Below are 288,358 nucleotides of genomic sequence, written 5' to 3'. Positions count from 1 at the left end.
TCTAGACTCTTAGAACAAAGGAAAGTTCTGGCACTCGGACACACTGGCCGTTCCGTGGTTGTCCGGGCTGAGTCTCAGGATGGTCAGGAGGCGCGCTGCGAGAATGTCCTGCCCTTGGGAGCCTTCTGCTCCTGGGCCGTCCTGCCCTGGAATTCTCCTTTGAATTCCCTTTAGAATTGTTGAATCTGAATCTGAATCTGAATCTGAATCTGAATCTCTCAGGCTCTCTGTGTTGCCTGTTTTTACCTGGAGGAACTTCAGCTCATTGATTGGCTGAAAGTTCCATGGGCATCAGAGTCCCACGTGGGTTACTCGGCCCTACCAGTCCCTGATTGGTTGATCAAGGTGAGATATGAGTCACTTAGTCCTGACACTTAGGAATGCAATCCAGATGTCCAACTCGCACTCCCTAGACAGATAGGCACCAATGGATGACCATTGATCATGATAGCCAGGCTTAGCTAAGTGCATCCCCCTTTGGGAGCTGTCCTTGGACCTTAAATCACCTTGCATGAATGGTTTCTCTGTGGCTGCACCACAGAGATGAACAGAGAAATGAGGCCTAATTTGGGAAAGCTCAGAAACACTTAATTCTGCCTTATTATTAAGCCTCGCCGCTACATATCCCCCCTTTTTGAAGGTCACGAGGTCCTGAGGCGTTGTTGCCTTCAAAACAAAACAGAGTTAAGTGATGTCCCTTGTCATTAGAACATTAATCTTAAATGTCTACATTACTCCTCGAGAATTCATACCAGAACCAGCATTGGATACAAACAGGATGAATAACATCTGGAGTATGTATAAACACGGTAGGAGACATTATCTCAGTCTAGGAATTACACATCAGGAAGTTCACTGTCAATATCTGATACCTCTGTGGTAGATATTTGGGGAGAAGTCACTTCCTTTCTTTTGACATGCTACCTTTGACTCATTCATGCTACCCAGAGTACATCTTGATGTGAGAGTACATCATTCAGAGTACACTGTCAGTCATGATCCAGCTACCCGGCAGTAGTGTTACAATAACAACAGTTCCTGTTCCCAGCCCCCCGATAAACCACAACACCTGTGTTGGGTATCTGCTAGGGTGGTTTGGAGGTTTGTTCCATTAAAGCAAACTAACTACCTGTACCTCTTCAGGGCTTACTGTTTCTTGGATTTCTATCCAATTGAATAGTGTGGCACCTGAAGGCATCTTAGACCTCAAGTTTGGTCTTATATTGTCTGGTTCTAGACAGTACAGTGTTAAGTCACCAAGCTGTACTATGGCCTCCTTGGGAACTTACAGGAAAACTATTGGTTAGGTAGCTGCATTGTGGTAGCTGTATCATGCCCGTCACAAGTCATAGTGTCAGTTAAATGTGGTGTGCTTACCAGCCAATTACTTCCCACCTGCTCTTCATGGGGTTCATTAACCTCCCTCTGCCCATTAGTAGCTTTACACCCTTCATTGGTGAATCGTTTAGACACAGCCAATGGATAGCTTTGGTAGCCATACCCATCTCAAGATTTGGAACCGAATTCAATCTTGGATTGCCTTCTGGGTGAGCTATGAGCGATGGGGTTAATGTCACATACTCCTCTACTGAGAAGAGTGGAATCAAGTGGGTTGGGATTTGTGCCGTGGTTAGACTGGCTACAGTGGCACTAAACTCCCTTAACAGGTCTTGTGTCAACATTCTGGCCTGTTGCACACAAGCATAAACCCACTGTATAACACCAACAATCATGTCCACTGTTTGGGGAATAAGATTTAACCCTGTTGCATAGGAAGTTGCCTGTAGGGTTTCCCCTAAGCTTTCCAACTTTTGCTGCTGTTGATACAGTCTGTCACTACCCTCTGGCATCTCTGACACCTGCCTTCTTGGGGCAGTCAGGGTGAGAGTGCCAGTAGCACACAAACCTACCAGAAAAAGCAAACGTGCAACAGTGGCGGCAGCAATCAGTCCTCCCAAAAGTCTTTTCTGGTGGCTGATCCCAGTCATCTCCTTCTGAGTGACTGTTGCCTTTCTAAGCTGGCGCAGCATGTACATGGTGTCTTTCTCAGTATGCCATGTGGCATCTTGGGCACCAACCTCCTGGAAATCTGGGGAGATCTGACGCAGCGGCTGATGCTGCTCCTCCTTTTCCAGGGCATCTGCTTTTTCGATTTGTTCATGCCTGTGCTCTAGGAACCCTGCAGGGGGCGGTGCAGCGGTGGAGCATGCCTGACCCTCGGCTGAGTGGTCATCTGGAGCACCTGAGTGATCTGGGATTGTTATCCCATTCTCACTGTTCAGTTCCACCCTGCACACTTCCTGATTGAGGAATCCCTCTATCGGCATGTTTACAATCGTTCGCTGGGGGTAGGTGTAGGACACCTGCTCGCTCCCCCCTTCCCTCGCTAGGGGTTCAGGGAGCTGCCCCAGCACTGGGATAGCTAGTTCACTGTCTTTGAACTCACTATCACTCACCAGGCCCATGTCAGTGCAGGCGGGGATTCTGACACCTCTCTTTGCGATGTCCTGCACTGGCAGGCGGGTGGCTTGACCATCCAGCTCCAGTCTGGCTGAACCACTGTTGGTCAGACTCAGACTGACAAACTGAGCTGGTGGCTGTAAGAAAACCAGCTCGGCTTTCATTCCCTGTCCCTTCTGGGGGACTGGGTGTGTAGGCAACCCTGACGTTGAGGCAGGAACAATCAGGTCAGTCTCACTCACTACCTGGTAGTTGTGAGAAATAATGTTACCTGACTGCAGGTTCCCTGGGTCAAAGCAGAGGGAATCGGCATCTGGGATCAGGTGTGTCCACAGCGCAGTAGTCTCAGCGTCCAGCTGGACCTCCTGTCTAACCTGTGAATGTTGCACTAGGGGCACCTGGCGGTGGCCCTGCGACAGCTGCTCAAGCAGATCCTCACTAATAGAGGACCTCTCAGGGCTAAGGGTGAGGGCTACATCACCAACCTGCTCTCCTGCCATCTGGATCCCTTCCACCACTGCAGGGTGGTGGTCCTGACCCCTCTTGGGTGCCAGGGTGCACAGGGAAAGCTCCTTTTCATCGCCAGGTGGGGAGATCTGCTCCTCTTTAGGGACGTAAAAGGTGTGTGCTTTACCTGGTGGATCAGGCGGCTGCTTGGAGCACCGCTCCTGTGGCATGGAGGCTGTTGTGACCTCAGCCGGGACACGACTTCCCTGTATATCTGGGGAACAAGGAAATATTTTTATTTCTTGTCCAGAGGGAACAGAAGGAATCTCCGCATAGGCTTCTGTGTTCGGTGGGCACTGTGTGAGCACAGTCTGCCTCTTGGCCCCCCTTTCCTTCTGTACAGAAGGCTTAGGAGCCTTGACCTGTTTCCACACCTTGCCTTTCTGGTGATTCACCAAAGGTTCCTCTCTGAGTCGCATGCCCTTTTCTTTTTCTACCCGTTTGAGCTTGCCGTGTGACATCAAACACCTTTCAACCTCAGTGTCAATCAGTGTCTCACTGGGTAAGACATCTCCCATGGCAGCCTTGAGGTAAAAGCTTCTTGCTTTTCCTCTGCGTTTTACTGCCTGCTCTGTGACTTCAGGGGTGGAGTCAGCACTCACTTGGGAGTGGCTGACCTTATCCAGGCAGGAACCATTCCGCTCAATCAGATAGACTGAGGGAGGGAGAGGGGGCGGGTCTCCGCCTCCTCCAGTGGAGAGTATCAGCTCATTCACGCTTCCGGCAGCCTTGGGGAGCGGTTGTCCCTGTCCTAATAAAGCTTGTTCAAGCCTGGCCAGGCGGGCGGCTACTGAATCCTTTTGTTCAGCCTTTTCTAGCCCTTTCCCTCCCCCGGTGTTCTCATGGCACTTAGGACGCTGGGTGCGGTCCTGTGTGAGTGCTTTGGAACGGGGCTTAGCCAGCTCAGGAGCCTGTGCTCCTTCGAGCAGGGGGGAATTAACCCTGCTGGCTCTGACGGCGAACACAGTCGCTTTAGCAGCTTTTTGCTCAGAGCGACTTTGGACATCATACTCCCAGGCTTTCTGCACGAATCTCTTGATATCAGTCATTTTCATGGTCTGTGCATCTATATGCATTAAGATCATCTTTCTGACTGACGGGTGGAGATTCGCAATGAATAAACCCTTGAAATGTATGTTCTCTTCGCAACCCTCATCATTTCGCCCTGCAAAATAAGTTCGTCTAAGTCTCTCGTAATATTCGCGAGGGGACTCTGCTCTCTCGTGCTTAATGTTAAGAGCGGCGGCTATCGCAGCAGTCGGGTCAATAAACGCACTGTATTCTTCGATAAGTGCTTGACAAAGCTGCTCAAAGTCATTACAGACTTCTTTCATCTGCCTAGCCATCCACTCATGTACAGCTCTGCTGGTAGTTTTCCTGACCAGAAACACTTTCTCCTGTTCTGTGGCGTTTGGCAGGTACTGCAGGTTATACCTGAGGTCTTTAATATAACTCTCGATATTATTCTCTGACACTGCGGGGTCAAATCTCTCTATGTCCTTCGCTAGCTCTCTCAGAGAATGGAGGTTTATTCTCCTAGCTTCTCCGCTGACGGAGATATGGAAGAGATCGTGGTCAGACCTGTCGCTGCTAGAGAGAGTGCTTAATAGCGACTCGAATTCAGACCTTTTAGCAACCATCGTTAAACTTAAAGAGTATTACTTTTAAGTACGAAATCACAGTTTTACCACAGAAAACTACAAGATCAAGTATGCAATCAACCCGGTAGATTGCAAAAGATCACAAAACAATCAAGCACTGCTTAAAGAGCAAGGGGAACTTTTTTTCCTTTCTGCTTTCAGCACACTGTATTGTCGTGTATGAAACCCGCGGCGTTTTATATTGAATTATTCCGCTTGGTTGACTCATTTCAGTCTTGCCACGCCCGTGCCAGGGACGCCAAATAAATGTAGAGAAAACCGGTTCAGGGACGCCAAATATGTAATCATAGTGGCTCTCTGAAGGCACCAGTTCTGTAGGGTTTGGGCATTTACTGAGACAATTATTAATTGTAGCAGTAAATCACAAAGTTGATTCTTTTGGTGGCTTTAGAATCCAACCATGCGACATAACTCAAACAACGCGCACACACAGGTACTAATACACGAGGATACATTTATTAATACATAAAATATGCATATAAACCTAACAGATCTTATCGAGAGGGTTATCAGAATACAAAAGATATATATTCAATCAGTTACAAAGAGTTACACATCAAGAGGACATACGTTCAGTATATCATTCATTAAGACCGTTTCGTAAAGTGAACTTGGTTACAACTTCTACATTAGATACTCAAACAAGTACATAACTCTTAGGAATTAAATTGATATCAACTGGTTGGGATAACAATTGAATTCTCGAGCTGTAATGCATTGAAGTTGAATACTCATCCAATCTCTGGGGATTCAGATCTCCTGCGGGCACAAAGAAACAGTTGCAGGCTGTTGCTGTCCAATCCGCGCTCTCTGGCTCCGTGCCAGGCTGTGATGTGCGGCTTGCGACGGTGCGCTGCTGATGCTCACTGTTGGCTTTAACTAGCAAAGTTTGTGCACAGGAGAAAAGATGACTGTGGGTCCCAGCAAGTCAGGAAGAGGACCAGTTCGTTATGATGAAGAGCTAGTTCTGAATAGTGATTCAGCTGTCCACAGTTCCGACCTGTTCACGAGGCCTGCTGCTGGTTACTCTCTGGCAACCTCCACTCTAGACTCTTAGAACAAAGGAAAGTTCTGGCACTCGGACACACTGGCCGTTCCGTGGTTGTCCGGGCTGAGTCTCAGGATGGTCAGGAGGCGCGCTGCGAGAATGTCCTGCCCTTGGGAGCCTTCTGCTCCTGGGCCGTCCTGCCCTGGAATTCTCCTTTGAATTCCCTTTAGAATTGTTGAATCTGAATCTGAATCTGAATCTGAATCTGAATCTGAATCTCTCAGGCTCTCTGTGTTGCCTGTTTTTACCTGGAGGAACTTCAGCTCATTGATTGGCTGAAAGTTCCATGGGCATCAGAGTCCCACGTGGGTTACTCGGCCCTACCAGTCCCTGATTGGTTGATCAAGGTGAGATATGAGTCACTTAGTCCTGACACTTAGGAATGCAATCCAGATGTCCAACTCGCACTCCCTAGACAGATAGGCACCAATGGATGACCATTGATCATGATAGCCAGGCTTAGCTAAGTGCATCCCCCTTTGGGAGCTGTCCTTGGACCTTAAATCACCTTGCATGAATGGTTTCTCTGTGGCTGCACCACAGAGATGAACAGAGAAATGAGGCCTAATTTGGGAAAGCTCAGAAACACTTAATTCTGCCTTATTATTAAGCCTCGCCGCTACACTGTAGATCGGAATATTGAGGGGGTATGGTAGGAACCCCTGAAGGGGATGTCGCCGTGAGTGCAATTCGTACTGGTAGACGACAGCAGTCTTTAATACATCTGGGTCCCCAAGCTAAAATTTCTTTTCGGGACCAAGAAATGTTAGGGTCATGCTGTTGTAGCCAAGGAAAGCCCAACACCTGAGGATGTGTTGGGGTCTCAAGGAGATAAAACCAGATGTCTTCCACATGGGTGGCGCCAATCTGCAAACTTATAATTTCAGTTTGCCATCTAATGAGTCCTGGAGATACGGGGGAGCCGTCGATCGATTGAACACGAAGTGGTGTAGTCACCGGGGTCAAAGGTAATTTCCAAGTTTGAGCGATGGAGGCATCAATAAAGTTTCCTGCCGCCCCTGAGTCTATAAAAGCTAGAAGAGGTCTCCTTTCAGTACCCCAGAATAGTGTAGAACGAATAAAAAATCCAGAGGAAAACTGAGGGGATTGAGAAATCTCACTCACCTTAGGAACTTGAGAAGGGGGGCTGCGCCTCAAGGACGAGTATGAGGCAGGGCAGGCCGCTTTAAAGTGTCCTAATTTCCCACAGTACATGCAGCGACCCTCTCGTTGGCGCCTCTCTCGTTCTTCCGGGGTTAACTGGGTTCGGGCTACTTCCCTAGGTTGATCTGAGTCGAAAGATCTGATAGGAGAAAGCCGAGGAGCCTTTAATATTGAGGTCCGAGATCTTTCAGCACTCCTTTGACGAATTCTGATATCCAATTCCAATACTCGTGAAATTACTTCTTCCAAGGTACTGCCCAATTGCGGCATATTTACCAGACGATCCTTTATTTCTTCACTGAGTCCTTGACGGAAAAAAAAAAATTAGGACCTCGTTGTTCCAGTGAGTCTCCGCTGCTGCTACTTGAAAATCTATAGCATAGTCTTGTACAGACCGGCAGCCCTGGCGGATGGAGGAGAGGCGGAAGGCAGTGTCTTGACCAACTACAGGATCACAAAAAACCCCCTTAAATTTTCCTAAAAAGAGATCATAATCCTGAATTTCAGGAGCCTCGTGATCAAGCAGAGCAGTAGCCCATTCCAAAGCGCGGCCGGTTAGCAGTGAAACTATGAAGGCGATTTTGTCCTGAGGAGAAAAAAAGGTTTCCGGATGGAGCCTGAAAACCAGCGCACACTGTGCTAAGAAGCCCCGACATTTCGTAGGGTTGCCGTCAAACCTGTCAGGTGGAGTTAGTGGAAGAGGCCGAGGGGCAGGTGTAGCAGCTGGCGGGGGTGGAGCCGAAGCGGCAGCTCCAGCGTTGCTTCCTAGATTGCCGATGGCCGGCATTGCAGACAGGTGCGCAGAGATCTGTTGGACAGAAGCCTGGAGCTGGAGTAAGGCTTGTCCGTGCTGATCCAAAGCCGTGCGAATCTCCTGTTGCTCCGCTGGGTCCATGTTAAAGGGCTCAGTATTCTGTTACGAGTTCGGTAATAGGGACCGAACTAGTGAGTGAACCCACTTGCAGGAGCGAACAAAGCCAAGTCGTAAACCGAAAGTAAACCGTAATCGTAGGAACGAGCCGAGAGTCCAGGGGGAGCAAGATATCTGAAAGGGAACGTGTACCGAAGCCGAAGTGTGATCCGAAGTCGTAGTCCGTAGAGCAATCCGAGAATCCAGAGGTAGCCAGTTATCCAAGACAGAGCGAAAGTACCAATCCAAGCCGAGATCCGAAAAGCCGAAGTCCAAAGGGAAAAACCGTAAGCCGAAATCCAAGACAAACACAGAGTAGAAGAAGCACAACCAGGAAGCTCGATAGGGAAAACCAATACTGAGCAACGAGGTAGGGAAGGACAGGTGTTTAAGTAGGATGAGACGGGGGTGTGGTGGTGAATGGGAAAACTGATAGGTGAACTGATGGATAGGGGCTACACCTACTTCTGCCTCTTCCGTTGCCGAGAGGCACGGATCGTAACAGTTTTGGAATTAATTCAGCTTTGTGGGTGTGCCATGTTGTGTTTGTAACTGAAGGAGGGACCAACATTGTACCTGTAGTGCACATATACTCCAGACTAAAAGGCAAAACAAACATAATGAAAATGGTGCTTTAGAGTTCCTTTGACGTAAGGGTCCCATGTGACCCAAACAAGACATGCAAACTTGCTGAAATGCTCACAAACATTCAGAAATTTCTTATGTACTTCAAGCATTGCAGCCTGCAGAAAAGCTTGAAAAGCTCCCAAACATATTGTGGAGAAGAGATGGAACTCAAACCATGAAATGTGTTCTGCAGCACAAAGAAAACATAACAATAACTTGGCAATAACACCAACATTCTGTCAACAGTGAATGCCTTCCTGAAACTTTTCAAAGATCCAATAAATTACCTAGCATCTGACAGTGCCATCTCTAGCTTATCATTTGCACTCCCATGATCAATGTGAATTATGGAGCACTGCACAACAGCAATGTTAGAACTTTTCAGCAATGTTTTTTCAGAGATATTAAAGATGTGCATCTCTTTCCTAGACAAACCGATGTCAATGAGTGACACATAAGAAATATCCCTCCACACCACATAACTTTCTGTTTTTTTTGCTTAGATGAAAGTGCATAGAACAAAATGATCAAAGAGCAAAACAAATGATTACGGCCCTACTTTTAACATCTATCCTTCAACTTCAGACGAACTCCAAGTGCATAGTAGAATATTCTGTGACTCAACAACTATGCTCTTGATGAACTTTAGATCTTTCCTACTGACGTGCCTGAGCAGGTTTTATTACTAATAAAGTAAAAACTTAGATTTCATTCTGCATTGGTGACATTTCTATAAACTGTGGTTCCGTGAATTTTCCTGACTTGTCCTACGCTTCCAGCACCCCATATGAGAGAGCATCTGGTGTCTGGATACCAAATACTTTTTAGAAAATAAAGAAAATAGTCCCACACAGGGCTGTAACCCAAAAATTCTCAACAAACTGAAATTACTGCTATTTTCACATACACCTTCCCTTAAAAAGCATGATGCTTCCGTGCTGTAACACAATAAAATGTGAAAAAGTCCAAGGGTGAGTGTAGACTTTCTATAGGCATGGTTGTTGCTGAAATTAGATGCCCAAATTGAAAGTTTATATGAAATTTGAAACTGGTGTGCATACAACTGTTTGCAAAAGGTTCAGTACTTGATAAAGCTCTGTTGATTCAAAATAAAATGTAATAAGGCTATGCGTAATCTCAATTTCACAGTGGTGTGGCTGTTAGTGTTGGTGCTTTACTAGTGTAAGGTCCTGGGTTCAATTTTTAACCTTTCTGTGCGTATGTTTCTCTCCTTATGGCATGGACTTTCTCCAGGTAACTTGGTTACTTCCCACCCCTCAAAGTCATTTGTAGGCTAATTGGCTAATCTTATTTTTTTTACTCCATTAGAAATGGAACTGGGAACTGTCACGATTATAGTCCCCCCTCCTTAAGGGTGCTCCAGCCCTTTCACTCAAGACTTTATTCTATGCACCTGCTCCCTATTCCTAGCCCACCTTAAAAGCCAGGCGCTGACGCTCATCCAGGCTCTGCATCTGATTTCCATATCGTGCGAGTCCGGGACCTGGAAGCGCCTGGTCCCGTTAAGGTTTTAACCTCTGTTCCCGTTCCTGTTCCCCGTCCGCCGGTTCCGACCCGGCCTTCGTGGTTTTTAATTCTTGTTCTGATGGATCTTCTGGTTTTGGATTTACCCTTGTGTTTTGGATATTCCCAAAGGACTACTCTCTCGGATTGTTCGCCTCGGCCACACCTCCCCCGTGCACCAGCGCACCTTGGACACGCCCCCCTGTCTTCTGCCCCGTATTCCTGCATGACGTTTCCCTAGTGTTTCCCCACTCCGTCGGATTGTGTCGTCCGCATAGGGTCCGGAAAGAACTGTTCGTTACAGGAACACTCTCTCATTAATCTGTCAGGAAAGGTTGATAAAGAATAATTGTAAATGTTCACTGCGGAGAAAGTGCAGAATGCTAGTGCAGAATGCTAATCTAGTGCTAGATACATGGTGTATTTCAACAATGCTGAAATTGTTGTAAATATGTCTTTTCTTTCAGATTTGAACCTCCTTATTCCTCCACCATGTCACTGTGAGAATACCTTATTGAGAGTTTAATTTATAACCATATTTTGCAATGATATTCTAGTATCCTAGTATTGAATTTATTGAAGAAGTCTCATTGATTTCCTTTGTTGTGCTGATTAGCTAGTACTGGTGATTGCATGGATTTAGTCTACTGTATAATTATATCAAAATCTAAATACTTTAATGGTTAACAATATGTCATTAATTGTTAGAATTAAATGGTTCTTCTCATTCAGATGATTCTTCAGCAACAAAAGTTTACAGATAAACAACTTTCTGTATGGTTTAATTAAAATTTATGGTCAAAGATCTAAACTAAAAACAAATATATACAGTATGTGCTGTTTATTAAGACAAACATTTAAAAAGTTTGCAATAAAAGAAAACTTTCACTTTCTTTATCAGAACAAAGAACATACAAATTAACTAGATGCGATTTATGTTTCTATTGTTCACTTAATAAAATAATTATATTATGCTTCCACATTAGCATCGTACTGTCATTACTGTCAGCAGCTAGCTGTACTAATTTAAGTCACAAAGGATAACAAGACAATGGACTCCTCTACAAAATATGACTAATTTTCTTTTCAATTTCTTAGTAGCCTATAATAAATCCTTGTTTAGGCTGTGTTCACATTACCCACTTTACTTACTTGATAGTATTTAACTTTATAATAATCACAGTATGGACAATAATGCAAGGTCAAATATAAGGTGGATTATGATCACTTACAGTATAGTACAGTACATTCATGCAATACAATGGTATTATTAACACATGCAACACAGAAGTGGTAGTACACTCTTCTCAAACTTTTATACAGGTGGTCATGCTAAGAAGATGTCTTCTCCTTTTGTCAGTTACAGTATGTGCTTAGTGTAAGTTAAATATTCTTAAAAAATAACAACACAATATGATATGAATTGTATATTGTAAAAAAAATGCATTCTTACACATAGCATTAATAACCACTTGGGTGCCCACTGTCTGTACTGGAACAACTGCTAGACTGATGCATGAGGACCAACCTGTATTAAGAGATGATACAAGTCTCATTTTTAGATGCATTTCATAAAGTTGAGGTATTTAATTGGCTACAACTTGGATTGTGAAAAAATAACAAAAGCAATGTGTTCCACACTAAAAACACAATCAAAGATGACAATACAGACAAATCTTTGTAGAACAATCAAAATTGGTGTAATTCCCCAACATCATGATGTAAGCCCATACATGATGAAAGTTAAAGGCGTAGCATGGTTTTGAACTGTCACTCCACTCATAATACAGATCAAAATGAGTTGTATGATTCAAAGATGAACGCATCTTTAATCTTGTGAAACTGGACGTGCAAAGCCACCATGGTATATTTAAAAACTGACATCTACTACCTGTGAACTACATTTATTATTTAGACTTAACTTATTGTCTTACTTTTGTATAAAAAACTATAAAAAGTATAAAAACTAGACATAGATGACTGTCTAGCATCCTTTAACACTGAAAACTGAGAATTATATCCCTGTTATACAATATTATAATTACAGTGCCTTGCGAAAGTATTCGGCCCCCTTGAACTTTTCAACCTTTTGCCACATTTCAGGCTTCAAACATAAAGATATACATTTTTTATTTTATGTGAAGAATCACCAACAAGTGGGACACAATTGTGAAGTGGAACGAAATCTATTGGATTTTTGAATCTTTTTTAACTAATAAAAAAATGAAAAGTGGGGCGTGCAAAATTATTTGGCCCCCTTGCGTTAATACTTTGTAGAGCCACCTTTTGCTGCGATTACAGCTGCAAGTCGCTTGGGGTATGTCTCTATCAGTTTTGCACATCGAGAGACTGAAATTCTTGCCCATTCTTCCTTGCAAAACAGCTCGAGCTCAGTGAGGTTGGATGGAGAGCGTTTGTGAACAACAGTTTTCAGCTCTTTCCACAGATTCTCGATTGGATTCAGGTCTGGACTTTGACTTGGCCATTCAAACACCTGGATACGTTTATTTGTGAACCATTCCTTTGTAGATTTTGCTGTATGTTTGGGATCATTGTCTTGTTGGAAGATAAATCTCCGTCCCAGTTTCAGGTCTTTTGCAGACTCCAACAGGTTTTCATCCAGAATGGTCCTGTATTTGGCTGCATCCATCTTCCCCTCAATTTTAACCATCTTCCCTGTCCCTGCTGAAGAAAAGCAGGCCCAAACCATGATGCTGCCACCACCATGTTTGACAGTGGGGATGGTGTGTTGAGGGTGATGAGCTGTGTTGCTTTTACGCCAAACATATCGTTTTGCATTGTGGCCAAAAAGTTCGATTTTGGTTTCATCTGACCAGAGCACCTTCTTCCACATGTTTGGGGTGTCTCCCAGGTGGCTTGTGGCAAACTTTAGACGAGACTTTTTATGGATATCTTTGAGAAATGGCTTTCTTCTTGCCACTCTTCCATAAAGGCCAGATTTGTGCAGTGTAAGACTGATTGTTGTCCTATGGACAGACTCTCCCACCTCAGCTGTAGTTCTCTGCAGTTCATCCAGAGTGATCATGGGCCTCTTGGCTGTTTCTCTGATCAGTCTTCTCCTTGTCTGAGCTGAAAGTTTAGTTGGACGGCCAGGTCTTGGTAGATTTGCAGTGGTCTGATACTCCTTCCATTTCAAGATGATCGCTTGCACAGTGCTCCTTGGGATGTTTGAAGCTTGGGAAATCTTTTTGTATCCAAATCCGGCTTTAAACTTCTCCACAACAGTATTACGGACCTGCCTGGTGTGTTCCTTGGTCTTCATGATGCTCTCTGCGCTTTCAACAGAACCTTGAGACTATCACAGAGCAGGTGCATTTATACAGAGACTTGATTACACACAGGTGGATTCTACTTATCACCATCAGTCATTTAGGACAACATTGGATCATTCAGAGATCCTCGCTGAACTTCTGGAGTGAGTTTGCTGCACTGAAAGTAAAGGGGCCGAATAATTTTGCACGCCCCACTTTTCATTTTTTTATTAGTTAAAAAAGTTTCAAAAATCCAATAGATTTCGTTCCACTTCACAATTGTGTCCCACTTGTTGGTGATTCTTCACATAAAATAAAAAATTTATATCTTTATGTTTGAAGCCTGAAATGTGGCAAAAGGTTGAAAAGTTCAAGGGGGACGAATACTTTCGCAAGGCAGTGTATTTATATATAATAATGTCAATCTATTTGTGCTTTCTTTTCTGGTTTGTGTTCCTCTAATGTATTTGTTCTTTCTTATTTCTTGTCTTTTGACCACCACAGATTTTTGTTCTGTGAGTCATGCTGCATGCACTCTGCACATTGTATGTTCATTAAATTATTTTTTTCCTTTCTTTGAGTAATTTTGTGTGCTAGAACTCTAAAATGCCTATAAGTGTCACTGTACTGTATGTAGGAGGTTCTTAGACTTTTAAAGCACTCTGTATAAAATGATAAGGTGAGTTCTGACAATATAACTTACAATAAAAATAAGATTGATACGTTTTTGGTTTTGTTCAATTAAACTGTAAGATGCAATAGATTGGAAGAAAGATGTCCATGTAATTTCCTGATTAATCAGTGCTATTCTGATTTCTGGTATTGGTAAAGCCTTTTGACAAAAAATGCAAGTTAAATGAAATGTTTAAACTAAAACTAGTCAAAAGCATCAAATTAAAAGCAGCATTACCACCCACAGAATTGTTTAAGATGGACTATTAGGCAGAGAAAGGACCAAACCACAGAAGAATAGTAGGATCTGACGGTTTTCTGCACTAATGTCCGTGACCAGCCTACCAACCTACTTCAGAAAAAGCTTTATTATTAATCCCAGCATGAATCATAGGCAAGCAGAGGAGGTTTTCATCCCTTCAGTGGAAAGAAAAGGAATAAGATGGAGGCATTTACACAAAATTTGTACAGAACCAAGGAGGAATCAATTAGTTGTTCATCTCACAGGGCCTATCACGTGTCTTTGCTTCAGATGTTTCTACATCTCACTGTTGAAAAGTTGTAATGATACAATGAATAATTTATTCAGAATGGTGCTTGAGGGAAGTAATAGTAGCAACCTACAGGCAATGTCAGTTTGCTTATACACATCATAGCTTCCCGATCCTAATCAGCGGATTGAGTTTTAGTTTCAATGACGATCAACCAAAAAGTACAATATGATGAGAATCATCAGATTGCTCTGCTTACTTTTGATATGAATCTGTGCAGGATTACATTTAAATTCTTGATAGAAAAAATAACATCTACAAATGGAAAAATGTAAAGATTTTAAGATAAGGAACTGCATTTACAAAAATGGTGAATCTCAAAATGATTAACTTGTACTTCTAAAAATTGATCTATTTATATTTTACATGATAAATGAAATATTCAGCAAAATTATATTTCACACAGGACACAAAGTTGCAGAACCTTTATCCATGTATTGACAAAAACAAATCCCAAACAATCTATAATTACTAACACATTTTTCATATTGGAGTAATAATAATCTGAAGTGATAAAGTGATAAAACTTAAGGAACCAGTTTAAGCACTTTTTGCAGAGATTAATTACATAATCTCTGAAGATGTGTTGCAAGTACTACTAAAACATGTGGTATACAGTATATGCACTTGAAAATCACCTCCCTTGTATCACATGTATTTCTTTTACAATAAGAAGTTAAGATGCTACAACTTCAAAGGCAGAGTCAAATGTTTTCTCCTAGTCAAAAACAGCATAGAATACAATCCACAATTAGAGGGTGAGGAGTAATTATAACCAATCTTGTTATATATATGTTATATATATATGTTAGGATTGAAAGGAGACAAGTACATTTTAATTTGACTTGTATTTCATACATACTGTATAGTGTTACAGTATAAAGTAATATTTTATAATCAGAAATGCATATTTAAATGCCCTCTTATGCATTAGTATTGAGTATTACACTATAGTGTATTTCGTTTCTCTTAAACCAGATCTGAATAGCAACAATTATTTTATAGTAAGTAAGTAAATAAGCAATGAATTGGGAAAAAATTCTAATTTTGGTGTGATACACATATTTTTGCCGACAAGTCTAGGTCTGGGCCACAGTCATCAATCTTTTTAGGTCCCACAAAACAGACATAAATGCAGCCATAACAAGTGCTTTTTATAGTGCAGCAACACAAACCAACCAAAATATCTTTGAGCTTTTGGATAACAAGCTAAGCTGCTTATTAGCATCACAAGACAAATATCTTTCCAGTTTGAAGAATTCACGGACCCACACGGTGTTTTTGTCACACAGATTCTTCATTCCACACAGAGTTCTCTTTCATCTCTTCTCTTTTCCCAGGGTTGTCACATCCTCTCTCCTTCCGTATGTCAGGAACCCTCATTTTCCTGGTTTTGTATAATCACCAAACCAATCACCTTCTTGCAACTGTAAATCACTCTTATATAGGCCACAGCAGTCATCTTGCCTGCCCCTGCCATCTTCATACTAGAAATACCTTTATATTAAGTAGACAACTACTAAAGTAACACCATAACAAACCATGAAGCACTTACAACATAGTTATTTTTTTCTTACAGACCTGGAAACTTAAATATGGTTGACAAAAAGAAACTGGACAGAAGTGGAACTAATAAATAACACCTTTAACTTTTAAGATAACACACAATGTAAACATGAGGTAAGGGTGAAGTAGGATTACATATAAAATTGCCAATAGTTCAGCGTCCCAGAGAGCTCAGTTAGTAGAACAGTGGACTGTAGCGTGTCAAAGGATATCACTTGTTTTTTTAATAAATCCAGAATTTCCAGAGGTGTCTGTGCGAGTTTAATTGTCATTAGCAGCTTCATAAGTTTCGCAAAAACAGTATTCACAGAACTACCTAACTTTGTGCTGCAGGCTGTGTTGGGTAAAGTTACTTTAAGCAATAATGCATTGCAGTTACAAACTGTTTGTGTGAGTGATTAATTTTGTAAAACTAACAAGTTGCATGTGTTTGGATCATTTTCAATAGTAAATGAGACATTTTAAATGTATAAAATGAAGTTAAAGATAAAAAGGAACAGACAAGGAGAAGTTGTTGATATAAAATATCAAAGATTATTCCTTTGAAGCTGATCATTAAGAAGCGGAAGGTGTATTATACAACACAGACACTGCTTATGTCAGGCATCTGTCACTTCAAATTGTGCAGGACAAGGAAGAAACTGGTTAGGGATGCCACTATAAGGCTGATGGAAGCTTTGATAGAGCGATGGCTAAGATGGGAGAAAATGTCTGAGTCAACAATACTTCACAGACCTAACCTGCGTGGTTGTATGGGATGGCAAACCGGTCTTAAATCTTGCATGGAGTTTGCAACACAGCACTTACCTGTAAATGATACTGCAATAATGTGGCAAACACAATCCATCACATAGTTAACACTATCACTATAGTAAAGGATGGTTGTAATAGAGTTATACTGTAGTATGAGGCTTATGAGGCTTCTGCTCTTTGCAGGGACTGGGAAGATTAAGACGAAGAGGAGAGGAGACGGCACAAGCGGTGCGAGCGCAAACAGAAACGCGGTAAGAGAGCCGGGCTGCAAATACGACTAAAAGAACAGCGGAACAGACCACCTATACCCTGCCTGTTCCTCGCTAACGTACGGTCCCTAGACAACAAACTGGACGAAATAAAACTTAGGCTCACTACTCGCCAGGAAATAAAAAACTGCTGCACTCTTGTGTTTATGGAAACGTGGCTACACAACAACATACCGGACTCCGCCATTCAGCTGGATGATTTTTTAACTCTCCGATCGGACAGAACAGCCGCCTCTGGTAAAAATAAAGGAGGAGGTCTGTGTATTTATGTCAACCAAGCATGGTGCAGAGATACTACAGAAATCGCTATCCACTGCTCACCCGACTTAGAATATTTAATGGTAAAATGCCAACCCTTCTACCTACCTAGGGAATTCACGTCGGTCATTATTACTGCTGTATACATACCTCCTAACGCTAATGCTAAGGAAGCAGTCAAAACGCTGTCCAAAGCTATTAGTAAACAAGAATCAGCACACCCCGATGGTGTTTTTATTATTGCAGGTGATTTTCATCAGGGAAATCTGAAATCAGTCCTGCCTAGCTACAACCAACACGTTGACTGCCCCACCAGGGGAAACAACACACTTGACCTTGTTTATACTAATGTACCCGGTGCTTACAAAGCAGTACCTCACCCCCCTCTTGGACAATCTGACCACATCTCCCTGTTCCTACTCCCAGCCTACAGACAACTTCTCAAACGCACCAAGGCTCCAGTTATAACTGTAAAAACATGGACCAGAGAGGCAGAATCAATGCTTCAGGACTGTTTTGAGTGCACAGAGTGGAGTGTGTTCAAAGATGCAGCCTCCCATGGATCCCACACTGATATTGATATGTATGCATCAGCAGTCACTAGCTACATCAGCAAATGTGCTGATGATGTGGTGAGCGTTAAAAAGATACGCAAACTCCCGAATCAAAAACCTTGGATGAACACTGAGATCCGCTCCCTGCTCAAAGCCCGTGATGCAGCCTTCAAATCTGGTAATGAGGAAGAACTGAGAGGGGCTAGGAAAGAATTAAGAGCTGGCATAAAATCTGCCAAGAAAGAGTACAAATCCCACATAGAACACCACTACAACAACAACACTAACCCACGACGCATGTGGCAAGACATAAATACAATCACAAGCTACAAGAGCAAAACAAGCCCTGTAAGCGCTACTGACCCCTCTCTCCCAAACAAGCTTACCTTCTATGCACGCTTCGAAGCTCAAAACCCTGAACCAACCACCTGGACCACTGACTCCCCTACCACCCCACCCCCCACACTATCGAAGCTAGATGTGTGGAATCACTAAGTAGAGTGAACACACATAAAGCTGCTGGACCTGATGGTATCCCTGGCCTGGTACTCAGAACATGTACCTGGCAGATAGCTGATGTCTGTACCGACATCTTCAACATGTCCTTGGCCCAGGCCACTGTACCTAGCTGCTTCAAGACAACCACCATCGTGCCAGTACTGAAAAAATCAGCCCCCACATGCCTAAATGACTACCGCCCTATTGCACTCACCCCCATCATAATGAAGTGCTTTGAAAAACTACTTATTCCGCACATTAAAGCCAGCATTCCAAAAACACTGGATCCTCTCCAGTTTGCCTATCGCACAAACCGCTCCACAGAGGATGCAATCTCTATAGCTTTACACACCACACTAACCCACCTGGATAAAAGGAACACCTATACAAGAATGCTGTTCATTGACTTTAGCTCAGCATTTAACACCATCATACCCATAAAACTTTCTACCAAACTCAGGGCTCTAGGTTTAGATACAACCCTCTGCAGCTGGATCCTAGACTTCCTCACCAGCAGACCCCAGACTGTCAGGATTGGCAACCTCACCTCCAACACACTCACCCTTAACACCGGTGCCCCTCAAGGCTGTGTGCTCAGCCCACTGCTTTACTCCCTGTTCACCCACGACTGTACTGCTAAGTTCAGCACAAACACCATCACCAAGTATGCTGACGATACCACAGTCGTGGGCCTGATCACTGACAACGATGAGACTGCCTACAGGGAGGAGATAAAACAACTCGCAGACTGGTGCCGAACCAACAACCTATGTCTCAACATCAGCAAAACCAAAGAGCTGATTGTTGACTGAAAAGTTCACTCCCCCATCTACATAGAAGGGTCTGCGGTGGAGATGGTGAATAACCTCAAATTCCTAGGCGTTCACATCTCTAAGGACCTTACATGGACACTGAACACCTCCAGTCTCATCAAGAAGGCACAACAGCCGCTGTACTTCCTGAGAAGGCTGAAGAAAATACACCTACACTCACTGATCCTTACCAACTTCTACAGATGTACGGTGGAGAGCATACTGACCAGCTGCATCACAGTCTGGTACGGCAACTGCACCACATCCGACCGTAAGGCACTACAGCGGGTGGTCAAAACTGCCAAACACATCATCGGCAGTGCCTTACCATCCATCCAGGAAATGTACAACACCAGGAGTCTGAAAAAAGCCACCAAAATTATGTCTGACCTCACTCACCCCGGTCATAACTTGTTTGTTCCCCTACCATCTGGCAGAAGGTTCCGGTCACTCCAGTTGCACACAACTAGACTCCAAAATAGCTTCTTCCCCAGAGCTGTCAAGTTGGTGACGCCCCCACTCCCTTCCACCTTATTATGATCTCTCCTAACATCCTCCTGTACCCACAACCACTGTACTCCTACACCACCACACACACATGTAAGCCAAAATTGTACTGTCCCCTCGATAGCCCAGTAAAATTGTAACAGGCATAATAATATTTAATGTTAATTAACCATACTACTTTTAACCACACTATTTTTTTGCACTGTTCCGAGAATTACCTTGCACTGTTTTTGTCCTGTTAAATTTTCTCTGTTTGCGGAATTTTGCACAGTTTTCGATTACTTGATTACGTTATTTATGTTATGTTATTACATGTTATTATTATTGCTATTGTGTAACTGTCTTATTGTGTAACTGTCTATTGTCTCATCTTCTGTCCTATTTATATACTGCACCTGAGTGACTAATGAGAAACACTTTTCTTTATACTATGCACCTGTGTAAGTTTAATGACAATAAAGTTGAAAGTTGAAAGTTGAAAGTTGAAATCTTGAGAAGAAAAAACTGCTTTAGTCTGATAAATACAGTATCAGCTAAGTAACCCAATGAACCTGTAAAAATGTGTAGTAAAACTTGAAATTTACCGTAAATACATGATCCCCAAAACAGTATGTCAAAGCTGAAGTTTACAATGAAGAAAAAGTGAAAATAGCAGTAGTGTGGTAAGCAAATTTTGTAGACACTTATGCAAAAAGACTTGCAGCTCCAATTACTCTCAAAGGTTCTTTCATTAAGTACTGACTTCGGGTTTTGCAGGCATTTTCATTATATAAGAGTGTTACTTTTCTGCATTCAGAATTTAGTTTTGATTGAAATGTTGAATGCTTTGCAACATAATTTGAATTTGTCCATGTCAATTCAAAATAAAAGATTATTTTCAGCAAACTCTTCCACATCTCAGCATGAAAATATAAAGAAAAGCACAGTGACTGTTATTTGTAAGCATTATTAACCAATATTGCATTGGACCTCCTGTCTCTTGACCTGAATCATACTGTAATATTAATACGCCTATTGCACTAAAAACACTTAGAAAATCAACCATGTTATTAGTTAGTATTTAGTTATTAGTATGAAAACAAGGATACATCATTAACAGAAAATTCAGTGTAGAGTCCAACTAAATTAAGAGGGTACTGTTTAAATGCAAGATTTGATTTACATTTGACATTTTTATGCATTATGTTTAGTTTACATAAGACATAGTACAGTATAATAGTAATCTGTGTCTTAGCACAGATTATTAATATGTAATGCCTGCATACTCATGTTTAGTCTACAAGTATGATTTTACAAATCTTGGTTGCAGTCATATTGAAATTGAGGTATTGTAAAGAAAACAGCTAGAGGCATTAGTAGTTTCCATCAGCAATGATTCTCATTACCTTTATACATTATGGTAAAAATGTTTGACTTAAAATGTTTAATGTACTTTACATAATCATTCTGTGTCAAAATCTATTGAATATACAGTAGATCTATACATATGAGATTTGATCTGAAGTTCCACACCAGCATCCTTAATCAGAATATGTTAAATGTTTTATTTTGGATTTCATTAAAGGCTAGGATAGTAACTGGGTTTGAGTGCATCAAAAATTATAAGCTCAAGGATGCAGGTAAAAAAATAATAACGTACAGATTTGACAATTCCTGAACAATATTGTATACTCTACAACATGCAGTTGCTTGTGGATAAATAATGTAATATTTAAATAAACTTTTAGCACCATTTTGAAAGTAAAAATCCCCTCAAAGATGCAACTGTAACTCCTGCCAAATACGTAATGGTAACTCCTTATTTATGCCCCTAAAAAATCATCACAAATATATGTACTGTACATATTTTTACACACACAAATGTGTGTAAAAGTGTAAAAGTTTACTTTCACTTCTAGTGGGCTTTAATTCTGTTGGAAAGCATTATAATAAATTAAAGAACTAAACCCTTTCTAGGGATTTATTTTAATGTGTGTTGTGACAGAAGCACAGAATTGTCATTTTATGAATTTATCCTAATCTGGATTTAGATTTAGATGAATCAAGCTTAGATTAAAAAAACAGTTCATTTAAAAAAAATGTCATCATCTGCAGGAACTCTGATGAGGCTCTACAACAGATGAACAAAGCTGTTAAGAACATACTTTTTTTCAAGTATAAAAAAGCATGTGGCAGAAACATATGTTGTAAGCACATATTCAATTTTCTTTAAAATACAATAATCCAATATAGTCTTTACTGTACATAGTTCAGGTGGGTAGCTGCATCAGCATGCGTAGGCTGCAAAGGAATAAGTAACAGGTTTATTCCATGGTGAAAAAAAGAAGAAAGAAAACAAAGTGTTTTCTTTCTTCTTTTTTTCAGCATGGAATAAACCTATTACTTGTTCCTTTACTGTACATAAGCTACTCTACAGCTCTAAAATATTGGACTGCACCATGTATTAGCACCACCTTGGTTAAAGGGCTGTGAAAGCGGTTTTCACTGCAGTAGAGAAAGAGGGTGATAGTATACTGCACTAAAGGCATGGTAAGATCATTTGACTGGCCATATCCAATTTCTTGTGTTAGGAATTTGCGTTCTCACATACCCCAACATCCTCTCCATGAGACACCCAGGCAGGGAGAGAAGCTAGAGGTCAGCCAGTTATATGGCAGGCCTGGAGCAGTGGGGGTTAAGAGCCTTGCTCAGGGGCCCAACAGAGCCGGATTCCTCCACCAGCCCCTGGATTTGAACCAGTAACCTTTCACCGGCGCAGATCCTTAGCCAAAGAGCCACCGCACCACCCTATGGTCACATCATGGCCCTTAATTCAGGGTTCCTCCTTGCCTGTCATGTCAGATGTGTATTCATTTCTAGTAGCCTGATTATACAGTACCAACACACAAATATACTATAAGTATGACTTTACATGAAGATCTCTTTGTTTCAAAGTTGCTGTATTTAAAAAAAGCAAGAGTAAAATTGTGGAAGCAGAAAATAAAGTGATGACAACTCATATAACAGCTTTTCTCACACATACAACATTTATTTTAATGTATTACATTAAAAAATATACGCTCTTTATACACAACCGATAAGCTTTGTACAAAGCTGTATTTTAACATATCTGTGTTTTAAACAGGTAAGGTAATTGGGATATGGCTGTTGTTGGAAGGGGCATTTGTTATTTGGTTAGAACCATAGCCGTAAAAGTCCTTTATTACACCTGTATGCTTAAGTCATAAGGGCATTCCTTCTAGCTTGTTATTATCAATAGTAAGCCCCTGTTCAAAATAGTAACCATAGTAAGGATTTGTGAAATCTAGAATACAAAAACATAAAAAAAATCTAGTAAACAAAAACATCTTATACCTCAGGGAAGCCATATGAATGTATTGCTAGACAGAAATGTAAAAAAAGAAAGAAGAGCCAGATAAATTGTACTGAGATGGCAAATCCTGGAATGAGAAAAGACCTTACATATTAAAAATGTTAGTTGGAATGTGACTAGCATTATTCGTTGCCACAGCGGCAATGAAATACACCTCTGCCACATTAACTAGAGTAGCATGTAAACAAATCATATTTGCACTATAAATGGCAGATGTGTGAAATATACATGTAGGGTGCAAAGTGATTCATCACTCCATGTGCTGTAAAGTGATACATAATGTTCCATTTAATTAACCTCAGGCAAGAATTTAACTGAAATTTGCTAAGCACTCTCCTCACGCCCTGAACCCAATTATAAAGCAGCATTACAATGATGTTATCTAATCAGGTAAATTTAAACACAGCACATTAACTTAACTGAAAAGCAAAATGATTAGGAACATTTTCAAGCATTTAACAAAGCTCTGCTACTGGGAGCTCTGTGGTTTCCCACAGCTATATAGCATGCAGACCTTTTTTAATGAAGGCATTCATGTATCTACAGAATGTAGTGTTTATGGGTCATAGAATATTTTGCCAGGACAAATGTTTTAATATTCAAAACACTACAAAAGTGACCTCTAACTAAGAATAACATCCATTCATTAAGAATTCCCAACATGTCTGTGGAGGTTTTATTCTTTTTGTGCAACGATTACTTGCAGCATCCAATTTCTGATGGTTCATTGTCTTAAGATTTCTATGAATTGCACATCCATTATTTAGATATATCCAATAATTCAATTTATTACACTGAGAGTATTAGCATTTTTCCAGTGACATGGGATTTTGAAAACTTGATTCCATAACATAGTCAACTGATGCTAAACTACTGCATTAACAGCACAATTATGTCAAGTTCCTCAGGCTGCTGATGTTGATTAAAATTAAGAAGGGAGAGCAAATGTTAATTTTAAGGTAGAAACCAGATGTTCCCTGTCATCCAGTACTTGTAATTAAAGATTGTTAGTGTTCCATTTATTATGTTATTTGAACCCCTTTATTTTTCAGTAAACACTCAGAATATGTACTGTAACAAATCTATAAATAGAGTGTACTGTACATAAATTGTATGATTTATTATGATCAATGCCTACAAGTATTGTTTTAATCTGCTGTATATTGCTATTCAAATAAAAATATATCCATAAATTACTAAGGAACAGGAACAGGAACGGGAACGGGAACGGGAACGGGAACAGGAACAGGAACAGGAACAGGAACAGGAACAGGAACTAAAAACTTGAAGGTCCCAGGTCCCGGACTTGCCTGGGATGGAAACCAATGCAGAGCCCGGAACAGAGTGAGCGTCTGGCTTTTAAGGTGAACTGAAAAGGGGGCTGGAACAGGGAGCAGGTGCGGGAGATGAGTAAAAAACGAGGCAGGGCTGGAGCGTCCTTTGCAAGGAAGTTAGTGTTGTGCTAAACTTCCGTGTTTTTAAACAGTCTGTGCACAGTTGTCCTGACTGGGTGCATTCACAAGTGAGATGGTGGGAAACCAGGTTTGCCCTGGCTATAGCTTTTATTGAATATACTAGGAAATTGGGTAATAGTGACATTAACCCATTGTCTTGGGGAGAAACAGACTACAGAGTTTCTGGAGCCCATTTGCACTACATATATATCATTAGATAGTCTGGCATTGGACACAGTTGAACAATGTCTCTTATCAGAGGGGCCACTTAGCTACATTGTTCAGCATTGATACAGAGAACTAACTGCTTGGTCAACACAATTTAGAAATCTTAATGACACTCAATTCTAAGGGAAATAATATGACTTGCCAAAACAGTGATAAACCAGGGAAAAGTAGAAAAACACTTTTCTGAGTAAACAAAAATAAAAAAAGAATATGTTGATTTTATAAATATTGAATCAAAAATTAGTACAAGGACCTTTGGCAGCAATTACAGTAATGAGTCTTTAATTTTTTGTTTTTTTCATTAGCAGATATATTGTTTTATTACATAATAATGGATTATACTTTGCTATCTAAATCTCTCACCTGCTCTTTGTAAGAATGGCAGGGTAACCAGTATCATTAAATATAAGTTAAAATATAAGGTTGTACAGAATATGTTGTAACCTGCAACAATTAAACATACTCCCATAAGATTGTGAATATCTTTAATTGTAACTTTAATTGGTGCTGTGTCTGATAATAGAGACATTTATCTTAGTAAAACATGTCTGTACTTTAAGGCTTTTTTGTTTTTCAAAAGACTATTGTTATTGAGGAGTTTTGAAGGAGTGGTCTGTAGCAGTGGTGTGTGTTAACCTATTCAGCAATTAAGGAGAATCATCCTGGATTCATTCAAAAAATGTCAGGAGGAGATAGTGTGACAAGATGCCTGTTTTTTTTTAATGAATGTTAAATACTCCAATACCTGCACCATTCCTGTATGTTTGTTAGTATGTATGTGATACATATGACTTGTGAAAAATACTTACCCCCCTTTATTCCCCACATTCACTACAGTGTTCCCCATTTTGAAGTATGGTGTTGTGTTAGGCAAGATGGACACCAGAATCCCCTGTGTTTGTGTTTTTCCACTGGTAGGCCATCCATAAATTACTAAGGTATGTCTATTTTCCTTGCTTAAATGTATAAAAAGCCTCACATGACTTTCTTAAACTTATAAGTTTGTAACAGTTATTTTGGATTTGTATTAAATTATTTTATTTGTTTATAAATGATCTATCTCTATAAAAGATACAGTATGAGCAAGTCCCTTTAAGGGAGGATGGTCCAGGGAAAAGAGGAGCTATATGAAGGACTGGGGGAGCTCAGTAAATGGTGCCTTGGAGAGAAAATGGGCTTGGAAGAGCTTCTGTAAGGGTTATTTTGGTGATTACTCTTTAAAGGCAATAAATATAGTTTTGTTTGCATTTGAGTGGAGTGTTTTGTTAATGTAGCCAAACCCAGTCACATGGCCGGAGATACAGTAGTGATATCAGTCAAATCTTGACTAGTTTGCTACTTATACCATAGTTAATTAATATTAGCCCATTTATAACATATAATTTAAAACTATTATAACATTTTAAAACATTTATACTGTAAACAGAAATGAGGAAAAGCAGTAGACCTTGTACAGTTCTTTGACGTATTCCACTAATTACATGACCTCAGTTTGAGCCTTCAACCCATATCTGTACCCTTATATATTTTGCCATCCAATATTCAACTCTTAATTGAAGTACATGCATTGAATTGAATGCCCACTGCCTGCAATTTAATCAATAATCTTTGATGAGGATCATTAAGGAATAAAAAGCCTCAACACATCATACTGTACGTTTTGGGTTTTGTTACATGTTCAAAAAGCTCAAATAAATAATTTAAGTGAAATGTAACTTTTTTCATCATTCATATTCAACAAATATCATATTCTGTCAGATAAAGGAATACTACTACTACTAATGAATACATAAAATAAGATTCAAATCAGATTCTGTCAAAATATGCACAGATACTGTATGTCATTTTTTCCTTTTCTGTACTATAAAAGACATCAGGTACAGGTGTCTACCATTCTCAGCACATTCTAAGTCCTGAGGTGACAAGCTAATGGTAATAGGAGGAAGACAAAGATTTTTGGAAGGTCCTAGTCATGATTACAAGTGGCTTTTAATAGGGGCTGTCATTAATTACTTTCAATAGCTGTAACTGTGAATGAGCAAACCTTATGTGGATCTGGTTTACATATGCTTTTTGGGGAATGTACTTGAAAAGGTGACTTAAATATACTATAATCTGTCTCATTACTCTTGACTGGATAGCCAGAGGGAGCATCTTGCAGTCAAAACCATGACAGAGAGTGCCTAGAACATAAAGATTAATGGATTATCCAGAAACTGACTGTTCAGAACACCATACTGTGCACAGTATGCAGAAGTGGCTTCATGCAAATGACCAGGTGATCATTGTTATTACTGATCACAGGAACAAGCTCTATGCATGGCAGAGCAATCCAGCCTCAAACAGAAGAAGCTGTCCCGACAAGAAGCAAAGAGCAGCTAACATCAAGTTCAAGCGTGTTAAGCATACTATATATAATAAAAATGGTTTGCCTCATACCTATTTATGCCATTGTCAATGTTGTTTTTCAATTGAAAATGGACATGCAAATGGCTTATTGTTAATTAATAATGTTTCAGCAAAATAGTTTCAGGGTTCATTGACTGCAATTAAAAAAACCTCATGTATTACTGGTCAATAGAAAAACTGGTAAAGATATAAATTACATAGTGATCACTGCTAGATATTATCCACAGAAGTCTTCAATGCTGTGTGAGGTAACTGCGATCCAAATCTGAGTTGAGAAAATAAGGACAATGACAGAGGGTGAGCCCCTCTTTTTCAGGAGGGAAAAAAAGAGATTTTCAGAATCATTGGTTGAAATCTGCTGTGAGTCACCCTTTTGGAATTTTGGGCACTGATAAGACAATAAAGCCTTAATAGCCTGGGTCAGCCTCAGTGTGGCAAATGATAGAGAAATCCTAGATAAAACAAACTGCTGCCAGTTGCAGTGGGTACATGACCTGCTTTTTTTCATAGTGTGAATACATGATGAGGCAAGTGAATGAATGGCTTTTGTGCAAAGCACTGAAGATAGCAACCTTCTACACTGCAAGAATCCCAATTTGTTTGATTACTAAATACAGTATTTATTGGTTACCAAATGTGAATAATAGATTTACATCAGGACACAAATGTATCAAATGAAAGAAGGCAAAATGGAGTGGTTTCGGGAACTATACCCAGTATTATACTGTACATAGGGTAACTATATAATACCAGTAGTTAAATGGTAAAAATGGAAAACATTAATATATTTTAGCAATTTCTTCATACATGTTTTAGAATTTTCTTTAGTAAGAGTTGATATAATTAAAATATTTAACAAAAGAATTTGAGAAATAAATGATAAAGCTAGTTCTAAATTATAATATGAAATTTTACAAAAAAGGATTGCTATATTAACTGCTACAGTATAAGAACACAATGTTCTTTAGGGTTACAGAAGGCTACATTCACAGGGAGTTCAATAATATCTGATTTGCATTCTCTTTGTCCACATGGTGCTACTTAGGTTTATAACTGGAAATTGCCATGGCAACCTAGACCAGGTCTCACTGAATCTCACCTGCATTTTGCAGAGAAAACCACAGAATATTCTAGAATTCTGTAAGTTGTTTACTTCAGGTCACATTTGCGTCTTATTGTGATCACAACATAAAACAATCTAGAATATTTTACTGTTCTTCAGATTAAGCACAAACATTTGCATTTCAGTATTTGTAGATACTGTACTTCACACTGAGACTCATTTTATATTTACTCAACACAATTTAAACTGTAAGCATGGTAAAAATCTTGGCACATTTAAATTATAAAAATAAGATGCCATTTATTTAATAAAATACGAAAATTACATATATTGCCGTGATTCCCTCCAACAAATATGACTGTCCATAATTTACTGACAAAAAATAATACACGGTGTATACAGTGCAGTTAAAAAAATATGAATGTGTTGAATCTGTCCCTAAAGTAATTTGCTTTTAAAAAGGACTATGAGGCTTTTTATTTTGTTAAAAATGCTCTCTTGAAATGGGTTAATTAGTAAACATAAACCAATAAAACAATTCAAATATAAACAAAAACGTATTCAAAAAGCTGCATGAAATAAATAGATTTGTAGAAGTTTTATTTGCTTTCTAACCCTGTGTAGGATATGACTGTTCCTTCACTAATACCAGTATCATCAACAATTTTCATAATATGTAATCAGATAAATATTATTTTATCTCATGTTTAAGTTACCTTTACATTTAGTTATAAAACACTAGGCTCTGCAGATATAATTGACCATTAACAGATATTTCCACTTCATGAAAGCTTCAGAATTAAATATTTTCATGTAAAAGAAGATACAATTTATGCCTTTTGAACATTTTTTCTTAATTTTCAAAACAGAACAAAGAAGCCAGTGTATCAGCTTCAATAATGTAACTGGGTAGCTTACTTCATACTTTCACAATCCTTTGTATAAAGAAATATGTTCTGTTTTTAGTATTAACTGTGCTTCCATATTCATTTTCAGAAAACGTTCACTGGATTGCTTTTGTGAAATCAACCAAAATCATACACAATAAATAGGGTTTTACTAAAGCACTGTACAATTTTAATACAACATTCTTTGATTGGAATTCTGTTTTATCTATAACTTTGTTTACCCTTTATTGCTTTCCCATATTATGTAAATGATGTGTCAACATAAACACTTAGTTAACCTATTTACTGGCTCTACTGTGTTTGCTAATTTACCAACTACTGTATGCCAAAATAATTTGGTATAAATTAAGAAAAGATTTAATCCGATCTCCACTGGTTCAGTTAAACTTATACTAAGGCCACACTATGGATGGCATTGTATGTATTGTGTGTATCCATCACTCCTGTTGCTTGTTCTAAGAACTCTAAAAAGTTAGTTAATCAAGATTTACTTTTACTAAATCCATGCTGACTGTCCCCTATGATTAATGTTGTATTCTTTTTAAAACAAGGGGGACATTCAGTATCTGTTTTGCTTCCTCGAGTAATAGCATATTTATCTTAATTGAAGGAGAAATTAATGTGAAAAATTGGCAGTTTAGCAGAAAAGCAACCCCCTTTTTTATTAAATAAAAAGACATTTTGTGGTATGAACTGTAGAAAACATTTAACAAATGAAAGGCGTTGTAACTAGAGGATATTGAGAGGTACTGCAGGTGGGAGTAGGAAGTTGTTGGATTTCATAAAGGGCCTACAGAAAGCATCCTTTGGAGGTTACAAAAAAAGATCCTTCTCTGTGGTAGCTTGGCTAGAAGGACCCTGTAAATACTGTAAAGCCTGTTATTCTGTTATTCCCTGAATTTTTGTGTTTATTCCTGACCCTTTCTATGTCTTCACTTTTCTTATCCCTACTTGTTGTTTACTTCTTGGTAAACCTAATTTACTGGAGATTTGACTGGCAGATACTGTGTGGCCGGAGGTAAGGAATATAACTGCTAACCCAGACATTCTGACACAATTACCATAGATTTCTAGTTTCCTGAATTCCTATCTGAGATATCAATCTCACTCTTGAACAAATTTTTAAACAACTGTTGCACCCACAATATTACCAGTCAACATCTACCATAGTAGACAACCTCTGACTGGTCTTACTCACCTGTATACATTAAGGAGAGAAATCAGCTCTGCTGAATCTTAAATGATGATGCACCTTTTCCAGTGGTCTGACCTGATCTCATCACACTAGATTCCTCTGCTTTGTTACAGTACACATGGAAGTTTCTGTTCATTGTGGATTTAATTAATTTAGTTAGTAAATGATGTTTAGAACCATATTTTACTGCTCTGTTAAGTTTTAAATAAACATTTTGATCAATCTTAGAATGGACATAAATTAGGGAATGACCAAATGACCAGTTGTGGTCATTCTGTAGTTCTATTTTTTATGTCCTCACCTCAGGTGTTATTTTTTAAATCCAAAGATTAATCATTTAGACAATTATTGTGTGTTAAATTGAGGACAACTGGAACACAATAAGCAATATGCAAATTACAAAGACGAAAGCCCGGGACTAGTGCTGAATACAGGATCCTGGAACTGTGGGGTAGTATGACTACCCATGTCACTTAAAGATATGAGAAGAATAAGAATAAATAGAAGGAAAACATGTCTAATGAAGGATTCTCCAACTCTGGTTCTGGCCAGCAAGTTTAATAAGTACAGTGTATTAACATTTTGTCAAAGACAATTAACCAGTACAAATAAGTATGTTATTTATAAAGGTCATTTGCACATGCTAAGGTACAGAAATTGACAGCACATTCAAATATTCTGGGGTTAGGACCAGGACCAATTTTCCCCCCTCAAAAGGGGAAAATTGGTTTTAATATTTGTGTCTACGTACTGTATGTACCCTGTGATGGACAGGAGTTCAGATGAGGGTTTATCCTGCCTTGTGCCTGTTGCTTTTCAGGATAGGCTCCAGATTCCCTGCAACCCTGTATTAGATAAAACAATTAGAAAACGGATTTATGGTTCAGAAATGTGAACATGGTTAAGGCCTCAAAAATCAGGGTTCACTTATTTTGGCAATTACTTGCCCGATAATGTTCATGTGTTCTTAATCTTTAGAAACAGATGGCTAAGGGTGATCTACTGTATAAAAAGATAAAGCAGAACACATGTGCTTACATGCTTTTAACATTAACGGATAAGGGGATTTGATAATGCCAGAGTATGATCATATATTTCACCTTGGAGGACCAGAAAAAAATGGAGGATAGAGACAGACAGATGATCCCTTACAGAACAGTCAAACCAAATGTGGCAATGCACTATGTAATAATGTAAAGTAACAAGATGATACATAATACATCTAATGTATATACATTTATGCATAAACCAACTTTTGAGAAGTGTTTTAGGCTCTGTCTTACCAATCCTGGGTGGAATGCTGCCATTAGATGTTTGGCACTTCATTCAAATTCTTTCAGTAAAATACAACCATGATGAATAAATGATTATTCTCCAAGTATAGAACAGTTCAATCCAAGAACCCATTTTCTTGTCATTAACATGTCCTTGTTATAATCCCAATGGTTTTAGTAAAATCAATATCACTGCTCATAGCCTTTGCACTCAGATGTCCCTCCTCAATAGATTTGTCCTGGTTGTAGTCAGTGTGTATCTGTGTCCTGTAGAAGAGTTTTTTGCATGCTGATCTCTTACTGCCTGGTACTGCACAATAGCAATCCATTTTGCTATTAAATGTACTGTTCCAACACTGTACATTTTCATTTTACATCAGTATTTTATTAGTCACATAATGTTATTTATATTTTATATAGTCATCGGGTAGGTTTGTTGAATATTTGAGTAGTACTTTTTTTCTTAGAATAACAATAAGCATGTTATGATATCTCATTTAAAAAGCACCAGATGTTCAATGTTTGAGTGTTGAGTTGAGTTAAAATTGCAAAAATAACCACTTTGTGTGTCTTTACTTTTGTGTAATAGCTGCTCTGAAATCCTTATTCTGTCAAAACATTATTTCTTTATTAATGCTTGATTTATTTTGTAATATGCAAGTCTAAAGTTTCTACACTTATACTGTATATATATGAACAATACCTACTGTAATTTGGTCAGGTAATTTGGTTCACCACAATCAGATAGACTTTATTATACTTATGTTCTCTGATATTGTTTATTGTCTTCTATATACTGTATTAAATATGCAACTAAATGCTGTATATTGTCTCCCCATGTGTAATTTTGTCATTAGAAGTCTTTTGATTATCTTGAATGGGAATGTTCATAGTTAGTTCTGGATTATGCAAATATTTTCAGATTTCATTAATGTGGTCCAAGGATTTTAATGTTAATCCTTTAAAAAGTTTAATATTTCAAACAGCCTTTGTTGTTCACCTTACCTTTTGAACCCCTAGCTGAGGTGGTTCATTTAAACACTAATAGATAGACTAGAGTGAGTAGATTTCAAGATATTATTCATATTTGTGTATTTATTAGATATTGTAGATAGGCCTTATAATTAGATGAGGACCAAAGATTTGGCTTCCCATAAAAAGATTTATAAAATTACTCAAGACCATGGCATACAAATTCTCCTATTTTTTAGAATAATAAGCTCCTTATCACCAATTCTCATTTTTATTTTGTTATGCCTAAGTCGGGTTTTTCCAAACATTCTGCCAATAACTGTATTTTTAATAAGGATGATCTTTGTGTTCTTTCTATGATGTAGCAAATACAACTCAAGCTTTTGGATACTTTTTTTCCTTCTTTAATTCTTTACAATTGCAGAAAGGGTTGTGGTTGGTATACTGACTCCTACTGTAGGTTGCTAGTGTGAAGATGGTGAAGGCTTGGAGTGTTGCTGCTGATGTAGACAAACTCTTGCTGTATGGGGGCTCACCTTTAACACTTTGTGTTGTTCACTTGGAGGGGAGGGCCACTGAGAGAGATGGAGGGAGATGGGCAAAGGGAAGAAGATTACAGCATTCTCATTTTCTTGTTGTATTTTGTCTTAAAAATCAATCAAATTAAAATGACCAAGAAGATGCTCTCTTTGCTGCCACCCCTTACATCATAAAATTAATAATGCAATCAGTAATGCCAGACCATACATGGTCAGGTATGTCATTGAGTATGTATATTTTCTGTGAACATAGGTAACATCTGTAAACCTCTAGCAAATGTGGTCACAATATATTGCAACTTGTGGCTGTAATCACCTCTTGAGGTGGGCCAAATCATAATTAGGGGCATCGTCTAATATTGTGGCATGGAAGAAATAATGATTTTTCAATATACTCTCTGAATCAGTTTAGATGTTTGTTTTACCTTGAAGACTTTCCGCAGCAGAACATCTTTTAACTGGCCATTAGTATTTTGTTAAATAATCTTTTCAAAACAACTAATTTCCCCCTGGAATTGGTTCAAGGCTGAGATTAAAGTTCTAATTGATCCGATTTCAGAGACATTTAATTATTTTTTACTTTTTGTCCTTCTAGTCAGTCTTTCCATATTTATTAAATGCACATATTATGTCTTTTCACGTTCAATTTACAGCAGTCTCAAAGCATTTAGATCAGATCTAATGAATGCTTGTGTCTTATGCATTCTCATTTTCCATTCCAAAATGCAGTTAAACTTCTTATGAGGGGATTTTATGCTGTCACTTTAACATGTGCTACAGTGTCCTTCAGCCTCTTCAGGCAATACTCACTGGCTTGTTCAGGTTTTTGACCATTCATCTTCTTTATTTTGACCTGCATATTTCAATAAATGGTGGTCCTCACTTGGCAGATGCATGCCCTAGCAAGAGTAGTTCCCATTAAGTAGTGGATTTGAAATGTTTAAATGGCGGTGATTTGATTTTTTTATAGTGATGAGTTGGGTTCGCATTTATGGATACAGTGCTTATGTACATTAAGGGAATCCATTCAATTTCATTGCAAGCATTCTTGGATGATCCTTTCAACTAATTTCTAAGTTATGTGTCATGTCTTTAGCAGATATGTTGAATGATTATATAAATAATATGAAAAACATATTTGTACAAACAAATGTAGACATATATTAGTAGCTTACACTGCTCATGTGCTTATGTATGTACTGTAGTTTCACGTATTGGATTTGTTGGTACTCTTATTTTTTGTTTAAAAAATGTTTAACACTCTCTATGTTTATTGGAATGTTTATTATAGCTCTAAATAATCTAAATTATCTAAATATCTAAATAATAATAAAAGCATTTTTATTAAAGTTCTTATGATGCATGGTAGAAAAAAACAGTACATACTGTAACAGAAGACTAAGATAATTTTATTTAGACCAGAGTAACTTAATTCTATCAAGAGTGAAATTTTAATCACACTTTTCTTGTTTCCAGCCAGGTAGAACTTGATATGCATCTGTTGACATGCATAAAAATTGATACTTTGTAAGTCATTTAAAATAGGTAAAAGAGATGTACCTATATATGGTAAATAATGTATCTTTTTAGATGCTCTTTAACGTACACTAACTTCCACAGTACACTACAACACATGCAGTGCTGTGTCCACTAATCTTTTGTTTACCTAATGCCTCTTGGAATTGCTGAAGTATACAGTAAGTGTGTGCAGTGGATTAAGGTTTGGAAACAGACATTTTCCATGCAGCTTCAGATGTGCAGCAGTTTTCAGCCTTGAAGATACAACCCTGTGCTGAATGCTGAATTAAGTGATATCTGTAGAGTAGAATATACCTGCAGTATGAATATAAAAACTTTTCAGGATTTACTGTAAGTAATAACAAGAACAATTATACTGTAGGAATGTCCTGTAAAAAGCTGAAGAAAAAACAATGTCTTATGCTATGGAGTACTTCTTTCTCCTGAAAGCAACATCTGTACATACTAAAATACCATGTCCAGTCTTTAACTGACTGTTCCTAAGCATTCCAAAAGCCCTCTCAACATTTCTGCTCATTCAGAGTCCTCATATGCCAGTAAACGTAAGTACCATTTTCAGGTGTTCAGCAGACTAATGTGCATTCTCTGAAATGGGGCTGGAGTGTAATATAAATGGATATAGAAATTACACAACAGACTTTTCCTGAGCACTGTTATGCTCAAATAGAAATTTAAAAGCCTCTGAAAGCACACAAGAGATTACAGTGGAATGGTGTTTGATAATTTTCTTTTAGTGTTTTCTTCCTATATGTATAGCTTTAACAAATGGAATTTTAAACAAAATACCATGTGCCTGTTATTACACTACTGTATGCCTGTTGCTCACGGCAGTATTTTTTTAGTTCTCCATTAGTTCATATTCCTATTTGTCCTTCCAATTTATTCCATCTCTGAACTTTTATCAAAATAAATATCACCACCCACCCTGCACTTCACAGTGAAATACTTTCCACTCTTGCTCCACTCTGAACTACTGTTGAAGTAAAAACAATCCATTAATTGCATATCAGCCAGCCAGATATGTATACATTAAAGAATCAATGAAATTGCTTGATTCTGAATTGCACATATACAGTATTGCAAAACAAGATGAAGTGCAAAGTAGTGCAAAATAACTTTGTGTATTAAGTAAGCCAAACATTTTAAAGCATGGATATAAAGGAATAAAACCAAAACAGCATTAACATATGAATGAGAAGGAATATGCTCAAATGTTCTTTTCATTAATTCTTTTCATGTGTCAGAACCACATCAGTCCATCATTTTATGTAAACTGTTGAAGTACTGTATGACACTAGCACATGGATTGACTTTGCAGTCTTTGGAGAATGTCTACAAGCCTTGTGCTTGTTTGTGTTGTCAGCTGATTTTCACAATTAACAATTATAAATTGGGTAGGTATACTAAGAAAATTAGACAATTTCATTTGTAAAAACAACTATCAATAACAACCCTTCAAAACACTGTATATCTCTGTTACTGTTGCACATTTAATTGGTTGCTTACTTTTAGCAGCTTCTTCATAGATCGAAATATCATTAGTCAATTATTAGGATTTGTTATTTTACATCTCAGATGAAAGAATATCTGAATATGTTTTCTAGTTCTTGTAAGATATTACGTAACTAATTTCAACATTAGGAATTAGAAATTACAGACCACAAGATACTGAAAATAGGTTCAGATTTTGGTTTAGTGGTGATAACTACTGATCAGTTTTTAGTCCTAACACATCTCAAATATCTTTTTTATTACAGTTTGTTTAGCAGTTGATTGGCTTTTAATCACATAAGCTAAGCTACTGTACATGCATTTCGAGTATTAGTGTTGCACTGGATTATTTGGCCTTTGGCCTCACTCTTTGCAATGCCAGTGTTTCTCAGACCAAATCATCATTAAATCATCAACCAGTATCAAGTCCTTGACAAGGAGCCAGTGTAACATACACTTATCCATTCAGTCAATTTTGAAAAAGCAGTGAAGACTTTTATACACAAATGCAGCAAGAACAATTGAATGTAAATTTGAAATCTCTTTTCTTGTACTTGTTGGTTTATAAATAGCAGATAATTAACATAAGCGAACTTAAATGGATGTGAATATTTTAAGGTTTTTAAGGTTTTTAGGTTTAACTTGATGAAATTGTTTAAATTATGTGAAATGTATTAACAACATGTTTAAATCAGATTCTATAAATATCTTAATAGCATCAATGAAAAAATATGAAGTACATTATTTTAATATACATTCTTCCTACATGGAAACTAGTGTTTTATTTTATACACATACTGTAAAACAAGTTACTTTCAGCAGCACTTCCAACAGACACATTCAAAAATAAGGTGTAAGCTTTAATACTCAAAATTCATTTCTTTCTTTGGGGACTTAAATATGTGTGTATTTTGAATATAAGGAGTTTACAATTTATTCAGTATTGATTGTTTGTTTATTGCATATGTATTAACTGTTTTTAAATTTCTATTTGAAGTTGTATATCCCATACATTTTACTACAATTACATTTTCTAAATTAAATGTAAATATTTCAACATTTAATATCATAACCTTTGAATAGTTGCAGCATACAGCAATAGTCAAGCCTATCTTTTGTAGTACACCACACAGTTTTCTATAATTAAAGCTGATTAGCATTCCCTCACAAATAGTTCTAGCATTGTCCTTTAAGTGCATACTCTGTTGTGTTGTATGATCAACTTTTTTCATAAAGACCACAACATTTTCCTTATCAGGATAGTACAGTATGTACGGTACTCTTCCTGCTTGGGCATCACTATTAAATATCAGTCCACATTCTGATGAATGTTGCAGATTTGATTCAGTTATTGACAGAAAAAATAAAGTTACTACTAATTACAGCAATATAAAAAAATAAGGCATCTGAATAAAGCGTAAATTCATAAAAACCTTAAAAACCCTAATTATGCCGGTAAAAACATATGATCATGAGACATGTGATCTCCTCACTTTAGTACAAGGCACATCTCTTTTAGGCTGTCATTAAATTACAGTATAATTTACAGTTTACAGTGCAGCACAAATAACTCATTACCATAGCAAAATGACTTTGCCACACCGCTTTACACTTCCAAAAGAATCTGGACAGTAAAGATTAATAGGTGATATTAGTGAAAAGATTAGCTTAATTTAATCTTTTGTCCTACTTCTGTAAATAAGCATAAATAAACTTAATATGAAATACTAATAATAACTCTTGTAACTAAATTTTGGTAGCAGAGAATAAAAATATTTTTCTGAATGTCAATATTTTTACATAGCTGGTAGTGTTAGCGTATTCTGCTTTCTTCATAAACATCTGCATACAATTTTTTGACTCAGTCACTTGTGGTTATGTTAGAATCATTTTGACAGAATTGTTCTAATTATACAGTATTTTGTCAAAATTGTTGTAATCGAAAATTAAACACTTTCAGCCAAATAATGATTTGGATGAGTGGTAGAAATTCTGCCACTGAATTAAAAGGTCCTGGGTTCAATTCTTGGCCTGTGTACAGTTGTATAAACTCCTTCTATATTGACATTTTTATACTGTACATATGTTATTTTATGACTGTATGTTAAATATTAAAATAAGGAACAAGTCATAGGTTTATTCCATGCTGAAAAAAGAAGAAATAAAACACAACGTTTCGGCCGCAGAGCCGAAAAAATGTTTTAAAAAGCAGTTCTACTAGTTTTTCAGAAAGAGTAAGAGAATTTAAAGATGCCCTTAAACAGAAATCAAAATTGAGGTTTTCAAGAGCATATTTGTTTTTAAATACAAATCATTGGAGCCACTATGTATAATATATTTTTATAATTAAAATATAAAATCAGAAAATGCTACTAATAAAACAATAAACTACTGTATAAATTGAAAATGTGAAATGCTGATCTACAGTACAAGTCTACTAAAGATAGAATATGTAGTTGTTTATTTTGAAGGAAATAAAAAGGCAAAAAAACATATTGGGATGTAACATGTGTACTGTATACTTTTTTTACATCAACTCAGGATTAAGGTACACTGGGTTTTAAGAGAATGTCCTAGACTGATGGTGAAAGAATTAAACTTTTTTAATCTCAAACAGCAAAGATTGCAAGTGGACCTCATATTAGTATTTAAAATTAAAAAAAAAATTGGAAGTGGAAGCTGTATAGAAATACAATTACAACTGAGAACAGGAGACGCTCTTTACCCAAAGGCTGTGGCAGTATGGAAGAAGCTACTAAGCCTCTTACTGAAATTAATAAGCTGCTTTCGATTGGATGAGATATTGGATCAATTAACTACAGTCCTAACTAAAATATGGACTAGATGGGTTAAATGGCCTCCTATTTATGTTTTCACGTGTCTCTTAATAGCAGCTTGAGTGCTTTGATTCTTCAAAATCAGAGTCACTGAGGTTGTGTTGCACAGCATGCTGTATGATCTGGATAGCTACTTTTTTAATAAATGTAGAGACCAATGTTATATACAGTTGTTATATATATATAGTTATATATATATGTTATATACGATATTATATACAGGCTTTTAACTATGTTTTGTATGTTCAAATAAATTCATTCTCATAGAAAATATATATTTTTATTTTTATGTCATGCATTGAAGACTGAAGTCTGTTAAATATTAGTTTTATTATTATCTCAGTCCTACAATTTATAGCATTGCAGGGCTCATCTGGTGTTCCATTTATATATAAAGTACATTGTCACTGCAAAACCTGTGTGAGAAAGGAACTGAACATTATTTCATGAAGCTATGAATCAACTTCTGCTGTGACATAGGAAAGTCTATAAAATGCATGGCTGATGCAAAAGGGTACACATAAATTCAGCTCACAAGTTGATTGATGAGTAGATGAGGTAACTGATGCTAGAAATGGCGTCTCTGCCAAGACAATGTTGAATGTGATTCAGATCAACACAGTACAAAAAAAGAATGCAGTTGTTTCATGAAAACATGGCACTAAAAACAATGTAATTAACTGTTTGAAACTCTCAAAATACATACAGTATAAACTAACTTAGTCACTAAATTTAAATTAAACATTGTTACTACTAATTACAGCAATATAAAAAATAAGGCATCTGAATAAAACATAAATTAATAAAAACCTTAAACAAACTAATTATGCCAGTGAAGACATACTGTATCACAGCCTCCCTAGATAGAGACACACAGATGCAGCCATTCAAAATCCACGGTACAACCCCGTACCACGCAAAATTACCCATAGTTCACAGTACGTAATTTGGCTGTCCAAAATGACTGTCAGGGGCACTCATGGTGAATTGGTTGTCAATGAAAAGATTGAATCATTTAATCTATTTACTGCTAATGTTTAAATGTGCTTAGTATTGAATATTTATATGGAATTTTTCCTTTTAAAGGGAAATTTTTATAGCTAAGCATAAAAAGAAGAGGAGCATAACATGTCTGAAGGTCATAAACGATATTAATTTAGGAACATAAACATATTATGGAAACTGTATATGGCTGGTATTGGTAGTTTAAATAAAATACACACCAGTATTCCACTTTCTTCCTAAACATTTTAAGCATCAAAGTCTTTTGTTCGGTTACATACTGTGGTTATTTTGGAATAGTTTTTACGTGCTCCTTCTGATTATATTAAGTTTATATACTTCATAAAAAGTTATAATGTTTAAACATTTCCTATGAATATTTTCGCTCGTTATCTTAGTAATAAACACATACTTTTTATAATTTGATAACAGGGAATATAATATGGAATCACGTATTGCAGGCAAAAATCAGTATTTAGATCCTGCATAGTGTGTCTTATTTTGTGAAACAATACAGATGTTTTTAAATTTAATGTTTGAAATGAAACATGTCAACATCATAAGTACCTTCAGACCTGTGAATTTAATATTTGGTGGGTGCACCTTTGGCAGAAAGGGAATTAACAGAAATACTCTAGATCCATTAATTTAGAAATCATGAGAAACACTATTATTGCACACAGGCATGATTCACTCAATCGTGTCTCTTATTGAGATAATTTTGTGCACCTAAATTAAGTTTGCTAGAGAAAAGTAATGTAATCATGCCTTCACAATCTCAATAATCACAGTAATTCACCTTCAATAATCTTGTGATTTTTTATCCACTTCTTTTATTTTTTGCTTTGCATGTGATGTGTAAGTTGTGTATAAGAAATATTAATTGCTATTTCAAAGTGTCATGACTACAAATTTCAGAGCAGCAAAATGTAAAAAATACTTTTGCAACACTGTTTTAAAAACATTTTACTGTTTGTGGGTTTTAATACTGTAAATCATTAAAATGTCAATAAATGCTGTGCTTTCTTTTCATTTTAATCCATACTTGTCCACATTCTTAAATTTAACACTTTAAAGTTTTGTATGTGTTTTACTATTGTAAATATTATTAATAATAATATATAATGTGTAATATTGCTAAATTGCTGTATAGTTTCAGTTGTACTAATTAAGGCAATATGTTTGTCATTTATTTTTTAATTATTGTGGTCTGTTGAGAATGCAAATCATATTTTGGTGAATATTGAACACTATGTCCACAATTCAGCAAGGAAGTGATCACATTACTCCTATCCTGGAGGCCTTGCACTGACTTCCTGTCAAGTTCCGTGTCAAGTTCAAAATCCTCATGCTCAGCTATAAGGCTCTGCATGGCTTGGCACCTAAGTACCTGTCTGAGCTACTATCGTCCTACTCCCCACTTGCAGCGTTCACTCTTCTAATTCTTTTCTCCTATCTGTCCCCCAAGCCTGTCTACACTCTATAGGTAACAGGGCCTTTTCCTGCTATGCCCCAAAGCTCTGGAACTCTATCCCCAAGGAGTATCAGAGAGTCACTTTCTCTAAACTCCTTCAAATTAGAAGAGCTTTTACTGAACTGATTCTGTTCTTTACCCCTCTGCTCCTACTGTATTAAGTACCCCCATCTAGTGTCTCCTCTTATTGTGTATTCTCATTTTGACTATCTTGCATATTTTTTATTGTTGTTGTTATCATTGTTTAAAGCGCTTTGAGAAGCCACCTTTAAAAGTACTATATCAAATTAAGTTCATTATTATTATTGCATTTGTAAGAATGTCCTTGAACAAAATCACCATATTACACAAAACTTCAATTGACCATTTTTTTTCTTCTGTTCAGCCAGAATACTTTTATGAAAATAAAAGTCAAACATCAGCCATCGGTAATTAGTAAGCATTTATATCACCATTCAGTAATTAACAAGTATTTAATTACAACCATTCAGAGGTGCAACTAACAGATTTTAAACTGCAGCAACTCAATCGAAAGGGAAAGGGAATTTAAATGTCTTCATTTTGAAAATACATAGGTGGTGAAAGTACTGGTTAAAAAGAAAATATATATTTTTTTAATTCAAACTAAAAATGTACTGTATGTTTATATTCATCTATTCATTTTCTAACTGCTATATCAAATACAGGGTCACTCAGAGACTATCCCAGGAAACAATGGGCACAAGGCTGGATGCACATACAGAAGACAGATACATCAATCACACTCAAACCAGGATCAGATTTCCTAGAAGCCACATAGCCACGTCTTTGAACTGTTGGAAGAAACCTGGGCACCCAGTGAAAAACCAACACAAAGTCCAGGGAGAACATACAAACTCCACACAGACATCAGTCTGGGATTTTGAACCCAGAACTCCAGTGCTGTAAGGCACTTTCAAGAAAGTACAGCAAGAAAAAGATGTAAAGAAAACTTCAAAATAGGAATTCAGAGAAAAAATGAAAAATTAAAAAAAATTAACAAGTCATGACAGGAAAAGAATATTTGTTCAAACTTTAAAATTAAAAGCTTAAAAGCTAATTTAAATGTGTTAGTAGAAAGCATCCTTACTTTTGGTGTCATAGTGTGGTGTGGTGTGGTTATGATGCCCTGACGAGCTCCACTGCTCCTGCACCAGCACCCTCAATCACCATATTTCACACATGGAAGGAGCTCATCAGGAGCATTGCTAACTAGATCAGGCTGGGTTTATCAGCATTGTTAGAAACCTCGCACACAATTTAAGCCCTGAGGAACCATTCCTCAGGGCTCTGACATTGAGCCAACTAAAAAGAGTGTGTGTTTGATCTATGTTTCAGGTCTTTCAGGAGTTAACCACATTTTTTCCCCATTTGCAGATGTTATCACCTCTAAATACCACATTCCCTCCTGTTTCCATTTCAGACCTGACTGCTTCCCCTGCACAGCTCAACTGCTTGCCGTTCTCCTTCCTGTCTCCTCATTACTCACTATTGTCATCATCCTCTCACCTAATAAACTCAGTTATCTTTACCACTAATCGGACTTTGTGTTACGATCCCTGCCTCTCGGCAACGGAGGAGGCAGAAGTAGGTGTAGCCCCTATCAGTGTGTAGTTCACCTATCAGTTTTCCCATTCACCACCACACCCCAGTCTCATCCTACTTAAACACCTGTCCTTCCCTACCTCGTTGTTCAGTATTGGTTTTCCCTTTCGAGCTTCCTGGTTGTGCTTCATCTACTCTGTGTTTGTCTTGGATTTCGGTTTGCGGTTTTTCCCTTTTGACTTCGGCTTTTCGGATCTCGGCTTGGATTGGTACTTTCGCTCTATTTTGGATCACAGGCTACCTCTGGATTCTCGGATTGCTCTACGGACTACGACTTCGGATCACGCTTCGGCTTCGGTACTCGTTCCCTTTCGGATATCCTGCTTCCCCTGGACTCTCGGCTCGTTCCTACGACTACGGTTTGCTTTCGGATTACGACTTGGCTTTGTTCGCTCCTGCAAGTGGGTTCACTCACTGGTTCGGTCCCTATTACCGAACCCATAACACTTTGAGGACAATTACTTTGTTGTGCCCTTTTTCCCACCTACGGGCCCTCCCGTCTGCATGGAACAGGTTGAAGAGTGACTCATCCGTGAAGAGGACCTGATGTCACTGCTGACGAGTCCATCGCAGCCTCTGTCTGGCCCAAGCCAGTCGGGTGTGACATCTATGAGGTGTGAGCAGAGGGACTCTGACAGGTTCCCTTGCTCTAAGGCCAGCAGCAGAGCCTCGCTGTCCTGTCACTGATGCGGGCATTGTGTCTGCCGGCAGTTTCAGCAGCAGTATGGGTGGCAGATCTGAACCGATCTCTCAGATGAACCAGTCAGATGTGTCGGTCCTGCTCTGGTGTGGTCACTTGAGAACGATGGGATCTTGGACGGTCATCTGTCCTGCTGGTCTGCTGAAACCTTCTCTGCAGTTGGGACACAGTGGAGTGGCTTACTCCATAGTGTCTGGCAACGGTGGCACATGAGATGCCTGCCTGCAGCTTGCAAAATAGCCCTCTCCTTTGCTTCTGGAGACATTCAAGGCATCATGGAATGCACATAAAACTAACTAAGTGGTCTTTTTCTTGCAGTGACCTAAGCTTTGAATTAAGGCCTTTTTATACAGTAGGTGACCTGATCAGGCATTGTTCCACCTGGACCTCGTTGGGTAAAAGTGCAATTAAAGAGTTTTCTTGGGATTGGCAAGTTGCAATATCTCACTCCACAAGCTGTATTGCTGGTCAGAGGGCTTAAAACAAATTGACAACATTTTGTGAAAGTACATAAACTGTAATTATAGTATTCTCATTTCCATCAGTATACAGTACATATATATATATGTATGTATTGTTGTATGGCTAGAACTATTGTTTGTCTTTAATGTGTATTTATTTTCGGTTGAGTGTTTTGTGGTGATGCGAAAGACAAATTTCCACAATTTTGGACTGACAATAAAGTAATATATATTAAAAAAACTTTCTTGCATCTTATAATCCTTTTATTTGGTCCTGTAGTACATAAACCCTTCTTTTGTCAGTGTGTCCAGCTGTTTGCCAGTTTTTCTTCACTCATGTAATGCATTTGTAGACTTTTGTCTTATTTTCCCTTTATTCCTAATAATGAATTATCCTCTGCCTCTGTTCTAGCATCTCTGTGTCCCAGAGATCCAGACTGACCAAGGCACACAACAGCTAGATTGGAATCCTGTTTTAAAATGTTTTGTTGATATTGACTGAAATTACTATGAAAATGCACAAATGAAATAAAGTTATTGCTCACTAACATCTATTTGAGAAGGACCAAAAAACCTGCATGTATGCTACTCAAATATTGGATTGGAAATATTGGATATTTAACAACTTATGCACAAACTAGTCAGGTTACATTTAGCTTTGTCCTATTTCTGTACATCTTTGAATTAAGACACAAGCTTGTCATTTCTTTTATCATATTTATTATGACTACAGGCTACACTTTGCTACTGTTAGTTAACATCTGTTGATTTCTAACATTTGAAACTGTGACTTGCTATTCACTTCTCAAAAATCAATCAATTGATTCTGTCTGTGTGTGGTGAATGCTGGATGTGAAAGTAGAGTTGGAGGTGGAGGTGTGAGAAAGTGCTGTTGACAGGCTTGTTCACTTTTTCATTTTCTTTCTTTTTCCCTAATTATTCTTTTTAGATTTGTTCAATTCGTTTTTCAACTTATCTTTCACAAAACAGTGCTGACGTTTCACAAAGCAGTCAGAATAGTTGGATCAGGAGTGTGAGCCCCACATACATTTTTTTCTGTTGAAACATTAATGCAGAAAAGTGATATTTAAGTAGCTTCAGATACGGTTTACCTTTAGGGAGTTGTATACTGTACTTGCTATTTGAAATGTACCACATTCAGCTAAAATACACAATGCCTTTCATATTAGTGGTTAAGGTTTGGCATTGTTAAGTATAGTTTGTCCATCCAGTAGAGCAAATCTCCACTGTTTTTTTTACACTTGAAGAATTACCCTGTCTGCAGTCCTGCTTATTACAAATTAAGTACTGGAGAAAAAGTAGAACAATTGGGACAGAGCTGAAGAGGATCCATCTGGGCTGTAAATTCTAGTAGGTGGAACATGTTGTCTCTTTCAGATGTCAGGATTGATATGTAATAGAACAGAGTGATATATTAATAGAAATGTAAATCCTCAGATGAGATGAGAAATGATAGCAAAGGCTATGCAGTCTTTGCCATATGTGATGCAATGACAAAGTGCAGGCAACAAAGTCAAAGCCATACTGATGAAAATTTTATTGAGCAATAGCCTGATCAGGTGTGGAAAAGTTAATCCATTTACCAGAGTTCATACAATGGTGTTGAAAAACAGAAGCAATTGGGCTGAGTCAACTGAACTGGGGTATTGTAAGCAGACAGGAAATTGTGGGGCAGTAGTTAAACAGTAGTGAATAAGATGAAGAAATGTGAACAGCAACATAGATGCATAGTGAGAAGAGTGAAAGGCTGTGGTCTCAGACAAAGGAGATTATAGCAGTGGAGTTGGGGAAGAAACACACCAAACACAGTGATGCAACAGTGGAAGTGGAGCAAGTAAACTGCAGAGTATGTGGAGTTGGCTGTTGAAGGTGAAAAAATACTGGATCGCCTGGCTTTGGACTTTTGCCCCTTTTTGGATTCTCCTTTTGGACTCAGTTCTGGATTGTTTGCCTCAGCCATACCTCCCCTGAACACCAGCGCACCATGGACATGCCCCCTGCTTTCATTCCCGACTCCCCCATGCTTTTTCCCTGTGTTTTCCTCACTTTACCCCACTTTACCCATGTAATAGATTCTGCTTGAAGCACTGAAAATACAGTATACTGTATATCCCTAGACTGAGAAAATCAAAAGCCTAAAATCAGTGTCCCAAATGATTTAATGAATCAATTTGGAAAAAAAAATATAAGGGAAAACAAAACATTTTATTAAAATATTTTTAAAAATGGGCTTCACACATTAGTGTCTCTTATCAGATTCTCTTCATCATCACAATCATTAACACTGATTGTATTAATACTCATTTGCATTTCATTTAACAGTGAGTAATATTTAATGATGATATTATCTGGATTTTGGTTACATTTGTACTTATTATGTTTGCATTATTTCATTGTACAGTACACAATTGAAGGATTAGATTAATTTGACCTGTGTGCTTCAAATGTTCAAATTGGAGACCAGGAAATCACAAAGTGCACATGTGTAACAGATGTAGAATATTGTAGTTTAAGATATGAAACTGCCTACATGGTGTTTTACGTAAGACCTAGACAGACTTTCTTTATCTTTATGTGAAATATACATTTTTCTAGCTCTAAGATTTGTTCTATATTATTTTCATTTTGAAACAACAGTCATAAAAGCTTTATATATAGATGATAGATTTTAATCTACCTCCCTAATGGATGTCAATAATGTACTCTAAAATGGCAAGTCTCCTCCAATAGTAGCAGAAAAGATTTAGTAACCATGGAAACCTTTTCTGTGAAGTGGTCACATCTACAGGAAGAAGCTACAATACTACTTCACATTTATATTAAATGTACTTTTATGTGTATTTAATTATTATACAATACAGTATACAGACATAAATACCAGTCAGTTCAAAAACATTATTTTTAAAATATATATTTAAAAAATATTTTTAAAATTTCTTCTAGCAGATCATGTAGCAATAAACAAATATGTAAAAAATCCATGAAACACATAGCCAAGTAAAATCTCTAGAGAAAAAAAGTGGTGAGAGTGGTGAATCAGCCTCCAAACTGATTTTAATTTAAATATTCTGCTGGAATTTAAAATGAACCATGGGTGTTAGTAAACCTACCTTGGTTGGTAAATGTTGGTTAAACAATTTGAATGCATTAATAGTAACTTCCATCAAATACAAGATTAAAAAAAAAAATTGAACACCGTTTGCCACACCTATCACAAGGTGTAGGATTATAACCTATTAGCTTTAAGTTTAGGGATAGCCTAACTTACTTATAATTATTCATCATTCAATAATACAAAAATGCACCAAGCAGTACAATTCAGGACTCCCTTTAAATCATTGTAGCTTTAATTTGTTGTGTAACATCACCCACAGAGCTCTAATAATAGTTACATAAAGCTTTGATCTGGCACTTCTTTCATACACACCAAGGTTCCCTTTAATACAGCCAAGTCAATGACTTCCCACTCATGGTCAAAGGCTTATCTAACCTGGTTTTATGACCTGTTAACATTTAGAAAGTAGAATAAGATGATTGTGAAACAATCATAAAGCAGACTATAAGCACGGATATGCTCAATGCTAATAATCTTTATAAACCCCAAATTACAACAATGAACATGAATTTTGCATTTGTGAATTTTGCATTTACAAAGTCAACATTAACTTATAATTTCTTATTTCACAGAATTTTAAGAGTCACATATTTTATGTGATTATGCATTTGTAACCATCATGGTTATTAATGTTTATCATGCAGTGAAGGATGAAAATGTACTCATTTTATGCCCATTATAAGAATATTTTAGAAGTTCAGACAGCACTAATTAAGACTGAATGATAGAAGTACTTAAATGAGTTTCTGATTACTGACTTAATCTGCTTGACTGAGGGAATAATAGCCTAGCTGCAACAGGAGGCCATTTGGAAACCATAATGCCACTAGTGAACTCAAAATTGCCAAGATTAAGAATATTGGATTTTAAAATTGATCATGTAACTAGTTGATATGCAACTAGTTGATAGAGACAGCTTTGGCATCTTGCTAACAGGCTAACGGAATCTAAGTGCGATAGCCCAGTGAGGACTCTAAGTCTGGAAGCCAGAGGAAAGTGGAGATAACTGAACTGGGATGAAGACAGGCAGAGATAATGGAAGACAGATGGAGATTTGGATCTGACAGGACTGGAGGCGAGCACAGCTTTTAGGGCAGACCAAGAAGGGGGCTGCACTGCCAAACAGGATTCTGTTAGGAAAGTGTGCCGGGTCTGGTGGTCTGGCTCTGACAAGAACACTGGTTGCTCATCCAACATGTGGATTCAGGCAGAGTATCCTTCAGTGAATCATATTTGTATTGCTGAGCACTCTACGTTCGTCTGTATACTCAATGACAGACCACCACATCAGTGGCAGTGCAGGGACAAATATTCTGGACTGAACAATGAAGCACAATGAAAAATCACTTGTCCTAACAACTTGATCATATAGTCAAGAATTCCTTACTGAACCACAGATTAGGCTGTGCTGATATGAGATTTTTAGATAGAACATCATGAAATTGATGAAGGAACCAGCGACAGGTGATGAATATAGACTTATACAGTAATTTATTATAGCTTCTTGATTTAGATGGAAATGGTTATATGAGTATAGAGGTTTTCAAATGTTTTTAATTGGGTTAAATAGAATAAATGTTTTCAAGGTAAAATACTGTAATGAAAGTTTGAAATAGGTGGTAATATAAAAGTGTATGATAAGTAAAGTCATGTTCCTGAAGTGAGAGAAATTGAGGGATATTTAATTAACTAGACAAAGAGGCGCTACAGAGAGAAAGCAGCATGAGGCCTTTATAAAATTCTTAACAAGAGGTAAATAACTGAAGTCTAGTTGATAGACGTGGGATAATCAATAATTAAATAATCATAAATCCAAATTGTTACATGCTTTGGTAGATTCCAAGAATACAACTGAATGGTTGGTATAATTTGAAGCACCCGTGTTCTTTGATCTCTGGCACACCATTGGTGAAAATAAAAATAAATCAAGCACACTGGGTTAAACATACAGTATATTTAATAATAATTACAACATACACACTAAACAACACACAACATTCAAGTACAACAAAATTATTTACAAATTTGTTATTCTGTTTACAAATTTACAAACAAAGCAATCGAGAGGCCTGTGTTCTGACCACTGAGAAAAGCCTGAGAGTGCTATTGAGTATTCATATCCTCTATAACACCTACACTGGTCCACTAAAGAGATAAATCTGCCTTCTAAACCAACAGATATGACCTAAAGTTAAATCTCTCTCTCTCTCTGTAAACCCATATGCTACAAAAATGAATGGGAACCCTTCTCTGTATTCTAAAATGCCACCCACTAACCAGAAGAGAGGCCATGTATAAATGAGGGATTCTGTATACAGGAAATCAATTTCTTAAAAACAACAGAATGGCAAGCTCTCTTTAGAAAGTTCAAATAACTTGAATATGTTTTTTACTGATGATCTGGACAAGGACATCTTGCCTGGCACACACTTTATTTTCTCCTCTTCTTCTCTTCTTGCTGCCTGTTCTCTTGTCTTCTCCCCTTTCTCCTCTTCTCTCTTCTCTCTTTTATCTTGTTTTGCAGGACTGTTGATGACACTCCTAATGATTTACCAAGATCTTACTTAACTAAGGTAAACCTTATGGTTGTTTTGATCAATGAATCTCATTGAAGGTCTACAGTGGACAAAACAAAGTCATGGTAGAACATAATTCAGCTGCATTTATAGTGATGTGATGGTGCAGGTAAGGAAAAGAGGACATATGTGAAAGAAAATATCTCAAAGAAAATTTGTACATTGTACATTTGTACATTACACAAAGTAGCCTAAAAGGGACAGACATCCATACTTTAGACAATGATATGATTATATCAGCAATATATATTTGGTTGAGCCTCTCCTCTGATAAAGGAGCAAAGAAAGATTGGGAATTGACAACAATAGCTGGATAATGCAGAGAATAATCAGAACGGTAAACAGGGGTATTATGTTGTTGCTGCTGGGTGTACTGTAGGTAAATTATATGGTTAAGGTTCTGTAATGAAACTTTTTCCCCAGAATAAGTGCAAGCAGCAATACCAATTGCAAAGGTAGTGAGTGAAAAGAAAAACAGAAATGTTCCTTATTTATCATGAACCCTTAACTTTCTTCTTTGCTAGAGAAAATATAGTTTGAATACGGTCAATTGAAGCTTATTCCAGGCTCAGGTTGTTACGCCACGCCGCCTGGAGGACTTGTCATTCCACCTCACATTCCATCACGGTTCCCAATTACCAAATTTACCCCCAGCCTATTTAATGCTTCTTCACACTGTCCCCTGTGCTCAGTATTAAGATTTTTCCTGGCTAGAGCTGCTTCCATTTTTGCTACGACTGACAACTTGGTTTTTGGCTTCCTGGCTCTGGTTTGTTCTCTGACTACATCTCCTGGTTTTGGTACTTTGGTTATCATTCTGGTTTAGACTCTTGGCTTCCTCATGGCTTACGGCTCTGCTTCTGGTTTTGTACTTTTGCACCAGCTTGTTTACGTATGGCTTTTGGACCTCGGATTGTTACTGTATATTGACTATGCCTCTGGAGATCATTCTTGTTTTCTGCATAGGGTCCTCTCTGTTATTTCGTAACACATGTAGATGTAAGATTACAAGGCCTGCAGAGAAAGCAAAAAAGACTAGGCCACGTGTACAATTGATAGATACAGTAGGTTACAAGGATACATAACTGTCAGATTTCTGTTTCAGTAAGAAAGACAAAGTTGGACGTAAAAATTGTAAACCGACAGAGGCCACTGGGGATAAAATGGCTGCTGTAAGGAGCTGCTTAGCTCTGAGTGAGGCTATAAGGGTTATAATTTGGAGCAGAAAATATGAAAGATTCAGGGGAAAAGTGTAGCAAATTTGTAATACCTGGTATTTAAAAGCGGGAAGAAGATACAAGGAAAAAATAGACCTAAACATGTTCGTGAGGGAATATAGCTGCTATTAGGGCTACAAAAGGGAGCTCCATATTGTTCCACTGTCTTCCTTGGCAAAATGGAAGACGGCAGAAGAGTGAGAGATTTATAATTTGACGCTGTACCCCACTGCAAGCCAGCAGGAGAAACTTAGACTACAATGTGGACACTGGTTTAACTAAAATTGATCAAAGATAGAACCTTTCAATAAGTAATTTATTGTCTGCTGTAAAATCAAGATTTCATCAATTGTTTATTTTATATTATCCTATCATTTGTATTTTAGAAATACATATGTACAGTACAAACATTTTGTTTATTAAATGAATAACATTCTTGGTATCTAATTACAGTAGTATATTGTGCTTGTTCCAGAACTTGGCTTTTCTCAGTTACTGTTCATATAATGTATACTGAGTGCATAAATTCTTCATTTGTATTTTTTTTTTACTTTTAATGCACCAGCTACAGAAATAAATATGGAGTTTAAAATAATATATTGTATGAAAATATCATGTGCTTTACAGACATACAGTAGAAATATCACAATTGGCTACCAAGAAAGACCTTGAAATCATGAACACTGATTTCTGTGGACTTTACATTGTCGTGTGAAAAGCTTAGACTCTAAAATATTGCAATTTTCAATGTCCTTTTTTGCTTGTTTTTCTTTCATTTTATTCATCTTAAGTGAATTGTCATGTGGTTTTGGTTTTTATTTTTGTTCATTATTTTTTACAGTCCCAACTATTTGTACATGTACCTGCACTAAATCTTTTTCTCTTAGGAATTTAATTACATTAATGGAACTGTATTATACCATGATAACAACACATTTAATTTAATGAGTTTCTGGTAAAACCACACCAGAGACTAATCAGGGCTGTATTTGATCCCCATGCGCCCGTAGACGGGGGTTAAGCTTAGAACCGCATGTGTTCCCAAGTCGGCCACACAAACAATTTCGCTGATTTAAAAAAACGATATATTCTCCTCATTCAAAAATAGTTATCTTCTATACCGGAGAACAGAAACCTCCGCAGATGACTACACACTGGCACACCGCCCAGAAATAACAAGTGCTCTGCGGGTACTCAGGCAGCACTATATCAGATCCGACACGCTCATACTTTTTAATTATGAATGCTTTATGTATTTTTTTGTATCCATTATCGTTAACATGGTTATCGATAAAATGGTTCTATGTTTTACTACTTTTACCTTTATTGAATTTGGGTGTAGGTGCTTAATTTTTTGATATTAGTTTTATTCCAGTTGAACGCTGTAATATTTTTGCATGGATTCTACAGTGGAATAAAATGTGTAAACAAGCAATAAAGTAAAAACAGGGCTATTGAAATACAACAAAAGATGTTCAATTACTGTGAAGTCCTGCTGTACATTGCTGCTGATTAACCCTTCACTCTGTCATTGAAACTTGAGTATTTCTATTCAATTTGTATTTGTATTTGATACTGTAATAGCCTAGCAAAGTGAAACAGTATTTTTTTAAGAACAGATTTGTATAACAAATAAAACAAAACTGTGACACTTCACCTCTAGGCTACTGTTAAAATTCAATTAAAGTATCAGAAGGACTGATGGGTTATCCTACGTTTGGTATTTCTTACTTCATATTTAATACCTTGAAAGAGACTGATTTGTTGTTTCATTCATTTTTGTTTCAGCACAAAGAAATATCTTCAGCTCAACTGTACTAAGCAAGTACGAACATTAAGAATTTGTGACCATCTTTAGTTCAATGCAACTTTAATCTTTAATTAGATGTTTCTGTCTAAAATAAACTAATTGTATACATATCCCACAAGCATTTCTCCTGTCACCATTAACATAGCAAATGTTTATAAAAATTGAAGTGGTGAAGCCTTTGTTATTTGGAACTATGTGCCCAAAGTAGTTATCTTGCCTTTCAAGTATTTTTTACATAGTCTTTTTACAATAAGTGCGTACGGAATATTTTACAACTTATGCTGAGATTCACTTTAATATGGCTACATCTGATATGCCACAAAAATAAAACAATTAAATGACAGAATAGCAGGCCCTCTTGGAAACAGGTTTACTACATTAAGCTCAGTTCCTTGAACAGAGATAATAAATATTCTCTGCATGGTTACCCATAATGAATGGAAAAAAGTACAAACATACCAGATACTGCAGCTTAACAAGCTCTTGCTGTCAGGCAGTCTTCTACCACACATAATTATGATTATTAAATTCTTTTTTATTGTGTTTTTGGTTCACTGCCTGCCACTAACTTGAAAATGTCAGATTCTAACATTAAGAGGCAGATGTCTATCTACTGGATATTAAGAAATTATAAAAATAAATTGCAGCCAAATGAAATCAATAACAGTTAGTTTAATAAAAGACTCTAGGGCCATCAGTCATGTTGTATATTCTCCCCTCTCATATTTATAATGTTATGTTTTTAACAAAAAATAAAAATGATTCATTCAGCATCTGCACGTACAGTACATTATGGACTTTAAGATTTAGTAAGCATATTGAGACCATCAACCATAAATCATGCCCAAGTCTAGGTCTGAATGTATTTGCTCATTAGGTAATAACCATCCATTTTCTAACCAATTCATCCAATAAAGAGTTACAAGGGAGCCATAGCCTGTCCCGGCAATTAAAAAGCACATGGCAGGATGCCAGGGGTGTAGCCAGGAATTGATTTTTGGGTGGGCTTGTGCAAAAGTGGGTGGCCCAGGCTCGAACTGACCATCCATAGGGGCAGCCCTCCAACAATTTACAATCCAATCCTCATGCGGTATAATCAACCAGCAGAATTAGAGGAACCTTATATACTGTATATACTGTACATACTGTACTGTCTGTCTCTCACGCACACAGGTTAAGCAACAATTACCTAGTGTAAGATGACCAGAGGAAGGGTCATCCAGGACAGGTATTTTAGGAACGATCTGCTCACTATACTTGACTTAGACATGGTCTACCAATTTGCGTAGGCAGCAACCTCAGAATTAATTACCCTATCATCTTGCCATATCACTACAACAGTACTATTATACTTGAGGACTTTTCACAGTATCCTCACTGCTCAGTATTGGGTTTATACTGCTAAGAGCCTTCCCTTTGCCTTCCCTTCGCCTTCGCCTACAGTATTCTTCGTGTTTGTTCATCCCTGTTTTCAAGACTAAAGCTTCTCTTCTAAATACAGTGTGTTCTTGGATTAACATTTATGGCACGCCCTTCAGATCTACTACGTAGATAAGTATTCCCAACCCTTTTGTTCTTTAAGACTGCACAGGGTCCTTTTTACAACCTAAGAACTGACATTCATAACATAGATAGCTCTAAGAGTGTCTGACGACGATGATAGCCAATTAGGCTACACATGCACCGCCCCTCTGCAATTACTGTACACAATTTCCTTATTGGTCAAAAAAGATACTGCGAGCCAATAGCAAATTACATACCATTAAAAAATAAAATCACGTTACATTAAAAAGCAAATCATGTAACGCAAACATGGAAAAAAAATCTTGATTGATCTTGGACTGATTGGGTAGGTCTTTGGACTGAGAAATTACTTTGGACTGATTGGGTGGGCCTAGAATAAATCAGGGTGGACCTGGGCCCCTGCAAGATACACCCTAAAAGTAGTATAATTCATAGAAATAATAAATAGGAGTGTATTTGAATAAGTAAAAAAAAACATTCTTACACGAAATTATTATGATCTTTAATGTTGTGTTTTATCTTTATAGCCTAGACCAAAGCCTTCACATCCAGCAGTTCTTTCAAGTCCCCAATCCAAGCTGTAGTAACTGTAACTGTACAGATGCAGCCATTCAAAGTGTGCGGTACAGACACGTACCGCAGGTAAGATGACACGGGGTACCGCGGTGTGTGATTGGTTGACCGACAGGGGCACTCGTGATCCGTTGGTCTGTCGTAGAAAGACTTACTGTAAACGTCTTTACTGTGCCTGTTGTAGATATTGAATTTTACCACTGAAGGGAAATCTTAGTAGCTGAGCATAAAAAGAATAGGAGCATACTGTAACGCGTGTGAAGGCCATAAACAATATTAATTTTGGAACGTAAACATACAGTATATAGCTGGTCTCGGTACTTTAAAGAAAAAAATACACACTGGTATTCCATTTCTCCCTAAACATTGTAAGCTTCGAAGTCTTTAACGTGATACCGGAGTCAACAAGCATACTTTTAGAATTTGATTAAAAGGGAATATAATATGGAATCGCGTATCTCAAGAATTTAATAACGGTATGATTATATCCGTGTACTGCGGCAGGGCTGTGTAGGGCTGTTTCGCCTGCCTGTTCATGTGAGCTGTCTTGTAGCCTACTGGTCTAGGTGCGTGACTACCCACTGGCAGGTTGTGTGTTCAAATCCAGCTGGTGCTGGACTTTTCATTTTTATTTATTTTTTAATCGTGTAACATAAACATATTACTGTATGCAAACTGTACTGTATACAGTATGTATATGTATATTTAATGTCTTAACTGTGCCCGTTTAATTGAATTTAAAAAAAACATTTAAAACACGAACATTAAGCTGTTTACATCTTCCGCCTGAGAACAGTCACCCGTTGCTACCCAACGCAGAATGGTGATTGGCTGACACCATCTGACACCCCTCTGATTGGAGAAAAAAAACGTGCTGGTTTGCTATACATACTGTACCAGGAAGAGGATTTCTTTCTATTCAAAACGTGTATTTTAAAAGTTTAAGAAGTAAAACCGTTACAGCGTACACAGATTTCTAAACTGATCAGGATCGTTATCTTTGTCTTATGCATAATAATGTTCACCGCTCTGTCCAGCAAATTAATAATAAACTTTATTTTATATAGCGTTTTAAACGAATAAGTAATTAGATTGCTCATAAACCTAATCACTTGCTTTTTCTTTTTATTTAGGCTCAGATTTCAACTATAGATCGTATTATTAATAACCATAATAACAACCAACCAACAAAAACAACCATATAAACATAATACTGTAGCGCAACGGGGGCTCAGGCGGGCGCCCTTGCCGCATCTGGTCGGCCCCATCCCGACTGGAGGCTCGAACCCGGGACTTCCGCATCTCTCTGCAGCGACCTAGCCCCGTGAGCTAAAGAGAGATCTCTCTACAGCCCAGTAGCTGTGGTCCTGCTATCACAGGGAAGGGCGGTGACGTCACCCGCTCTGGTACGCCGGCTCTTACACACAGTGCTTGTCAGCCGTAAGCGTTACACTCTCCCCCGCTTAAATCGCCGTCCCCGGCGAAGGGCTATCCCGCCCCGCTTCTGACACCAATGTAATGCAACGGGGGCTCAGGCGGGCGCCCTTGGCGCATCTGGTCGGCCCCATCCCGACTGGAGGCTCGAACCCGGGACTTCCGCGTCTCTCTGCAGCGACCTAGCCCCGTGAGCTAAAGAGAGATCTCTCTACAGCCCAGTAGCTGTGGTCCTGCTATCACAGGGAAGGGCGGTGACATCACCCGCTCTGGTACGCCGGCTCTTACACACAGTGCTTGTCGGCCGTAAGCGTTAGAATACCAACCAAAAACATAGATAACAACCACAATACAAAATCAAATAATCAAACCATTTTACTCTCGCAAAGTCCTCCAATTATCATAATCCCGCCCCTTATGCAAAACCAAACCTTCCTCCCATCCCAGTTTATCCTGTTTATCATAAACAAAATCCACCTCAATTTTCAACATAAAGCATTACACAAAATCAATACCTCAACACTCCATACTCAACAACGATAATTCACAAACAGCCAGAACATGTAACTACACATTCCCAAACAGACCTAATTCCCATAGCCCCGCCCCTTATGCAAAATCAACATCCCTCCCCTGTTCTCTCTCTCCCCTGGCGGGGGATAAATAAATAAACATAAACGTTATATTAAATTTATTATATTTATAATAAAATAAATTTATTATTTATTAATACGGGATAAATAAATAAACAACGGGTTTAGAAATGAGTTATTTCAAGATGAAAAAGAAAACATACACGAAACATGGTTTCATTACGACCAGAATCGGTCTTGAGATATTTTTAACTTGATTTACAGTATTTGAGAGGTATGTCTTAACACCGATACTACAGTGCTTAAGTACTGCTCACGTATATGTTTCTAGGTTTAATTATGCATTTCATACGGTCAAATTACTTATGAGCAACTAAGAATAAGCGCAAAACGGTATGCGTTTTACTTTCGTTTTGTGCTGGGACCCGTGGATTGATTAGAGATATCATGTACATACAAGTCATTTTTTAAATGTTGTAGTTCGTCTTGAAAAAATGTTACGAATACATCATCTATCAACAATCACACAAGTTCTGTTTCCATATTGCGGATTTTGGTTAGGTATTATCAAATTCAGTGGCGCTGTTAGTTTACTGAGTCCCATGTCACATGGTCTGTGATTAAAACCTGTAAAACCGGTTTAATTCGTCACAGCCAGCACTCTTCAGGTGTGAGGGTCTTCTGCTCAGAATGAAATGCTAAAATGTTTGTGTGTATTCTAATGGTAGTGGAGGCAGGGTGTGTGGGAACAGGTTTGGTTGAAATTGCATTGGAGATCTATGTTCTTCACGCCTGAAACATTTTCTCTGAAAGCATTTTCTTCGCAGTTTAACCGATCTTGTTACAGCATGTTACAGTTTACTATTATTAACCATATTAATTTTAAGTGCTTAATGTAAAATCTTGTAAAAATATATTTTCATTTTTCAAATATACATTAAGTCTGACTATCATATAATAAGTTAAATACAAAACTAAAGAAAAAATAGGGTTAAATATAATTCAAAATATTTTGCTAACAATGTTAACTGTTTATGAATAATAAAATGTATTAACTAAGGAGTAGGATGGCACAGTTGTTAGTATGTTTTTTGTTTTGTTTCTTTTTCATAAATACAACAGTAGTACCTGATGTCTCAGTGGCTTTCAAAATTAAATTATGCAATAAATAACCACATGTAAGACTCTGATGCTTAAAATGTTTAGGGAGAAAGTGGAATACTGGGGTGTATTTTTTCTTTAAACTACCAATACCAGCCATATACAGTCTGTAACGTAGGGATTTCTATATGTCTTTATTTAGTGGTTACATTAGTGACAAAGGCTAAACTTTTAGCTTCAGTAACGTGTACATATCTCCCCTTTTTATAAAACAACATGGTTGAAAACTGTTCCAGAGCCACTGTTGTTTCATCAGTGAAAAGTACATCATGAAATGCCTCTCCCTGTTCAATCCACTGGAAAAAAGAAAAGGAGCATAAAGCTTCTGATGGTCATAAACGATATTCATTTAGGAGCAGCATCAAAGGTATGTTTTTAACTGCACTGCATTGGAGAGAATACCATAGTGTGTTTTTTTTTTTACTCCCTGGCAGAAACTGGCTTCCAGAAGAATCAGTATGGCTCAGAGATGAAATAAAACTTCACTCGCACCAAACAAATGTATATTTCTAAATATCACAACATGATCGAATTTAAGTCATTTTAATAACAATGAATAGTCACCTATGCGTTACAATATAAACATTTATATTGATTTAAATCGCGTTTAAATCACCTTTATTTAAAACCCATAAATAAAGCTGATACTGTTTAGACTTTCAATTATTTAAAACTGTATTAAAGCAGCACGATACACAATGCAACGTAAATCGCTATCTTTGTCTTCTGTGTAATAATGTTCACCTCTCTGTCCAGCAAATTTACAATAGTAATAATAATGAACTTTATTGTATATGGCGCCTTTAAAGGTGGCTCCTCAAAGCGCTTTACGGGTTAAAAACAATACTGTTAGGCTGGGAAAACGATTTTTTCATTAGAAGACAATGAACATATTTTAGCCCTGAATGAATTAATAGCAAACATGGTTTACACAAAAGACATTTTTCCAAGAAAGTTTAGCCTTTGTCACTAATGAAACCACTAAATAAAGACATAAATATAAAAATCTTAAGATTTTTAAAAGACATGACTTTGCTAAAATTTATTTGAAAATAAAAACAATTACAACCGCCAGGGGAGAGAGAGAACAGGGGAGGGATGTTGGTTTTGCATAAGGGGCGGGGCTATGGAAATTAGGTCTGTTTGGGAATGTGTAGTTACATGTTCTGGCTGTTTGTGAATTATCGTTGTTGAGTATGGAGTGTTGAGGTATTGATTTTGTGTAATGCCTTATGTTGAAAATTGAGGTGGATTTTGTTTATGATAAACAGGATAAACTGGGATGGGAGGAAGGTTTGGTTTTGCATAAGGGGCGGGATTATGATAATTGGAGGACTTTGCAAGAGTAAAATGGTTTGATTATTTGATTTTGTATTGTGGTTGTTATCTATGTTTTTGGTTGGTATTATGTTTATATGTTTGTTTTTGTTGGTTGGTTGTTAATATGGATATTAATAATACGATCTATAGTTGAAATCTGAGCCTAAATAAAAAGAAAAAGCAAGTGATTAAGTTTATGAGCAATCTAATTACTTATTCATTTAAAACGCTATATAAAATAAAGTTTATTATTAATTTGCTGGACAGAGCGGTGAACATTATTATGCATAAGACAAAGATAACGATCCTGATCAGTTTAGAAATCTGTGTACTCTGTAAGGTTTTTACTTCTTAAACTTTTAAAATACACGTTTTGAATAGAAAGAAATCCTCTTCCTGGTACAGTATGTATAGCAAACCAGCATGTCTTTTTTCTCCAATCAGAGGGGTGTCAGATGGTGTCAGCCAATCACCATTCTGCGTTGGGTAGCAACGGGTGACTGTTCTCAGGCGGAAGATGTAAACAGCTTAATGTTCGTGTTTTAAATAATTTTTTTAAATTCAATTAAACGGGCACAGTTAAGACATTAAATATACATATACATACTGTATACAGTACACTTTGCATACAGTAATATGTTTATGTTACGCGATTAAAAAATAAATAAATAAAAATGAAAAGTCCAGCACCAGCTGGATTTGAACACACAACCTGCCAGTTGGTAGTCATGCACCTAGACCAGTAGGCTACAAGACAGCTCGCATGAACAGGCAGGCGAAACAGCCCTACACAGCCCTGCCGCAGTACACGGATATAATCATACCGTTATTCAATTCTTGAGATACGCGATTCCATATTATATTCCCTTTTAATCAAATTCTAAAAGTATGCTTGTTGACTCCGGTATCACGTTAGTTAAAGACTTCGAAGCTTACAATGTTTAGGGAGAAATGGAATACCGGTGTGTATTTTTCCTTGTGATATTTTAAGCTCTAGTTGAATGATAGGTGTCGCATTTTAAATCATTTTCGTAGTTAGAAATTATGAAACGCCCTGTTAAAAGCAAGGAAGTTTTTATGCCCGTTGAAGTAAAACAAAATGCCTGACAAAGTATGGCTTGGACAGATTCCAAGTGCTTGTACAAATGTGCTAAAGAAATTATACTTTATACAGCTTGTCCAAAGTCATCCATTTTTAATACTATTAGTAATATCTCCAGTAAAGGCTTTGATGCATAAATATTTCTGATAAAGGTAGGTTGTGTACTTTTGTCCAACTGAGCAATCTTGCTTTCATAAAATATACCAACATTTTAATGACTGATGATTAACATGCTGTAATACACAGTTCAAAATTAAAGGCTCAAATGCTGTACATGAGAGGTTAAGCTCCCCCTGGCGGTTTTACAAGGCGACGCCGGATAGTTAGTCACGTGAAACACGTGAACTGCGTGATACCGCGTGATACCGCGACACGCCCACCGGGGTTTGCCGCGAAATACCTCACCCATTTTGAATGGCTGCATCTGTATATGTGAAACATTTGAAACAAACTTAAATTGAAAAGGTCATTTATTTCCTTAGTTACCATTGTAAATGAATGATTGTGATGGAAGTTTTTTTCATTGACTGTAGTTAAACAGTTATACTGCTTGTTATATCTGTTCACAGGCATTGCTGAAGCTCTGAAACAGCCAATTGCTATGTTTGAAAATAAAAACAAAAAAGATACAGTATTTTCTGAATTTCTTTTAAGAGCTCAACATTTATTTACAGTGTCTAAAATACAAACATCTAATCTTGCATGGAATTTGCAAAAGATCTGTAAAATGTTAACAATTGGGTAATTCAAAACTTACAATACATAGGATTTAGATGGAATAGTGTAATCCATTCAGAGCTTAACTTGCGTGATCCATAAAAAATCAAACATAAATCAAGCCCAAGACTAGTTCTGAATGTAGTTGCTCATTGTGTAATAATCATCCATCAATTTTCTAACTAATGAATCCAATACAGAGGTGGGGGGTAGCTGGAGCCTGTCCCAGCAAGTAAAAGGCACGTGACAGGATACACTCTAGACAGGATACCAGTCCATTGCCGTGCAGATACACAGATACGCTCACACACTCACACCAGAGCCTATTTTCCTAAAAGCCAATTAACCCACTAGTATGTCTTTGGACTGTGGTAAGAAACGGGTACACCAGGCAAAAACCAGCACAAACATGGGGAGAACATACAAACTCAGAGCCCCAGTGCTGCAAGGCAGCAATGCTTACCACTGTGCCAACCCAAGCTTCCAAATTCCAATACCTAAGTGATGTCATTCACAAACTTAATTAGTTTTTGCTGGAGCTTGAGAGGTTAGTGTACAACAAATAGACTAATGCTGAAAGCACTCACCCTTGAGATACAACAGTATTTACTACATGTAACTGACATTCTGGAAAATAATGCGTTGCCTTATATCTGTGAGAAATTTGAAAATCAACTGGTAGAAGCAAAGTTGAACGTTCAACTGTAATGATTTATTGTAAAGGACCTGTATTAAATTCAGAGCTAAAATCCACAAAAAAATAATTCTTACATATGTGCCTAAGAATTCTAGATGTTGCAAAATGTAGCAAACTTAACAAGAGCATCCACTGACCTGTTGGCCCTATATGCAAACTGTAGATGATTGATATGTGAGTCTGCTATAGGTTCAAGATAAAAAAGTATCATACAGTTCATATGTCTAGTATACTATCCAATACTGAAGAAAGAAAGCAGACTGCATAGCTTATGGATTGTCTAGCATCTCCCTCAATCCCAACTATCCTGAACAATTATATATTTGCTCATGTCAGTGCTTAATTTGTGAAATAAACTTGTCTTTTATATTTTGTTGACTGATTAAATGAGAAGCTTTATTTCAGCTCACACCAGTGGGTTATTTTGAAATAATTTCCCCAAAACTTCTATTGTTGATAATAATATTTTAGGTGACTTGGAAGGAATAATATTTAGGTGACTAATAATAATGTAAAGACAGGGGAGGGCTGCTTTACCTTGGCCACAGCCTTCTGTGATATACATGGAATATGTACAGTATGCATTTTCTGCATGGCTTCAGAAAATGAAAAAAAAAAAAAATAATAATAATAATTGCTTACACTTATATAGCACTTTTCTGGACACTCAACTCAAAGTGCTTTACAGGTAATGGGGACTCCCTTCCACCACAACCAATGTGCAGCAAATAATAAAAGAAAGAAAAGAAAAATAATTAGACCAGTGTTTTTACTACAAAAGTATTAGCATTTGAATATTGTTATCAACATTTACTGCTTTAATCTTGTCAGTATACCATTTACCTCCTTCTTTAATTTTGTATTACCATACCTGCCTTTCTGCATTGTAATTTTAAGACTAAGACTAATAAGTGTTAGTGAGTATAACCAGTTTTGAAGCTATTATGTAGTTCCTTATACACTTTGTAACAACAACATATTCATTTTAATATAAATGCAATTTCCCCAACTTATAAAATTTCTTAAACTTATAATATTTATATAGGCAAACACATAAAGGCTTGTATTGCACATCAATAAATTTTGCAGAAATATTGTATTTTATTATTTGACTATAAAATTATTTGACTATTTATAAAATATGTATAGATATTACAGGGCAGTCTTCAAGCAAACCATTTAAAAAAAATCAGTAATACTGTTATTGAAGCTGATCTTATGTGTTTTACAAATCTGTATTATAATTCCCATTAGGACTTTCATAAGGCGTATAACAGACACATTTACATTTGGCTGACCAGAGTATGCTTCATGATAAAACTATAATTAATTGTGACCATTTTAATTTATTTTGTTCATATACTTATCTTTCACCTACAATACTGTTTTGCAATATTGGACTTCCAACTAAATGGATAGACTCTTAGAACACTGAAGTGTTTTCCATTAAGTAAATGTCATTTATTTTTAGCCCAAATTTTATTGTTCTGCAAGCAAAATTGGTTTGAAAAAAAAAGAAAAACATAAGAAGAAGTCTAATTGTACTTACTTAAAATCTCATGTGAAGATGAAAGGCTGTATTGAACGTATTAAAGGGTATAAGGAAACTATTATGGTATTTTCACTAATTAAAATGTACTTAGCATAAAAGCTTTATACTGTAGGTGGCACTCTGTATTCCATTAGGCTATGTCTATTATATTATCAAAACATTTCAAAATAAACTGTATTTTCTCTTAGTTTTATTCTTATTTGTGGAATATTGATTGACAGTAGAAATGTAAGGTTTTACTACAGCATCTTCTTCCTTTTTGAAACCTACTAAGCTTTTTAAACACACTGTTCACTATTATGCAATTCAATTTATTTTTATGCAGCACCTTTCACAACAAGGTTGCCCCAAGGCACTTAACAAAGCTGTGTGACAGTACATGACATTACAATACAGAAAGAGAAAAAGCCAGAAGACAACGGAGGAGAGGAACCAAAAAAAAACCTCTAGGGGTCCAAGGTCAACTGGCTGTCAAACCCCTCTGGGCATGCTAACATTATACAATTATAAAAAGTACTAAATGCAGAGTATTAAGTCTTCCATCATGTCCTTCTGTGTGCATGCAGTTCTCTGTAGACCAGCAAATCCTCCTAAACGATAACTGTATACACGATGTCCCTTTGGATTCATGGCAGTGATGCAGCACCCAACAGACATTTTGAGAAGAGAATAGGATAGTTTGGTCAGAACAGATGTATCTACCTGGAAGGCCAACTCTAAGACACACAATGGCACACAGTAGTTGCAACGGGCTATGATGTAAGATGTGAGTAGGCTAGGCAGAAGAATTAGGTTTTCAGTCTGGATTTAAATCCTGAGATTGACTCGGCATTTTGTACATAGGCTGGCAGACTATTCCACTAGTCTAGGGGTCCTGTAGCTAAAGGCTTTACCGTCAACTGTTTATATTAATATGTGGAATAAGAAGACCTGCATTCCAAGGCGACGTGGATTACATTTATCAGCTCCATTAAATAGACAGGTGCCAGACCTCCGAGAGCCTTATAAGCAAGTAGAAGGATACAAGTCTGCCCTGTACCTAACAGAAAGCCAATGAAGAGAGCTAAGTATAGGTGTTATATGGACGTACTTTCTACTCCTGGTAACAATTCTAGCTGCTTGTTACGACCCCAAGTGTCTAGGGGTAAAGGGGTGTAACATTTAGGATAATTCTTTTGGAAGCAGGGGGATTCTGGTAAGGGACTAGGAAGCGTGATAACAAGGGTAAGGAACTACAGTGGTGCCAAAGGAAAGAAAATAACAAACAAAATGGAGCTGGCTAGGACAGTGAGGGAAAGCTAATCTGACTACAAAAGAAAACCCGAAACACACGGTCTTCGGCGTCTTCAACACCCTAGCTAACCTGCACTGACTACCCAAAACCATACAAGACAAATGGCACTCACCCATACTAAACTAGTGTACTAATACAAAATCAACTAAGTGTGTAAAGTGTACCCAACAACCTAAACTAACCTTATATACAAAAGTTCACACAAAAACACAAGTGAACCAGGAAGACAAATAAGGGAAAACAAGAGTAATCAACAGGAGCAGGGTACAAAAGAACACAAAAGTTGAACATGTAACACTGGGGCAAGGTAATGACAAAACAAGGATGAACACACAAACAAACGAAAGTACAAAGAAACTAACATAAACCAACAAAACAACAAAGCCGAAGCTATACGAAAATAAACACACACAAAGCAAAACAAACCAACAAATGAAGCGAAATGAAAACCGAAACCGAATGGGACCTCTTCTTCCTGAAAGCCTCCATGTTATATAGTGAATAAGATGTGTTCTGATTGGCTGAGGGCTAATTAATGATGACATCATACTGAACCAGTGATGGTTGGCCAATGGGGAAGGGAGAACAATCAAGGGTCAGCAGTGTGGAACACATAGAACACACACTGGGACGTAACAGTGCTGAAGGTGCGATAGATGCTCCCTGATAGTAGGGCATTACAGTAATCTAATCTGCTGTATACAAAAGCATGTATTAGTTCCTCTGTCTTGAGTGGAGAGAAAATAAATTAGTTTTGCAATATTTCTTAACTGTAGGAAGCACACCTTCGATACTTCATTAACATGAGAGTTAAATGAGAGCATTGTGTCTAAGATGACGCCTCGGCTATGTGCCGAATCTTTGAGGTAGAATTTTAAACCCTCAGAGTTGAGTGCTGATGTTAAAGCAATCCTAATCGCACTGCTGCCTCCAAACAACAGAACCGCAGTTTGTCTCAGAGTTGAGGGACAAAAAAATGTTCACACATCCAAAACTTTGCTTCATTAATGCAATTAGCTAATGTGACAACTTACGAGTTGTCATTAGGTGTAAATGAAATGTATATTTGAGTGTCATCATATTCGATCTTTCTCTAGCTCAGTCTATAGTTCCTTCCTGCTTTAAGAAAACTACCATTGTCCCTGTTCCTAAGAAACCCAGACTCAGTTGCCTGAAAGGCTACCACCCCGTTGTACTCACATCAGTTGTCATGAAGTGCTTTGAGCGGTTGGTCAAAGCATACATCACCTCCTCACTGCCTGACACCTTAGACCCACTGCAATTTGTGTATCGCCAGAACAGGTCAACAGAGGATGCTATAGCCACTGCCCTCCATACTGCCCTCTCACACCTGGATAAGAAAGGAACATATGTGAGAATGCTGTTTGTTGATTACAGCTCAGCATTCAATACCACAGTGCCCCTCAAAGCCTGTCATCAAGCTCCAGGACCTGGGACTGAACACCTCCCTTTGTAATTGTATCCTGGATTTCTTAAGGGAACATCCCCAGGTCGTGATGGTGGGCACCAACATATCCTCTACCCTGACTCTAAACACTGGAGCCACCCAAGTCTGTGTGCTTAGCCATGTCCTCTTCTCCTTATTTACCCATGATTATAAATAAGGCATAACTCAAATTCCATCATTAAGTTTGCGGACAATACAACAGTCATCGGCCTGATCACTGATGGTGAAGAGTCTGTGTACAGGGAGGAGATTGAAACCCTAGCAGCATGGTGCCAGGAAAATAACCTTTCTCTGAACATCAGTAAGACTAAGGAGATGATTGTGGATTATGGGAAACACCACAGAGGAGATCACATACCTATGTAGCAGCGAGGCTTATTAAAATACAGGAATTAAGTTTTCTGTTCCCTTGCCAGTCCCTTTCTCCTTCATCTCAGTGGTGCTTGATACCGAGAGAGGCCATTCCATTTGGTTAACAATTAAGGTTTTTCTAGCTGATAGAGTGTCCTGATAAGGAGCAACTCCCAATTCCTGATATTCTCCAGCAACCTTAATAAATGTTCATCTCTGGCGCCTTAAAGTCTGAGATTCCAAGGTAGAGTCTGATTCAAAGTTGGTTTACGACCCTTAGGTCAGAGCAAGCAAGCAGCACCACTGCCTGACACTGAGCCAGAGAGCGCCAATTGGACACAGCAACGAGATCTGAATCCCCAGAGACTGGATGAGTATCCAATGTTCTGCATTACCGCTCGAGAATTCAATTGTTATCTCAACCAGTTGATATCAATTTAATTCCTATGAGTGATGTACAGTACTTGTTTTGAGTATCTAGTGTAGAAGTTGTAACCAAGTTAATTTACGAAACGGTCTAAATGAATGATATACTGAGCGTATGTCCCTCTTGGTATGTGTAATTCTTTGTGATTGAATATATACCTTTTGTATTCTGCTAACCCTCTCGATAAGATCTGTTATGTTTATATGCACATTTTATGTATTAATAAATGTAGTTTAGTGTATTAGTACCTGTGTGTGTGCGTTATTTGAGTTATCCAACAAGGTTGGATTCTAATACCATCAAAACAATCATTTTGTAACTAACTGCTACAATTAAGAATTGTCCCAGTAAATGCACACCCCTACATTACTGGTGCCTCGTGAGAGGATACTACACCTATCTACAGTATATCAGTGGGACAGCAGTGGAGAGGGTCAGCAGTTTTAAGTTCCTGGGAGTTAACATCACAGAGGACTTAACCTGCACCCACCACACCAACATCGTTGTCAAAACAGCACATCAGCGCCTATTCTTTCTCTGCAGGCTAAAGAAGTTCAGCATGCTGTCAAATATCCAGGCCAGCTTCTACAGGTGCACTGTTGAGAGTATCCCGACTGGTTGCATCACTGCCTGGTATGAGAACTGCTCCTCCCGGGATAGCAAAGTACTGCGGAGAGTGGTGAAGTCAGTGCAGCTCATTAGCGGCTGTGAGCTACCAAACATCCAGGATACTGTATATACTCAGCTAGATGTCTTAAGAAGTCCAGGTCATCCCAGTCACAAACTGTTTTCTCTCGTACCATCCGGTAAACGGTACTGAAGCATTCGGTCAAAGTCCAACAGATTACCTCCAGGCAATAAGACTACTAAATAGCCAACCTGCAGCTCCTTCAGCAAATCACCTGTAATGGCCACATGGACATACCATTTGGATTGTATTCATCATACTGCACTACTTGGGTATAATATATTGCATACACCCTGGACACATAGCAGCTCTATTTATATTGAGTTTTGTCTGAGTTTATTTTATTCAGTTTCTATTGCATTATCTATTATTATGTAACCTTATTTTGTAACTTTAATTTTGTGATTTTTATCCCTCCCCCCCAGTGAGCTCGTAGAAAAGACATTTCACTGCCAGCAACTACTGCTGCATGCTGTATTGTTGTGCATTTGTTAAATAAACTTTGATTAATTGATTGATTGATCAGCATAGGAATGAAAGTTAATATTACACTTTCGTATTATCCTAGCTAGAGGCAACGTACTGTACAGAGAGAACAACACTGGCTTGGGTATTGATCCCTGTGTTACCCCACATTTGACTGGTGACAGTGACGAAGCAGTAAAATTATTTAATATTTTAACATAGTGAAGACGGTTAGTTAAATAGGAGGTAAACCACTTAAGGACGGTTCAACATAGGTGAACCTCAGACTCAAGCCTGTGTAAAAAATACAATAGTCAACTGTGTCGAAGGCAGCACTAAGATCTAGGAGCACAACCACTGTTGCATTCCCTGCATCAGTTGCCAACAGAATATCATTTACAACTCTTGTTTCAGTGCTGTTATAAATATTAAAAATCAGGCTTATGATAAAATATCCAAATGTATAGGTTTTCTCATCAGTATGACAATCATGTTCTGACACTAGTTTCCTACGCAAGTAAATTAAAAAGAATAATAATGATTCTAACTGAAAGTTACACAGCACCTGTGTCTTTTATTGGCTGGCATAGCTTGATAAGAGAGTAATAATCAGGCCCAAATCAGGAAATCAAGAAACTCATATCTTGATTAACACTAAATAACATAATTATTCAAGACACAACAATACACAATATACAATGGTTACAACACAAACTGATATGTATAATACTGTGGATTTCGTAGCCCTAACTCCTATATACAGTACAATATTAGCATCCTGACATTTCTCAAACTTCTTAAACTTCTCAAACTACATTGACAATATGAAATTAGGCTGAAACCTAAGGAAAAAATCATATAATTTGAGTCACTTCACTGGACAGCACATTTGTAATGTTGGTTAATGAGAGATGTTTGTGATAATACTATGATGTACTGTAAGCCTACTCCAATTCAGACTTGTTTTTTATGTGTAATATACAAATAAACTATTTGCATTTTTAATCAACAATCTATGAAATACACTGGCACATAACACTGAAAGCTAAATGGATGAGTTAATGTTATTTAACCTGTCATTTCCTCTCTGCAAAAGCCAACAGAGATTATACACCAGAAAGGAAAATCAAAGAACATCTGCCTCCATGCTGTCATTAGGATGGGCTTACGTCATTGAAATAAGTACTTAATTTGGTAGTTATGGAATAACAGTTTTTAACTCCTTTAAATGGCTATAAGCACAAACCGAACTAACCAAATTAATACCTTTTTCATTTCTGGAACTCTGGTGAGCTTAATTGTTTTTATTAAAGTTGCCCACCTTTAACTACTATATTTAATAAGTCAATAGAATAATAAGATTTGTCTGAAAAAATCAATATTCACTTTAAGTTCTTTTACGGCATAGGCAGACGTAGTAGATATTTTTAAAATGCATGTGTAAACAAAAGATGACAAATACAGATTATATTTCAGTCAAATCAAATTATAAATTGATAAAATCTGCTTTGCTTGAGTTTAGAGAAAAAATGTTTACAAATAATTGAATTTGAATAATGTAATTACATTACATGTAAATAATGTGTTACCAATATAAATGTAAGTGAGTTTTATCTATGATTAATTTAATTAATTTTATTTAATATAGAACTTCCCTTCCATACAGAGGTTTCCCATTATTATCCTTGGTAGAGTTTACTTCATCCTTTCTAATAAACAATAATAATCTTTATTTTATATTGGATATTTAAAAGTGGCATCTTTTAGTAGGAAAGTAGGAAGTAGGAAAGCAATGTGGCAGACACAGAACCATTTAAATAAAACCATTTAAATAAAACCATTTCTAAAGAAGGAGGTTTTGAGTCTTGATTTGAAAGAGCTCAGTGAAGGTGACTCTCTGATATCCTTAGGAATAGAATTCCATAGCTTTGTGTTATCACAGAAGAAGGTCTTGTTACCCATAGAGTGTAGGTGGTCCTGGGAGACATACACTACAGACCACAGTTAGATGAACAAAGGTTGCGAGGTGGGGAGATAACTCAGACAAGTACGGAGGTGTCAAGCCATGCAGGGTCTTATAGGTGAACATTAGGATATTAACATGCACACGAAACCTGATAGAAAACCAGTGCAAGCACTCCAGGATAGGAGTAATGTAAACACTTGCACTAGACCTGGTCAGGATTCTAGCTGTCCAATTTTTATATGATGTAGTTCAGGGGTTTTCAAACGTTTTGGGTCCATGCCTCCCTTGACCTGTCAGTTTTTCCACATGCCTCCCCTGTGTCAAAAATAAGTTATATGGCAGTGTGATATTTTACAAAAGATTATAAATTTGAAAAGGTGATCATTTAAAATGATAGGTCAAAATAAAAACAAACTGATCCATTTTTTTCATTTTTAATCTTTTGCCAAACCAAAATACTCATCAATGCTTGATCAAAATAGTAAAAATACTTGACAAAACATTTTATTGAAATTATTTGAATTTGAAAACAATGTGAAAAAAAGTAGTCAGCATCTTTCAGAAAAAGTTAAAATTTAACATGTTTTTTTTTAAATGGGGGAGAAATACAATGTATTTTTATTTTTCCCTCTTAATGGGATGGGGAAGCTTGTTTTTTTAGATCATTCATCAAACCTGGGTAGTGTTTTTGAAATGGCAAAGCCCGTCTCCTTCTCAGCATTGACTCTTGATCTGTACTTGGATTTGATGACCGCAAGTGCTGAAAACCCAGGCTCACAAAGGTAGGAAGTTGGAAAGGGAAGCAGAATTCATAGGGCTCTGTTGCTTATTTCTGGGTACTAGGCTCCAAATTTCAGGCAGCAACACCGAAAAAAACTTGGCCTTCAATGTGGAGTCTGATGAAAGATCAATAAATTGCTCCTCCTCTGCAGTAGTGAAATTTGATGGAGACTCTGCAAATGAAAATGAAAGTGTTGACTAGCTTTTCAGCAACAGTTAGCGACAACAAGGGGCACAGTCTGCCAATATTTCTTGGTGGAAGAATTACATTTTTATGATATATCGCACATGTGGGTTAACTATCAAACCTGAATCCAAAATCACCCCCAAGGTCTTCAATTTTACATTGAAACTCAAGTACAGTGCCATCCACAGATAGGCTTTACATAGTTGACAGGGCATGCCGAGAAGCATGACTTCACTCTTGTCACAGTTTAAAAGAAGGAAATTTTGAGCCATCCAAGTTTTTATGTCAGAGATGCAATTAGAAAGATGCAGAGACAGCAACTTCAGTGTCAGGTTTAATATGGACATAGATTTGAGTATCATCAGTGTAGATTTAATAGAATCATAATAACTTAATAGCTCGTAATAGCTGACCAGGTGCGTACATGTAAATGCTGAAAAGTAGGGGGTCCAGTATCGATCCCTGAGGAACACTAGACTTAATGAGTCCAATTTCAAGAAACTGCCAACAGACACAAGGAAAGACTTGAACCATTTAAGAGCAACGTCAGAAACACCAAAATCGGTCTCAAGATGAGAAAGTAAGATATTGTGGTAAGATAACAGTATCAAAGCACAACGAGGTCAAGTAGGTAGAAAGAGAACCAGAATCAGAAGCCATAAGAAGATCATTAGTGACTTTAATCAGGGCAATTTCTGTACTTGTGTAGTTGCTTTCTGTCCTTTTGCTGTTGTAATAAATTTGATTATTTGTTTTAGTAAACAAAAATAATGGTAAATGTACTGAAAATTAAGGTTGAAAGAAAACACAGTAATGGGGTTACATGAACTGTAACTGTTTTAGCTTGCATGTCTGTGTACTTGATGAACTAGTGGAACTCTTGCTTGGACTGCTTCTGGTTCACTGATTCATATTCTTGAGAACTACTATCACTGTGGAATTACTGTTTGGTTGAAAAAATCATTGGTCATTTATTTTGATTTTGAAGATTATATAAGCAGAATTTGGAAGCCCAATATCTCTTAGGTGTACAGGGTTATTTAAAAAAGAGAAGATTCCAAAGTCCTCTTTTCATCCATTAAGACCTTATCCTTTTCCCAAATGTGCTTTTCCTAGAGGGACACCGTCAACATTCCAAATACACAGAAAGCTGAAACAATTAAAGATTTAGATTTTAGTCAAGCTTAAAAGAAAATGTGTCTGTTTCCATAACCAAGACTTTTCCTACCCAGGTACTGCAATAATAATTGATTGTCTAATGTGTGTTCTGTCAATCATTGTAATCAACAATTCACTTACCCGGTCTTTTTATGATCCGTGAAATCTTTTTGCTTACCCATCAAGGATTCATTTTAATTACTCCAAGGACAGCCCACAGACCTAAGTTACTGTTTAGGCTGTTACTATGTTTTTCCCTACAAAAGAGTACTGCATATAATTATGGTATCCATTAAACAGCTGCCATTGTATCAGAAAAATATCAGCTATTAAAAAAAAAAAAAATTAACATTGAATGAAAATATTTTAAATTAGATTCAAATACAGTACATGACTACCCTACATCTACATTTATGTAAGATATGAGCTATTAAAAGCAAAATTTTAAAATACAATAATGTTACCTTTCAACCAGCATCTAACCAAAAACAACCATGGTGGCTAAAAGATTTTTATAGAAGACAAAAAAAAAACAATAATCCTGGATTTTTCACACACATCTTTAGAATCATGCTAACAAATCTTGCTTGGGAACTAATATTTGTAGACTATAACAGGAGGGCAATAGATTTAGACACTTCTTTTTTTATTTAAAATTATTTGTAAAGTATGGATGTTACATCCCAGTGTGTGTTCTGTGTGTGTTTTTTCTGTTATGTCCACACTGCTGACCCTTGATTGTTCTCCCTTCCCCATTGGCCCACCATTACACCACACTTTCAGTATGATGTCATCATCAATTAGCTCTCAGCCAATCAGAACACATTTTATTCACTTTTGTTTGACTTACTGTAGGTCCCATTTGGTTTTGGTTATTGCTTCGCTTCACTTCTGGTTATTGCTTTGGCTTCGTTTGTTGGTTTGTTTTGTTTTGCTTTGTGTGTGTTTATTTTTGTATAGCTTTGGGTTTGTTGTTTTGTTGTTTTTTTGTTAGTTTCTTTGTACTTTCGTTTGTTTGTGTGTTCATCCTTGTTTTGCCATTACCTTGCCCCAGTGTTACATGTTCAACTTTTGTGTTCTTTTGTACCCTGCTCCTGTTGATTACTCTTGTTTTCCCTTATTCGTATTCCTGGTTCACTTGTGTTTTTTTTGTGAACTTTTGTATATGAAGTTAGTTTAGGTTGTTGGGGTACACTTTACACATATAGTTGATTTTGTATTAGTACACTAGTTTAGTATGGGTGAGTGCCATTTGTCTTGTATGGTTTTGGGTAGTCAGTGCAGGTTAGCTAGGGTGTTGAAGACGCAGAAGACCGTGTGTTTCGGGTTTTCTTTTGTAGTCAGATTAGCTTTCCCTCACTGTCCTAGCCAGCTCCATTTTGTTTGTTATTTTCTTTCCTTTGGCACCACTCTAGTTCCTTACCCTTGTTATCACGCTTCCTAGTCCCTCACCAAAAACCACCTGCTTCCAAAAGAATTATCCTAAATGTTACACCCCTTTACCCCTAGACACTTGGGGTCGTAACAATGGATTTTTTTAGAAACCTAATACTTTTTTATACAATGCAATAATATGAAGCCTCAAGTCAAGCTTAATTTAAGAACTACATGCTGACAAATGCACTGAATAGATCAACTGTAAGTTAGATACAGATTTCACAAACCATTATTTTTAATTTATTGAACTTGTAAGGGAGATGGCAATTATTGTTGTTATCATCAGATCACAAACATTATGAGGGAGGTGAGTCACTGTTAAGTTTTCAATTTGTTTGACTCCTATGACCTAAAAGACCTAGTATTCTCCTACCATTGGGGGCATTTGCTTCTTAATATTCTTTTACTCTTTTACTCATTTAATCTGCTGCTAAATTAAAAATGACCAGGTGATTATTGAAGTATATTATGTGATAATGACTATGGAACTAGAGATTCTAAGAGAGACTGAAGATCAATGTTCTCTGCTCAGGTTTAGAGCTTAAAAAGCATCATGTATTATGCATTATATTTGTATTTGTATTACATTACATTAACTTGTTTTGTTGCCTTTCTCCAATTCAAGATAAACTATCCTTTATTTTGTTATTTTTAAAACTGTGAAACTTTTACACATGATTAAAGAAGATAATAAAAAAACATGTTATATAGCTTTCTTACCCCCAAACAACTGTTTTTTTTTTGTACTACCACTTTACAGTTGTTATGACTGGAACAAATCTCTAGACATCTTCTGCAAAAAGTAGATTGGTTCACGTTCCCAATAAATTACTTCCTTCAAAGGGACAGTGCTATCAGCTTATTGTGAACAAAAATAATAATGTTTCTTTCTAAAAATAGATAAAATGACATAATGTCTCCGAGGATGTAAAAACAAAGAATAAAAACTGGCACTGCCATCTTATTAAAGAAATCAAAATTCCAAGCTGATTCCTACATATTGTGAGATTAAATTTTGATTTAATGACACCATTTGTTTAGACATCTAAAATATATTTAGTGATTTAAAATTCTGACTTGCTAGACCAGTAAAGGTGCTTTTACTCAATGTAGGTTCAGCTCTTGGTGGAACCCTGTCTCTCCACCAGTAGTCTTTAATCGTCCTCCACACATGTGCAGATACTATAGTGTGTCAAAAAATAATCAAAGGAAACTGCCCTTCCTCAATTTCCCTGTGCCACAGAAAGAGACAGTGTTCCGAGGTATGACAAAGAAAAAATGGCAATTGCAGTTGATATATAATAACAATGGTGTAATAATATTTTCATTAAATAAAAATTTACTGCTGTATGCTTTAGTCATTGTTGTTTTATGGACACCTGAATACCATTGATAAAAAAATTAACAGACAAACAAACAGCTTTTGCAGCAAATGCCATGTCTACATATATAATAGATAGATTTGATTTTTTTCAGACCATGAATTATACTAAAAATAAAGTAATATCGCTTGTTTGAGCTAAACATTATCATTCATAGGGATGCAATGCTTTTATCTGACTCAGTGCTGTTTTAAGAAATAAATTTCTTCTCTCCTTCCTAGTTATAATGCCTGCTTGAAAAAAAAAGGAAAACTCAAACTGTTCTGATAAAAAGAATTGCTTGTCTCAGTTATTTTTACAGAAAAGGTAGACCCCTGAGAACCTATGCAGTAGAACACATTAACGAGCTGGCTACATGCCAGTTCAATCACCTAGGCATCTATAAATCTCACTGTGCCTGAATCAGTTTATCTCCTACTCCTTTATAGCTTCTATCCACACACAGAATGAGAATAGCACATGGTGCACAATAATGCTAATACTCTATGGAATAACTCTGGGCCACTGAGTTAGTGTCACACTATATGATCACATTGATTACATTAGCCTGAACATTTCTGGTAATGAATTCAAGCAGATATGGAGTTCAAAATCGTGGGTCCCTTTTTAAAGATTAGCAAACTGTTTTAACATTAAGGCCATGATTACAGATAGTGAGTTAATAAAGATTAATTAATTCACTGCAGTAAGGTAGAAGATTGTCTTTCAGATTGAAAAGTAAATCCAACACATTCACTGTATCTAGGCAAGAAAGGAAAATTCCTTTAAATTAATCATTTTTTGTGAATAAACATCTCAGTAAAAAAGTAACAAAGCAATGATAAGTATTGTTTTGGTTTTAAATTAAATAGAAAAGTTAAATAAAGAGGGCAGCATGGTGGTCAGTGATTAGCATTGCTTCCTCAGAGTGCTAGGGTCCTGGGTTTAATGCCAAACCTGGGGTTCTATTTGCATGTTTGTTCCTCCAGGTGCTCTGGTTTTCTCCCACAGTCCAAAGATATACAGCTAGGTCAACTGGCTTCTACAAAAGTGTCTCTGTTGTGATTTTGTGCATGACTATGTCTGTGTGTGCCCAGAGATGTACTGGCATCCCATCCAAGGTGTATCCTGCCCCTTTGCTTGCCAGGTCAGGCTCCAGCTTTCCCTGCAACCCTGTACTATGTAAAGCGGTTTAGAAATAGATGGATAAAAGTGCAATCATAATCTAACTTTGGAATCATAAAAAAAGCTGTTTTATGTAGATCACTAGGAATCACATAACCCTCTCTGGAATCGTATTACAACCTTGAAGAACAAATAAGGAGTGTGAATCCTGGGATATTTGAAATTATTACATGATGACAAGACTGTACAGTAGGTCATCATTAGCCCTTGCTTAGAAGTACTTGATGACATGCTTTCATAGTGTTTGCATGCAAGCAGTTTAATTTGTTGTTGAAAAAAATCATGCTTATGTCGCAGTGCAGTTATTGTTGTGAAGTCTTTTTTCTTATTTGTCACAGTTTTGGAGATTACAAGTCAGTCACGTTGTACATCTCAGTTGCAAGGACAACATACTGTATCTGACTCAATGGAAAGAGGTACTGTATCTGATTGGGCGTGAGTGTTAATATTTTGTCTTCTACGTGTTATTAATGAGAGTGTGTTTGATATAAGCCATGTGTTTTTTCACAAGACAGTATAAATGGCACATGCTAAAACTGCAATTAAAACAGCGAATATTGTTGCACCTTGGTACTTGTCAAATCATGGTTCCATAACATGACAAGGTAACTCATTTCTTTCTTTGTTTCCTTGCTGGTACTGTGCAAATTATTTCATTGTATTTCTTAGGGTATGATGTATAATTTATTTTCTGAACTCCAGAGGTTTGACAGCTTTGAAGATAAATTCATCCAAGAACTTTGTTCTGGTAAGTGAAAAAAATAGTGTTTTCATTATTCTTGACAGATCAAAATCCAGTGTGCATATATCTGTGCCTGTGTGTTAAGCAAGAAGCTGACTGAACAACCCACAAGAAAAAAAAATGCTTTTTAATTCTCTTTGAAATTGTAGCACTTTCAAGTTCTCACATGGGTAAAGAGGAAAGAGGTAAATGGAATCCATGAGCTATTCAATTCTATTGAAATAATCTGTTTTAGGTTTACAGCTCCACCTTGTGTTGGTTCACGGTCAAACCAAACCAAAAACCTGACTGACTTCATATGGAGGGACAACCTATTCCACTGTACTTTAGCTCAATGCACCATGTCTAGTTCTTCATCAGAATTCTGTCTATAACCTCTAAGATCTGTGAAAGGTCTTCCTGTGGGGCCAAATGGGCCTGCAGCTCATGCAGCTCTATATTAGCACTTTTTCTTAATTTCTACCAGTGTCAGATGTCCTTGAGTGAAGCGGTTGGTGCTGTCCAGTGACTCTCCTAAGGTGTCCACAGTGTCCCAGCTGGCCACATTCTGAATCCAAATCCACTGCCTTGTAACATTATGAATCTAAATATGTTGCCTTTCCAAACACATAGTTCATTAGATTGTGCAGTTTTGCAGAACTGTACTACAGAACTGCACCATGATGACTGTAACCCAGCAGCACCTGAAGACATTCTTAGTCTTTCTTGAGCAGCCAGGTTGGGAAACTGAGTGGCCAGGGTTGAGTCAAAACATTACACCTGCCCATCTTTCTCCCTTGATGGAGGGCCAATAAAGGTTCACTTTGTTCTGGGAGGTTAAGGCTACTTATCAATATAGCCACGATATACTGTAGAATAATGAACAATCATTGACAATGAAGTCTTAGTCAGTCTCAAGTACCTTTAGCCAAGACCTGCATCGACTGCCACTCAGCATAGCAAATCAGGGTCCCTCTGCTGAAACCACAGCACTTTTGCCATATCCAGTGAATGCACTGATAGTGGCAGCCCAACTGCTACTATTCAAATCTGCCCAAAGTCAACAGTCTGCTACCATGCATGACCTACATGAGAACACATCTATGTTGAGCTTGAGCATAGTGCTCAGCTTTAAAGCCATAGTCCTGTGAGGCCTCTGTCTATCAGGTCATCCTTCCTGCGAGATCCTGAAAAGTGAGGTGACAATAATTTGGTGTGTTGAGATCTGTAGTGAAAGCATCTTATGGAAAGATGTGACAACATTTTTCACTACTCTTACCTTAGCCCGCACCTCACACAACATTCTGTTCTGCCATACTCAGGGGCCGATTGTAATACTGTAAATGTTAACCCATTCCTTTTTTTTCTCGTGACAGCCCAGTCCCAAAATCACTGGTGTCAAAGTGCAGAATGGATTGCACATTTCAAGATTTATAAAAGGCAAGGACTAGTTCACAGACCCTTTTCATTTAAAGCATGTTTCCTAGACTGTGTGTCATGAAGGAGAAAGCTACTGTATGTCAATAAAGTCCCTAACAATGTTCCTAGAAATATTCCTGCCCCACAAAAATATACACATCCCCTACTTCATGCTCAAGGATCTTGGTCTTTCGCTGGAGGTAAGACTTACTTGAATGCAGTTTAAATATATCTGCCATTACAAAGCCAAACATTATCCACATATTCTCATGACTGCCAGAGAATGTTACTGCATTCATTAATGGGACTCACAAGTACACCAAGAGATTAACACCCTCTCCATCAGTGTCTTGAAGGTACAAAACTTTACTTGAAATGTACTGTACAAGTCCTTCCAAGTGGCAATTTAGTTTTCTGTAGTACACCTCCTTCTTAATAAACACTGGTGAAAATACCTTTTTGGGCTCTACTTCAAAGTAATTAATAATGCGCATCATTTGAAATGTTAGGAGCCAGTGTCAAGTGCAAAGCAAAGTCTTGACCAATTGCCCGACTGTTTCTCAACTTGTTTTTGCTGTGTACACCCACCCAGATACCGAGGTTCTGCATACTGCTTTACTAACACAGTTTTTTGTACCTTAACCTCTTTCATGAGTACACATTTGTAAATAGTTATGCCATTATAATTACACACAAAGATGCGAATATTGATAATAATAATCAAAAACACATTAGAATTAATCTGATGGATTAGCCTAGGACATACTGTATACATGACGGTTTCAGCCACGAGCCATTTTAGATCATGGAAAGTAGCACTTTTTTTTTTTAATCTCAGTGACGGCTGAAAATCCACTTTTGTAAAGGTAAATGCATGATAAGGCAAAGGGCATTAAAGTTTAGTTGCATTGTCTGACAGCAGAGGATAATCTGATTCCGTTAGCAACCAAAACTCTGGCACTGGCTTTTGTTGAAACTCACTGTTTGTTGCTACTGTATGTCAGTGAGGCTCTCTTGGTTATCATCAGGTCTTGTGGCTTGTGAGAAGCCCGGAAATTTGAGAAATGGTAGCAAATCCATCTCTTTTTGTTATCCATGTGGGGAAAATAATCCCATATTTTCTGGTTCAGGTTTGTGATTTGCTGTCATGAGTTAATACGCGATGTTGTGGGGCACTGAAGCTCATTAGTTGTAAGGAATTTGTGGAGGTTTGGAAACACTGCTGTGTTGTTTTTCTTCATGGTTTCAGGTCAGAAATTTTGTCAGGTCTATGTGGGCTTCCAGTATCTTCTACTACTGCATTCTAAACATTTCTTACTGTAAAGCTCTTTGAAAAGCTACTTTTAAAGATGCGGTATAAACTAACGATTATTATTAGTAGTAGTAGGAGTGACCAAATTATTATGCATCACTACTCCACTATGCTTCCCAGTCCTTTAATTTATTTTTTGGATTCTTTTCAAATTCCAACACATTGTAACAACAACAGATAGACAGATAAGACTTTATTGACCCCTTAGCAAATTTATGAAATACCTACTGTATGTATCAAAACCTTTAAGCTGTTTTTCAAAAGCACTTAACCGCATAATGTAATACACAAGTCGCTGGGGAAAATATTGGCATCTGTCCAAGTGAATCCTATCTTGATGTATTTTTTAGTAAATTATATTACTCCTAATATACTCTTAATCTTTTTTTTTTATTTGGAGGATAAGGTTCACACACAAAATCAGTGTATATGCCGGTAATGTCCAAGTTTAATCTATAGTTTCTATAGATTATATCTATAATATACTGTATACCTCTTTATGACCACCTACTGTATTAATTTTGCTATTTAAGATTCAAATTACCTACGCTATGAACAGGAAAGTTATTGGATTTGGACAATATGTTTGATGCCACACTGCAAATATATTGAATGTGCACATTGGTGCATATCGATTTTTCTGTGCATAAACTTATTAATTCGAATTCAGCTAAATGAATGATGTACATTTTGACCTTTATGTACATTCAGGTAAGTGTAAAAACAGTTGAATATTAATTTCTTTTTAGATTTTGTTTGTTCTTGGATTTTGAGAATTGTTTGAGAATTTTTTTGTTAAAATTGTATTTCTTTTGCCAAGCATTACTTAAAACTGAATTCCTTTTTGGGAACGTTTTTCACTCCCATAGCTGGTTAAATGGTTATCATAAGTCATAATCGTTTGCACTGAAAATATGTACATTGAGAGTCATACTTTTTACCTACCAGACAAAATACAGTATATCTCAATAAAAAAGAAGACATATTGGAATCAGATAACCTTATTCTCCATAGAATTCTGTAAAATAATTTTCAGGGTAAAGATTGTCAATTGACACATTACAGTGCAAAAAAAAAAAGTACTTACAGGCCCTAGCTTGGCATTCTGTTCTACTGAACAGCTCCTTTCAGATAAGCCAAGTACATTTCAATACATTCAAGTGATTCTACTGCATATGACAGCTAACACTGCCCCCTAATGGAAATCTATTTATACAGTAAGTATAGTTATTAAAACGTGAGGACAACCACTGTAATAAACACAATAAAACTGTTTATTACAGAATACAACAAAGTAAAAATATTTTAATGTATTTTATATTAATATTTAAAGTAATTTTTAAACATATTTCCTTATTGTTCATACTGTTGCAGCTTTAAGAAGTGAACATAAGAAAAAGACATACATGATGAAAGTAAAAAGTTTCTAAGTTTAATTATTTCACAGAGATGAATATCAGATATAGAAAATGTTTTTTTAGAATGCTTATTCCTATCATCTTTGTACCTCAATGTGTATGTAATTAGACTCAGTAAAATACGTTTCAGATTAGGTCAGGTTGCGTAATAGAACACACATTTTCTATTCACTAAGCTTCACTTACCCCCCAGAGGGAACCTGGATGCAAAGGCAACACAAAATAAAGAGGAGGAGGAGGGAGGAGGAAGGAATTCAAAACGTAAGAAGTGTGCATTAGTGTGGTTAGGGTTTTAAATTTCAACTGCTACAAAAGTATTATGGGATGTAGATATCACCCTGTGCCAGCTGCTAAATTTCAGATCTCCCCTTACTCAGGTGTAGCTGGCATGTAACCAGCTGGATTTTAGCAAAAATAAAATAACTTGATCATAATAAGAGCTTTTTAGTTAGAAACAATGAAGCAAAATCCATTGAGAAGAGGCTGCATAAAGTTCTTTATGCTCATATTGTTGAAAATAATACAATTGTATTAAGGATCAGGGGCTATCCCAAGTACAAACCATTTAAACCTAACCCACAATAAAGCAGTGCTACTTTATTCTACAAGCTTTACCTATTTAATCGACACAGTTCACATTGACATTTTTACTGGTATCAAAGATCATGACTGTTAAATACCACCATCAAACATTGGTGTCTCAATCAAAAGTCTTGAACACAGGCCTTCATTGATAACACCTGTGCCTAATAAACTCAATGAATGTATACTCCTGTCATTCTTATCCACAGCCTACTAGGAAACTGACTTTGAGTGATACATTAATTATGCAATCTCAATGAGAAAAGCAAGAAGGTAAAGAATATGCCAGACTTCTGGACTATAAAAGGCCCAGTCTAGATGTTAATCCCATAAAAGATTTAGTCATACTATGGTATAAACAATATGCTGTGATTTGGGTTCAATATACAGTATAGTATATTACATTTACAATATAAATGTAATGAAAATGCACAATTTGGAAACAAAAAACAAAATATTTTCATAACATGCAAGCTGCATCTTTTTTCTTTACTTTTACTTTGTGCTGAATATTTACACAAATGACATAACAATGCACAGTTCACAGAGAACGTGACACAATACAGTAAAGACTTAAAAGACTAAAGATGTCTGAGATGCAAAAACCTCATTAATCTGAAGTTACAATTGAAGAGAACCTTCTTCCACACAAATAGGTTCTCATACAGCTTTATCTTATATCTTCAATCTTATCTTTCTTTATCTATATTTATTATAAAGATTTATATTTTATTTATTCTGCAACACTTTTCCACTGCATTTCCATTATCTTATTAGATATACTGTATCAATGCATGATGGTATTTTGTACACACATTAGGAACATGAAAAACCACAGGAAAGTACTTCTTTCAAACTCAGAAGCAATGTGCCTTCTCTCAGTTAGATTTATTAAGTTCATAAATTGTCAACGTAACCACTTCTAAATGAAAGTCTAGAGTCTATTACTTATCAGACATTATTTGTAGAAGAAAATACAGTTGAAACATTAGTTGAATTCTGTTGAATTATGATCAATGAGCCAATACCATCAACAGCAGTATTAACCTCCCTGCTGTGATATTATGGTAGCTGTCCATCATATTCTCCCAAATGTGTAACTTGCTTTTATTAAATCTACTTTTTAATACTTAATCTTCTGGAATCTTTCAGATTGTACTTGAATTATTTCTACTGCTTGACTTTTTTACAGTACATACTGTGTACCACAGAAATCAACAGTTCTAAAGTAGAATGGCTGCAGGTTACGTCATCGAAGAAATTTGTGAAGAAAGTACACAATGTACCTTTAATATTACACAGTACAGATCCAACCATCTAGTATGCGCTTCAAACTCACATCAGTAGAACGCACACAGCGGTAGTCCACAGTCCTGTCCAGAATACCACATTCAGCCCTTCACAAATTAAAACAGATCACTAGGTTACACAAGATACTACAACAGTGGTTTCATTTAATTTTTTTCATAATATAGTAATAATAATAATTGCTTCCACTTATATAGCGCTTTTCTGGACACTCCACTCAAAGCGCTTTACAGGTAATGGGGAATCCCCTCCACCACCACCAATGTGCAGCATCCACCTGGATGATGCAACGGCAGCCATAGTGTGCCAGAACGCTCACCACACATCAGCTATCAGTGGGGAGGAGATTCATAAATGGGGATTATTAGGAAGGGCTAATGCTTGGTAAGGAAATTTTGCCAGGACGCCGGGGTTACACCCCTACTCTTTTCGAGAAACACCCTGGGATTTTTAATGACCACAGAGAGTCAGGACCTTGGTTTTACGTCTCATCTGAAGGACGGCGCCTGTTTACAGTATAGTGTCCCCATCACTTTGGGCATTAGGACCCACATAGACCGCAGGGTTAGCGCCCCCTGCTGGCCCCACTAACACCTCTTCCAGCAACAACCTTAGTTTTTCCCAGGAGGTCTCCCATCCAGGTATTGTGGGTTGCCAGTTGTGAGTTGCAGGGTGATATGGCTGGTATAATCATATGCATGTATGTTACAAATGTATGTTACATGATATAAATGTATTAAATGCATGCCTAGCTACCTTTTTAATGTGGCTGTATAGTTTTTTTTCTGAAAAGTGGATTACATATTGGTTTGAGTGAATATTTTTGTAGAACACACAATTACTGTACAAAACTGGAGGAGCATCAACACATTTCCAGTCTACACACCAAGAATCTGTAACTTTCAATTTTTTTCCCCCCTGAATTTGGTGACTCAGGGCACACGTATATAGCCTATAGTGGGGAACTAACTCATTGTTGCTTACAATGTTGCTAGCAAACATGAGAATCCTACCTTAGGAGGAGTAAAGAAAACCAGTTCTTTCACTCACTGGACCACATGACCAACAATCTTGATTATGCTCAAGGAGAGTAAAAGAATTTAAAATGCCTTGAAACAGAAACTATTTATAATCCAAATGAAATAGTTTTTAAGCGCACCTTTGCTAAGAGTAGTGTTGCTTCGTAAATACCACACACAGCAAGCATCACTGAGCAAGCATTTTATTGGCCCTTTCTTCAAACTGACTGTCACAAACAGTTCTTTCCGGGCCCTATGCAGACGACACGATCCGGAATTGTGAAGATACAATGGGGGAAAAGTCATGCAGGAGAGGGTTTGGAGACAGGGGGGCGTGTCCAAGGTGAGCAGGTGTCCTGGGGAAGTGAGTCCGGGGTGAACAAACAAAGACAAAGTCCAAACGGAGAATCCAAAACAGAAGAGTTGAGTCCAAAGCCAGGAGATCCATCCAGGGAATAAAAGCAGTCAGACGCAGCTGGACCCCTGGCTCTCATGAAACGGGATTACATGAGGAACCAGGAGTGAAGTCTGCGTCTGGCTTTTAAGGGGGAACGAAATAGGGAACAGGTGCAGGTAATGGGAGAAAACAAGGAAGGGTTGGAGCGCCCTTAAGAGGAGGGGTTAGCGATTGTGACACTGACTGCAGTAAAGTTGTCTGACCAGGGTAAAGCTAGCTTAAATTTAAATATTCCCTCATTTCTTTTATTTTTGGAAATTCAATTGCATCTTAATGAAATTACTTTGAAATGTCAAACTGCTTGCATTTTGTGAATTTTTCCCAACCTTCAATTTATCATTTAAATTCATATTTATTTTTGAGAAATGATATTTCAGTTGTACTGTAAGTAGCTTTGCCAGGAAAACACTAGTATTTTGAAGATTCTGATTTGTGAACACTTTCCACTTGAAAATGTTATTGGAACATTTATCCCCTTCTGTAATTGCACTTTTAGAAATGTTACATTTTTGTGTATGCACAATTGCACATGGGCAAGGCTACAAAGGCAAATGACTTTTATATAATGATATAAAGCAAAATACCTCAAACTCAAAACAGGTTACAATTATACAACCTGTTCAATCTTTTATTTCTGACACTATTTTCTCTTGTTATTTAAATAAGAATCAAGTAAAATGTAATACTTTTGAAAGATATTCTGTGTTCAACTCCCTTTAAAACAGAGCACCCATGATGTTCAAAGCAAGTATTTTACAGCTATTTGTGATTTATTTTATTTTTAAATATTTCTTGGATATAGTACTAATATACTGTACATGTAATACTCAGGGATAGGGAGAGACTATTCCACAGTCAATAACATTATACCTTTAATGCTAAATGCTTAGATGATTAAAATGGAGTATCCATTTGACTTCCTTTCACCACAGCTGGTATGTCCCCGTAGCTATTTTCATACCATCTTGTCCAGTTTCGTTGGATTTCTGTTTGCACCTGAAGATACATTTGAAAACATAAAGATTTCTTGTTTGTTACAATGCACACAAGTACAGTATAAAATATAATATAAACTGGGAGAAGAAAAAACAATGGAACGTGAGAAAATAACATACTGTAGATCCTCAGATCACTTTCAGAACCAATTATTATCTGAATTATAACAAATATAAATGCTTAGGGAATGTTTAGTTGTGAGGAGCAAGATGTTGTAAATGTTATTTCTAAATCAGTAACATATATGCAATACAAGCAAAATGCACAGATTGCACAGAAAGCAATGTTGCATGTGCATTGTGTAGAAATTATAAAATAGTTTTTGCCATTCACCAGAAAAATCCCACTAATGATGATGGTGAAGTGGATCCAAGATATTTCAATGGTAAATGTCAAATTGTTGCAAAAGTGGGTTTCAAGTGATTTCAATGTCTACACAGCACCCATATTTAATCTTTTAAACCAAGATTTGTCAACTGGTTGTATGACTTTCCTTTTCCTGGTTAGTTACATTACACCATTGCAAATCATTACCACAATGTTTATCTTTAATACCTCTACAGACAGTTTCTCAGTTTCTGTGAAGTGAAAATATACTGTACAATAGCAAATGTTACTGTATACAAACCCACAGATTCACACAACTATCTCCTTTAATGAGTTGTATAGCTCATTTCACCCCAAACACACTAAAAACTCCCTCCCTTTTTCACAGTTCCTTCAGCTACGACGATTCTGCAGCGACGATCCCTCAAAATGTACTCTTTGTTCATCAACAGAGGATACCGTAGCAGTATTATCAACAGGGCCCTTGCCCGAGCCAAAAACATCCCTCGGACCACCAACTCGATCAGGAACTCCTGCCATAACAACCACATTCCTTTGGTAATTCCCTACCACCCCAACACAGTTTCTATCCCCAGGGCTATTAACGACTATTCCGACCACCCCATCATCTTATATCACGATCACCTAATCTGCGTAACCTTCTTTTTCAGAGCTCCCTTGACCGCCCTCAGCAGCTTTCCTCATTGGGCACTTTCTCTTGCAACAGAGCTTGCTGTATCACCTGCAAGTACATATCTAGCACCACACTTATTCAAGGCCCCTCAGGACAATTCTGGATCACTCAGATGACATCTTGTACCTCTAGCAACCTTATTTAGTGTATCTCTTGCAGTAAATGCCCAGCCATCTACATTAGGGAAAGAGGAAGGAGATTTGGAGACCACTTCAGAGAACATGTTGGGGCTGTGAAGATTAAAGATTTTAAAGACCAAGCCTATTGTTTCTGATTTCATCTCTGATGGCCATGATCTCAGAGGTCACTTAAACTACCTTTATGAGTTTGGACTCCAGGAGAAAACCGGATCACTTAGCAAAAACCCAAGTAAACAGGGAGACGTACAGATGCAGCCATTCAAAGTGCGCGGTAAACACACGTACCGGAGGTAAAAAGTGGCATCTCAAAACAATACAGTAGATGTAAACCACAGATTACAAAGTAAATACCCAGACAAACGCAAACGCGTTTTTAATAAAATGCTTTTATTCGTTCATAATTCGACGATCTCAGGAAGACTAATGGGGGTCTGGCTTTTTTTCTGGAAAACCATAACTCTGGTCTTGTCCAGATTGACTGTCAGCGCTCAGGTCTGACAGTGCTGCTCCAGCAGCGCCAGGTTCTGCGGCAGCCTCTGTTCTGTGGGTGATAGCAGGACCAGGTCATCTGCAAAGAGCAGGAACTCGATTTCTGTAATTAATGCAGATCAGTAAATCAAGGGACAAAACAGTTATTGCGCCAGGCTCCTCAATGGGCTTTGACATGCTAATGCGTTGGTTTAACAGTGCGGGTGTGGCAATGTTTTTTATTATTGTTATAGAGAAACATGATCAGATTTTCCCCGGTTCAGAAAAAACGATCTAAAGTACTGTACTGTATACTAGTTTGTCACTCTTCTCATCCCCTCTTTGCTAAATGGCTTTTGAATAGAGTCACATGAAGACAGAGGTGAAACAGCCCTGTCGCAGTACACGAATATAATTATATCTTATTAATTTCTTTAGATACGCGATTCTTTTAATACAGTCTTTGCTGTGCTCTAGAGGATCCTTGTGATATTTCGAGCTCTGGTTGAATGATAAGGGCGCAGTTTAAATAATTTTTGTAGTTAGAAATTATGGAACGCTCTGTTAAAAGCAAGGGAGTTTTTATGTCCATTGCAGTTTTTTTGCAACATGAATATAATTATATCGTTATTAATTTCTTTAGATACGCGATTCCATATTATATTCCCTTTTAATCAAATTCTAAAAGTATGCTTGTTGACTCCGGTGTCACGTTAGTTAAAGACTTCAATGCTTAAAATGTTTAGGGAGAAATGGAATACTGGTGTATATGTTTTCTTTAAAGTACCGAGACCACCCATATACTGTATGTTTAAGTTCCAAAATTAATATCATTTATGGCCTTCACACGCGTTGCAGTATGCTCCTATTCTTTTTATGCTCAGCTACTAAGATTTCCCTTCAGTGGTAAAATTAGATATGAATATTCAATACTTAAACAGGCACAGTTAAGACATTAAATATCCATATACATACTGTATACAGTACAGTTTGCATACGGTAATATGTTTATGTTCCTAAATCAATCTCTTTTATGACCATGTGAAAGGCATAGTGAATCAATTCTCAAAAATTACTGTACTTTGCATAATTGGAAACAAATGCGTGATTGCGAAATGCTGTGGTGTTACTTTTACAAAGACGGTCAATGAAAAAAAGAATGTGGACCAGGGCAATACTTTGAGTTTACACTTACAGCTTGTCCAAGGTCATTCATTATTAATACTATTAGTAATATCTTCATTAAAGACTTTGATGGCGACAGCCCAAACATGAGAGGTTGAGCTTAATTAGCTCCACCTTGCGGAAATTCCGGATACTATTATTTTGCTTGTGGTATTACAGGAGAATAATAATAACATCAGCCATATCACCCTGCAACTCACAACTGGCAACCTACTGAAGCTAAGCAGGTGTGAACCTGGTCAGTATCTGGATGGGAGACCTCCTGGGAAAAACTAAGGTTGCTGCTGAAAGAGGTGTTAGTGGGGCCAGCAGAGGGCGCTCACCCTGCAGTCCATGTGGGTCCTAATGCCCCAGTATAGTGACGGGGACACTATACTGTAAACAGCCATCCTTCGGATGAGACGTAAAACCGAGGTCCTGACTCTCTGTGGTCATTAAAAATCCCAGGGTGCTTCTCGAAAAGAGTAGGGGTGTAACCCCGGTGTCCTGGCCAAATTTCCAATTGGCCCTTTCCAATCATGGCCTCCTAATAATCCTCCTCTATGAATTGGCTTCATTACTCTGCTCTCCTCCCCACTGATAGCTGATGTGAGGTGAGCGTTCTGGCGCACTATGGCTGCCGTCGCATCATCCAGGTGGATGCTGCACATTGGTGGTGGTGGTGGAGAGGAGTCCCCATTACCTGTAAAGCGCTTTGAGTGGAGTGTCCAGAAAAGCGCTATATACAGTGCCTTGCGAAAGTATTCGGCCCCCTTGAACTTTTCAACCTTTTGCCACATTTCAGGCTTCAAACATAAAGATATACAGTGCCTTGCGAAAGTATTCGGCCCCCTTGAACTTTTCAACCTTTTGCCACATTTCAGGCTTCAAACATAAAGATATACATTTTTCATTTTATGTGAAGAATCACCAACAAGTGGAACACAATTGTGAAGTGGAACGAAATCTATTGGATTTTTGAAACTTTTTTAACTAATAAAAAAATGAAAAGTGGGGCGTGCAAAATTATTCGGCCCCCTTGCGTTAATACTTTGTAGAGCCACCTTTTGCTGCGATTACAGCTGCAAGTCGCTTGGGGTATGTCTCTATCAGTTTTGCACATTGAGAGACTGAAATTCTTGCCCATTCTTCCTTGCAAAACAGCTCGAGCTCAGTGAGGTTGGATGGAGAGCGTTTGTGAACAGCAGTTTTCAGCTCTTTCCACAGATTCTCGATTGGATTCAGGTCTGGACTTTGACTTGGCCATTCAAACACCTGGATACGTTTATTTGTGAACCATTCCTTTGTAGATTTTGCTGTATGTTTGGGATCATTGTCTTGTTGGAAGATAAATCTCCGTCCCAGTTTCAGGTCTTTTGCAGACTCCAACAGGTTTTCATCCAGAATGGTCCTGTATTTGGCTGCATCCATCTTCCCCTCAATTTTAACCATCTTTCCTGTCCCTGCTGAAGAAAAGCAGGCCCAAACCATGATGCTGCCACCACCATGTTTGACAGTGGGGATGGTGTGTTGAGGGTGATGAGCTGTGTTGCTTTTACGCCAAACATATCGTTTTGCATTGTGGCCAAAAAGTTCGATTTTGGTTTCATCTGACCAGAGCACCTTCTTCCACATGTTTGGGGTGTCTCCCAGGTGGCTTGTGGCAAACTTTAGACGAGACTTTTTATGGATATCTTTGAGAAATGGCTTTCTTCTTGCCACTCTTCCATAAAGGCCAGATTTGTGCAGTGTAAGACTGATTGTTGTCCTATGGACAGACTCTCCCACCTCAGCTGTAGTTCTCTGCAGTTCATCCAGAGTGATCATGGGCCTCTTGACTGCATCTCTGATCAGTCTTCTCCTTGTCTGAGCTGAAAGTTTAGAGGGACGGCCAGGTCTTGGTAGATTTGCAGTGGTCTGATACTCCTTCCATTTCAAGATGATCGCTTGCACAGTGCTCCTTGGGATGTTTGAAGCTTGGGAAATCTTTTTGTATCCAAATCCGGCTTTAAACGTCTCCACAACAGTATTACGGACCTGCCTGGTGTGTTCCTTGGTCTTCATGATGCTCTCTGCGCTTTCAACAGAACCTTGAGACTTTCACAGAGCAGGTGCATTTATACAGAGACTTGATTACACACAGGTGGATTCTATTTATCACCATCAGTCATTTAGGACAACATTGGATCATTCAGAGATCCTCGCTGAACTTCTGGAGTGAGTTTGCTGCACTGAAAGTAAAGGGGCCGAATAATTTTGCACGCCCCACTTTTCATTTTTTTATTAGTTAAAAAAGTTTCAAAAATCCAATAGATTTCGTTCCACTTCACAATTGTGTCCCACTTGTTGGTGATTCTTCACCTAAAATAAAAAATTGATATCTTTATGTTTGAAGCCTGAAATGTGGCAAAAGGTTGAAAAGTTCAAGGGGGCCGAATACTTTCGCAAGGCACTGTAAGTGGAAGCAATTATTATTATTATTATTATTATTATTTACGGTAACTAGCGGTATTTACCGGTAACTCGCTGTAGACTGCGTACGGCGTACCGGAAAATAATGCGGTATCGCCCGCGCATTTTGAATGGCTGCATGTGTAGTTCAGGTGGGTAGCTGCATCAACATGCATAGGCTGCAAAGGAACAAGTTATTACTATTACTTGTTCCTTTGCAACATAGGGAGAATATACAAACTGCATGTAGATAGCACTCTAGGGGCAGAATTGAACCCAGGGCCTCAGCATTAACTTGAACCTGAACTTGAACTTTATTGCCATATGTAACCGGTATTGGTACAATGGAATTCTTACAGAAAGTCTCTCGATTGTAAAACAAGTGTAAAAAACAAAACAAAGTGCAAACAGTGCATCTAGACAATATACAAACAAACAGTAGACAATGTGGAAGTAAACATATAGATAGTTTGAATGTAAACAATACAGACGTGTGAACAATGACTGGAGATATGCAATAGATAAGAAATCATAAAGAGGTAGATGGTGATGGTGTAGGTGTGGTCCGAGCTAAATGTGTTCGCCAATCTCACTGCTTGTGGATAGAAGCTATTGAAGAATCTAGTGGTAAGTGTCCGTATGCTCTTATATCTCTTGCCTGAGGGCAGTGGGGTGAAGAGCTCATGCCCTGGGTGGTGATTGTCCTCTGTGATGGCCAGAATTCTACCACGGCAGCAGTCCTCATAGAGCTGTTTAATCTCGGTGAGACCGCAGCCGATGATCTTCTGGGCCACATTGACCATTCTCTGCAGTGCCTTTCTTTCTCACGAAGAGGTGTTGCCATACCACACGGTGATCCCGTTGGTGAGGATGCTCTCGATGGTGTAGCGGTGTAAGTTCACCAACACATGTATTGGCATCCCCCATCGCTTGAGGCACCTCAAGAAATAAAGGCGCTGCTGAGCCTTCTTCATGATAGAGTCAGTGTTCACAGTCCAGGTTAGATCTTTAGAGATGTGAATTCCCAAAAACCCAAAGCTGGTGACTGTTTCCACTTCTGTTCCATCAATACTGAGTGGGCTGTGAGTGTTCAGCCTGTGTCTCCGAAAGTCTACTATTAGCTATTAGTCCAGGGTATTGCTATGACACCACCTAAGCAGCTGTACGACTTCATCCCTGTAAGTGGACTCGTCATCATCACTGATCAGTCCTATTATAGTGGTGTCATCTGCAAACTTAATGATGCGGTTGTTGCTGTGTCTTGCTGTGCAGTCATGAGTGAACAGGGAGTACAACCTTGGACTCAGACAGCAGCCTTGTGGGGTTCCAGTGCTCAGGGTGAGTGGTGTTGATGTTTTATTTCCTATCCGCACCACCTGTGGTCTCTCGATAAGAAAGTCCAGAAGCCAGTTGCAGACAGAGTTGCACAGACCTAATCCCCTGAGCTTTGTCACCAGTTGACTGGGTATGATGGAATTGAATGCTAAACTGTAGTCCACAAACAGCATTCTCACATGCGAGTTCTTAGTGTCCAGGTGTTCCAAGGCTGTATGCAGAGCCAGGGAGACAGCATCACCCACTGATCTGTTGTTCTGGTAGGCGAACTGCAAGGGGTGCAGGGACTCTGTGATGGAGGAGTTGATGTTTGACAACACCAGCTTCTCCAGGCATTTCATCACCACAGATGTTAATGCTACTCAGGCATGCCATTTTTGCCTTTTTGGGGGTTGGAACAATGGTGTTTTTTTTAAAGCAGGTGGGGACCATGGACTGTGACAGATGACTGTTAAAGATGTCTGTAAACACTGTGGCCAGCGGTGCTGCACATGTCCTCAGGACGCGAGGTGGTATCCCATCAGGCCCTGCAGCCTTACAGATTTTCACCCTGTTCAGAGTCTTCTGCACGTCCTGCTCTGAGAGTTTCAGAACAAACTTGCCCTGCACACTTGGGGTACAAGTGTGCAGGGTTACAAGGCCACAATGGTATCCACTACTCCAATGTGCTGCTACTCTTGTAGACAAAGTCTTTAAAAAGACCATTATTATAATCAGTATTGTTTGTACTGATATATAACATAAATAAGTAATTAATGTTTTGAAAATTTGGGGAATTCCAATGTATTTCACTGTAGTTAACTCCATTTCCTTTCATTCCAGTTCACATTAGAGCTTGAGGAAAGCTCTAAGCATCATCAAAGACCCCACACATCCCAGCTACAGACTGTATGACCCTCTACCATCTGGAAAATGGTACCGGAGCATTCAGGCCCGGACTACCAGACTCAGAGACAGTTTTTATCCCCGCACTATCAAACTATTAAAATATTATGATCTGAACCTCACAGTGCCTTCTTTCTTACCAAAAGCTCACACATTGAAATCTACCTCTACCTTACATGTCAAAAAGCTTACTCCCCATTGATGCGTTTTTGCACATCTGATATTGTTTTTGCACATTAGTTGTTACCATTTTGTTGTTTTGCACATTGCCTGTTGTTGTTTTGCACATTGCCTGTTGTTGTTTTTGCACACTGCCTGTTGTCTCTTTCTTTAATTATACAATTGTATTGTTGTTGTTGTTTTTTTGTACTACGTATCGTCTGAGAGTTAGCTAAATAGCATTTCGTTATACCATATACCTGTATATGAGTACAATGACAATAAACTTGAACATGATTCCACTTCAGTATATTTAAGACTATTTCAATTCAAAATCCAAATCAAGAACTGAATTATATACAGAAATATTATTAAAAATGTATTATTATATATGAAATGTATGCATAAAGGAAAACGGTTGTATGGTGATGCACTGTTGCCTTGTTGCTTCGTAGCTCTGGGGCCTTTGGTTAACTTCTGGACCAGGGATGATATCTGCATGGTTTGTGTTGGTTTTCCTCCAGGTGATTTGATTTCCTCCCACAGTCCAGAAACATACTGTTAGGTTAATAATACTGTTAGATCTGGGAAAATTGGCCCAGGTGTAACTCTGTGTGTGTGTCTGTGTATGTGTTTATCTGTCCTGTGATGGACTGGCATCCTGCTCATTGTTTATCTCGCTTTGCAGCCATTGCTTATAGGGATAGGCTCTGCTGTGTTCCTGAATTGTAAGTAATGGTTCAAAGATTGGATGGACATATACAAAAATTAAAGACATTGACTATCTTGATGAGCATGAGCATAAAAACAATCATGTTAACCATCCAGACACTGCCTAGATGATTACAAAGTTAGCCAATGGTAACTTTAAAAGAGTTAAATAATTTAGTGGCTGAGATGGGAGAAAACATATATAAGTAAATAAATATCGTGGTCCCTACCTTAAGGATCCACACAGTTATCTGATTGGCCTCTGTGCGCAATAATAGTGCTGGTCAGAATTTCAAAATTAATAAATCTATCTCAGGCACCTCAGCCAGGTAGTGAGGTACAAGCAAAACTTATTCTGTGAAGCCAACAGAGCTGTCAAAATAACTGTCAAATTATAAAATGTGTATAAAGTTTCTAAGTTATACCCAGAAGGGCATAACAACATAAAGACCCTTAATGTCACCATTAAAGATGCCACTATGAGGCCAACAGCTATTTTAAATAAGTTAAGAGTTCAGTGGTTGAGGGAAAATGTCAATGTGATAATAATGATCAACAAAAATGGTGTTCAAATCTTATATTATAAAGAAAGTTGGGTGGTTGGTGTTAATATTTAAGTTCTTTTTTTCATAATACTCATTATATTTCCTTAAATTTGTATGCTGCATATATAGTTCACCTAGGTATAAATGCTGCCAGTTCACATTTCACATATGGAAACTGCACATTTTAAAACTAATTATTGCAGTAAGACAAAATGTAAAAAATAACTTAAACAATTTTCTATTGATTGTTTCTGCAACCTTATCTTAGGTTCAAAAATGTATTCTAAATGCATTTCTTTTGGGACAGTATAACTCCCATTGGAAAGAAATTGCAAGAGGTTCAGATCAGCTGAAAGTCAAACTGTTTCCTTTCCAAGGGATATTCAACAAGTTAAGAGATTGGTATTAAACATGAGTACTGAAGTTTGTCCCATCGACAAGTTTCTTGAAGAGATTAAGCACGATGTATGTGTGAATAAGTACAGGTTGTGCAGCAGGCATTTCACCGCAGATGTGTTCCAACGTGATCTGCAGAGTAGATATTCTAGAAAGTAAGTAGTCGACAAAGTCTAATTCAAATTAATTGCACTCATTCAAATCAGTTGTCGGGATAAAATATCTAAAAACATGGGGCCTTGTATGTATCGTATCATAAATTAATACCAAAATTCTCTTGGTCTAAAACATGCTTTTTTGCAACAGGAATAGATTGGTTTTTAAATAAGGTTAATTTTGAATAGGACCTGTATTGACATTTTCTTTGAAGTTCACATTTAATGAAACCTGACAGTTCATAATATGAAATATATTTTCAATTCACAAACTGAACCAAAACCTGTGCTCAAACCAGGTGCCATTTCGACCATTTGTGCTTATAAAAAGCGACCAATGAAAAGAGAACAGAATGAGAGGCTGATATCAGTATTTGATAGAAAAATAGACAAAAATCTATCTTCATGATTTACTTTAAATGATGCTTTTCATCATAATTATGTTTAAGACCTAAGTTAAGATGTGCATTAAATATGGTTTTACGACTAAATGCAATAAAAAAGAGATGTTGTACGTGCTACAGTAGTTTACAATGTAACTGAGCCACTTCATGTCACTGGATGTTTTGTTGCCTTGATCTGAAACAGCTGGTAATATGGTGCTAAGCATACAGTATGTGGCGATTTTACACATTACCATGTACTTTGTACTTTCATTGTGGTTTGAAATGAACTCATCAATAACCCCAAAAAAACAAAAATAGCATTGCAGCTCCCCTTGAATCTGATCTTTATGGATGATTTAGAACTCTCACTTTCTATCTTCCTCTAATTCTCTCTTTTCTCTCCCCTTTTTTACAATTTATCTTTTTGTACCTACGTTTTTTTATGCCGTGATCCTGGACTGTTGATGACACTCTTGATGATTTTCCAATAATTTATTTAATTAAGGCAAACCAAAGTAAACTTGACAATTGCTTTTATTAGTGAATAATAAAACTAACATCTCGGCAAACACCTTCTTGTTTTGAAGTTCCCAAGAACTGGAAATGTTGACACTTTGCTGACCATTTTCCTTTGGATTATTACACCTCAATAGCCTCAATAACTGTAACAATAATCTAAATAGTATTGTTGCACAATTCTTGTCTTGAGGGTGATTTACCTTGTGCATGGAAGGCAGACTGACAGCTATAACCTTAAAAAAGAGAAGCTGGAAAATGAGCCACAATATCAAAAATAGCAATATCAAATAACAAACATATAGGTCTAGATTACAATATGGAAATAGATAAAACCAATAATCTCTAAAGAATCACACATTTTACAAAAAATGCCTTATGTTTTTTTTTTATTTCACATACAGTATGAAAAATTTAATTACTTACTTCTTGGTTAAGAAAGCAGTAGAGAACAGCTACTAAAAGCCCCTAAAAAAGAAGTAATGTTTTAAAAAAATATTTTGTTACATCTTAGAAACAGTAAAGAACAATATCACACAGAAAATGTCATATTTTTAATATATAAAATACTGCTTGGCTATTATGTATCTTCAACTGTTAAAATGTTTTTTTTATCATTTTATTTACTTTTGTTAAAATAACCTAATACAACACACAAAAATAATTTCCGTTCCCAGAATGTTTTTTTTTTCAATTACTGTATATAAAAGAGGCAGAAAGTGTGAATTCCATTAACAACAGTAGATGGCACTAGTGGAAAGGTGTGGGTCAATAAACAATACACATTGTGTAGTACTGTATATTGGATCTGAATATTGCAATTGTCTGTCCAAAATACATTTAGATTGTCTCTGATCCTGCTGAGTATCCATACACGTGGTGAACATTTCCTACACCTTTATACATTATTTTTAATTGTAGTATACAGTATCTGTTTAATACAACATCTTGACTTGACATTGTCTGTAGGATTGATTTGAAGTTGTCCAGAACTAAAGAGGTCACTTTTAGCTCAAAACACATCAAATCAAACCAAACTTCAGGTGTAAAATTACACCTGAAGAAGGCTCCACGGCCGAAACGTTGTGTTTTCTCTCTTCTTTTTTTCAGCATGGAATAAACCTAGTACTAATCCTTTGCAGCCTACGCATGCTGACGCAGCTACCCACCTGAACTAATAAATTTATAAGGCCTAATCTTAAATGCAATCACAACCACCTCACCCTTCATTAAAATGTCAAAATAAGACCATCCCAAACCACAAAGGATATTAGAACAATTACTGTAACATAAAAATACTTAATAAAAAAAGAAGTCCACAAAGCTACCATAGACCAATCTTAAATAAAGTGCAAATTAACTTAACTGAAGCACAAAATGCAAGTGAAATAGCCAAAATATTATCCTGCTCGAAAGTCAGGGTAATCTGAATTTCACACTATCAAATTTTATCAAATCAAATTACCAATTAAAAACTAATTGGAATTAAAAATAAAGAACATGGCTTCTATTTAAAATAATTTTAACATTTTCCAGAGTCTGATACTCAAACACCTGGATGAAAAGTCTATTCCAGATACCCAGAATTCTATGTATCACAAAGCTTTTCCTGTTCTCAATCTTAAATATTTTTTCAAAAGCCTGATTTCAGTTTCTGCTTAGGGTTAGGCCTAACAATAAATCTGTTCCAATCCTAAGACTCAACAGACTTTAGAGATAAGAGCAAAATTCTTCTCAAAAGACATTACTTGTCATGATGTGATAAAAGTACTTGAGGGGAAAGGTTTGGGAGCTTTGTTTGCTGGAGTTTTTGCAGAAAAATGGCTTCTATTGCATCTATTTTCTAATCCATCTGAGGTTCTCCAGCACTGCAGCGCATACAGAATGGCTAGTCACACTCAGCAGAGACTGAACGATGCAATGTTTAGACATGCAGTCAGAGGTGACACATAAGATTATGTGGGGATGCTGAATAAGCTGAACTGCACCTGGATCAAAGCACAAAAAACATAGGGACAATGCACTATGATCTGGTCATTGGCATACAATTAGCTCCTTGAGTTTCCCTCACTCATAAATGTCTGCCCTGAGATCACCTGGACATAACTGCCCCTTATTCAAGTCCTGAAGTTCTGGACAGAAAGGGATACAATATATACGCTTAGGTAAGAGGAGGCTGGGAGACAAAAGAAAAGAGAGAAGAAAGATGAGAGAGCTTGGAGAGGATGGCTAAGGTACTGTCTTCCCCTCTCACCTGCCGTGTATTTGTTGTTAGAGCAGGTTAGGGAGTGTATAATAAAACAGTTCATGTACGTAGCTGCGACAGCATTCGTAGGCTGCAAAGGAACAAGCAAAGGTTTATTCCATGCTGAAAAGAGAAGAAAGGAAACACAACGAAGAAGGCTCCACAGCCAAAACATTGTGTTTCCTTTCTTCTCTTTTCAGCATGGAATAAACCTTTACTTGTCTCTGTATAATAAGACACATTGTTTGGGACAGTCTGGACCAAAGGGGATGCTAGAGACAATCAAAGATTTATGGGGAGTTATGTTCCAATTCTTAATGTGTTAAAATGAGATATACAGAATTTGGATGTTGATTAAAGATGTTGTAAGCTTTTATAAACTTTATAACATTCCTTCATCTGTGACACTACTAGAACTACAACTGTAGCAATTACATTAATTACATAGAACAATAAATAATCCTAAAACAATTTTTGTTTTCTAGATCCCACCCTACCTCTTCACTTAAAGTTTTTCTGTTAGATATCTAACAGATAGATCCTTCTAATTGTAAAAATCATTAACAATTCTCTTTACATGGGTGTGGTCCCCAATAAAGACTGGATCCATCATTCCAATACTTAAAAAACTGTCTTCGATTCTGATAGAATGAAGAACTACAGACCAATTTCTAATTTAACATTTCTATCTAATGTTTAAGAACATGTAGCTGCACATCAATAGAGGCTCAGATCGATAGCTAATGATTTGTTTGAACTACATTATTCCAGTCCTGTTTTCACTGGAATCGTAGCATTGAGACTCTTGTCAGTGTTGTGAATGATTTACTTATTGAGTCTGAGTCGGGGGCTATGGTGTAAGTATTCTTACAATCCTTGATTTTAGTGTGGCTTTGATACTAGTGTTGCTCAAATGCTTGTAAACACTCGGTCTATCATGGGTACTTTTTAACTGATTGGAAGGCAATGAAGACGGTCAATGAAAAAAAGAGTGTAGACCAGGGCAATACTTTGAGTTTACAGCTTGTCCAAGGTCATTCATTATTAATACTATTAGTAATATCTTCGTTAAAGACTTTGATGGTGACAGCTCAAATATGAGAGGTTGAGCTTTATTAGCTCCACCTTGCGGAAATTCCGGATACTATTATTTTACTTGCAGTACTATAGGAGAATTTACGGTAACTCGCGGTAGACTGCGTAAAGCGCACCGCAAAATAATGCGGTATCACCTGCTTGTTTTGAATGGCTGCATCTGTACACACATGAAACCCATGAGATCCCATTCCCTCCACTTTATTTCAGTCTTGTTTCTCTTCTCTCTGTCCCGTTGTCTTCAATATTATAAATAAATCCATGAGCACTGGCAAATCTACCAATGGTCCTCAAAGCTGCTGCCATTATGCCATTGCCAAAAAAAACTAACATGGCATTGGAGAATCTATACAGTTTTTGTCCAATCTCCAACTTACCCTTTCTTGCAGATCACATTCTTGCTATCACATTCAGTTACTCTACATAACCACCTCATAGCAAATAACCTTTTCAAACCACTCCAATCTGGCTTCTGTCAACTTCACAGCACAGAAACTACCCTGGTCAAAGTCACTAACGATCTTCTAATAGCTTCTGATTCTGGTTCTCTTTATATACTCATCCTTCTTGATCTCAGTGCTGCTTTTGACACTGTTGACCATGGCATCTTACTTTCTCGTCTTGAGACTGTGTTTGGAGTTTCTGACACTGCTCTTAAATGGTTCAAGTTTTACCTCACTGATCGCTGTCATTCTTTCTCTCCTAATGGGTAAAGGTCTGAAATAGGTCTTGTTAAGTCTGATGTTTCTCAAGGCTCAATACTGGCCCCCTTGCTTTTCAGCATTTACATGTTTCCACTTGGTCAGCTTTTAAGATCACATGGCCTCAGCTATCATTTCTACACTGATGATACTCAAATATACATCCATACCAAACCTCACAATGATGTGGCTGTCTCTGTTCTATCTAATTGCATCTCTGACATAAAAACTTGGATGACTCAAATTGTCCTTCATCTTCATGACTTCATAAGTCATGCTTATCAGCACTCCCAATCAGCTTTGTAAAGCCAATCCTGTAACCCTATTTGTAGATGGTTCGGTGTTTGAGCTTCAGTCTAAATTGAAAAACCTTGGGGTGATATTCGATTCTAGCTTAACATTCGACCCACATGTGCAGCATATTGTCAAAATATTTTTTTTTCACCTCAGAAATAACGCTAGACTATGCCCTATGTTATCACTAACTGTGGCAAAAAACTGATCAACACATTTGTGTTCTCCTGAATTGACTGTATAAAGTGTATAAAGTCACGTATTCAATACAATATCTTGTTACTGAATTTTAAGGATTTAAATAATGTGAAAGTCCTCTGTGTCTGGTCCTTGCTAACCGTACTCAGACTTGGTAGCCATGCTTTTTCTGTCGCTGCACCTTTGTGATTGAATACATTTTTTTTTACAAATTGAAAGACAAATACTTTGACTCTCTTCACATCTAAATTTAAAACACGTTTTTACCAGGGCCTATGATTTCGAGTTTGGAAGTCAGAAGGAAGTAGAAGAAGGAGGAGGAGCAGGAGGAGATGAAGAAGAAGAAGGAGGAGGAGATGCAGAAAAAGAAGAAGAAGGAGGAGATGAATAATAAGAAGAAGGAGAACAAGAAGAATTTTATTCTATGAAACCAAAGGGAAAATCTAACTATACCCATATTTATAAGTCAAAATCAACCAATTTCACTGGATAAAACACTTTACCCACCTGTAACATTAACCCTTAATTAAAATTAAATTTTCATTAAAATCAAAAGACATCTGGGACTGATATCACCCTGGCCTAAGTTCACATACAGTAAACTGAAAACTCACACAGATAAAATTAATCTGAAACACACAAAACCCCCCCAAAACAGATCAAAATGTTGAGTTCACATTATAATATTTTGCATTATTAGCCTTCCTCTTAAATAATATAGGCAGGGGTATCAGGTTTTATTAAAAAAAAACATTTTTTCTTTTTTATAAAACAGTATACATTAATCTTCGGAAACGTGCATTTGTTCACTTAAAATTCCATTAAAATATAGAAATTTCAAAGTATTCAGTGAAATAGTTCAGAAATGTAAAAGATAAGTAGTAAACACATAAATTATTGTTGAAAATAATTTCATTTATTGTTGCTTTTCTTTAGATTTACACATTAAAACATGCACTGTCACAGCCTACAGTATATTTGTATTTTGTTTCTACACAGTGTGTGGGCCATATATTTTGAGAGTAAATTTCAATATCAACATATTTTTTCAATGCATGTGTAAAACGATTTAATACTGTAAAGAACTTCAGCACCAGCATTAATAAATGCCATTCAGTAACTTAGCAGTCAGCAGTTTATCTGCTGAATTGCCCATTAACAGTTCATTAAAAACATTAACCTAATTTGAATGATTTAGATTACATAAAATCTAATATTGTAAAATTCTGATTAAGTTTGTGAAGCACATTGCTTCCACTTCAGTTTCATCTGTGGATTATGTAAGGCATTTGCTGATTGACATCAGTTGATATGATTACAGCTAACTAAAAATATGTTATGAAAATTATATTTACCTGAAAGGATCCTAAGCATAATTCTATGTAGAGCCGCACACCAACATTCATATAGTCAGGAAAGAAGTTAAAAACCATGTAATGTGTCCCAAAGAGTGGAATTAAAAGAAGAGTGGATTTTGACAGCCGTCTGTAGGTATGGAAGAAAATATATTGAAAGATATATAAATGTTAAAAAAGACATTCTGAGTCTTGAGTTAAGTTATGAAGAAGTGTTCTTCCTTCACATTTATCTTTAGCTTCAGTAAAAATAAAAACCTTTGAACAAACTTTAAATACTATAGCTAAACTATAATAATTTAACTTAAAATGACTTCTGATAAAATCTCGTAATTGTATAGTTTTACTAAAGTTTAGCTTAAGTGTGAACTTAAACTGCAAATACCTGCATGTTAGAAAGGTGAAGAAAAGTTTTTATTTTTGTTTGTTCTTCTTTTGTATAATCTTTTGATTACTTAAATTCTAGCTGTAACGTGAAGCTAGATTGTGTAAATAATTGTATTTCTTTTTAACTGATATTTGCTATATAAATTTGCCAAAATTGTCCCACTCAAGCAAGAATGTACAATGTACTATAGTATTATACTATAGTTTTCTATAGCTTGATTTTGTGTAACTCTAGATACTGTAACTCTTGATATTGAATGGATGAAAGATGATGCTCTTACAATGCTGTTGAAGCATTCTCAATTTTTCTTTTGCATATGGAAAATATGTTGAAAATATTTTAGTGCACTCGCAATCTTTTTGGGGAACTCTTACCAGGGTATCTTGGCATATCTCTTTGGGGAAATTATACCTGCTTATAATTTATCTTTTGAAAGTCATATGTCTTCCTCAAGTATATCCTACAGGCTACAATTCGTAGTAATATACTGTTATAGGTAAATATAAATTTGTATATATTTTCTACATACGTCTGAATGTATTTATATAAATTAAGTTTAATATGAATGAATTACATTCTGTATGTTTATTTTATGCAAACATTAATGTGTAAATGATTAATGATAATTGGTGTAAGTTATTTTGATACCACCTTTTTGTTTTTTTGTGGGTGTAATGCCAATGCTTCGTAACAGTTCATGTATGCATATATACATATATATATTGTAACGCCCTCGCCTGGTGGTGAGGAGGAAGCGCCCCTAGGCGCTCGTAGTACCGCTGGGCATGCTGGGAGTGGTAGCCGGGAAGAGTCTGAGGGTCAGCACGATGACCAGCGGCTGACCCTGCCTGTGTAAATAATGTCCTAGTAATTCTAGTGCCCTGTGTAGTCCTGTAAAAGTAGAGTGTGTTGTTAGGTAATTACCACCCTAAATGTGTGTACGTGTTCGTCAGTCTCCTCATGTGTGTGTAGATCCTGTGTTTGGTTTGGTGTGGTTGTAAAATAAAGCCAGTGCTTGGTTAATCGCGTCTCCACTGTTCTTTAGTTCTGAGAAAGAACCTGCAATACGCTACATTGGTGTCAGAAGCGGGCAGAATGAACAACTCGTGGCAGACACTACCCGATTCCATAAAGCGCCGGCTGACGCTGGAAGACGCAGAACCCATCGGCGGCGCACATAGGGAGCCTGAGCAACTCCTGGGTGCGACAGGTGGCCACAGCCCTTACCAGGGCTACCCAGTAGTGGTCCCGCCAGTAGAATTGGGGCGGCCGCCCCGGAGAGAGGATGCCCTCCCTGCCGGAGCCGATCAGCGATTCCCACACCCATCGGCGCGGGTGCGACCAGGTCGCTACGATGGTGAGGCGCCTTGGGAGACCTATGAGGCGCAGTTCCAGCTCGCGGCCCGGACGAATGGCTGGAGCCGGGCAGAGATGGCCGGCCACCTAGCGGCGGCGCTGGAAGGAGCGGCCTGCCAGGTGCTCCTGGACGTCCCGGAGGAGGACAGAGGCGACTACACGGCGCTGGCAGCAGCCCTCCAGCTGCGCTTCGGTGTAGAGGAGGCGCCGGACTTGATGCGGGAGAGGCTGGCCCTGCGGCGGCGCCGACCAGGAGAGCGACTGGGCCCGGTCGCCGCGGATGTCATGTTCCTCGCCCGCCGAGGATACCCAACTTTCCCCCGGGAGGCGCAGCGGGAGATGGCTCTCCAGGCCTTTCTCAAGGCCCTCTCGCCCGAGGAGCTGCGGCGCCACGTGCAGCTGGCCGCGCCAACATCGCTGGAGCAGGCCTTGGCCCTTGCTACACGGGCTGAGGTAGTGTTCGGGGTGACTGGCAGCGCCAGCAGACGCAGTGCGCCCTGCCGGCTGACCGAGGCGGCGACGGAGGAATCCAGCGAGGGGGAAGAGGAGCCAGCCCGTGCAGCGACCGCCGCGGAACAGCCCCGCACGCTGATTTGCGACCGCTGCGGGAAAAGAGGACACCGAGCCCGGTTCTGCCGGGCACCCGAACCTCGCTCGATCGGCGTCGGGAAACGGGAACGGGGCGGCTCAGCGCGGGGAAGGCCGCCCTTGAACACCTCAACCCCCGCTCCGGAGAGCGCTGTAAAAACCGGCGCCCCTCACGCCACCGTGGGGCGAGTCGGCTGTAGCCGGGGCCTGTACCTCCACTGCCGGATTGAGGACCAACCCTGCCTGGCCCTACTCGACACCGGTTCATCAGTGACCCTACTTCGGCCGGGCGTTCTCCCCGACACCGAGGGCACCAACCCCCCAGGATGGGAGGCCTCCAGCCTGCGGCTGAGGACCGTGACGGGACAGCTCGCTGCAGTCCGGGGGAAACGGGTGCTTGCCTTCCGTCTGGGTGCAGCGACGGTGCGCCACCCCTGCTACCTTGCACCCATCCAGGAGGACTGCATTCTGGGGCTGGACCTACTGCAGCGAGTGGGGGCCAGGTTGGACTTGGACCGGCAGGAGTTGGTGTGGCAGGGGGAGCGACTGCACCTGGTGGAGGGCAGGTCCGGCGAAGGCCGAGGGACGCGGGCTTGCCAGAGCCGGGGGAACAAGAGGCAGCGGCGGCGGCGGCGGCGTCAGTCGCCGGGGCAGACCAGGCCTGCGAGCCGGGGAGCGAGCGTGCCGGATCCTGCCCCTGAGTCGGCCGGGGGGCCAGACAAGGCGGCGGCGGGGGCCGAGCGTTGCGTGGAAGCGAAGCGTGCCGTTGAGGACCTCTTCCAGCGGAGCTGCGAGGGCCTCGATCAGGACCAGCGGCAGCGGCTCCAGGAGCTACTCGCCCAGAACGAAGACCTCTTTGCGGCGAGGGATGAGGACTGCACCCGCACTGCCCTGGTCCAACACGAGATCAACACCGGCGACGCTCGGCCCATCCGCATCCCACCAGGACGCATGGTCCACGCCAAGCGGACCGCCGCCGAGGAAAAGATCCGGGAGATGGCCGCAGCGGGGGTGATTGAGCCCTCCGCGAGCCCGTGGTCGGCGCCAGCCGTACTGGTTAAAAAAAAAGACGGCTCGTGGAGGTTCTGCGTCAACTACCGCAAGCTGAATGAGGTCACCCGGAAAGATTCCTACCCCCTGCCGAGGATAGATGACGCCCTGGACTACATCACCGGGTCGACCTGGTTCAGCTCCCTGGACCTCCGCTGCGGCTACTGGCAGGTACCGCTTGCTCCCGATGCTCGCCCGAAGACGGCCTTTTCCATCGGCCAGGGCCTCTGGCAGTTTACTGTCATGCCTTTTGGCCTGTGCAATGCCCCGGCGACGTTCGAGAGGCTGATGGAGAGGGTGCTGGCATCGGTCCCGCGGAACCAGTGCGTGTTATATCTGGACGATCTGCTGGTTCATGCACGGAGTTTCGACCAGGCCTTGACGAACCTCCAGGCGGTGCTGGCCTGCATCCGCCGTGCTGGCCTGAGGCTCAACCCCCGCAAGTGCGAGCTCCTGCGGCGGGAGGTGACCTTCCTGGGACATGTTGTTGGACCGCGAGGGGTGGCTACGGACCCAGGTAAGGTCGCTGCAGTGAGGGGCTGGCCGACTCCACGCACCGTCGCGGAGCTCCGCAGCTTTCTGGGGTTGGCCTCGTACTATCGGAGGTTCGTCCGGGACTTTGCCAGCATCGCCGCCCCGCTGCACCGCCTCACCGACAAGGGCCGCCGTTTTGACTGGGACTCGGGCTGTGAGACTGCCTTTGGCCGGTTGCGCGAAGCTCTGGTGGGGGCCCCCGTGCTGGCCTACCCCGACCCGCGGTTGCCGTATATTCTCGACACCGACGCGAGTGACTCGGGGGTGGGGGCGGTGTTGGCGCAGGAGGGGCCGGATGGGGAGCGCGTAGTGGCTTACTACAGTCGGGCTCTGACTAGGCCTGAGCGGAACTACTGCGTGACCCGTCGCGAGCTGCTGGCGGTGATGGCGGCGGTCCACCATTTCAGGCCGTACCTGTTCGGGACCCGGTTCCGGTTGAGGACCGACCATGCGTCCCTCACCTGGCTGCTCCACTTTAAGGAGCCAGAGGGACAGATGGCGCGATGGATAGAGATCCTGCAGGAGTACGACTTCACTGTCGTGCACCGTGCGGGGTCTCGCCATCTCAATGCCGACGCTCTCTCGCGACGCCCCTGCGAGGCCGCGGACTGCCATCACTGCGCCCGGCGGGAGCAGCGTGAGGAGGCTGTCCGCACCGTGGCGGGGGTGAGCGCCGCGGCCACGGCCCGGGAGGGGCCGCTGGGGGTGGGCCTGCCAGACCTGGCGCAGCGTCAGGCAGCTGATCCTGACGTGGGCCCGGTGCTCCGCTGGAGGGCAGCAGGAGTGCGGCCTACACGAGAGGAGCTCGCCCCGCACCCGAAGTCCGTCAAGGCCCTCTGCGCCCTGTGGGAGGCCTTGGAGGTAAAGGACGGGGTGCTGCGCCGGGGGTGGCGGGTACCCTCCAGTGGCGAGGTACGGTGGCAGCTAGTGGTGCCTCGGTCGCTCCGCGGGGCGGTGCTCCGAGCGGTGCACGGCCAACCGGGTGTGGGGCACTTCGGCGGTAAAAAAACCCTGCAGCGTCTCCGAGGCCATTTTTATTGGGGTCTTTGCCACCGGGACGTGGATCGGTACTGCCGAACGTGTGCGGTGTGCGTGGCGCAGAAGGGTCCCCCCGAGCGCTCTCGGGCCCCCCTCCAACAACACCAGGTGGGGGCTCCTATGGAGCGGGTGGGAGTGGACGTTTTGGGCCCGTTTCCGCGCACCGAGGCCGGGAACCGCTACGTCTTGGTGGCTATGGATTACTTTACGAAGTGGCCGGAGGCCTACGCCCTCCCGGACCAGAGTGCCCCCACGGTGGCCGATGCACTGCTGGAGGGGATGTTTGCCAGGCTGGGGGTGCCGGAGGAGTTACACAGTGACCAGGGGCGTAACTTCGAGTCCCAGGTCTTCGCCAGGGTGTGCCAGCGCCTGGGGATTACTAAGACGCGGACCACCCCGCTGCATCCCCAGAGCGACGGGTTGGTAGAGCGGTTTAATCGGACGCTCGCCACCCAGCTGGCCACCCTGGTGTCCCGGCACCAACGGGACTGGGACCGCCACCTCCCCCTTGCGCTCTGGGCGTACAGGACCGCGGTCCAGGAATCCACCGGGTGCACCCCGGCCTCGCTCATGCTGGGCCGGGAAATGCGAACACCGGTGGACCTGGTCTTCGGCCCGCCGCCCGGAGACGGGTCGGCACCGCCGGCTGGACCGGACTACGAGTGGGACCTGCGGCAGCGGATGCAGCGGGTGCACAGCTTTGCACGGACCCACCTGACACAGGCGGGGGTCCGGCAGAAGCGGTACTACGACCTGCGCTGCAGGGGGCCTGCCTTCCAGCCCGGGGACTCGGTTTGGGTGTACAACCCGCGGCGCCGCAAAGGCCTCAGTCCTAAGCTGGCGCCGTCGTGGGAGGGGCCCGCTGAGGTACTCGGGGTGGTGGGCGAGGTCTGCTACCGTGTCCGGTTGCGAACACGGGGGAGAGTGGTGGTCCTGCACCGAGACCGCCTGGCCCCCTACCGGGCCCGGGAGGAGGAGCCGTGTGGGGAGGCTCCAGAGGAGCAGCCGGGGCCGGAGCCGGCCGATAGTGGGGCGTCCGTGGATCGCCAGCCGTCACCGCGGCGCAGCGGCCGCTCACGCAGGGTTCCGCAGCAGTTGGCCGAATACGAGTACAGCCTGAGGGGGGTGTTCGACGTCGGCGAGACGCCAGACGCTTCAGGTGGGGGCAGTGTAACGCCCTCGCCTGGTGGTGAGGAGGAAGCGCCCCTAGGCGCTCGTAGTACCGCTGGGCATGCTGGGAGTGGTAGCCGGGAAGAGTCTGAGGGTCAGCACGATGACCAGCGGCTGACCCTGCCTGTGTAAATAATGTCCTAGTAATTCTAGTGCCCTGTGTAGTCCTGTAAAAGTAGAGTGTGTTGTTAGGTAATTACCACCCTAAATGTGTGTACGTGTTCGTCAGTCTCCTCATGTGTGTGTAGATCCTGTGTTTGGTTTGGTGTGGTTGTAAAATAAAGCCAGTGCTTGGTTAATCGCGTCTCCACTGTTCTTTAGTTCTGAGAAAGAACCTGCAATACGCTACAATATATTCATACTTATGTTTTCATATTTGTTCCACAATATGTCATGTACAACCATCAGGTGCTGTCTGGTTTTCTAGTGGTTATGTTCTAATTAATTATCAAGAAAAGCTTGATGGTCAAAGAACTTAAAAAAAGTCCACTAACAAGAGGAGACCATTTGACCCTTCTCACTTATCTTGTTCAATTTCACTGCAACACCACCTCTGTGTTCTCTGTGTGGCTTATTTAAAGCTCTCTGGCTTCTGTCTAATGTGCTACTTGTCTCTCTGCTCCAGTTGCTGCTGTTTTAGAGCCCTGGATCTGATCTTGCCATGTCTAAGCTGCCTGATGCAATTTTCCACCTGTCATCAACGTCTTCATAACAATGCTTACCTCTCTTGCTCATGCTCCAGTTGTGCTCTCTGCAAAAGCACAGGAAGCAGCGCAAGCCATGTTCAGCTAATGCCACTTATACGTTCTAGCTTTTCACAGGACCAAGCTGTCCAGGAGCTCGGAAGTCAACAGAAAGTTCTGCTGCTCCGCTTACAGCAACAGATCCAGGAGCAACCACAGACATTCCCTATCTTTCCTCTGTAACTGGCTGCTCCTGTTCTGCCTGCTCTGTCAGAGTAAGACAGACTATCCATTTGTGTCATACCTGCTCATTTCCAAGGAAGAGTTTGATTCCCTAGAATAGGTAAGTCAATGACTATGTTAAGCGGCCCCCTCTTGAGTGTCCTTTCAGCTGGCACTCAATGGCATCCTAGTTCTAAAGAGTAAAAACGGTCACTTTTCCAATTTCCTTACATTTAGAAGGGGCTTCTTTGAGTGGTGAGTGTTTGTACAGTATGTACTGTATGTGTTGGACTCTACATCACATTATAACATTTTATATTTGTTTTGAACAAACAAAATTGTTGATTTAAGAGTTACTGTAACTTTGAGAATCTTTGAGTTAACTTTGAGAAAGCATTTGAGAAAATACGTGTACATTTCATAATTGCTTTATATTAAAATCTGTATACTATAATTCATTGACATTGGCCGTATGAAACAGGGCAATTTATGCCAAAATTATAAAAACAAAGCATGCCTTACCTGTACTGTGATGAATTATTAAACTGAATTAGGCGGGGGTTCAGTTTCTGAATCAAAATTCTTAGAATATTAATGAAGAGGATAAAATTAACCTGCAAAAAATTAGAAAATGAAAGATTATTTAAGATTCACTTTAATACTTAATAGAATTACACAAAATGTATTTTAGAGACAGGTCCAGAAGTGAACAGATTAAAACCTGTAATTGAAAAGTATTGGAATTTGCCCATCTTGTATACAATGCTGAAAGTTGCTTATTTTTATGTTCTATAATCACTCACTTTTTTATCCAATTACAAATGAAATGAAATACCAGTTTCTTCCTTCTTGTATGTATGCCCATCTAATCATCCCCTTTAATGACAATGATGAACCTTTCCCCATTGCATTTCTACACAATATAATTGTGTGACATTGAGAAATATTGATCATATTAGTTTTATTTTCCATAAAAAGTCTCCGAATGCCAATGCAATGATTCTCCAATGTACAAAGCTATGTCTTTCTTACAGACATTCAAAATTTATAGCATCCATTTTAAATTTGGTTTTGTGTTAAATATATATTATATATATAAGTGTATTAGATATAGTAGCACAAATAGACAGAATAAAATATTTGCAAAATAATCTATAGATTTTGTGAAACATTATAAATAAAACTAATTCAAACTAAAAATAAAAAGTTTTATATTTATTGGAAGTGTATTTAAGATTATTATAATATATATATATACCATGGGTTTCCCACATTATATGAAATAAAACATGAAAAAACACTACAATACTACAAATTTAATATTCCTTTGATAATGCCATAAGGGTTACCTGAGAATTCTAATGATATTGCAACATGCAGTTCTAATAGTTTAGATTTAATCCATTGCCTTGACTTCCCCACTAGTATTGCAGTGCTATAAGACTTTTGCTAATCCACGATTCCTCCAGCACAACTCCCAATAGGTTTTATGTCACAAACCACAAATACACACAAAAGTGTTCAGACTTGGCATACAAGTTTTGGTTCAAATATTTACATTAAAATACATATACATTTGAAATTCAATACAATGGGACACCATTGGAAGTGGGGTAGAATATTCACAAAGAATTTGGAAAAATTAAATGAGTACGTACAGATGCAGCCATTCAAAGTGAGCGGTACAGACATGTACCGCAGGTAATTGGCTGCGGTGTCGCACATCATGACGCAAGATGACGCGGGGTACCGCGGTACGTGATTGGTTGACCGACAGGGGCACTCGTGGTCTGTTGGTCTGTCGTAGAAAGACTTACAGTAAACGCGTGTTTAATTATATGTGTTTTTTAATCATAATCAGGCTAATGCATCTCTACATTTCTGTATGAACCAGCTTAGAGGTTCATACAGAAAGACAGCTTGTGTTTAAATTGAGTGTAAGGTAATTTATGCTTCTAAAGTCATGGTCAGCATTTATTATTGTACTGTGCTGTAAACTTGTTCTGTGCCTAGTCACATTATTTTATAGCGTTTTTATAGCATTATCAAATCTGGTGGCGCTGTGTGTTAGTTTCCTGACTCCCATGTCACATGGTCTGTGATTGAATCCCATGGAACTATGACTTTATTTTTTAACAAACATTTCTTTGAAAAAATGAAACGTTTCCCTTGGTCAGAGATTAAATAAAACCTCACTCGCACCAAACAAATTTATATTTCTAAATATCACAACATGATCGAATTTAAGTATTTTTAATAACAATGAATAGTCACCTATGCGTTACAAAATAAACATTTATATTGATTTGAATCGTGTTTTGATTTAAATCGTAAACGCGTGTTTAAATATATTGTTTAAAGGTGATATACTGTATAAAAGCGCTGATTCTTATGGAGTGTGTTCCGCCGGGGATTCAAAAAAATTATTTTAAATAAGCTGATAAAGCTTAGACTAACTGCATTCTAGACTGTATTACAACAGAACATTGGACAATGCAACGTAAATTGCAAAAATGCACTTGGAATCTGTCCAAGCCCTCCTACAAAAATTATTTAAACTGCGACACTGATCATTCATCTCTAAATAAACTTTATTTTATATAGCCTTTTAAGGGAATAGGTAATTAGATTGCTCATAAACCTAATCGCTTTTTTACATAAACCCAGCGTGATTGCTCTCTGAAAATGCTTTTCCTTTATATTTACGCTCAGATTTCAACTATAGATCGTATTATTATAACATTTCATGGAAAAATGTCTTTTATGTAAACCATGTTTGCTATTAATTCATTTAGGGCTAAAATACGTTCATTGTCTTCCAATCGAGTCGAGTTGACATTGGAAGCCTGCCACACCCGGACTGTTAAACCAACGCATTAGCACGTCAAAGCCCATTGAGGGTATTGAGCCAGTACTGGCTTTAGTATTAGCCATACAGAACATTAAAGTGCCCCTTTTCCATTCAGCGGGTGCCTGAGCCGCTGTGTCCTGACAGTCGCCGTTGTGAATGTCTGTAGAGTGTATCTTATTTTTAGTACTATATTTTTGTATTATATTCCCTATTAATCAAACTCTAAGAGTATGTATCGGCTTGTCCCCTCCTCCCGCCACTCTCTGTGTACAGTGGAGCTGTCCACCCAGCACATGTCCACAGACATTCACAACAGAGACATATCATAAAACGTTTGCACATATAGTTAAATTATTAGTTGTTTTTCAGGAAGTTAAAAAAAACACTTGAATTACTTATCCAGTCTCTCGAAATAAAGTTATTTTTCAAGCAATGCAACAAACGTCGGGCAATGTGTTTTTTTTTTATCCAACATTGACAGTCACATCTTAAATCTTGTCAGTCAGGTCTTTTTTTCTCTAGTTGAATTGTGCTTTACACATCGCAGGACTTTAAAAGCTAGAAAGATAGGTTTCGATTTACATTAGCTGGCAAGCCTTGTTAACAAAAAAACTAATAATAATGTAACATGCCACTGTTTGTTCATGAACAAAGTTAAACTGAGATTTCCTTAGATACGCGATTAAAAAAAAATAAAAAAAAATTTGAATCCCCGGCGGAACACATTCCATAAGAATCAGCGCTTTTACAGTATATATCGCCTTTAAAGGTAACTTCTCAAAAAGCTTTACAGGATAAAAACAACAAGAACAGCAACAACAGCAATATTGTATTTCATTGCACTTTGAAAACCAAGTAATAACTTAACTATACGTGCAAACGTTTCATATGTTGCTGTTGTGAATGCCTGTGGAGTGTATCTTATTTGCCTTGAGTCCTGGTTATCTCTCCCCCTCCTCCCTCTCTCCCTCAATTCAATTCAATTCAAGGTGTTTTATTTGCATGACAGATGGGTACAATAAGTGTTGGGTATGTATATTTTGATATTTACACCCGGCTCGGCACCAAGGGAGCATCTGCATTTATAACTTAGTTTTTAAAATTAGTCAAGCAATATGAAGCATCTCCTTTTACTTTTAAGTCCCTTAAATACATTGAGCACAGCTTTCTCACCACTTAAGATTGCTTTTTGATACCATCCTTACACAAAGCAGAAACTTTCCGATGACTTGTGGGAAAGATTACAGATTTTAATCGTCTTTAATTTTGTTACGTTATACGTTTTAGGAATGTTTCATCTAAACAAACTCCACAAAACTATGTTCGATTGTATTTCTGAATGTTATGTTACACCCACAGTAGTTCACTGCTTTAAATACATCGAATTAAGAAAGTTATGTGTAGCACTTTAGATCTTTTTTTCTGAACTAGGGAAAATCTGATCATGTTTCTCTATAACAATAATAAAAAACTTTATTTTACATATCACCTTTAAAAGTGGCATCTCAAAGCAATACAGTAGATCGAAAAACAGTTAAAAGGGACCAAAGTAAATACCAGACAAACGCAAACGCGTTTTTAATAAAATGCTTTTATTCATTCAGCAGAGAGTGAGAGGGACATCCAGCAGAGAGACACACACACCGGTTTCCATTGACAATGAGAGGGACATGTGCTGGCTGGACAGGAGGCTCCACTGTACACAGAGAGGGGCGTGAGGAGGGGACAAGCCGATACATAGTCTTAGAGTTTGATTAATAGGGAATATAATACAAAAATATAGTACTAAAAATAAGTAATTCAAGTGTTTTTTTTAACTTCCTGAAAAACAACTAATAATTTAACTATATGTGCAAACGTTTTATGATATGTCTCTGTTGTGAATGTCTGTGGACATGTGCTGGCTGGACAGGACGCTCCACTGTACACAGAGAGGGGTGGGAGGAGGGGACAAGCCGATACATACTCTTAGAGTTTGATTAATAGGGAATATAATACAAAAATATAGTACTAAAAATAAGATACACTCTACAGACATTCACAACGGCGACTGTCAGGACACAGCGGCTCAGGCACCCGCTGAATGGAAAAGGGGCACTTTAATGTTCTGTATGGCTAATACTAAAGCCAGTACTGGCTCAATACCCTCAATGAGCTTTGACGTGCTAATGCGTTGGTTTAACAGTCCAGGTGTGGCAAGCTTCCAATGTCAACTCGACTCGATTGGAAGACAATGAACGTATTTAAGCCCTAAATGAATTAATAGCAAACATGTATACATAAAAGACATTTTTCCAAGAAAGTTTATAATAATACGATCTATAGTTGAAATCTGAGCGTAAATATAAAGGAAAAGCATTTTCAGAGAGCAATCACGCTGTGTTTATGTAGAAAAAGCGATTAGGTTTATGAGCAATCTAATTACCTATTCCCTTAAAATGCTATCTAAAATAAAGTTTATTTAGAGATGAATGATCAGTGTCGCAGTTTAAATAATTTTTGTAGGAGGGCTTGGACAGATTCCAAGTGCATTTTTGCAATTTACGTTGCATTGTCCAGTGTTCTGTTGTATTGTCCAATGTTCTGTTGTAATACAGTCTAGAATGCAGTTAGTCTAAGCTTTATCAGCTTATTTAAAATAAATTTTTTGAATCCCCGGCAGAACACACTCCATAAGAATCAGAGCTTTCATACAGTATATCGCCTTTAAACACATATATTTAAACACGCGTTTACGATTTAAATCAAAACGCGATTCAAATCAATATAAATGTTTATTTTGTAACACATAGGTGACTATTCATTGTTATTAAAAAGACTTAAATTCGATCATGTTGTGATATATAGAAATATAAATTTGTTTGGTGCGAGTGAGGTTTTATTTAATCTCTGACCAAGGGAAATGTTTCATTTTTTCAAAGAAATGTTTGTTAAAAAATAAAGTCATAGTTCCATGGGATTCAATCACAGACCATGTGACATGGGAGTCAGGAAACTAACACACAGCGCCACCAAATTTGATAACGCTATAAAAATGCTATAAAATAATGTGACTAGGCACAGAACAAGTTTACAGCACAGTACAATAATAAATGCTGACCATGACTTTAGAAGCATAAATTACCTTACACTCAATTTAAACACAAGCTGTCTTTCTGTATGAACCTCTAAGCAGGTTCTCTATTGCACACACACACACAATAGAAGCAGGAACCGTTGTCAGAAGGGAAGAAGTTGACTATTCATTGTTATCAAAAATGACTTAAAATCGATCATGTTGTGATATTTTGAAATATAAAAGTCAATTGATTGTCCATAATATCGCTATTCTATTTTTTCGAAGAAATGTTTGTTAAAAGAAAAGTCCAGCACCAGCTGGATTTGAACACACAACCTGTGAGTTGTTAGTCAGGCACGTAGACCAGTAGGCTACAGGGGAAGTCACATGAACAGGGAGGCGAAACAGCCCTACACAGCCCTGTTGCAGTACACGAACATAATCATATCGTTATTAAATTCTTTAGTTACGCGATTCCATATTATATTAGCAGAAAAGCTTAAAACTACCACTTTTTCACACGCTATTTCACATGCTAGTTAAATACTTCGATGCTTAAAATCGTTAGGGAGAAATGGAATACCGGTGTGTATTTTTCCTTTAAAGTACCGATTCCTGGAATCTGACTGGCTGACACCCTTCTGAAGTGGTTCCATAAAATCTGGTATACGGAAAAGAAAGCGTTGATACATACAAGTATCTTTTAATACAGTCTTTGCTGTGCTCTTGAGGATCCTTGTGATATTTTAAGCTCTAGTTGAATGATAAGTGTCGCATTTTAAATCATTTTGGTAGTTAGAAATTATGAAACGCCCTGTTAAAAGCAAGGACGTTTTTATGCCCGTTGAAGTAAAACAAAATGCCTGACAAAGTATGGCTTGAACAGATTCCAAGTACTTGTACAAATGTGCTAAAGAAATTATACTTTGAGTATACAGCTTGTCTAAAAGTCATCCATTATTAATACTATTAGTAATATCTTCGGTAAAGGCTTTGATGCATAAATATTTCTGATAAAGGTAGGTTGTGTACTTTTGTCCAACTGAGCAATCTTGCTTTCATAAAATATACCAACATTTTAATGACTGATGATTAACATGCTGTAATACACAGTTCAAAATTAAAAGCTCAAATGCTGTACATGAGAGGTTAAGCTCCCCCTGGCGGTTTTACAAGGTGACGCTGGATAGTTTCCGGCAGAGTGTCAAATGACGCGCGATTAACCACATGACACTGCGTGACACCGCGTGATACCGCGACACGCCCACCGGGGTATGCCACGAAATACCCCACCCATTTTGAATGGCTGCATCTGTATTACTGTATCTTGTTATGTGACTACTTTTGGGTGAAGTTGTGCAACCTTTTTCACTTGAGGAACAGAACATCTAAAGACTAGACAAAAAAGTTATGTTATTAAAAGTGGAGCAATATGTGCTCCACCGTTCTACACTTTCCCACACTTCCTCAATCTCCACTCCTCCTCTTGATATTCAGTGTTCCCTATACAATATCAAGTCATTTCCCAAGATCATCTCTTATCTTTCACGCCAGCCACACCCTGTATTCAGACATACTGTATGGTACGGTAAATTAAGGTCAGACAAATTGTTTAAGTTACTTATCAGCTAATTATTTCCACAGCATGCTTCTTCAAAAGAAGCATTCACCTTTGCAAATACAATACTACTTAAGGCCATTTCTCATAATACGGTATTGACACACATCTTTTAAGTGGGAAGCTACAGTATATGAATTCTAGTGACAGAAATATTCTTAATAGCAAAACAGTGTTTTCAAATTGTTGATTTGGGAAAAGATCTACTTTATATACACAAGTTGGAAATACCTTTCATATTTCTGAAGAAATTTATTATTATTAAGGTAATCATAAGCACCATGAAAACGCCATACTTACAGCAATAGACACTACAATTGGACCTTTAATAATCCACCAGTAGGGAGAATTTTCAGTAATGTCCCAACATCTATTAAAAATATTGAAAATAAGATGAAACAAACAAAAGCCATGCATTCACTATTTATTAAAGCATAGGAGATGCTTTGTCATTTAATTTTATATATATATATGTATAAATAATAACAAGTACTTACTCTGTATCTTCAAAATAAATCCTTGACACTATCCAAATAATTATAAAAATTGTTGGAACTCCTAAAAACAAACAACAGTACGAAAAATCTGTTATAAAAATATCACACATCAATAATGTTTAGATCATCATATTGAGTGAACTGATAAAATAAGTCAAGTTAAAAAATGCATTTAGTACGATAGAAAATAACCAAGCAAAATTAATAATTCAGAGAGTATTCTGGATTTCAAAGTTTTGAGAGGGAGAAAATGATTGACAAAAATATTTTGTTTTGTAGAAAATGTGAAAATATAATGCTTCTCTTCTATAAAAAGGACTGTACATTCACATAAAGTTTATGTACTGCACATTTATGGGGTTCTTGGGGAATTGAGACAGAAACAGATACTGAAAAAAAATCATACAGTGAACATAACATGGCAGGAGCACAGGAAAATGAAACTTAAAGAAAAATCCAGTTAATAAAGTACAGTACATGTCAAATAAATAAGATCTAATTTGAACATGTTTGAAATACAGAAAAGTGTTATTACTACCAAAGCATTAGATGCAGTCATAAAGAATGATGCCGATGACAACTACAATTACATAGTTTCAGTGTGATATGGTTTGTGTTGGGCTGTACTTCCTATCTATTCCCTGTAATTCAACTTTAAAATTGTTCTTGTTTCAAATTAGGCAGCAAGATAGTGATATTGTAAGTATTTCTGCCTCACAGTGCCGGGGTTCTGGCTTCATTTCCTGGGTTTCTATGTGTTGAGATTTTGTATGTTCTTCCCATGTTAGCATGGGTGCTTAAGTTTTCTCTCATAGTCGAATGACATACTGGTAGGTTGGCTTCTGCAAAAATTGGCCCTGGTGTGAGTGTTGCATGTTTGTGTCTGTGATGGGCTGGCATCCCATTCAGGGTATATTGCTTGCCAGGATAGGCTCCTACTACCCTGCGACCCTGTATGTACAAGGCTTATTCTATTTTTATTTCTATATTGTTGATCACTGAATTTTACCTATAGACATTCTCAGGATTCTTTGAGTAACTGGTTCATGTCATTTAATAATATGATAAGGAAAGTTATGAATGAAAATATATTTTGTTCATCTTTGTTTAACTGGCTACTATCTCTGAAAATTTTTGAAAAAAAACAAAATATAAAACTTTGTCTCAAATGATTATATTTTTTATTAATTTTATTATATTTAGATTGGCATTCAGAAAGATTTGGTTTATGTAATGCAGAGATGTATTTTTTTTAACTTTAATAGCTAGGTATTTCTAGCAAATTACTAGGGTTCACATTTAAAAGGTTCAAAATAGAGAAAAGATTAAACATATAAGGTCAATCTTATATTGCCTTTAACCACACCTGCCAGAATTATGTTTGATTTAGAACATTTCAGAAACAAAATTAGTTCTTTCTGCTTTGTAAAAAATGTAATTCTGTACTACAGTATTTAAGAGAATCCTTCATGTTGCTTGCTTATTGTACATTTTCTAAGAAGCTATTTATTCAAAATAAACCTATAAAGCACTTATGTGTAGCACGCACTTGGTTGATATGATGGGAGACAGAGTGCACCAGTCAGTACACATGAGCTGTCAGTGGGAAATAGAACAGTGTAATGAAGCCATTTCATAGATGGGGATTATTAGGAGGCCATGGTAAAGACCTGAGGGAAAATTTACCAGGACACCAAAGGACACCTTACAAAATTCTATAAAATATTTTGCATTACATGTTTAAATGCCATTTGTGAGATTCAAACAGTTTATTTATTAGTTACAACCCAATGGAAAGGAGAAGCCGAAGTTCATTATCACAAGTGGATCTTGTTAATTCTGCTTGCAGAGCATTAATAATGAATATGAAATAAAACTACTTGTAATTCTGGAACATGAGAGAAACAAATGACCACATTAATTCCTAAGAGTTTCTAGGTTCAAATGAGTGAGATTATGAATAATTAATCTTTTAGTTCAGATTTAGAGATCTAATGTGATCTGATATCCTGATGAGGTACACATTGTAAATATAACACAATTCAACTTTATACTAATTCTCTTAGTTAATATAATAACTGTATTAACAGCTATTAAAATTTAGCTATTAAGGAAAAGCTGCTAAATTCATTTTTCAGTTCTTAAAGCCTCACAACACTTCTAAGAAGCAGCAGTGAAAAGCAATTTTCATTAAATGTTTGTAAACTGTGTGACTAATGTAGAATTTAATAAGTATACAGTTATCAATGAATCCACTATCTAATGCTGAATTTAAATAGTGTGGTACATATTACAAATTATTTTAAAACTGTGTGATTTTACATAAAATGTGTAACTTGTATCTTTAGAAAAATGTGCACCTTGATAGCAATGACAATTTAAGGTAATACATTTAGTTCAATGAACATTCAGTACCTTACAGTCTATCTTCTTTTCTGTTATCTGTACACAAGATATTAGTGTCACAAACGGGTTATGTGTATTCAAACTAGAATAGCACACACCAACATACTGTATATACAGTATATAATAATGCAAAGGCACCCTTTGGGTGCACATGGTTACAGGATTGTGTTTTTACTTTGATAGTGAATCCAGACATTTTGGCCTGAACATTTCAGTGCACAAATATTCTTAACAAAATATTTTCCAAAGATTATTTTGGAGCACTTACCCCAGCCGAGCAAGATGAACAACCAGAGGCAATTTTTTCCTTGATAAAAAGATGACAATTGAAGCCAGTTGAGATGCAGTGCCTCAACCAGTAGCCAGAAGAAATTGGCCATAACACAATAATGGCAAAACACCACAGATGCTTTACAGCTCATCTGAGAAAAGAGGGAAGTTTCCTTTAGATATTGGTCAGTTTTCAACATTTTTTCATGCTGGTAATTGCCTATTTTTCGGGTGTCATGAACCAATTTCATTCTGTTGTAAACACTGTCATACCACCTGAACAATTTCCAAATGCTATTTCAAACATGAACAACTCTGGACAGAAACCAAGAAAAAAATGTGTGTTAAGTGAGTTTAGAAATGAAAAATGAACACTCTATTCTACCATAAGAGCAGTGAATGCTTGGAATAAATCACATTTTTAATTCGATTCACTGCACCCCTTCATGTAAGTATGCTTCGATTAATTACATTCTCACATGAAATGCTACAGTGCTGCCTGAATTTCCTGCTGCTCAGGGAGGTGTTGTCACTACTTTTGGGTTCTTTCCAGGGACCTCATGGTCAGTCTGCAACAAACTGTATGATTTCAAAGGCACAGCTTCAAGAAAAAGCAATGTTCAGGTCCTGTCATGGCTAGAGCCTGTCAGACCTGCATAAAATATTCATCTAGTATGTTTATTATTTGTGTATTACTGTACTTATTGCATAATATTAATTTACCATTAATTTAAGCACTATTCATTTAAGTTTTTACAGTTTTTTGCTATTTTAGTACAGTTGAGTATGTCACTTTTTAATGATTTTTGTTTAGAAGCAACACATTAAGCTTCAGATTACTAACTTGTTATACGGTTCAGGTCTATCTGTCTAAAACTCTAAACTGAAGAAACCCATTCTTGTGATTACAGCGCTAGACAGTTGCCAAATTACATGTAGACACCTGGATCAGTACACCAGGATAAATACTCAAGGAATAAACTATTACAAAATAGTAAAAAGGTATATAAAAACTCATATTCCCAAACAATTTACATTTTCTTTTTTAGGGTTTTAATAAAACTACTAATATCAACCCTTTATGCAGCTACTTGTTTGTCTGCATATAGAATACTATTTAAACAGCAATAATTCACGTAAAATGAGAAATTTATTTTTATAGGTCTACAAAGATCGCTGCAATCTGTTATTCAGAACTAAATGAATATCAACCATTATTAAGATTTCATTGCCTTTTTTCACAGACATTATGTACTGTCAGTCCATTTTAAAATAAAACAATATGTGGCAAATTAATTTTCTGAATGAAAAAGTTAATCATGCATAAAGTCAATTACACTGCAATAATAAGGTTCTTTTTATGAAGAATTCTTGGTGGATGTATAAAAAGTGTTTCAGTAGCTTGGTCAAATTCTAATTAATGCAACAAGATAATGAAAGCAAAGGGATAGCGTACTAAATATTTTAATGTTTGGCTTTAATTTGGTGGCACAGTGGTGAATATTGTTGGTTCAGACTGCTGGGGCCCTGGGTGCTATGTTCACATGGGTTTCCTCTGGGCTTTCCCATTTCCTCCCACATTCCAAAGCAAAAGTAAGCAACCATTTATTTACAGTATTTATTATCTGTGCAGAGGTGGAATGTATGACTGAGAAAACTGTGGAGAGAAGTCCAAGACCACACAATGATTTAATAATGGATAGATAAGGATAGATTCCACATGGAACCCCTAAAATAAGAAAAACAGCAGCAAAATCAATAATGCAAAATCACATTTCATAATCCTGGGGACAAATAGGAATCCTGTGTGCTTGAGTGACAGTGGGTAGAGGTTTGTGTGGGGGAGGGGTTGTCTGAGGGCAGATACAACATGAAGGCACAGGGGATGGCACAGGTTGAGAATGAGGAATCCAGGCCAGACGTAGACTGATGCTATTTGCTTACAACCTAGATGTTAACAATGAAGAGAGGCTGGGGCAACAGGTGAAGTGGTTTTGATGCTTGACGAGAAACATAGAAAAAGACAGTCTGACAAAGGTATGGTCTAGCAATATTGAGTGCATGAGACAGCATTGAGTCTCTTAAAACTAAAACCCTAAATGTAAGAAATATAAGAGGTGCTCAGCAGGAGAAATATTCATGCATAAGAAAGCATAAATACAGTTATGAGATCACATTTTCACTTTCTTCCAAATGTACAGATTATTTAACAATTCTATTTAAATTCTATTCTGCTGCACACATGATTGTGCAGATATGAGATTAACAGACAAACGAGTGTAGTCTCTCAGAACAGCAGAGACTCTTCATGATTCTTGGTAATTTTACTAGCCCTAGCCTGTGGACATTTCACATTTCACATCCTACAGTAAAACGTATATACAGCACAAAGCTCAACATCAAATTGAAAACCTACGGTATGTTTTTAGTTGCTTTCACTTTGCTATTCTTAAAGATCTTTTTAAACTAAAATACCAGCATTTTTCAAAAAACGAATCCTTGTTCATAGTTTATGTGTCTAAAAACTCACATATTCCACATCAATAATGTCCACTGAGAATATACTGTAGATAACAGATAATACAGTACACAGTCAATTAATCGAACACAGGTAGACGTCAAATATATCCAAGTCTTGCCACTCACAACTGTCCACACTAAAGTATTTACAAGCTTCTTGTAATCCCTAACCTGAAGCAGATATATATTCTTTTGTCCCACCATCTTCAGTCTGCAGATAAAAGCAATTTTCAAAATTACAGCCCACTGACTGTGGTTTTAGACATCAGCTCTTTATGCGATGCAGTGCAATGCAGTGGAAATTACATCAATAGAGTTAATTAGATCCTTTTTTCCATACAAAGTAAAAAAAAGGATTCAATCTGTTTTCAATTTAAGCAGACATTTTATGACCTGTATCTTTAGATACTGAAGACCTAGAATTCAAAAAGAGGAAGAAGATTTTGAGAAAGAAACACATCAAACAGGATGTGGCCACAGGTGAACTGAATTGTATTTTACAGAAAAGGCAGTCCAACATACTGTATAAACATATCATGCAAAAAGAAATAAGGCACAGCATTAACTTACAGTTGAAAGTGTACAATGATTGGTTTCTTCATTTGAAAACAGAATGGCATCCTTAATGAAAACTGCCACAGCTCTCAGGATAAAGGTGACAAAGAGTTGGATGTGAATATAATTTCTTGCACAGTGAAGCCTCCTGTAAATTGATAACAATAATAAACTGGTAAATTGTTCTTTTCACAAAAACGTGAAAGGAAAAAAATCAAATGAAATGTATATTTATTTTCCCATCAAACTTTGTGAAAGATTTGTATAAGAAAAACAGAAAGATATTTTTCTATTTTAAAAGGTAAAATATTTCTTAGAGAAGTCAGTATTGTGCAGTCCCAAAATCTGACTCATAAAACTGTAAATCAGGCTACTAGTTTGAACTAGTAGCTTTCAACATGTTACTCACCTCCTCATATAGTACATTTCTTAAACAAAAAATGTGTCTTATGAAAATAATGAAAAAGATGATAATTTTATCCTTAAAATATTTTTTTTCTCACTGATGATTCAAGGATTATATAAATAACACTTGTAAATCTGCTCTGTTTTGGCTGAGATTCATTCAAAGTTGGTGAAGGGCTCAGACACAGTAACAGTCCCCAGACAGCATCAAACTCTGCTACGCTAATAGACTGCATCTACTATGTCAATTTTTAGGTTTAAGGGTTAGAGAGATGTCACTCCTTTAACCTGTTCACTGTCCTGTTACATATGCTGTACACTATACAGGAAGCAAGTGGAAAATCATACAGATTCTGAAACCCACAAATCAGAAAACAGGTCCATCAGAGTGAGATGTTTTCAAAAATAGAGGAAGCCTAATAGCATATGATTATAATATTTGAAATGACTACTTAAAACGTCTTTTAGGTCACTTTGTTAGCATGTTATCAACATATGAATATGCATTGAAAGTGTGTTCCATTTATGTTCTGCTCATGTCACAGTTAAGCACCCTAGTACCTCCATTGTCTTCGTATATCTCCCATTCACTTTGAGCGGCAGCACCTTGTGATTTATAAATTATGTTGTGTTGCAGCCCCTTTATACACACAGTTCAAATGTTGCATTTGTTTTTGTGATGATATCTGTTATGATGCAGCTGTTGTTAGCAGGGCTGCAGCAAGTTGACAGTTGGAGATCCAAGCGGAGATCTCAAAGGGAACCCAGAAAGATGAGCAAAGAAGAAGTGGAGAAATAAGTGAACAGGCATGCAGGCTTGATAATTTAAGGTTGCTGATCACAGTCTGTGAAGAAGAGGGCGCAGAGAGTTCACCTGGATATTACAAAGTAAATAACCAGTTCTAAAGTGGATCCGGCAGAGAAGTGGGGTCCCAATGTACTGGAAAAGGGTTTCTAGATGAAGGCAGTTCTTGATTGGAAAAATGCTTGAAGAATAGTATCTCAGGATAGCACAGTGTTAGGATAGCAGCACCATTCATCTCCATTTTAATTTCCATTTTAATTGACCATGCAAGGGAGACTATTCTTTTATAATGAAGGCAGTGGCAAGAAATCTTTAGTGCATTACTCTGCTAGTTTCTATTGCTAAGGAATCGCTAAGGTTATAAGGGAAGCCATAGTGAAGGAGCATTGGTTATAAGTTGTCTAGGAAAACGAAGTCTGCCTTAGTGAGGTTACTGAAGGAATTCCATAAATAGGTATTTATATCCACAATAGTTATGTGGATATAAAATGGGTTATGATTTATAGTGGCATGGTTTACTGTTTATGGTTAGAAAGAGAGATGCCCAACCTCCCATGTGACTCAGTGAAGCTGGACTCACTAAAAGTTGGATGTCTGGTCCTGGAGGTATAGTCAGTGTCATTGATTAGGATTTGAGAACTTGGGTCTCTCCATGAAGCTAAACCCCAGGACCAGAGAAAAAAAAAGTGTTGGAAGTCACCTAAATACCACATTTACAATTCTTCCAGCTCGGAACCTAGCCTGGGACCAACAGGTGGATGGTTGCCATGGCGCTCAATGCTGGTAATGAGCAGAGACTGCTACAATCACCATACATAATTTTAAGTATTGTTAAGAGAAATAGGGAAGGACAAAATAGTCTTGAACTATTGATTCCAAAAAGAAAGTCAACAAGAGAGCAGAAACTGGGATTCCTGGGTGACTGTCCCTGGAAATAGTCAACTCAGAAGAACAGGTTCTGTCTGTTAAAATCCTTACTTAAAGAATGGTAGTATTTAAAAATTTTATAATATTTTTTAAACCTGATACCTAAACATATTTTCCCTATGTATGTAAACATATCTATGTTTTGTATTTAAAAAAAGAGTTTATTCTTCCATTTATGTTTTATATTATATAGAAATTGAATAATATAATTCATTTGTGGAAAATAAAACAGTATAATTAAATCTAATACAAGAGTGATAATACTTTTGACATCAATTAGATAACATTATTCTCCATAGTCTCCATACTGATTATTTGTAGTATAAATTCAAGATAAAACTCCAGCATAATGTTAGAATGTTAAAAACAAAATCAAATTTAAATGAATCTTTCAGATGCTTCTTAGGAAAAAAAAAATATTCCAGTTTTTTAAAGGAATGATAGTTCTTAATGCATCATCATCTCAAATGGCAGTTATTGACTCAAATTAAATTTAACTTGTGCCATTGTGGTCTTGAAACAGTCTGCCCTTTGAATTAGAGCAGATAAATTAATAACAACACGCCCATGCAGCTATGTTTGAGTTTCTGATATATTACACTGTACTTATACAGTATATACAGGATCAACAATCAACCTGAAAATAATCTGTTACATGGGAATGTGATAGCAGCCTTGCATAAAACCTTTACTCAAAACTCCAAAAATTATTGGCAGATGGTGAGGTGTTTTATTTTTATGGTTTGTCTTTATGAGTACATTGGATTCTTTTCCCCAAATTATTAAAATGTTTGCAAATTAAACTTTAGAATGGACAGTATTTATCCATGCTGAATAACACTGTCCCTTCTTTTTTTGTAGATTGCCATGTAATCATATTATGCTGACACAAACCATTAATCAGTTTACAAAAATATTATCACAACTTGTCATACCATAAAAAATCCAGGTTTCAGAGTGTCTAAGGTTGTTTTTTGAAGATGAAGAGTGTTACAGCATTGAAATTGATATGCTGTAGATCGATTGCATTAGTGACAGAAACCCAACATAATCAAATGCATAATAAAACCAAAAATATTACTGTGGCAAGCAGGACATTAAAGGAACTATAATAACAGCCAGTCTTGCCACTAGAGGCCTCCCTTCCTTGTAAATAGGCTTACAGGTTCAATTGCAATGAACTGAAAGCAGTGTACTTACTGTAATTCAACCTATATATTCCCATATCAACTAGTCACCAACTTATTATGCAATTAAATCCAAAGGTGTGTTGCAATTGACCCACCAAGCGGTGATTGTTTAATTAATTTGTTTAAATTTGTTTGACAATTTATTTGTCTAAAAAGGGGTTGCATGGTTTAAGTAAGAACTTGCTTTACAGTTATAGTTGTTCATTACAGAGGAGACAGGAAATGTTTTGCTGCTATGTTGACATTGCTTAATATCCTTTCTTGTTATATAAATATACTCTGAGAAATTATTTAAACCAAACAGAAATATGAATGATAAAATGTTAATTGGTTATGCTCAGAAGTGATTGCAATTGTTTTTTTGATGAGGAGTTTGATGTTTATGTGTTCAAATTAAACAAGTGTTAAATAGTGGTATTTCCATTCATAGTTGTTTCAATGATACTTTCTAGGTTTACCAATAGCATGACTGCCATTGTCAATGACACTGAAGTTTTATCAGGAAAAATGACTTTTTGTCCTTTTAGCAAATTAGGAAGATATTATCATTGGATATAAGTTACCTTATGTTATGAATTAACAGAAATAATGGATAAACTGTAAACACCATCCATTGATATTTTGAATAAAAAACATGATTTATCACATGATTTGAGTGATGTACAGTACCTGAATAGGAGTAAGATTACAACAGCAACTGTGAGAGAGATAACAGAAGCTCCATATCCAACTGTATAAATCACCTTCACTGTAGCAAAATAAGATTCCTGCAAGACAGAGAAAGATCACACAACATAAAAACATACTACTGTGAATAACAAGTATAATGTTTAATGTTTACACTTGATGTATAATGTTTAATGTTCTAACAAGAACCTTATTGCTGAACAGAAAAAAGGATTTCTAACTTGTTCATAGATGTTTCATGACAACTGAGAAAAATACATTAATGAATTATAAAAGTAGAAATGGTCTGATTAACATTTCATCCATCAACTTTTTAACCACTTTATCCAGTACAGGATTGCAGGGCAGCAAGAGCCTATCCTAGCAAGCAATGGTAGTAAAACCAGTCCATTGCCAGTCCATCACAGCACACATACAGACAAATACAGACACACTCAATTGAACCCAGGTAGGAATGCTCACCACTGCGCCATCATGCCACCCCTGATTAATGTTACAACCATTTAAAATAAAAACAGCAGTTACATTACAGATTCATAAAATTATAAACAATCCATGAATCGACAAAAAACAGCTTTATTGGTTATAAATTAAGAATACATAAACTATTTATTTAAATTAAATACATTCCTAAACTGGCCAGCAGCCATATTACTCTGCAGCTTTTAACTAGCTACCCCCTGAAGCTAAGTAGGGTTGAGCCTGGTCAGTACCTGGATGAGGGACCTCTTGGAAAGCTACAGTTTGCTTGCTGGTTGCTGCTGGAAGTGGTGTTAGTGGGACCAGCGGGGGGGTGCCCACCCTGTGGTGGTCTTTGTGGATCCTAATGCCCTGGTATAGTGGTGAGGACACTATACTGTAGTGGGCACTGTCTTTCGGATGACTTGTTAAACTGAGGTCCTGACTCTCAGTGGTCGTTAAAGATCTCCAGGGATTTCTCTAAAAGAGTAAGGAGTTATCCCGGTGTCCGGGCCAAATATTCCCCCTTGGCCTTTACTGTGGCCTCCACATTGTGCCCATTGGCTTAACCTGTGATGGACTGGTGCCCCTTCCAGGATGACCATGCCTTGTGCTCGTTGCTTGCTGGGTTGTCATAGAGACAATAAAACAAAAAATATTAGAATAGTACTAATGAAATCTATAACTTCCATAGTAATTTGGAGAGCATCAAATTATAAGTGAAAAAGAATAGGACCAGAATCTTTAACTCTTATTGATCTAGAAAAGATAAAAATGCATGAAGCTAACAACTGATAGTTCTTCTAGAAATGCTTTCTATTGTTTTACCTTGAAAGACGCTACATCATCGTAAGGAGGAAAAGCAGCTCAAAAGAAAGAAAAAAGTTTACATCACTGACAGCTGTTTTAGTTTTTACTATGTGTTTCTTCTCTAGTTCATGTAGAGCAGAGTTATTATGTTACTGATGTAGGGTTAGCAAACATATTCTTACAAGGGTGAAATTACTGTATGTTTGTTTGGTCTATAAATGGTGTGCTCTATAATGGGGTTATGGGGTTTTTGAAGAATTTACTTGGTGTGTGTACAGTACATGAGGGAGTTTGGCTGAATATAAGACTTCCACTCTGCTTTGTTGTTGTGTTATGAGCTACCTTATTTAGAGGGAGGCCTGTAATACACAATTTTTAATGTTTTATTCTCAAACCTGGGAGTTGTATTCACTGCTTAGGAGACTTAAAAGGTAGTAACAGAAAAGCTCTGTGGTGCAAGTCAAACAAGACCTCAGAAGGAATTTTGAGATCTATCATATTTATATTATAGTTGATGTTTCTCATATGAAAACAATAGGAAAATATTAACTTTTTAGCTGTGTACATCAGTCTTTCCAGACATTTCCTTTAATAGAAAATCACTTCCTTACCAAGAAAAGTTCATTTTTTGCCAGCTTTTAATTCTGGGAATTTAGCATTAGCCAATATAAAACAGTCACCACAGACTATTAAAAATGAATATTAACAGTGAATTCTATATTGCTATCACTTGTAGGTACATTCAGTAAATTGAGAACTAACCTGCTTTTGAGAAATAAGGTTATATAGTGTAATACACACACTTAAATGATGAAGTTATACAGATGCTTTCCATTTCATTTACTGTATATGCAGTATACGTATTAAAAAAAATGTTACGAAGTTTGTTTTTGCATTTATATTAATTAGATTTTAATATGTTAGTTTATTACTCTCATTTTTTAAGATTACTCTGTGGTGAGCAACACATTGAACAGGTTGTTATTATTTGTGTCCTTTTTAATCAGAAAGGCCCATGCTATTGTAAATTTTAAGCAAAGGTGGACAATGCTACTCCTAAAGGGCCTGTGTGTCTGCGGATTTTACAGGTCTCTTTAAAACACTAGCACCTGAAAAGCTGGCAGAAGTTGCTAGATTATTCCCATAAAGACAAAACTGGGCTGATTTAGATTTTAAGACCTGAGTTGGAATGAAATCCTACAGAAACAGGAGTGCCTACCTCTGATGTAAAGTATTGTGCATCTTGTACACAGTATTTTTGCAAATACTGTACTGTAGCGGTAATGCTTATTAATAAGACAGAATTAAGTGTTCTTGGGCTTTCCCAAATGAGGCCCCATCTCTCTGTTCATCTCTGTGGTGCAGCCACAGAGGAACTATTCATGCAGGCTGATTTAAAGATTTTTTCTTTTGATAAGGGACAGCTCCCAAATGGGGATGCACTTAGCTAAGCCTGGCTATCATGATCAATGGTCATCCATTGGCCCCTATCTGTCTAGGGAGTGCCAGATGGACATCTGGACTGCATTCCTAAGTGTCAGGAGTGAGTGACTCATATCTCACCTTGATCAACCAATCAGGGACTGGTAGGGCCGAGTAACCCACATGGGACTCTGATGCCCATGGAACTTTCAGCCAATCAACGAGCTGAAGTTCCTCCAGGTAAAAACAGGCAACACAGAGGGCCCAGAGAGAATTCTGGAGAATTCAGTGGACCTTTCTAAAAGGAATTCAAAGGAGAATTCCAGGGCAGGACGGCCCAGGAGCAGAAGGCTCCCAAGGGCAGGACATTCTCGCAGCGCACCTCCTGACCATATTGAGACTTAGCCCGGACAACCACGGAACGGCCAGTGTGTCAGAGTGCCAGAACTTTCCTCTGTTCTAAGAGTCTAGAGCGGAGGATGCCAGAGAGTAACCAGAGGATCCACCTGAGATTAGCACCAGCGGCAGGCCTCGTGAACAGGTCAGAACTGTGGACAGCTGAATCACTATTCAGAACTAGCTCTTCACCAGGAACGAACCGGTCCTCTTCCTGACTTCCTGGGACCCACAGTCATCTTTTCTCCTGTGCACAAACTTTGCTAGTTAAAGCCACACTAACTAGCCGGTCAGTGAGCATCTGCAGCGCACCGTCGCAAGCCGCACAGTACAGCCTGGCACCGAGCCAGAGAGCACGGATTGGACAGCAACAACCTGCAACTGTTTCTTTGTGCCCGCAGGAGATCTGAATCCCCAGAGATTGGATGAGTATTCAACTTCAATGCATTACAGCTCGAGAATTCAATTGTTATCCCAACCAGTTGATATCAATTTAATTCCTAAGAGTTATGTGCTTGTTTTGAGTATCTAATGTAGAAGTTGTAACCAAGTTCAATTACGAAATGGTCTAAATGGATGATATACTGAGCGTACAGTATGTCCTCTTGATATATACAACTCTTTGTAACTGATTGAATATATATCTTTTGTATTCTGATAACCCTTTCGATAAGATCTGTTAGGTTTATATGCATATTCTATTTATTAATAAATGTATCCTCGTGTATTAGTACCTGTGTGTGTGCGTTGTTTGAGTTATATCGCATGGTTGGATTCTAAAGCCATCAAAAGTATCAATTTTGTGATTTACTGCTACAATTAATAATTGTCCCAGTAAATGCCCAAACCCTACAGAACTGGTGCCTTCAGAGAGCACACTACAGTACTATTTGTATTTACCCATATTGTACAAAAGGTAATGCCATTAATTTGAATAGTTATAATCTAATATACAAAAAACTAAATTGATGTATAATTAATCAATTCATCCAATGTCTAAGACCATTATTACAATGGTACAACTGTAACATTCATATTATTCAGAATGTGCACACAGGCACCCATTTGAGGCATTTGAGACAGCTCCTGATTTACTGTCACGCCCTTTACAGCTAGAGGGCGCTCCTACTCTGTCCTGTTCCTAGTTTTCCTGTGCTTCCCGACATCGTCTGACCTGCTGAGCCCAAACTAACCCCTGTTTTGCTGCTACACATTGGGTCTTTTTTGCTCTCCTGCCATTCCACGACATGCCCTTTCCGACATCCGACATTTACATTATGTCTATCTCTATTCACATCAATATTAAAAACATGCAACATCATATTATAATCTTTGCTAACTGCATTCTACTATTTTTAGCACATTTACTTGTTATTCACCTACTTTTTGGCTATTATGAATACTTTCATTGATATTAATAAATTAGGCTAGATTGACCCTTCCATTGAATAGTGTTCCCCAAAGTATGGTTTAATCTATGGTGAAACATTTCAATTATCTCGGGGTTGAGATTTAAATAACTATGTATCACATCATTTTAATGATTGTCTTAGAAATACTGAGGTAGATTATGTTTCCAGGTGTATGTCCCCCAAAGGAGAGTAGATTTGCTTTGGATGTTGCATTGAATAATTTATAAATCTGTGTGGGAGGAAAGCATCCATATTTTGGGAAGGTTTCTTTTTAATCCATTCCTTCAGTTGACATTTTGAACTGGTATATTTAAGAATCCACGAGTTTATATACAGTATATACCATATACTGTATATTAGTATATATTGTACTGTATATACTGTAAACACACCAGTATATACACTATGTATAACTTATTCTATTAAACAAACAAAAGGACACAAAAATCAACAATAAAAATATTAATACTGCTTTCTTATTAACTGCATGTTAATAAGAAAATATTTTTCTATTTTGATTAAAGTAGCACAGGAACAGCTTTTCTTGAAGAATCACTTTTCCACTTCACTGCACTCAGTTACTGAAATTGTAATTCTGAATGCCTGCTTCATGCCATTGCACCCACTACTATCACTATACTGTATATGGCATGCCTTCTAAGTGAAGGCTGAAAGGTGTTGGATTGGCAGTAACCAATAATCCCTTGATAAAGTTCAATGCACTACAGAATAAATTTCCATTTAAAACAAGACACTAGAATCAATAGATGTCAAAGAGACTACAATCAAATTGTTACCTTACATACTTAACATCAAAATATATTAATTATAACAGCAACATATTCATTTAAATTATTATCAGGAAAATAGAAAAATAATTTTTGCAACAGTTGTGCAGGCATCTTCCCTAATTTGTTGTGGTTTCTGTCCCATTCGTCTTGTAAATTTTGGATAAGCATTATGTCAAGCCCTCTACATCTAGAGGGTGCTCCTTCTCTGTCCTGTTCCTAGTTTCCCTGTGCTTTACTTGTCCTTCCGGTGTGTCTTTGTGTGAGGCTACATATTTCCGGGTCACTCTTTGTTCCTGCCTCAACATTGAGGGTTCGGATGTCTTGAGACCCGCCTAGATCGTCTCCACCGCGGCCTGAGGCAATAGGTTTCTTCCTGACATCGTCTGACCTCCTGAGCCCTTTTGCCACTACGCATAGGGTCTCTATGTCACGATTGTAAACCCCTCCTCTTAAAGACGCTCCAGCCCTTCCTTGTTTTATACTCATCTCCCGCACTTACCTCTGGTTCCAGCCCCCCGTGCTATATAAGCCAGACGTTCCTGCCTATCGGGGCTCAGCTTTGGAAGATGGGCGCCCGGAAGCCCGCCTACCCGCGAGTCCAGGAGCGACTCGACGGCATAGGCTTCATCACGGCGTCCTGACCTACTGAGTCCAGGATTAGGGAGCGTCTGGTCCCGTTACCCCCTTTTAATTCCCCCGACTCTCCACCGGATTCCGCTCCGGCTTTTAACTCTTGTCTGTCAGGATGGATTACCTGGTCTCGGACATTTGCTTCACTCTTGGATTTGACTCGGACACCCTTGGACTGTTTGCCTTGGCCACACCTCCCCGAACACCAGCACACCATGGCCATGTCCCCTGTTTTCTTTCCAGCCCCCTTGCATGCCTTTTTCCCTGTGTTTTCTTCACTACCCCAGGATTGTGTAGTCTGCATAGAGTCCTGAAAGAATGCTTCGTGACACTCTACTGCTCTCCTGGTCATTCCACGGTATGGCCTTTCCAATATCCGTGACACATATGTATATTCAGTGGTCTCTGAGCCCTTAACAGCCCACATTTCATCCCAGCTCATTTCACAAATATTCACCAGAACTCAGGTCTGGCAAGTAAGGTATTGTATCCATGGCATAACTGTCAGATCCTCATCTGTTAGATCCTAGCTAATAACTGTGAGCGACAGTATACTGTCATATGGCACATACTTCTTATTGTTTCTAATCTGCAAAAAATTATAACTGTACCTGACGTGAAATTCTTACATCAAACTACAAAACATCAGATGTTATGCATAAGATGTTAGGCTTCCACTTTCCAGGAATACTGTATAAACCACCACAATTCATAAGAGGAAGTTGAAACATTTACATCATGTTAGCAATAATCAAATTCCAAAAACAGGATTCTGTTCGTTGAGATTGCAGTATAAGGTTTCTATAATATAATACAAATGTATCTTTTACATCTCTATTAAAATTATACCTTTATTTTATTCTGATGTGTCATGTGCTAATAAAAAATACTTCATTAAACTTAATTAAACTTTTTTTGCAAACAATACTCACTTCCTCAGATGGTAGTTCATCATCTACACTACAGGCAATGTAATATGGTGGGTAGGGGCTGGACCACCCAACGCTGGTACAGTTCCTGCTTATTGTACCTATAATACAAGTAACATCAAACTTGTACATCAAAGTAACATCAAACAGAAGGAAAAATGGATTAAGCCTAAAAAGGCCATGGTGATATTAGGTTTTTAGATATGTGTTTTTGCTTAATAATGCAAATAAAGCAACTGTAAAAGCACACAGATACTCACAACCAAAACAAGACTAATTGCTACACCATACTAGGTTAAATACTCAAAGATCCACACTGGGAACTCTTGATGGACAATTAGATGTCCATTTAACCATGAGGATTAGATTACATTTTGTGTAACCAGACACTAACTGGTGAAACAGGAAAAAAAGAACAACACTGTGAATCCACAATAAATTAGACATATTGTATACAACCAATCAATACAGAAAAACAAATTTACAAAAGTAATAATAAAATATAAATACAATGATATAATGCCCTTTGCATACATATCTTAGAGAATGAGAAGGATGAAACATACAATCAATAATGAATGAGAAAATATGAAAGACCCTAGAAGTCATGCAATGTGCAATGAAGACACACAACAGCCCTTCATCACAGTAGTTTTAATTACTAAAGTGGGTTTAGGGGAAAGGTTACAGATTTAAGAATGTTTTTTTTAATTTTTATTAGAGCTAGGCTTGGATTGCACAACATATTTTGGTTAAGGGAATTGTTTAAAGGTGGTATAATTTTTTTTATTTAAGGTTGAAGCTCAGGTTAGATTTAATTATTATTTGAAATCAAATAGTATCTATTTGATTTAGATACTGCTTGTTTTGAAGTTTAGTTAAAGGTTACCAGTACTGTTAGACATACAGATTAGATTTAGGGCTGTATTAAGGACACATTTAACATGTATATATATATTATTTAGAGCAAAGTGCTTAATTGATAAAACTAGGACTTGCATTGAATTTTGAAGAAGACTGATTACCTGGATTTTTCATAAAGAGGGAAAAAACAGTAGGACAAGAAATATTGACAGTCTCGCCAATAGTAGTTCTAGGCCAGCATACCACTGCATCCCAAATCTGCTCACAGCCTTTTGGGAAAAACAAGTGCCAGATAAGAAAACAGTCATTGAGATATTCATGTTTTGCTAGAGTTTAACATACAGTACAAGTACGTGTATTGTAGCATTGTAGTAGCAGGAGAGTAAGTTCCCTAGAGTCTCTAGAAGCCTATGGGATGATTTCCTACATGTTACCACCTGACCTGTGCAGAAACAGTGACTGCTCAAGTAACTGCATAAAACAGAGAGAGCAAGGCTTCCTTCCTGTTCTCATAATCTGCTTTCAAAGGAAGAAAGTAGGTCCTTCTCAGTGGACTGCATGGGAGGGAAAAGAGAGTGCTGGAGAGGAGAGCATGTGAATGACAGTTTGAGGTGACTTGCAATTCTTGAAATGTACCATAGACTATAATTCACACATACAAAAATGGCAACTATTCAAGTAAAAGTGTCATATTGAAAGAGTACTGTACAAATTTAGTTTAAAGGGTATGGCTTACACTTACCAAAACAGTAGAGACCAGCTTGTGATCTCAATTTAAACATCAAATCTTACTGTATAGGAAAAAAATTCAGAAGTGGGTATGAAAGAGATGACCTAGTGTTGAAACCTTGTCTGATACCACTGTGGAAGGCAGTGAGGCACCCTACCTCCTTCCTTTTATTTTCCCCTGTGAAAAGCGGCTCTCTTCCTTGTCTACTGAACCGATTGTGAGTCTTTACAGAGATAAGAATATGGATACATACAGGTACATGGGAGGAAAGTTCCAATTCTATACCAGCAGAACGTTATCCTATTGGAATGTGCAACATTGATTTGTTCCATCTACATGTATAGGTTTGCGACATTGATTTAGTTTAGGTCTTAAAATTAAGAATGTCCAACTGTACTTTTACGTATCTTTATTATCAGATGATATACCTGGACTGTATGTCAAAATGTATTCATAAAATGGTGTGCTCAAAAGAGGTAAATAAAAGAAAAAGTGTTTTAATTAATAATAAATAAAATTACCAACATACCTGTTATAATATGATTTTCAATCTCTGCAATTTCTTTTAGACATTGTTTTTCATCTTTTTCAAGTTGGAAAATTAATTCACATTCAGGATGTAACCCTGACCAAACCTGCAAAATATTCAAACAATTAGTAAAGAGGCTGTATGTTAAACGTTTATAATTACACATCAGATTTATTTGGATGAATACCGTTTATCAAAATTATGTATTCCTAAATCAGATAAAGTGGGATGAATATCAGTACCTACAGATATATCACCCTGAGACCTCCTGGGAAAGATAAGATTGCTGTTGGAAGAGGTGTTAGTGGGACCAGTAGGGAGTGCTCACCCTGTGGTCTACAGTATGTGGGTGATAATGCCCAGTATAATGATGGGGACACTATATTGTAGAAAAGAGGTAGAAAAAACCTGGGTGTTTCTTAAAAAACAGTAGGAGTGTTAACCCCAGTGTCCTGGTCAGATTTCCTCCTGATTGGTCTTTACCAATCATGTCATCCTAATAATTCTCATCTATCAATTGGCCTAATTTCTTTGTTCTCCTCCCCACTGGTAACCAATGTGTGGTGAAGATACCAGAGTAATGAGGCAACTGATAGATGGGGCGCACTTTATCTGCCATTGCATCATCCAGGTGGGTGCTGCACATTGGTAGTGGTGGGGGGGAGTCCCCATTGTCTGTGAAGTGCTTTCAGTGGAGTGTGTGGAGTTTATTTTTTATGTAAATCATATAGGACCTAAAAGAATAGTACATACTGTATTCTTTTGCACTGTTGTTTAAAAGTTAATAATTCGCAAAACATATGGCTTATAGCTGAATACAATATAGTTTTCATAGTGAAAGTAGATGGCACCTATCTAGGGGGTCACTAAAATGTTTCAGCTTTTTAGGCTGTTTTGATTCATAAATGCATAATATAAGTGTTAATTCAGTATATTTCATTTTTACAATAAAAGCAAAGCAGTTACAGTATTTCTGAAATGGTAAGTAGATGTTCTACCCAATGTATGGGCTACTTTACCATCTCTTTTAAAATCAGCGGGATTAATTGAATACAATAAACATTTTAGTTTATTTTTGTTGTTTTTGCTGACATTTAACTTAAGAGTTTTGTGCATCAAGATTTGATTAAAATATTTGCTTAAAAAAAGTGAATACATTTGTAATTCAACAAAATAGGACTTAATTGAGGGTATGACTTAGAATTCTAACTCTATGATTTCGAATTGTGTGGCGAATGAAGTTTTTGAATGTCTCCCTCATACTGCATATAAGGAGTGGTGAAATGATTCATAATTCAATAAAATTCACTGCAACTGATTACGTTGATGTATCTCTTCTTCCAATCACAACACAAATACCAATGGTGATGGAATGCGTGAATACCTGTTAAGGCCTCACCGTTTTATCTGATGGATGGACTGTTATAATGCATCATTCGCTTAAGTGTGAATAATATCTTTGTTCAGATGTGTGGACTGTGTGTTTGTGCTTAATAGCTTTGATGACTTTACAGTGTAATTTGCATGGAACCCGGACAGCAGTGAGTTGCAAGTGGTATTGCACCCAATTTTTCTTATTATCACTTTTTTGACTTAATTGCTGCAATTTGTGTGAAAGTCTGCAACCTAAGTAAGGTGTCTCAAGGGTCTAGTAACATTAAAATTTCACCAGCACTTCTCTAATATAATGAAGAAGTCTTCATTGTAAGAAATTTCCCTGGATACACACACCTACAGTACTAACAACATAGTACTGTACCATGCCTGCCCTTTATACAACAAAAATACCATTAATTAGCTCCCTAGCAGAATGATCTCAAACACCCCTCACCAATAATATAGAATAAATAAACACTGTTTATTTTTAGACTTTATTTATAGACTACAGATAATAGTGGCCATCAATGGCCTCTAATGGAAGCTTGATGGAAGTTGCAGGTCTCCCTTACCCATACTGCCACAATATGCGAACAATGCAGGAATATAAATTAAATAGAACTGATTACTAATTAACTTGCTGTGATAAGCCCCAGCTCTCCCGTGACCCTGTATTGCATTGAATGGTTAGAAAATAGGAGATTGTGAATAACATTTTCTGTTATCCTACAGTATGTGCATGTATATTCTTTAAACACTGCATAAAACAAAACAGTTAAGTTTGTATATGTGTCTGAAGCTAGTGGTAGGCAGGTGTCATATCATAGATAGGTAGGCAAATAGATCCACTTTTTAAGGAGTTCCCAATCCTGGTCATGGAGGACCACACACATACTGGGTTTTAATCCAACCAAGCTCTTGATTACACAATTGATCCCTTAATTTATCAGGATTAACCTAAACCTTTTGACTGTTCTCTCCTCTTTAATATGTTGGAGGTGTTTTTTAACTACTCCATTTCATACATAAAATTAAAGCTCAAACTTTGGAGTTAAAAAAATACAAATCAAGCAACTTAAGGTGGAATGAAATACCGGTAAAATATCAGTAATGAAATAGCAGTTGTGTGGTCTGAGAGCCCCTGGATTGGGAAATTCTGCACATGCAGACTGTGATGCTCAGACAACAGTGCACAATTGCCAGAGAGCTGCCAGTGATAGAGTTGGTATAGTCAGAAAGGGGTCATGGAAAACAGTAAAGCTTTTTGGAGCACCTGCTGCCCTATAGACATATAACACCTCCAATTGGTGCTAAGGCATGTACAGACTTTGAACTGTCAAATGGATGTGATGTGTGACCAGATTGAAAGAACATTTCTACCTATTCTCACTTGACCTGTGCTATACATGTGTCAATTCTGTGAGACAAAGAATAAAGAAGCACTTGCCAATTCCAAAATTGAGAGTATGAAGTAAAATAAAAAATACAAACAATTGTTAACAAACAATAGATGTACATGTTTCATTGGGAACTTTTTCATTTCAAAGCTTAACTCAGAAATAAGTACTATACATTGGAATATTACTGAAGATGACAGCTACAGCAGATTATCAAACCATTGATAAATTAAGCGTAAAGGGTTTGCATCTGCATTTTAATTAAAACAATCACCTGTGCTATAATGAAAGTGTATTTCATTGACTTCAAGAAAATCAATATGCAACAATTAAATGAAAATAAGTACTGTACTGCAGTACAATAAGTTTCTTCTCAACACCACTTAGCATTTTGCAAAGTCACCAAAATCAAATGTGAAAGCTATTAGTTTTAAAATAAGTCAATGGAGTCAAATTTACAAAGATAGGGTTGTAGCACTGCATAGTCTTTTTCATTTGATACATAATGAATAAATTGGAAAGGAAAATTTAATTCTTTTTATTCTATTCACACATTTTTTTCAATTTATGTTTTAATGTAATAGGGATATGAGTCATGTACTCTTTGCATGTACTACTGGAGATGAAACAATTATAAAACATCCTAATGATAAGCAATTCCCCATGGACAACGAAAGGTTATCATCACAAAATCTTAATACAGAATATATAGAATTAAAATCAATTTTGTCTAATCATATACATACATATAAAATGATATATCTCCATTTAATGTTATATTTACTAGTTTTATTGTATATAATATTAGATTTAACCCCTAAAGAGAATGCAAGCTCCTGTAGCCAAGCATTGATGATACATTAATTGTGTACGTTACTGAACATTAGTTGATATATATCATTCTTCGCTATTCCCATTCTGAAGGGAAAGTTGAAGAATATTTTTTATTACTATAAAAAATAAAAACTGTATACAGAATATACAAAACTGTTAACACAGAATAAAAATACAAGCGTGTCTGTGAATATGAAAGTATGTCAATAATGTTCTTGAACATGTCAGTTTGAAATAACAGGCTGAACAGTCTGTCGGATCATCCAGGTGAATGCTGCACATTGGTGGTGTTGGAGGGGAGTCCCCATTACCAGCAAAGCTCTTTGAGTGAAGTGTCCAGAAAAGTGCTAAATAAGTGTAAGCAATTATTAATTAGTATTATTATTATAGTAGCATTTCTGCAATTTCAATTAATGTGGACATAGAAGATCTTTGTGTAATACTTCAAACTTAGCATATACTGTATCTTTACAATTGTGATACAACTACAGTCCTAAAAACATGTAATATATCCTGTAGTATTTTAATTAAAGTTAAAATTAATTTACAAATAATAAAAAAATCAAGAATAAAGGGCATTTTGTAGATGTATATTGGAATATCACTACTCTCCACTATTGGTCTTTTAAAAATAGAGTATCATGATAGGAATATCGCTTTATAAATACATGTATTAACATTTTAAAACACCTTCTCATATTTTTAAAAACCCTATAAATACAATTTTATTTTTTCCTTTTATGAACACTTGACTAATTTTACACATCAAGGACAACTTTTTAATAAATAAAACAAAAAAAAAGAATATGTTCACATGATATTAGTGGTACCCCTCTCCATATTACCAGCCTCAATATCCCCAAATTAAAATGAGATAGATGAGAAAGAAGGACCTTGCAATAAGACTTTGACTTCATCAACAACAGCACTCCAAGCTGCTAGAAAATTAGTCCATCTGTTCAAGTCAGAATCTATCTGTTTGAAAATTTTAATAAAATTGTTGACTGTAATGACATGCAAAGAAAAGGAAATCTTCATACAAGAATATATGAAGTGGTTGGCACAGCTACAGACATCTCCTAATAGAGCACCAAAATAATCAGGAACAGTTAACAGATGAGGCAGGACACAAATAAATGTACTATCTGCATAAAACAAAAAACAATTTTGAGTATTATAAAGAGAGAAAAGGGTAGAAGTAATAAAGTGATGGACAACATGAGCTACAGCTTCCAAAAACAAGAAAACATGCAACTACAGCTTTAGGTGACTGAGAATTATCTCTTATATTTTAGATAAATTTTGTGACATTTGGAAGAGTACACAGTTTTAGCTTCAAAGGAGAGAGGATGTTTGTTGAGGTCTGGGGGTCCCTTGAGCAGAAACAATTGTGAAGTTTACCTTAGTACAGTGGTTCTCAAACTTTTTGGACCAAGTACCACCCCTAATCCAACCAAAGCATCCAAGTACCACCTACAAGTCATCATCTCATAGGAACCCCAGAAATTCTCAATGACCAACATGAGCGTGCGTGCACACACTCACACATATATATAATAAATATTATAATAATAAACTTTATTTGATATAGCGCCTTTAAAGGTCTAACGTAAACAAGCAAATTGGCCAAATCGACTACAGACTCATCTAATTGCAGTGAAAAACATCTGCTCATCTTAACGCGCTCTATCAGTGTACTTTTGATACAATCCTTCATTTCAATAATTCTATGAATGACTGTGTCTTTCAGGGGGAGGGGGTCAGCAGGTCGAGCTGTTTAGCAGCTTTTTCTCTACACATAATACGTGTCAGCTCTTTTGCCAATGGTAAATAAGGTTCTTCAAAAATAGTGTAGCTTACCTGCTTTAGCAATCCGCAACTTGCATTTTTCCACGTTTCCGTTTTTATTTCCGTATTTATTTAACGTTTTTATTTCATGTGCATGGGAGCGAAACACAGAGACGCTCGGTGTATTTTTCTCAAATTAGAACAGTTCTTAAATATTTTTCTGTTATCACGCTTTCCTGTGCTCACAAGATTACCTCAGTTCGTAGCACGTATTTCTATGCATTCCTGTGTTTACAACGTTGGCATTGTTCCAAAATCACACACATTCTCCTTTCTCCGTATTTGCTGGAGATACAGTAGCTTTTTTTAAATACAATTGGTCACTTCGTTCGTAGCACGCATTCCTATAGAGTGGTATAGAATTACAGAGTATCTCTTGTGTCCACTGAGGTATTAGCGCCCACTGTATTGTAGTACATAGGCTGCGTATTCGACACGTATTAAAATACAAAATATGAAAACCCCACCCGATTTTTCAGCGCACACGACACAGTTCCAGGGTCATTTGGCGTACCACTTGGCGGCACTCCACGTACCACTGCCGGTACACGTACCACAGTTTGAGAACCACTGCCTTAGTATACCTAGGTAAGTTGTTGGTTAATTATTGTCAAGGGGCGATACAGAAACACACAACATAAGAGAACATTAAGAGGACAGAGAGAAGAGGAAAAAAGAAGAAGCAGGGAACAAGGAGAAGAGAGAGGAGTACGGAGGAATTAGGACTGCGCCAGGCTCCCTACTTCATGATCATCCAAACCAAACCTGACGGGAGCTAAGTACAGTATGCTACAGAGAGAATACTATTCTATGTTTTTTTAGGAAACTTTCTTGGGTTTCTTGGGTAAAGGGTAAAAGTTAGAAAAGTCTTTTCTGCTTAGGGTGCATTTTTATGGATAGGGACAAAGCGTTCCCGTTTATTTTGTGTGGCATCCATGGTGCAGTGAGAGAGATTTAACTGCAGGTTATATTGTATTTAGTTAGGGGTCAACTTATGTCATATGTGTCCTCTGTAGGCTTTAATAGTTTAATGCTTAGTAGCAGTCTGGGGTTTCCTGGGTGTGTTGTATGTTTTGTTGTGTGTAGTGTAGTTTGTGTCCTCATTGTATTAAATATTTGTTTGACCACATGTGCCTGGATTATTACTCCTCTCAACAAAGCTGTGCCAGAGAATAAAGAAATCATGTGCCTCTAATTATACCAACACCTCAGGTATATTCTGGAAAAAGCACTTACAAGGGGGTTCTGAATATTTATTTCATTTATTGACTAAACTGCTCGGTCAAATCCTGATTTTCACCTTTTTCGTAACCCCCCATTGTAACAATACTGTATAGTGGTGCATGTGTGCATCACTTACTGTACAAGTGCCCTTTGGGATAGCAGACAAGTGTTCTTAGTTTGGTGTTAGCAACACTGCTTTAAGGATCAGCATGTGGTGAAATTATAACCACATTAATGAAACTTCAGCCCAAAGTTATATACTACAGAACCAACCCTAGATATTGAAAGAATGAACCACGGAAACAATGTCTACAAGAACATGTATACTGTGGAAGAGATGGTGAAGATTCTCAGAGGATATATGTCATCTAATACAGCCCTCCTGACTGTGACAGACTTGTTTGTTCATATATACCTCCAGACAGTGTGATAACACATTAGTGTACAGCATGGCTTCAGAGCAAATTAGATGTGAAGGTTCACTCAGACAGTGGGGATTCGTCTTTTTTTCAATAATAGTGATATATTGGCAATATATCATTCGTCATTGGCAGGGAGTATCATGTTAAGCAAAAACACTAATCAAAAGAAGAAAAAACAACGTTTCGGCCGTGGGACCTTCTTCAGAAGAAGGCTCCACGGCCGAAAGCTGTTTGCTTTCTTCTCTTTTCAGCACGGAAATTTACTTGTTCCTTTGCAGCCTTCGCATGCTAACGCAGCTACCCACCTGAATCATTAAAAATATATATTTTTTACAATTTACAATTCAGTGATGTTTAAAGATACCGTATTTATGCAGTTGTGAAACTGTTACAAATGTGTGAAGGCCATCTGTTGAGCAACAACTAAACTCAATAATCTCATCCAGTTTAGCCTGAAACTGCATCTAAATTTTGTAACATTTTGTTATGTCAATTATGGAGTCAAATTTATGTCTGACTGAAAAAAAAGTAAAATTATCAGGAAATAAATATTTCAAGGGGAGAAGCAGGGTTAGTAAAGTAGAAAAAAAGTAGCACCCGGACCGCACGGGGACCCCAAGTGGTCCGTTTGGACTGGCTGACTCGAGAGCCTCTGGGGCACGAAAACATAAACACCCCTGACTCGTGGAGAGTCGCTTCAGAGGTGCTGCCTCATGACTGGGATCTGGGCCCTCAGGGGTAGAGAAGGAAGAGAAAGACTCCCCTGACTTGGTGAGAGTCACTTGAGAGTCACTGCCTCATGACTGGGACCTTGGCCCTCAGGGGATAGAAGTGGAAGAGGAAGACTTCCCTGACTCCTTGAGAGTTGCTTTGAGAGGTGCAGCCTCACGACTAGGCTATGCCCTCAGGGGACAGAAAGGAGATAGCCCCTTGACTCGCTGAGTCGCATGAGAGGCGTTCCCTCACGACTGGGAACAAATCCCTCAAGGGGAAATCAAAAGAAACCCTTGAATGGAGGAATCACCTAGAACCTCCATCTATCGGTTTCCATTAAATATTAAAAGTACTTATTTTTTTAGCTGAAAGATTAAACAAGTGCTTGAAAGATACTGCACTCAAACAATACATACAATTTCTGAACAAAATGTTAAATTCTATGTCATGAGGAATACAAAACAAGTTTAAACATTGTACTGTAGGTGTGTACATTTTGTTCTACATTTTTACCTGAAATATAGGTTTTTAAATATAAAAACCTCCCTATTTCATCACCTTCTGACCTCCACATAGAAAACAAAAAGTGACTGTTGCAGTACAACTAAAGCCCTCTTTTTGTTGTTTGCAAATGTCTTTAATGTTTCAAATACGTAAAGAACACATATTGTAGAACACGTACTGCACAGTACTTAATCATAAGACAAGCTAACAGAAGAAAAGTCCTTAATCTTGCTCAGAGAGTGCTAAAATCTGCCTATACCCAACCAGAAGAATCCACCCTAAAAACAGGAGGTGAGAGGCTCCAAATTAAAATTTGCCTAATCTGTGACAAAAATATTTTTTCAAATGCATATTGACTTTCTAGTCATTAATTACAGTGAATCACTTCTGTGTACAGTAGGTTTTCTAATCAACTGTGCTCCTGTATCATGCATCTCTTTGACAAGAATTACAGCATGCACAGTATAGATATTACAACATGAGTTCATTTATAGTTTGGCTTATCATACCTGGATGAGGAGAATAATAACCTGTACATGAGGACAAGACTGTTGGACACTACCTTTTTTGCAGGATGAGACTGGGCAGCCACTAAATTATTGTGGTACATCTCATTTGTTTTTTGGCAGAAGCTTGTGACAAGGATATAAGTTTTCAGAAATTTCAGAAATTATTATGTAGTGTTTCACAGAGACATGCTAATCTGACTTTCAGTTATGTTGTCCCGCAGGCTCCCCCCAGGGCAAGACAATATAAAAGACAAATATTTACAAATCTTTTGGATTTTGTGAGAGACATTTATTAATTTTATATTTCTAAATATTTGTATTATTTTAAGGGGTCTATTTAAAATGGAACAGTGTCTCCCTTAGCAAGCGCAGCATTGAGAAGTCTGTGAAATAATATCCACAGCTATCCATACGGAATACCAACTATAGTATTAACATTGTTCTTGCAGACCACCTTCATCAAGATGCCATTATTTATACCACTGTTTCGCAAGCAATCATGAAAATTAAATTAGTTTTTTTGAGCGGTGCATACCACAACAATATAGTGGCAAATTGTAATATTAACAATTTCAGTTGGTTTGATTAGTTGATAGTCATTCTATAAAATTCCATGTTTCCTGAGACTTATTGTGAAACCAGGTACATTAAAACCAGGTTTGATCCAGGCTCTATTCATGGCATGTTAATCCCTTTTCAGAAAAAAATACTGTATATGTATAAAATTACATTTAATATATAATGGTTATTATATATACAGTGAAATTTATTGTCTTTTCAAGAAAAAAAAACATTAAATGAAGCTTCCATTTTAGTAACATCTAGCACAACAAAAGTGTCACCCAGTGGCCTTTTTTGAGCTACGAAGGGCTGTTAGCAGTACCCAGGACAGGACTGTGGTATACTGTATCAGTGTGCTTTCATCTGACATAAGCTTTGATATACTATACATTCTAGATGACTGCATCTGTAGATGCATCACTGTTGTTTATTGTTCACAGAACTCTACATTTACTGTTCTCAGCTGCAAGTTCTGAATATAAGGTGAGCTAAGAAAGATCCTCTGGAGTGAGCAAGGATCATGGGGGAGATTACAGTGTAATACAGTACTCCCTGGAGATAGAAGGTAGGTTGTGAACATTGTAAAGGTCTCAAAAGGAGCGTAATTCCCATTGAGAAGGTAAGCGGTAGAGGAAAGCCTCAGAGAAATATATGGAAGTTGCACCCAAAGCATAAATCTTTACAAGCCAGAAATCTCACTTAAAGCCATTCAAAATGCATGGTACAAACCCGCGGTACGGGCAACTACCCACAAGCCACCGCAGGGCACCGCGATAAGTGATTGGCTGGCCAAAATAACTGACAGGGGCACTCGTGGTGCATTGGTCGGTAGTGAAAAGATTTAATCATTTAATCTCTTTACTGTGCACATTTTAATCCGCTTAGTATTGAATATTGATATGAAATTTTACCACTTAAGGGAAATTTTAGTAGCTGAGCATAAAAAAGAAGAGGAGCATAACGCATCCGAAGGTCATGATCGATATTAATTTATGAACATAAACATTACTGTATGTAAACTGTACTGTGTATGGCTGGTCTTGGTAGTTTAAAGAAAAAATACACACCAGTCTTCCATTTCTCCCTAAACATTTTAAGCATGAAACGGTACTCAAATATGCGATTGCTGTATAGAATGAATTTTAATTTAAAAAAATTATTTAACACGAAAATTAAGCTGTTTACATCTTCCGCCTAAGAACATAGTCACCCGTTGCTACCCAACGCAGAAACACAGCCACTAACTAGCAAAGAGAGGACATTAGCTAGCCAATATGATAAAGAAATAAATGATTATTTTGTTTATTTCTTTTGCACATTTATTTGAACATTTCCATCGATTGTACAAGCACTTGGAAACTGTCCAATCCCTAGTTCATCAGGCATTTTCTTTTATGCTGTGGGCATTCTCCCGGTCTGGTGCCGGTCTGTGTCTTCTAGGACAGTGGTTCTCAAACTTTTTGGACCCAGTACCACCCCTAATCCAACCAAAGCATCCAAGTACCACCTACAAGTCATCATCTCATAGGAACCCCAGAAATTCTCAACGACCAACATGAGCGCGCGTGCACACACACTCACACATACATATAATAAATATTATAATAATAAACGTTATTTGATATAGCGCCTTTAAAGGTGGCTTCTCAAAGTGTTTTACAGAAAAAAAAAACATTAACAACAACTAATAAAAAAGCACCATTTCAGTGAGAGAGGTGAGCCTGTTTAGTTGAGCAAAGCAGATGTGAATTAATTTTTCGAGCCTTGATACAATTCACAACAGAGTCTAGCAGATATTAAATCGTCAGGCATTTTTTTGACGGCAAAGGTCTCGCGGTGGATGTTGTAATGCGTATGTTAATTTCTGGAGCAACCTCTCTAATTCGTGCAACTACACCGTTATGTCGGCTTGTCATTGCTCTAGCACCGTCTGTACAAACTCAGACGCATTTTATCCAGTCGAGGCCATTCTCTTCGATAAATTCATTCAGAAGCTGAAATATGTGCTCTCCTGTAGTTCCTGTTGGTAGCGGTTTACAGAACAGAAAGTCTTCATGGGACATGCCCTCAACCTCGTATCTAATGTAAACGAGCAAATTGGCCAAATCGACTACAGACTCATCTAATTGCAGTGGAAAACATCTGCTCACCTTAACGCGCTCTATCAGTGTACTTTTGATATAATCCTTCATTTCAATAATTCTATGAATGACTGTGTCTTTCAGGGGGAGGGGGTCAGCAGGTCGAGCTGTTTAGCAGCTTTTTCTCTACACAAAATACGTGTCAGCTCTTTTGCCAACGGTAAATAAGGTTCTTCAAAAATAGTGTAGCTTACCTGCTTTAGCAATACGCAAGCTTGCATTTTTCCACGTTTCCGTTTTTATTTCCGTATTTATTTAAAGTTTTTATTTCATGCGCATGGGGGCGAAACACAGAGACGCTCGGTAATTTTTCTCAAATTAGAACAGTTCTTTAATATTTTTCTGTTATCACGCTATCCTGTGCTCACAAGATTACCTGCCTTCATAGCACGTATTTCTATGCATTCCTGTGTTTAGAACGTTGGCATAGTTCCAAAATCACGCACATTCTCCTTTCTCCCTATTTGCTGGAGATACAGTAGCTTTTTTTAAATACAATTGGTCACTTGCATCCATAGCACGCATTCCTATAGAGTGGTATAGAATTACAGAGTATCTGAAGTATTAGCGCGCACTGTATCGTAGTACGTAGGCTGCGTAATCGACACGTATTAAAATACAAAATATGAAAACCCGTCCCGATTTTTCAGCGCACACGACACAGTTCCAGGGTCATTTGGCGTACCACTTGGCGGCACTCCACGTACCACTGCCGGTACGCGTACCACAGTTTGAGAACCACTGTTCTAGGATATAATGACAGCGATTTTTTGTTAAATTTGGGTTTCCAATAACGCTGCAGCAAACTCATGTTTTTATGTCCACTATAACAGACAATCTCCTTTGCTTTTAACCGAGCGTTTAATAATTTCCTAAAATGAAAATGATTTACTTTATTTCCCTCACGGGATCAATAAAAGTATCTATCACCTATCTAAACTATGGGACAGAATTCTGGGGTCTCCCTATACCAGAGATGACGGTAGGGCTTCAGAATGTTGATTGGCTGACACCATCTGACACCCCTCTGATTGGGGAAAAAAGACGTGCTGATCTGCTCTACATAATGTACCAGGAAGAGGATTTCTTTCTCTTCGAAATGTGTATTTTAAAAGTTTAATTACGAAGTAAAAACCTTACAGGGTACACAGATTTCTAAACTGATCAGGAGAAAGAAAAATCACCCGTGTTTCGTGCATAAAAAGTGGTTATAAACTATCGAAACCTGTTTTATTTATTTTGTTTTTATTTAGATTAAGAGTTCCCGTCACCCCCATTCCCTTTTAAATTACAAACCCGTGTTTAATTAAATGTATTTTAACGTAAATCGTTATCTTTGTCTTCTGTATAATAATGTTCACCACTCTATCCAGCAAATTAATAATAAACTTTATTTTATATAGTGTTTTAAACGAATAAGTAATTAGATTGCTCATAAACCTAATCACTTATTCTACATAAACACAGCGTAATTGCTCTCTGAAAATGCTTTTTCTTTTTATTTAAGCTCAGATTTCAACTATAGATCGTACACTAATTACTAGCAGTAAATACTGATGTTTTGTTCCCTCTTACCACAAAAATATTAAAAATAATGTAGTTGGGATGAACTTTTCGAATGTGTCTCTACCTGCTGCGACTCGGACACGGATTGGTTAAAGATGGCGACAACTCAGGCACCCAGAGATGGGGGGAGGGGGGGCATCTTTCCGCCTCCATAACTAAAATGCCAAATAGGAGTAGTTTTTAGTTCAGTTTGAATTATAACCGTACGTACTGTCTTCGTATTTGGCCAGGGCTTTAAAGAGAGGGCGCGCCAACATTTTTGGTACCGTCGTCTGCGCTTTAAAGGTACCCCTGTCGTGGAAGAATTTTACCTCGGAACGTTCACCCAGCATAAGTATTGTATTTCATTGCACTTTGACAGATTGTCTTTAAATCAATTGTTGAATATCCCCACCTCCAAACAAGAACAAAATTGCAATGATTTTATTAACTGGCTGTTTCAGTAACCTAAAGTATATATTTAAAGTAATAATTTAACAATATATGTAAATGTTTTAAGATATGTTTATGTTGTGAATGTCTGTAGATTGTATCTTATTTTTAGTTTTTGTTTTTTTTCACTTTAATTTTATAAGGGAATCTTGATTAAAATACTTTTATTTTTTCACAATCTGGTAATGCCATACAGAATTCACATTCGCTGTAGCCAAATGCCCTTGCAGATCAGATATCAAAGAACAAAACAATTATCGCGCCCGGCTCCTCAATAGAATCGCTTTAACATGCTAATGCATTGGTGTAACATTCTGTGTCTACAGTACATTGTAAACAAACCGGATTCACAGGTATTTTCAACCACCAACCACTGTTGTTTCATCAGTTGTTATCCTGTAAAGTGCTTTGAGGAGCCACCTTTAAAGGCGATATATAAAATAAAGTTTATTATTATTATTATTATTATTATTGATAATATGTTTCCTCCCAGAACTTGTAAATTGTTGTTGTTGTTGTTGTTATCCTGTAAAGCGCTTTGAGAAGCATACTGTCCAGCTTGTCAGGTGCGTTCTTTTGTAAAATAATAAGTAGAGCTTTGGGCTTATAAGTGCTCCACTTACAGCAACCCAATGTTAATACATTTTGTCTCCAAATCCACCACCACTTGTATGAATCATAGCCCTGCCAAATGATGCAAATTCCGCTACAATGGTTGTGTGCAGGAACTTTTCAGTATGGCATCTCCATGTTCAAGTAAACACTGCTCTGTGTGCAAATGCAAATTCATTAAAAAAAAGTTTTTTAAAAAAAAAAGCCACATTTAAAGGCGCTATTTAAAATTAAGTTTATTATTATTAATAATATTGATGATATTCTTTCTCCTAGGACTTGTAAAATTGTTGTTTTTATTGTTGTTATCCTGTAAAGCACTTTGAGAAGCATACTGTCCAGCATATTGTATTTCATTGCACTTTGACAGATCATCTTATAATCACTTGTTGTTAGAATATCCCCCAAGACGATATTCCCCCCAAGAGGATAGAGAGGATATCCCCCAATAGGTATCCAGGTAACAGTGAAATGGGCGTACAGTCTGGGGAGATCGCCCGTTTTCCAGGTAAATAGTTCCCAGGTTCCGCACCCCTTGGTGTCTCTCTCTCTCTCTCTCTCTCTCTCTCTCTCTCTCTCTCTCTCTCTCTCTCTGTCTCTCTCGGGCCCGCGCTCTTGGCGGGCTTGTCTTGTGCTTCTCTCTCGTCTGGGCACAGGAGTGCTGCTGGCGGGTGGTGAAGTAGAAGAAATAAAGCACAGTTTTTAACTCCACAGGTTTGAGTCTTTATGTTCATCCTCAACGAACCCAAATTCATTACAAGAGCGGCCTTCCCCCCTTTAGGCCGCCCCGCTCCCGTTTATGTAAATATGTTTAAGTTCCTAAATTAATATCGTTTATGACCTTTATGACCTTGGTTATGCTCCTCTGCGTTTTATGCTTAGCTACTAAAATTTCCCTTTAGTGGTAAAATTCCATATAAATATTCAATACTAAGCGGATTAAAATGTGCACAGTAAAGAGATTATATGACTGAATCTTTTCACTAATGGCCAATACACCACATTATCTTCCGTGTCGCATTAACATTGGAATGTTTTTTTTTACAAGTGTCAAAAGAAGCGATACACAACCTGTCTCTTCTATAACTTTTCAGTTTACAGAGAAATTCTGCCAGAGCCTCACAACATTGTCCAATAATACTCTTCTCGTGTCTAATTTTTAGTTAAGCAGGATTTGAGCTACAGACCAAAAAACAGAATCCACCTGCGATTCGGGTGTTAACAAAATGTGTTTACAAAGAAAGTGAAATACAGTTATACTACCAGCTATATAGATACATAGATTTAGAAATTTAGATCCTTAAATTAATATCATTATTAATTTATTTATATAGGTGCTTACATATTCTCGATTATAAAACAGATAATTCCGGTCCTGCAACCCTTCTGAAGCGGTACCATAATCTATGGTATACGGACACCCCTGAAATTTGACTTGTTACTGTGTGATAAATTTTAAAGACGTGGATAAAAAGGCTTGGATTCTCATGTATCTGGTACAAGTATCTTTTAAAACAGTCTTTGTTGTGCTCTTGAGGATCCTTGTGATATTTTGAGCTCTGGTTGAATGATAAGTGTCGCAGTTTAAATAATTTTCGTTGTTAGAAATGATGAAATGCTTTGTTAAAAGCAAGGGAGTTTTTATGTCTATTATATTAAAAGAAAATGCCCGACGAACTAGGGATTGGACATTTTTTTCAGTGCTTGTACAATCGATGGAAATGTTCAAATAAATGTGTTAAAGAAATAAACAAAAAAAGTAATTTATTCCTTTATCATATAGGTTAGCTAATGTCCCGTCCTTGTTAGTTAGATCAACGAAATGCTGTGTTGTTACTTTCTGTTGATGAAAAAATAAAGTATTTTCATTTAAAATGGCGGTTACAAATAATGTGGACCAGCGTAATACTTTTAGTTTACAGCTTGTCCAAGGTCATTCATTATTAATAATATGAGTAATATCTTCGGTAAAGGCTTTGATGCATAAAATATTTCTGCATAATTAAAATATTTATGATAAAGATAGTTTGTGTACTTTTGCCCAACTGAGCAATCTTGCTTTCATAAAATATACCAACTTTTTAATGACTGATGATTAACATGCTGTAATACACAGTTTAAATTTAAAAGTTCAAATGCTATACATGAGAGGTTAAGCTTTATTGGCTCCTCCTGGCGGTTTTACAAGGTGATTCCGGATACTTTCCGGTATGATGTCAAATGACTCTGAAATGATTCACATTCTCAATATGGGCCTGTTCTTTAGCTTTTTCCAAGAGTTTTTTTTACAACATGAGCAACAGTTATTGGGTCGTCATGTGCTCTTACTAGGAGCCTTTCAACTTTTGTAAAATCCTAGCCATCTCAGTTACAGGTAGAAAGCTTAGTAATGCTGACACTTCTTGTCAGTAGACATTTGCAGTTCTCACCCAGTTTAGGCCAGGATTCTATATTTCATAATAGGTTTCTTCATATATTGTACCTCTTAAATTGTAACTCAGATTTGTGCAGACAGGTATACTGCACCTTTAATTTTTTTTTTATTATTTTCATAGCAGTGTCTTCACTCTACAGCAAATCTCTATTTCATTCAATGCAAGCTATTACAATACTTGAAGGGATCTCGGGAAAGTATCCACATATTATTGCCATCTCATCTTCCTTGATGACACTTTCACATTTATAACAATCTACTCTGATCTGATAAATTGTTTAATAACGCTAAAAAAGTATATAACTTTATCAATTTTCTAACTGCTTCATCCAATTCAGGGTTGCAGGGGAGCCAGAGCCTATCCCAGCAAGCAAAGGGTGCAAGACAGGATACACAGTGGATAGTCCATCACAGGGCATAGACAGACACAGACACACACTCACACCAGGGACAATATTCCAAAAAACAAAAACAAATGAACCTATTAGTATATTTTTGGACTGTAGGAGGAAGCCAGCAAAAAGTCAAGTGAACAAAGGTAGAACATACAAACAGTGCTGTAGGTCCGAAATTGAATCCAGTGACTCGGCACTCCCAGGCAGCAATCCTAATCACTGTGCCACCATCCCACCCTTAAAGTATGCAAAAAATATTATTTTAAAGAAGTTTCTTAATTGCACAAGTACACAACCCCTCTACAATAGCAATCCTATATCAGTTGAAATGGAAATTAATAGTTTGAAAGGTCTCAAAAGTATTGTAATTGTCCTTTGATTCTGTCTAATCAAAACAGTTGAACTTTTCTTCTGAGCTAATGCTTCCAAATCTATAAGATACAAATAATATTGTATCTTATTAAATTGTATTATTGAGAGATTCCAAATCTTTCAGATACAGTAGATATTGAAATCCAAGCCAAAACAAATAGTAAGACAGATTCACAAAGACCAAGGAGTTTTTTTTTAAATCAAATAGAAGAGACACTATTAAGGATCTTAGAGCTGAGTAACAGAGGTTGTGGTATATTTCTATATATTGGTGTGCAGTTTTTCTGCATGTTGTTTTATTGTGTTTGGTAGTGTTAATGAAAGGGTTATGATGGCATTTTTAGGCCTAATCAAAGTAATGTATTACGAAATACCTATATAGGTCACAAAATATATATTCTAAAATTCTAACAAAGTATATATCTGAGCTGTGTGATAGGCTAAGCAGTGTCATTTTAATCTATGTTTTGCAATGGCTAAATGAGCTGTCCAGAGTGCTGAAAATCACATCTCTTTCAATAACCGCTTATCCAATCCAGGGTCACGGTGGCCAACATCCTATCCCAGGAAGCACTTGGTGAAAGACCAGAAACATTCTTGATGGGATAACAGTCCATCGCAGGGCACACAAGGACACAAACATGCACACACTCATATCAGGGCCAATTTTACAGAACCCAGTTAACCTACCGGCATATATTTTGACTGTGGGATGAAACTGGAGCAGTACTGAAAATGTTTGTAACTATTTTACATGCTGGTCTGAATATCAAGAGAGACTTCTCTTTTATTATCTCTGGCAAGAAAGCATATGTAATCTAAATAATAGGAAGGATACACTGACACTCGACAGCAAATCTAATGTTACAGTACCATTACAGTATTAATATTAGCAATATAAAATATTAGTTATATGTTAATTTGGAATTTATATTCTGTTTCATTCAGTTTCTATTAAATGTTACTGTACAACTTGCTTGTCAATCTTGATTTATTGTGGCTGCTAGGATACAGGAGAATAATAATGTCTGCAATATCACAATGTACAGTAGAATAATCAAGAAACAAAACTAAACTTGTGTTTTTTAACAATAAAGACATCAGTTCTTAACAGAATTCTGTCATTTGAGCAATACAAATTTTAAGAAGAGTTAGGGACTTGAGCCCTAACTCAAGTCCAAATCAAAGTGAGAGAGTTTGTTTTCTTGAAATGTAATTGTGAGATTTCTGAGAATTCTAGCAAACTGTCTCTTTTCATCTGGGGCCAACTACAGCAAAAGCAAAGGTTGCATACATAATCAGAAAACTGGGAAACCTAAGCTACATTATAATTAATGTAAATAGTAATAATACTCCCTCACATTTATATAGTACTTTTTCAGGAACTGAAAGCAAAGGTTTGTTATGAGAAAAACGTTTTTGTAATGAACTTTAAATCCCCATTATAGTACATCTAAAATCTTAGGACTCAATGTCTATTCCCCAGTATTGTTCAATATTACCCTAACAGAATACTGAATGATATGGTCATAAAGAAATGAAATATTTTGACAGTGTCACTATTTTGATACTTAGAAGCCTATAGCTTTAGTTTGGGTTAAAGTATTCCTATGTCATGGCACAAGAGATTTTAAGAAGATGAGTCAAGTCTATAAACTGAATCACCTTTGTTGTAATGGAAATGGACTATACAGAGAAAAATCAATCTCCAAAATCCATTTTGGTATGACTAGTTTATGCCCCAATGTAAAACCATGTAAAAAAGTCATTAAGCTTCTTTTCTATCGGGATCACAAATAATATCTGAATGTAATCTGACCACCTTCAGCCGATGGTCAGTCAAGATGACCAATAGCTGACCAAATCTTGATTACTCATATTGTTTACACACTAGAGATTAATTCAGCACATCTGCTGTTCTTATAGAGGAGCTCTGATCTATAAACTGGAAACGATCATAACTATATTCTTTACAACAAATGGTGGCTGTGGCTACAGCAAGATTAAACAGTATATGGTCATGCTGTCTGCAACTTGAGGAAGTGTGGGATCTAGTTAAAACTGGCAATCGTCAATGTAGTAGTAAACTACTGTATGTAACATGTTATACTACTATTGATATGATTGTTGTTGTGTAAGTAGAAAACTAAATTCAAAAGTATTTGATACCCATTCCTTATTATAAACATGTTTTTTATTTCATTTTTGGCAAGTATTAAAGTACCAGTGAAAAGAAGCAGCAGATTAAATTTTTCCGGTATAGGCAGTCTGTTGTTCGATTATATTCGGTATATTAGATTATATCGTGTTTACTGTATAGCTTTGTCGCATTATTAAAATACATGGGAGAAATTAGGTAGATCCCCGTTTATGTTTTCTTTTAGTTAAATTAATAAAGAAAAACTAATTAAGTCTATTAATGACGGTTTATATTTGAAATTTGATTTGTGTTACCTGCTCATCTGTTTCTTCTTTATATCTTACTTGAAACTTCATTCGCTAGTAAGAGAGATTCTCACCTGTTGGTACATCAACAGTAATACACCCTGCTTTATATTCATACACCCCACATAAATCAATATAGAAAAATTAAAAATAAGAATGATACTCTAAATATTTGTTTCACTCAAGGCAAATAATAAAAATAATTACTTACACAAGAAGCCAGCGATATAGTGCCCAAAATCCAGCAGGCAGAAATTATATTCATATTCAACTGAAGGGGCTTTCTAACCTCTCCAGATCAATTCTATAACTCCTATCTCTCTCACAGACTCGAGCACAAATCCTTTATGCTTTGTAAGGGACGTGACTTGAGAAAATAAAAAGATTAAAAAATACATAATCAGCTGCCCCCCGCCCGTCCATTTAAACTTAGGTTTTGAGTAAGGCTTATCGGGTGAAGGGAAAATGTTAAAATAACGTTGACTGTAACGTTGTTGAGAAAGGAAAAAAAATGTTGGACGCGCAATTATTTATTACTAGGTGACATTGAGATCGTTGACCGTATTTTAAGCTAAATTAAATGTATGTGGAGCTCACACCGTGAGTTAAGTTGTAAAATAATTAAAACGTAAATGTACATTTTTAACGACTGTTCCCAGCATTTTAATTCCGCATCGTCTGCAGTGAATGTAACCTCTAATGCCTAAATACTAACCAGCCCTTTCCTTGTAAAACCCCTAGAAGATAACCTAGAGTTGTAGAAACTGACCAGTTACAAGAAAGAAGCCTACTTGATTTGCTTAAGTAAAAATCTAATCATTAGATCTTTTGTGATGATTTGTTAAAGAGGGGCAATCTAAAGGTTTTGTATTCTGTATTTGCAGAAATCCTTACAATGAGTTTGCTTCATCAAATGTATTACTGACTGAAATAGAATATGTTATATTCTGCTCAAATATATTAGCAAAAGATTTCCTTAAGGCTTAAAGTAGCCATGAGTGATGAATAAAATACATATAAAACAGCATTATTGTACCTTTTTTTTCAGAAAACACTAATTCACAGAAAAGAAAACACAAGTAAACCAACATCAACAATATAATTGCTTTAAGCTCAGTTTGCATGTAAATTGCTAAGTGTGAACACACTTTCTTTAACAGTATATTTCACTGTTCACTTTGCCCATTCCAGTGTTATTTTTCTAATCTTCTCTACGCTTCCAGGTATATCAACATCTTCAAAACAGCATTTCCCACTGTGGAATTTCAGGAAACATACCTCTAATGCCTCTGCAATCTTACAGATTGCAATCTTACTGGCAAAAGTATTACTATAGCGGTAGTAGTGGTTGCAGTAGTAGAAGTACTGTAGATCCCAAAGCACTCTACATTACATATTACATATTACATTCCCTCATCCAGAGGGAACAGTGCCACCCACTGGTTCACCAACATACAGTATGATGGTTAAATGTTAGCATAGAGGCAATACAGTTTTGTAGTTATAATACCTGAGAGCTTACATCAATGTGGTTATATTTGCACATGTAAGAAACCTAAATGATATAATAGTTTATGAATATTTTGAAAGGGTTTAATTCAACATAGTTCATTTAACTCATCTGTTTTACTGAAATTTGATCAACCAGAGACAATTTTTCTGTTAATTAGACATCTAACGCAGGAAACCAAATTTCTCATGAGAAAGGACATTTCTATAAGACAGAAGAGAAACAGCCAAAACTGCCAATGCCTAGTTAATTAATTTCTGAACATAAAGTTTCTTTATCATTTAAATTTATTATATGTCCCATTTTTACAAGATATTAATCATACATTATTGTCATTCCAGCATTTTGTTGTTGCCTCTCTTTTTTGTTTTTTATTATACACTCTTATCTGTATTAATTTTTAGTTTGTGTCTTTCTTTTGGTTTTATCTCTTTCACTGCTTCATCTTTGTTTTGGGTTTGCTTTCTTTTAAAGCTGATCACCTGTACTTTGATTACTTTTTTCCGAATTCTCTAGACCCCATGGTTTAGGTTGTGATTGGGAAAGGGATCTAGTGTTAGTACTTTAGGGGATTTCTAATTTGGAGACTTGTTCAGTTGTTTGTCCTGGTGTATTGTTTTCGTTGTAAATCTTCAATAAAAATATTTGCAATGTAAAATCAACCTGATCTTGGCATGATCACTTCAAGTTACTCCAAGTACACTTTTTTATCAATTGTTTTGGGAAATTATTTTCTCTCTCAGTGAATGATAGTGTATCATCGGTAAACTCCTATTTTTCTTGAATTGTCCGTTTCATCTCTGTGATTCCTGTATTCTGTAATTGATTTCCATCCACCGAGTAGATGATTAGCCATCCACAACTTCACAAGAGCCTCGTTTACCAGTTTGCCATTGCCTGCCTCCCACGATGTGGACTGACATTGGACTTCAGGAGTGGTGAATAAGAAAGTGAATTCTATCAAAAGTTGATTTGAAAAATACTACCCATTAATAATTCCCAAGCAACATGAGAGAGATAAAGTGCCAAGATAATTATTGAAAAAACGCACTGAGCTGGTGTGTAAAGTTGCTAGAAATTTTAAAAACTCATGTCTGTATTTACTGACATACACTGTAGTTACTTCCTTCAAATATTGAGTTCACATGTCTGAATACTAATGCAGTCAACGCACTTAAGTTTTTTCTCTTTAGTTTTTATTTACTGTAACTTATTTTACCCTTATACTGTAAGTTTTCCGTTTGAGCATTCAGCTTCTGAGTAAAATATTAAGTTTTAAAAAAATATGTATGAATCATTTTGTAAATTTACATATGGGGACACCATAGCAAGAGCCAGAATACATATGAAAACACTGCAAAACCACAGTAATCTCTTGCCCTAAACTTAGAAAGCATCTCTTGACAGAAGGCTAGCAATCATTGAGTCTCTTGATAGCTGACTACAACTGTAGTCAGCATGTCTGAACTTGTATGTAAAGAACAAAGTGACCTTCATCTACAAAATCAAAAATAAACCATAAACCCATTTACCCCATAGATTACAAATGGATCAAAAGTTTTGATCTACAGTACATGTACAGTATGTCTAGTTTAAGCTTGTCTTCAACAAGTTGAGCTCAAGGTTTACTTTGATGATTGCACTATTCTTTTAGAAAATGATTCTATCGTTTTCAGCTGTGTTGGCATAAAGTCTCTGCAAGCGAGACCTGTTTTCCTGTAGCCTTGTAGTAATCTCATTGATTATGGACATGTTTTTAATGTCATTATAACGTCCAACAACTTATTTTCTTTAGACAAAGATCAGGTGTCCAGTATTGTAATGCAAGCAGAAAAAGTTTTGTAGTGTGATTGTAAGGATCGCACTTGAGTGTGTGCTTTTTCCAGATCCCACAACATCATGCTCTGCATACTTGTTCCTTCAGCCTCTCTGTCTCACAGCACCATCTCCATGCTTAGCACCACCCTTAGAACCACCCTTCTCCTGTATAAAGAATTTTCCTGGTGCATTCAGTGGCCCTTTACAGCGATTATTTGAGGCATCTGAAGTGATGGACAAGAATGGTCCTGATGCACTTACTGTACATCTGGAATCATCTAACTTTTTAAATCACACAAACAGTTTTAAATGGAGGTAGAAACAAGCACATCTATGACAATTCCAGCTCATCTTGTACGACCACATACTGTAACATTTTCAAATCTGGAAACACGGTAGGGAGCAATTTTGTTCCGCAATCTGGAGACCTGTAGGAATGGCTGAGCATATTCTGTGGTGGTAATGAATGTGCATTTTCAAAAATAAATTTTCCAAAATTATATTTTTACCTCATGACAAATCGGTCACTTAATCGGTCACTTATAAAAGCAGCCATATCACCCTGCAACTCACAACTGGCAACCCACTGAAGCTAAGCAGGTGTGAGCCTGGCCAGTACCTGGATGGGAGACCTCCTGGGAAAAACTAAGGTTGCTGCTGGAAGAGGTGTTAGTGGGGCCAGCAGGGGGTGCTCACCCTGTGGTCCATGTGGGTCCTAATGCCCCAGTATAGTGATGGGGACACTATACTGTAAACAGGCGCCGTCCTTCGGATGAGACGTAAAACCGAGGTCCTGACTCTCTGTGGTCATTAAAAATCCCAGGGTGCTTCTCGAAAAGAGTAGGGGTGTAACCCCGGCATCCTGGCCAAATTTCCAATTGGCCCTTACCAATCATGGCCTCCTAATAATCCCCTTCTATGAATTGGCTACATTACTCTGCTCTCCTCCCCACTGATAGCTGATGTGTGGTGAGCGTTCTGGCGCACTATGGCTGCCGTCGCATCATCCAGGTGGATGCTGCACATTGGTGGTGGTGGAGGGGAGTCCCCATTACCTGTAAAGTGCTTTGAGTGGAGTGTCCAGAAAAGCGCTATATAAGTGTAAGCAATTATTATTATTATTATTATTATTAATATACCATTCAGTTAAAAAGGTAGTCTACAAACTGCAGCTACAGTACAATGATTTTTGAATTTGCACCAGTATATATTTGACAAATTAAGTTTTCTGTATGCACAGATCACATTTGGCTTGTGGGATTAGTTGTTGTTATTCAATATAACTATGAGAAGGATAGGGGAATACTAGTAATCAACATTCAGTTATATAAAGGCGTATATAAGTCAATTTTTTGTGTTCATACTTTGATTTTAAATGCTGGAGATATGACCAATCTTAATATGGTGGGACAAACTATCCGAATTTGGGACTGTCCTGTCAGCTTTTGGATGTCTGGTCACTCTAACAGATATCTGAGCATACAAGTAGTACTACAGTACAGAGCACAGTGATGTTACGTTGATGGTATTTGACATTTTACAAATCTATCAGTTAATAGGCCTGTGGAATTTAGACGGCTGGTTTAGTAAATATTACATTTGGATTATTTATTTGGAATATCTGAAAGAAAATTTAGTAAAACTCTTCATGTTTCTATGGGCATTTTTTTAATGATCTCATCCTGCAGTTTGAAAAATAACACAGTTTTTACACAGGAACAAGTCATGAGAAATAGGCCTACTTCATGTGATATAAATGAATCAAAAGAATGGTATGATTTCAGTAAATGTACTGTATGACTAATAATTTGAAAGGTCCAGTTGGTGGTTGATTCATTAAAAAAATGATGCAAGACGGTGTGAAAACAGATAACTGAACACTTGTGTTGCTGAGTCACATAGTTGTCAGAGAGAAGTGAGCAAGACATTGACTCTTTGACATATTTGTGCTTATGAACAAACGTGAAAATGTCTCTTGAGTATAGTATTTTAAATGTATAAATCATTTAATCAATGCAGTAAAATATATCACATGATAATGCATTAAAGTAACAAAGAAAAGTGTTTTTTTGCAAAAAGAAAATTTGTTTGCATAAACAAATAATGTTTATGCAATTTGCAATACTTCTGAAAATATTTTGTGTGTATACCTTAAATCCATTCATTAGGCAGATTAACGTAATGTATTGTCACAGCTGGCTTAAAAAGGAAAACCTTTTAGTAGATGAAAAGTAATGTAACACTTTGCCGTAGTTTTGTAAATTCTAGTACAAAAACTAGTAATATGTTCTTACGTTTTGAAGGAACGAAAGACTGGTATTTGTTATAAACTATATTTTTTCAATATTAAAATTAAACTTATTTGAACATAAGTATGAACATAAGAACATAAGAATTTCATTTTTTTGTTTACATTATGTGAAATGTGAAAATATACAAACTCAAAAATTAGTTCAGTACATTTAGGAATAGGACAATGCATCTGTAACAACCTGGCAAACCCAAACTCACAGCCCCCAGACAAAATGTCAACCAGCCATTTTGCGTGTGGCCTCAAACACCTCCCGATGCAGTGAGAATATGATCAGAAAGGCTCTCTGCACCACCTGCCCCCACTTAATGGGTTATTAACTCATCAGCACCGGATACTTTAGCCCTGCCCTGTTCTTTTTCTGGTGCTCTGTAATTTGTTTTTTTTTTTGCCAGGAGAAATTCCCGCATGATCTCTCCTTTCTGTGCTAACCAGTATTCCGCCTGAATCTGCCTCGTCTTTTGACATGCCTCTTTGCCTGGGCCTTTACCACAAGCCTCAATTACTCCCCTTCATTATTACAGCTGCTGACTGGGTGTACAGCACATCCTCTGCCCTGCCTGTCTGCTTGCTTTCACATGGACCTTGCAGTTGGATATCTCAGCCTGTCTCACAGCCACGACATTTCCCGGGTCAGGACCATGTCCTAACAACAACATGTCCATCTTTCAAATTAAAATAGTATAATGTGTGACATCTGATGTTTATTGAAAAAATTAAAATATATACAAATAATGTTTATACTGTAGATATAACAGAGACAACATATATACATATGGCTGAAACATGATTTTCTTTGCTATACATTTTTACTAATACAATGGCTTGGTAATCCCAAAATTGAATGAAAATTTTGGATATCAGGCACCAGCAAGTAGGTAACCCTGTTTAAAGGAGGGTGCATTTTGTGTTTCTTATTTGCCAGCAGCCATATCACCCAGCAGCTCACAACGGGCAACCCACTGAAGATAAGCAGGTGTGAGCCTGGTCAGTACCTGAATGAGAGACCTCCTGGGAAAAACTAAGGTTGCTGCTCGAAGTGGTGTTTGTGGGGCCAGCAGGGGACGCTCATCCTGCGGTCCTGATACCCCAGTATAGGGGCCGTCCTTTGGATGAGATGTAAAAGCAAGGTCCTGACTCTCTGTGGTTATTTAAAATCCCAGGGTGTTTCTCAAAAAGAGTAGGGGTGTAACCCAAAATTAACTTAAAATAACAACATTTCCCATTGGCCCTTACCAATCATGGCCTCCTAATAATCTCCATCTATGAATTGGCTTCGTGACTCTGTTCTCCTCCCCACTAATAGCTGATGTGTGGTGAGTGCATTGGCGCACTATGTCTGCCTGCGAATCATTCAGGTGGATGTTGCACATTGGTGGTCCCCATTGGAGGAGAGTCCCCATTACCTGTAAGGCACTGTAAAGTCCCCATTACCTGTAAAGTGGAGTGTCCAGAAAAGCACTACATAAGTGTAAGCAATTAATAATAATAATAATAATAATAATAATAATAATAATAATAATAGTAATAATAATTTAGCCATTAGGAACAGGTAAAAGTTTATTCCATGCTGAAAAGAAAAGAGACACAACATTTCAACTGTGAAATCTTCTTCAGGTATGGCTGAAATACTGTGTCTTTTTTCTTTTCAGCATGGAATAAACCTTTACAGTACCTGTTGCTTTGCAGCCAAAACATGCTGATGCAACTACTGTACCTACTTGTACTTGAACGATTTTAGCCATTAGTTGAGAAAATGTTATTGGAAACAACGTTGTAGATTGTAATTAAAACATATTTGAATAACCACTTTATCCAATTCAGAGTTGTGAAGGAACCAAAGCCTATACATACAGTATTTAAATATGTTGGTACTGTGATCCAAAATACTTTTCATTGTCTTTATTTTAATTTGTGTGAAAGAGCATAGTAAAAAAGTGCTGTATACAGTATAGTTTATTGGTTTTAGTATATGAAAAACAGAGAGTTATATGTGCAATGCAGAACAATGCTTAGAATTCTTTTGTCTATTTCCACAATACTATTTTAATATTATTAGCTTACCTTAGCTGTAATATGACCTATTAGCTGGATAACTTTTTGGTAAGGCACTATGTTTTTTTTTCTCAACACATAACAGATATAAAAATGGAAATGATAGAGGTTACACATCTCACTAAACATTGTGAAAATTAATGTTTATCTTAGAATGCTATCAGGCTCCTGCAATGATTTATTACAATCAATATGGTTCAGCTTTAGTATGGAAGAATCAGTCCTCACATTCATTAGGATCTGTCACATGTGGATGCATACCATCATGAAAAATTCACTGGATGTCAAATATGTCCCTTTCTCACCCTGACAGTGGTAATTTCTTTTTAAATTGACATTGCCCTTGAGCGTTATGTGCACATGTCATTATTTACTGTCTCCACCAGAAGAATATCCACACAGTGCCTTGGCAAGCAATGCCAGTAGACATGTTTGGACCAGGTTTGGCATAAGTATCCAAAAGCACTGATGCCTCCACAGAGCTGATATAAGGCAATTTGTCTCCGAGACAAATGGTGTCACACTCTATAGATGTGTTGACTCAATACCAATTCCATGAGAAAACATAAGTTAACAAACACATTCTACTACAGAAACAGGTGTCTTGTTTAATGTATGCCCACTTCTTTTTAAAATTATGATTATGTGAGATTGATAATTTACAGTATAATAATTATTCAATGGTAATTAAGTCATATAAGCTTCACATAATATTTTGCCCCCTATAAAAAATCTTTGAGCTTCCACACAAAGTACAAGAAAACCATCACACCCTTCTCTTATCAGTGGGGTGAGTAAGTGACAAAGCAGATAATGGCTTTTTTACTTTGACCACATTTTCTTTAAAAATATCATACGTCATTCTCTGTAATGTACAAAGCTCAAAGCAACCCCCAGATGGTTGCATGTGAAAATCTGTGAACAACCATTCCTTTATTTCACATCCATCCACTGAAACCATACATTTTTCTCCTTTGATGCATTTATATTGAAATTAAATTAAAATACATTTACAAAAACAGTTGTGTTCTGTAGGATAATTCTACATGGAAATTGCCATATGTTTAACTTTCAGACTCCAGAAATACAGGTAATAGTCAATCGAATGTGTCAAAAGTGATTACGGACAGGATGACAAAAAAAGAATAGATTGTTACACCTCCAAGTGACAAAACTGCAGAGGAAATACTATCTAATGTTTTAACAATTATTTGTACAGTTGAAGGGGACAGCAAAAAGAGAACACCTAAAACAGCTGCACTACATCCACAACACATACTGTAGTTTTAACCATTCTCATTCAAAATGTGAAGTTCTAATATAGATCTAAGAATAAGAGCAATACGATGCCAGAGTAAGACAATTTTAGATGGCACCTTCATCATAGCTTTTATTTACGTGCTATCACTTTCAAAAGTTGTACCTCTATAACAGGGCAATCAAAATTGTTTTACAGCAACCATAAAAAGTATATTGACTTCAATACATAATGTATAATATGTTATTCACAGTTTAATTGTTTTCAGAGCTAACATTGTATTTTAAAAGTGCAGTTGTATTGTTTTAATATGTGTTTTTTTTTTCATTTTGGCTTTTAAAATATAATTAAGAAAATTAAACAAAATATTTATCTATTTGTGCATCTATTTGCAAATCACAATTACAAGTTTACAAGATCCCGAAAGTGTTCTCAGTTTTCCATGTCTTCTTGTTATTAGCAAAGGGCCCTGAAATGTAAGCATGCAAAAGGACATCAAGCTGTGGAAGACCTGATGTTGTAAGAGTCCCTAGTTGTTATTGCTATCGTTAAATTTTGTGGCAAGCAACATCTTCTGATGGTAGCTGATGTTAAATTTAGAAATAAAGTATTTATTTTTCAGAATGTTATAGTGCTTAAACAAGAGTAATCTTGGGTATTTTTAAGATCTACCTGTAAATGTTTGTGAAGTAATAATGGTACAATGTTTCACTTTTATTATCACAACTGAATAATTTTCGGAACAATTGTAATGTTTAACTGCAATCCCTTCTTGCACATGGATATCAGGATATGCTCTGGTTCCCTCATGGCCCTGATCTGGATAAAGCTGTTTGAAAATGGATAGGTGGATGTATTGTTTAATGTTTAGAAAATATTGCTAAAACAAATACATTTAAAATTATGAACAGGTGAGACTTCTATACAGAAAGGGTTGTGGAAAGCTAGCAAACTCCCATGGTCCATTTTGTTGCTACATAACTACAGTAGTAGCAAGGCTCTGTCTTCACTACTACAAATTTCTTCTTTTTTCTCTTTTGAGTGCGAATTAATGAAGAAACACCAGGTTCTGCACCAAACAAAAAAAAAATCTGTTAATTACAATGGACTGTGTTTTTTTGCTAATTTAAAAGGACACTACACATTAGACCTTTGCACTTTTACCACAAGCTATGCCTGATTGTGCCAGCAATACATTTTTTAATGCAATGAGCATAAAAGACTCGTCTTTTTCTTACAATGTTCTCTCTCAGTTTGTATTCAATGCTGACAGTTCAATGAAAGGTAATTTAACATGGTAATAGTTGATAAAGTAAGGACAAGATTATGATTTACTGTACTTTACTTCTTAATTGTTTATGAATGGATAATATCCTGCAGTGTCATTTTAGATGATAAAATGCAGTGAAAGGTACTATATAAAATATATGTATTAATATATCAAGATATCAAGATATTTTCTGCATTTCTAATCATCTCATGTGTGGTGTGATGATGGATTTATTAAGCTGAACCATAGATATTAATAACTCTGAATTGTACTTCATGAAACTAGTATGACTAATTTCATACTGAGCTGTTTGTTTAGTCTCTTATTATTTGGAATGTTTTGAAACTGTCCATATTCTAAATATCTGGATTTTTGAATATGTACACAGTACAGTAAGTATTAATCCTCACAAGATTAATAAAATGACACTTGTTCACAGGATGGAGTGTTTAAGTAACAAAATTTACTTTATTTTTAACCTACTATGCATTTCTACATTTCTGTGTACAGTATAACTGATCTTCAAAATGAATGCCATATTGCAAAGTGATACCAAGCTCATTCATCCCATTCAGTCAATATAATTTTATTTCAATGTATTACGTTTAACAAACTAGAACTACAACAGTTTTGAACAGCAAAACAAAACTAAACAGGAATGGCAAGGAATTAGAAAGAGCAATTGGACATCATTTTATTAAAAAGATTAGATGCATCAGTTCAAACATTTAGACCATTTTAAATCACCCAAGCTATTTGAAACAGTGGTCGGTAAAAATATTTCTATGTAACATGATGTACTGTAAGCAACCTGCTCATCAAAAACAGAATGAGTACATAGATTGTGCTTTTTGATTCTATCAAATTTGTATAATATCCTTGTAAATATCCTACACATACAGAGCTTGATTGTGTTACATATTCTGAAGGAACTTATTCTGACCAGTATGGAGACTATATGAAGGATACAACTGGACTATTTTTAACCTTAAAATATAGATCTAAATACAACTAAAATGCATTTGATCACAAAAGACAAATAAATCATAGTGCACTTTTAAAATATATATTTGAATGACATTACAATAACAGTATACAAAAAAATTTTTCATGAAAAAAAATCGTTTGCATTGGTATAAAAACCAAAGAAAAACACTTGATCAGTGCTCAAAAACTCAAATTATCAAAGCACATTTTTAAGTCTTTTCTACTATAATCATTGACTTGGTAAAGCACTGTATAGAATACTGCAGTCTTAATTTACACATATCTTTTAAAAAGAAGGAACTATTTTCCTAAATAAAATCTTGACAAAGGATCATTGTGTTTTACAGTAGGTATTCAAAGTTCTGTTGTAACACATAATGCACAAATGTCATCATTTAAGTGACATTTCTACTCTAGTATTCTCATCGGGTGCAGTGACATTGTATTCCCCATCCTGGCCATTCACCAGCACCCTCATGCGATCAGGCAGCTCATCAGATTTGGGAAACAGAAGAAAGTCATAGACAAGAGCAGCAGCCACACCTCCACACATGGGTCCAACCCAGTAGACCTGAGATGTAGAAGCAGATAACATTTATATCATTTTTTATTTTATTGTTTTTAAAGAGAAAAAAAAGTTCCTCCCCATGTTCCTTATCTCTTCACTCCAGCCACATCCTCCTCAGTGGTACTCTCCTCCATGTTTCTACCTAAAAACCTTTCATATACAGTCAAACAGCCACAATGTAATGCCTAGATAACAAGGCTTTCACAGTGTCAGCAGCAACAGTTCAAGTCTCTACTATTTCCTCTGTTCCATAGAACCTACTGTAGCAGTCGAAAGTTCAATAAGCATTTACAACCACTTGAGAATTTTAATTTGACTGCGGTCACTACTTAAGAGAGCCTTAATATCACAATGGAACAAGTAATAGGTTTATTCCATGCTGAAAAAAAGAAGAAAGAGAACACAACGTTTCGGCCGTGGAGCCTTCTTCAGGTGTGAGCTCACACCTGAAGAAGGCTCCACGGCCGAAACGTTGTGTTCTCTTTCTTCTTTTTTTCAGCATGGAATAAACCTATTACTTGTTCCTTTGCAGCCTACGCATGCTGACGCAGCTACCCACCAGAATTAATATCACAATGTCTGTTCTACACTGAAAACACAATGTTGTAAGTGTAACATTTTGATACATACTGTATAGCTTAGTTGGTCCTTGTTTACCAAGCTGCAGAAAAGCTAAAGCTGGGTTTGGGGGCTTGTTCAGAAAACAAGGTGTTCTTGAAAATACCGAGGTTGAAAACTCAATGGAAAGCATCAAGATCAATACCCACACATTCTGTGGGTAGACGCATATTTTAGTGCTGCTTTCTCTCCAACACATTTTCATGTTAACTTTTTTTTAAATCTTAAGTAAGACAAATATGTCGAAGTCTGTAATGTAAGTGCTAATTTAAGGTTCCATTATTTGTTTTTAAATTTCACATTCCACCTACCCAGTGGTCTTTGAAGTTAGACGTAATCAGAGCAGGGCCAAAGGATCGAGCTGGGTTCATTCCACATCCAGTATAACTGATCTGGGGAGAAAACCACAGATTTGCATGGGATTGCAATGGTATTTTCTAATTATCCAAATGACAAATTAATACGTGATATCTTACCAGCTGTGCAGGAGAAAACACTCACTGACACAAAAATAAAGTAAAGTGGTTATTATAGGATCTATTTTTTTATAATTAAGCCATGTTTTTTTTTTCCTGAAATGTTCAAATACTAGCAGAAACGTACCAAAGGTCACTTTCAGAATTGTTTTTTTGCTTCAAAACTATTTTTAAAAAATCTAAAAGAAAAAGTGTTTCACAGAATTCTAGATCTAAAATAGCAAGCATTTACTGAGGAAAGTGGGTGAAGTTTAAATTTATTCTGTAAATTCATCATTTGAAAAACATTACTGCTGGCAGCAGAGCAAATTTAGAAAGTGTTTGCAATTGCTCAGACTGCAACACTAAAAGGGTATTGTATCTAACTCTACCGGGGCTTTTAATTTCAATCTCTGCCTCTGACTCAATCCATTTTGCACCAACTGCTTACATACATTTGCATACTGTAGATCAAGTCAGCTGTTAAATTAAATTGGAACTGGCTAGTCATCACCAGTGATTTTTTCCACTCTATGGTGTACATTATATTTCAGTCAATTTCTAAGTGACTTACAGAAGTGAATACTAAGAATTCATGTTTTAATGACGTACAGCAGCAAGGTGCCCAAAGGCCACAGAGAGACCAATGGCAAGGGGTGCTGAGCCAGTGACATCATGCCGTCTCTTATCTGTTGTTGCTATAACACACAGGACCAGTTGAAAGGTGACAAGAAGCTCTATTCCAACACCTTGACTGGAGGTTACATTGTTTAGCTGTAAAAGAAAGACAGATACACATTTTAAAGGTTGAGAAAAAAATAATGATTCTTGTCATCTCTGGATAAAAGATTGTTTACTTTTAAACTACCTGTGAACATTATATCAACAAATCACATATTATTAGGTATCATAAGAAGGTAACAAAGGTGACAAGGAAGAGAAGGCCATCTAGTCTATCTGGTTGCTGATAACTAATTGATCTGAGTATCTTATGCAGGTTTTTTTTTAAGATGTGTGGTTTCAACAACATACTATAGCTGAGTTGCTTTCTCCACACTCCTGCATTTGTTTGAAGTGTCTAAATAAGAATATTAATCATACACTGATTACAGGATTTTTTTAAAGATGGAATAATCAAAGTATTGATACCCCACTAAATGACACTTTTGGACAGTTTTATTTTAGAACTGATACAGTAATGGTCAATAAGTACAATAAGAGACTGAAAGTGCACTACTTACAATAAATCTAAGTCAGAATATTTCTGTTTCTCACTAGGGACTTTATGTAACTATACATTTTTTTATTTATCTCAGTACATCATTTTTTAAACTTGATTCTCCTCCCAAATTTTATTTTACTGGTAAAAGCAGTTATAAATGCTTCATTGAAAAAGAACTCTGATGTAAAATATGTAACTTCCTTGATGAACCTTTGAATCCAATGGTATTCTGGTTAGTAGCAGTTGAACTACTAAAATTTCTTTTAATATTTTTCCATGTGTTAAACTTCAATATCCACTTTATTTCAACAGTTGAGCTCAAGACAATTTAAAAAAGTCATGCAAAAACGTCCATTATTTACCTTCCATTAATTACAATTAGAGATTAACTCAAGAAAGATCTGGGATATCAAATCTATATGGGATATGTTATCCGAAAATGCTGATGTGTCTTACAGTTTTAAATGAATTTAGTGAGTGATGTAATTTAATTAAGAAACACAAACTAGTGAACAGACCACTAGAGGTCATCATAAACTACTAAACCACTGCTCATTATCCTGATTGTTTTTGTTGGAATATGTACTATACGGTGTTACATTTTTTATTCTTTAGCTAAGAGCTTCTCAACTTTTTTATTATATCACACTAAGGTCACCAAATCGTCCAGGTAAAATATGTAATCTGTCTCCTTGTTCTTTTATATTATACATGTAATATTATTTGTATGTATTATTAAATCAGTTATTCTGTGTCATAGCAATGAACTATAAACAATACATTTAGCACATGTTTAGTATCTAATTTAAATTATAAAATAATTTGTAAAGAAGACCATGAGGCACATGCCACATGTTTCCAGAAAAAAAAAATAGTATTCTGAACATAAATTATGTCACTGTGTGGTTTTACTTGTGCTGTCCTTCTCATTACCTTAATTCACATTCAGGTTCTATTTCTCTGTGCATAAAACACATGGATGAAATCAGGTGGTGTTATGATTATCCAATGCATTTGCATAAAACACACACTCAAACATCTGTGCACAAAATAGGTAAAAGAGAATAAAATATGAATATTTACCTACTTTGTCTAATTAAATTATAGTGAATTAGCAACAGTTGCATACACTCTTTAAAGAAAGTTTTTAAACTTTTTTCTAGAAGCAAGAAAAAACACTCACTGAATTCACTCCCAGTACATCAGTTCCATTCGGCCTGACTCCGTACACAATTCCACTTGCCATCGATGCCCCCAGTAGTTGTGCAATGATGTACATAACAGCCTTGAAGACACTGATCTGGCAACTTGCCAGCATGCCAAAAGTCACTGCAGGATTCAAGTGGGCTCCACTTATGTGGCCCAAACTTTGAGCTAAAGTGGCTATAGCTAACCCAAAGGCTAGTGACACTTTTACCTCTTGGTCAGGACTGGAAGCTTTAGGTTGCCCTACAGCAGCTGATATACTAAGAGAAATAAAGAGAGTAATGCCTATTAGTTCAGCCAGCACTCCCTTCCAAAATGCCTTGCTCTTGAATTCTCTCATCTTGACTGAGGCTTTGCTGGTCTGATGTGGTATCTACAGACACAGAGACGTTCTGGAGAATTTATAGAGTTCAGTTCATAGTGGGAGGAGGGGGTGTTGCAAAGAAAATCAAAAGCATGCAGAATTAGTGAGACCTCAAGAGCTTTCACAGTTGTTCCACCTCTTTTTCATAGGAAGTCTTTATTCATCGAAATAGCTTTTTCTAGAAAATGTTTTATACAAGTTGTTGCTAAGACATATCATTGGTGGTAAATTCCTTAAAATTGTGTGTTGAATATCACAGAACATTAAATATTTAATATTGTTTCAATTTTATTGCAGTTAAAGGAGTAAATTGGTAAAAAGGGAAAATACAGCATAAGGTTTTGATATGTTGTAAGAAAGTTTCTCCTTCATTCTCTTTGATTGTCGTGGCAACTCCTGAACAATTGGGGAAGCAAAAGAACTGCAGTTGTTATTTTGTCTAATCATTTGCATCACAAAGTGAACCTTTTTTCTATGGAGAAAAATTCTGCTCAGAAGAGAAAAGTGAAATCTAAATACAAAACAAACAACTTAAGGAGTTATTTAATGAGACTGCATCTGATCAGAGTTTTCTTGTTCTTATGTACTAATAATGGTCAAACAAATGGGGTTTTAAAAGTATCACATAAGCAATATACAGTATTATAAACAAGTGTACAAAAACAAGGCATGTTGATTAATTCACTTAATCCCATATGTTCACACATTTTCATTCAGGATAAATACACTTACATGAATTTAAAAATCCTGAAATTATAGTACAGTACATATATATTTGATGTGAAGCTTTTATCATACATTTGACTATATTCATAGAAATTTTACTAAAATACGTCTTTCCTAGTAGAAAACTCAAATTATTCAATTGTAAAATGCATAGTTTTAGAATCCTTATAACAATACGTTTTTATACATAGTCCACAAACATGGCAAAGGTAGTACGCAGTCCAATGACTGTAAAAGACTTTATACATTTTTACTATTTTCATTCAAATGAATCCTTACTACCAAATAATCATAATTATATTATTTGTGACTTTAAAATTCAGTCTTTTTTCTATGCACCAGACCTCCCTGTTTGCTTTTTTATCGAGTCTCCATATTGTCTTGATGTGGACATATGGGAATTTACATGTACTGTACACATCTTCTGCAAAGATTACTGCTACTCAGAATCAACCATGCTACAGTACATGTATCGTGTATGTTCCTACTTTCAATATGGATCACTTTGCTTTTTAATGCAAAGATGCATATTAATTATTTGCCAGAAGTCTCAAGACAAAACTCTCTTTGTAACTCCCTTGCTGATTTGATTTTGTTTGCCACTCCCCAATTATTTTTCTATCATGTACACTACAAAATGTACTTGTTAACTGTAATACAAAGTAGTTGTTATAGATCACATAGAGCAGTGGGCCTAAAATGGGTCCCAGCACACCACTGCTTATTTCAGACCAATTACTGTTTGTGCTCTATAAAAATGATGTACTATTTCCTGTTTTCTAACCTGTTTTTGATTGTGTGCATTAACAAGTTTGGATTTGTGTGGTTTTAAATTTGAAAACCAATATTCTCTGATGTCGTTTGTTTGAGCATTTTAGCAAGATAGTTAAATAAGACATTCCATTTATAAGCCCATTCTATTGACTACTAGATTATGGCAATAGTCCTATCTAGTATTGTTATGTACTGCAACTCTATCATTTGCATTTCACTTTAGCATTAACATTAGTCTTATTGCTCTATTGTTTCCTGGATCATTTACCCTACTCATTATGAACTGAAGACATTTATAGTTCTCCAATCTGTGGACACTGCTCCCATTCAAGTGAGAGTTAAAATATCACATTTTGGAGTCTATGAAAACAGACTTCAATTCTTTTAAATGACTGGGAAAATTCTAGTGATTTACTGTAGGGTCAAGATCAGTTGTGCTTAATTTACACAATATTGCTGGAGCTTGTTATATAACATTGGATATCTCTGTGAATTTAAATGTAACATATTACATATACAATTATTAACTTTACTTACTACTATATTTCCCTACGGGATTAATAAAATATTATCTATCTAAAACACTACTCAATCATCATTGTTTTAATGTTATAGTACTGAGTGAAATGCTTTGTATTGTTTTTAATTGTGCTACAATATTCTGTTCTCTCTCATGGTAATTCTTTTGTATTTTTTCTAGCAACTAGCTATAGCAACTAGTTAGTAGCAACTAACTATAATATCAAACTGTAGACATTTTAGCATACTATGATTGTTTTAAGTGATTAGGTTGATAAGAGTATCTTCCCTGGTTGGTGCTTTTACAAAGTATTCATTGACATTTTAACCATATTAGTTTGAGCTGCTGTATTTCCATAACAATATTAAATGCATATGAAGAAAACTGAAATCACTCAGTAATATGATTCCATCTTTGCTACATACTGTACATTCCTAACTAATACAGTATATTATACAGTAAACTGCTTGCATCCATGTCTGTATTAGCTTGTCTTTGGCATATAACAGTTGTTTTGTTCTTAGAATTTCTTTTCTGCAGTTTAACCCAAATATGTTATATACACATGTATTTTCTTTCTTCAGCTTTCTTGCTTGAAGTTTTTTAGGAGTCTTTGTCTCCTGCCTCAAAATGTGCAGCTATTTATATTCATTCATGCTGTAAGAAAACCGGCTCAGGGACTTAAATATGTAATCACAGTGGCTTTCTGAAGACACCAGTTCTGTAGGGTTTGGGCATTTACTGAGACAATTATTAATTGTAGCAGTAAATCACAAACTTGATTCTTTTGATGGCTTTAGAATCCAACCATGCGACATAACTCAAACAATGCACACACACAGGTACTAGTACACGAGGATACATTTATTAATACATAGAATATGCATATAAACCTAACATATCTTATCGAGAGGGTTATCAGAATACAAAAGGTATATATTCAGTCAGTTACAAAGAGTTACACATATCAAGAGGACATACGGTCAGTATATCATTCATTAAGATCGTTTCATAAATGAACTTGGTTATAACTTCTACATTAGATACTCAAAACAAGTACATAACTCTTAGGAATTAAATTGATATCAACTGGTTGGGATAACAATTGAATTCTCGAGCTGTAATGCATTGAAGTTGAATACTCATCCAATTTCTGGGGATTCAGATCTCCTGCGGGCACAAAGAAACAGTTGCAGGCTGTTGCTTGTCCAATCCAGGCTTTCTGGCTCCGTGCCAGGCTGTGCTGTGCGGCTTGCGACGGTGTGCTGCAGATGCTCACTGACCGGCTAGTTAGCAAAGTTTGTGCACAGGAGAAAAGATGACTGTGGGTCCCAGCAAGTCAGGAAGAGGACCAGTTCGTTCCTGATGAAGAGCTAGTTCTGAATAGTGATTCAGCTGTCCACAGTTCCGACCTGTTCACGAGGCCTGATGCTGGTTACTCTCTGGCAACCTCCACTCGAGACTCTTATAACAAAGGAAAGTTCTGGCACTCGGACACACTGGCCGTTCCGTGGTTGTCCGGGCTGAGTCTCAGGATGGTCAGGAGGCGCGCTGCGAGAATGTCCTGCCCTTGGGAGCCTTCTGCTCCTGGGCCGTCCTGCCCTGGAATTCTCCTTTGAATTCCCTTTAGAACAGTCCACAGAATCCTCTCCAGAATCTTACTGAATCTCACTGAATCTCACAGGCTCTCTGTGTTGCCTGTTTTTACCTGGAGGAACTTCAGCTCGTTGATTGCCTAAAAGTTCCATGGGCATCAGAGTCCCACGTGGGTTACTCGGCCCTACCAGTCCCTGATTGGTTGATCAAGGTGAGATATGAGTCACTTACTCCTGACACTTAGTAATGCAGTCCAGATGTCCAACTGGCACTCCCTAGACAGATAGGCGCCAATGGATGACCATTGATCATGATAGCCAGGCTTAGCTAAGTGCATCCCCCTTTGGGAGCTGTCCTTATCAAAGGAACCCTAAATCAGCTTGCATGAATAGTTTCTCTGTGGCTGCACCACAGAGATGAACAGAGAAATGGGGCCTCATTTGGGAAGGTTCAGCTCACTTAATTCTTTCTTATTAATAAGCCTCGCCGCTACAATGCCATCTTCCCCTAGACTATAATATCATAATTCCAGCACCCTGCAACTTACAACTGGCAGTCCACTGAAGCTAAGCAGGTGTAAGCCTGGTCAGTACCTGGATGGGAGACATCCGGGGAAAAACTAAGGTTGCTGCTGGAAGTGGTGTTAGTGGGGCCAGCAGGGGGCGCTCACCCTGCGGTCTATATGGGTCCTAATGCCACAGTATAGTGACGGGGACGTTTACAGTATAGTGTCTTCGGATGAGACGTAAAACCGAGGTCCTGACTCTCTGTGGTCATTAAAAATCCCAGGGTGTTTCTCAAAAAGAGTAGGGGTGTAACCCCAGCGTCCTGGCCAAAATTTCCCATTGGCCCTTATCAGTCATGGCCTCCTAACAATCCCCATCTATGAATTGGCTTCATTACTCTGCTCTCCTCCCCACTGATAGCTGATGTGTGGTGAGCGTTCTGGCGCACTATGGCTGCTGTCGCATCATCCAGGTGGATGCTGCACATTGGTGGTGGTTAAGGGGAGTCCCCATTACCTGTAAAGCGCTTTGAGTGGAGTGTCCAGAAAAGCGCTATATAAGTGTAAGCAATTATTATTATTATTATTATTATTATTCTCTTTTGATGTAGCACTATCAAGTTCTTGCATTTTATTGAGCTTTCTTATGATTCTAGTATTGATGTTTAAATATTTAAGATTTTGTTTTTGTGGTATTTACCTGGGTTTTCCTAAAAACATCTGAATTGGGATGTTTTGTAGCTTCCTAACCCCCAGTAACTTACTTTAAATACACCTTAACTAGTTTATTTATTTAAGCCATGCCCTCTCCAATTCATCTTCCTTGTATAGACCCTACTTCCTCCCAGGATTTCCCAGTTATCCATAAACACTTAAATGTGTTGCTTGCAAGTGGCACTGGTAGAATTACCGATATGACTGCAGATGGTCTGCTCCTAAGCTCACAAGCTAAGTCATGTGCCCCCAGCTGGAATTACAATGCTACAAAAATCAGTGATCAGTAGATCAACCTCATATTCTCTAAGACACAGTCAACAGCTTAAGTAAAAATATTTTACTGCATTTTCTGAATCACTGAATTGGAAACCTAGTTGACTTTTCTAGAGCAAGGTCGACAATTCACCTTTTCTGAATCTAATGCATAGACATTTTAATTACAAGAAAATTAAGATTGTCCAGAATTACTACATAGCTAGGTGCAAAACTATTAGTTCAATAGTGATTGACCCAGCCTTATAATAGCTCTGATCTGCATCAATGAATATTTACAATTTATATTGCTGTCATATCTTGAATATATACACTTAGCTATATTTTAATCTAATTTCTCTAGTGCAGACATTCAATTTGATCAGAGAATGTTACACCCGTAGAGATAGCTACAGTGAAGACACCTAAAGTACATCCATGTCAGAACTAAAGGACATTAAAAAGTATTAATATCCTGGCATTTCATAAAGTCATTTAAGAAGCCTCTTTTTGGAAGGATGTACATACTGTCTTTATCTGTATTATACTGTCTTTATAATGTATCAATACTATATGTACTGTATTAATGTATCATTGTATCACACAATTAGCTTGAATGCTAAGCCATACATACTAAGGTCATTTCAGACTGTATGATCAAAGCAGTTTCCCATAATTACTTGGGATTTTTAGTGGTTATCTGATGTCTGATAGAGTTCACCAGCTTGTCCACATTATACATTCCAGACCATGTACCTACCTGTTCTGTCATTAGATGTTAAGAAAGCTTTGTGATAAACTTGAGTGATCATGTTCTATACACTAAACCTTAAGCAATGATGCATCTTCCCATTTTGCAATATCTGTGGGCTGTCATCATTCAACCCAATGCTTGAATATCTGATATTTTGAATTATTTTTGTGATCTAGAACATTAATTTGACTAAGTCTGAATTCCTAACATTAAATTATGCAATGGAGAGAGCTAGCCTGCTATTGACTGTGCCTCTGATCATCAGCTTTCAATATCTTGATACTTATATATCTTGATATGCCAGTACTGTAAACAACTTTAATAACATTTTTAATCAGGTGGATGCTGACGTCAATAGATAGACATGTTTTCCTAATTTTCTTCAAGCCTTTGTCTGTACAATAAAAAATAATGGGATTCATTTCTTTAATATCTTTAACTCTATGAGTCCTCCTTCTCCAACATTAGTCTATCATGATAAATTGCTTTATCAAAATATGAAAATAAAAGCAACTTATACTTATACTTGTGTACATTTTACGCTATTAAAAGCAAAAAAGCTTTTGGTTTGTGAAAGTATCAAGTTTATTTTTATACCTTTGGTTTGACTTTATTTACTACTTCTTTTAATGCTGATAACTCCCACATCAAGTGTACATTTACTGTTGGTTCCATAATCACGCAACTACTTATGATTTGACTTCTAGTAGAACAAAATTATAAAACATGACAAATACATTCTCATTTTCTCTTTAATCACAAACATATTGTCTTTCTTTTTCTTGTCCATAATTTAGTGACAGTGGCATCACATTCAAGGAGATATTTTTAATGATGACAGTCTTTGCTTGTTCTAAGACTTGGAATCCAAGCTTCGTATCTCTTCTTTCTTTTTTTACTTACATCTCCATTCTACAATGGCATTCACTAGGGACAAATTTGCCTTGGCACCCAATGCATAAACTGTTGGATCTCAGGAAACAAAAGGGATCGGCCTCCTCAGTTTTTATTGCAGGCTTCACGTAAACCCTTAGGATTGGCTACCATCTGGAATATGGACTGGATGAAATGCAGACACAGATCTATTTACAGGGGCTTGTTTGCTGCTAAAAAGGCAGTGCATTGTGGCACTCCATATTCCCTCCACTGGCCTAATTGTTTCCTTGTCTATGTTGGTATCATTTATGTGGAGTTAATTTACTGTGTGGGGTTAGCAAAGGGAGTCCTGTTAAATAAAAAAAGGTGCTGTCACTACTGGCAGGAGTTTGACTTCTGCTTTTGTCAAAAGGCATCCTAATCTTCACTTTTACAACCCGGTAAGATCTATAAATCCTGCATGGGCTGGTGATTGGAGAAGGAGTTTTGAAAGGGTGCCCTTTATGCACATCTGTTAGTGTTTGTATACAGTGTTTGATCTCATCAGAAGCTGTTATTATTTGAATACAATATAAACATTTTTGTTTACCAAAAGTAAATGTTAGAAGTACAGTGGTGCAGTGGTTAGCATAGCTGCCTTGCACTACTGGGGAAATGGGTTCAATTACAGAACTATCTGGCGTGCTATCTTCATGTTCAGAAACATACTGATAGGTTAATTGGCCTCCGGGAAAACTGGCCCGCAGTGTAAGTATTTGAATGTTTGTGTGACTGCCCTTCGATGGACTGGCATCCTGTCCAGGGTACACCTTGCCTTGTGCCAGGATATCCCGCATCCCTGAAAAATATTAAAAGTCTGTTATCTTGACCAATAATAAGAAAATAAATGAAATCTTAATAGGGAATTTGTTTTCTTAAAAAATATTAGGTAAAGTTTTTTTTAAGATTGCCAGTGTACCTGTATCAATGACTATATAATGATCAATTTAGAGTTTGGTCAATATTCCATTCAAAGCAATGTCAATATGAAACATACTGCTGTCAACCCCATCCTCTTCACCTACCACTTTAAAAACCATAATATGAATTTATTATGTTAATAATTCAACTGAAAACATCTGAACATCATTCACAATCTACCTGTGCCGTATATTTTTTAAATCATTTTAGGTATCAGCTCCCATTCTCCCATATACTTTTGAGTTGCTATCAATGAATTAAATAAAAGCCTGAAGTCCTGATTTGAATTTAGGGAAAGAGTCCAAGTCACAGATCTCCCCTGTGAAGGAAATTCCACCTCAACAGTGCATAGCAACTAAAAACAAATTGCTATTCATCCATTTCTACTTGTGTGCTGTGGCAGCCAGTAATGTGATAAGACAAATAATTTATCAATAGGTGTATGTGTGATAACTCATGATTGAAAAATATACATTTCTAAAATGATATTAAATTGATTGATAGTGTCATATATTGGCAATCCTTGGTTGCCTTTTGAGTTGCAAGGTACACCCAAGATGTTTTTATATTCTCACACAAAACACATCCTGGAATGTATTATTCCTGATTTTTGAATGTGTAGTTGTAAAACGAAGAAAAAAACAGGTGTTAAAGATAGCTTGTAGATTTGCTTCTAGAATCAAGTCTTGTTTAGGCTTTTTATATACAGTAGATTATAGATCTAAAACTACTTACATTAGGATAAGTAAGATTATTAAGGAAAAATTATAGGAGTTGCATATTAATTTCTTCTTACAAAAATTGCAACAGAAAGTATGATCATAACCTTAGGTCAAAAAGTAATGTTTTTTAAATAAATTATATTACAATGTATTCCCATTTCTTGTCTTTAAACTTTCTAATAAATAAATGTTAGAAAGATAGAAATGTTAAAATAAACTATTTAAGTCACTCATATTTAAGAGTGAAACACCACAATTATCCTCTTTCATTTATATCTTAGGATTCTTTATGATCTTCTTTAGGATTCCTTGTTATCAAGTATTATTGTGTAGTAAGGTCTGTTAAAACTCAATCAGCAAAGGAATTGTGTTTGGATTTCACTTATCAATATATTCTACACTTTTGGTGTTAATATCAGTGTTGTAAAAATAAGAATTGATGCTTATTTTTAAAGAAAATAATAATATTTTACTGCTTTGTGAAATTGACAGGAATTAATCTGGTTTTACAGCAGCTTTTAAAGTGAACAGATTTGGCCAACTATGTCTCTAAATGCAGCACAAATGCTGCTCTTGATTAAATGTCTGCACTGACAAAGCAATATTTCAGTTGCACTAATATTGTATTATATTTTAACAATGCAGCTGCCCAAATATAGCATAAAGATAAAAAATGTGGCTTTTAAATTTTGATAGTACTGTATTAGTATGAAGCACAAATGCAACATTTTATGGACAAACGTTTTAGACATTCTTCATTGAAAATGTAGAAATGTATTTGTAAAAGCTGAATATTTATTATTGCAGCAATTTCATTGATGTGAGTAAGTGTTTATTCAATGAAGACCGTTTCCAAGACTCCCTGCTGGCAAGGAACAAAAATCCAATCAGGAGCGTAACACATTTTATTCTGACATTTAGGGGACGTGGTTACCATGCAAATGGCTGTACTATTACTAGAATAAGTACTGAAAAAAACGAATCCAAATTGAGAGTTTTTGTAAAGCTTCTAAACAATGATCTATTTATCTGTTTTAACCGTTTTCATTTTACAGGCAAGTTAATTTTGCATATTATCTCATTACTCATATTCATTAATGTTTGATATTGAAATGAGCATCAATGCACTTTGTATTGAACTTTTCAAATGATATTCAATATTTGAAAATTTAATATTTGGTACTTTTATCAATATTTTTCCATTTCCTCATAACCAGAAGAACATCTTGTAATTTATGGAGCTACAGTAAATTGTGTTATTGGTTTGTTTACAAATCATTGTGTTGTGTTTGTGTTTCTGTCTGAACCAGGATACATACATAATCAAAATGAAGTAATTTGCTCCTTATCTTTCTTCCACTTACTGATCTTAATTACTGCACCATACTGTGACTTGTTTATTTTAGCAAATACATTTATAGAACTTCCTCTCCACCACACTTATCTGCACGAGAAGGGAAATACTTCTAGTAGAGAGTTTACATTGAGACTACTGTGCTTATTTTCTTCCAAGGCTCATTGATAGACATTTGTCTTGGTCTTTTAATTAATATAAGTCACTGTACTTAAACATACATTTATTTGACTATCTTATTGGTATTATCACTATTAGTAGTATTAAAACTACTTTAAATCATGTTTCAGTTTTGAAGCCATAGCAAAGCCTGTTTTTTTATTTCAAGGCCAATATGTTTTCAGTATGTTTATGTTGTATACAGATAAGCAGGGAAAGGTTCTATTTTGCCATGAAATGGAGTTCTACTTAAGTTTATTAAAAATTGATACTTGAAGTATCTATTGAAATAATACACCAATTTGAAATTGCCAGGAGAATGAGATTAAATTAGATGTGTTAATAAGTGAACACTGTAAACTTAAAAAAAACAGCCTACTTTTTTAGTTGAACAGTTTTTTTCTTTGAACAGTTCTTTAAAAATTAAAGCCAAACTCTAAGGAAAGACCAGGGACTACCACATTGCTGCTTTGGAATCAGTCCAGAAAAGAACAAGAACTAAGTGTCTGTCCAACACTGACAAACTAAAATGTCTGAACCTCTTAAGCCTTGGACAGATAAGACAACAAGGAACCTCAATCATGTATCATGATATCATTGATCACAACATCAACCTAATAGACGTCTTTAGAAATAACAATAAAAAATTAGCCAGCAGACAAAAGTGAAAATTATAGACATGTGCATTTTAAACACAACAGGACACTTCTTCACACAAAGGGATGTAGGAGTAGGATCTGGCTACTCAGCTATGTTCCTGAAGCTGATGTTTGAAAGAAGCTACAGTGTATAAATTGACTCCTGAGTAATGGCTACTGTAGGTTCGATCCTCAGATCAACCAGCTGATAAAAACTAAATGAGTTAATAATCCACTCAAAAGATCACTGAGTTAAAAGGAAGTGAATAATCTGGATGTTCGTAATGGCCTCCTCCTATTTGATACCTGGTTTATTTCTATTAATATACTGTTATTGATATCAATATAGATAATCATCATTTTCAGTTTCAGGGGCTTCATGCATTCTTCAATATTGACTCCCTAATTAAAGTCTCCTGTATTTCCTTTGTTTTCTCACCATTTCCAGAATTTACTAGCTTTTCCATCTGTATGAGGAACCAGTCAATAACTTTTTTAGTGTGACCTAACCAGTATGGAAAAAACGGTTTAAGCACTGTAGCGCCAGATTCTCATTTTATTAACTGTGCATACAGGTAAACTCTACAGTACATGCATTGTATAAAAATAATAAAGATTTTAAGCAAATTAAGCATCTTACAACATTATCACTTTAGCAGGGCATGAGTCAATGAAATTAACAAACTTTCATGTGATTGACTTAAAGAAACAGTGAACTACTTCCCGCTAAACATACGTAAATACTTGTCTCTATCCAACAAAAAAAGTAAATACCAAGCTAAAGAAAGCTTTCTTAAACATTTTATTTATGAAAATATTTGTATAAATAAAATTTAAACTGAAATGCAGTTTTTCGAAGGCAAAACATGTATTTCTATTCTTATCATTAATCGTTGAGTTAAAGCACAAGAAGCCATACATTCACATGCAAGACATGAATCCTAAATACACAATAAAACAAATGTATAAATGGAATAAACTACATGATTACAGTCTGGTGTGAGCCTCATTAGTTACTCAACTTCATATATTCAAATAAATCCTAAGGTACATTCTTTACATATTTCATATTGTTTTCCAAATCAAAATTAAAGGCACAGGTATACAGGGTTGAGGCAATAAAACAGAATCCATGTCTTTATCTTAAATATTTGTATGGGTGCTTTACAAGTTGTGTTTTTCAGCTTCACTGATACTTTATGGTTATAAATTAGGTCATATATTTTTTTTCCGTAGAAGAATTTCATGTCTATAGCACAATGAAATCAAAGTATAGGTTCAGTTTCATTCCAGTCAACCATGGCACCTTTCCATCTAGAACAAGAGAAAAAGATAATCAGTTACATCACTAAATGAAATTTTAAATGAAAGATGAGGAGATGGTCAAAGCTTACTCCACTGCAGCCACGACCCTATGGATCCCCACTGTCCTAGCATCTCAACCCATCCTTTCTCTCCTTTATGTCTTCCACATTTCTAACTGAGTCCATCTTTTAACTTTTCATTTCTTATCTTCTTTTTCTCCGTCACCTGTTCTACCTATCCTAAGGCCTCAGCAGTATCTTCTACATTCCATTACGTCCCTAATGCTGCCCAGGAGAGAAAGTCAATGCTAGCCCAAACATGCAGTTCTGTCTGGATAAGGCTCCTCTTTTCACAAGCTTCGCTGCCTCTGGTGTCTGCAGTGCAGTTTTGCTTCTTCAGGCATGGTGCCACCCCTCCCTCACTTCCCTGCTAATTTCCAAGATCATGTAATATCAGCCTCTAACTCCCTCCTACCCCTACTTCACACTTGTCACTCTGGTTCACCTTCCCCATATTCCAGATACCTGCTTAAGGAAGAAATATTTGCAGACCCTGGGCTTTGTGAAAGTGAATCCTTTCTGGATTCCTCAACTCCATTTTGCAATTTGCTTTGCTGCTTTTTGGGGGATCTAAATGATGCAGAACAGACGCTGACTCCTCTTTTTTAACTCACCCAAAACAACACTCCACAGAGCATCATTTCCTGAACTCTCCACTCTCACTGGTTTACTTGGAAATACTGCTAAGGCTTCCATTTGCCTTTCATATCCTTTTTTTTCTTTACAAATTGCAGCTGTATACTTGTTTACCTGCATATTTAGTCTTTATAACTTAAAAATTCTGCATCAGCATTATGGGTTCTCTTTTGCTGCTTTTGCAGGTTCTTACAAAAATGGTTGTTGCTCTCCTCAACCCAGAAAGTTATCCAATAAAGCATACAGGCAGTTCTTGATTTACATACTCATAATTAAACCAAACATATAATTTGCATGTTTTTGGATTAATGTTTCACGAATATACAGTATATTTTCATTTAAGACAAATAAGTTGTCTGTTTAACATGCTTAAGCACAGACAACAACAAGAAATTTAATGGAATGTTTGAGGCAATACCAATACCCTCCAAACACCAGTTGAGTGCAGGGATGAGTAGAATTGCTTTGATGAGGCACAGGAAACTGTGATTTGTATCAATCTTTGTATCAGCATGCTTCCAGGCATTGTTCATGCCCCATATTCTCATGCTAACTAAATAAATCTGTAAAAAGTATTATCTTAGTCTGTTCCTTATGTTTATATTATATAAAATCCTTGCATTTTCCACACTTTATACCAATCAATATTCAATTAAGTCTTTCCTGCATATTTTTCAATAAATTGTTAAACATCAACAAGCATTTAGTTTTTTTACACAACTATGTGAACATCTTACATGAATACATCTGTTGTTGTTTTTTTATGCATGTATTCTTATGGGAAATTACTTTTTAATTTAGAGAGCATTTTTCAGGAAGGCATTTGGAAACGGAGAACTATGTGTTTTAATTAAATTATCTTCTACTCTGCCTTACATTAGAATTTGGACAAACTACTGAAACGTTAATGAACCATCTATCCATCCAGAAGAAACCTACACGGCCACGGGAGAACATACGAATTCCATGCATGTCACGCTCCAGGTCACAAACTGAACCCAGGGCCCTAGCACTGCGAGGCAGCGATGCTAAACACTGCAGCTCTATGCTGTCCACATACAGTAGTTTAAAACAATATTAATTACAGCATTATTTAACAGAAAAGTCTATGTTGAATACTTCTGGGTAATGTATAAAAGTATTTTTTACAACTCACTTTGTCCTGATGCAGTGTTCAAGAGGCGGAATCAGGTCATTTTCCACATCAGGAGCATAGTTTTGAGATGTGTCTAATATTCAAAAAGAAATATTATTTCAAACAACCAATAATTAAATATTTAAATAATGTGAATAAGCTTAAAAGATAACAGAAAGTTGTATGGTATGTCTCTATTCAGTGAAGATCAAACAGGAATTTTACAGTAGCATGGAAAGTGTGCTTTATCGTTGTGTGACTGTACTACCCTATTTATCATCCAAGGAAGTACTTGTAATGTGGATCATAATGGCTGATTAGTAAATGGATCTGAGTCACCAATTACTGTACTTCTTCCAAACAAATGCGTAATAGAAAGTTTGGATTCTTCTTAACTGATATTATTGTGATATGGTCTATCATTTAGGCCAGACGTTACAGGCTTTTGGAAGAGGTGTTTCACTAGGGCCAATAAGAAATTAGCAATGTCATTAAGCTACAGTATATATGATATTTTATTAAAGCATTGATACCAGGATAGTTGCAATGCACTGGTGGTCTTGTAGCAACAAAACTATTATATTGCATAGCACCTATGCTAAGCTATTTGCTATGTAATTATTCAGAGTGCAGTGTTTAGGAGTCACAATGAATGTGTTTTGCACCATTTGGTATATCTATTTTTGTTAAAGCAACAATATGAAACTGATGTTCCCCTAATAAGATACCGGCTCATACCATCCCATTTAATGTTTACCATGAAAACCTAAAAAAGCAAAAAATAAAGTGCACAATAAAACATCTCACACATGGTACATTTAAAGGGAAAGTACAACAAACTCAGATCTCACAATCCATTTTAGCACTTGGATCGTACACTGCATTACAAATTATTTACAGTCATATAAACATTCTCCAAAATATTAGTAAAACATATAGTAAGTATAGTCATTCAAATTTAATACATCTACTTGTGTTATTGCTTTACATCATATAAACCACAAGCACGCATGCACAATTGACATTTTTATATTATAAGTAGTGTTCTCATGTCTTCTAAGGATAATATGTCTTATAAGGATTGTTTGGACATTGAATGTGGATGTTTGGTTTGATATACTGCTAATCTGATGTCCCTCCAAAGGTGGTTTCAGACTTGCTGTACTTTCAGAAATCTGAAAGTGGTCTTTCTGTAAATTTCTGTGGTTTCTGTGATCAGATGCAGTGGTGTCCTGGCGCTCTGGGATTAGAGTGGGGGGATGCTAATCGGCTGAACAAGCTCATCAAGAAGGCAAGTTCTGTCATTGGGTCTTATCTGGAGGTGATGGTTGAGAGGAGAATGGTGTCCAAATTAATATCCATCATGGACAATGTCTCCCACCCTCTATGACATGCTTGTTGGAATGAAGAGCAACATTCAGCAACAGGGTGCACGGTGTGACAGGGAGCATTACAGAAAATGGTTTGTGCCTACTGCCATAAGACCACGGTATGTCTGGCCAGGGGCAACACTGTCCTGTTGTGACACCATACTTGTACACCTGAAACCTGATTCCTCTGTTTTACTGGTGTTCTGTCTACATCTAGCTTATAGAAGTGCAATACGTGGAAGTGGAATGGGCAAATTATTTTTTACAACTATGCAATAGTTGCAATAGTTACCTACTTTGTGCAATATGTTTGGGAGTGTGCAATTTCTATACTGTAATATATGTATTACATCTTTCTTGTGTTCTGTACATTCATACTTTATTTGTGCGTGTGTGCCGTTTCTGTTTTGTTTGTAATTCTTTATTCGTTTTTTTTTAAATGTATTTACTGTATCATATTACTACATTTGTACTTTACTGTGTTGATTGTGCCTGGTTGCTGTAGCACTTGAATTTCCCACATGGGATTAATAAAGTACATACCTTTGTCATTACTGCATCAGCAATCAACCACTAACATAAAAAGTGAACTCTAGCAACTTATTATTATCAACAAGTTATTCTTACAAATAGTTATCATGTTTGGTCAATAGTAATATTTTGGCATGGCAGATAATAAGCTTGATACATTATTTTTTTAATTATTTTCCCGTAATCTTAAAGTTAAAATGTCTATATATATTGGTTAAAATCAAAAGTGCAATTAGTGGTATAAGTGTCATTTTATAGTAAAAGTAAGACTGTTTGCATATACTGTAATACTGAGATTTATCATGCCATTTTTACAATCTGCAGTTTTGGTTTTTAACAAAATATAGAAAACAACTGATTCAACTCAAACAAGTTCACTTATTCTGAGCTGTTGAGAAAACGTCATAGAAAACACATGACTATACAGTTGGTAAATGGTGAATTTAGCAAAAAGTATATTTTTAGAATGTAAAATTATAAATGAAAAATTAAAATAACCTCCAGATATACAATAAATATACTGAGAAGCATTAAATTGAAACATGTTTTGTTTTTATGGATCTCAGCAGACAATAGTCATTTTTTAAACTCAAAACCTAATTTACTTGCTCAAATTGGAATAAAATCAATTCTCACACACCAACAGTTAGGCGTATTTCCTCCTGTTGATTTGCTAGGCTGTCATAGTAGTAAAGGTCAAATCTCCTCTCCATCCTCCAATCACTCATTAACTCCTTGCGTGTAGAGAAAAGCACACTGAAGTGACTTTCACTGCATATCACCCATATTGGATACCTGGGAGTCTTCATATAGGTGCCAACCTACCAATAAAAAAATAATACTGTAGCATGAAGAGAAATTATAAAGTTACTTGTACATGTTGTTACATTAATATAAAACATTGCATATTAACAATTTAGTATTAAACTCATGGAATAAAAGAGAAAACAGACTGTGGAAATTGTGTCACCACATAATAATGACAGTGCTACCTTTGATGTGATTTAAAAATTATCTTTCTAATACTGTATGTAAGTCTGGCTGCGATGTAAAGTCCACTTGAACTCTGCACAGTTCATTTGTAGTTTTTTCTGCTGTGTGTTCAAAATGTACAAAGGTCTGTAATCACTTTATTCTAACTATGCTTTGGGAGACAAAAGCAATGGAATTCATAATGATAATGTACAGTTATTTTTTATGAACATGAGTGTTTCTAATTAATTAATTTAAGTACTCTAAAAAAAGAATTGACAGGAATGTCTTATATCAAAACAACTTCAGAGAGGTGAAACTATGCTGTGGTGTATGATAAAAACAATGCCCTTTCCAGTAAAAACCTTTTACTTTTCTTTCCAGCAACATAACCTTTATTTCATATAAGTGCAACATGCATGCACTGCATAGTGTGTCAAATTCATTATTCAATGCTTTATCCAGACTTATTATACTGCATTGCAGACGTTCACAACTTTCCCTCCTACAGATAAAGCTAAAAAACTTAATGTCAAACAAATGCTGGAGGTGCTTTAAGGTTTAAGAAGTTAGATGTGGTACCTTCCAGATTTACTGATACCCCTGATGATATAGAAACAAAATCAAAACATCATACTGTATAATATTAAGAGTTATGGATTAATAAATATGTAATATATTGTAATTCTAATAACATTGACCAAAGTCTTATTTGTCATAAATAATTTAATTTAAATAATTTAAGTCCAGAAATGATGAGGGTCACATTTATTTACAACCCTGTAATTAGTAAATACTCATCTGTCATAGATAACACTAACAAGTTGCTTTCTTTATTTGCTATTTGGTTATGGCATTTCTCAAGGGAAATTTTTCCTCCTGGCAGAATTGCTCTAGGTCTTTGAGACCTTTTCCATTTGTAAACAACATTCTTCATTGTGAATGTTCAGTTGAATTGAGTTCTAGAGATTGAGATGACCATTTAAGAATATTTTTCTATGCAGTTAACACTTCTTTGTCATTTAGATATGTTATATACAGTAGTGTATACATATGCTCTAGATCTAGATTATTGTCATGCCGTGATGTCCATTTTTGGCCAAATACAATATTTTGAATGCTGGAAGATCTTGGTTGGTACAAGTAACATGTTGGTTCATGATTCCTTCATTTTAAGATGGGCCTGCCATATTTCACAGAAGGAATTAATGTTTTTCAAACATGATCTTCAGGCTTTTTTTTTCCCATCCATCTTCTAAACTGTGTACAGACTATTTTTAAAGACCAAAGTTCAGCAAGATGTCAATTTTGACAGAGCTGCCCAGCAAACAAGATAAAGCTATTTTTCCCTCTCCTCTTGTCTGCACCAGGACCCTCTCAGCACAGAATAGCTTGCCAACAACGGACCATGGACAAATCCGCCAAGCTCCATCTTACCAGTAGGAAGTTTAACTCTTTAAAAACATCATGGCACATTAAAATTCTCAACAGTTGAACTATTATTCCAAACACATTCGAGGTTTAGATAATGACAGTAAATGCATATTCATTTGTATTTGAGAATATATATGTTAATAAATTATATGAGATGGATAGAACCTTTGAGCTAGACCATAACATTACAGTGTTAGACATTATAGTCTGACATTATTAACTATGATTTTTATAACTCTGAGTGAATCAGCCTGTAATGTCACAGCAGATCACTCAATAAATATATTCAATTAAGTTTGTTGTTTGCTATGCATGTTTTAGTTTTATATCAATAAATTGTATATTTATAATCTGTTGTGCGAGACAGTAAAGTATTATGTTTGTTTCCAAAAAGGTGTCAAGTACTCTCGCAATCTCAAGTACAATCACAATTTTAATTTATAGTAAATTAAAACCCCAAATCACCTACACCTGGACAGAATAGCAGTTGGTCGCAGGCCATCAACTTTTTTATGTTAAACATAATATCGATTGAGCATATTCAATTTTAGTTTCATTTTCCCATGGGTCACATTGTCATTCAGCTGTAGTTTGGCATTTCCAAGCTGCACCCGTCTGTAGTTCACCCTCAGAAGAGACTTTTTTTCTTGCAACCCAGCCATAAATACAGTATCATATTCCCGGAGATGGCATGGAATGGTATTTTTCAACTTGTATCCTGAAGATGCCAGTTTGTATTAGATATCTTCAGTTGTTGCCACTGACTTTATTGTTACCTCCTGAACCACTTCTCATAGCTTTTGGTGACAAGATATATTTGCATCCTTCCGGGCATAGATCCCAGTAGGCTTAAATTGCTTAAAAATGAACACAATAGTGCAGCTTTTTGTGGAGGTCAATGACTACCAGCCTGCAGTATTCGGAAAATTCTTTGACCTCAATAATGAAGATGCATGCTACTACTAGATTACTAACTGAATGAGTGTTAACTCCTTTCATACTCGGGGGACTTTAGGTGGCCTCTGAATACAGTAGTTCTGCAAATTTAAAATGCACTTCCAAAGAATGTTACTCTTTTTGTTGGATTTTATTAAATTGATACTTACAGCTACAAATAAATGTGACTCTTTTTATTTCCTGGAATGAAAGTTGACAAATATGATTTTTAACTCTGTGCATAACAGTGCCCTCAAAAAGTAGTGGGATGGTAAAGTCACAACTGTTATTTTTGCTTTACAATTAAAGACTATGTATTGGTAATCATGATATTAACATAAATAATGTTTTATTTTTGGGTAAGTTCAGTCATTCATGTGACAATACTAATGGTTTTGATATCAATTGGTTGAACACAAAGTTTGATTGTAATAGTGTGGCAAATTCAAATTAAATACATTTTTCAGGTTTGTCAGGATTTGGTGGCACACAGTATTTCTTTGAAGCATTAACTGCATGAAATCTGTGACCCATTGAGCTCACTAACCTTTTTGTGTAATCATTTGAGATGCTTTCTCAAGCATTTGCTGCAGATAATTTTATATTTCTCAAATATTCTTTGGGTGTGATAAAATCATTTTTCTAAAGAATATAAAGTGCACTGGATTAAAATCTTGAGACTCACTTGTCAAGTCTAAGATATTCCACTTACTTTCTCTTGATGAACCCCTTTAGTTCATCATATCAGTTCAATACAATATCAGTTGTATTTTTTGAGTTACCGTCATCATCTATAAGGACAAGTGATCCTGTTCCAGAAGCAGCTATTTGTTATTTTTTCTAATCTTTTCCAAATTCTCTAGAGTCATCTTTGAGCAAATTCTGAACTATGGCAGAGTTAGTGTCATGGCCTTGGCATGTATGGTCACCTAGCTCACTCATCACCGATGATGTACATAATGATTAGAAATACAAATGTAAAGCCAAAATAACTTTCTCAAATATACTACACATCCATATAAAATGATGAGACAACCTCTATGCATAATAGAAATACAGTATGCTGATCTCTTTTTAATTACTAATTGGAAACATTATATTTATTTTTATACATAAACCATAAAATTCAAACATAAAATTTATTTTCAAACACAAAATATGAATCATGCAATTTAAATGTATTTAAAGAATACTGAACAAACAGAATGATAACATTATGGAAACTTTATAGATCACAAATCACCACAATCTTTCTCAAAGGAAAATGCATCATTAGTTACAGTATGTTTTTGCACAATATTTCTGTCAAATGTATTCCAAAATATCTTCCCATCTTAGCTGTAAAACTTGCTGGTACATTGAGCATTATTCCTCACAACTTTCAAAGTTGCCTGATCAATTTCAAGATTTTACTTATGCCCTTTATAGTCTCTTGCAAAGCGTATTCTTAATCTTTCCAACAAAGATGGAGCAAGGCAAAAGTCACAACAGTGCATCAATTTCTAACCATTCCAAAAAAAAAACAATTATAATAATTTAAAGTAACAAGTGATTTTAGTTAAAGTTACAAGTGATTTAAGGTTAAGTTTGGAATGTATGTTCAAGATCACTATTACATTGTAAACAAAACCATACCCCGTGAGGGATGAACAGCAGAGTTTGAAGAAGGTGACAACAGTTTGAAATAAATTAATATTTTATGCAGATTCTTGAGTTTAGTTACAAGTTATATTTCAAAAAGGCTTTTAAGAAGGTCCCAAAATCTTGACTGATTTAATCCTCATCATAAAAGGTCAGAAAGCTAAACACATATAAAAGATATAATTATGATAAAATACTCACATACCTTGCAAACATTGTAATGTTCAAATAAGGAAAGTAATCCAATGTCACTCCGTCCTTTGATTCCCTTCAACAGGGTAATGTTTCCATTCCCGGAATCCAGTTCAATTTCATCATTAAACACATTTGATACTGCTCTTCCAGTCAGAATAAGATTTACAAGTTCCTGATACATTTATGTTAAAGAAAAAAACATAAATATAAGCAGTCCTTAAAATTCAGCATCAATAAATATGCAAAAGGTGCAAAAAATAGCATAACATAACAAATGGGTTATGTTACATCTTAACCTGGATGTTGAAGGTAAGTATATCAGTAATACAAAGACGCTCAAGATGCATACTCAGTGCCCATCACTATATCCCAATGCCCAACATAAGAACTTAAGAAAGATGACAAAATAGCAGAGGACATCCATCTAACCTATTTAATTGAAGCTAACAGATCCCAAGAACTCATCCAGTTGTTTATTAAAAAGAAGCCAGGGGAGTGGAGGGACCATCTCACCATTCCATTGTGTGCTGCACAAGAGCACATCGACCTCTAAACCTCTAGGAGTAATATTTCTATTTAAGATATCCAAGGTTATAAATAATAAACCTAGCATCCCCTTTCTTTTGTAAAATGGGACCACAAAAAAGGTTGTCTACCAGAGCAGTTACATCATAATTGTGTTCATTATCCAGTAGAAATGTTTACAGCTATTCCTATCACTCTGGTCTGGAACCTAGATGGCTGGGGCTGCATCATTTGATCCTCAATCTGAAGAGGGTAAATATCAGTCAGACTATAAAGACATGACAAATAAGAGGATACCTTAGTGGTACCCTTAGTGAAAGTGCCAGCGACCCAAAAGGATGCTAGTAACTTGGTGACACAGTAGGCTGACTACAATCCAAGTAGGCAGGCACTGTTTAGAGAGGTCAAGGCTTTTATGTTTAGTGACAACTGAAGACCTAAACTATCTGGTAGCAGCTCTTCATCCTCTTCATCCTGTTGAAGGCCAGTAGACAAAATGTCATGGGAACCAATCTGGAGTGCCAGAGAATGTCTTATGCCTGACTGCGCAAGCTGAAATAAAATGGGAGAAGGCATGGCTGGCTCACCAGTGACAGGATTAAATCCCTCTAGGGGGTGAGTGAATTGGCAAGCAAGTGGTTTGAATGCCAGCAACATTTTAGTTCACTGATGCCCAGAGATGGTCCAAACCAGAGCAGACAATAAATGGATTTTGCTATTACTATGTTGACCTCTGGTCACACAAACACAAAGACAATAGCAACAATCTCTGGGTGGAGGCACCATTCCAACATGACTAGGCTTCCTGGACAGAGGATATACACTTTGTTTAAAAATCCTGGTAAGTAAATCACCCTGACAAAAAGTTCTGGTTACATCACAGAAGCAGAAAGTGTGCCACCCTGTTCATGACACAGGAGTAGCTGTATAGCCTTTATAATTTTCCAGAAGACAAATCCTTGATGTTGAAGAATAGAATAATGGATTTCCAAGGATGCTTTTTTCTTTCTGTATACAGATAAAACAAGTGTAAAGCTTTATTCTACCACCTAGTACTTAACTGAAGGCACTGTGCAAGACTGAAGGGATATACAACATTAGTTGCTATTAAACAAAAAAGGATATTCTATCAGTTGAATTGTAAGAAAACTGTGCCAATGAAGATGAAGAAAACAACTAAAACAGATAACTGATGGACTTCTCCTTTAATATCAAGAACTCATCTTACTACTAATTTCAATTGCACTGCACATCTCATCATATTGTTAGGTAACAGTATATTTTTGTAAATGTGTATAACTCTTGATTGTAAGATGATTTTGTTTTCTGAGCCTGATTAAATTTTAAAATACTAACCTGAGTGCAGTATCCATGGGCTCCAATCACTGAGTTTGTAGGCACATCAAAATCTTTTCTCACTCTAAAACAAACAAAAAAACAGCAAAGACTTTTAAGATGAAGGACTTGTTGCAGACATTGGTGATAATCATTGTCACAGGAGTAATGATCCTATGTATTCTTACTTGAAGAGCTTGACCAAGTAAGCATACTAATCAATTATGTAACACATATTTGCAAGTTTCTTTCTTGTACACCATTTTCTCCCTGTGTAGTTGTCCAAATTACATTAAATTAAAGGTACCTATGGGATCTACTCACTGCAGTTGGGCACCTTGCCAGCTACTGGTGAATTTCAGCACTTGTCCACATTTGGTGGGTGTTTTTAACATATCTATATCTTTAAATTGAAAAATATGTAAACCAGTTTTTTTTAAATCACCAACCAAAACCTGATTGCATAAGACCACGGAATATATTATATTTGTGCTGCATTTAGTGTAGAAATATACATTAATTATTCAAAATATTAGTACAAAAGGTCCATACCACTGCAGTGTATAAGCAGTGAAATAATGATATGTTTGTGTTTTATTTTTTATTTTTAGACTTTTTTGACAGAAAAAGATATGTTCAGATTATGGTAGTTTTGGATTTTGATAATGGTGATAAAAATAAAATTTAAAATGATCATGGAAACAGTCGTTTTTTAATCTTGGGTGCACCTGTTGTTCAGTAATATGTCCAGAATTATGCAGGTCGCATACTAAGTAAAAGTACCCTTCTTCAGGATATATTTCCTGTCCTGTGTACATTGAACTGGCTCCCTGTAAAATGTACAATGGACCTTAATATTCTCCCAATTACATATTTGTCAGCTTCATCAGTGTTCTCTTGCTGTACTGAAAGCAAATTCCACCAACTATTGTTATGTGGCAATAAATAATTTAAAAACCTATTTTGCTGTACTGTACATCAGTACTTTTCCTGATGTTCCTTCTTATGATTAGCAGACTGACATTTCAAACTGATTAAAACTACATTAATGAAGTACTGATAAATCTGAACTCAGTTTGCTTGATGTACACTTTGATGGACAAATATTATTGGTACATATGTAACTACTGTTTTAATGAGTGACAGTCGTCAATATTAAATTATGTTATATTTACTGTAAATCTTGGCAGAAGATTTTCTATAGGCTTTCTAGGCCTACAAGTTCTCTCTTGGTGACAAAAACAGTGGCTCTCAAGCAATAGAAAATAATTATTTTCAGTAATAAAAGATATGTTAGAGATCTTTTTAAATTAGTTCACTAAGTTAAAAAAATAATTATGAATGATTGTAGTTTTAACATTTCTTGATGATTGTCTTCTCAAAAGCTGTACTTCAACTGTAATGTTTGTAGTACAGTTTAAGGAGCACATACTGTATATAGCCTTTCATAGATTTTAAGTGTCCACCAATAGTCTGAGGATAGTTGTTAATTTGTGTAATATGCAACATTGTTTACTTGTCCTTAAACCAGCAATACCATCTTTAAATGTATTTTAGGGTTCAATGGTAAATGAAGGCATACAACTTGTGAGATATACTTGAAAGATCTGGCTAGTCTTAAAATATAAGCAAAAATATCCTTAAGATAAATGTAACCATTTAATGAAAGTGTTAGAAGCACTTTGATATAAAGCATTGCAGTAATGGAAAAGATCATATAGATTTTTTTTTTCATCTACCAAAAGCCAATGTATTAAATAGGTAAGCCGGAAAAGTTTTTTTTAAAACACATTTTCAATACATTCTTCTCAAAGAACTGTGTTAATTGAAATAATGGAAATGTGCAGCTCTTCAGACTGGCAAAAACACACTGAAATAAATGGAAGCTGAAGAGAAATTACTAGATACAGATAATAACGTTAACACCTTTATTACAATTAAACAAAAGAGTGTTACAGCTTTAGGTGACTGAGAAGTGTCTCTTAGATTTTAGATAAAGTTTGTGACACTTGGAAGAGCAAACACTTCTAGCTTTACAGATGTTTTCTAAGGTCTGAGGAGCCCCTTCAGTTTTCAATTGTAAAGTTTACCTAAGTATACCTAGGCAAGTTGTAGATTAATGATTGTCAAGGATCAGTACAGAAACACACAATATAAGAGCACTTATATCATCCAAACCAAACCTGACTGGAGCTAAGTATTAGAACCATGCTAAAGAGAGCATGACATTCTCTTTTCTTGTCTTTTCTGCTTAGGGTGCATTTTAATGGATAGGGATATAGGCTTGCATATATTTTGTGGCATCTGGGGTGCAGAGAGAGAGATTTAACTGCAGGTTAGATTGTATTTAGTTAGAAGGTAGCCTACCTCTTATGTGGCCTCTGTAGGCATCAAGAGTTTAATGCTTAGTAGCAGTCTGGGATTTTCTGGGTGACCAGAATGTTAGGCCTTGTGTTTTGTATGTTTTGTTGTGTGTAGTGTAGTATTTGTCTGGTGTCATTGTAATAAGTATTTTTTTTAACCAGTTGTGCCTGGATTATTACTCCTCTTACCAAAGATATGCCAGAGAAAAACTAATTCACATGCTTCTTATTATACCATCTGTTCACATGTATTCTAGAGAAATCACTTACAATTGGGGGTTCTGAATAATTATTTCACTTATTGACTAAACCCCTCGGTCAAATCCTGATTTTCGCAAGTTTTTTAACCCCACATTTGTAACAATATGATAAAATTATGATAAAATGATCATCTGTTGAATATTTAACTCACTAGAAATGGCACATCAATCAAAATTGGTGGAAGTTCTCGGCACACATGAGATTCCACTTTTTAACAATCCCATAAGTGTCGGCCCTGCTATTACATCATGTTGGAACATGCTACAAACACAATAACTGGAAATTGGAACTACACAAGCAGGCATGAAACAATAGAAACCACACATTATCCAGTATTTTTGGAATTCTGAAAGATATGCCTGGATTTCACATCGGAAACAACTGCTGGGTTGATAGATAATTAACGAAAACTAATCTTGCTCCCAGGGTAAATGGAAAACTTTGACACTGCCCAGCATTTCTCACTACTGGTAATCTTTCCTCCATTTAAGTTACAGCAAAAGTAATATATTCCAAAGTCTTTGCAGAAGAGCATTAGAAACAAATTACATATATACTATATTAATTCCATGCTTCACAATGAAATTGAATATGTGTGATTCTAATGCTCTATAGAGTATATATACTATAGAGTATATATATATTCTATAGAGTATAAAACTGAAATTAAACATATAATCTTTATCATGACAAAAATCCCTTATAATGTGTACTGAAATTAAGATTGTTATTATAAAACATTTTGACATCCTTTTAAAATTTAAATGGTATTAAACATTTAGATGCATAAATCAGCTAAGTTATACCAATCTTTACAGAGTATATTAAGATGATAAACACTTTAGAACAGATACCGATTTATTCTTTTTAAAGACATGGGGGAAAATAACAGTTTTTTGTTATAATACACAAGAGTACATGTTCCCTTATGAAACAATGACATACATGCAATAACAATTATAAATTGTACACTAAACTATTGTCTATTATTGTTATACACTACACACTCATATTGTATATGTGCCTAGAATATCAGTAAATTGGTATATTATTGTAATTTTGTGTCTTGACAGTTTTTTTTAAATGACATTGAACGCAAAGTAAGTTTGTATTAGTACAACTGACCATAATCTATGGTATTTTGCACTTAATGAACCAGACTACAAAGACTGACTCCATGGGCTCATTAAACTTGACAAGATGCTACAGTACATAACAGAAAACCTGCTTTAATACTAAAATGTTCTATATCCTTTGTTAAGTATTTGGGAATGTATGAAGTGTGTCTAAAGCCTAGGCTTAAGATAAATCAATTAAGCTTTTAGTTACAGTACACCCACGTTTCAACAGACTTCACTTTAACAAACGTCAGATTTAACTGACAAAAACTGGTAAAGATGGGTTTTGTCTGCAAAAGAGACATCTGAGTTGTTGAATTGCGATCTGCAGTCAAACATTCTAGAATGATAATGTTCAGGGCTACATCTAAGCTATAAAAAGGCACTCATACATGTCTGTGTTTCAGAGATTTGAGAAATCATGTCCCTGTTTTTCTCTCTGAGGGAACATTTAGAGGGAATATGGAAGTAAAAATTTTTAACACAACATAATCTTGCAGTCTCTGGATTAGCAAACTACAACTACATAAATGTTCGATATATATGTTTATGCTTTGCGCATAAAGTGCTGCAGACCGGGCAGCTAACATGGTGTTCTTTACCCACACGGTGGTGGCTGACAGGATTGTAGTTAGAGTGGAGAAATAAGCGACACTGAAGCAAATGTTATGCTGCCAACGACCAGCTCGAAGGATGATGACATCATCGACAGAAAAGGTCATTCAACTTCGGTAATTTGGAGATATTTTGGCTTTTTACGATCAAACATAAAACAGAGCACTTTAAACTTGCAGTCTGTCTGAACCATCTTCTATGTGTGTTTTATCACACACCAGTATTTATTTTTTTTATTAAGATATTTATTTTGTAAATTTTACTCATGCATATTTTGACATAAAAAAGACTTGAATACTCTCTACCTCAGATTTGTTTAATGTTTCTGCTATTTGGCAAGTGTTTGTTGTGTTCCTAAAATAGAGAGCTGTTTAATTTACCAATTAACTGTCTGGTTTCTTCAACTTTCACTCAGGAGAAAACATCTGCCTTTAAACTTGAAAGAAATAATGATTTGACATTTATTGTGATAATTATCTATATCGACTGGTATGAAAATTTTTGGCCATATCGCCCAGCCGTAATACTAACTATACCAGAATCATGGTCATTGACTTAAATTAAGTAGAGAAGTAGTCCTAGTCCCTGCGATAATCCACTAAGCACATCATCCCAGTTTGATGAAAGGGTGAATCATCCCAGTGTTGGGTCTGTGCTGCAGAGCAGACACACACTGCAAAGGTTTCCCAACTCAGGAAAATGTACATATACTGTATAGAGTGCTGTGAAAAAGTAAAGTAAGGTAAGTACACCCAATGAAAAGGTACATATTTGCATGTATGGATATTTGATCTTAATTTCAACAATATTGATAGATAAAGGTGATCTAATTTAACAAATAACAATGAAAATTATTCTTTGCAATAATTTATTCAACAAAACTAATTGTCAGAAAGTCAGAAATGCAATTGTCTGCTGTGGACAAAAAAAGTACACCCCATTGACTTGGCCATTCCATAACCCTCCATTTCTTTCTGAGACATTCTTTTGTGGATTTGCTTGAGTGTTTTGGGTCATTGTTGTAATGTGCACTTATGGTTCAGCTTCTGGTTTTTGACATATGGCATCACATTCTCCTCAGGTACTCTCTGGTCAAACAGCTCTATCCTTGTCTCATACGTCCAGAGCACATTGTTCCAATAGTCCTGATCTTCACCTAGGTGTTGTCTGGCAAACTTCAGTCGTGAATCTATATTCTTTTTTGAGAGCATAGGCTTCATCCTTCCTGACCTCGTATGCAGGGCAAAGTTGTGCAGTCTCTTTCGGATGGTTGACTCATGCACTTTGACATTGACTGAGGCAAGACTTGCCTATAAATCCCTTGATGTTATCCTGGGGTTCTTGGAGACTTCCTGCAGCATCTTCTGGTCAGCTCTTGGTCTGAATTTGGTGAGACGACCTGGCCTGGATAGATTGCCAGTGGTTTGCAATTTTCTCCATTTGTAGATGATCTTTCAGACAGTGGAGTGATCGACTAAAAATTGGAAATGGCTTTAAAACCCTTTCCCAGACTCATAAGCATCAACAATCTTTCTTCTGAGGGCCTCAGAGAGAACTTTTGATCTTGACATGATGTAGCCATATACCTCAATTGCTAAAACCAAACCAGATCACACGTTTCTGATGTTTATAGAAGGCAGTGCCCTCCATGTTACTCTCTAATGATGTTCTATTCATTTGCACCTGTTTTGGTGCACTTGATTCTAATTTTAGGCATTTGATCCAATGATAAAGGTAGGGGTGTACTAACGTTTTCCCCACAAGGAAATTGGATTTCTATTGATTTAAGTAGTACAAATGAGTGCAAAATTTGATTTTTCAATGTTATTTTGAAAAATTCGATCACCTTTATCTAACAGTTTTGTTGAAATGATGATCAAATATCCTTTTGTCCAAAAATGTTAAAAAGACCCTTTAATGGAGTGTACTTACCTTTTCACTCCACTGTATAGTACATGCTCATGAAGAAGTCTGTTTCACACTTTGAGTCCTTGTCCTGTTCTTTGATATCTCATTACTTCTGGTCATTTTCATTGGTATTTGGTCTTTGAAGGTTTATCCCATTTTATGGTGTTTGTGGGTGTTTGGTAAGGCCTATGCCATCAGATTTCAGCAATTACTCTTATACATTCTGCAACAGGTTTGAGAAGTAATATTGTGGTACTGCATTCGGAATGTGCAATACATATTCGTATCGGTATGTGTTCCACTTTAGGATAATGTAACTGACAAAACTTCACCTTATTGTGATTTATTATGACACTAATCATGATATCTAAACACTTAAGCTTGTTAAGCATTGTATAAAGCTTAAATTACTTACAGTTCTATGGATCTGGAAAGAATTGCTGAAATGGTTAGTAAAATACATCCAGAAGGACCCAGCTCAAACTGAAAAAAGAGAAAAAAAAGATTGTATTAAATATTATTTAAAACAACCAATTAATAAAAAAGTAACTACAACACAACACAAGTTAAGAGCTATAACAGTGTAACATACAGGCACACAGACTGTATGGCAGGCATGACTGCTAGCTCATAACATTCCATTTTGACACTGTGTAAAATTATATTTAACCATTTAATTTAACCTCTTGCACTCCCCCATAGTCCATTCCAAAGCAAAAATATTACTTTTTAGTTAAAGTGAATGAACTCCATAACATGCCACTTATTGAGAAAACAAGCACATTTATAAACATTTGCTACTGTAACTGAACTCAGTTCTTGTCCATCTACAAAACAGAAAGCTTAGGTTTCCCTCTCCAACATAAGCGATTGTAGGTTGCTCATGGGTCATCACTCATTTGTCTTGGGAGGGAAGTATTCTATCCACTATTTCCCCTGATTGTGCTTATTTTTGAAAATGCTGGTTTTAGCACTCAGGAAGGAAATCCATTTGACCTTTACTTGATAGTACTTGCAGAGTACTATCACAAGAAAAATAAACAAACTTGATATCAACCCAAGAATATTATGACACTAATAAACCTATGGTTACTACTAATATTATCATCACTATTTATAGTAGTAATAAATAAAATTAATAAGTGTAAAGAGCTGCTTTTCATGGACATATGCGATTTGTGCAACATGTGAGACATTATGGTAGATGAGATGTCCTTTAAACACAATAAGAGAGAGCACTTTTACATCCGTATATAGACATTTCCAACACAATCATTTTCATGTTAGAAAAAGATATTCATTTTTTTTGTAGTGTACAATACCTGATGTATACTCTCATTCAGAAACAATTTCAGGTCTTCCAGACTAGTCACAGTATTCAGTGTTATCTGAAAAGCATATAAGTCAATTTATCATCTTATTTAGATTATCATTATATCATGATAAAATAAAACTATACACGACATATTAAGTGTTGAAATAAAAAAAAACAATTCCAACCTGTATAGCCTGGTTTTGAAACACATGATTCTGATTTTAGACTCTTCTCATATCTACAATGCAGATACACATAGGTAGATTCTTAGATGATTTTATTGTGTACATGACCCAGGACTTTTTTGTTTATTGCAATACTGAGCTGTTCCACACAACTTATACTTCTTCTTGTGAAGCTTGGAAAATGACTTTATTTTAGTCAGATTACAAATGCATTACATATGTTACTTGCACAACACTGTTTTTCAGTAAATTTAAGATCTATTCGTATTTTTCTTGATATCAAAACATATTTTTTTTTTAAGATTAAAACCAAAATAAGCACCGTTTCTAAAATTCCATCTGCTTTATATCTTCCAGCAGGTACAAAATGTTTTCTGCCTGAAGATCTGTAGCAACAAATAAAACAAAAAAGAGAACAAAATAGAACATACAAGAATGAAATAACCATGAGTAACCGTATGTATGAGAAAACAAAATACATAAGAACTTATAGCAAATATGAAGTCAGATAGGCTAACTGATATTTAACCAATAGATTGTGTTTAGACATCTTGTAGGAATATTAATTTATATTATGCATACTTTTTACTCAACATAAATTCAGTGTTTCGATACAAAAAGCAGAATTGTATTAAAAATGCAGGAAGTCTTTTTAAAAGATGTAGTATTAATATTAAAAATATAACTTACATTGCAATAGTAGCCCTCTTTTTTTCTCCAGCTCGCCATAAAATTTCAGCAACAGCTAAAATAAGACACTTGGTTCTCGTAGATTTTGAAGGCTGCAATTTTCTGATCAGAAAACAGTTTGTATTAGCATAGTATTCCTTTTTGCATTCAAATTAATTACCGACATTTAATGCATAATATGTCTATATGTCAAAAGATTTTATTTGAATTATTTATACAATCAGGAAAACATAGCATTTTATATATTTAATGTCATTTTAGATGTCATAGATTAAAATCAGTTACACTTGTGGTTTTAAATTTAACCACTATTTTGTTTGATAATAATTATGGTTTTCCTAATTTTTAGTCCCTTTTATTGACTTGTGTTTACTGTACTGACCACAATTAAACAATGCAAGTCAAACTACAACAAAATTACATAAATACTATAAAAGTTCCCTTTTCAGTAGATTACCTGCAACAAATCCTACTAATAACCACAAAGTATGATTTGCCTTACTAATTTTCATAAAGTTACTTCAAAGCTCCAGAAACAACTATAATTTCATTTAAGTGAAAAACAGTAATTCAGATTATCTCTGAAACAGCAATACAGTAATATTATCACTGGAATATAATTTATTGTCAACTAATCACTGCAATCTTTCAGAAATGGCTTGCCAATAGTTATTTAGAATATAACTGGTTCACTTCTATTAACAGATCTGCATGACATTGATACTTTATTCTCAATAATAATCCTATCTACATTTTAGCTGCTTAATATTAACATGCAGATCATTATTGTTCAGTGGGATCTTTGCCCTTCCTTCTCTAGTTCTCCAGTCTTGGGTTTGTATTTTGTACTTTAAGCTGCACATGTCTATGAATGCTCAATAGATTACTAAATCCAAGAAGGACAAAGGAATTACTTCATTTGTGAAATATAATACCTCTGTTTACAGAGGTGTGTAGATCCAAATGCTGAAAGCACTTAAAAAGCCAATTACCTTTACTTCAAACCATCAAATTGCAATGCCCAAAAAGTAATAATACAGACCCTGTGATCACTCTTGGTAGCCTCAAATGAGTGTCATAGATGCCTAAACTTTAAAGATTGTAAGTCTGAACATTGTAATTCAGTGAATTACATTTCAAAATCTTAAACACTCTTCAACGCTGTCAAATCCATGTTGCTAGTATCAACGTGGATGGTCTGGTTTCATTTGAGAATTTGATTAGAGAATCCATGCCAAACAGTTGGAAATGTTGAAAATTGACAGATAAATTGTGATGTGAATTCTTGCATGTACTGTACATTCCAGTCTTGCCAACATTGACACTAATGTTTCAATAGCTCTTTAATTTAAGGAGGTCTCCTAAGAAACAAACCGTGATTTTTGCACAAAATGCCTTTCAAGATCCAAAAATTGGTGAATTCATTTAGAGGTGCAGTGAAATCAGTCAGGAACATTGGATGTACAACCCATGTGCTATGCAATTTGGGGTAGTTTTGATGTTCTTTGAAAACAAACATAGTTCCCACAGCCTATCCAATGAACACTAATGTAAAATTCAATGCCCTTGTATGCACTGTCCACCCCCTCAAGCAGATCTTGAAGCTGCCTTTGCATCAAGAGAGAAAAAAAAAACATTAAAATTCACTATCCGTGCCATTATAGTCATCACATTTCTATACTTTTCTTGATTAATAATGCAATGAAACTATACTATTAGGTGGGCAATTTGATCCTCAATGATCTTTACAAACCCCTTCTGCTTTCTGACCAAAGCAGTGGCACAGTCCTTATATTGAACAAATCCAAATTCAACTCTCCCAAGTGAGGTAAAAGTAGTGAACATTTATCTTTGCTTCTTTGATTGTAAAACATGTTAACATGATCAGTGGCACACATTGTAAGCTTTACTCTGAGTCAGGTAAAACTCTCCCTGCTGTAACCAGCATTTACTTAGTATCTTCAGAGTTTAGAATTACACAGATCACTCATAATGATCATTCTAGTTACTTATGGCATGTATGCTATACAGTACTGATCGCTGGCTTGATAAATAAGCAATCTAGCAATCACACCCACACATGTGATTTAAGTCACTGTATTTCTTGAACTTGAACTTTATTGCCATATGTAAACGGTACATGTACTAGTACAATGGAATTCTTACTTACAGAAAGTCTCTCAATTGTTAAAAAAAAAGTGCAGACAGTGCATCAAGACACTATAGAAATAAAAAGTAGACAATGTACAAGTAAACAAGTAAACAGTTTGAATGTAAACAATGCAATAAATAAGAAATTAGAATGAGGTAGATGGTGTGGGTGTGGTCTGAGGAGCATGGCCAAATGTGTTTGCCAATCACACTGCTTGTGGGCAGAAGCTATTAAAGAATCTAGTGGTAAGTGTCTGTATGCTCTTGTATCTCTTGCCTGAAGGCAGTAGGGTGAAGAGCTCATGCCCGAGGTGGTGACTATCCTCTGTGAGGGCTAGAATTCTACCACGGCAGCGGTCCTTGTAGAGCTGTTTAATCTCTGTGAGACCGTGGCCGATAATTTCTGTCTCTAAATAGATGATTTCTATTTCTGTTGTGTAATCTGCAATTTCTGTAAGTGTAAATCTGCAAATCAGTCTACACCACATTATAATTTATCACTAAAGAGGACTGATGGTGAATTGATCTGAAGTGCCTTAGTTCAGTCTCCAGTTTAGTGACACAATGAGTAGCTGTTCAATTGAGAGGCAGGATATATTGGTTCCTTTTTCATTCCTGATTTTCAATAGGCTAGACATTCAAGGTTAAAAGGTCAACAGCTAATCACATCATATGTGCCCATTTACAGTACCTATAGAAAGTACAAAGCCTCTCTGAAGTAAAACATTTCACGTCTTAACAGACTGAAATCAAGGCACATTAAATCAGTATTCATTTTACCTTTATAAACACATAGTAACAACCATCAGGTGACAAACAAATGCTCTAACATTCTGAAAAGTACAAATTATACTAGAAAATGGGTTATAAACATATCCTTTATTCCGATAAAACAATTAAAATGTTATTTCAGTGACAATTTGATTTTATTTCATAATTTGCTTTCGGTTGTAGTTTGCTCTTCTAGCTTTGTGATTAATAGTAGGATATCATAACACGTAAAGCCAGCATTACCTATAATGATATCGTACATATTTTAAATCAAAGATACGGAAATAAATAACATTTATTTTAATAAGTAACAGTCATGTGTCTATATCACAACACAAGAAATATCTAAAGAAATTAGAATTTTCCTCATGATTGTTAAGTTGCGGCGTGCTTCAAAGAGTATTACAGAATACAGAATTTTACATTTATATTTAAATTCACAGACTGAAACTTATACTAAATAAAACAAAAAAATATACTGCACATGAACCAAATTCCATCCTTGTTATAAAAGGTGGAATCGGTTATTTACAGAAACTTGAATACCATGAACAACTATTACCAAAACTCTTGATTTTGAAACTTTACCATGCAACAATTTTTCAAAGTTGAAAAAAAAAGTTAAATATAGTTTCAAATAGCAATTTAATAGTCTACTTGATTTATCAAATCAAATATCTTTAGCAAATATCTAATGTTTCACTTTAAAAGACCCCACACAATACAAAGTAACAAAAAGCTTATTTAAATTCCCTGTGACTTCAGTCTTTTTCCATCACATAACACAAAGAGCAAAGCAAATTTGGCCTTATTTAAAGATTAAATAAATAAATAAATTCATTCTGAATTCCATTTGATCAAAATGGACCAGGTCTGATAAAAAGCTAGTCTTTCCATGTCATTGTGAATTGACAATGTCTGCCTTCCAATACCCCTAGAACCCTGGCTCAATGAACGAGAATAAATCAATAGACAATTCTTTTAGTATAAGTGTCAGAGTCCTACAATACAAGACTTAGAAAGGCTTCTTACTATTGTGTTGATCAGGGTGTGAGAAGGTTCAGTAATGTTTTGGTAAAGCAGGGACTCACTTGGTTCCAGAGCTAGTGCTTGTGTCCTCAAACAGAAGCTTTTGCAAGACACAGGCCTGGACAGATGCCAGTACTCCACAAGGGCCACCCTTAGAAAAAGCGAGACATTCTTGTCACTTTGTTTTGCAGTTTTAAGAATACTTTATTCCCTTAATATTTAAAATCCTTTCCAGTCACATATTACAATTTTATATTCAGCAAAATCAAAGCAGTATTAGCAATTTGATTATAAAAAACATGGTGCCAATACAATACAAATACTGTATAATAAAAAAACACTTCAGATTAAAAACATACATTTTAATTAAAACATTGTTTTCAATGATAAATGATCATTGAAATTGTTATCATCTTTATGTAGCATTATTATTATTAGAATTATCATATATAAATATAATCTTATTATAAACAACTTACATAAAATTGTGCTTAAATACAGAAGACATTGTTGAATAATTGAATAGACAGAAATACAATATATCCTTTCCTGATAATATGCAATAATAGACTTGTCCAGAAAGGCATAAATGCACAACAGCTATTGATCTAGGTAATTCAATGGAGCGTAATCATCCTAAATTTTCTTGTGGTCATTAGAATTGATTTTTTTTTAATCCAGGCTTCAGATTTAAATTTTGATTGTTTACAATTCAGATATTAAAGTGAAAAAATGTTTGCACCTTTCTACTTGTAAAGTGAATTTCACTTTATGTGAATTCTACAATAGTTAACAAAAATATTTTATGTAATGCAGTACATTAACAAACCTGATGAAAAATATCACATTACTGATATTAAGCATCACTGTGGTTGAAAATATTGTTTTTAAGACTTATTTAAAACATCACTCTATGATGGAGTTGTCTGCTCTAGATCTACATAAAAAGCGATGCCAAGGCATTTAATCCACTTTTTGGGGTTAGAATACCAACCCCCAGCAGAGAAAAAGAAAAGCTTTTTAAACTGTTTGGATTCTTGCCTTAATACGGTTATTCATTTACATTTTGAGAGTGTTGTGTTTTGAAACCTAGTGAAATCACAGATAGGTTATAAAGCCAACACAAAATGTTTGAAAAGTCAGATTTTGTTTTTCCTCTGTGAAGCATAGAAAATTACAAAACATTCCAAAATGTTTTTGTAACATAAAAACAATAATTGTTATGTTTTAATTTCTTGGAGTTCTTAATGAAGCAATCACTAATAATGAAAGAGTAGAGAAAATATTACTAACTGATGTTCTATTGATGGCACCAGCTTTACTACTATTCAAACTAATAATAATTCTAGAACTGGAAAATGTTTTTACTTACTTATTGGTAACTTTGGTTTCAATTGATAACTTTATAACTGCTATCATTTACATATTTTTAAAAAATCTGTCTTCAAATTAGAATTAAATGAACCAATATTTCATAGGCATAAAATCTCAGCATGCACATAATGTATTAATCAGTAGTTTATTTGTATTTTTTATTAAATTATTATTTTATTTGTTTCAATTCATATTATTCCTATTTGTCAATTTGATTATAAAGTTTGATTCTCTAGTTTAGATTCATATTTTAGTTTGCATTGTCATTTGTTTTAATATTGTATATAAATTCAATTATACTTCCCTCAGAGTCACAGTATTCTGAGAGGAAAGTTGAGTCGAGTAGTTACAGAGAAGTCACAGTAAGACTGCAGTGAAGCGAAATCACATAAAGCCCGTGTGGATGCAGACAGCAGCTGGCGCTGTTGGGCACAGATCAGGTGAAATAACATAGTGAGTTGGCTGCATGTACAGGATCTACAATAACCTCACACCTCATATGCAGGCTTATTTGTCTCCGTTTAAAACTGTCAATGTTTAGTTATTTCCACAGTATATAGCATGATGGCACAATGGTTAGCATTGCTGCCTTGCAGTGCTGGGGCCCTGGGTTCCATTCCTGGGATACTGTTTGCGGGGATAGGTTCTCCCAGGGTATGTGGGTTTCCTCTGAATCCTCCAGTTTCCTCTCACAGTTCAAAGACATACTAGCAGAAATGGGCTTCTGTAAAACTGGACCTGGTGCAAGTGTTTGCTCTATGATAGACTGGTGTCCTGTCCAGGATGTATACTGCCTAGCACCTATTGATTGCTGGGTTAGGCTCTGTCCCACCCCCCCCAACCCTATACTGGATGAAGAGGTTTAGAAAATGGATGGGTGGTAAAGAATAATTGGTGTAACATCCAGGGTCTATTCTGCCTGAATCAGATAAGCGTTTTTTTAAAGTGATGTGAATGCATGTAAAAAACAAGTTTTTGAAGCAACCAAAGTGACATATGTACGGTACAACAGGATACATTTATATGAATCAGTGCAACTTAAATAACTTGCTATATTTTTCTGCTGAAAACAAAGCATTAAAAATAAAATACCCTATTTAGCTATTAATAGCTACTTTGCTAATGCTCCATTATTTAAGAAATTCAACATAACTGATAGTGAGGTATTACACAGAGTAGGACAGCTAAAAACTAATTAATCATTAAGGGCCTGATGGTGTCATTAACTGAACTTTAAGTGTGAAATTTCAACTATAACTTAGGATGGAAGCTGTAAAGACTATATAAATGCAAATTTAGGCATTAAACTATTAGCCAATTCGTTTTACTTCTATTAATGTCAAAGATAATAATAATAATAATAATAATAATTACACTTATATAGCGCATTTCTGGACACTCCACTCAAAGCACTTTACAGGTAATGGGGAAATTATCCTATTAAAAGCTATATCAATTTTTGGTAATACGTCCACGTGGATTGAGAACCGCTTCAAATCAAGAAATTCTTTTATGTGGCACAATTAGGCTGATAATTGGCAATGGTGTACAGCAGGGATTTGCTAGGACCCATTACTCATAATAATGAATATCAATAATTCAGATTCTAGAATACTTAGAAAATTAGTCATACTTCCAGATTATACAAAATATGTGAGTGGTAAACAGAAGTAGCTGCAGGGGACTTATAAAAGAGTCAGGCAAAATCATAGATTGAGTAGACAACAGGCAAATCACAATTAATGTTGACAAGAGTAAAGTGATCAAGCAAGATGTCAGAACATTTCTGAGTTGCAGGAAGCTATGCATGAAAAGGGATCTGGGTGTTTGTGGATTTTGCTATGTCCTTATCATGACAATACAGGGAAGCAATAAAAAAGCTAATACAATATCTGGGTATGCAGAAAGTGTGGGATTTAAATCAAGGGAAGTTATGCTCAGGGTTTACAATCCTTCACTAACAGCTAATTTAGAATACTGTCTCCAGTTTTAGTCACTAGACGTCAAAGAGGATGTTATAGTCTTAGAAAGACTTCAAAGAAGAACGCAAGAATGATTCCGGTTCTCATGAGATTGTACAGGTTTAAGGAACAACATTTCTTCAGCACAGAACAAAGGAGATTGAGAACAAAATTGATCCATATACAGTATATACTACTGTAAGCATCAAAATATTTTTTTCACTTATAACCAAAACATATTCTCAATTTTATTAATAGGAAAGGGACTTTTTTTCTGCAACAGGTGCTTTGACACTTTATTGAACAGACATGACCCATGCACATTTTTTTAACTGATTTAGAAATGGGGAAAAGGAAAAACATTTTTACATAAAGATTTGCTGGTGTCTAAACATTTAGTTTATCAGATAGGTGGTTCAGGTACAAAGTCTGGATATTTTTATAAAAGTGCCTGGATGACATTTTAGGACTGCTTAGATACAGTACTAAACAACCACATACAAAATAAGCCAAATGGCATGCTCTCATTTGTTATACCCAAAATATGTCAAATATTTTCTGATAATTATTAGCATAGCTGCTTATATCTTGCCATAGATTATGACAGTTTAACTTTATAACTGTAACAGAGCAGCCATCACATTTTAGGGTTTTATTACTTTTAGCATGTCAGAAGGGTTTTTATATCATGATGTGATCTAAATCACATTTAGGGTTTAGGGTTTTAAAGAGAATGGTGCAGGAACATTAATTTGTATATGGTCGCAACATGTCCTGAACCTGTTAGTGGTAATCTCTTTAAATTGGTTGAAAGAAGCTCATGGTGAGACTCACCCAGTTAACAACAGTCTCTCTCTTGGGTATTGCCCAGTGATAGTATGGGGTTATGGCAATGCTTCAGTTGGGAAGGCTAGAAAAGTTTGATTTTGAGGTATTGGTCATTTCTAGACACCATCGAGGGAGCACTCTCCAGGAATGGTTTTGCTCAAGGTTATGGAAGGGGAGCAGGAGGAGAGGAGCACAACTATCTCTCACTAGTGGATTCGTTTGAAAGGTTAGGAGTCCTGGTCTTGCTCTAAAGGCTAGAATGTAGGTGTAATTCTCAAGTGGAAGTTGTATTGGCGACTGCTAGATTGATTAGGAAGTTATTCCGTCAGAAATCCAAGAAGACTAGGAAAGTAGTAGAAAACTTGACTAGAGCTGCTAAATCCAGCTAAAGAAACAGCTGAAACACTATACTTCAAATCTGCATGACTGGGAATGTTGCCGTGCCATTGAAGCTTAATTATTTTTTTTTACCTTATACACTACTGTGTATCAGAAAACACTGAAATTAGAAATATAAACCTTAAGAAAATATTCAGCCCATCTAATCCTTTTGGTAGTAGCCAAAGGTAACCGATCCAAGGATCACATCTGGCCATTTCTTAAAAGAAGACAAGGGCCGTGTCCTTACTGTCACCCTAAGCCCTTCCTCCAAGTCCACACTTTTGTGAAGTAACACAAATGTGGACTTAAAGCGCACAAGTAATTGAAGGTGCAGCATTATAAGAAGGGCAATGGAAAAACCCTCATGCTAAGTGCCTCCATTCGCAGTTTGACAAAATTGAATTTTATCTCATCTATCCCTGCACAAAAGTAATGACATATCGTTTTCATTTATGTTTTGCAGCCTTGACACAAAACAGGCAAAGTAAACTAAGGAAAACTTGGCAATACCACTGTTTATTCAAAGCTTTGTATTACTAAATACATTTCATATCACTAGTACAAAAATGACAGCAAGACAAACATGACATAATGCATTAATTCACATTCAAAGTAAATTATGTAAGGTAAACCTCAAAGCTTTGTACTATTAAATATGTGGACTATTAAGTATTCAAAGTACAAAATAAACCACGGGTAAACGAATATTCATCTGTTGAAATCGGATGACAAAATAAAAGCTTTATGTCAAAACTTCATACCTAGAATACATACAGTATGAATCTAAAGTAGCCTAATGCAAATTTATTTTTGCATAAAATGAGTTTTAAAACTGTAAAACATTTAACTAACAATATAATATTGTATTCTCTGTGGCAATTTCTCTCCTGCTTGAATGGCTAGAACATGAAACGTCACCATTCCGCAAAGAGTTGGGGGTAATTCCCTTCCAATGCGAACTTCAGAGAAGGGTGCAATAGGGGCGCATTGGGAGCACCCATGAACACCCTTGTGGAACACAAATGTAGAAATGGGACACCCTTAGACCTTGCAGACATGAGCAAAAATGCACATGCGAACGGCGCAAGATCGCAATGTGCACATTGGGACACAGCTAAAGCATGGGCTTCAACTACACAGCTGGGTACCTTGTTCTGTAGTCCCACAATTCTTAGTGTAAAAAAGGGCCTTTTGTTCTTAGTTTTAAATGCACTTTTACATAGTTTCTAATTATGCAATCTGGTTCATGTTTCACTACTGACTGTTTAACTTTTTAATTGCTTTCCCTCATTATCTTGAAGGCTGATGCAAATAATATTTACAAAATAAAGATTTTTTCATAAAGTCTCCATTTTCCATTTTGACTTACAGTTTATGTTTTTGCTGTTTATAATGTCCGGTATGTCTCTATATTAAGTGTTATTTGCCAGGTGTTTGGTCCATCCTATATATTCTCACTTTTTGAATTCTGTTTGTGCAGATCACTGATATAAATTAGGAACTGTAGTGCTCCTTGTAAAGATAAACAAAAAATGGCAGTTCAAACTTACTTAATATTATGTATTATTCTAAAATACTATATAGTATTCTTGTAAATATGTACATTTTTATCAACTCAGTAGGTTGAACCTATTGTAATGTACTGTATCTGGATTGGAGACAAATTATAAACATGAAAACAACACATTCAGGTCAAGTAAACCTGTAACTAAATAAAAGTAATACAATGAAAACCAATTATATCCACATAAATCACACTGAATTACCTTTTTCTGCACAATGCCGTATTTCAGCTGGGGAATCTCAGAAAATGTAAAACTTTGAGCCTTCCACTCTTCATTGAAACAATTCAAACTGGAACCAAACAGAAGTCCCTTGAGGTCCTGAAATAAAAAAAATGCAATACAGTAACTGTGTAAAAAAATGTTTACAAATTGAGCTGATTTCTATAAATCTAAGCTTAAATGCTTTAATTTTAAATGCTTTACCATTAAAAAAAAATTGAGAACAAATTCTTCATCACAGTGATAAAGTGAAGAAAATATGGTATTGGAGAAATCTTAGTGAAGTGCAATGAATCACTGGCTTTACAGTTGTATCCCACGTGGGATTTGAACCCACAACCTCCCAGTCCACTTCCTCACCACTGCCTCAGGCAGTGGTTAACATAATTGTTCAGAGCTTTACATTCAAGAATAAAAACACTTCAATTTCCAGCAATGGTCCATTAACAAAAAAGAAAATAAAGTAAAGAGAAAAGACAAAAACTGAAGGCGTACACTTGCAAGATTTATATCTATTGGATTTGAATTTACACGGAGCTGAGCTGCATTTGAAATTACAGGCACACTGATAATCCCTCGAAGGTCCTCTTCATCATTGATATCATCTGAAAAATGATTAAACACAATATAAAATGTCAATAATCAAATTAAAAAACAATCAAATTCCCTAATGTTATTTTGTTAAAAAATGGATTGCCTGGTTTTCTTCTAAGTTAAAAATAGACAATACAATAAAATAACAATGGACAAAGAACATGACAAATGTGCCCTGGATACAACATGAACCAAATAACTGCTTTCTCTGGTGTTTTATGTCATTAACAAAAACTACAAGCGTGGAAACCAATAACACTTTCAATATATCATTATCATTTATTTAAACTACTTAGTAAAAAAAATAGTAATAAATTATCTAAATAAAAAAAAAATATTTATATAAACAGACATTGCATTAAGTCAACTATTCCCATTGCTTTCATTCTTACATTTCTTGCCACAAAAGCTGAAAACATGCAGGGCAGTGACTGAATGCAATATAGCACAGTAACTGTGAGCCACATTTCTGTGTTGTGAAATTAGGCAAAACTATGTAGACCAGTGGTTCTCAAACTGTGGTACACGTACCGGCAGCGGTACGTGGAGTGCCGCCAAGTGGTACGCCAAATGACCCTGGAACTGTGTCGTGTGCACTGAAAAATCGGGACGGGTTTTCATATTTTGTATTTTAATACGTGTCGAATACGCAGCCTACGTACTACGATACAGTGCGCGCTAATACTTCAGTGGACACAAGAGATACTCTGTCATTCTATACCACTCTATAGGAATGCGTGCTACGGATGCAAGTGACCAATTGTATTTAAAAAAAGCTACTGTATCTCCAGCAAATACGGAGAAAGGAGAATGTGTGGGATTTTGGAACTATGCCAACGTTCTAAACACAGGAATGCATAGAAATACGTGCTACGAAGGCAGGTAATCATGTGAGCACACGAAAGCGTGATAACAGAAAAATATTTAAGAACTGTTCTAATTTGAGAAAAATACACAGAGCATCTCTGTGTTTCGCTCCCATGCGCATGAAATAAAAACTTTAAATACGGAAATAAAAACGGAAATGCGGAAAAATGCAAGCTTGCGGATTGCTAAAGCAGGTAAGCTACACTATTTTTGAAGAACCTTATTTACCGTTGGCAAAAGAGCTGACACGTATTATGTGTAGAGAAAAAGCTGCTAAACAGCTCGACGTGCTGCCCCCCTCCCCCTGAAAGACACAGTCATTCATAGAATTATTGAAATGAAGGATTATATCAAAAGTACACTGATAGAGCTCGTTAAGATGAGCAGATGTTTTTCACTGCAATTAGATGAGTCTGTAGTCGATTTGGCCAATTTGCTCGTTTACGTTAGATACGGGTTTGAGGGCATGTCCCATGAAGACTTTCTGTTCTGTAAACCGCTACCAACAGGAACTAAAGGAGAGCACATATTTCAGCTTCTGAATGAATTTATCGAAGAGAATGGCCTCGACTGGATAAAATGCGTCTGAGTTTGTACAGACGGTGCTAGCGCAATGACAAGCCGACATAACGGTGTAGTTGCACGAATTAGAGAGGTTGCTCCAGAAATTAATGTACCCATTACAACATCCACCGCGAGACCTTTGCCGTCAAGAAAATGCCTGACGATTTAATATCTGTTAGACTCAGTTGTGAATTGTATCAAGGCTCGAAAAATTAATTCACATCTGCTTTGCTCAACTAAACAGGCTCACCCCTCTCACTGAAATGGTGCTTTTTTATTAGTTGTTGTTGTTTTTTTTCTGTAAAACACTTTGAGTTGCCACCTTTAAAGGCCCTATATCAAATAAAGTTTATTATTATAATATTTATTATATGTATGTGTGAGTGTGTGTGCACACGTGCTCATGTTGGTCAATGAGAATTTCTGGGGTTCCTATGAGATCATGACTTTTAGGTGGTACTTGGATGCTTTGGTTAGATTAGGGGTGGTACTTGGTCCAAAAAGTTTGAGAACCACTGATGTAGACTATTCAAAAATCATACAGACCAAATATAATCACAAAACATAGAGGATATTCAGCTAACATTGGATAACGCAATTAACAACATACAGTATTTAAATGGAAATTAATTACATTGTTACCTCATCACTAGTCTGGTAATAATTAAGCAAAATGTTCTGATTACCTGCTAGTTTTTTACTGTTAATATTGCCCTGAACTTAGCTATACAATGGTAATGTTGCATGACCAAAAATAAGCAACTAATATGCAAAATGCTATTTGCTTGATATAGCAAAAATTAACTTCTAAAACTTCTTATTTTTCTTCAGAAAGTAGCTATTAGATACATACAAATCAAGCATGATGGTTTTGCATTAATTTTTTTGAACCACACCACATTGTTGATTTTTTTGTTTGATTACACAATTACAAAGCCCTTCATACGTTTGTAGCCATTTGTAAGCCTATGTTCAGTTTCACTGAGACCAATGGTGGTTAAGTCACTGAGTTTGCTCCAAACTTTGAAGGTGGGGTTTGGAGGAAGTGGGTGTATGTGCTTTGCACTCATTATGCAAAGATGTGTTCCTGTGATCAATTACATCATCAAACAGGAGCCCTGCAATTGGACAGAAGTAGAGAACCACAGGAAGTGAACATTTGTGTTTCAGATGCATTAGTATTAATAAGGCTACTTACTTTGTATGTAGACTACAAAGGTCCAGACATAGCCTCTATTTCAAATTGATTCTAACCTGCTTACCAAAGAAGGCCATGGTCAGAGTTTAGCATATTTAATCTGGCATTCATGGCGTTTCAGGCTTTGTTTAGTTCTGATTGTAAATCCAACATTTTCTAGTCTGTGTGGTGTTCAACAGATTGAGTTTTTCTTAAATTTTTTTTCAAAACTGTTGACTTCCCTGCAAAGCTGTTTTTTGAAAACTAGATTTCCTCATCTATGTAATTATTGGACACTTGTTTTTAATTTTTGTTATGACTTCTGTGACCATTCATCACAAGGTTCTATGGGGCCAATCAAACATGTTGATGATCATAATGGCACAAAACCGAAACATTGACAAATGTTTAACTTCATTAAACTTCATAACTACCTGTAACTTCAAATGCATTTTCTACAGCTGCAAAAAGTGGAAGCCGTACCCTAAAATCAGCAGACAAAAACTTTGCTATCTAACACAGAAAGTATTAATATAACCTGTACCACATTTTTATCCTATATGTTAATATTTTAAAAATATTTAATTACCCTAATGGATATGAAATCAGGAACCACTACAGACTATAATGTCTCACATAACATCACAATATACCACAAATATTTTAGCAGTCTAGAACAATTCTTGAATTACTTCAGAACACTGCATATGACCCCACTTAATCATTGATGTAATCTTATCCTGCTTAAATACTGACTGAATGTCAGTAACAGTACTGTGTAGCGGCAATGCTTGTTAATAAGACAGAATTAAGTGTTGCTGTGCTTTCCCAAATGAGGCCTCATCTCTCTGTTCATCTCTGTGGTGCAGCCACAGAGAAACTATTCATGCAGGCTGATTTAAAGATGTTTTCTTTTGATAAGGGACAGCTCCCAAAGGGGGATGCACGTAGCTAAGCCTAGCTATCATGATCAATGGTCATCCATTGGCGCCTATCTGTCTAGGGAGTGCCAGATGGACATCTGGACTGCATTCCTAAGTGTCAGGAGTGAGTGACTCATATCTCACCTTGATCAACCAATCAGGGACTGGTAGGGCCGAGTAACCCACGTGGGACTCTGATGCCCATGGAACTTTCAGCCAATCAACGAGCTGAAGTTCCTCCAGGATAATAACTGGCAACACAGAGGGCCTAGGAGGATTCAGTGTAGAATTCTGTACTATTCTGTGGATAATTCTAAAGGGAATTCAAAGGAGAATTCCAGGGCAGGACGGCCCAGGAGCAGAAGGCTCCCAAGGGCAGGACATTCTCGCAGCCTCCTGACCATCCTGAGACTCAGCCCGGACAACCACGGAACGGCCAGTGTGTCCGAGTGCCAGAACTTTCCTTGTTCTAAGAGTCTAGAGCGGAGGTTGCCAGAGAGTAACCAGAGGATCCACCCGAGGTTAGCACCAGCAGCAGGCCTCGTGAACAGGTTGGAACTGTGGACAGCTGAATTACTATTCAGAACTAGCGCTTCACCAGGAATGAACTGGTCTTCTTCCTGACCTGCTGGGACCCACAGTCATCTTTTCTCCTGTGCATAAACTTTGCTAGTTAAATCCAACACTAACTAGCCAGTCAGTGAGCATCAGCAGCGCACCGTCGCAAGACGCACAGCACAGCCCAGCACCGAGCCAGAGAGCGTGGATTGGACAGCAACAGCCTGCAACTGTTTTTGTGCCCGCAGGAGATCTGAATCCCCAGAGATTGGATGAGTATTCAATTTCAATGCATTACAGCTCGAGAATTCAATTGTTATCCCAACCAGTTGATATCAATTTAATTCCTAAGAGTTATGTACTTGTTTTGAGTATCTAATGTAGAAGTTATAACTAAGTTCATTTATAAAACGGTCTAAATGAATGATATACTGAACGTATGTCCTCTTGATATATGTGTAACACTTCGTAACTGACTGAATATATACCTTTTGTATTCTGATAACCCTCTCGATAAGATCGGTTAGGTTTATATGCGTATTCTATGTATTAATAAATGTATCCTCGTGTATTAGTACCTGTGTGTGTGCGTTGTTTGAGTTATATCGCAAGGTTGGATTCTAAAGCCATCAAAATAATCAGTTTTGTGATTTACTGCTACAATTAATAATTGTCCCAGTAAATGCCCAAACCCTACAGAACTGGTGCCTTCAGAGAGCACACTACAACTGTGTTGTGGATCTCAACCTTATTCCTGGCTTATACTACTGATTAGTGTTCCTGCCAAGTTCTTAATCGCAGTCTAATTAATTTAATTTCAGTTCTTCCAGTCCTACAGGAGGTTTATTTTTTATTATTTTAGTGTTTTACATGTTGAAATTGTTGGACCAATGCACTTTAATTTAATTTAGCGCATTAGAGCGACTTGAATTTAACAAAAGTCTAAACAAGCAAACGCATCAATTGAAGGCATTAGCACAAGCCTTAATGTTCATTTGGAATGAAAACCAGCAGACTTGGGTACTACATGACCAAGGTTGGCAATCATTGGTATAGTGTATGATTGAGAAGCTCTGAGGTTAATGGTGTTCTACCCATTTGTCATTAGCCTATTCCTGTGCTGGCTTTAAAAATTGTAGTATATTTGCACCATCCAGAAAGGAGTAAAATTATAGTTTTTTTCTCCTCTTCAAATTGGACTATAACAAAGCTGAAGAGCAGTGGTGGGCAATTTAATTGTACATCTGTATAGTCTTGGATCATTTTCTTGACATATCAAAGGTTCAAATCCAGAGTCATTGAACTAAAGACAGGCACCAATTATTTTATAGCTATTCATGTAAATGTCTAATGTAAAATGCATTTTCTACAGCTGTAAAAAGTTCAGCTCTGAAATCAGCAGACAAAAACTTTGCAATCTAACATGGAAAGTATTAATACAACATGCACCATGTTTTATGTCATTCTATTAATATGTGTTTTTAAAAATTGTATAAACCAAATTACATATAATTAAGAATATTATCATATTAATCAATATTAATATTAATATATGAGCTCAACTAACAGGAAACCCTCAGTGCATATCTATTGTCTTTTTACAGTAATTTCCTAATTTTTCTCTGCTATCATTTGTTAATTCTGTAGTTTTGATTTGATATACCTCTGCAATGAAATCACAGTCACGGAAAGATGAAAAAAATCTTACTTTATAAATACATAAATTACCTAATTTCATGGCATACAATGGCATATCTTCTACGTTGGCACTGGGCGTTGAGATCTTCCTGAAAAATAAAATGAAGTAAAGTTTGCAAAGAGCATTTATAATATTACAAAAAAATACAAGATATTTATGTTTGAAAGCCAACATGTTTGGATACAGCTCAATAGTGTGATGCTACAGGAGTCTCAACACACACTGTGTAACATAAATTACTATAATATAATCATTAATGGTTTGCAGATTAGGCCAACCAACCATGTGAACAATTTTGGTGTTTTCTTAACCACTGAAAATCATGTAAAAAATAATGAAATGGTCTCCATTTTTCATCTGTGTAATTTTATCCTGTAATTTCCTCAGTCAGAAGTTGATTAACAATTCTTGCCATCGATTGTTCTTGATTGGATTACAGCAATGCACTGTTTTATGGCTCATAATATCCAGAGGCCTTTGTATGTTCAAATTCAGATGTTATAACCAGAATTATAACCAGAACTAAACTTTACAAGCATACCGCTCTTGTTTTGTTCTTCCTCTATTTGCTCCCTATAAGGTAAATACTAATTTCAAATAATTCTCTTATAAAGTTCTTTAGTTTGCAAGGATCTCCTTGACAACTAAAAGACTTTCTGTGTTATTACAGCCCACCCTACAAGCTTTTCTAATTTTAGTCTTTTGTGATGGGGTATCCTACATTTATGTAGAAGGTCGTATGAGACTCCGTGTCTGTAGATTTTTAAGTTGTTTAAAAACATTTTAAAACCTGCATTTCCTGGTTTTAATAAAACTGTTCTTTTTCTTTTCTTTTCTTTGTTTTTCTGTCATTTATTATTGTACCTAGGTTTTTTTTTCATTCTTCTAATTGTAATTGTAATTAGGTACCTGTTTTTCAGGCATAAAAAGTGTTTTTTAACTACCTAAAACGTTTTATTAATTTTTCAGTCATGCATTAAGTTGGACAGGGACACATTATTTCTTAGTTTTTGATTTTCTTAGAAAAAAAAATCAGGTGCCCAGCAGACATTTAGTAATTGTGGTCCGCATGCAGAAGAGCACACGCCTGGGGAGTGGTTTACTTTTTGAATGGAGCACACTAACTTATATCATTATATCATGACCCAGCATGAGACAATGAACATCCCACTGCAAATGTCTTGCCAGACAAGAAAAGAGGGTGTAGAAATTATTAGGAGACTACTTAGAGGGTGGAAGGGGATGAGGGGGATTAAAGGGAGATGCAAACATCTTTTCATTTGGTTTCATAACATCAATAATATTAAATCTTTGCTGTTCAATTGTGTTTCTAAAGCTACCTTGAAGTGTAATGGGAAATTAAACTGTCAATAAAACTACCACACAGATGACTGTCCATGAAGAGTTTATATGTCATATATGTCAATAGGAAGTGTATTCCTCAACAAGTACAACATACCAACAAGATTTGTAGTTTTTAATTTGGCTCAGGAGTCAAATATATTTGTGAGGCAAATAAATTACACAAATAAACTACATTTCCCAATGCCCCACACATGTAACATCATCATTTATTACATGCAGTAAAGTATCAGTTAGACAAAGCAAAGCAATATCAAAATGAGTAAGGGGAAAGTTACCGAGTTAAAGAAATCCATGAAGTAATATCCACAATATACATACAGTACATCAACTGTTACTGCCATTCTGCAGACTGCTTTCATATACAGTAGATGCAATTATTTATACCAATGTTTACAAGCGATAACTTAAATGTAAAAATGTTTAGAGTGGTACATGTATTATATTTGTATAATTAAAATGTAAAATAAAATTATTATTTTTATTTGTCTTCTAAGTACTATTCTCACATAATTCTATATACGGTTTGCAATAAAAAATTATAATTTTGTTACTGTTATACAGTATTGTGACATCTCATTTACAGTTGTTAAAGCGAGGTAACAACATCATGTCTCAACAAAGTAATCATTGTATTTAATGTTTTTTTTTCAATAGTTTGTACAGTATATAGTATGATTAGTGCAGGTAAGCACTAATGGGTTGAATAAACATTCAAAACTGTACTGGTCTGTCGAACAATCACACACAACTGCAGTACTTTGAGGATTCATTTCACCACCTGTCAGTTTTAGAAAGTACTGCAGTTCTGCATCAGATTATTTAAAAAAATAAAAATGCGATACCACATTTCAGTATGTGACACAGTGGTTCTTACCACAGTTTACTGTACAGACTGACATCTCACACAGTCTAGATAGCTGTATCTTTCTATTAAATCTAAAACTATTTTGTAGTCATGTGCTGGTCAGTTAACGAAAAGATGTTGAACATAAAAACTAAAATCGAAAATAAATGATTTAGGGGACAGTTACTGAATGGCAAGCTGTTGAATGTTTAGAGATGCTAGTGTACGAACAGGAAGAATTATATAGTAAAAATGGAAGACAATTTTCAGTCATGTCACTACTGTCCTGCAACAGCTAATTTGTCATTATTCAAATGATCCTTGCCATTTCTAAATGTGTTATTATTTTCAAATTACATTTGTTTTCATATGGCTGAGGAAAAACAAGTTTATAATCGACAGGAGTCAGATCTGGTTAGAATTTCAAATTGGTATTACTCTGAATTCATTCTCAGCATGTTTCTTCTATAAAATACAGATTAATAAAAGAAAACACCTGCTTACACTCTATATGGGTACTGAATATTGATTAAACATTTTTAATAATTTAATCAATCTGAATCAATGCAATTCATTGTTCATGACTAATTAACTTGAGTTGATTTGACTGTTGCATAAGCACTAAATGACCTTACTAGTAAGAGTGTTATATGGTCACAGATAATGAGGTTATTTAAAGTGAAGAATGTCAAGCCTGGTGAAAATTAAGAAAAACATAGAAACCTATGTCCACCCACTTGTAAACTTATAATAGAAAATAACAGTGACAAGGGTATTCTGGAAGCTTAACTTAGTCATTACAGTGTCACTTGTCCTCTGGCTTTTAGGGACAGCACATTGTTAAAGACAAAAACAGTCCATAAATACAACAGAATTTAACTAGTAGTGATTATTGGCAACCTGCCTGCTCAGTAATTTGTTGATCAAGACTTGGAACCTTGTTTACAGTCCTCCCCGTGGGCTTAACTTGATATGATAGCATTTCCGCATATCAACATGTTCATCTGCATAACGTTGTAATTTTACAAAATGGAACACCATTCAAGAAGAGGCTGAAAACTTTTGCAAGACACTGTACATTATATTTATAATGTGTTTAATGAGAAATAAAATATTTTTTTTATTTGTTATACTGTCTGATAGATTTTTAACGGATTTCCATGACTTCCAGAAAATGTTGGAAGCTGAGTTAACAGTAATCTACTGTATCAAAGATCCTCACAGTAATTTACAAATACATGAAATCGAGTATAAAGCTGCCATTTAACAATGATTGATAAAGGAATAAAACTTACCTTAAATCACCTTTAGAACTCTTTAAAAAATATCTGTTTTGTTTAATAGTTTATTGTTTGAAATTGGTCATAAAAATCCTACTCGTGTTCAAATGCAAGATTATGATTTTTAAATATGAATAAAAAATATATTATGACAACCTATCAGATGTCATTTGGGTGCTTGTTTATCCACAAAACTAAAAGTTTTTGAACACCTAGGACCTTCCAAACCTCAAAATATTACTACTTACAGAGAACATATTTACATATATAGTTGTATGCAAACGTTTGGGCATCCGTGGACAAATTATATGTTCTTTTGATTTTCTAAGTGAAAAGAGGTTAACAAAACCTCTGCAGCAAACAAACTTAAAGTTGACATATTTCTACAAATTTTAATGCACACTATTTGCTGAATTTCACAGATTGAAAAAAACAGTAAATGTGGCATGTGTAAAAGTTTGGTTGATCCACTTGTGTTATTTTTTTGTAAGGTCTCAGAATTGAATTGACTCGTTAGGCCTTAATCTAAGTCAGGTGATGAAAATTCCAGACCTTAAATAAATTATCTGACTCTTCAAACCTCTCAGGGTGTTATCCTTATACTCAACAAACATGGGCTCCTGTAAGCACCTGACTGAGGATCAGAAAATAAAGATAATTGAGTCTTACAAAACAGGGGAAGGCTATAAAAAGGTATCTAAACACCTCCTGCTTGCAATTTCCACTGTCTGAAATGTCATTAAGAAATGGAAGTTAAGGAGAACTGTTTAAGTCAAGACAAGATCTGGAAGACCAAGACAAATCTCTGATTGAACTGCTCATAGACTGTTCAGGAATGCAAAACAAAACCCCCATATCACTGCAAAGGACCTGCAGGAAGGTTAAGCTGACACGGGAGTAGTGGTGCACTGGTCCACTGTGCAGCGTTGCTTGCACAAACATGATCTGCATAGAAGAATCATCAGAAGGAAACCTTAGTTGCGATCTCATCACAAAAGTCAACGTCTGCATTATGCAACACAACACTTGGATAAGCCAAAGGCATTTTGGAACCAAGTGCTCTGATCTAATGAAGTAAAAATTGAACTATTTGGCTACAATCCCCAAAGGTACGTTTGGAGAAAAAAAGAAAGAAAGAAAAGAACACTTTGCCAACTGTAAAGCATGGGGGTAGATCTATTATACTTTGGGGTTGTGTGGCAGCCAGGGGCACAGGAAATATTGTGCAGGTAGAGGGAAGAATGGATTCTACTAAGTATCAACAAGTCCTGGAAGCTTAAGTCCCACAGTCACTGAAGAAGCTGAAGCTGAAAAGAGTTTGGATATTACGACAGACAATGTTCCAAAACATCCCTCAAAATCAACCATGAACTACTTCAAGAAAGGAAAGATTAAGGTTTTGGAATAGCCTTCACAGTCCCCAGACTTGAATATTATTGACAATCTGTAATAGACTAGAAGCGTTCTGCAAGGAAGAGTGAAAACAAATTCCTAAAGCAAGCACAGAAAGACTGTTGGCTGGCTACAAGAAACATTTGCAGGCTGTGATTTCTGCCAAAGTGGGTGTTACTAAGCACTGACTGATAGGGAGCCCAAATTTTTGCAAATGCCACATTTACTTTTTTTTCCCCACAATCTGTTAAATTCAGCAAACAAATAGTAACTCTGCATTAAAATTTGTAGAAATATGTTTGTTAATTGCAGAGGCTATGTAAACTTCTTTTCATTTAGAAAATCAACAAAACATGTAATTTGGCCAGGGGTACCCAAACTTTTGCATACAACTATAGACCATATTTAAAGAATAACATTACTTCCAATTATTTGGTACTCTAATGCCAACCAAGATCAGTTTTATGATATAAAAAAAATAATAATGTTCATAAATTTCACCAAAGTGAGTTCACAGGTTGTTTTCTACTTGACCTCAGGAGAATTTAAATTTTCTTATGAGAAACTGTATGTTCAACATTTCAACTTCTGTTAAAGCTATCAGATACAGGAATAATTGTTCCTGAACAACGTTTGAGCCACTGATTGTTTTTTTTTTCTAGAGGATGTCTTCCACCTAGTCCCTTTAGATTTTTCCCAGACTACAAAAGAACAAAAAGGTGCCAGTTAAAAATAAATAATAATGCTTTTCACGTGCAACTTTCTGCTTTAAACTTTGAATTTACCAAAACACAACAAACAGAAATCATAAAGTAATGTCTTGAACATTAAGACATTGACCCTTGCTATTTAGACTACGGATAATACTTTGGAGACTTCTGTGACAAAATTTTCTGTCTATGTAGACAGTATGGATAAAGGCGTAGGGCCATTTTACCATCAGACTAAGTTCTAGTGCTGTGATCATGGTGTTATTTTCACACCTGAACCATAATTCTTTTCCATATAAAAAAGAACAGATTGAAGTACAGATGATAAATAAAGACATTATGAGCTGCACTGCCTCTAGCTGATATCCAGCGTATTACTTTACAAATTTATAATCATCTAAGTCAAATTCACACACTTAAAATTCTCAAAGAAGAGTAAAGCATTTTAAGTATTTTTAATCATAATATAATAGCACATACAGAACTACAATGGAAGAAACTCGTTCAGAGAATCATGTTTCAAATAAATTATAGATTAATTAAACTAGTTAAGTTTAGTGAAGAATTAAACTAGTGAAGAGCTAATAATTAGACCTGCACAGATTCACTTTATAAAGCTTTATATATTATGATATTAGAAATGATTGAATTATTTTTACATTTTCATACTAATAATGGTCGGGAACACAGAAGTATCATCTCAGTCAGATAAGGTTACTTCAAGAAGCAGTGGAAGAACTGTAGTTAGGAGCTTAGATGTTCTGAAAAGTAATGCTATGTTGTTGTTTTTTTTTCAGGACACACACAGTTACTGTACTATTGGGCTTCTATAGTGCCATGGAAAAAGAAAATGAGCACTTTTATGCGGACATTTTATGCAGTTGGGTCTTGACATTTGCATGATTAGCAAGTTTTACATATAATCAATTCCAATCCTATACCATCGCATAATGTACTATAGTATATAGAATGTGTGGTTAAAAAGACATATATTACTCTCCCTTATCTGAGTACAAATGCATTGGCTCTAAGAATATTAAATATTTATAAAAATTACACTGAACAATGAAAACTCAGCTATGACCTGTTCAATCATTAGCAAGCCCAATTGTAATGAAAAGGTCTGCAAGCCTGTAATGTCGTCTACAGCCTGCCATTCTCCACACTGCCGACATAAAACTGGGAGCAGTTACAATACAAAAACAAGACCACGTTGAGATGCAGAGTAGTGGGTATTTTTGAAGAGAGGCAGGAAGACTAACTCAACAGCTAGATTTGTCTCACATTTCTCTGTGGCAGATGCTGCAACAGCTAAATTCAAAGTGAAGCTTAACAATTTTAGGCTCAGTTTCACCCATATCTGCTCTTAAACATAACAGAACTCCAATTTATATAAATGATAGCACTTCTTTAGAATATACAAAGCAGAATCTTAAGTAACTTCATCCTGGTAACAAAAATGTTTTGTCCAACCATCTTAGACTACAAATATACATTCAGTGCTGGTTTTTGTTTAAATTATGATCAGCTCCATAATGCAAAAAATGAAAGCAGAAAGAAATCTAATCTGACAACTTTAACAAAACATCAGATTATATTTGCCAATTTAAGCACATCTTGACTTCTACAATTTGTATTGACTCCTGTAACACTCTACTTGCTGTGATTTCTGAACGCACATTGAACAAACTCCAGTATGTTCAAAATTCAGCAGCCAGAATCCTGACCAGGTCTAGTGCAAGTGATCACATTACTTCTATCCTGGAGTCCGGCACTGGCATTCCTGTCAGGTTTTGCACAATCCTCATGCTCAACTATAAGGCTTTGCATGGCTTGGCACCTCAGTACCTGCCTGAGCTACTATCGCCCTACTCCCCACCTCACAACCTTCACTCTTCTAATTCTGTTCTCTTATCTGTCCCCCAAGCCCATCTACACTCTATGGGTCTTATGGCCTTCTCCTGTTAAGACCCAAAGCTCTGGAACTCTATCCTTCAAATCTAGACTCAAAACCTTCTTCTTTAGAAGAGCCTTTACTTAATGAGTTCTGTTCTTTACTCCTCTGGTCCTACTGTATTAAAAGTACCCCCATCTAGTGTCTCCTCTCATTGTATATTCTCATTGTGCATAACTTGTGTATTTTTTATTCTTGTTGTCATTCTGTCATTCTTTGAGTAGCCACCTTAAATGGCACTGTATAAAACAATTTGTTTTTGACAGTGAACGTGAATTCAAGTGAGGTTTCTGGGCTCACTACCAGGTCCACATCATATTCCAGATTCTGCACTGGCAGCAAACTCTTTCTTAATACTACAGATGCCAAGCATATAGAGTCTTAGTATGGACTACTCTTCACAACCAAAGACAAAACATGAAGGAGACCACTGGGTGTAATGTACTGTAGTAGGATACGTTACCCTAACATTCAAAGCGTATAACACATAAAATTCAGGACATGACTTCAACAATAGATCAGTCCCTTTTTAAATAATTTGATTTACTTACAGCAAAATGTCTGCTCACCAAAAATATCAGGCATAAATATTTACTTCAGCATATAATTCTAAATTTTTCTGCTTAAATACAAACAAATATCAACCAATATAAAACATATCAAACAAAAAGGTTTTCCTGATACAAAAGAAGGAAATATTTAACAACGGTAATGAACACGTTTCGTGTCAAAATCATCTTATTCTCATGCAGTTGTCATTTCTTCAAAGCATGTCATTGTTCCACAATATCTGTACATCTATTATAGGAACAATGGGTACAGGATACACAATGTTTCTTAAGAAAACAAACAGATGCAGTGCATTGTTCAAATTATATACACTTTCTGCTTTTCAAATTATAAGTATCAGAGATATGTATCAACATGTAATTTAAATATAATTCCAAAAGAGTAAAATGATTTTCTGATGCTCTTCAGTTTCAAAAACATGAAATGCAAAGTTTGTTGTATTTGAATTGTCTGAAATATCCATTATCAAATTATTTTTAACAAAATAAAATGTGTATATAATATATACATACTGTACAACTTCTATGTACAGTATAGTTCCTACCAACAAAATTGTAATGTATGCTTTACAATCAATTATTTGTGATAATGAGAATAATATTAATGATAAATACAATAAATTATACATTTTATGGAATTCTTAACTTAAATAATCAATAAAGACATATAAACCAGGACCAGACAAGGCTCATTTAAAAGTGATATTGCAGAGGGGAAAAGCAATGTCCTAGATTACATGTTGGGGCAAAGAGGTGACTTCCAAATGGGAACCTCAATATTTTTTGTTTCTTACAGTATGTTCACTATTCCCCCCAAACATTACAGTTTGTAGTAGTTATTTATCCAAACTAACAAGCAAAATTGCAAGTTACCTAAAGCTGTAACAGTAAATTAAATTGTAACTGAGAAGTGTCTCTTAGATTTTAGATAAAGTTTGTGACACTTGGAAGAGTAAACGCTTCTAGCTTTAAAGCTGAGAGGATCTTGGCTGAGGTCTGGGGGGTCCCTTCAGCAAAAAAACTATTGTAAAGTTTACCTTGATATACCTAGGCAAGTTGTGGGTTAATGAGCAGTACAGAAACATACAATATAAGATCACATTAATAACAAGAAGAAGAGAACAAGAAGACACAAATAGAGAGAAGAGAGAGTAGTCAAGAGGAGTTGAACTTGAAACATGCACCACATCATGATCATCCAAACAAAACCCAACTGGAGCTAAGTATTTGAACCTTGCTAGAGAAAGCTTACTATGCTTTGTCTTGAGGGAAATTGGGTTTCCTGGGTAACAGATACCTTGGTCAAAAACGTCTTTCCTGCTTAGGTTGCATTTTTAGAAAAGGGAGATAGGCTCCCATTTATTGTGTGGCATCTGGGTGCAGAGAGAAAGATTTAACTGCAGGTGGTATCACATTTATTTAGAAGGCAGCATATCTCTTCTTTGGCCTCTGTAGGCATTATTTAAGAGTTTTATACTTAGTAGAAATTTTACTTTTACTTACTTTTATACTTAGTTTTTTTCTAGGTGATTAGAAATGTAGGCCTGATATGCCTTCTTTGTAAATATTATACATAGAATAACTTGTGTATTGTATTGTTTTGTTGTGTGTAGTGTAGTTTGTGTCTCGTAATTGTAATAAATATTTGTTTAACTAAGTGTGCCTGGATTATTAATCTTTTCACCAAAGCTGTGCAAGAGACTAAAGAATCCACACTCCTCTAATTATACCAACCACTTGGGTATATTCTGGAGAAATCACTTACAAGTTGGGGGTTATGAATAATTATTTTAGATATTGACTTAACTGCTTGGTCAAATTTTCACAATTTGTGTAACTGCCCCCCCATTTGTAAAATTATGTTATGTCCATCCACCTTATGTCATTTAACACTGGTAAAATATTAGTATTGCCCTTCTAAGAAATAATAGACACAGATTTAATTACCTGCCCTCATCATAGTCATAACAGTACACTCTTTTCTTTTTCCCTGTACTAACCTTTAGCTTTCCTGATCTCTCTTTTCACCTCTTTCTGAATTGCCCTCTTGAGCTGTGCATCCCCCTGAGAAAAATCAGGTTTCTTTATTAGGATTTCTTGGTTACCCACGTCTTATTGAAAAAAATCCTTTAAGTATTTGGATGTAGTAATAAATCTACATAGAAAGTAATATAATCAGATATTACAGCAACAAATTAATGAATATTCTCTGATGTCCCCTTAAAGACATACACTTGTTTATAGTCAAACCATGTAGCTGTTTAGTACTTTTTTAGTCCCAGACTTCTACTGATCTTATGTCCAGTTTGTTCCCATTTGAAAAATTACTAATAAACTGGCCTGAAAAGCACTGTATTGTGATTAGACTAACTGTGCGGAGACTTTGCAAGGTATTAGTAGATATTTAAAATTTTCTCATAGCATAGATCACTATTTATCTGTCAGTTTATTAAAGAACACTGAATACCATCATGGGCCCATTCTAAATGATTTTACAAACTGGTGCAACAAGTTCTCCCTAAAGTTAAATGTTTCAAAAACAAAGGAACTGGTTATTGATTTTAGGAAAAATACCACACCCCCTCAACCCACTATAATTGATGGTCAGCCTGTTGAAATTGTCAATGACTGTAAGTAGTTGGGACTGGTCGCTGACAAGAACCTAAAATGGCACAAATGTTGTGACACGATTTATAAAAAAGGCCAACAGAGACTCAGGTACTTTAAGGTGGATAGAACTATTCTTACACTTTTCTACAAAACATTAATTGAAAGTGTCTTAACACACTGCTCCACTTGTTGGTTTGGCAACATAAGTGCTGGTAATTGTAATAGGCTGGGTAAATAGTAGTAAATTAAATTAGTAAATATAAGTGGCAAAATAATCGGGAATAATCAAATCAATTTAAGCATCCTTTACAAACAGAGGGTAACTAAGAAACTCAAAAGCATCAGGGAGTGTGTGTCTCACCCCCTCCATTGTGAATTCACACTTCTCCCATCTGGGAGACGCCTCTCTGCCCCCAGGTGTAAAACCAAGAGACTCAGGAAATCTTTCATCCCCACTGCAATTACACTCTTAAACAATGTAAGGTAACTACCTTGTCTCTTGTTTCTTGTTTCTTTCTGCTGTAACACTGCTGTATTCTCTTCCCTTTTGATAATGTGTATTGTTATTGTGTTGTGTTGTGTTGTGTTGTGTTGTGTTTGACTGTGCCATAAAACAAATTTCCCCTAGGGGACAATAAAGCTTGAATTGAAACAGGTCTTAAAAGTACAAAGTTTTGAAGTGCAACTATTAAAATTCAACTTGGGAACCTTAGGAACATTTGGGGCTGTACAGTCCAATTTCAGAGTAACATCATAAACGATTTTAGATACTTTTCTAAATTAGCTTTAGGGTGAATGTAAACAAAAAGTATTTTTTTTATTGTTATAAAAAGCTGTGAAACTCTCAAAGGAGATAAAAGCAACTCAGAGTCACTAAGCAGTCCAATGAGATTAAACATGTAAATAACACACAATCTCTGACAACAATAATTTGGCAGCAACTACAGTATGACCAACCAAATGCAGTTTACCATTACAACATACCCCTTCTACATGATGTTTACCTGTTATGTCCTTGTCTCTATCTGGCCAGTGTAATGAAAACCTATCACCTAACTTTGTTGTCCAACAGACTGTAGTCAAGCCACATCCTACCACATGCAACTATCCAGGCACTGTGAAATTAACGCAAGAACTTCACATTAGCATTCAGTTTGCCTATGTTGTTTTTCAATCATCAAAGATTAAACAGACTTGGCAGGTGTAGTTTAAGCCCCCCAAAGTTTTTTTTGTCTGAAATAATCATTTTGTGGAGTTTGCACTTCGGCTAAAGTCATATTCTGTGTAAAACCAAGAATATCTTAAAGAAATTTGGAAACTAGCATATCTAAATTATGAAACAAATTGCAGAGTGCACGAAAAGTCTGCTTACCATTGTGCTGAAATGGTGCATTCTTAAAGGTGGGTTGAGAAACCACAGTCACAAGCACTGCTTGTATAATGAGTAAAAATTCTTTAAATTGTAAGAAAAGAGTTGGCTTTTCATCTGGAACGACTATACATTTGAATTCCATTAAGTATTTATGGTTGATGTAAATATTAATGTGCAAATACAGTATTTACATAGAATGTATAAACATAAAACTTTTGTATTTCTGAGCATTTTATCCATTTGTCATACAATATTTTCTTCTCAGAAGCCAAAGCACTCTTAAACGCTTACCATGCAACAGTAGTACTACTGCCTATAATTATAAAGGTCTAATGTAACTGCGGCATCTTCTGATCAGTTGCACGATAACCACTCATAGTATAAGAACATAATAAAGGATATACAGTTGTATGCAAAATTTGGTCCTGGACAAGCAAACTTAGCCCTGTAGTTTGATAAGTAAAGTACCAATAAACTATTTATTAAGTAGTCTTTTATTTAGTATGCGTTAATGTATTTTATTTATTTTGGGGGGTGTTTTGTTTAATGATGCTTAATTCATATTTTTTTAATTTAATATGTACTAAATATGATACTAGGGTGATGACAAATTTTGCTGGGCTACTCTTCCCCGCATTACAACATGTAGTCTATGAGAATATTAAATCTGAATAACTTCATTTTAAATAATGCTGCACTAATTCTCATTGTAAGTCAGAAACATTATATACAGTACATGCATTTACATGAATGCTTAAAAGCTTGCAATTAATGTTTTATAGGAAAATCCGTCAAAAACCTTTGAAAAATCAAAATATACCATATTGTTACCTATGGGGGGGGGGGGGTTAAATTAAATTAATTTAAGGCAACAGGTGTTTTCTCATTCTTGCAAGATGGTATCACAACATGATTTTCTGCTTTAAATTTAAGCCTGCTTATATCAGACTCCCTCCATAGTATAATATCAAACACTTTGTTCATATCAATTACTGCTGTTACTTGTTCAAATACATACAGTACATATTCGTTAAGCAAGACCTATTCAAATCTACATTAGCAGTAACTTTGAATCCTACTGCCCTACAGATGTACAGTATGGCAGTATGGCAAGCTGTAATTATTGTCTGCATAACCTTGTTTGTAAAAAATGACAGACTATAATGTTACTTAATTACCATATCGTATTTGAGTAAAACTGGTAGAATACTTTCAGGCCCAGAAGATTTATTCTAGCTGACTCCGGTAAGCCTAACATTCTGAATCTTCCACAGTTCTAATAAGGTAATATTATTTAATACTGAACTTTCAGCCTGCATCAAGATTACATTAAATCACATTCTTTGCCTTTCTAATATTTTTAACCTGCATCTAATAGCCTTTTTAATGTTGTTGGTTTTTTTAACTTAATCTTATTTTATTTGTAAAATGATGACTGTTGCATTGGAATTGAATCATGCCTTTTACAAAATGCATCCAAAGATTCATCACTACACATGATCAATACTTGCAATATTGATCTGTGGGTTGCAGTTCACTGCTTATATTAGATTTCCTCAATCATATTCAGCTCCAAGCTGCTTTGAAGTAGATTGTAAAGTGGAGAGTTTGTCTTTGCATTCATGACTCTCTCCAAAGATGGCATTTTGGAAGAGCATGATTGCAAACAATAACAGTAATGTAGCAATGGTGAGTAGGGATACCTCCAGTAGTTGTTGAAATCTCTGATCAGTCATCATTAGCTTTGCATTTTGGTTGCATACTTAGTGGGTGTAGCTTGCTCCAACAAACACGTTCTTTTTGTTCTCATATTAGTTTTCAATAAGTTTGATATAAAGTGAATTTTATTTTTTCATTTGATAGGCCTCTACTAAATTATAGACCTAATTGCCCTAAGATTTTTCTGTTTTTTCCCCCTTTTGCATCCCATCATCATGTGCTGGTATAAATCTGAATTAGAATATTCTCTACTTTGTACACTGGGTTTATTGCAACAGAAGATTTTTTACATTCAGAATAATTTTAGTGCCACACCTCAGTGCAAATATTAATGAATTGTTTCACTGAATAAACATTAGTGTCCATAATAATACACTTACTGTACTTCAAAACAATCCTTGGATCAGTTTAATCTTATCTGCTTTTTAATATGCCTCCCCAGTACTTCCACCCCCATGCATCTAAGAATGTGCAGGACTGTACACCCCTTTCCTTTATTAAACATTCTTAGATAAAAATGTGTACTTAGCAATGTGTTCTAATAACAACTGATAAAACTCAACAAGAATAAAGCAAATATTGCATAGCTCAAGTATTTAACATTTTGTATTAATAAAAACGCTAATACAAAAAGTAAGAAAATACTGAACTAGTTCATAAGTTTAATAAATATCCATTGCCTTTGGTACTGAAGAAAAAAGTGCATCAGTTTCACAAAATCTCTTGAACTTCCAGAATAAGTCCAATATATGCTGGAGTAGTGTTTAATTAATCTTTAAAATGCTCTGCACTGCATTTCCGAAAGAAAAATCCTGTCACACAGTAGGAAACCTAGTTCTTGGAGTGCTGTACAGTATTATAGTGACCTGTTTATTTTCTTTGGACACCAGAGCTACAGTATGTTTTTTAATGGTCCTACTGTTTTGTGACTAAACATGCTTCTTCCCATGATTTAAAATGTTCTATAAATAACTGAAGTGTGTCAGTGTGTGTCAATCTTCCAATTATAAAATATCTTGGACAACAGATAAACAATGTATCTGCTTGGTTGCTCAATTTTACAAAGAAATTAAACTGTAATGAATACTTAAGATTCTTGCAGCTCTCCAAGACAGGAGTGTACCATACATTCTGTACAAAGTTGTTACATTACAGACAGCCAGACTTTTCTTTATCTTTCTGTGCTGAAGAACTGAATTGTCCTGGGATTATTACAAACATTGTATCTTCTCTATTTGTTATTTTTTTTAAGTTACAAAAAAAACATATATTACTTACTTATATAGAAGATCCTTAGACAGTTCATTTTCCTCTTTATTCTTCAGTTCCATGTTGTCAGTTTTGAGGGAATCATTACATTTTCTCAGCCCAGTCTGAAGTTTAGAAACCCTTTTCTCTTCTTGTGTATCACAAGATTGTTTTCTTTCTCTTTGAGAAAGCACATCTGTAAAAGCATCTTCAATGGATGCAGTTTTACTAGATTGTGTACTTATTGGAGTACCATCCTTTAGAGACAGAACAGAATTTTCTTTCTTATCTTCATCTTTTGACTGAAGAATAAAACTTGATCCAGATGGTCTTCTTGGTTGACGTTTTCTGTTACATTCCTGGTGAAGGAAAATAAAAAGATCACACATATAGTCACAGTTTGATGTTACATAAATGCTCCCTATTGGTTATTTTTCATTCCTAAGGATAATTAAAAATAGTATTAGCCATACTCCTAGAGTTTTTTATCTAAAATAAAGTTAGATTAGTGCCCATCAGTGTCCATAAAGTAAACAGAAAATGTTAACAGGCAACATGTCTGGTCTGAGCTAAAATCTTTTTATTGTATGTAAAGAACACCAATTGCATACCTTAACATACAAACTGTATATAGGAGTAGAGATCAATGTATTAATATTTATCATTTATATTTTTAAACCAAATACATGTTTGGTAGATATACTGTATACAGTTCACAAGAAAATGATATTGATTGCATGTCAATACATATTCTAGATTAATCATGTATAATCTCCTCTCTGTAATCCACATTAAAAAGACTTAATCTGGAAATAAATCGCACTTGAAAATGGTATTCCACAGAGGCCATTGGGCATATCCGCCAAATGTATTTTAAGTGCCCCTGCAAATAATTCAAAAGTATGTGATGGGAATGATCAACACACATCAGTAATAAAATGTGAAATTAAGTGAAAAACAATAATACAAAAATGTAATTCACCTTTGCAAAATCTGTGCATAAAAAGTCACTAACCTGTTGTGAACTAGCAATAGGACCAGCCATCATTCCACGCACAAAGCGACTGCTTCTATGTTTTTGAATCTCTGAAAAAATGTTCTTTTTTTCTAAATACAAATCAGCTTTAAAACTATCATTGTCAATTTCTGAAAAGGAAGGTTTAATGTGATTGTCTTTCTCACTTTCTGAAACTAAGCTGGTGCTTATCAAATGCTTCACTGTTTTTTTAGAGTCAAACTGAGACTTCTGAGGTGAAGGCCATTTATTAGATGGGAGAAGTGCATCCTTACAAGCTCTAAAAATAGAAAAAAAGCAACAGAGGTTAAAAATTACGAAGTTCTAAAAAATAATGTTAGAAGCATCCCATTTCTTTGTAACTACAGTGACCATATGACTCTGTATTCACTCGCACATTTTGGCACAATAGAAATGTTGTGATTCACATGTCTAATTTTTACAAAACATACAAAATAAATATAAAAATTCTAAAGGCTGCCAGAAAATGTTATTTCATTTCTAATGTGGCCATCTAGATGTTAAATGATCAGTGAAAATAATCTATACAGGTCTTCACCTCTTTCCTCCACATTCTGTAGAAAAAACATTAGGTGCTGGTTAAAAAAAAGAATACAAGTATAAATGATACTTAAAACGTGCATTTCATTACTTTCAGTTGTTTTTTAAATTGTCCCTTTTATCAAAGGCATATCTCTCCATGAAGAGACAGCAATTTACTAAAAGAGATGTACAAGTGACATCAATGGAAATCATATCATATGTCATCTGGTGAAATACTGTATGAACGTCAATTATCCCTTTGCATAATAAAAATAAAGGGAGAAACTGCTGAGGCAGTTCTTATTAAAAACTTTTTAATGAAAAAATATTCAATACCCATCAAAATCACATTTAATGATAATGTACATTCCTAATTATCAGGTTTATCTGGAAATTTCAAAAATAAAAAGGTGATTTGGTAAAATCAGTACAAATATCTGCAAGTACACAATATTATAATTTTACATTGGAAGATTTCAATCTAATTTTCCATTACCAACATTTCCAAATCAGTCCTTACAAGAAGCTTTGCAAAGGAAAAAAAGGCAAAGAGTTGTAAGTTGCAGTGTAAATTGAAAATTCCATTGTTCAAACCATATTAAATACTAAAAAAGTTGCCTCTATGTACCGTATATATATATTATCAGAATCCAATACTGAAACAGATAAAGAACTTAGCCTTATTAATAACTCTTTATGTTTTTATTTTAAAGTAAGTGTCTAAAGGGTATTATATTTGTCTTGTGTTATTTCAGAACTGGTGAAGGCTACTTGTACTGTGAGGATTCCTCAGACATTAGTTTAAAATCCAACATATTTGATTAATGAAATGTTTAATAAAGAAATTTTCTGTCATACCTGTAAACATCAGTTTTACTTTGGTCAGATACAGCTGTACTTCCTCCTTTCTCCTCTTCAGAGATATCATGCATACTAACAGCTGGCACAATGGTAGACTTAGCCTTAGGCACTACAATTGGCTGAAATAAAAATGCACAATGATCTTGCTCACTGCTACTATTAGTCTTACTCCTCGTCTCTCCACATTTTTCCATGTGGTGCTTTACAATAATCTCTAGCATTGCTTTTAAAGGGGTTTCCTGGGCCTGAAATTCAAAAAGGAAGAGAACAATAAGGATTGCATGTGTGGAGTCACATTAGCCAACAAAGTGCAAAAAATAGAAAATGTAATGCTGCATTTGAAATAAGATCCTAATGCACAGTCTGAGAGTTCCAGAACCATTTCTCAACTGTTGCAATTACCTTATTCTTTTTATAAAGAGACTCCAAATGCAAGATTCTTCGAAGATCACTTCTGTTGTTAATGCTTAAATCAGTCCTTGGAAGTTCTTGATCCATGCTAGCAATTGTCTGCTTTAATCCCTACATAGATAATAGATAGCAAACAAAGGGATATGTTTTGAAATAACCGTGATTGCATACATCTTATTATTTGATGACAGTCCATATCTAAATGTATACATGTTTCAACCAATGAGACTGTCAAAAAAGCAGTCCCTATGAAATATCTGGAACTTCACTTAAGTAATTACATCAAAGTTCAACATCCAAAAAACAGCTTTTAATGAATGTTTTTCAAAAAAGCCAAACACTGCATTTTTGTCTTCTGAGAAGAAATTCTAAGGTCTAAGGAACCAAAGGAGAAGATTTTTTAAATGGACTGTAACATAATGAACAGTAGGATCAACTAGAGACATTTTCAATTATTTGCATAGTTTATTTAATCTTTTATATGTAGTAACCCACCACTGAGACTACACTACACACCTACTGTAGGTGACACGTGGCAGTTATTCAGTATCAGCAGTAGCTAAAGTGAACAAGTGAAGAAATAGGCTACTTAAATTAAACTGAGAGAAGAAATAAGTGGCCAAAATTAAAAATGAATTGGAATTTAGCCAGGAAAACATGATTTGTGCAGTTCATATCTCAGAAATTGTGTCCTGGGCTTTGTAATCAAAAAGCTCCCTTAATTTTATCTGAAGGACAACAGCCCATTTCAACTTGTCATATTAATAACTTAGAATTTCTGATGTTCATTGGAAAGAGTGCCACCTACTGGTCTTAACGCATTTACTGTTATACCTGGAGCCAGTGTAGCCTTCACTGGAAATTTCGTGTAAACTGAAACTGATGCAGGGAAGAAAATAAGACTCGCATGATTTGGAAGATTTAAAATCTTACGGCCACCACGATCATACAGAAGTCAATAAAAGGGATTTCATATTTTATTTTTGTGTATGCGTTTATGTTGTTGTGATACATTTATCTTGAACTTTAGTCTTTAAAATACATGCAGTGGAGTAAGATATCCGTGGTACAAATGTGTCGTTCTATAAATCAAATATTTCAAAAGTATGTATGGGAATCAACAAAAAAGCGGAATACGTTAGTAAGATCAGCTATCGATACAGCTGCAGTACCATGTGCTTTTGCATGGAGGTTAAAGGTAGGCAACACCTTTTTATGTGTCGTCTATGGGTACAAAAAAAACAACAAAACAAAAGCCAGTTAAGTAGAGCTGAAAGAAAACGTTTTCGAAATTTGGCCAAAAATACTACTGTAACGCCGACTTATTTGTCTTCCACAATTTACATTTAAAAATCTACAATACATAAATGAAACAACAGGGGGGGAATGGAACACGATGTACTGTAAACCGTATTAAAATGCAATTTTCGAATTATACAACATGAATGATTAGCTTTCTTAAAATATAGTATTTAGCCAGTTAGTAATTTACCTTCCGACTGAGATATTCCCTTACTAATGATGCAGCAACCTCTTCCACTGGGTTTGTCATTTTTCTTGGAAAACTATATATATATATCCCTGCTCGGGATTTCAAAAGAAATTGCACACTACTTATCTTTATAAAATAAGAATACGATGTTATATTCCACACTTTCTTTCAAAAACAAAGGAGACAGTTAAGGAAGTACTGCCTCTGTAATTCCAATTGGAGAGTCGCAGACCTGAATCACACAGATCACAAATCCGGGCTGTTTGATTGCGTGATTCACCCATCACTCATGTTTAAAAAGCTTCGGAGCTGGTTGCTATGGATCTGTGATTGTGTGGAAATGGACTTGCGCAGCTTCCGTTGTGTCTTGCTTTAGTCAAGTCACGCTACTCTTTAGAAAAGACTACAAACCAATGAAGATTTTTTGTTATTGTTTGTCATTATGAGCATGTTTTTAAAATATTGTAACGTACAGCTTAATGGGATTTGAAATAATGTCAGTCCTGTTGTAAAGCCTATTTTTTTATCTTAACCTAATAATTTATTGGTTTGTGAATCTTATACATCTACAATGCAGCCTTTTCATATACCAATTTAATACAAAACATAGATAAACGCTGGTACCTGACGTCTAATAGCTGTCGGTCTGTACCCAAAGCTGCATGGAGTTTTGAAATGAGACTGTATTATAATTTCTCTAAATAAACTATTGCATTTTATTATTTTACGATTTATGAATTATGATGTACTATAATCGATTATACTGTAGCTCCTGTAGGAGTGGTTAAAGTACCAAGTTAAAAACTGAACAAACGTAAATGGTTTTTGCCTAAAAGGATGTGTGCGTGAAACAGATATATGTTTAACGTTATTAAGCGATGAAAACACACAAATACAAGAGATAAATATTTAATTAGCTTTGCCAACTTTATTTAAACAACCAAGCATTTTATGTTTTCAAGTATTGTCGCAAATAGTGCAGTTAGTAATTAATTTAAAGTCCACCAGAGGTCAGTATAACCCACGAAATGAAAACGTTTTGCCACTATGGTAAGCGTAAAACAAATGGATCAATTATAATAGCATCAGATTCCCAACGTTATTAAAAAGATGAAAATATATTTTAGTAAGGTTCATTCTTATTTTAACAAACAGCTAATTGATCATTATCATCAACAATGAAACTGTCAAAATCCCAGGTAAAAAGAGTATGGCCACTGCTGAGTTAAACAAGCTGTATTTTTCTGATGCATGCTTTACCCATGTTTTCAGATGTTGTCCTTTAGAATTATATTCAGTTACTCTTGTAGATCCTAAAACAAGCTTGTGGTAATTGACTATTTTCTGAATCCTAGATTCCACATTGTTCCAGCTCTTCCCACAAATATTCAATTGGACTCAAGTCTGGTAAGCAGGCCATCACAAGAAAAGAGTCACACAAGCAGCACAAGAAGGTGTGTTGAGTTTTTATTTAGAAACCAAATGTCTTGAAAAAAGATTTCAGTACTTCCCTCTTAACTTTGTGAAATTGTTGCAGTTACAGATTCTTTTGGTGTTTAGTATATACTTATATTTATGATAATTTCAGAAGGCAGTAGTCACTTAATGAGTAGGAAGTAGATAAAGATGACTAAGGTAAATTTCAAGTGCTGTTTTTTTAAAGTGTTTTTAAAGCACAGTATTTTCTGGATGTAATGTACACTTACATTTAAAATTAATATTTCATATCTAAACTGACTGCTTTTGTGTTTGTACTTTCAAAGGAAGGAATGTATTAACACAAATTAATCCATCATACATTCAACAATTAAATGTAATCACCCACAGAAGCCATGAAATGCACAGGCCTCGGCAAGGTTACTTTCTATTGTGGTGTGAGCATGGAATATAACTCAAGTTATCCAGCCTTTGTATGTAGTTCTAGATTTTGAAAGAAAGATTACTCATAAAAATGATGAAATACAGAAATAATGTTTTATCCAGGTACTGGTGAAATGAGCTGAAATGTCAAGGACTTTTTTCTGGTTTGTTTTTTCAGATTTATAAAAAGCAAGTTGGTAACTGAGTGGGCAAGCCATTCAGAAGTTAGAAAACATAAAACAATTGTACTTCCAGGGGCATTAACAATGATATGTACTGAAAATTATTTTCTTGTTCTCAGCAATGTGTGTTGGCACTTGCAGTTTTATGCAGGCTAGGGCTGGGAAAGACAAGTAAAAACAACATAAACCTTGCAGGCAATTTGTATGTGGAAAGAAAACAAAAAATCACATTCAATCTCCAACCTAAGAGATAAGAGCCATGATGTACAAATATAAATAAATTAATTTTCATTATACAGTATCTCTGAGGAATGCTGACTTGCAAAAGCAATGCATGTTGGTAAATTATATGATATGAATATGATAAGAAATGATCAGCTGTGTTAGATGTTTGCTTATTAAATTGCAGCAGGGACGTAGAAACTGCAACGAATACATACCTGTAGCTGGTTGTAAAATTTAGTGTTATTTACATTTATACTGATAGTAAATCCACAATAACAATAATAAGTCGAGATCCAGAAGACAAAGTCAGAGACAAAGCCAGGGGTCAGAGCCAAAAACCTAGAACTCATGCAAAACAGGGAGCAGGAAACAATGAAGCTTTAGCTAGGTAAAAACCCAATACTGAGCAAGGAGTTGTGTATCAGGTTGGTTTAAGTAGGCAGGTGGAAGAAGGTTCATCTGATTAGTTAATTGGAGACTCCACTAGAATGTGAAGGAGTTGATTAAGGGTGGTGAATTCTCTGGGGGCCTGATGTAACATTACTCCCCTCCCCAGGGGCAGCTCCTGACACCCTTGATGGACAGTTGGGAAAATCAAGATGGAAATCTTTGATTAGTTGAGGGTCTAAAATATCCTTTTCTGCGACTCAAGACCTCTCCTCGGGTCCGAAACCCTCCTAATCAACAAGATATTGTAAAGTTCAACTGGACCAACAGGAATCCAGAATTTTATTCACATTAAATGCTGGGAGACCATCAATAATGCGGGGGAGTGGGGTTCTAGGGTGTGGTTTTGAAAGGGGGAGATCTGTGACAAGGTTTAAGGAGGTAAACATGGAAAGTTGGGTGGATCTTTAAAGAAGGAGGGAGAGCTAAGCGATAAGTAAGTGTGGTGATCTGGGCTAGTACATGAAACGTACCAATAAAGCGAGGAGCCAGTTTATTGAAAAGAGTACCACAGAGGGAGGTTGCAGGTAGACAACCAAACCCATTGTCCTCGTCTGAGCCCGGGTACCACTTGCCAATGTTTATCCGCCGTCTGCTTCTGGTGACTCTTGGTATACTGGAGAGCTGATTTTGCTGTCTTCCAGACTTTGTGTATCTTGACTAAATATTCCTGAACCAACAGCACCTGAATATCTGGGAGGGAATGAGGAAATAGAGATGGTTGTTAGCTCAAGGAACATTGGAATGGAGACAAGCCAGTAGGAGAGGTGGAAAGGGAATTATGTGCATATTCTCCCAGGGTAGCAGGGAAACCCGGTTGTTCTGTGAGGAGGAGATATATGCCCTTACAAAAGTCAAAAGTTCCCAATTCATCCTTTCGGTCTGCCCATTTGCTTGGGGATGATAGGTGGATGTCAAGGAGACAGAGCCCCTGAGTGATTTGCAGAAGCCTTTCCAAAACCTAGATATAAATCAGGGACCTCCATCCGAAACTATAACATTTTTGGGATTCCATGTAGTAGGAAAACATGTTGAATGAATAGGTCAGCGAGTTCCTGAGCAGAGGGAAGCGAAGGGAGAGGAATGAAATGGGCAGACTTGGAAAACCTCTCAACAATAACTAAGATAGTATTGCAACTTTGGCTAACAGGAAGGTCTGTAATAAATTAAACGAAGAGGTGAGACCAGGGATGAGCCAGAGTGGCTAAAGGTTGCAGATCACCTGGGGGTCTTGGAACGAGGAATCTTGATTCGGGCACAAACAATGCATGCCCGAACCGGACATAATCCCTGACACCTTTTATGGTAGGCCAAAAAAATCTCTTGAAATCAATTAGTGTGTACATTTAATTCTTGGATGACCCGAAAAACGGGAATCATGTCCCCACTGTAGGATCAAGGATCTTACAGAGTTGATTACAAAAAGTTTATCCCGAGGGCACTCCGCGATATGCCTTCATACAGCAGCAAGGATCTTGTACGGTGGACTGATGTGTTCCAGGGGATGATCGACATTAGGGGTTCACAAAGGTGTGAAAGGGCATCCACTTTGATATTCTTGGTACCTGGGGTATAGTAATAGTGAAGTTGAAGTTGGAGAAAATTAAAGCCCATCTACAGATGCAGCCATTTAAAATGCACGGTACAAAACCGCGGTACGGGAAAGCCACCGCAGGGCACCACGGTTAGTGATTGGCTGGCCAAAATGACCGACAGGGGCACTCGTGGTGCATTGGTCGGTAGTGAAAAGATTTAATCATTTAATCATGCACTGCAAGTACAAGCCCCCTCTCTGCAGGAGTGCTGGCTGTGATGAATTAAACCGGTTTCACAGGTATTTTCAAAGTAGAAGGGGGCGAGATTTCCAGCGAAAGACACCTCCCTCCCTCCAAATCCACCCAGTAATTACAGTACTTACTAGTTAAGAAAGCTAGGCTCCTCAATGAAATCACTTTAACATGCTAATACGTTGGTGTAACAGTCCAGGCGTGGCAAGCTTCTAATGTCAACCCGACTACGGTGGGAGATTCAAGAAGGTAGAATTGTATATGTTCAGAATGTAAAGCACCGATTTTTAAGCACAGGGGTGAGGTCTGCCAATTTATGAAGCCCGAAGAAAGAAGGGATCCGTTCAAGGCCTGCACTTGCAGAGGGGTGTACATGGGCAGCAAGGAGATGTTCCAAGAACGTGCCACAGAGAAGGCTAAAACGTTTCTGGTGGCTCCTGAATCAATAAAAATGAGACGAGTTCGCTTATTGTTGCTCCAGGACAGGAGAGCTGGGATTGACAAGGCATTAGTAGGAGCTATGGAACACTGTCCTCGACTCACCTGCCATTTGGGGCCAAATAGCAGGCGCTGTGGTGGGCAGGATGGGCAGTTTAGACGAAGGTGTCCAGAGTGTCCACAGTACAGACGACGGCCCTCGTGTAGACGCTTCTCCCGTTCCTGATGGGTGAGATGGGAATGACCAATTTCCATAGGTTCCTGGACTGGAAGACAATGGGTCGGGGGGAGGGGGTTTGAGAGGAAAAAGGCAAGCGGGTTCTGGAACGCTCCAATCGTCTTGCAGGTAACCGGCCATCCAGCTTGATGACTTAGAGGTCACTTCCTCAAAGGTTTTCCCTCTTTTTTAGGAAAGTTAATTACTGCAATTTCCTGTTTTTCAGTAATTGACTTACTCTTGTTGTTAGTTTTTGGGTTTACTGTTTCTTTCATTTAACTGCAATCTGCTAAAGAAAAACGTCATATTTTCTGATGAAGACAGATGATTTATTAACTACTAGAATTAATAATGGGAATGGACTTTTATTGTTTTGGAAAATGTGACCCAAATTATTTAACAGCCATCCAATTTCTTAACCCCTTTAACCACTACAGGGTTGCGGGGGTGGCAGACCCTAACCTGTTAATTAACAGGCACAAGGAAGTGTATGCCCTGGATGGAACACCAGTCACTCGCTGGCCACATACAAACACAAACACCAAGGCCACTTTTCCCAGAAATCAATTAACATACCAGTATCTTAGGGCCCTAGGGCCCCAGCACTGCAAGGCAGCAATACTTACCAGTGTACCATGCCGTACCCACATTATTTATAGTTCAGTTAAATTCAAATTTAAAATGTTTCAGTTTGATTCATATTTTACTACTGTATATAGGCTATAGGTTATAAAGTGGTGTGGTGGGCAGTGCAGTGGCTCTGTGGCTGAGGATCTGCGCCTGTGGCTGGAAGGTTGCCAGTTCATATCCCGGGGCCAGCAGAGGAATCCTACTCCATTTGGAAATACAAGAAATTGGCCAGTAAAAGAGATCTTATATTATCAAAACCATTAAACCTGGGTTAAGTTAGAAAGCATTTTTATACCGTGAGCTGGAAAACAAAGTATTATGTCAAGGATATGTGACAATGTTTATGCATGACTTAGTTTGTTAGAGTGTGTAAACCATGTTTAGTTTTGTTTCTAAGCAGTGCTTCAAACAAAAAAAAAGTATACTTGGATACGTCCAAGTTAAAAATAATTATTTCATTCCAAACACATCCGCCTTTCAAAATTGATTTAATTGACTAAAAGCCACTTCACAGGCAGAGTGGTAATGTTATTATACAATACACTGGTAGTAATATGCTGTAGGATATGATTTTGGCACTTATGCGTAATTGCACAAAACCTTTGCATTCATGTTAGTGGGTGCACCCACTACCTCTTGTACATCACCCTTGAAATCACTGAGTAACTCTATGTACAATGAAAAAAAAACTGTTTCGATATCCAAATAAAAAAAAAATCTTTCTGAGTCCTAACTATTACACACATAAAATATAAAAAAAATATCTCAACACGCTTTATATAAAAATGTACATGGATTTATTTTCAAAAACACAGAAAGAAGAAATTTTGTTCAAAAAGAGTAGTAATCTGAAAGTTTAGAAACAGTAATATTCTAAAAGTTTAGAATTACTATTTAGGTGATTGATCAATGGGTATTTTAGTACAGTAATTCCATTTTACACATCTTTACTTGAAGGTTGTTAAGCAGACTGGCAGATGTTACAATTCAAATTGCTGTAGGCTTTCCGGAGATCTCTAAATTATTTGTCTTGATAGATGAGGTTATCTAAATGATGCTGCTCTGAGTGGCTTCCATTTGGACTATTACTGCCCTAAGGTTCTGGGGAAAACTCTAGCTATAACAAAGGAATGTTGAGGAGACTGGAGGAAGTAAAGGAGGACATGCAAATGTATGCAGCGAAGCAGTCTGCAAAGTGTTATCCTTTATAAAAACAGAGCTTTTAGGTTCTGTGTGGGAAATACAGTGTGAAAAAGGTACTGTATAGCAGATAGCTCCACAATGCACATTTTGAATGAATGTAGCAGTATTTCTTATCCTTCCAGTGCTTGCTTGTTTTTACACCTACCTGAGTTTATTGGTAATGCCAGATCAGAGTGTAAATGTAATAATACTTCTACTAATAACAATTATTATTATTATTATTATTATTATTATTATTATTATTATTAATAATTTTTAGAAAAATGTTAACAGCTGTTGGAGCAGCACTTTGGAAGATTGCCAAGTGAAATTGCATTGTTGAGGTGCCCTGTTGAAACTATCCTTCTAGAATGAAACAGGTGGAGCTGACTTGAGTCAGTTGATGCTTCGTTGATGGATTTAACTGGTTGGTCCTATTTTTGTGTAACTTCTTAAGTTTATTGCTACAACTCCTCAGAAAAATCCCACTTTACAGAGTAAGTTCTTCTTTTCTTTTTATCAGGAATGACAATTATGATGTTTCCTAAGCAAAATGTATTTATTCCAAAGCAAAATGTAGTTAGCAAAATAAACTAAAACCTAAACAGAGTTCCTGTAGAAATATAAAACATAAATAATACATTTGAAATACATTTAAAAACAGTCAACTGTCTTTTTCCCTAGTGTATTCATAAACAAACTTTATTAAAATGTACATGATACTGTATACCTTATGTGTTGTAGTATTTTACATGTTACATCCTTGAATGTATGATCATGTATGCTTATGAATGATTTGGAAATTATGTTTCCCGATTAATGTACTAAAAAAAAAATGAAAACAGTCTCCACTCAAGCTCTGGAACAGTGTCAAACAAGTGTTTCTTTTCCTCTCAGACAGTTGTTCTGAACGGACTATTTTAAAACATTCTCAGAACAATTGGCTTGAGCTGTTTTAAATTGATAAACTTTTTATTTGTTGGTCTCTCTACAATTTTCTATGTAGGACAAGGTATAGACAAATGTATATTTAATACATGTCCAAATCTCAGAAAGCTCTTCAAAAACATGCAGAAGGTATCCTTCCTTATATTTCATGATTAAACCAAACATAGCATCTGTCTTTTGTGAATGGAACATATTTGTCACAAGCTGAGTTACCTGTACTGTACATTGATGATAGATAATTCATATTGGATCCTTTTGAAAAGGGAATACATGGGCCTATATATGGAAAATAAAATAATAGCATTCCAAAGTCATAATAGAATAAAAAAGTAGAATTATGATTCAAATGTAAAAAGCCATTATATTTTTATTACCAAAATTGTGTTCTAGTAATTTGTTTTATATAATTGTTTTGTACTTATCTCACATCACACAAGACATTTATATACTGTATTCTCTTTTTAGCCACAGATGAACCATTTTTACATTTAGAATTTACCATTCTCAACCATGCTAGATCACCATTTTTACATTTAGAATTTACAGCATCTTTTATTAGCAGGACACAAATATCTGACTGTTTAAATGTGGTATTAAAATCTTTTTTTAAAAGAGGGGTTGGGTCATAGCATATCACATTCTTGAAGATCTATACCATTAAAAAAATCTGTTTATGTCACCCCAGCTGTTTACAATAACTTTCTGAAGGACATAAATTCTAAACGAGTGGGTTTGCTTTCTAGAAAAAGTATAAAAACAGTCCATGCCAGTTAATCAGCTATTTTTCTCTTAGATTAATGTGCAACTCACCCTTAAATAATAGAATAACAGAGATAAGAATTACACACAACACAAACATGGGAGTGAGTTTTTTAGATACCTCCTACACTCTGCTAAAGTGTTATTGATTTGAAATCCTAAATATCCCCTTTCAGTATCTTATTCCACACTAGACTCTTTCTATCTCTGTTCTTCACTCTCTATGGAAACAGAAACCATAACATCAATTATATTAATCTTCAATTATTAAACAATTAATATCACTACAATGAACTACAGATGGAGCCATTCGGAACAAAACAGCAGAACCCATTGACATGTTATAGGGGCTATGCTTTACTTTGCTATACCGCAGTGTAGTTCGGCTGTGTGATTCACTGGCCAAAGATAATTGATAGGTGACACTTCTGGTGTGTTAGGTATTAATGAAAACAATAGCTTCCTAACACAAAACTACAGTCCTTTTTTAAATCCACTTACTCTGGAATATTAATATGGAATTGTGTAATTAAAGGGAAATGTTGGTACCTGAAAATCAAAATAAGTTTCTGAACGTCATTAATGATATCAATGTATTAATATAAATATATTTATTTACTTGGATTTGGTAGGGTATTCCATTTTTTTTCATAAACACCTGCATGTGATTATTTTGGAAATTTTTTGACGTGTCTTTTTAAGTACAGTACATTTTCTTTCATGATTGTTGAAATGTAAAATGAAAAGCGTGTTCAAACAATTCCTTTAAACTGATTGATGATTTCGTTCAGTGGTAGAATTGTCACGTGTGAGCTAGGTTTGCTTCCTGGTGACTGTTCCAGTCGTAGTTTTAAGAAACAAAGACCCTTCTGTAATATTTACATCAAATAAATAATATATACTGTACATAGTATTTTTTACATCTTTATTATTTACAAAAGAATCACGTCAATGCTTATTAATAGTACATGAATTAAGTATAATCTCTGTGGTGATGGACACAGAAAGGCATGTCCATGTGGTTCAGATTTAAGGTGTTTTTCTGTCTGATACAGTTTCCTGATAAGGAACAGCTCCCAGGGCTGAGACTCTCCAGCCACCTTAATGAATGGTCACCTCTGGTGCCTTTCTGTCTGGGAGATTCCAAGGGAGAGTCTCATCTCAAGTTGTTTACAACCTTAAGTTCAGAGAGCACTATTATTCATCCTCCACCTTGATCAGCCAATCCGGAAGTGGTAGAGTGGGGTAACCCCAAGTGAGTCTGGAATGCCCGTGAAACTTTAAACCAATGAATAACCATAGTTCCTCCAGATAAAAGAGGCAGCACAAGGCCCAGAGGGTGCCCCTCCAGGACGTTCTCAGCTCGGACAATCATGTTATGACCATTGTATCTGAATGCCATGTCTTTACCTTGTTCTAGTCGAGACCGGAGGTTCCCCTCACGTAACTAAAGGATCCGCTCGAAGTAAACCAAGCAGCAAGCCTAGTGAACCGCCGGTAACCCACCGTGAGTGCTCGCCTGATCAACAAGTGAACTACTGTCGGAACTGTCGACAGCTGAATCTTAGTATTCAGGACTAGTGCTGCATCGGGAGCGAACCGGTCTTCTTCCCGTCTAAAGACTGACTTGCTCTGACCCACAGTCACTTTTCATGTGCACAGACTCTGCTAGTTAAGCCAGGACTAACTAGCCAGGTTCTCAGAGAGGCACTGCCAGCGCGCTGCAGCAGGAATCTCTCCCTCCTTCTCCCAAGCCTCGCCGCACCAGGACTGGCTGGCCCCGAGCCAGAAGATGCAGATTGGAAGCAGCAGCAGCCTATCATTCTTCCTTTGTATCCGCAGGAGATCTGAATCCACATAAATTGGATGAGTATTCAACATTCTACATTGCAGCTTGAGAATTCAATTGTTACCTCAATCCCAGTTGTTGTCAATTTAATTTATATGAGTGATGTACAGATGCAGCCATTCAAAGTGCGCGGTACAGACACCGCAGTACAGATACCGCAGGTAAGATGACACGCGATACCGCGGTGCATGATTGGTTGACCGACAGGGGCACTCGTGGTCCGTTGGTCTGTCGTAGAAAGACTTACTGTACTGTAAACGTCTTTACTGTGCCCGTTGTAGATATTGAATTTTACCACTGAAGGGAAATCTTAGTAGCTGAGCATAAAAAGAATAGGAGCATACTGTAACGCGTGTGAAGGCCATAAACGATATTAATTTTGGAACGTAAACATACAGTATATGGCTGGTCTTGGTACTTTAAAGAAAAAAATACACACCATTATTCCATTTCTCCCTAAACATTGTAAGCTTCGAAGTCTTTAACTAACGTGATACCGGAGTCAACAAGCATACTTTTAGAATTTGATTAAAAGGGAATATAATATGGAATATCTAAAGAATTTAATAACGGTATGATTATATCCGTGTACTGCGGCAGAACTGTGTAGGGCTGTTTCGCCTACCTGATCATGCGAGCTGTCTTGTAGCCTACTGGTCTAGGTGCGTGACTACCAACTGGCTGGTTGTGTGTTCGAATCCAGCTGGTGTTGGACTTTTCATTTTTATTTATTTATTTTTTAATCGCGTAACATAAACATATTACCGTATGCAAACTGTACTGTATACAGTATGTATATGTATATTTGATGTCTTAACTGTGCCCATTTAATTGAATTAAAAAAAAATTATTTAACACGAACATTAAGCTGTTTACATCTTCCGCCTGAGAACAGTCACCCGTTGCTACCCAACGCAGAATGGTGATTGGCTGACACCATCTGACACCCCTCTGATTGGAGAAAAAAGACGTGCTGGCGTGCTATACACACTACCAGGAAGAGGATTTCTTTCTATTCAAAACGTGTATTTTAAAAGTTTAAGAAGTAAAAACCTTACAGCGTACACAGATTTCTAAACTGATCAGGATCGTTATCTTTGTCTTATGCATAATAATGTTCACCGCTCTGTCCAGCAAATTAATAATAAACTTTATTTTATATAGCGTTTTAAACGAATAAGTAATTAGATTGCTCATAAACCTAATCACTTGCTTTTTCTTTTTATTTAGGCTCAGATTTCAACTATAGATCGTATTATTAATAACCATAATAACAACCAACCAACAAAAACAACCATATAAACATAATGGTGGTGCTGGACCTTCCAGTTTTATTTATTTATTTTTTAATCGCGTAACATAAACATATTACCGTATGCAAACTGTACTGTATACAATATGTATATGTATATTTAATGTCTTAACTGTGCCCGTTTAAGTATTGAATATTCATATCTAATTTTACCACTGAAGGGAAATCTTAACATAAACATACAGTATATGGCTGGTCTCGGTACTTTAAAGAAAAAAATACACACCGGTATTCCATTTCTCCCTAAACATTGTAAGCTTCGAAGTCTTTAACTAACGTGATACCGGAGTCAACAAGCATACTTTTAGAATTTGATTAAAAGGGAATATAATATGGAATCGCGTATCTCAAGAAATTAATAACGATATAATTATATTCATGTTGCAAAAGAACTGCAACGGACATAAAAACTCCCTTGCATGGTTTCATTACGACCAGAATCGGTCTTGAGATATTTTTAACTTGATTTACAGTATTTGAGAGGTATGTCTTAACACCGATACTACAGTGCTTAAGTACTGCTCACGTATATGTTTCTAGGTTTATATTATGCATTTCATACGGTCAAATTACTTTTGAGCAATAAGAAGCGAGAAACGGTATGCGTTTTACTTTCGTTTTGTGCTGGGACCCGTGGATTGATAAGAGATATCAAGTACATACAAGTCATTTTTTAAATGTTGTAGTTCGTCTTGAAAAAATGTTACGAGTACATCATCTATCAACAATTACACAGGTTCTGTTTCCATATTGCGGATTTTGGTTACGTAATATTATTTTATAGATTTCACGTTGTGAATATGATGGGATGTCTGATGGGATGTTTCTAAAAATCCACCCTCTGTAAAACGTCTTCTCTAGTTGTCCTGCATATGTATTCGCTAATGAAGCTGTGTGTTCTGAGCCTAGATCTCTACATTTCTGTATGAACCAGCTTAGAGGGCTAAAGACAGCTTGTGTTTAAATTGAGTGTAAGGCAATTTATGCTTCTAAAGTCATGGTCAGCATTTATCTTTGTACTGTGTTGTAAACTTGTTCTGTGCCAAGTCACATTATTTTATAGCGTTTTTAAAGCGTTATCAAATACGGTGTTACTGTAGTTTACTGAGTCCCATGTCACATGGTCTGTGATTGAAACCTGTAAAACCGGTTTAATTCGTCACAGCCAGCACTCTTCAGGTGTGAGGGTCTTCTGCTCAGAATGAAACGCTAAAATGTTTGTGTATATTCTAATGGTAGTGGGGGCGGGGTGTGTGGGAACAGGTTTGGTTGAAACATTTTCTCTGAAAGCATTTTCTTCTTGTAACCGATCTTGTTACAGCATGTTACAGTTTACTATTATTAACCATATTAATTTTAAGTGCTTAATGTAAAATCTTGTAAAAATATATTTTCATTGTTCAAATATACATTAAGTCTGACTATCATATAATAAGTTAAATACAAAACTAAAGAAAAAATAGGGTTAAATATAATTCAAAATATTTTGCTAACAATGTTAACTGTTTATGAATAATAAAATGTATTAACTAAGGAGTAGGATGGCACAGTTGTTAGTATGTTTTTTGTTTTTTTTTAACCCAATCTCCGGGAAACCATTAGTACGATGGTGAATCGGAGATTCTCAACCCTTGCTGCGTACGACTGGAAAAGAATTCGTGATCGGATCAACGAAATGCTTCGTAGGAGGAGGCGGTCTTTTCCTCTTGTCTAACAGTCTGTCCACAAACAAAACATTCCTGTTAGACAAGAGGAATTGAAAACCGGTGTGTGTGTCTCTCCCTGCTGGATGTCCCTCTCACAAACTGCTGAATGAATAAAATAATTTTATTGAAAACGAGTTTGCGATTGTCTGGTCTTTAAATTCTGGAGATACGCGATTCCATATTATATTCCCTTTTAATCAAATTCTAAAAGTATGCTTGTTGACTCCGGTATCGCGTTAGTTAAAGACTTCGATGCTTAAAATGTTTAGGGAGAAATGGAATACTGGTGTGTATGTTTTCTTTAAAGTACCGAGACCAGCCATATACTGTATGTTTAAGTTCCAAAATTAATATCGTTTATGGGCTTCACACACGTTGCAGTATGCTCAGGCACTAAGTAAAAGGAGATGCTTCGTATTGCTTGACTAATTTTAAAAACTAAGTTATAAATATAAAAATTGGAGGGGCTGCTCTTGTGCGTCGGCTCCTACACAGTGCCTGTCTGCCGTAAGCGTTACAATATACATACAGTACCCAACACTGCTTGTACCCATCTGTCATGCAAATAAAACACCTTGAATTGAATTGAATTGAGGGGAGAAGGGGGGGATACTAAAGCCAATACTGGCTCAATGGGCTTTGACGTGCTAATGCGTTGGTTTAACAGTCCGGGTGTGGCAGGCTTCCAATGTCAACTCGACTCGATTAGAAGACAATGAACGTATTTTAGCCCTAAATGAATTAATAGCAAACATGGTTTACATAAAATACATTTTTCCAAGAAAGTTTATAATAATACGATCTATAGTTGAAATCTGAGCCTACTTTAAAAATAAAGGAAAAGCATTTTCAGAGAGCAATCATGCTGTGTTTATGTAGAAAAAGTGATTAGGTTTATGAGCAATCTAATTACCTATTCGCTTAAAACGCTATATAAAATAAAGTTTATTTAGAGATGAATGATCAGTGTCGCAGTTTTAATAATGTGAGTCAGGAAACTAACACAGCGCCACCGGATTTAATAACGCAATAAAAACGCTATAAAATAATGTGACACAGTACAGCACAGTACAACAATACTGACCATGACTTTAGAAGCATAAATTACCTTACACTCAATTGAAACACAAGCTGTCTTTCTGTATGAACCTCTAAGCTGGTTCATACAGAAAATGTAGAAATGCATTAGCCTGATCATGATTAAAAAACACATAATTAAACATGCGTTTGCGATTTAAATCAGAACACGATTTAAATCAATATAAATGTTTATATTGTAATGCATACTGTCCAGCCTCCATTTCTCTATAAAAATTTACTGTTGCACACACACACACAATAGAAGCAGGAACCGCTGTCAGAAGGGAAGATATATTCAAAATATCACAAATATCGATCATGTTGCGATATTTTGAAATATAAAAGTCAATTGATTGTCCATAATATCGCTTACCTATTTTTTCGAAGAAATGTTTGTTAAAATAAAAGTCCAGCACCAGCTGGATTCGAACACACAACCTGCCAGTTGGTAGTCACGCACCTAGACCAGTAGGCTACAAGACAGCTCGCATGATCAGGTAGGCGAAACAGCATTACACAGTCCTGCCGCAGTACACGGATATAATCATACCGTTATTAAATTCTTTAGATACGCGATTCCATATTATATTCCCTTTTAATCAAATTCTAAAAGTATGCTTGTTGACTCCGGTATCACGTTAGTTAAAGACTTCGAAGCTTACAATGTTTAGGGAGAAATGGAATACCGGTGTGTATTTTTCCTTGTGATATTTTAAGCTCTAGTTGAATGATAGGTGTCGCATTTTAAATCATTTTCGTAGCTAGAAATTATGAAACGCCCTGTTAAAAGCAAGGAAGTTTTTATGCCCCGTTGAAGTAAAACAAAATGCCTGACAAAGTATGGCTTGGACAGATTCCAAGTGCTTGTACAAATGTGCTAAAGAAATTATACTTTGAGTATACAGCTTGTCCAAAGTCATCCATTATTAATACTATAAGTAATATCTTCAGTAAAGGCTTTGATGCATAAATATTTCTGATAAAGGTAGGTTGTGTACTTCTGTCCAACTGAGCAATCTTGCTTTCATAATATATACCAACATTTTAATGACTGATGATTAACATGCTGTAATACACAGTTCAAAATTAAATGCTCAAATGCTGTACATGAGAGGTTAAGCTCCCCCTGGCGGTTTTACAAGGCGACGCCGGATAGTTAGTCACGTGACACACGTGACACGCGTGATACCGCGTGATACTGTGACACGCCCACCGGGGTATGCCGCGAAATACCTCACCCATTTTGAATGGCTGCATCTGTACTTGCTTTTGAGTATCTAGTGTAGAAGTTGTTTATTTTCCAGAATTAACGAATGTAAACAAAAGCCAAATATTTCTCTTTATGCGTTTGTTTTTGCATTTCTTTGACTAATTAAAAGTCAGTATGAAAATGTAGGAAGTCACAACGTAGTAACAAGTTCTGGTGCAACATTCTCTGAATTTCAGTGCCACTTTCTCGTTTTACTTTATAAATTCCTACAGTACATTAAAAAACAGAAAAATACAAATCCTGTCTAATCATTATGTGTGCAACTGTAAGCAGGCATTACACTTTGATATGCACATCATACTTTTCCAATCTTTTTTTTTTTCATTCTCCAGGGTGTGCTCTCAGTATGGTACTTTGAAACATCCTACCTGGCCTTTGCCTTTCAGTCATATTTCAAACATTTGCTTGACACAGAGACACCAAGAGTTCATGTCCTAAATTATCTTAGAATTAATTATGAAAAGGGTATTTGATCCCTGCTGGATTTATTGTATTATCAGCCTTAGACTTAGGTGATTACAATGTTTTGTGCATTTATCTGTTCAAGCTTCTATTTCATGCTTTAAAATAGGTCAGATCCTATCTCCACAGGCTGCAGTGATGACATCTCTGTCACAAAGTAGTCATCACATTTTCTCAGGTTAAGTTCAGGAGTACCACAGGGTTCTTTTCTGGGCCCATTTACTGTATTATCCTGATTTTCATTTTGCCTCTTGGGGTAATGCTTGATAATAAATTCCATATGTATGCTGATGAAAGTCAGCTCTAATTGTCTGTCATGTCTGATGTTTCTTGGGCTGTTTTGGTGAATTTTTTCTCTCTGCTGTAGAAAACTGGATAAACGTTGTTCTTGCTGTTAAGTTTCAATGGAACAGAAAACAATGTTCATTGGAGCACATTAATCTTAAATACAAGGAGGCATGATGTAAGCATTACACTGCAACTATGGAACAAGTAATTTCCAAGGAGACATTTTTTTCTACTTTCAAAGCCATCTCCAACTTGCACACCATCTCACAGCTTCTCAAGTATATGATTTGCTGCTAAACTAGAACTTGCAGAAAACAAAATTTGAATACAACTTTTTAGGTTCTCCTCCAAACAGAACTTTTTTTTTTCAGATCATCTCCTCTATGTCTGGTATTGATGTGTACAGTGCTCGAGTCAAATTCAAATTTAGGGTAAAGTTTGATTCAGTCAGTGGTGCAAGTTTTCATCCTTCCTACCAGTCACATTCCTACGCATGCATAGAAAAAAAACAATCATGTATTCAATAACCTCTTCAGATATTTGTGAAATATAATGTGTAATGTCCATTGATTTTGCACTTGTCTGTAATCTATTTGAATATACTGTAATTCCCTGCTTCTAAAGTGTTTGGTAATCCTCCTACTTTGGTATCTTCTATAACCTTTCTAGGTTTAATAACTATACCAGAATTAAGGTCATTGACATAAATTAAGAACAGCAGACCTAGTACAGATCCCTGTAGTCTCCAATAATTATAACACCACAGTGTGAGCATGTATGCCATATCTGTATTTTCTATTTTCTAGTAACAAATTCTCAATCAAGGTAAACACGTTTACCCATTACTTTTGTTTCTTGTTTAAATAACTCTAAAGCTGGTTAGGCATGACCTATTCTTTTCTAAATCCATGCTAACTATTCCCTAAAATGTTATTTCCATGATCCTCTCATTCCTAATTGTTTCTGTAACATGACATGTAATAGAAGTTAAATATATTGGTCTATAATTATTTGGTTTAATTTTTCAGCCCATCTTATGGATGAGCATTACGTAAGCAAATGTATGGGTACTAACCTTGTCTTGAGTGACTGTTGAAAGAGATGCATCAATTGCTTCTAAATTACTAATTTACTTGAACACATTTAGTAAAATACCATTGGGCCCCAGGGATTTATTAATCTTGAGTGCTTGTGGTACCTAAAACACATCTGTCTCTTCTATACACATACTATTTAGTACAGATCTTGATCCTTATATTGGCATATTGACATCTTACATAATAAAAACTTCACTGAAACTGTCTTCTAGTAAATTAGCCATTTTAATTGCATTGCTAGGATGCAAATATTCCATGAAAATATTTATTTAGTCTTTGATGGTTATTTTGCTGTTGAAGTACTGAAAGGAATTATTACAGTATATTCTTCAGCCTCCATTGCAAAATACTGTATCTTTCAATTTCTTTCTTGGACTTTCTTATATCCCTTTTTATCTGTAGTTGCAATTTGTGTAATTTGTTTTCTATTGATAATGTTGATTTTTATCACTTTATAAAGTGCTTTCTTTTTCCTTATATTTGTCCTAATCAATTTGTTGAACCATTTTGGGATACCTTTTATTTACCCACTTTTGGGATAAATATGTTCAAAGCTTCAAGAACAATCTCATAAAAATGGATTAGACTGTATTACTGATTTCATATCTATCCTATTTCATTCGTCCTAACCAGGCAAAAATTGGCACAATTGTACAAGTACAATATTTGTTCATTTGATTACATTCAAGTGCATTCATTCACCTTATTACAGCTGCCATATTTTATTCTTTATTTTTTTTAAAAAATATTAATAACTTTGAAGTGCATAGTCAGAGTTAACACTTTACTGAAACAAAAAAAGATTCAAACCTTTTGGAAAAATTAAAAAGTTTAATTCAGTATTTTTAAAAAGTTTTTAAAATACTGTTGTTTGGCAGAACATAGACAAACCACATTTTTATGCAACTAATATCCACACAAACTATCTTGCTATTTTGCCAGACAATGCATTGTTACACCTAGCAATCTACATAACGTACCGTTAATTTATTAAGAGCCTAGTTGTTAGTTTTTCCCGCACCCAAAACATGACAAAAGGCACAGATTGCACTACTGGAGACAGGAAAGGACTCGGGCATCAAAGGAGGACTTTGAAAGCAGTAAAGGAAGACCCAGGCATTTATTAACTTGCTTGGGGTTACTGGGGACTATACATCTTATTTGTTTTGATTGTGTATCCCTTGTGGGTGCTTTCTTTCTATGGTCAAATAGTGATGCATTGTAAATGTTAGAGGAATAAAAAAGGAAAATATGTAATATTAATGTTTTGTGCAGGTCTGGATGTGCTGGTGGCTCAGGGAGACACAAAGGACCTGCTGTGGGGGAAAAGGTTCCTAGCACCCCCCAAACAGCTACAGTAGATGGCAAAATCTGCTACAAGTTTCTTCAAGTTGTCACTGGCATGACAAAGCCACTTGATTGGCTCACTATTGTTACGTCCCAGTGTGTGTTCTGTGTGTGTTTTTTTCTATGTTCCACACTGCTGACCCTTGATTGTTCTCCCTTCCCCATTGGCCCACCATCACTCCACTGTTTCAGTATGATGTCATCATTAATTAACCTCAGCCAATCAGAACACATCTTATTCACTATATAACATGGAGGCTTTCAGAAAGAAGAGGCCTTTCGTTTGACTTAGGTCCCGTTCGGTTTTGGTTATCGCTTCGCTTCGCTCCGCTCCTGGTTATTGCTTCGGCTTCATTTGTTGGTTTGTTTTGCTTTGTGTGTGTGTATTTTCGTATAGCTTCGGCTTTGTTGTTTTGTTGGATTTACTTTAGTTTCTTTGTACTTTCGTTTTCTTGTGTGTTCATCCTTGTTTTGTCATTACCTTGCCCCAGTGTTACATGTTCAACTTTTGTGTTCTTTTTGTACCCTGCTCCTATTTATTACTCTTGTTTTCCCTTATTTGTCTTCCTGGTTCACTTGTGTTTTTGTGTGAACTTTTGTATATAAGGTTAGTTTAGGTTGTTGGGTACACTTACAGACTTAGTTGATTTTGTATTAGTACACTAGTTTAGTACGGGTGAGTGCCGTTTGTCTTGTATGGTTTTGGGTAGTCAGTGCAGGTTAGCTAGGGTGTTGAAGATGCCGAAGAAGGTGTTTCGGGGTTTCTTTTGTAGTCAGATTAGCTTTCCCTCACTGTCCTAGCCAGCTCCATTTTTGTGGCACCACTCTAGTTCCTTACCCTTATCACGCTTCCTAGTCCCTCACCAAAACCCCCCCTGCTTCCAAAAGAATTATCCTAAATGTTACACCCCTTTTCTCCTAGACACTTGGGGTCGTAACACTATCAAGTATCTGAACAGTGAGGATGTTGCATTTTTCTCATATGGCATACTGATTCACTGTCTTGTAAAAAGACCACTGGTACAGTACCTGACAGCTGCATTTGTGTCTTTTTTTCCTTGGTGAGCCAGTTTTAGAGATCCCATTACTGTACCCTGGCCTCAGTCTGTCACAATATAAAATGTATTTTCGTGGTACTGAGAATCAAATGAAAATATTGCAATTTGCACAAGCAAAATACAGTGCATGTGATTTCAGTATTGACTAATGTTTCCTTTACATTATGTTGTTTTGTTGTTGAGTAGGAATGAACACTTCCGTGATTTTTGACAACCACCTCTCCACTGTTTAATAAGTTGCAGTTGCAGTAAAAAACAATGGAGACATTAATGTTTTATTGAAATCCGCATCTTTCACCAAAATATTACAGTAAAAGACTTTCCCTTATCTTGGTTTCGAGGGCCGCAGTGTTTGCTTAATAAAAAGTCTAATAGTTTTAACCTGCAGCAATAGTAGCACTGCTATTTTAGTAACACAGAACAACATGCATAAACGGGGTGAATATTTAATGTGGATTTATCCTTTTAAAAATGAGAAGGTTCTATGCAAGAGTTCTCAGTGTCATGTTTCTGTAATTTAAACCAAGTAAATTGGCATCTTACACGGTGATAGCAGATTCAGAATACACTGACCTGCAGTATCGATATTTGAGAAATTAATATATTTTGGGACTTTTTTCATTTTCAAATTACCTGAATAAAACTATAAAGCTTTAATTTACAAGCCTGCTTTTTACTACAAGGTAATGTGAAACAATATGAAAACTACTATTGGATTATATAAAGATCTCTAGTAATACAGTACTGTATATATCTTGTTATTTGGGTCACATTCTCTTCTTCAGTTAAAACAGTTTCAGCTTTACTGTCTTCCGTGAAAACACTGGACTCTGGTAGGTGAAAAAAACATGTTGAGTGAAAAATTAAAGTAATAAGCAATAATGTGAAATTAGCTGTTATTGATGTTACTTAACATGGTTATTTGTGCAAATCTTAATAAAATATTAACCTACTCAGCACAGACTTTTGCATATCAAATATGTAATTGTATATGAATTGTTTTACTCATATCCAGGGTTAACTCTCAAGGGTGTTAATAACCAAGCTTCATAAGCCAGAAAAGTCATGAAATCTGCTTCTATTTAACTCCCTTACTAGGCATGGTGTAGAGAGGGAGTGCATGCCTGAAAGATGCCCACTTCTCAATGTTCCATCAGCCCACTGGTTGTGATCAGTCTGCTCTAGGGCCCAGGTACTCTATGAATCCCTACCCCAATATACTGTACCAATGCTGTTTAAGACACGGTAAAGACAGTAAAGTAAGACAGGGAAATAAAAAGAAAAATTCAAAAACCACATACAGGTATGTACAGTATATTAAAACATGCAGTGAACTAGTAATAAATGTGAGTGCTCAGGGCTCCATATTTGTTGTAATATAGGCACAGACCTTCCATGTCATTATTTTCTTTTAGAGATTCATATAATTTAATTTACTACAAAGAGCTGTGAACTTTGTATACAGATGTTTCCCATATTGTTTTCCTTTTATATCCCTTTCTGGAAATGAAAACAAAAATCTTTGTTACTTTTTTGACCCATTAACATGGCATTGGAGGGCTATCTTGTACCCAGTAGATGTTTCCAATGGGATTTTATTTTACATACTGTACATCCTTTTAGAAAAAAATCACTGATTTCTAATTTACAATGAACAGTTTAAACAGCAAGAGATGTTTCTGTACAAGTACTTACCTGTCTTTAAACCTGCACATAACATTTGGCATGGCGTTTAAGAGAAAACCACATCTTTATCAACTGACCCATAGTTTCACAATAAATCTATGAAAATAACAGCTTCAAAGGTAAATTTTTAACTGCTGAATTTCAAAACTTGTTTTTGTTTATTAAAAATAAATTGATTAAAATAAAAGAGCAAAGAGCTTGTTGAAACATCTGCATTCTTGTAAAGGAGTCTCTGATATATTAAAACAATTTAAAAAAAACAACTGAAGGAGGTATTTAGAAAACCCGTATAAAATTGTGGTTTTTAAAATGTAAATATACAATGAGTGCATCTTTTGTCAGTGATAATATTTCACACTGAAGTGCTTTAATGAAATGAACAAAACAATGCTTTCATTTGCATATATTAGTGCCTAATGTAAAGGCTGAAGATTTCATATGCAATGGGACTAATTATGTTTTCAGACAGAATTTCTAGCAGTGGGCATGGCAGCTATTAAATGGCATTGTAACAATGAGTTTTTTTTCCCCTAAGGCCACCTCAAATGAAATGAAATGAACAGTTTTGACATAATTACTGCTATTACTATGCACTTTTAATTAAATTTATCACTTTAAACATAAGACAAAATAATTAAACTGTACATTGTGAAGGAGAGAATACCAACAATAGGTGTTTGATGTTAACAAATATTTTATAAAAAAATTCATAAAATATATTAGATAAAATTGGATAAAATTTTACCATTTTTGGACATCGCTGTACTTTTGGCAACAATACAGTGTAGACAGTAAAAATAAGACTCATACATTCTTTAAATGCAGAATAAAGAAGATGGAAATAAGAAGGTAAAGAAGAACAGAAACTGTACCATGAGAAGGATAATCATTGGCCAGGCAAAAACAAGGAAATCAACCAGGTAATATGAGCATTGACAAGACTTAGATTAAAAAAAACAACTTGTCTTATAGAAGTGGGACTATTTATTTAGTATCCACCCAGCAAAATAAATAATTCTTGTATTTTGATATACTGATAGTGGTACAGTGAGAATGGTTCCCCTTTGTTACCATCTGTTTAGGGAGTGACTTTGACCTGAGTAAGGTCTTTATAAGAAAAAAAAGTTTCCGATAGATGAACCTCATTTGTAGAGATAAGTTTCATTTCTTTGTTTTGTAAGAGGCTCAGAAAGGCTGGGCCAAAGTATCCACAATTGTCATAAATAAATTGCAAGCTGGCAAGAGAAGAGTAAATGGACAGCCTGGAAAATAACACCAGTCTTCTTTATAATTTAACCAGGTTAGCAAACAAAAGGTATAACCCGAACCTTTGTGGAATAAATAGCACTGTAAGAAATGTCACCCTTGTACAGATACTATTATCCAACAAATACAATTTCCTCAGATTACTCTCCTATAATAATGATAGAAAATATATTATGCCTCAGAAATAAAAAAAACACAACACAAACAATTAATTCCAGGTGACCCAGCTATGAAAAATAAATTTACCACAGCTGCACTTTCAACTCTCATTTTAAGGTGTCCTTACTTGGTCTTTAACCCTTTCAGTGGTAAGGACAGCATTACAGTTTGAGAGCTCATTGGTCTCCTGGAAGTAATGTTGGTATTGTACATCCTAAAACAATAAACTGCAATTGCTACAATTCCAAAGGGCCCTGGTAATACTGTATATATTGATAAAAACATTAAGTATAGATTTCAGCAGTCCTATCGATCAGTAAAGATTGTGGTTTAGCATTTTTTTCTATTAATGTATACAGTTAGTCACATGATAGGAAGCCCAATCTTAATTATATAAAAATAAAAATCTTAGCAATAATTTCTGTCAAAAAAGAAAGCCTTTAAAAGAGTACAGAGACATTATTTTTTATACTAATTGATGTGATTCTGTTGAATGCCTAATACAATTATAAAATGACACTGGGAAAAGCTGCTTCTTACAAAAGTTGCCATCTGAACCAAGATGCTGAGTTTATATACTAAATGGAAAGAAAACGTTTACATTCAGCACAAGTACAATGTTTGTACTTTTTATTATTTTTTACAATTGCTTATTCGTAGATCACTACAAGTTGACCATGGCAACAGTAAAATATTTAATATACCTATATGTATGTGCACTAAATGCTAAATAGTGTACCTCTTCATATATTTACCTGTTTCAGAGAATAACACAGTAAAGAACTCCAAACTTTCCAGTTCTTTCTGCCCCTTTGTGTTATTATTATTATTATTATTATTATTATTATTATTATTATTATTATTATTATTATTATTATTATTATTATTATTTAACCTTGTATTGGCAATACCTTACTCTGTTGTGAATACAGTAAGTCCCTGGTCATTCTTCCACTGATTATAAATATGTTAATTCATTTGTTTATCCATATTGTTAATATTATTATTAATTATTAATAATAATTTATTTAGCAGATCATTTAATACAAAGCAATATAGGTGTCCAGTAAGTGTCTCAAAGAATCTAGCTAAAGTATAACACCTGGCAGTGTCTTCAAAGCAAAGTAGATGTTTGCTGATACGTCCAGTAAGTGGTCCATATCCTCTGACCAAAGCAATCATAAAGTTTACCTTGGTTTACCTTAGTTAATTACATTCTAGGTAAATGATTAAATGTCAATCAACAGTCCAGAAAGACACCATATAAGATCAGATCAAGGCAGGGCAGGGGAGAGAAGGAAATACGAGAAAAGAAGGTCAGATCACAAGAAAGAGAGGAGACAGGAGGAGAATTTGAAGCTTGTGCCAGATGAGAGTTCCTGATTCAAGATCATCTGAAATTTAGAGCCAAGTATTTAAACCTTGCTAAAGAGAGGTTGCTATTCTGTGTTTTAAGGGAACTTGGATTTAGTGAGTAAAGAATCCCTTGGTTTAAAAATGGCCTTTCCTGCTTGTTGGGTGAATTTTTTAAGATAAGGAGATAGACTCTCATTTATTTAAAGACTTATTGATTTTCAGAATTGAGAATCATTAGGGAATGGAAAGCTAATAAAGTGTGCTTTGAATTATTTGTGGAAACTTGAGTCCAAAACATTTTTATTATAATTTCAGGAAAGCAATGTTTTGCAGAGTAAAATCTAAAAAAAAGGTATAACAATTGGTTCAACAAACTAATCAGTACAAATATAAAGGAAACAAAAGCTTTCTATAAAATGTTTAATGAGCAAGAAAGGAGAACAGCGAATTATTACTGGCTAAACAAAAAAAACAGGTTAGAACGGTCAGGGGATAGAAGAAAAGGAATACTGCAAAGGAGACTAAAATATATGGCAAAACATTCCACAGTACTGTAGCGGCGAGGCTTATTAAAATACAGAAATTAAGCTTTCTGTTCCCTTGCCAGTCCCCCTCTCTTTCATCTCAGTGGTGTTTGATACAGAGAGGCTATTCCATTTGGTTCACAATTAAGGTGTTTTTCTACCTGATAGAGTGTCCTGATAGCAACTCCCAATGCTGATATTCTCCAGCACTTTAATAAATGGTCACCTGGCGCCTCAAAGTCTGGGAGATTCCAAGGGAAAGTATTATTCAAAGTTGGTTTACAACCCTAAGGTCAAAGTTAATGGTTACTCATCATCAGCCAATCAGGAACTGGTAGGGCAGGTTAACCCCAGGTGGGTCTCTGATGCCCATGAAACTTTCAACCAATGAACGACCTGCAGTTCTTCCAGGCAAAACAGGCAACACAGAGTTCCTGTAGAACAGTTCCCAAGCCCAGGACATTCTCGCAGCGCCCCTGCTGGACTTTCAGCATCAGGGCTCCTCCTGAAAATCCTCACACTCAGTCCGGACCACCACGTAACGGCCAATATGTCAGAGTGGAGGACTTTCCTTTGTTCTAAGAGTTGAGGACGGAGGTTGCCAGCGCGTAACCAAAGGATCCACCCGAGGTTAGCATCAGCAGCAAGCCTCGTGAACAGGTTGGAACTGAGGACAGCTGAATCAGTATTCAGAACTAGTGCTTCATCAGGAACGAACCGGTAATCTTCCTGACCTACTGGGACCCATGGTCACTTTTATCCTGTGCACAAACTTTGCTAGTTCAGCCAACACTAGCTAGCCGGTCTTCAGAGAGCATCAGCCACAGGAATCTCTCCCACCACGTCGCGCAGCTACAGCACTGTCTGGCACAGAGCCAATTGGACAGCAACAAGCCTGCCACTGCTTCCTTGTGTCTGCAGGATATCTGAATCCCCACAGAGATTGGATGAGTATTCACCTTTCTGCATTACCGTTCGAGAATTCAATTGTTGCCTAAACCTGAGTTGATATCAATTTAATTTCTATGAGTGATGTACTTGCTTTTGAGTATCTAATGTAGAACTTGTTAACAAGTTAATTTGCGAAACGGTCTAAATGAATGATATACTGAACGTATGTCCCTCTTGGTATTTGTAGCTCTTCTTGATTTAATATATACATCTAGTATTCTGCTAACCCTCACAATAAGATCTGTTATGTTTATATGCACATTTTATGTATTAATAAACCATTAAGTATTAATTAAAGTATTAGTACCAGTGTGTGTGCGTTGTTTGAGTTATCCCGCAAGGTTGGATTCTAATACCATCAGAAGAATCATTTTGTGACTTACTGCTACAATTAACAATTGTCCCAGTTATGCACAAACCCCTACATTTACTGGTGCCTCGGGAGAGGATACCTACAGTACTGTAGTAGCGCAACTTTAGGAATATAACAGCAAAATAAAAGTAAAAGAGTAAAATGTATTAGGGATAATACGGGACACTTTTTGAAAATGATTGATGTAACAAAGATATATTTCATTCAAGTGTTCACTAAAGAAGAAATCAATAATGTGCCTCAGGCAGGAGTTTGCAGACAGATAATGTCCGTGTACCAAAAGAGGAGAATGATCTTATACTCTATAAGCAGCAAATAGAAAATGTTTTAGATAAAATTCCAGATTTTACAAAAACCTGAAAGATAATATTTAATGTTAACAAGTGCAGAATACTATGGTACAAGCACATAGCAAAATCATAAACTATAAAAGAAGGGAAGGGAAAAGTTTACTTATGAAAAAGTCTAAGGTGTTTATGCTGACATAATATATTTTCGAGTCAATGTTGATAAGACATAAAACTTCAAACAACATTTTAGGGTACACAGTTACAGTATAATGTAGAATTTAAATCAAGGAATGTTATGTAAAAATTGTACATTACACAAATAAGATCTCTTTCAGAATATTGTGTACTCATTTAGTCACCACATTATAAAGAAATTGCTGATCTGGAATCAGGCCAGAAAAGAACCACCTGCTAGATTCTGGAAATTAAGGGAATATCTTACTCTAGCAGACTGATGGAATTTAACTTTATTGGTCCTGAATAGAGATGTCTATGAAGGGAACTGATTAATGGATTTAAAACAATTAAAAACTTTGACAAAATCAACCCAGGAGACTTCAGTGAAACATGAAGCAAAGGACACAAGTGAAGACTAGAACTGCAGAAGTGCACTTGAAAGTGATAGCAGAAGGCACTTTCTTACACAAAGAGTCTTATAAGAGTCTTGAACAAACTTCCATGTTATGTTGCTGAAGCTGAGACCCTGGCTTCTTTCATGAAACACCTGGATGAGATCCTTGGATCAATTAATTAATAACTATCAAATGGGCTAGATAGGCCGGATGGCCTCCTTTCATTTGACACCTGTATTTATGTTCTAAATTTATTTTATCTTCTTAGGTTTAAAATTAGGGTTAGTGGTTGGTTCGGGTTAGTATGTGGCACTATTTAATCTGGGCCACAAAACCAAGGCCTCAGTATGGTGATCACAGGCACTACAGTAGTCATTGATTGGACATGCCATTAAACTGAGGTCCTGACTACTTTGCCATTAAAGTTTCCATGGCAATGTTCATTAGACAATGTATTTTAACCCTAGTGTACTAGTGAAATGATATGATGTGCCTGTACAATCTGACCTGTAGGGACCAAAATTCCCTACTTAATTCAAATGGTGAAACAATATCTCACTTCTCTATTTGATCTGCTCTGTATTGGGACTAAAGGCCCTTAATGATGGACATGCAAAATATTTTCTATGCTATTAACTGGCATTATGACCAAATCAAATGCACAATCTATTTCAGTTTCCACAGGAATGTTTTTGTCTTGTATTTTGTTCAACAATGCATTAATTTAAAAAGAGTCACTGATTTTATTCTGTTCTAAGGTCAATATAATTATGATTGGAACTGTTTCCAATGTATCTCTAAAATGAAAATGTTCTCTATTAAGTCATATTGTAGCGGTTATAAGTGCAAATGTTCTAGTCAATTAAAATTGTAGTGTATGTGCAAAACAAGCATATGTTACTTAATTTCTTTAGTTAATTACCAAATATCTAATCCCATTCAAAAATAAATAAATAAATTACCATTGTGTTATAGAAAGGCATGTATAAAGGTATATTTATTCGGGATTTTTGCATTAATAATATTAACTATAAATATTTTTGTTCAGACCTGATGTTATAAAGACTGCTGAGACTACACAGAAGCATCAAGTCATCAAGGCTATGAAATACGTAAATAATTAGCTCCTCAACCACTATGCATCTAAATACTGTATGAAGCCATATGATAAAAGGGGAAACTAATATGGATAGTTCTCTGAGACAGAAATTATCAATAGTGTCAGGTGTCAAATCATACAGATGTCTTAATCTTAATCCTGTATTTTTCACATTCATGTAATTCAACTATATTAATTCCCTCATTCTATTAGATACTTCATTACTACTAAAAGCATTAATGACAACTGTACAGTACAACATAGTGATAGAAAGTATATTACAAAATAAATCCTGTACATGACATATATAAAAATAAGTAGACATAATTTCTGTGTTTATACAATCATTTGTTTCATTGCATTGCATTGCATTTACATTAATTCAGTCACTGAACACTGTTTTATGTGATATGTAACACTATCCGAAGGGATTAGTACATCATCATGGTCAGAAGTTTTGCTTAAAACTGATAATTAATGTTTAATTCAATACTGATAATTATAACCACTCATTCTCATATTTTATTTTCATTTTCATTTGTAATATTGTTACAGCTATTATGACTATTGAAGTGTCTAAGAATCTACATACAGTGGGTGACACCTGGGTAGTTTCAACTTTTCCAGTTCACAGGGTCTTCAAAGCAAGGAGATGTTTGCTGAGATGTAGGGATATGAGATTCAGTCAAGATAAAATCAATAATAAAGTTTACCTTTGTTCACCTTAGTTAATTAAGTTCTTGGTAAATGATTAAGAGTTTCATCAACAGACTAGGAAACAACATCAAATTTGCAGGTCCAAAAGAGGGGTTTGTAACAAGAGACAGAAACAAGAGAGGAGAGAGGAGAAAGGAGGACAGAAAATAAAGTATGTGCCAGAGAGGTCCTTATCCAAGTCATCTTTAAAGATCAGATTGCATTAGGTATTTGAACCCAATTAAAAGAGCTTGCCATTCTGTTGTTGTTAGGAACTCTGATTTCCTGTATAAAGAATCCCTCAGTTAAAAACGGCCTCTGCTGGTTACTAAGTACATTTTTAGAATAGGGAGATAGGTTGACACTCATTTTGTAGCATTTGGGTTTACATAAAGAGATCTAACTGTAGATCATAATCTAGTCATATTTACATTGGATGTAGTTTAGAAAGAAATGTTTTCTTTTCTGTGCTTTTATAGGCATTGTGTCTAGGCATATACAGTATAGGCATTATGGAAAAGATGAATACTGAAGTCTGGGGTTTTTCCGAGTGGTCAAGACATAGGCCTCTAATATGCCTTGTTAGTAAATTTGCACATAGTGTACAGTAACTTGTATGTTGTATGTTTATTTTGTGTGTAATGTAGTGTGTGTATTGTCACTGTGAATAAATATTTGTTTAACTCACTGTTCCTGAATTATTGCTCTTTTCACCAAAGCTGTTCCAGAGAACAAAGAATTCATGTGCCTCTAATTATAGCAACTTATCAGGTATATTCTTGGCAAAATCATTTTAAATTTGGGGCTATGATTAATTAATTGATTATTTAATTAAATTGATTATTATTACTGATGAATGTGCTTTGTCATTTTCATAACACTCCTGTTTGTAATATTTTAACAAATTTGTCACATTTTGTAAAAATATAAAATTATGCATTCACATTTTTTAAACATAACCAAAAACCTGAATGTTCAAAGATAGGCTACAGTAAATGTAAAAAAAGAAAAAGAGAAACAAATATTTTGATTGCATAATTATTCACGCCCATAACCTCTTTATTTGGTGGAACAAGTATTTTGTGTAAGTCTCTGCCTACTTTGTGCACTAGCTTAGTACAACTTTTGCACATTCCTGATGGCAGATTTGCTCAAACTCTCTAAGGTTGCCAGGGATAATTTTTGACAGTAGGTACAGTATCACAACTTTCCACAAATTGTCAGTATGCAAGTCTGGATTTTGCTATTCAAGGACATTCACTTTCTTATTTGTAGCTTTGGGCTTGTGTTTTGGATCATTGTCCTGCTGAAAGGTGTTTTTTTTTCCAGTCTGAAGCAGGTTCTTCCTACAGATTTACCATTACTTTGTTCTACGCCCTGATGATGAGCAGCAAAACTACAACATAATATTGTCACTACACACTTTGTATCAGATGAAATGGCCTGCATTAAAGACAAAAATGTTTAAATTTTGTATTGTCTGATCACAAATTCTTTTGCCACCTCTATGCAGTATCACTAAGTTGCACTGTTGGAAGCCCTGTGCAAGCTCTGAGGTGTTTTCTTTTCAGTTCCATACAAGATCCCTTTTTGGAGTGACCAGGTTATTTTTACTGTAACTGATGGACATTTTCTCATTGTAATTGTCAGTATGTCTCAGTATGTTGTGAAATCCATCCAGGGAGAAGCAACCAGATACATTCAGGGACTTTGAGGAATATCCTGAAGGAACGTAACCTTTTTAGTTTTGAACAAAGAAGACTACATGGGTATCAGATACAAGTATTCAAAATTCTTAAAGTAATTGAAAAAATTAACCCAGTGGATTGTTTCCAAATGAACAGTGAAACATGAACCAGAGAGACAAGTGAAAACTATGTGGAAATGCATTTAAAACATAGAGCAGTAGATGCTCCTTTCCCAAAGGGATAGGGGAGTATAGAGGAAGCCACCCATCCATGTGTTTACAAACTGTGCACTAAGTTACTTTGCAGTATGTTCTTTTGATTCACTACTTGCTACGCTCAGATCATATTATTCTCATCTGATACACTTTCTGAATTTCTGAATGGAGTTTCTAAATTAAAAAAAAAAAAACTCTTTAAAGGCAATACCAATGCATGGTACCCAAATACTTAATGTTTTTGATGGATTAATAATTTTTAAGGTGGTACAGTGGTTACCATTGCTGTCTCACAGTACTGGGGTCCTGGGTTTATTTCTGGACCTAGTTCTTTGGACATCCTTGTTTGCAAAACATATTGTGATGTTACTGAGGTGTTGTCATCAAACTGGTTGAGTTAAAGGTGGACCACAAACAAACTTCCATCTATCTCCCAGTTCTTGATCTTCAGTCACAGTTGTTTTCTTCTGGTTATTCATGTTATTCAGTTCACTTTTTGCTTCCAGTCCACACTTCCTCATAGGATGTTTCTTTAATTTCCTTCCTCAAAGGTCAGATGAGCTTTATCTTTGATGTCCATGCCACTTCACTTTTCCTCTCTAATTGCTCTAAAGTTTAACAGCAAGTTATTCCCCTAGATACTGTATAAAAATATCATTTACTTCATCCTGTATGTTACTTCAATCTTTTCTGGTCTTTTAAGTACAGTATCTTCCTTAAGCATTAAGTTACTTATATTGTCTGGAACAGGGTGTGAACCTGTACTGTGTTCTAGTAAGGACGAACCACTGACATTTTACATGCTGCCGTCATTCCAGCCATCTTAGGCAGGGGGAAAGCTATGCAGAATATGGGTATTTCCTGGGAAAATTATGCCCGATTCTGTTCTAAAATATAGATGAACACAATTTCAACATACAAGTATTGGCGTTTCTCGAAAAGAGTAGGGGTGTAACCCCGGCATCCTGGCCAAATTTCCCATTGGCCCTTACCAATCATGGCCTCCTAGTAATCCCCATCATTACTCTGCTCTCCTCCCCACTGATAGCTGATGTGTAATGAGTGTTCTGGCGCACTATGACTGCCATTGCATCATCCAGGTGGATGCTGCACATTGGTGGTGGTGGAGGGGGGTCCCCATTACCCGTAAAGCGCTTTGAGTGGAGTGTCCAGAAAAGTGCTATATAAGTGTAAGCAATTATAATTATTATTAATTATAAACAGTGAAAATCAATAAATCATTTTGCATTAAAGAACTAGTGTGGAGACAGACAAATGCTTCTGTTTTAAGCACACTTCAGTGTTGTAGCAATGATAAATATTACCAGGAAAATGTTTAAGATGTCCATGAGTTCTGCAAAAGTATGACATTCAGCGAGTTTCAAAAATGACTGAAACTAAAAAACAAACCAGAATGGAGGTAAGCTTTTCACTCTCAAAGGCGAAATATAATCTAGATCTAATTTTAAGAACTGTCAGTTAACACATTCAATTGGTAAGTCATGTATGTATTGATATGGACAGCAACTTGAAATGGCTAGTTTAATTAACTTGCCTGGCTCAGTAAACCAACCGCCTGGCGGTTGTAAACAAGGGTGTCAGAAACCCCCCTTGCCAGGGAACTACTACAAGAGTGAAGATGGAGTAAAAGAAAGGATGTTAAAATAAAATGCAAAGCTAGGTCAGTTAGAATCAGGACATTTAAGCATCAGTAGGTGGTAGTGGACAAGATAAGGTTTTGACCTCCTCCTGAACTTTTGTGTAAAATTGCATTTGTGAAGGATTCTTTTTTTCAGAATTTCTTTTGATAGACAAATACAGTAGCTTTGGTTATGAACATCCTACATAAATCTACACTATTCAGTCATTCATTATTTTTCTTTTATAAATCACATTGTGAACCCAATTTCATATTCAGTGCTTTAAGTTTGTGTAGGGGTTTTGTGAATTTACTGGCACAATATTGAGTTTTAACGGTAAAGGACTGCTAGCCCTTCATCTCCTCATCTATGGACTGCATGTTGCTCTAATGTACATTTTGGACACTGCATTAATATACTGTTTATACTGTGGTACTCTAAATCTGTATATACCTGTATATATTGATACATAAAATCAATTAATAATTGGTACAAAATAGCATTTAAAATATCAAGTGAATACTGAAAAGATACATAAAAAAGGATACCATTGTAAGTATACTGTTGGTTACACTTACTTTGTAATCAGTCTCATTAGAAGAATCAACATTCAGGCACTCTTAAATAAGTACAACTACTGTACTTAAATGAATTAAATTGAAATAAATGTGTTAATATTGCAATTGTATTCTCAAGATGGTAAATATTGAATTATACTAATCTACAACAATGGATTCGTAACTCTCACACAGAAGGATGGGGAACAGCTGACTGGATTCATTGCATTGCTGTCCAATCCATGCTCTGCTGGCTCAGTGCCAGCAGAGCATGGAATGAGAGAGAAGGATCTTGCTGTAGCCTAGTGCTGACAGTCGATTCCCTCAAATAGATTGTCCATGTCAGCACTGAGCTTAACTGGGGACAAAGTCTGTGCATAGGGTGGTGACTGCGCAGTTAGGGCAAATCACACAAAAAAGGGAAAAACTCTGCTCCCGGTGTAACGACGGTGTGTTGACGAAAAGTTTAACTGTATTGCTCCGGTGATCAAGCGGGCACACAGTGGTAGCTGGCTGGTCGCAAGATCCTGCTGCAGGCTAGACCTCAGATAGAATTCTGTCTTTTATGTACAGGCCTACTCTGTAACTCAGCTCTTTGGGAAAATATTTAAGTCCCAAAGTTCAGACAACCAGTGTGGCAGGCATGTGGTTCCATGGTCAGTTAGCCAAGTCGGTTCGGTGGAAAGAGGAAGGTGGCAAAGCTAGAGGTAATACACTGCTTTTTAACTGGGGAAAATACAGTTGGAGACTGGTCAAGAAGCTACCAGCTGGAGTGGGTATCCACACCCTGCAAGTCCCTGGATGGCTGGTCATCTTCTTGGATGATTGACCATACCCTGTGACTTTTATAAATATCTCCACATGTAACTATGTCCATCTGCCAGACATAAAGGTGCCAGCAGTGGACATCAAAGTTAAAACTCTAGCCATACCCGTCCCCCAAATGGAAGTCAAGGTCAATGTCTTTCTGTAATGGATGTACTCTTTAATATTATGAATTTTGAATATATCCAAGTCTGGATACACCTATCATTTTTTTGGTTTAAAATTAGACAATGAGAGAGTATATCATAAAGAAAGTGTGTTCTCAATCTTTTGATTTTTTACCTTTGTTGATTGACAGGCATGCAGGTCAGCAGAAATTGCAAAATGGCCCAAATTCTTTTTTTGAGGAAATACCAAGACAACAGTTTTCCTACATTTCAAATGCATCTTAAAACTCAGCAAATGCATCACAAAATGTCTAGGTGCTGTTCAAAACCTAGCTCTAACCCTAGCCCCGGCACTTCTAGAAAATACAATATGTCAGAAACCTTACCGTGTTCAAAAAGTTACCTAAAAGAGCCCAAAATAGTCATAAACACTTTTAGCAGCCAATTTTCCTGTATTTTAAATGTATCTGGTGGGAATTTGTTTAATTTTCCAGTATACTTTTTTTGTAGCCTGCTGCTGAAATTGTGCATAAAATGAGCAAGTATTGTGCAGTTTACAGCGCAGCACTTACAGCCCAGTACTTACCTAGTTTCAACTAACACCTATCAAGAAAATACAAGTATACAGGTGGTACATATTAACAGTCAATGATATCTAATTACCAGAGCAAGGGTATACAGTAGCTCAACATAGTTTCTAACATGTAGATGTAATGCTCGCACTTGGGTAAATGCTGTTTCCAGCTACAATAACACCATGGCTGGTAGTCAGTCACCAATTAATCATTCAATCTGCCTATTCCAGTGGCAATGCAGTCTGCCACATTGTCAGTCCCACTGGCCTGTTAATAAATGGCACTTATCTTGTTCACAACAGAAATGTATTCCCATTCCAGAGCTTGGTCTTAGGCCTTGCTTTGTGTGCAGGTTGTTTCTTTACTCTGTGCTTGCATTATTTGAATTCTCTCTGGCTTGACTCACTACTGATTACCTCAATATTATGTACTGGATCTCCCTCTGGCTTAATTAACATCTTCCTGTGTTTGACCCAGAATCCCCAACCTTGTTAAAGGTTTGGACCTCTCACCTGCCTGACCACCCCATTTGGTTTTTCCCCTGTGCTTCTACCTGTTTTCATCTCAATGGCATGCCTGCAGCTCTGTGACTGCTGTGTGGCTGTGAATACATACAGTACCAGCTTCACTTGCTTGCTCTTACAGTACTGCTGCCTGTCATCATCTCTCCTTAGTTCTGAGCGTATTTTCCTCTGTATAAAGATCCTTCTTCCAACCCAGACTGCTACACTCTTCACGTTCATTCAGCATTCCATTATAGTGGATAGTTATTTTTAATAGTTTAGGTGGGTAGCTGCGTCAGCATGCGTAGGCTGCAAAGGAACAAGAAAAAGGTTTATTCTATGCTGAAAAAAAGAAGAGAGAAAAACCACAACGTTTCGGCCATGAAGCCTTCTTCAGGTGTGAGAGAGACAAGGCAGTTGGCAAAGGTAATGTAGCGGGAAAACAAAGGCTGGGAGGGAGGAGGAGTGAGAGGCGTGAGCAGGGGACAGAAAGAGAGGCCAATCAGGAGGTGTGAAGTCAGAATAGGTGTAGAGAGGTGTGAAATGAAACTTCCAATGAATGGAGAAAATTTAAAAGAAGAGTAGTCTGTCGTTGAGAGATGAGGGAATGTGTGATCCTAGCTGCAGGATAAGTTTGGTTTCCGTAGTCTTTCTGATGTATGGGTTCGGAAAACCGTCCTTGAGAACACAGACGGAGAGATTAGAGATTAGAGTTCTTTTTAATGGTTTATGAAAGCCACGCTTAACTTTTAAATAAGAAAGAAACAACTTGGTTTTAAATGATAATTTTATTCATAGTACTGTAGCAGGACTCAGGACGTGCAGAAGACTCTGAGCAGGGTGAAAATCCGTAAGGCTGCAGGGCCTGATGGGATACCATCTCGAGTCCTAAGGACATGTGCAGCCCAGCTGACCACAGTGTTTACGGACATCTTTAACTCCTCCCTGTCACAGTCCATGGTCCCCACCTGCTTTAAAAAAAACCACTATTGTTCCAACCCCCAAAAAGACAAAAGTGACATGCCGGAATGATTACCGCCCAGAAGCATTAACATCTGTGGTGATGAAATGCCTGGAGAAGCTGGTGTTGTCACACATCAACTCCTCCATCACAGAGTCCCTGGACCCCTTGCAGTTCGCCTAACAGAACAACAGATCAGTGGATGATGCTGTCTCCCTGGCTCTGCATACAGCCTTGGAACACCTGGACACTAAGAACTCATATGTGAGAATGCTGTTTGTGGACTACAGTTCAGCATTCAATTCCATCATACCCAGTCAACTGGTGACAAAGCTCAGGGGATTAGGTCTGTGCAACTCTGTCTGCAACTGGCTGCTGGACTTTCTTATCGAGAGACCACAGGTGGTGCGGATAGGCAATAAAACATCAACACCACTCACCCTGAGCACTGGAACCCCACAAGGCTGCTGTCTGAGTCCAAGACTGCACAGCAAGACACAGCAACAACCACATCATTAAGTTTGCCGATGACACCACTATAATAGGACTGATCAGTGATGATGACGAGTCCACTTACATGGATGAGGTTGTACAGCTGCTTAGTTGGTGTCATAGCAATAACCTGGACTTGAACATAAAGAAAACGAAAGAGATAATAGTGGACTTTCGGAGACACAGGCCATACACTCACAGCCCACTCAGTATTGATGGAACGGAAGTGGAAACAGTCACCAGCTTTAGGTTTTTGGGAATTCACATCTCTAAAGATCTAACCTGGACTGTGAACACGGACTCTATCATGAAGAAGGCTCAGCAGCGCCTTTATTTTTTGAGGTCCCTCAAGCGATGGGGGATGCCAATACATGTGTTGGTGAACTTCTACCGCTGCACCATCGAGAGCATCCTCACCAACGGGATCACTGTGTGGTATGGCAACACCTCTTCGCGAGAAAGAAAGGCACTGCAGAGAATGGTCAATATGGCCCAGAAGATCATTGGCTGCCGTCTCACCGAGATTAAACAGCTCTATGAGGACCGCTGCTGTGGTAGAATTCTGGCCATCACAGAGGACAGTCACCACCCCGGGCATGAGCTCTTCACCCCAGTGCCCTCAGGCAAGAAATATAAGAGCATACGGACACGTACCACTAGATTCTTCAATAGCTTCTATCCACAAGCAGTGAGACTGGCGAACACATTTAGCCATCCCCCTTGGACCACACCTACACCATCACCATCTACCTCTTTATGATTTCTTATCTATTGCACATCTCCAGTCATTGTTTACACGTCTGTATTGTTTACATTCAAACTGTCTACATGTTTACTTGCACATTGTCTATTGTTTGTTTGTACATTGTCTTGATGCACTGTTTGCACTTTGTATTGTTTTTTACACTTGTTTTACAATCGAGAGACTTTCTGTAAGTAAGAATTCCATTGTACCAGTACCGGTTACATATGGCAATAAAGTTCAAGTTCAAGTTCAAGTTGTATATACTTGAGTGGGAGATTAATGTTTGTTTTTATGGTTTTCAAAACAAGCAAAAACCTGTTAAACAAGCTTAATGTAAATGTCAGCCATTTGCATGAATTCACTAAACAAATATAATGAGCTTAGAGGACATCTCTGTCTGAGACTTCACTGTTTTTTCAAAGAAGACTGAAGTAAAAGCTTTTAAGTTTTGTAATATACTAGTCCTGTCAAAAATACAATATGCCAGCAGCTATATCACCCTGCACCTCTCAATTGGCTACCAACTGAAGCTAAGCAGGGTTGAGCCTGGTCAGTACCTGGATGAGAGACCAGCGTGGGGTGCCCACCCTGCGGTCTGTGTGGGTCCTTATGCCCCAGTTAAGTGTATGCAGTTTTTCGGATGAGATGTTAAACAGAGGTCCTGACTCTCAGTGGTCAATAAAGATTCCCGGGCATTTCTCGATAAGAGTTGGGAGTTATCTCGGTGTCTGAGCCAAATTCTTACTGTGGCCTCCAAATTGTCTCCATGTATGATTGGCTTGCACTTGCCCTTCGATGGACTGGGATCCCATCCAGGGTGTACCCTGCCTTGTGCTCGTTGCTCTAGCTTCAAAGCAAAGATATAATCAGATTATGTGTGAGTTCATAATTATGATTATGTGTTGTCCGGGTGTTCCTTTGACTAAGAGAGGACCATGGGGAAGGTCAAGGTTGAGCTCTGGGAATAAGGAATAAAATGTTTATTTAAGTTATTTGTATCACATACACATTGTTGATTTGTACTCTTTCTGCACTATCTGCAAAATGGTGGTTATTTGCATAAAAAACTTCAAGAGTCTTTAAAAGATGGAGTTTAAAATAGTTATTTTTAACACTATCAAGAATATTAGTTTTAACTAAAACTTTCACAACTTGCTGCTTCATCATCTGCTTCTTTCTGCCCCCTTCTACTTGCATTTGGCTCCTCCTTATAACATGGTCTAAAAAGTGTAAAAACATACAACCTGGACTAAAATTGTTTACTCATATGAATGTAAAGTTATATGCCTAACAATATACTATATAATAGTGAAAAATAAAACAATTTACTAAATATATTAAACATATCCTTGACTATTACTATGCGTATATACAGATGCAGCCATTCAAAATGGGTGAGGTATTTCACGGCATACCGCGACACGCCCACCGGGGTATCACGCAGTTCACGTATGTCACGTGACTAACTATCCGGCGTCGCCTTGTAAAACCGCCAGGGGGAGCTTAACCTCTCATGTACAGCATTTGAGCCTTTAATTTTGAACTGTGTATTACAGCATGTTAATCATCAGTCATTAAAATGTTGGTATATTTTATGAAAGCAAGATTGCTCAGTTGGACAAAAGTATACAACCTACCTTTATCAGAAATATTTATGCATCAAAGCCTTTACTGAAGATATTACTAATAGTGTTAATAATGGATGACTTTGGACAAGCTGTATACTCATAGTATAATTTCTTTAGCACATTTGTACAAGCACTTGGAATCTGTCCAAGCCATACTTTGTCAGGCATTTTGTTTTACTTCAACGGGCATAAACACTTCCTTGCTTTTAACAGGGCGTTTCATAATTTCTAACTACGAAAATGATTTAAAATGCGACACCTATCATTCAACTAGAGCTTAAAATATCACAAGGATCCTCAAGAGCACAGCAAAGAGTGTATTAAAAGACACTTGTATTTATCAACGCTTTCTTTTCCGTATACCAGATTTTATGGAACCACTTCAGAGGGGTGTTCCAGGAATCGGCACTTTAAAGAAAAAAATACACACCAGTATTCCATTTCTCCCTAAACATTGTAAGCTTCGAAGTCTTTAACTAACGTGATACCGGAGTCAACAAGCATACTTTTAGAATTTGATTAAAAGGGAATATAATATGGAATCGCGTATCTCAAGATGCTTTTAACAGAGCGTTCCATAATTTCTAACTACGAAAATGCCAGGTGAAAGGATTTGTAAACATATTTTGTTAAAGCAAGTCAGTTTTTTCCGCAACACATAAAATACATTTTTCCAAGAAAGTTTAGCCTTTGTCACTAATGAAACCACTAAATAAAGACATAAATATAGAAATCTTAAGATTTGTTTTATTTAATGTTGGTAGCAGGATGAACTGTCAGAGTGTATATTTTGTTGCAGAGTTGCTGCAAGATGTTAACAGTGAAAAAGGTATTTAGAAATGAGTTATTTCAAGATAAAAAAGAAAACATACACGAAACATGGTTTCATTATGACCAGAATCGGTCTTGAGATATTTTTAACTTGATTTACAGTATTTGAGAGGTATGTCTTAACACCGATACTACAGTGCTTAAGTACTGCTCACGTATATGTTTCTAGGTTTATATTATGCATTTCATACGGTCAAATTCCTTTTGAGCAACTAATAAGAAGCGCGAAACGGTATGCGTTTTAGTTTCATTTTGTGCTGGGACCCGTGGATTGATTAGAGATATCAAGTACATACAAGTCATTTTTTAAATGTTGTAGTTCGTCATGAAAAAATGTTACGAGTACATCATCTATCAACAATTACACAGGTTCTGTTTCCATATTGCGGATTTTGGTTACATAATATTATTTTCTAGATTTCACGTTGTGAATATATGATTTGGGCAAACAGAGCCGCAAAGAAGTACATTATTGGTTGTTTTTTTTTTTGCAGTTTTATCTAGAACAAGCGATGCTTAAACCTTTGTCTGATTCTTGTGAAACTATCCACACGACAGTTACAGTACCTAGGAGTTGACTTCAGTGATATCACTGATGGGATGTTTCTAAAAATCCATCCTCTGTAAAACGTCTTCTCTAGTTGTCCTGCATATGTATTCGCTAATGAAGCTGTGTGTTCTGAGCCTGGATCTCTACATTTCTGTATGAACCAGCTTAGAGGGCTAAAGACAGCTTGTGTTTAAATTGAGTGTAAGGCAATTTATGCTTCTAAAGTCATGGTCAGCATTTATTTTTGTACTGTGCTGTAAACTTGTTCGATGCCAAGTCACATTATTTTATAGCGTTTTTATAGCGTTATCAAATCCGGTGGCCCTGTGTGTTAGTTTACTGACTCCCATGTCACATGATCTGTGATTAAAACCTGTAAAACCGGTTTAATTCGTCACAGCCAGCACTCTTCAGGTGTGAGGGTCTTCTGCTCAGAATGAAACGCTAAAATGTTTGTGTATATTCTAATGGTAGTGGGGGCAGGGTGTGTGGGAACAGGTTTGGTTGAAATTGCATTGGAGATCTATGTTCTTCACACCTGAAACATTTTCTCTGAAAGCATTTTCTTTGCAGTTTAACCTATCTTGTTACAGCATGTTACAGTTTACTATTATTAACCATATTAATTTTAAGTGCTTAATGTAAAATCTTGTAAAAATATATTTTCATTGTTCAAATATACATTAATATACATTAAGTCTGACTATCGTATAATAAGTTAAATACAAAACTAAAGAAAAAATAGGGTTAAATATAATTCAAAATATTTTGCTAACAATGTTAACTGTTTATGAATAATAAAATGTATTAACTAAGGAGTAGGATGGCACAGTTGTTAGTATGTTTTTTGTTTTGTTTCTTTTTCATAAATACAACAGTAGTACCTGATGTCTCAGTGGCTTTCAAAATTAAATTATGCATGCAAACCTGTGAACTAGAAAGATAACTAAGATATCCATCCATTATATTCCATAATATCCATGAAATATATGGCGCTGAAATATGTGTGACGCAGTGGTGGCCTGACACGGTGAGGTGCCCTGGCAGCTGTATGATGCAGTGGTGGCCTGGCACAGTGAGGTGCGCTGGCAGCTGTGTGATGCAGTGGTGGTCGGGTATGTAGAGGTGCACTGGCAGCTGTGTGGTGTGACGCTGTGGTGGCCTGGCACGGTGAGGTGTGCAGGCAGCTGTGTGATGCAGTGGTGGTCGGGTATGTAGAGGTGCACTGGCAGCTGTGTGTTGTGATGCTGTGGTGGCCTGGCATGGTGAGGTGCGCTGGCAGCTGTGTGATGCAGTGGTGGCCTGGCAAGGTGAGGTGCGCTGGCAGCTGGGTGATGCAGTGGTGGCCTGGCACGGTGAGGTGCGCTGGCAGCTGGGTGGTGTGACGCAGTGGTGGAAATGTTCACCATGTTTCACCATGCTGAAAATGTTTGTACCAGACTTTTTTGGTCTGGTACAATTGTGTCTGAAGTCTGATGTTGTAAATTTTATTGTTAAAAAGATCCATGAAAATGTCACTACTAAAGTTAGCTGGTACTGTTGGTATTGTAAGTGGCAAGTAGAGCTCATATTTTAGATTTTGTGTAGTTGCTAGCGTTGAACTGTGTGTTGGATGCACATGAATATATTCATTATATGCCAGCGCACCTCACCGTGCCAGGCCACCACTGCGTCACAACACACAGCTGCCAGTGCACCTCTACATACCCGACCACCACTGCATTACACAGCTGCCAGCGCACCTCACCGTGCCAGGTCACCACTGCGTCACACAGCTGTCAGCGCACCTCACCGTGCCAGGCCACCACTGCGTCACAACACACAGCTGCCAGTGCACCTCTACATACCCGACCACCACTGCATCACACAGCTGCCAGCGCACCTTACCGTGCCAGGCCACCACTGCGTCACAGAGCTGCCAGGGCACCTCACCGTGTCAGGCCACCACTGCGTAACACCACATAGCTGCCAGCGCACCTCACCATGCCAGGCCATCACTGAGTCAGAGATTAAATAAAACCTCACTCGCACCAAACAAATTTATATTTCTAAATATCACAACATGATCGAATTTAAGTCATTTTAATAACAATGAATAGTCACCTATGCGTTACAATATAAACATTTATATTGATTTAAATCACAAACGTGTGTTTAAATATATGTGTTTTTTGATTCACAATCAGACAAATGCAACATAAATTGATATCTTTGTCTTCTAAGTATCTTAATAAACTTTCAGCATAGCTTTCTCCCCGTTTAGATTTATTTTGGGATCAAACGTGGAAAGATTAGATTGTAATCATTTTTATTTTTTAAATACATTTTAGAAAAGTGTAATCTTTACTAAAAAGCTGTACACCACCTGCTATAAAGATACATATTGTAATACTTTCGGGTTCGGATAGGACAGACACAAGAACTCAGACTTGCGGAGTTAAAGCAAGTTAAAGCCTTGATTTTATATATCACCTTTAAAAGTGGCATCTCAAAGCAAAGTAAATACCCAACACTGATTGTACTCATCTGTCATGCTAATAAAGCAGCTTGAATTGAATTGAGAGGGGGGGGGGGTATATTTGCTTTGTTTATAAAGTACATTGTGAATGTTTTCACAGCCTTCACTTTGTCGTTTTTATGCCATTTTTTGACCACGCACGAATATTCCTATGTCCGTATCTTCGCAAGGGAATCAGTGCGAATTTTAATACTAATTAAATGACCGCGGGCACTTTCCACCCCCTCTACATTCTCAGAGTAGAACAGACTAACCTTCTAATGAAAGACGGTCCACCCCCCACGGACAGGAAAAGTGCCCACAGGCACTTAAACTTAATATGGTCAGTAACAGTAAACAGTAACATGGTCAGAAGGAGCACGTACAAATGTTTCCAAAATAACCACATGTAAGACTCTGATGCTTAAAATGTTTAGGGAGAAAGTGGAATACTGGTGTGTATTTTTTCTTTAAACTACCAATACCAGCCATATACAGTCTGTAATGTAGGGATTTCTATATGTCTTTATTTAGTGGTTACATTAGTGACAAAGGCTAAACTTTTAGCTTCAGTAACGTGTACATATCTCCCCTTTTTATAAAACAACATGGTTGAAAACTGTTCCAGAGCCACTGTTGTTTCATCAGTGAAAAGTACATCATGAAATGCCTCTCCCTGTTCAATCCACTGGAAAAAAGAAAAGGAGCATAAAGCTTTTGATGGTCATAAACGATATTCATTTAGGAGCACGATATTCATTCATTTTGTTTTTGGTTGGTATTATGTTTATATGGTTGTTATATGGTTGTTTTTGTTGGTTGGTTGTTATTATGGTTATTAATAATACGATCTATAGTTGAAATCTGAGCCTAAATAAAAAGAAAAAGCAAGTGATTAGGTTTATGAGCAATCTAATTACTTATTCGTTTAAAACGCTATATAAAATAAAGTTTATTATTAATTTGCTGGACAGAGCGGTGAACATTATTATGCATAAGACAAAGATAACGATCCTGATCAGTTTAGAAATCTGTGTACGCTGTAAGGTTTTTACTTCTTAAACTTTTAAAATACACGTTTCGAACAGAAAGAAATCCTCTTCCTGGTACAGTATGTATAGCAAACCAGCACGTCTTTTTTCTCCAATCAGAGGGGTGTCAGATGGTGTCAGCCAATCACCATTCTGAAGCCCTACCATAATCTCTGGTATGGGGAGACCCCAGAATTCTTTCCCATAGTTTAGACAGATGATAGATACTTTTATTGATCCCATGAGGGAAATAAAGTAAATCATTTTCATTTAAGGAAATTATTAAACGCTCGGTTAAAAGCAAAGGAGATTGTCTGTTATAGTGGACATAAAAACAAGAGTTCGCTGGCATTATATCCTGGAAGACACAGACCGGCGCCAGACCGGTAAAATGCCTGATGAACTAGGGATTGGACAGTTTCCAAGTGCTTGTACAATCGATGGAAATGTTCAAATAAATGTGCAAAAGAAATAAACAAAATAATCATTTATTTCTTTACCATATTGGGTAGCTAATGTCCTCTCTTTGCTAGTTAGTGGCTGTGTTTCTGCGTTGGGTAGCAACGGGTGACTGTTCTCAGGCGGAAGATGTAAACAGCTTAATGTTCGTGTTAAATATTTTTTTAAATTAAAATTCATTCTATACAGCAATCGCATATTTGGGTACCGTTTCATAAAACTTTCATGCTTAAAATGTTTAGGGAGAAATGGAAGACTGGTGTGTATTTTTTCTTTAAACTACCAAGACCAGCCATACACAGTACAGTTTACATACATACAGTAAAGGAACAGGTAATAGGTTTATTCCATGCTGAAAAAAAGAAGAAAGAGAACACAACGTTTCGGCCGTGGAGCCTTCTTCAGGTGTGAGAGAGACAGGGCAGTAGGCAAAGGTAAAGTAGCGGGAGAACAAAGGTTGGGGGGAGGAGGAGTGAGAGGCGGGAGCAGGGGACAGAAAGAGAGGCCAATCAAAAGGTGTGAAGGCAGAATGGGTGCAGAGAGGTGTGAAATGAAACTTCCAATGAATGGAGAAAATTTAAAAGAACAGTAATCTGTCGTTAAGGGAAGGGAGAATGTGTGATCCTAACTGCAGAATAATTTTAGTTTCGGTGGTCTTTCTGATGTATGAGTTCGGAAAACCGTCTTTGAGAACACAGACGGAGAGATTAGTGTGGTCGTGGCCGTCAGAGGTGAAATGAGAAACAATGGGCTTGGAGAGATCTTTAATCTTCACAGCCCTGACGTGTTCTCTGAAGCGGTCTCCGAGTCTCCTTCCTGTTTCTCCAATGTAGATGGCTGGGCATTTACTGCAAGAGATACAGTAAATAAGGTTGCTGGAGGTACAAGATGTTGTCTGGGTGATCCGGAATTGTCCTGAGGGGCCTTGAATGAGTGTGGTGGTGGCTGTGTACTTGCAGGTGATACAGCGAGCTCTGTTGCAAGGGAAAGTGCCTGGTGTGGATGGTTGTTGAGGGCGGTCAAGGGAGCTGTGAACAAGGAGGTTACGCAGATTAGGTGGTCGGCGATATGAGATGATAGGGCGATCAGAAAAGAGGGCCCCAATGGAGGGATCATCCTGTAGGATGGAAAAATTCTGGTTAATGGTCCTGGGGATAGGACCATTAACCAAGCCCTCGAAATGTACTCATTTTTTATCAACAGAGGATATCCCAGCAGTGTGATTGACAGGGCCCTTGCCTGAGCCAAAAACACCCCCCGGACCATCAACCCGATTAGGAACTCCCGCCGTAACAACCGCATTCCCTTGGTGCTTCCTTACCACCCTAACACACTTCCTATCCCCAGGACCATTAACCAGAATTTTTCCATCCTACAGGATGATCCCTCCATTGGGGCCCTCTTTTCTGATCGCCCTATCATCTCATATCGCCGACCACCTAATCTGCGTAACCTCCTTGTTCACAGCTCCCTTGACCGCCCTCAACAACCATCCACACCAGGCACTTTCCCTTGCAACAGAGCTCGCTGTATCACCTGCAAGTACACAGCCACCACCACACTCATTCAAGGCCCCTCAGGACAATTCCGGATCACCCAGACAACATCTTGTACCTCCAGCAACCTTATTTACTGTATCTCTTGCAGTAAATGCCCAGCCATCTACATTGGAGAAACAGGAAGGAGACTCGGAGACCGCTTCAGAGAACACGTCAGGGCTGTGAAGATTAAAGATCTCTCCAAGCCCATTGTTTCTCATTTCACCTCTGACGGCCACGACCACACTAATCTCTCCGTCTGTGTTCTCAAAGACGGTTTTCCGAACTCATACATCAGAAAGACCACCGAAACTAAAATTATTCTGCAGTTAGGATCACACATTCTCCCTTCCCTTAACGACAGATTACTGTTCTTTTAAATTTTCTCCATTCATTGGAAGTTTCATTTCACACCTCTCTGCACCCATTCTGCCTTCACACCTTTTGATTGGCCTCTCTTTCTGTCCCCTGCTCCCGCCTCTCACTCCTCCTCCCCCCAACCTTTGTTCTCCCGCTACTTTACCTTTGCCTACTGCCCTGTCTCTCTCACACCTGAAGAAGGCTCCACGGCCGAAACGTTGTGTTCTCTTTCTTCTTTTTTTCAGCATGGAATAAACCTATTACCTGTTCCTTTGCAGCCTACGCATGCTGACGCAGCTACCCACCTGAAATACATACAGTAATGTTTATGTTCCTAAATTAATATCGTTTATGACCTTCAGATGCGTTATGCTCCTCTTCTTTTTATGCTCAGCTACTAAAATTTCCCTTTAGTGGTAAAATCCATGTAAATATTCAAAACTAAGCGGATTAAAATGTGCACAGTAAAGACATTAAATGAATAAATCTTTGCACTACCAACCAATGCACCACATGTGCCCCTGTCGGTCATTTTGGCCAGCCAATCACTTGCCCTGTGGTGCCCTACGGTGCCCCGCGGGTTGGTTACTGTACCGCGGGTTTTTACCGCTCATTTTGAATGGCTGCATCTGTATAGTGCTCTTTAACAGAAAATACAGAAATTATTTAGGATATATAAGGATTCAACAAACTGGCATTTTCATTAAAAGCCTTCTCAAATTCTATATAGGCCATAACATTTACTACAGTATGTGTGCATCCATTAATTTGTTGTTTTTTGAAATAATTGCTCAGACAAGACCTATATATTAATTAATTTAATTAATTATTTTTATCTTAATTCTTATTGCAATATTCCTTTCTATCTCTGTGGATCTTTTAACATCCCTTTTCACCTGTGCTTACAATTTGTTGTTCTCCTTTTCTGTTGCTAAAATTGATCAAATTGGACATACTAAAATCAACAAGTTGGAACAATAATGGGACAGCCAATTAATATTTGCTGTTGATGACTGGAGAATTATCGGAGCCAACAAGGGAACACTAAAAACTGTCATTGAAGTCATCCACAAACTCAAAAGTGCATCATTGAAGGTATTAGTATCAGAGCTTGATACTATGATGAGATGTAAACATACTGAGGATGTAACTACTGATGCCAGAAGCAAAATTAATTCTGAAATTTACAAAAATATATATTTTCTGCTTATGCAAATATTTCCATAGCCAGCACATCACTATGCTGCATCACACTATTCCAAAACATACAGCTCAGTTACCCAAGGACTTCATCAAGATAAGGTCCTGGATTGGAAAAATCAATCTCCAGATTTACAAACAATTTACCATGCATTTTACACACAGAAGTAAAGAATTGTTAGAACACTCCAAGAATATTCATAAACCCAATGTGACTGCAGCAAAAGTTTGAAAGTGGATCTTAAATGATTACAAAGAGAATCTGGTGAGCTTAATGGGTATCAGACTTCATGTAATTATTTTCATTAAAAAAATATGCAACCAAATACTAAATACACTGTACTGTACAGTAAGTCCCCATACATCTGATTATTTGGCAGCACTAGATTGAACATAAATTGTTATTTTTTCAATTATTCTTGGAATTACACATACATAAAATGTATACTGTACCACATGTTTAGTCATCTTAATTTTATAATCACATATACAAATTTCTTGACTAAAGCAGTAAAAATAATTTGACGTTACTGTCCAATACGTTACTGTCCAATACAATTGGAGGGCACTGTACTAATATTTACAGAATGCTCATAATAAAGTTCCTTATTAACTATGAATTTATCAATTGCAGGAACAGGTTAATAACTAAAAAATAGATAAATATGAATTAGGGGTCAATATTCAAACAGAGGTGGTACAAGTATTTTATAGGATTTGTACTAAGACTGCTATTTCTATTTTATATCAGTGATTTAGAGTTTGATATAATTTGTAAATTAGTTAAATTCACAATTGATTCCAAAATAGGATTAGCAAACAATGTACACTAAGAAGCTGCAAAGTAAATTAAAAAACACAAATGCAGTACCTGGCAGAATACTTTTATATTGATCAGTGAAATGTTAAATACACATACAGTAGCAGAAACATAAACTGTAAATACTGTATATAAAAGGAAAAGTACTGAATTTGATGAAGCTATTGAAGAAAAAAGATTTGAGCATTTATACTAATAAAACAGGCACATCTAGACAGTGTAGAGATACGTTAAGAAAAGCAAACAGAAGGTATTTGGATTTTTTATATTTAATGTATTTTCCACTCTCCATGTTATTTACATATATATTCAGTGTAGATGCTCTGTGGCAACATGGGAAGGTTTTTCTGTTAATGGAGGAATATGTGCAGTGTTTATAAATGTTACGGTTGACATCCCTCCTCTACAGGGCGCTCTAATCAGCTGGTTCTAGATTTAATTATTTCCTGGTGTGTGTTCTCTTTATTTGTCTATATAAACCTTGAGCCTTGGGTGTTCAGGGCTCAGTTCTGGAAGACCGAGTCTGAAGGCCTGCCTACCACCAGGCCACGGAGGAGCCTGAGGGCATAGGCCTTATCCCCAGATGTCCTGACCTCTGAGCCCGGGACCCTGTGATTTCAGTCCCGTCTCTGTGTTCTTTGTCTTGTTATCCCCCTTCTGGGAATTTTATCATGTCCTTGTCTCAGATGGATTACCTGGTTTTGGATTACAGACTGTTCCCTGAATACCCACCTGGATTTGCCGGGACTCGGTTGCCTTTGGTTGTTCCCCTGTTAACTGGATCACGAACTGTCATCGCTCACTGTCCCCACAAATAAACCTTGTGTGTCTTCTCCCGAAGTCCGTCTCCTGTCTTTTCCAGAAAAACTGTCACGCATAGGTTCTAACTGAATTCCACACGAGAGACCGACCTGGCTCCCGTTACAATACATCATTAACAACGGTCTGACCCAAGATTAACAGATCTCTTCGCCCGTCACAATTGGCAAGCTGCATTAGATAAAACATTTCATTTAAAAGAGTACATAATACTTCAGCTCCCCCGTGACCCTGTACTAGATAAAATGGTTAGAAAACAGATGGATGAATGGAGTACATAATAATATGCAAACTAAAAGGAGGCAATGAGGCCCATCTTTTTTATTAAAATAATATTTTCCTTTCCATTCTTTGAAGATCTCACAGAATCAGCTTTAACCACACGTCCTGGAAGTTTTTCTTGTCTCAAAGTTTAAAGTATACTATTCAATCTAAAACTGCTTGTTGTCTCACCAGTTATCCAGCTGAAGTGTAAAGATATCATAATAATAAGATCCTTTATTTTTTGTATCACTCCAGTGTCACCCTAGAATTACACCAAAATCTGCTCCATTCTCAACTCAATGAAAGAAACTCTGTTGCATTCTGTCTAGGGTGTGCCAGCCGATTACTTTGATCTAAAACCAATGTTTCCTTGTCTCCAAAAAAGTATTATAATAACAGATAACAAAAAACAGGAGGTAGATCTCATTGTAAATAAAAAGGCCAGAGGAATGTAGTGACACACTACAACAACTAGCTACAAGTATTTCTACACTGGTGAAACTGTCTTTGCTTGTACAGATGCAGCCTTTCAAAATGGGTGGGGTATTTCGTGGCATACCCCGGTGGGCGTGTCGCGGTATCACGCGGTGTCACGCAGTATCACGTGGTAAATCGCGCGTCATTTGACGCTCTGCCGGAAACTATCCAGCGTCACCTTGTAAAACCGCCAGGGGGAGCTTAACCTCTCATGTACAGCATTTGAGCTTTTAATTTTGAACTGTGTATTACAGCATGTTAATCATCAGTCATTAAAATGTTGGTATATTTTATGAAAGCAAGATTGCTCAGTTGGACAAAAGTACA

The 288,358-nt window shown here is 36.7% G+C and overlaps 3 protein-coding genes across 6 annotated transcripts; all 3 read right to left on the bottom strand.

Moving 5' to 3' along the window:
* Positions 1-85,399: 85,399 nt before the first annotated feature.
* On the bottom strand, positions 85,400-136,195 carry ghrhrl (growth hormone releasing hormone receptor, like). The gene is made up of 13 exons (XM_006634251.3): positions 136,124-136,195; positions 135,577-135,682; positions 134,479-134,586; positions 133,457-133,554; positions 126,587-126,684; positions 122,606-122,738; positions 119,514-119,667; positions 116,840-116,900; positions 116,643-116,712; positions 109,338-109,429; positions 101,787-101,916; positions 96,325-96,366; positions 85,400-85,566 (listed from the first exon to the last, which is right to left on the bottom strand). The coding sequence occupies exons 1-13, from the start codon at positions 136,193-136,195 to the stop codon at positions 85,465-85,467; spliced, it is 1,266 nt and encodes a 421-aa protein (XP_006634314.1). The 3' UTR covers positions 85,400-85,464.
* A 29,833-nt stretch (positions 136,196-166,028) lies between these two features.
* Positions 166,029-171,028, bottom strand: LOC102696388 (aquaporin FA-CHIP). The gene is made up of 4 exons (XM_006634250.3): positions 170,619-171,028; positions 168,826-168,987; positions 168,070-168,150; positions 166,029-167,143 (listed from the first exon to the last, which is right to left on the bottom strand). The coding sequence occupies exons 1-4, from the start codon at positions 170,979-170,981 to the stop codon at positions 166,964-166,966; spliced, it is 786 nt and encodes a 261-aa protein (XP_006634313.1). The 5' UTR covers positions 170,982-171,028; the 3' UTR covers positions 166,029-166,963.
* An 11,068-nt stretch (positions 171,029-182,096) lies between these two features.
* On the bottom strand, positions 182,097-238,397 carry mindy4 (MINDY lysine 48 deubiquitinase 4). Of its 4 annotated transcripts, none has more exons than XM_069191200.1 (18): positions 238,134-238,393; positions 236,633-236,752; positions 236,228-236,475; positions 234,827-235,106; positions 233,842-234,170; positions 218,778-218,836; positions 212,925-212,971; positions 212,349-212,465; positions 206,101-206,189; positions 202,088-202,189; positions 201,720-201,783; positions 201,220-201,285; positions 200,313-200,380; positions 193,654-193,717; positions 191,783-191,944; positions 187,235-187,415; positions 184,715-184,787; positions 182,097-182,872 (listed from the first exon to the last, which is right to left on the bottom strand). In XM_069191200.1, exons 1-18 carry the CDS (start codon positions 238,191-238,193, stop codon positions 182,824-182,826), a joined length of 2,178 nt encoding a protein of 725 aa, XP_069047301.1. In that variant the 5' UTR covers positions 238,194-238,393; the 3' UTR covers positions 182,097-182,823. The 4 variants fall into 4 exon arrangements, with proteins under 4 accessions (XP_069047301.1, XP_069047300.1, XP_069047302.1 ...); XM_069191199.1 differs by having other exon boundaries at positions 212,862-212,971; positions 238,134-238,392; XM_069191201.1 differs by lacking the exons at positions 182,097-182,872; positions 184,715-184,787; positions 187,235-187,415; positions 191,783-191,944 and adding an exon at positions 191,963-192,849 and having other exon boundaries at positions 212,862-212,971; positions 238,134-238,397.
* Positions 238,398-288,358: the final 49,961 nt, after the last annotated feature.

Source organism: Lepisosteus oculatus, chromosome 6 (genome assembly GCF_040954835.1).
Source record: "Lepisosteus oculatus isolate fLepOcu1 chromosome 6, fLepOcu1.hap2, whole genome shotgun sequence".
In the NCBI taxonomy this organism is placed as follows: Eukaryota; Metazoa; Chordata; class Actinopteri; order Semionotiformes; family Lepisosteidae; genus Lepisosteus; species Lepisosteus oculatus.
Note: the sequence above shows the minus strand (reverse complement) of the source record. Positions and strands in the feature narration are given on the sequence as shown.

Excerpts from the sequence above, each read along its gene's own strand:
- LOC102696388 (XM_006634250.3), bottom strand. The coding sequence starts at position 170,981 with ATGAGAGAATTCAAGAGCAAGGCATTTTGGAAGGGAGTGCTGGCTGAA. Across the intron at positions 168,988-170,618 it reads ATGTACTGGGAGTGAATTCA|CTAAACAATGTAACCTCCAG; the intron begins GTGAGTGTTTTT and ends TTTCTTTTACAG. Across the intron at positions 168,151-168,825 it reads CCTTTGGGCACCTTGCTGCT|ATCAGTTATACTGGATGTGG; the intron begins GTACGTCATTAA and ends TTTTCTCCCCAG.
- mindy4 (XM_069191199.1), bottom strand. The coding sequence starts at position 238,193 with ATGACAAACCCAGTGGAAGAGGTTGCTGCATCATTAGTAAGGGAATAT. Across the intron at positions 234,171-234,826 it reads CTATTGCTAGTTCACAACAG|GAATGTAACAGAAAACGTCA; the intron begins GTTAGTGACTTT and ends TTCCTTCACCAG. Across the intron at positions 191,945-193,653 it reads CCCATGGATACTGCACTCAG|GAACTTGTAAATCTTATTCT; the intron begins GTTAGTATTTTA and ends TAAATGTATCAG.
- ghrhrl (XM_006634251.3), bottom strand. The coding sequence starts at position 136,195 with ATGGCAGATAAAGTGCGCCCCATCTATCAGTTGCCTCATTACTCTGGT. Across the intron at positions 116,901-119,513 it reads GTTCATCTTGCTCGGCTGGG|GAGTTCCAACAATTTTTATA; the intron begins GTAAGTGCTCCA and ends GTTTGTTTTTAG. Across the intron at positions 85,567-96,324 it reads ACTGCTTTCTTAACCAAGAA|GTGCAAACAGAAATCCAACG; the intron begins GTAAGTAATTAA and ends ATGTATCTTCAG.